Raw genomic sequence first — 210,748 nt, 5'->3', positions numbered from 1 at the left:
GATGATCGGTGGCTCATGGGTCATAAGCCTGCCTCCATAGGAAGCTAGCTGGCTCTGTCACCCCCAGCCTGTTACACTTTATTCATAGCATGTCTGAAGGTACTTTTCGATTGTGACTTTTTTTTAAGAAATGCAATTTTTCTTCTAGCTGTCACCCAGCTGCCCTAGCACGTTTTTGTATAGGACACTCCAAGGCACCTGCCCTGTGGACAGAGATCAGCAAAGCTTCGAGTGCCAAGGAAGGATCGGGTTCCAGTGCGCACACGGCAGGCATAGATGGGGGACAGAACACAGGGAGAGCAGGGAATAAATGAGAGCGTTCTCTATGGAAGCTGCCTCAGGCACTTAGCTCACCCATCTTAAATGCATCATCTCTGCTGATGCTCAGAACAGCCCTGCAGCTAGGAGTACAGGCTTAGTCTCTTTTCATAGAAAAAATGCGAGCCACAACTAGTTAAATACCGTTGCTGCAGAGGTCACATAGTCTGGCTGGTGAGTCTATTGCTGCTTTTGCCACAGACCTCGGTTCTTAACCCAGCGTTGTCCAAACTTTGGACGATGATTTCAATGTTATTCAATGTTATTAGTTTCCTTTGTGGCTCTATTTACGGTGTTGTCACCCATTTGGAAAATGTTATTCTAGGATGGCTCCATGACAGAAAAAGTTCATCCCTGACATATCCACCCTGGCAATGGAAGGGTCACCAGAGAGGCTATTCAAAGCCAGAAGATGCCTCGTTGCTGGCTGAGGTGGCTTACCCGAGCCTCGGGGGGTGATTCCGTTTGTAGACAGAATAAACTTCACTTGGTGAGAAGAAGCTAAGGCTCTTCCTTTTTGTGGAGGACCACTCTGCCACGGGGCTCACTTAGAGCAGCACACGAGTCATGGCACCTGTTCTATTTCTGATAGCCCCGGACCAAGTGCTTCCTGCTCCAGGTGTCTGCCTGGAAGCTCACTCCAGTTCTCTGGACACGCGGGATGCCTTCAGAGACCCGTCTGCCATGCCGGGCCCTGCCTGGCTTGCTTAGCAGCAGCACACGAGCCCTGGCATCCCCCCAGCTAAGCTGCTCCCCCTCATCAGCTTGGGCCTTGGGCCAGCAGAAAGTCAGAATGGAACGTTGCCCCCCAGCTGTAGCCACAGCCGCAAGTACAAGGCTCTGGGTGCTGTTGCCCCAGCTGTCGCCTAGGGGAAAGCCCTGAGGGCAGGTGAGGTCCCAGCTCAGGGCCCTGCTTCTTTATACCCTCCCCAAGCTACCATGGGCGCTGGCCTAAGTGACCTCTGGGTCAGATCCACAAGCATTCCCTACTACACAGAGCGCACAAATCCTCGGGCCAGAGTTGGGGACACAAAACTGAGGGCCCCAAGGAGCCCGCTGAAGGACACGGGATTTTAAAAAGGTGAACCATGCTGTCACTGGCATGGGGAGCATGCTTTAGCAGTCAGGTCGGGTTCTTCATATAGGGCTTCAGTGCATAAATGTGTATCCCTATGTATTATATGCATTTAAAAACCAAGACTTTCTCAGGGTTCCATTGTCTTCAGCAGACTGGCTGCCCGAAGGCCCTGCTGAAACCCGGCACCAGAAGTTGACCCAGGCTCTTTGTAGGGGCTTTACCCCCAAATGGGGCCTGGAAGGGCTCTAAGGAGAGCTCTGTCCGGCTCTAGCAGCTCAACCTCATCACACTCCTCCCGTGGCCACAGCCAGTCAGTCTGGTCTGGATGGGAACTGTAACTGGGAGGAAGGTGCTTGGTGGGGAACCAGGTGTGGTGGGTGGGTATATACAGTTATGTCCCCATTAGCTGCAATAGGCTGCTGCTGCGCCTTTCACAGTAGAACAGACACATCCTCTGAAGGCTGATGAAGGCGGCTGTCTCTCCACACAGCCCCATTATTCCAGGTCATTTCCCCCCACATCCTTGTAGGAATCAGTGCCCTCTTCCCAGTCTTGGGAGTTGTTCAAAAAAAAGGGCCTTCCTCAGGCTGTTTGAGGCCCTCCTTGTCCGATCATGCTTTTTTGGGGAGGTGCTCTGTGACATTACTTACACACAGCTCCCATGCTCTCTCCCACCCTATAATTTGGATTCCTTAGAAATTGTGTTTCATAATCATAAAGCACTGGCTGAGAGAACAATTGGCATTGAGAAGTCTGTGTGTCAGAGAGCACGCAACTTGGGATAATGGAAGACATGGCAGAACTCCCCAACTCCAATTCTGAAATAGTCTTTGGTTCTCTCTTATTTTATTTTATTTTTTGCTCTTTAAGCAGAGGATTATCTTTGTGTTGGGGGGGAGGTTTCAAGCTCTCTCTGCTTTGGGGAGCACCTTCTCAGTCCATTCCATTACACTGGGAGTTCTTTGGGAGAAGACATCGTTCCCTTGCTATCTTTGTGTTCCCAGCATCCCGTACAAAACATGTAGTGGCTTGTTGATGTGACTGGTCCCCTTTAACCCTATCTAGGGTTCTGAGATGACCCAGTAGTGTGGCTGACAGTACCGAACTTAAGCTTGGCAGCATCAGGCTAGCTCCAAGTTCTTTACCCTGATGCAGACAACAAATTCCAGGTCCATGATACGATTCATTTCAAGATGTCCACAAAACAGACAGCCTTTGTACCAGCATCCGTGAATGAGCACTGATCTTTTCTATCATAACTGGAGATTCAAGTTTCACCAAATTAGGGATTTTGAGATTACTTAGATTAATCCTTTAGTGCAGAGAGTGCTGGACCTAGAGTCTGGAAGATAAATTTACATCCAGCCTTGGGCATTTTCTACCTGTGGAACACTCAGCAAGTCACTTAATTTCTGTTTGCCTCAGTTCTCCATCTGTAAAAAAGGGGATAATAGTACCTACAGCCCAGAATTGATACAAAGATGAAATGAGATAACATTTGCAAAGTGCTTTGTAAACTTTAAAGTATTATTATTATTATAGCTATTTCCATAGTGCTTTAAAATGTGCAAAATGCTATCCTTATCATCCTATGAGACAGTCTACTTACTGTTCAGTTGTTTTAATTTGTGACTGACTCTTTAAGATCCCATTTAGAATTTTTTTTGTCAGAGATAGGGACTAGCTTTCCATTTCCTTCTTCAGCTCATTTTGCAGACCAGACAACTGAGGCAAATAGGGGTAAATGGCTTGCCCAGAGTCACACAGCTGCTAAGTGACTGAAGTCACATTTGACCTCTCCAGGCCAGCCCTCTATCTACCTGCACCACCTAGCAGAGGTAGTTAGTAAAGTATTAATTCTCATTTGGATGGAGAAATGGAAGCTACAGACCAAAGTGAATGCCAGAGCAGCTGGGATCTCCCCAGGACCCAACTGGGGATAAATAAGCTCTGACCGAAGGAAGATAGGACATCAGGTCATGAGGCAAGCTTAGCTGATTTCTGGTGGCCTCTGTCTTTACTGATTTTTCATAGAAAAACTTGAGAGTAATGTAGGACACAGGAATTCTACACTCTTGGCAAAGGGCTATCTCCACTGAAGGGGAAAACCCCACAGTATGCTTGGTATTCATTCACCCCAGATATCTTGGATGCTTTGCCATCCATCCTGCTGCTGCATTCCCCTCTGCTCCTCACAGTTCTCATTCAGGAAACACTGAAGAGATGCAACACTCCCACTGCTTCTAGAATAGCTGTGATGCTGGACTGCCCTATGACCTTGCTCACTATTCCTGAAACTCCTTCTGTGGACGTTACTCCCCACACAGATGGTCTCTACCACAGAATGTCAACTCTTGAAGACCAGACTCTATGAATCTATCCCCAGGACCTGGCACTGAGAGAGTTTAACCACGATTTTTCTATTCCAAGACATCATACAAAACCTCAGCTACCTCCAGAGTGCCTTCCTATCTCTCATCTATAGATAACTGTCTACCGGGCATCTCAAACAGGATGTCCCGTAGATACTTTCAACTTCTTATGTCCAAAAATGGAACCCATTCTATTTCCCCCAAGTCCTCTTCTCTTCTGAGCTTTCCTATTGTTGTTAAGGGGACCACCGTCTCTCTAGTCACCGGGCCTGCCACCTGATTGTTTTTGACTCCTCTCTTTCTCGTCCACTATATCCGGTTATCGAGTCTTACCAATTCTGCCTTCCTGATAGCCCTCGCATGTGCTCTCAGACTGTGACACTGCCAACTCCCTGAGGCAAGCCTTTGTCACTCCGCACTAGCCAACTACAGTAGGTGCAATTAAGATGGTTTCCCTGCCTCAAGTCTCTCCTCATTCCAATCTCTCACTCACTCAGTTGTGCTCATCTCACATGCAAAAGTTATGCTTTCTGCAAATTGGGCTTCAGCAATGAGGGAACAAAGAAATACCCAGAAGAATGGGTTGGTTTTTAGAGGCAGAGGAACTAGAAACCAAATTGCCAGTAATCTCTGAATTATGAAGAAAGCTGAGAGAGTTCCAGAAAAACATCTATTTTTGATTCATTAACTAAAAACTTTGATCACAACAAAATGTGTCGAGTTCTCAAAGAGATGGGAGTCCCAAATTACCTCACCTATCTTCTGAGGACCCTGAAGCCAGTTAAAATGGAACATGGAACTAGAGTATGACAAGGCTGTATACTGTCATCATATTTAACTTAATGTGCAGAATTCATAATATGAAATGCCAGGTGGGATAATCAAAAGCTGGGAGGAATATCAACAATCTCAGCTGATGGCAGAAAGTGAGGAGGAATTAAGGAGCCTCTTGAGACCATGAACCAAACTGTAAAAGCTGATTTGAAGTTTAACCTCAAAAAAACCCAAGTTCTTGGCAACTGGTCCCATCATTTCCTGACAAAAAGAGGGAGAAGAAATGGAAGTAATGTCAGATTTTTTATCTATGGGCTTAAAGTCACTGTAGATGGTGACTACAGCTATGCAATTAAAAGACACTTTCTCTTTGAATGGAAAGCTTCGGCAAATCTGGACAGCAGATTGAAAAGTAGAGAGATCATTTTGCTGACCAAGATCTGTATAGTCAAAAGTATGGTTTTTCTCATAGCAATGTATAGCTGAACACTGCAGAATTGAAGCTTTCAAACTGTGGTGCTGGAGAAGATACTTGAGAGTTCCTTGGACAGGGATCAAACCAGTCAATATTAAAAAAATTTATTTAGGCTATTCACTGGAAGATCAGATCCTGAAGCTGAAGCTTCAATATTTTGGCTACATAATGAAAAGACAAGATTCTCTGGAAAAGACCCTAATGTTGGGAAAGACTGAAGGCCAAAAGAGAAGGGCAAGTCACTATGATAAGATGGATAGACAGTGGACAGACTTGAGATAGTGGAGATTTTTTAAAGGGCCTGGAGTACCCTGGTGTCCAAGAGATCATGAAGAAGTAGACATGATTGAACTACCGAGCAACAGTGACATGATGAGACCTGCACATGAGGATTATCAGCTAGGGGCCTATGGCAGTTACAGAAAAGAAAGAAATGACCTTCTGGTAACTGTGGGAGTTGGGGGGAGGGGACAGATGGAAGACATGCCCTGAAGGGAGAATTGATAATGTGGCAACTGATGAGATTTCTGGGAAAGGGAAGATGCAAGGATAACTCTGAGGTTGCAATCCTGTATGACTGGAGGGATTATATATCACCTAACAGAAAAATATAAGGAAGTTAAGAGAAGGGAAGATTTTGATGGGCAAGAAAGTGAGCCTTGTTTTGGAACTACTGCCTTGATGGTCTCCCCTTTTTTCTCATCTTTTTAAAAAAAATTGCTCTTTGACATCAAATGTTTTAAGATTTAGCTACCAGGAATGTGGGATCCTATACACCCAACAGGCTCAGAGTTAGGCTGCTATATTTCAAAGTTGCTAGGAAATTCTCTGACTTGTCTATTGAAAGACACTGATTTCTCACCATTGGTTCAGAAATGCAGGAACTGAGATGACCAGTGGTACTTTAGGACTAATTAGACCTTACATGGTTCAAAGAGAAACACTGCAAATGAAGTACTCAAGAGTGAGCAATCTATAGAACTGTTATTCCATATATGAACAAAGACTTAAGAGAAAGTTGTCATCAGCTGACCCAAATTAGTTGTACAAAACAAGATATTGGGTCACTGAATAATAAACTGATAAAAACCACCCTAAAACAGAGTGAAAGGGAACTGCAAGCATTGAGCGAGTATGCTTAATGAGGTAATTAATATTCTCCTCCCTAAGGGGAAGCTTTCTGCCATTTTTGAACATGGATTGTATGATGAAGGAAGGAGAAACATGCAATGGAAGGACCAGGAAATGTTAACTTGGTCATCTCCACCCAATGAGGTGACAAGGAAGAGACCTTTTGCACTTCAGAATAGGAAATAAAATTAAAACGCTCATTCTGGTATCTATAAGTGCAGACTGCCTACTTCTTACAAGAATCAACTTACTTCATATACTCCAGTCTTTTTTTTTTTTATCTATTTCTAACAAAGAGGCTTTTCTAAAAAGTGGTAAACTGTCCTGCTGGATTATAAAAGTAACCACTGAATGCAATAAAATATGGTTTCCTCTTTTACACCCAATGGACACCTACAGAACAGAGGACCTATGCCCTAGTCGCAGTCACAGGGTAGGAGAGGAAAATCAACAGGCAAGAAGTCACAACATTGGTTAAAATGTCCATGTTATAAAAATATCTGCTTTCACTTATCCAGATCTTTACAATTGATCAAATAAGCTCACTTAGGTGACCTCACATTCACAAGTGAACGTGTCAAAATTACAAAGAAGCATGGCAACCCCATACTATACTTCTCCAGAGCTGGGAGGCCCACAGGTGTGGAATATTCCATGCATTTTCAGACTTTTGGGATGCATTATTTAAGTTTTATTGAGGCTTTTTCTTCCTCATTTTTTTCTTTCTTTAAAAAATTTCACTATTATATGAGGTGGTTCTCTGGAAGAAAAAACGAGGGATATTGGGGAAATTTTTGATGATAAAAACCAAAGATAGCAATAAAATATTTTTTTTTGGAAAAGAAGAGAGATGTCTTCAAGGGCACATATGATATCATAATCACATTCTATAGACTTAGAGGTCGACAGGATCTAAAATATTATGTAATTATCTCCCTCATTTGATAGATGCTGAAGCCCAGAGAAGAAAGATGAGTTAGTATCTTGAGGTTACTGGGGTAATAATAGGTAACAGAAGTCAAATTCATATCTAGGTCCTCCTACATTTTGGTCCACATTGGAGAGCTGTAGTAAAGAAGGCAATTAGATTGGCTCTGCTGGCTAGGCAAAGATAGTGGGCAGGAAAGGGCAGTTGAAAAGATATAGATTTGATTCAACATAAAGGTAAACTAGTAACTAGGCAATCCAAAAATGCAAGGTTGGGGTTGGGGAGAGGTTCCTCTCTCTAGATGACTAGCCGGCTGTACAGCCAGTATCCAAATGGGGCCAAATTCATCAGATGCCCTATGAGTCCTAAGATTCTGAAGTCTATATAGATTGTCTTTGGTCCAGTCCTTGATGGACTTCTTACGGGAAACTGGAATGAGTCAGTCTTCCCGGCCACATATCATCCTGAGTCACATGGTGGAAGGACATCTGAAAAGAAATGATTCAGACAGGATTTGTACCCCTCAGTCTATTCAATGATCATTTCAAGGGCTGCTGTTTAGCAATGATTAGTGGTGCAACTTTAATTAGCCTGGCTTTCTCCTGAAAGGGTACTCATTGGCCTCCCTTCATTATCTGTCAGCATCTACTCAGCGCACGTAAAGTTTTAAGGTGAGTTGAAAAATTTAAGGGCGGATATACTTGCAGATGATTAATAGAACTGCCTGTCTCTCTCTAGTCTCTTCACCCATCCATTTCTCTACTAATAGCTATTAAAATGTTTCTAAAGCAAAGGTCTGAAGCAACACTTGTCCTGCTCAAAAAACACAGTGGCTCCCTCTTCCCTCTACAAGACACAAGTTTCTTTGTTTTAAGGACATTTAAGGTTTGGTTCGAGGCTATCATTTGAGTTTATTTTGCATTATCCCAGTCCAGGAGAGATTTAAGGAAAACAGAATTCAGGGAAACCTGCCAACTCACTTAAATCTAACATTTCATCTCCTACCTCCATGCTTGAAGGTCACCCCCCCTTTCCTTGCTTCTGGAATTGTGTCCTTCGAGGCTCAGCTTGGGTGCCATGTCCTCAAGAAACCTTTTCTGATCCAGCTGTTAGTGCCCCCTCCCCTTCCCCCCCTCTCCCCCCGTTCCTCTGGTACCTCCCAGGAGAAGGCACATTCTGGGAGTACAAGAACTACTTTGCACCCTCAAAGTCAAGCCCATCACCTTGTACAGCAGGAACAATGCTTAAACTGACGTTCCCTATTGGTCCCCTCCAAATAGTGCATCTTCCTAAAACCTGTGTCTTTGAAAGCTACCTTCCGGCCAGGCAGATGATACAAAGTAGAGTGACACGTCAATACCCTGCATGTGGACATTTGCTTTGAGAAAGAGGAAGAATCAAATTAAGCCAAGACTTATTGAGGACTCAATCTTATCGGGTCTCAATCTTAAAGCCCAAGGATGGGGGCCTAGGAAAGCTGAAAGCTGCCTCCCGTAAGTGTTCCATCCTGCAAATCAGCAGGAATGTCTGTGCTCCTTGGCATTCTCAAGTACCGTCCTGAGGGGAGGTCTTTGGTCTGCCTAAAAAATAACTACAACTAGTTGAAAAAAGCCAGGAAATGGGCTTTGCTCTCTCTGCATAGCTCAGCTCCTTCAGGGAACGAAAGTCCAATATGAGCAGCCTCCGAGTAACAAAGAAATGCCAGTGACCTGAATCCGAGCAGCAAAGCTGGGAGTAATGGGCTGCCAGAGGCCCCCCTCCACATCCCCAGCCTTTTAAGAGCACTTCCTCAGCAGGTGTGGGATGCTCTTGCTTTCCCCTGTGCCTCCACCACCACTCAGCTGCACTGACGGGAAGCGACAGCCACGGCGGCCCCCATGTGTTGGGCTCAAGCACATTCTCCCTCCTGTGAAAGCCTGGAACAGCCAGGATGAATTATTAATCCAGCTCAAAAAAAAATCCACAAAAAACGCGCTCAGGCTTAGTTTTCCAGTCGGCCACCCTTCAAATGGCTGGAGAGATTAAGGACAGTTCAATGGTAGCTTTTAGTAGCTGCAGGGCTTCAAATGTGGTGCGCCACCCAGAGGAACTGGAGGAGGCCCTCATCTGTTAGATTTCATCCTAAAACACAAGGGCCCAATGGCTGTGTAGGAGGGTGTGTGCGTGTACGTGCACGCGTGTGTGAACTGGAGGACAAGGAGGCCTTTGTGACCCAGATAACAAGCTCTAATCTAAAGGCTCCTGAAGAAGTAGGCAGGCCTGGGACCAGCATGGTTTCAGGAGCCCTCCACGATCTGCAGGAGCTCTCCTCGATCTGCAGGAGCCCTCCCCGATCTGCAAGAGCCCTCCCCGATATGCAGGAGCCCACCCCAATCTGCGGGAGCCCACCCCAATGTGCAGGGCCCTCCCTGGTTTGCAGGAGCCCACTCCGATCTGCAGGAGCCCTCCCCGATCTGCGTGGCCCTGGGCCAGTTCCTTTCAATCTACCCATCTGAGGGCACCCTTCTAGCTCTGTTTTTGTCCTCTCTCCCCCCATGCTCCTGTGTGGATGGCAGGACTCAGAAGACTTGAGCCTGTGCAAAGCCAGATGACGCCCCTGAGATATAAAGACACAGAATACGACAGTAGGGACAAGATGTCTCCGTGGAAGAATCAGTTTCCACTTGCCAACTTATTTAAAACCACCTCAAGTGTGTTACAGATTCTATTCTAGGATTAGATTTGGTTGTGAAATTTTGAGAAAAAAGGGGGAAAAGGCCAAGGAGTTGGGGGGCACCTGAGTGAAGCTCAGTTTTGCCTTCATGACCTCACCGATGGTAGGCAGTCCCTCTAGAAAACGTTATCTCTAAAATAAGAGGTTGGACTGGCTCATCTTCTATGGAAGGGTTTACAAAGGACAGAGAGACTGTCTGGGCACAGGAGGAATGGAGCTGTTCCTTGTGGTCTGAAGGGTACCGGCTATCTGGATGACCACCAGTTGGGGATGCAACATAAAGCTGGCAGAGCCTCCCTGGGGGTCAACCTGAACAACACAGAAATGCTTCACCTTTTCGAAGAGAAGAACTGTCAGGTTAAATAGGATGCAAATGAATCCTTCTGTAGCAATGTTTTCACAGTCATGTATTTGGAAGGGTATTTTGATTTTAAAAGATAGGTGCAAATAAATCTGATTAGAACAATGTCCAACTGTATCTCCAGAGGGTTTAAGATGAAGCATTTCCCCTCCCCCCCTCCTAACAGAGAAACCACAATGGGTTTCACCTACATTTCTGCATGGATCACTTCTTTCTAGAATATTTTATTTGTCTGTTTTTAACTGGGGGAGAAGTTGATGAGAGTGGGGGTAACCAGGTAGTGACAGCTCCCCTCATCCCTCAAAAACCTCCACCTAAAACAAGCAAGCAAACAAAAAAAGAGAAAAGCTGTTGAAACATTTTCAAAAGGCATGGAGAACAGAAGGAAGTTCAAAAGAAAGGAAGGACAAGGAGGACCACTTCGAAAGTAATGTTAAATTTATTATCTGCATTTTAAAAAAGCATATGGAATGCAATAATTCATGGCTTCATGAACAATCATCTTTTTTTGTTTCGCTTTGTATATCGATTTTGTGTTTTTGATGCTTGTTAAATTTAAAATTAAAAAATAAAAAAATAGAAACCCAAGAAAAATACATACAAAATACAAAATTGTCATCGCTTCCTTTGAACCAAGAAAAACTATCACAGTATGCAGAGATTTAGCGTTCAAAGATCTGGGTTTGAATGCTGGCTCTGTCACCCATAACCCAAATCACCTTCACCAAAATGAAGTGGTAAGATTCAATGACCTTTGGGGTTCCACTCATCTTTAAATCTACAGTTCTGGGATTCATGCATGCTTCCAGTACAAATTCTTCATGTGGAATGACTACAAAAGTTTGGGTGCCTTCTTCATTAAGCTATGCTGTCTCTACAGAAAATGTGGTTAACTAATTCAATGTCCCATACAAACCTGAATGTTAAATTCCTGCTTTTGTTTAGCTCAGAAAATTCATATAAACACAAGGTCATTTGTCCAGAACGTTTCCACTTTCTCCTTCAGTACAAGAGAACTTAGCCCAGCACACTCCAGGAAGTGGATGTGACTTGTGGCAATCCTAGTCATACCCTGTCACCAGAATTGCGGTACAGAGCACCGGCATGTGGCTTTTGAATGAGGGCCACAGAAACCAAAGTCTTCTTACAAGTGGCTCAAATTCCTTCCTTCTTCATCAGTCATCTCCTTGTGTATCATTAGGAATCGCAAATAGCATCGTTGCCCACAAAAGCTTCATTAACAGTACTTGGAAGCAGGGCCACGACTAGTAAAACAGAGACCAAGGAGAAAGTCTAAAGAAGAATCCACAAGGAAAGTAGGAACAGTGAGGTCAAGCCACAAAGCAGAAGGGACCCCTGAGCCTGCCCAAGGGTGGTGTCCACCATCCAGCTAGTGGGAACCACTCTTTTTAGATACAAAACTGGACACAGTGATCATTGACTAGACAATGCTAAATCAGACCATGAAGTCCTAAGCCCAAAACATCTGAGGGAGCTGTGGTTCTAATAATCCAGTCCTTTGGAAATATAACCCAAGGGTTTCAGCAATGCCTTCAAGTTGTCTTTATTGCTTTAATTTTCCAACAAGCGGCAGTGCTTGGGTCACTGTCCTGTTCAAATTGGACCGGACAATGAGGCTTTCCCAGGACTGAAGTTTCCCCATAAATGGGAAACCTTCCTAGAGTTTAACTAATGCTGAAGAGAAAAAAATAAACAAACAGAATTCACTACTCCCTCAAACATGTTTCTACAATGATTTTATTATAAATAGGTTCTCTTAGAATAAACACACATTGCATTCAATTCTATCTGCAAACTTGCTCTAAAAACAAAAGGGGAAAAGGAACCATGAGCAGAAGCAGTTAAACATCAGGTGTTGACAATGCCAGCAGGCATGCCTTTCAAAGGTGAACAAACCCAAGGGAATTACCTTGCAGTCAATCAATCAGAGCAAGGTCGGAGAAGGCTGATATCTCACACTTGTTCTGTAAACAGTTGTTTCCTCTCCACAGTCAGAGAAGAGGGGCCGTCTGCCAGCCAACACCAGTCTGAGCATCCTCAGTCAAGATCCTCTGTGAATGCAGCTGATCAGAAGAGAAACCACTCACTGTTTGCCAGGAGCAATGTCAGAGTAATCTTTCAAGACCCCAGCCAAGTGCTCATTGTGAGTCTTGAACCTTCGCTTCTTCTGGGACACTGGTTTCTTCCTCCGCTGAATGGGAGCCTGTGGAAAAAATGGATATTGACAGTGGCTCTCATTAGCATGCAGGCAACCTGAGGTGGAAGAGGAGTCTGCTCAGGAATCCCCTTTAGCCTTGAGAGCCACTGTGCTCCATCTCATTGTCTCTCAGAAAGCTCCTGGGCTAGATCTCTTTAGAGAAAGACATACTAGTCTACATGACATAATGGATACACCAGGTCTCCAGAGTGAATTAGCCAGAGAAGTGGAGGAAGAGCCAATCAGAACATCCTGTTTTCCACCACTAAAAGATGAAGTTAAAGGTATGAGCAATTTGACTGCTGGTACCTTGACCTCTGGTACTGTGAGTGTATGGTAGCAGGGACTCCCTCTGCCTTTCCCATATATTTATTTCTTGCTCATAAATACTCCCATGAGCTACATGAACTCAGCCTGGTCCTTTTACTTCTTATTGTTTCATCTCTTGGGTCATCCATTACATCACATGACATGTCACTCATTCTCACACTAGGATGTACCCTTCTCCTCCTCTTATCATTTTGTCCTCTGCTTTTCCTGCTCTGACTTACACAGTCTACCTGTGCCCATGACACATCTCCCTAAGGCTTGTGGTGTGAACTTGATTCTTTGAGATTGTGGATGTAGGCCATATCATGACCTCCGTGAAGACTGGTTCTTGAGAAAGAGGATTTTACAAGCATTTAGGAATCCTGGAAGCCCTATACCCTTTCCTAAATGTAATGCAGTGTAGGCCAGGTAATCACCCACAAGACACATATTAATGAAGCTGACAGGTCGCCAGGCTCAGCTGCATGCTCCTGGGGGAATCACTGTCCTTCACTCTGGCCAGGGGGAGCAGTCAGTTTGGTTTTCTTCCTCCTTCCCCTGTCAGACTCACCAAGGAGGTTTTTCCCTTGGTTAAAGATGGGTCTCCTTACGTTACACCTCCCCAGCGATCAGTACTTGGCATGCCTCTGCCTTTGCACAGCGCCTTCATCCATACAATCTGGTATCAAATGTATGGCAGCAGCTGCATGGGTTCCGTTCTGATGCCTCACTGTTGTGCACAGATGACCCTGAATTCTTGGAGCTAAGGCCTAAGCACTGTGAACTCTGGCTCTCCCACACTAGAGATGCTCAGAACAGGATTCAGTGGGTCAGTCCTAGGCAGGGCCCTGAGGCAAGTACACTGGTGCCTCTTGCCCTGGGAGACACAGGTTTAAGGTTGTGCCTTGGATGTGGGCTGAGCCTGGTCAAGAAAGGCCCTCCAAGTCAGACCACCAGACACATGCATATGCCAATACCCTCCTAATCAAAGTGGGAATGGAGAGGCTAGTGAAAATGTTTAAGAGATGAGAGCACCACATCATGAAGAGACATCACAGACATGGCAACCAACAAAAAAGGAAACATTCTATATTTACAGACATGAAAAAATGTGCTGATGGGAGCAAACTACCTTTCATTGTTCTTCTTTCTGTTTTATTACAAAATCACTTGCTCTCTTGCAAACAGCTAGTGAAAATAAGGCCAACAAAGGGATCATGAGTTCATCTTTCAGTCCAATAGATAATCATCTGGGCCCCAATCAAAACAAGGGGGAAGTGGGCTGGGTGGTTCTTGGGATACTGCCTAGTACTTTTGAAAAACCTATCCCTGAAACAAAGTATCATTTTTTAAAAAAACAGTAATATTCTTTGGGTGATGCTACTAATCTATTATTGGCAGAGGTACAAACTGGCTCAATTATTCTAGAAAACTATCCAAGATCAAGGAAGAAAATTCAATGAAGCTGTAATCTAGTAATTCCATTCCTGGGCATAATGGGCAATGAGGTCAGACATGAAGAGGCTTCAAGTAGCTAAAAACAGCTTTTTATCCATCCATCCATTACTTTCTCCAGAGAACATTTTAAAATACCTTTTGGAGGACATGAACTAGCCTTCACTGATGCTTCTCCACCAAAAACCCACCTGATTCAGTGCTACTGAAATACTACTTCTGGATCATACATACCACTTTCTTTGGTCCAGACTCCTGCATAGAAGAAATACCCTGTCGCTTCAGATATTCTTCAATTTTCTCCTCATCCATAGAATCCACAGTGATGCTCCTCCAAAGTTTCTGAAATTCTGCATGAACAAAGTAAGCATCATTTTACATCCAGAGGTTGCAGGCTATATCCAGGACATGGTGAAAATCAAGATTCAGACAATCATTTAGTTCAGAGGTGAAATTAAAATAAAATATTTCTTTATGAAACAAAGAGGCATTGATAGGTCTCTAACATCTACAAATTAGGACACTTGAACAGAAAAACAGAAAAGAACCCAGAGTGAGGAAAATCTTGGTTCTCTAGAAAAGAAATGCTTGCAGGAAACTATCCAAAATGGCAGAAGATAAGGGAGAAACCATACCCTTCCCTACATCTAGAAATCAGCTCAGACTAAATTCTAATTAGGAAATCTAAGGAAAAAAACCCTCAGTAAGTTATTTTTCCAATCCAAGCTAGCAGAAGGAGATGAGGTCAACCCAGGGACACATGTAGAAACTTCCCACACAGCATGGGAAGAGGTTTGGCAGAATCCAAAGGGCTTGACCTTGGGCAGAGAGCAGGAACAGGTGCAGTTCTGCTGCTCACCCAATGCTGGGGCACAGAACCTATATGGAATAAAGGAAGAAACTTCCAACTATGAGTGGTAATCAAGGGCAATTTGTATCAGTGGGACCTCAGCCATATCTGAAGGGTTAAGCATGAAAGTAAGTACCAGCTGTGCAGCTCTGATGTTGGGAGAGTAGTGGAAAACCACATCCAGCCCAGAGAGGGAAGGAGTCCCAAACCAAAGGGAAATCTCCAGTTATTACTATGAACCAGCAGAATTTCCAGCTGCCTGACAAGATCTGGAGACAGCTTTAGTCTACTGGCATGCCAATCAAAGACAAGCCCATAGCAATGTTGCTTAGATCCAAATGCATGTCAGAACCTTCTCGCACTCACACTAGAAGGGCAGCAGTCCCTACTAGGCCTGTATGAGATTGTTTTCAGAACACTAAAAGCTTGTAGATCCCCATCCTGAACTGGCCCTGAGACCCTAGAATATAGCACAACACACTTAATAACCCAAGGAAAACAGTAGCAAAAAGGAAGAAGACACAAAACAAGTCCATTCTAAGCCATTCCCTTTATTAGTGTTTAGAGCTTGGCCCTAATTTAAAAAAAGGTAGGAAGTAAGGATGGAAGAATGAGCAAACACTCTCTCCCCGCCCCCCCTGCCCCCCCAAAGAAGTATCATAGTGATGAAAACAAAATAAGGGTTATAGAAGAATTGGAAAAAGAATCAACAGCTTGGAACAAAAAATCATAAAGCCATACCCAAGCATGACACTTCTTGAAAATCAGGATGGATCAAGTAAAATTTAATTACTTAACTATGTGAAAAAGCAAAAAATATTAAAGAGCAAAATTTAAAAGTTGGAAAAAAGAATGACTTATAAGGTATTCCATACCAATAGATCAAGGAGAGGTAAATTAAGAATTGTTGAAAAACCTCTAAACTATGGAAAAAAAAAAGAGCCTAAATAACATATTTCAAGAAAGTATAAAACAAAATTTGTCAGGTATCTTAGAACTAGTAAGCAAAGTAAAAATTGAAAGAATTCACCAATTATCTATTGAAGGGACCAAATGAAAATTCCAGAAACATTGTAACTGAAAGTCAGATCTAGGAAAGCAAAAACTGAACCAAACCACAACTATCGGCCAGAATGAATAAATTTAAGTACCAGGAGCCAGTCAGGTTCATACAAGATTTAGTGGGCACAACTAGCAAGAAATGGAGAGCTCAGAATACAATCTCTAAGAAGGAAAAAAAGATAAAAGCTTATAATCAAGATTCACTTAGCCAACAAAAGTATAATCCCATGGGGGGAAATGGTTCTTTAATAAAATCAAGGGTTTCTAAGCATTCCAGATGAAAAGACAAGAGCTACAGAAAAATATGAAATATAAACACAGGAATTAAAAAAGATAAAAACATAAACTTAAACAGAGTAATCACACAAGGAATTAAAGAAAGATAAATTATTTACATTCTCATGTGGGGAGATGATTCATGTGTCCCCTTAGACTCCTATATTCATCAGGGGTCTTGAGGGAATCTAATACAACAAAGAATCTGGGAATAGTTTTCTTTTTATGTGTTAATGACCCTAAAAGAGGAAAGAAAGAGGAAAGGAATATTGGAGAGGGGGAAAAATTATTTCATATAATTTGGATGTGCAAGTAATGTTCATTGAATTACAAAACAATGAGGAAGCACAAACCTGAATTTCGTTAGAACTTCTCAAAGGAAGAAAGAACACACATACACACACATCCCTGACCATACAAATGCCAAACACACATACACATACACACAAAGAGCTGGGTGCAGAAATAAATTTCATTCAACAGAGAAAGAGGAATAAAAGGGAAAAGAAGGAAATGGGAAAATAAGAGGAAGATTAGATGAAGAGAGAAATTAGTCATAAGCCCCAAAAAACTAATCACACAAGAGTAGAAGGTGAAGAGAGGCTTAAAAGGAAAGAAATAAAAGACTAGGTTTCTGGGTGGGGAAGAAAGAAGAGGGGCAGGAGACTAGAAGCAAGCTGTATCTAATCTAGGACTGACAATTCTCCTCTCTCACCACACTCTTTTTCTTTAGAAAGAGGGGATAGGTAATTCTGACCAATGAGATAACGACTCTTGATTATAAATGAGTCATACTGAAATATATTCTCCCCCACTCCTTAGTTCTCCCCCCTCCCCACCCCTTGAAAGAGAGGAGTATACATGCTTTTTGGACATTTTGTTTGACTATGCACATACAGTACAAGGATTTTATAGTTTGTTTTCCCACCCCACGAATGAGAGGTGTTTTTCATTATCTGAAAACAATTATTTAAATTTTAAAAGAAGAAACACTTACTCTACTTTTAAGTTCTGCTGAGTACTCTATCACCAGTAGTCTATTTTCAAAGGTTATGCAGCCAAAGCTCGTACTTAATTCCATCAAACAACTTTCTCAACCCTTAGTAAAACTGGCAGACTTCTGCCAAAACACCAAAACCAAAAACCAAAATAAAGTAAACCCTCCAAATCCTGGAACATGTGTATTACATCCCTTTTCCCTTTTGCAATAGAACTTAGTATTCACTGTTAAATAGATTAAGTTAAAGTACTTTTGAGGGAGCAGAAGACTCTTAAAATAGTATTTAGCACATATCAGGATGCTTAATAAAAGGAATAGAATCTGTGCTCATTTTCAAGGAGAGGGTGGGGGAACAGAATCAGGCAATATGTTTCTGACACAGAGATGTATGAAAAGGTGAGGAACAAAGACTGAGTTTTAAAGACATAAAAGAAAAGTGATAAATGTATAAGAAATAAGAATATTGCTTTGTTCACCCCAAATTTCTTATAAAGTCAAGTAGGAAGCAGACATGTTCATTGTGTCTACAAACTGGTGTGCTTCCTTTAAAGCTACCAATGACCTCTTAATGGCCAAATTAACAGCCTTTTTTCAATAATTCTCCTCTTTCAACTTCAGCTCTCTGCAGACCCTCACACGCTGATTACCCTTTCAGGAAACTCTTCTCTTGGGCTCTTTTCTTACCAGCCTGAATAATTCATTGCTTAATTACCATTGCTGGATCAGTATCCAAATTTATCCCCTAAGTCTCTGCCCAGGACCCTCTTCTTTTCTCCTTCTATAGTACCTCACTTCATGCTTTCACTACTATTCATGAGTCCAATTATTTCCATATAGGCAATTACCCAATCCATACATCTTAGTCCTAACCTCACTCTGGAACGCCAGTTTTTATTATCTCTTGAAATTCTTGAACTGGATGTCCAAAAGGCATCTAAAAAATCAGTATGTCCAAAGCAGAACTCAACTTCCCATCCAAACTGGCCTTGACTTAAATTATGCTGAACTTTCAAGTATATCACCATCTTTCCAAAACCTAGGTTACAACATTAGTATCAACCTAATTGCCTGATCCCACTCACTTCAGATAGCTAATATAGTGTCGAGTCTCATTATTATTTTCCTCACAATAACTCTTCTTTCTGTCCCCTTTCTGCTCACAAACCACCATCCTGGAGCAGGCCCTCATATCATATTGCCTGCTGGTTGGTCTCCCAACTTCAAGACTCTCCACACTCCAGTCCTCCACTTAGTTGCAGGTACAGTCCCTGTCACTTCCTCTACCTGATGCACTGTTCATGTATGCTACCTCCCGATCAGAACATGAGGCCCACAAAACCCAACTTTACTTTCTGCACCCCCAGCACTAAGCACAGTGCTTGGCACAGAGGTGTTAGTAATTGTTTTGCTCACTAATACACAACCTCCAGTGGCTTCCTAACACTTCCAAAATTAATATAAAATCTTGTTTGGCCTTTAATGCCCTTCAGGACTTGCCACCTTCATATACCTCACCTTCCTCCCCTCCATGAACTCTATGATCCATCACTCAACAATGAATTTTCATTGGTTGTCCATCTTGCCTGGACCAGTCTCCCTTCTTCTCTCTACCTTCCAATTCAAAATCCATGATCTGCAGGCCTTTCCTGGCCCAGCCCTCACTACAAGGTCTACCCTCTAAGATCACCTTCCATCTTGACAATGCTTCTATCTTTTACCTAAGTAGGTGTCTGAAAGTTGTTTCTCCCTTTAAACTGTGAGCTCTGAGAACGGAGAATTGATTTTTGCTTTTCTTTGTTATAACCAGGGCCTAGCACAGGGTAAGCTTAAATGCTTGTGAACAAACTATTGCAATTAAAAAAGAACTTACTCTGGCCATGTGTCCAAGGCAACATAGGGTTATTTTAAAGAAGACCCCTGGACACTGTAAGGCCACATTTCATTTTGGCTTTTGCTTTCACAAAACATTTTTCTTTTTCTGAAACCCTTCTTGAGATACAGCCATTTCCCTCCTCCCCAACTACTATATTTTCATATCCTATAGAATTGTCAAAGAAAAAAAAATCTACCTAAAAAGAGAACTAAGCAAGTTTTTCAGTCAGAACTATCATCCATAATGAGCTCTGAAATCAGATCATTCCTTGAATCTTCAGGAATGTCTTATCCAGGCAGTGACTGGTACAACTCATTCCTCCTTTCATTCCAAAGTTCCAACTTTATAGTCAGCACGTTTTAGTGCACAAATTAAATATAAATACAACAAAACATTATGCTGGGACAGACTCTTCCTTCTTTTATATTCCAATGTCTCAAATGAAGCCTAGAATTGTCAGATTACTCAGATTATGTTTTAGCCTGGAAACTTCTATGTTTCTCATTGGATAAATGAATAATAACACTGAATGTTACACTGACACATGCCCCACTGAAACACAGCCTTTACAGAAATTTAACAAGAAAAGGACTCTAAAATGAACATGCTTTGACTATAAAAATGTTTTCCCAGTTTGTTGTTTCCCTTATAATCTTGTCTGCATTAGTTTTGTTTGTACAAAAGCTTTTTAATTTGATATAATCAAAATTTTCTATTTTGTGATCAATAATGATCATCTCTAAGTTCTTTGGTCACAAATTCCTTCCTCCTCCACAGGTCTAAAAGATAAATTAGCTTATGTTCTTTTAATTTATTTATAATCTCATTTATTTATAATCTTCATGCCTAGATCATGAACCCACTTTGACCTTATCTTGATATACAGTGTTAAGTGTAGGTCAATGTCTAGTTTCTGCCATACTAATTTCCAATTTTCCCAGTAGTTTTTGTCAGACAGTGAATTCTTATTCCAAAAGCTGGGATCTTTGGGTTTATCGAACACTAGATTATTATAGTTATTGACTATTATAGTTATTGATTATTCCACTGATCAACTAGTTTATTTCTTAGCCAATACCAAATGGTTTTAGTGACTCCTGCTTTATAATACAGTTTTAGATTTGGTATAGCTAGGCCACCTTCCTTTGATTTTTTTTTTCATTATTTCCCTTGAAAGTCTGATTGGTATAGCACTAAATAATTAGTTTAGGTAGTATTGTCATCTTTATTGTATTTGCTCGTCCTATCCAAGAGCACTTAATATTTTTCCAATTATTTAAATCTGACTTTGTGTGGAAAGTGTTTTGTAGTTTTGTTCAAATAGTTCCTGACTTTCCCTTGACAGATAAGATTCCCAAATATTTTATATTATCGGCAGTTACTTTATATGGAATTTCTCTTTGTATCTCTAACTATTGGATTTTGTTAGGTATATATAAGACTGTTGATGATTTATGTGGGTTTATTTTGTATCCTGCAACTTTGCTAAAGTTGGGGATTATTTCTAATAGCTTTTTAGCAGAATCTCTGGGGTTCTCTAAGTATACCATCATATCATCTGCAAATTAGGTTTCTTCATTACCTACTCTAATTCCTTTAATCTCTTTCTCAACTCTCATTCCCAAGCTAGCAAGATAGCATTTCTAATTCAATATTGAATAATAATGATGATAGTGGGCAACCTTGTTTCACTCCTGATCTTACTGGAAACAGTTCCAGTTTATCCCCATTACATATGATGCTTACTTACTGATGGTTTTAAACAGATGCTACTGACTATTTTAAGGAAAAGTCCATTTATTCCTATACTCTCAAGTGTTTTTAATAGGAATGGATGTTGGATTTTATAAAATGCTTTTTCTGCATCTATTGAGATGATCATATAGTTTTTGTTCATTTGGTTATTGATAGAGTCCATTATGCTAATAGTTTTCCTAATATTGAACCAGCCCTGCATTCCTGGTATAAATCTTAGTTGGTCATAGTGTATTATCCTAGGGATGATTTTCTGTAATCTTTTTGTTAATATTTTATTTAAGATTTTTGCATAAAAAAAGATTTTTGCATCAATATTCATTAAGGAGATTGGTCTATAATTTTCTTTCTCTGTTTTCAAAATACCTGGTTTAGGTATCAGAACGATCTCTGTGTCATAAAAGGAATTTGGTAGGAGTCCTTCATTCCCTATTTTTTCAAATAGTTTATATAACACTGAAGTTAATTGTTCTTTAAATGTTTGGTAGAATTCACATGTAAATCCATGTGGTCCTGGGAATTTTTTTCTTAGGCATCTGATTAATAGCTTGGTCTATTTTTTTTTTCTAAAATGGGACTATTTAAGCAATTTACTTCCTCCTCTGTTAATTCCTCCAATTCACGTAGGTTATCAAATTTATTGGCATAAAGTTGGGCAAAGTAACTCCTGATTATTGCTCTAATTTCTTCTTCATTGGTTTCCAGTTCTCCCTTTTCATTTTTAAGACTAACAATTTGATTTTCCTTTCCTTTTTCTAATCAAATTTACCAAAGGTTTTACCTATTTTGTTGTTTTTTTCATAAAACTAATTCTTAGTTTTATTAATTTAATAGTTTTTTTTTTTTTACTTTCAATTTTATTAATTTCTCCTTTTAATTTTAGGATTTCAAGTTTAGTATTTGGGGTTTTTTAATTTTCTCTTTTTCTAGCTTTTTAAGTTGCAAGCTCAATTCATTGATCTTTTTTCTCTATTTTATTCAAGTAAGCCTCTAGAGATATAAAATTTCCCCTTATTATCGCTTTGGCTGCATCTCATAAATTTTGGTATGTTGTCCCATTGTTGTCATTCTCTTGGATGAAATTATTAATTATGTCTATGATCTGCTGTTTCACCCATTCATTCTTTAGGATGAGATTATTTAGTTTCCAATTACTTTTTGGTCTATTTCCCCCTGGCTTTTTGTTGAATGTCGTTTTTATTGCATCATGATCTGAAAAGAATGCATTTACTATTTCTGCCTTTCTGCATTTAATTTTGAGGTCTTTATGTCTTATATATGGCCAATTTTTGTATAGGTTCCATGAACTGCTGAAAATTAAGTGTACTTCTTTCTTGTCTCCATTCAGTTTTCTCCAAAGATCTATCATACCTAACTTCTCTAAGTATTCTAGTACCTCTTTAATTTCTTTCTTATTTATTTTGTGGTTTGATTTATCTAGTTCTGAAAGTGCAAGGTTGAGATCTCCCACTGTTATAGTTTTGCTGTCTACTTCATCTTGCAGCTCTCTTAGCTTCTCCTTTAGAAATTTAGATGCTATACCACTTGGTACATATATGTTTAGTGTTGCTACTGCTTCATTATCTATGGTACCCTTTAGCAATATATAGTTTCCTTCCTTATCTCTTTTAATTATATCAATTTTTGCTTTTGCTTGATCTGAGATCAGGGTGGCTACCCCTGCTTTTTTTTACTTCACCTGAAGTATAATAGATTCTGTTCCAGTCTTTTACCTTTACTCTGTATGTATCACCCTGCTTTAAATGTGTTTCCTGTAAACAACATATTATAGGATTCTGGCTTTTGATCCACTCTGCTATCCACCTCTGCTTTATGGGAGAGTTCATCCCATTCACATTTATGGTTAAAATTACTAATTCTGTATTTCCTGCCATCTTATTATCCCCAGATTATACTTTTCTTTTTCTTTTCCCCCTTATCCTCCTCCCCAGTATTAAATTTATGGGCACCACTTGCCTCACGCAGCTCTCCCTGTTTAGAATCTCTCCCACCTCTTTTGAGTCCCTTCCTCTTTCTTACCTTTCTCTTATTACTCTTTTCCTTTTCCCTTTTCCTCTCCCACTTTTTAATGAGGTGAAAGAAGTTTCTCTATAAATCAAATATGTCTAATATTTTCTCTTTGAGCCAAATCTGATGAGAGTACGATTCACACAATGTTCCTCCCCCTCTCTTAATTCCCTCAGATATGACAGGTTTCCTTTGCCTCTTCTAATGATCTTGGATGAAGAGAGCCATCTACTCCAGAGAGAAGACTGGGAACTGAATGTGGATCACAACATAACATTTTCACTCTTTTTGTTATTGTTTGCTTGCATTTTATTTTCTTACTCATTTTCTCCCTTTTTGACCTGATTTTTCTTGTGCAGCAAGATAATTGTACAAATATTTATGCCTATTTTAGATTTACATATATTTTTACCATGTTTAACATATATTGGATTACTTACCATCTATGTGAGGAGGTGGAAGGAAGGAGGAGGAAAATTGAAACATAAGGGTCAATGTTGAAAAACTATCCATGCATATGGTTTGTTTTTGTTTTTTATTATAGCCTTTTATTGACAGAACATATGCAGGGTAATTTTTCAACACTGACCCTTGCAAGCACTTTTGTTCCAACTTTTCCCTTTCTTCCCTCCACTCCCTCCCCAAATGGCAGGCAGTCTCATACATGTTAAACACGTTAAAGTGTATCTTAAATACAACATATGTATATATATTTATACAGTTCTCTTGTTGCACAAGAAAAATTGGATTTAGAAAGAAGGTAAAAATAACCTGAGAAGAAAAACAAAAATCATGCCTATGTTTTGAAAATAAAATTTAAAAAAGTAAAAGCAGGAGACAAAAGTTGTGGGATACTAAGTCTACATGTCAGAAGCAGGTGGGAGTTTTTGATTAGCTTTTCTGACTTGTTTTTTCTCTTTGTTATCAGAAATAACTCTCTGGAAAGTGGGGGGAAGGTAAGAGAAATGGAAAGCAGTATTTGAAAATGAAAATGATGTTAAAACAAAGAATATCAATTTTTCCCTTGAGGCAATTGGGGTTAAGAGACTTGCCCCGGGTCACACAGCTAGGAAGTGTTAAGTTTCTGAGACCAGAGTTGAAAATTCAGGTCCTGCCTGACTTCAGGGCTGGTGCTCTATCCACTGCGCCACCTAGCTGCCCCTATCAATAAAATTTTTAAATAAATTTAAATGTATGTCTTTTCAAAGAGACACTATGGCAAAATAGATATAAAGCACTGAGGGAATCAGAAACTATTAAAAATGAGAATACTTATGGTGCCTATTTTAAAAGGATGTGCAAATTCCATTCTGCAAGAGGGCGAGGAATGATAGAAAGGTGGGGCTGACACCCCAGAGAGAACAGCTCATTGTAGGGCTCTTCAGTACCTAAGTGAGATATATGAAGCCAGTCTGTGGCTGGCAGAAGTTGGGTAACTGACATTTACTGTGCATCGCAAAAACATCCCCTACAACTCTAGGTCCATTCCTCCTCCCCCTAATCGCTTCAGATATACTCAGGCTCCTTCTAGGAATGATGATACTGCCATCTTCAGGTCAGAAAGGGGCCCACATGTGTCTAACAGATCTGGGGATGGATCCCCGGAGACTTTAGAAAGAGGAGAATGGAGCCAGGTCAGCTATGATAATGATAATGCCAAGCTTCCCATGCCCAGGCAGATCAGTGGCACCTAGAATTGACTGTAAAAGCTGAGCTGTGTGTTGGTGAACACAGCATGGGAAAACGTGTCTCTGCTGGCTTGACAAATGCTTTACAATGATGAAAACACTTTTCTTTCCTTAAGAACAGATTTTCCAATAGCTAGGAGTGAGCTCAGTGATCAAGTTAAACACATTCATTTTACAGAAAGAGAAACTCATTTAATTAAATTTGCATAAATGTAAAAGTCCATTTAAAAGGACACACACACATTCTCATTATAATAGAAGCTTTATGAATGAAATGCTATTGTAGCACAAGAAATGATGTTTCTGAAGTACACAGAGAAGCAGAGGTATGAATGTCTACATGAACAAATAGAAAGCAGCAGCACCCATTTTGTAAACAATTCCTACAAGAACCACACAATAGTCAAAAAAGAAGATGCAAAATTATAAAGAACATGGTCCCAGAAGAGTTACAATAAGTAAACATACCTTCCCTCTTCTATACAAAAGTATATAGTGGTACCAGAGGTACATTGAATATTGCATATATTCAGATTCTACACATGTGTATTGGGGTCAGTTTTGCTAATTTTTTTTTTCCTTTCCTCTTTTTCTTAAAAATATTCTTTATTATATCTGGCCATCTGGTTCTTTGAGAAGAAACAGGACACTGGGAGAAATCTGAGCAATGTAAAAACAAAAATAATAATAAAAACTTACTATTAAAAATGGAAACTATTACTATGTCATATAGAAAAAAAGACATTTGTTTATATGAAAAATCAGATGGATGTAGTACTGCAAATAATAAAGAGGAGAAAGAATAGGTGGAGATATTCTGCCAAGAGATGTTTTTCTTCATTTGATGAAGCCTAGCTTGAGAGGCTAAATACTGTTTTGCCTTTCTGTTATTACTGTACTTGCATGAAATAGCAAGTTCTTAAAAAGAAATTTTTTTAAATTAAAATAAAAATTTTTTAAAAAAGATTAAGCTATTGCTAATAACATTTGATCTGCTTTTCAAAATGCTTTATCAGGAACAAAAAGACTATGTTTGGTGATATGAATATTGAAGATTTCTCAATGAAGAGAATTTCTTTTTGATTTGTGACCAGCCAAGTACTTTGTATGGGACAAAACACAATCATGAGTGGGTTCTTTAGAATCATGGTATTTGTAAATGGCAGACTTTACTTGCTTAACATAATCCTTTCCTTGCCCTCTAAAGCCCATCCTCATTATCATATTAAGGATTTCAAATAAAAATAAAGACTCTAACATATAGACAGGTAGAACACATAACCAAAAAATTGTAAATGTAAATGCCACAAGGATCCTGAAGTCCTTTTCAGGACTTGAAGGTTTGGCAATGCCCCCTAAATATCACATCAAAGGTGAGAAATAATTAATTACCAATGTTCTTTGAGAAAGTCTTAATGTTCACTATAAAGTAGTCCTTTCCTCATAGTGATTCCTAATTCATCCCAGAAGTTATTATTATTCCTGCATACCAGCCAACAATCCAATTTTCTGTTCATTTTTCATGTCAAGGGTTTTACAATTTTTGTTGTAATCAGACTGCTAAAATTAAAATGATAAAGAAGTCACGCTATAACAAAAGGCAGAGAATGAGAGTTGGAGGCAGAGTCCAAAAGAGATCTGGGTTTGAATCCTGATTTTGACATTTACTGACCCTAATAGGAAAATTCATCTATCCTTTCTAAAGATAGTGATACCTACAGACAGAAAGATGATACTCTGTGGATAGGGGGAAGTGTTTAAGCTCCTCTGTGCACAGCCCCCACTACGAGGATCTCCAACTTGACTACCTATGTGGTCACAATCACCTGGAAGTTAAAATCTTGAGAAATGAGCTGTGCCCAGTAGCTGGAGCCACACGTGTCCATGACAATGAAGAAGACAGTACAAAAAGGTCAGTATTATCACCTGTGGTGCACAAAGCCCAACTCTGATCCCCATGCCCTTTCCCCAAGAGCTAACTTACCTTCATCCACTGTGAACTGACAGCTCTTATCATTGAAAAAAAGGATCTTCTTCTTGTCAGGACGAGTGACAAAGATGATCTGGTCCCCTAAGGCCTTCAATTTGAAAATACAGAAAAATTATTCTCTCATGCACACACAAAAGCCAAGGTGAGCAACAACACATTTCGATCCCAATGCACCCACTGGTTCAAATCTAGGCATATTTGAACATCACCACCCATCTCCCACCTCCATAGACCTTGTTTGTGTAAAACTGACAGGGAGAACCCAAGGGTCAGGGTGTAGAGCATAGTCCTCCTAAGAGCTCTATGAAGAAGTAAGTCCTAAGGGTCTAGAACCCCCTTGTACAGATAAGGCATGTGAGTTGAGTAGAAGATCTGCATAGGCAACTACCCTCACAAATATCAAGACACAACTCATATGTTAGCATCAGCAATAACATTTCCTAAGACTTTAAGGCCCACAGAGTATATTCTACAGATGTTATCTCATTTGATCAGTGCCTGGGATGGCATTTGAACCCAGGGCTCCTTCCTGACTCCAGGCCCAGGCTTTCTTCAATAATCTTTGAGAAGAAATATTCCAATTCTTCCCAAAAAGCTGCAATAAATATTTTTGTTCATATCGATCCTTTTCTCCTTAGAGGTACAGACGTAGGAGTGTTATTACTGGGTCCCAGAATCTGCAGTTTCATAGCTCTTTGAGGAAAATTCCATATTGTTCTCCAAGAATGGATGGACCAATTTGCAGCTCTACCAATAGTGTATTGGTGTTCCTATTTTTCCACATTCGTTTCAGCATCTGTCATTTTTCTTTTCTGCCACATCTGGTAGGTGTGAGGTGGTACCTCAGAATTGTTTTAATGCGCATTTCTCTAACTTATTATTTAGAGCATTTACTCAAATGATCAGTGATAGCTTAGATTTACCTGAATACTGCTTGTTCATTTCCTTTGACCATTTATAAATCAATGAATGGCTTGTATTTTTATAAATTTGACTCAACTCCTATAGAGCAAATATGACTTTGATAACTGAAAATATTCTTTGAATTCTAGCCAAACTGGTTTATTAAGACCTTTCCTACTTCTGAGCTTTTTCTCCCTTCCTGTCCAATGATTTATCCACACTTCTAGGCCCGATCATATAAACAACTCTGTCAGAGCCCAGAATGCAATGTAAATAAAGGTTTCCTCTGATCAAGAATACCCACTTCTTCCCCCTGCCATGCTCCCATTTTGGCTTCCTTGATAAAGATTCCTTCCTACCACTAAGAGGCCAGAGTTCTTATTCTAACCTGCAATAAAGAATAGTTTGTGCTAAGAGGCAATTTTAGTGTGAACTGAGTGCATTCCAGTACTGGTCCAAAGGCCCTGAAGTCATGAGCTTTCAATGTCTGTTTCCTCCTCACCCCGATCCCTTACCAGCACTGTCACTAGAATATTCCCTGTCCCTCCCTTCCCCCTACACATCCTCGATAACTCTCAGCCCCTTCAATGGAAAGGTGATTAAAAAAGGTGAAAACCAAAGCATCTATTGTCTCTGACAATCATGCAGACCCAGCAGGGCAATTACCTTGATGGCTTTCTGGGCATTGGGCAGCCCCTCCTCGATGTCTTCAAGAAGAATTCCTCCTAATCCTCTCTGGTCATGCTTATCTAGGAGCCGAAGCAAGGCTTTTTTGTCTTTCAGGTTGTACTTGGGCTTGAAGGCATATTTCCCATCGACTACCTCAATTTTGGGATTGTTGACTAGCGCCTGTAACAATGAAAAGAGCACAAGTATGTGCAATCCAAACATGGACTCTTCAGTCTGCTCAGGACAATATGTACAACTAAGTAGTACCATGGGCCACTCAATGGCAGACTGCCCGGCACACACCTCCAGGGAACCAGCCCACCACCATCACTGCCTGGCAACTGATTTTGAGAATGCTACCTTTGTCCATATTCATTTTGGAAGACTGAAAGACTCAAAAGGAAGTATTTCTTATGCTCCCTACCACCTACCCCCCCAAAAAAAGATGCTGATCTCTTATGGACATTTAAAATGTGAAAAAACATGACTCTGGGAATGCACAAATAGAGTCTCTCCTCACTAGTCAATTGGTACTAACAACTGTAGAAAAATGGAAGAGCAAAGTTCCTGGGATATCTCACTGATGGGGACACTCCTCTAATAGTACAGATCTCAATCCAAGCTCATCTTCTAGTTAAGCACTGAATTAAAGTTTAGTCTCTGGAGCACAGTACTGTCACTAATATGTCACTATATGATACTAGTCTAAGTTTATATCAGCTTAAGGCTGTACCTTTGTTTAAGACAAACCCAAGTTTTTTTTAGGAATTTGACCTTCTAAGAATAACTCTGTTTCAGAGTCAGCAGGTAAGAAGTGGTCCTTGAAGTACTCTATAACCTGTTCTTAGAGTTGCTATTCCAAGGATCAGATTTTTAAAACTTCAACTTTATTTAGTTTTCAGTTCCAGATTCTCTTCCCCTACCCTCCTTCCTCATCCACTGAGAAGGTAACAAATATAAAGTTCATTACAAATATGTACAGTCAAGCAAAACAAATTCCAGCATTAGTTACTCCCTCCCCTTTACCCCTATCCCCAAAAGAAAGAAAAAGAGAAGATAATGTGCTTCAGTCTATAAAGTCCATTAGTTCTCTCTCTGGAGGTGCACAGCTCCTAATACTGAGTCCTTTAGAGTTAGAGCGCGTCACTGTGTTGATCAGAGTTACTAAGCCTTTTCCAAGTTGATCATCTTTAAAATATTGCAGTCACTATTCTCCCAATTCTGCTCATTTTACTTTGCGTCATTTTATACAGGTTTTCCCAGGTTTCTCTAAAACAATGCTCCTTCATCATTTTTCATGGTACAATAGTATTCCATCCCATTTATAAACTACAATTTGTTTAGTCATTCTTCAATTGATGAGCATCTCCTTAATTTCCAATTTTTAGCCACCACAAAAAGAACTCCTATAAATATTTTTGTATCCATAGGTCTTTTTCCTCTTTCTTTGATCTCTTTAGGGTATAGACCAAGGAGTGATATTGCTAGATCAAAGGGCATGTTTTATAGTCCTTTGGATTTAGCTCCGAACTATTCTCCATAGGGAAAAACAGTTCACAACTCCATCAATAGAGAATCAACAATGTCTGTATTTTCCCTCATTCCTCTAGCATTGTCATTTTCCTTTTTTGTCATCTTAGCCAATCTGATGGATGTGAGATGGTACTTCAGAGTTGTTTTAATTTGTCTAATTTATATGATTTAGAACATTTTAAAAATTATAACTGATTGCTTTTTTTCCCTCTGAAAACTGTTTATTCACATATATCCTTTGATCGTTTACCAAATGTGGAATGGCCCATTCTCTTAAAAATTTTAATCTGTTCTCTCTCTATATATATCTTTGAAATAAGACCATTTTCAGAGAAACTTACTGCAAACATTATTATATCCTCCAGTTTCCTGCTTTTCTTCTAATTTGAGATGTGTTGGTCTTGCTTACATAAAACCTTTCTGACTTTGTAATAAAAAATGAATCATTTTAACTCCTGTGAACCTACTTCTTTGCTGATGAATTCTACTTTTTTTCCATAGCTCTGATGGCAAGTTCTTCTCTACTTTACTACTCTGCTTATGATTACCACCCTTTATATCTAAGTCATGTACCCACTTTGAGTTTATCTTGTACATACAGTGTGAATATTGGTCTATATCTAATTTCTGGAGATGATTTTCTAGTTTTCTCAGCAGTTTTTGTTAAACTGTGAATTTTGTTAATTGTGAATTCTATGGGTTTATCCTATGGTTATTAATTTTTAAATATTTTGTACCTAATCCATTCCACTGGTCTTCTTCTTTGTCTTATCCAGTGCCAAATTGTTTTAATGATCACTGTTCTGTAATATAGTTTTGAGATCTAGCACTGCTAGCCTGGCTTCCTTTACATTTCTTTTCATTAATTCTCTTGATTGTCTTGATGATGACAATGACAATCAATGAATTTTATTAATTTTTCTAGTTCTAAAATGCAATTTTTTGGTAGTTTAATATAGTTCTGAGCAAGTAAATTAATTTAAGGAATTTTGACATCTTTATCATATTGGTTTGGCTTACCCACGAACAATGAGTATTTCTTCAATTCTTTAAATGTCCTTATTTATGTGGATAGTTTATGTTTATATAGCTCCTGGGTGGGTCTTGGTAGGTGGTCTACCTGTCAAGTATTTTATACCTTTTGCAGTTATTTCAAATGGAATTTCTCTTTCTATCTCTTCCAGGTGGGTTTTGTTAGTAATAAATAGAAATGGTGATCATTTATGTGGTATTACTTGATATCTTACAACTTGGATGTGTAGTTGATTTTTGAGGAATCGCTAAATATACCATCATACCATCTGCAAAAAGTAATAGTTTTATTTTCCTTAAATTTTTTTGTCTTATTGCTCTCTTTATATAACCTACAAATGTCTTATCTATATATAATTTCTATTAAAATGCTGAATAATAATGGTGATAATGGACATCTTTACTTCATTCTTGATCTGAATGTTAAAGCTTCTAGTTTATCCCTATAACAGATATTGCTTATTTACCATGAAAGGAAAGCTTTATCTATTTATTTTCTGTGCTTTCTAATGTTTTTAACAGTAATGTACATTATATTTTTGTCAAAAGTTTTGTCTGTTATCTATTGAAATGATGATTTTGGGGGTGTTTTTTGTAACTGATACTATAAATTATGCTAAAAATTTTCTTAATATTGAAAAAGCCCTGAATTGCTGATATAAATCCAGCTAGTTTATATTGCTTGATCTTTTTTTTTTTTTTTTTGGGGGGGGGGGGGGGGAGAGATACTGCTATAACCTTGCTGGTAATTTATTTTAAAACTTTATATCACAGATATAATTTGGTATGCTTCTTACATAAAATATGTAAGTATTAGAATTTTTTTTTTAATGTTTGGTAGAATTCACTTATAAACCCATCTGTTCCTGAATTTTGTTTTGTTTTGGGAGGGAACTCCTCTATGGCTTAATTTCTTTTTCTAAGATAGGGTTATTTAAGTTTTCTATCTTCTGTTTTGTTACTCTAGGCAATTTTGTATTTTTGTGAATATTTATCCATTTCTTTTTAGGTTATCAATTATATTGGTATAAAGTCACACAAAATAGTTCTTAATGATTGCTTTCACTTCTTCTTTGTTAGCTGTGAATACACCTTTTTCATATTTGATATTAGTAATTTGGTTTTCTTCTTTCTTTGATTTTCAGGATTTTTATTTTGGTGTTTAATTGAGGGTTTTTAATTTGACTTTTTCTGGTATCTTAGTTGTATATCCAATTCATTGACCTGCTTTTTCTCTTTTGTTAATGTAAGCATTTAAAGATGTAAATTTCCCCCTAAGTGCTGCTTTGGCTGCACCCTAAACATTTTGTTATGTTTTTTCATTATTATCTTTAATGAAATTATTATTTCTTTGATTTTCTTTTGGGCATCTACTCTTTAGGATTAAATTATTTCATTTTCACTTAATTTGTTTTGAAGACCCTTTTTGGAATATAATCTTTATCATACTGTGGTCTGAAGAAAGATACATTCATTATTTTTAATCATTGCCACTTTTACATCTGAACATAAGAGAGGATTCAAAAAATGAAGCAATAAATTTCCATTTCAAGGAAGCCAATGTAACAAATACTACACATTGTGTTCACAGCTGTCTACCTTTTCTTACTTCCTTGTAGGTTTCTTTTTATTCTCTGCTGTATATTTTTTATTTTATTCTTTTTCCCCCTTTTCTCATCCTCACATCCCCCACGGAGGCTACAATTAAACACAGATACACACACACACACACATTAGACAAAGACATTTATAATTATACACACACACACACATACACACATTCATATTCGTCTATTTAAGGCTGTACTATGCTTGTTTGTCCTCATTTTCCACTTAAAAAAAAAATTCTAAGTCCTCATGTGATCTATGTTAGTGAAAGTATTATATTCAACTAAGAAATAGGTATGCTCCTTTCTATTCCTATTCAATATTCTTTAGGTGGTTAGCTTATTTAACTTTTCTAAAATTTATCTCTTTTACTTTCTTATTTATTTTTATAGTCAGATTTATGTATATCTGATAGAAATACTGAGGTTTTCCATTATTATAGTTTTTATTATCTCTATCTCCCTGTAATGTATTTAAGTTCTCTTTTAAGAATTTACATGCTATGATATTTGTGGAAATACATACAGAGGAATTGTATATATTTAACATATATTGGATCACTTGCTGACTGGGGAAGGGGGTATGGAGAAGGGAGGGAAAAAATTAAGACACAAAGTTTTGTAGGGGTGAATGTCAAAAATTGTCTATGTATATATTTTGAAAATAAAAAGCTTTAATTAAAAAAAATGCTACATTCCATTTGGTGCATGTGTTCAGTATTGATATTAATTCATTATCAATGGTACATTTTAGCAAAATGTAGTTTCCCGGTTTATCTCTTTTAATCAGGCCTATTTTTTGTGTTGTTTGAGATCATGATTACTATCCCTGCCTTTTTTTTTTTTTACTTCAACTGAAGCATAACAGATTCTATCTAGCTCCTTGTTTTAACTCTGTCTCTTATAAACAAAATATTGGTAAATTCCGTTTTCTAATTCATTCTACCCTTTTCTATTTTATAGATGAGTTAACCATCAGAAATGCTAGAGTCCTCTATTTCATTAAATATACATTTCCCCCCATAGGATTATACTGTTTTGCTGCTTTCAGCAATTCCATATTCTAAGCTCTCTGTTCCTTATGGTGGTGGCTGCTAAACTCTGTGTGATCTTGATTGTGACTCTTTAATACTTGAATACTTTCTTCCTGGCAGCTTAGAGCATTTTTTCCTTGACCTAAGAGCTCTAGATTTTGGCTGTATTTCTAGGAATTTTCATTTTGGATTTGTTTAAGGAGTGGCTGGTAGAATCAATTTCTACTTTGTCCTTTACTGGTAAAAGATCCAGGTAAGTTTTTAAAAAATAATTTCTTGAAATATGATATCTAGATTCTCATGGCTTTTATGTAGTTCAGTGATTTTTAAAACTATCACTCCTCAAAGTTTTCCAGGTAAGGTGTTTTTCTATATTTCACATTTTATTTCATTTTTTTTTTCAGTCATGTAGATTTTGTCTCATGAAGTCATTTAACTTCCATATGGTCAATTCTAACTGAAGGAATTATTTTCTTCAGCGAAGTTCTTTCTTTTCCCAAGCTATTAGCTTTATTTTCCTATTTCCTTCCCTTACCTCTTACCATTTTTTCCCATTCTTTTCTCAACTGCTCTCATTAGTTTTTTCTTCTTCTCATCGAGTTTATACCCACTTTGCTTCCCATTTTCTTTCTTTCTTTCTTTTTTTTAAATAATAGGCTTTTGGTTTTCAAACTACATGCAAAAACTGGTTTCAACATTCATCCGTACAAAAACCTTGTGTTTCATATTTTTCTCCCTCCTTCCCCACCTCTCTCCTCACCTAAACAAGTAATCCAATATAGGTTAAACATGTGCAATTCTTCTAAAATATTTCCACATTTATCATGCTACACAAGAAAAATCAGATCAAAAGGGGGAAAAAATTAAAGAAAAAAAAAAACAAGCAAGCAAACAATAACAACAAAAAAGGTGAAAATACTATGTTGTAATCCACACTCAGTCCCCATAGTCCTCTCTTTGGATGTAGATGGCTCTCTCCATCCCAAGTCTATTGGAATTGGCCTGAAATCATCTCATTATTGAAAAGAGTCATGTCTATCAGAACTAATTGTTGCATGTTATTGCTGTGTACAACAATCTTCTGGTTCTACTCATTTCATTTAGCATCAGTTCGTGTAAGTCTCTCCAGCCCTTTCTGAAATCATCCTGCTGATCATTTCTTAAAAGAACAATAACATTCCATTGCATTCACATACTATAACTTATTCAGCCATTCCCCAACTGACAGGCATTCACTCAGTTTCTTTGCCATAACAAAAAGGGCTGCCACATACATTTTTGCCCATCTCATTAGGCTTTTAAAATTATTTTTTTGTTTCTCTTTAGCTCTCCTAGAAATTTTTATTGGACTTGTGTCCAAGCTACATTTTTTCTGAGACTCTGCATAGTTTTTTTGAATTATTCTCTTCTGTCTTTGTGTCTTGAGATTCCCTATCAGCATAATAGCTCTTTTTGGTAGGATTCTGTTTTTGTTTGCTCACTTTAGTAATTCATTTATTAGATGGAGATCTAGTACCTTTGTTACCTTTCTTTCTCTTAAGTCTTTATGATCATGTAAGAACCACAAACAACTACAATATTTACTTACCTATAAATCAATAACCTTTGAAATGTACCCCACAGAAAAATCCGCAACATTTATTTCCAGAAAAATAGCAAATATTTGCATAAAAATCACACACTTGGTTATATCAAAGATTTCCTATTTGTTTCTGACTTGCTTTCACATAAGCTTGTTCCACTTACCTCAGACATTAGCCATTGTTTCTGCTTGAGTCCTATGTCCAAATGCTGGGTTTCATCCAAAATTTCTTCTAGAGTCAGTGGATGTGTGTCACCTCTCTGGTGTCGGGTCTAAAGGGATAGAGAGAAAAAAAAAATAGCTTTTAAATACTTGAGGTATTCCAACAAGAGCCCTCTATTGGATTTGTTTCCTTTTCACCAACTGAAAAACAGTTTATTCTCTTTATTCATCTAACAACTTTGGATTTACTAAGTGTCCATGTCATTTGTCTGCCTATAAGTGAGCAATGAGTTGCTTACTAAAAAAAGAAACAAACAAAAAAGACAAATACAAACTATTCATTCTTTGATCACAGAGGGAAAGACCCTCCAAAACTAGGCTCTAAAAGTCAATTAAATGAGAAAAGTAGAATGAGTATGGATTTGAGGTCAGAGATATTGAGATAAAATTAAAGCTGGCTGTTTAGCCAAGGCATTATTAAATATTCCAAAGAGCAGTAAGAGGGTAGCTTTACAACATAATGAAATTTAGAGAATCAAGGAAAAGGAATAAAGATGGAAAAAGAATGAAGAAAACCATGTTCTATCAATCACAATACCAATAAGCAAAATGTGTGTGTGTGTGTGTGTGTGTGTGTATGTGCGCACACGTGCAAACTAGACATGAAATTCTGGGGATACAAAAATCTATTTCTTACCCTCTAAAAGCTTACATTCTAAAAGAAACCTTATACACACAAGGGAGTGAGGGTCAAGTGGTAAATCACATAAATGATAAAAGACCTGAGGAGTAATCTAAAAGGTTATATTTACAATAATGACTTAATTATTGTCCCCAAGCAGGTAGAAAATCAGCTTGAAAAATCAATATTGGGAATTGATTCTAAATACTGGAAACAATTTAAAAACCTTGAGCAGGGGAGCAGAATTCATAGTTTTCAGGAACATCAGCTGACAGACACATAAATTTATATATACTAGATATGAATATATATGTATCTAATATGTAATTTACCTTATAAATGTGTATTATATTTATATAATATGTCTTTACATATAAAGTGCATACACATTTATATATACACACATACATACGGGTATGGACATGAGATATTTCTATATGTATAAATAGGCACCTATATACACACAAATACACAAATATATATAGATTATCTTAGAAGCACTACCAATCAATCAACAAGCCATAAATTTCTGAAGGTCTGTCTCTATTCAAGGCTCTGAAAGTACCAAGAAAGATGATACCACAGTCTCTCTTTTGAGATCAGATTATTATTATTTTTTTTTTTGAGACCATATCATTCTTAACCATGTCTTTACTAACCCTTCTTTCTTCAACTAGAACCAAGCCCAACTCTCTGCATACACAGGAAGAACATGGTGCACTGAGTTTAAGTGAGAAGTATAACTAGGATTCCTGAATACCATGGAAAGGCCAATTTCCTGCACCACATAGACAAGTGCATCTGATTAGTAGGGAAACACTATTACCCCTGATATTTAAGTAAAAATCAAATGAAAATCCCATTTATTCAGAGAAACCAAGAAGGAAATGTGCCAACAGCGGCTAGATCTCTGAAGCAGCCAGAGGAACAAAGAACGAATGCTTCCAAGTTCTGGGCTTTAAAAAGTGGCCTTTACACTAAGATTGTAAAATTCCACAAGGTGGAGCTGTTTCCTTATCCAAAAAGACAACTCTAGTAACTCTAAAGCTCGATTCCCTTCTAAAAGCAGGAAAGTGTTTTTTCTTCATTGAAATTAAAAATAAAACGATTTCATGAATTCCAATGATCTTTTTATTACTTTATAAAAACTATTCTGTTGATACTCTTTTCCTTACCTTGAGAGCTGCAAATTTTAATGGTTTAATAACTGATATTAAATGTCAATAGAGAATTAAATGTTCCTTTCTACTTACATTTAAACTCAATAATACATACTCTTTGAGAGTAGGGAGTAGTAAAGTGTTTCTCATTTTGTCTCCAATGTCTAGTCCAGTGCTAGGAACAGAATTCAGTGCTCCTTCTGGATACTCACTCTCCTGACAGAGAAGCAAGGTGACAGATTTGGGATGCAGACTGAGACACTGGCTGTTTTGTTATAGCAGTTTGTTTTTCTCTCTTTTCCAGTGGGTGCCAGGGAATGCAGATAGGAGAGAAATTGGATGTTGCATTATTGGCAAGGAAAAAAAGAATTTAAAAAATTAAAACTAAAACCAAAAAATAAATCCTTTTCAAAATGTTGCCTCAGAAAAGAGTTAAGAACCATTTTTACTCCCTTCCTTGCATTAGTGTGGCATTGTGTACACTGCTAACTTCTACCTGGCTGACCTACTCTCCTGCCTCAATTTTTATGTTCTTTGTACAAGTATCAGGAGTCCAAATATAAAGAATCAAACTGTTCTTGCCTTCACAAACCTGACATCTGGTGGGAAGAAACAACATACTAGGACAAATTGTAGAAGTATATTAAAACAACAACAATAACTTTTTTTTATTTGAGTAAAAAGATTAAGAAATAAATACTTCTGCATCCTCAAATCTTTTTTAGATTTTCACTTTTAGGAAATAAATGATCTTGTTAAGAACAAAAAATTAAGACCCAGGAAAGTTTAGTCATGATAGGACTTGCATCTAAGAGTTGTCTGCCTTTTCCTATTCATATACATTAGAGTAGGACACAGGAAGGAAGTCCTTTCAAACCAGGAGCTGAAGGGTCAAGGAAGAAAGCTGCAGTCCCAGGACTGTAGTGCAGATTAAGTGGCAATTATTCTAGAATGAAGGTAATCTAAATTATGCTTTGTAATATACACTGTAACTTTGCCTTTGGATAAGATTCCTATAAATTTCATTCAAATGGTCTGAAGGAAGAGAGATTATGCTTGGAGGAGTGAGAAGAAGACACCAATATGAAGAGTTCTCATTTTAAGCTAGAAATGCCTAGTTTCAGAATGTTAAATAAAATGTGTTTCTCCAGACTGATAACCTAAAAGACAGATGACTAGATTAATATTTTTTTCCTCAACAACAGGGAAGATATCCAAAAATCACAAGGCAACTTTTGAAGGCCTTTAAAGAGAGGGAGGCTAAGAAGACTCCCACAGAAGGCAGTGCTTACCTGGAAGTAAGGAAAGCTTGAGGATGGGTTTCATCGGTGATGAACAGCAAGAAGGCTGGTTTGGATGGACCCCACAGTGGGAGAAAAGCAAATAAGGCTGGAAAGGAAAACTGGATGCAGGTTGCAAAGTGCCCTCTAGAGAACTTGGGGTGTCATGGGCAGCTACGTAATTCAGGGAAAATCACATTAGCAACTACTCAGCTAGAAGATAAACTCTTTCATGGAGAAAGGAGTATGGAGGGATTACTGCAGTTTTCCCAGGGAGGAAAAGATGAATGAGGGGAGTAGCTCCATGAGAAAAAGGGAGATTCAAAGGAGAAATGGTTGCAGGGAGAATAGATAATAGGTTGAATGAATGAGAAGTTGGAGATGACTCAGGTTACCAACCTAGGCAACTAGAAGGAAGATGATCAGCTTTGACAAAAACAGGACCAGGTTTAGGCTTAAAGATGAGTTTGGTTTTAGATGTTAAGCTTGAAATGCACAGGTGACATGGAATCTGAAATATTCAATTGGAACTTGTTACAAGACAGGGTTGTTGTTTTGTTGGGAGTTTTTTTTAGGGGAGAATAGTTGGAAAGGTGTTAACAATCATGATGCTGTCCCCAAAAGAAAAGAGTCACTGACTTTTTTTTTTTAATGTGCAAAACAAAAGAATCAGAGGGCACAGATAAGTAGGCCAGCTTGAAACTAAGAAGGTGGCTGTACCTGATCTAAAACTATATTATAAAGCAGCAGTCACCAAAACCATTTGGTATTGGCCAAGAAATAGATTAGTTGATCATTGGAATAGGTTAGGGTCACAGGACAAAATAGTCAATAACTATAATAATTTAGTGTTTGACAAACCCAAAGATCCCAACTTTTGGGAGAAGAATTCATTATGCTGACAAAAACTGCTGGGAAAACTGGAAATTAATATGGAGGAAATTAGGCATGGACCCACACTTAACACCGTATACCAAGATAAAATCAAAATGGGTCCATAATTTAGGCATAAAAAACGAGAACATAAATAAATTAGAGGAACATAGGATATTATCTTTCAGATTTGTGGAGGAGGAAGGAATTTGTGACCAAAGATGAACTAGAGACCATTACTGATCACAAAATAGAAAATTTTGATTATATCAAATTAAAAACTTTTGTACAAACAAAACTAATGCAAACAAGATTAGAAGGGAAGCAACAAACTGGGAAAACAGTTTTACAGTTAAAGGTTCTGATAAAGGCCTCATTTCCAAAATATATAGAGAATTGACTCTATAAGAAATCAAGCCATTCTCCAATTGATAAATGGTCAAAGGATATGAACAGACAATTTTCAGATTATGAAATTGAAACTATTTCCACTCATATGAAAGTGTTCCAAATCACTAGTGATCAGAGAAATGCAAGTTAAAACAACTCTGAGATACCACTAAACACCTGCAGATTGGCTAAGATGACAGGAAAAAATAATGATAAATGTTGGAGGAGATGGGGGAAAACTGAAACACTGATGCACTGTTGGTAGAGTTGTGAACTGATGCAACCATTCTGGAGAATAATTTGGAATTATGCCCAAAAAGTTATCAAACTGTGCATACCCTTTGATCCAGCAGTGCTACTACTGGGCTTATATCCCAAAGAGATACTAAAAAAGGGAAAGGGATCTGTATGTGCCATAATGTTTGTGGCAGCCCTGTTTGTAGTGTCTAGAAACTAGAAAATGAATGGCTGCCCATCAATTGGAGAATGGTTGGATAAATTGTGTCATATAAATGTTATGGAATATTATTGTTCTGTAAGAAATGACCAGCAGGATGACTACAGAGAGGCTTGGAGAGACTTATGTAAACTGATGCTAAGTGAAATGAGCAGAACCAGGAGATCATTATATACTTCAACAACAATACTGTATGAGGATGTATTCTGATGGAAGTAGGTATCTTTGACAAAGATAAAATCTAATTCAGTTTCAATTGATCAATGATGGACAGAAGCAGAACACTGGGAAATGAGTGTAAACTATTTGCATTTTTGTTTTTCTTCCCAGGTCATTTTTACCTTCTGAATCCAATTCTTCCTGTGCAACAAGAGAACTGTTCGGTTCTGCACACATATATTATATCTGGGATATACTGTGACATATTTAACATGTATAGGACTGCTTGCCATCTAAGGGAGGGGGCGGAGGAAGGGAAAAGTCGGAACAGAAGTGAGTGCAAGGGATAATGTTGTAAAAAATTACCCATGCATATGTACTGTCATTAGAAAGTTATAATAAAAAAAAAAGAAACTAACAAGTTGAATTTATCATCTACCCAAGAGGGTACACAGTCCCAAGAATGAAATTATTGAATCAGAGCAGGATTTTAATAATGTTACTTGGTCACCATCAGATTTTCTTAAGATTCTAAAGTCGGAATTTCCATTAGCACCAAATTTTGTGGGTTTTAATTATTTTTTGTTATTTGATGAATTGAAATGACATTTAATTCAAATTAGCAATTATTAAATACTTATTACAGACCAAGCACTGATTTGGAAGAGCAGTCTTTCAGTCAACAGGCATTTATTAAGCACCTACTATATATCAGACACTGTGCTAAGTACTGGGGGATATAAAAAAGGAGCAAAAAGATAGACCCTGCCTTCAAGGACCCCACAGTCCAATGTGAGTAAAACTACAGGAATGCTGATTAATTTTTAAAAGCAAGGGAGAAGAAAGGGGCCACATTGGAGCTCTTCTGTGAAGGAAGCTAACAAACAATATAATAAGAAAGAGATGAAGAGGGCCTATCTCCTGCCTGATACCTTCTCCTCAATCTTCATATAAGGTCAAGCCTGTTAAACTTCAGCTATGTATCCTCCAAAGCTTTGTTCTGGGTCCTCCTCTCTTCTCCCTCTATACTCTCTCATTTGGGGATCTCATCAGTTCCCATGGATTCAGTCATAATCTCCAGGCTAATGATTCTCAGATCTATTTGTTCAGCCAGGACATTTCTATGGAACTTTAGCCTCATTTACCTCAAACTGGATTCTACAGACATCTTAAATGCATCACATCCCAAACCGAACTCATCTTTCCCTCAAAACTCCTAACTCCCCTGTATCCGGTGAACTTTGAAGTTCTATTATTTTTACCTTTACAACACCTCAAAGTGAGTAAAACTTTGCCAGGAATTAGGAAAATTTGTGTTCAAATTCAGAAACTTATTAGCTGCCTCTGTTTCCTCAGCTCTAAAATGATAACAACAGTGCCTTCCATCCAGGGCTGTTGAGAGGCTCTAATGAGATTCTATTTGTAAAGTACTTAGTACAGTGCCTGGCACACAGTAGGCACTATCTATATAAATGCTTATTCCTTTCTCCTTTCCTTCTCTCCTCTGATACAATCCACACCCTGCTGCAGGCCCTCATCACCTTACTCAACTACTGTGATAACCTACCTGTGGGAATGCCTCCCTCAAGTCTTGTCCCACTCTAGTCCTCTCTATTCACCTGCCAAAACGATCTTTTTTTTTTTTTCCCTTTTTAAAAAATTATAATAACTTTTTATTGACAGAACCCATGCCAGGGTAATTTTTTACAACATTATCCCTTGCACTCACTTCTGTTTCGATTTTTCCCCTCTCTCCCTCCACCCCTTCCCTATGATGGCAAGCAGTCCTATATATGTTGAATATGTCGCAGTATATCCTAGATATAATATATGTGTGCAGCACCAAACAGTTTTCTTGTTGCACAGGGAGAATTGGATTCAGAAGGTAAAAATAACCCGGGAAGAAAAACAAAAATGCAAACCAAAACGATCTGACATTGCTCCTCTGACATCACTCCTCTACTCAATATACCCCCACTGGCTCCTCATTACCTCTAGGGCCAAATACAACAAATGTTCTGCTTCTTATTCAAAACCTTTATAACCTTGCCCTTCCTTACCATTCCATTCATCTTACATGTTATACTCCCCACACCATCCCAACCCCTATAAACTCTGATTCAGCCACACTGGTTGTCCCCACTGCCTAAAATACTCTCTTCCCCTGGTTTCCTCAGAGACTCAGTTAAAATCCTACCTGTTTTTTTCTGATCGAGGCCTTTCCTGGTGCCCTCCTCTCAGATTCCCTCCCCCCTACTCTATATCTTTCTTATCTGTACCTAGGAGATTTACACCTTGTCTCCCTGATTAGGATGGGAGGGAGCTTCTGAGGGGTGCAGGGCCTGTTTCTCAGCACAGTGCTTCTCATTTAACAGGCACTGACAGATTGACTAGTGTACAGAGAGAGAAGGCAGGAGTGTGGTGTCCTAGGGAACAGACAGTGAGTACATATGATAACAATGGTGAGTGTGGAGAGGGTAGTTAACATGAAAATAAGGCAGCATGTGGGGTCCTCAAATGGCAAGCAGCCTAGAAGTGTGAGAAAGAGCGCCATAGAAGGTTTTTAAGAGGGAACATAGGAAAATGTGGGTTTTAGGAAGATCCATTTGGCTGTTTGGACAATAGAATCAATCAATGAGAATCGAATACAGCTAGAGACCTCAAAGATATAATTTTGGTGAACTTCATTATTTAATTTCTATCTTTTTTTTTTTATTAACCAGAGAGGATAAACACTGCATTTTCTGGTGAAATTCTTCATAATGGGTTGTCTTCTTGAAAATTATCTACTGATAGTTTTAGATTGCTTTCATATGAGTGAGACATTAGTTTTTTTTAACATATATATATATATATATATATATATATATATATATATATATATATTAGATGGCAAGTTATGTTACCATAAATTGCTATAAAATTTTCCCCCATTACTTTTTATTCTGTTATATTATGGGGTTGATTTTTTGGGTACAGAAATTTTCAATTAAATTAAACTCTTCTATCCTATTCTATTTGTTGAATAGGGAAAAAAAAGTCCTTCTCACAACTGAGAATTCACACCATATAGTATTCTATTTTAAGAAAACTTAAGTAAGCCTTATGTTCCTAGATTATATTAATATTTCTGGTTTGTTTTTTCAGAATTTTAACTTTAACTCTGACCAATAAACAAAAACAGTCAGTTCCCAACAGAAAGGAAAGAAAAAAAAATTTAACTTCAAACCCTCTATCACACACACAACTTGTTTTTATATAATATGCAATAAATTCAATTTATCAGTTCTAAAGTTCCCTCCTTGTCTGTCTCCCACTCTGAACTACCTTTTATTCTCTTCTGTGCATTAAAAAAACTTCCACCAATCTGCTTTTCTTTTCCCTTTTTTATTATTTAGGTCAGGGATGATCATCACTAACCTTTCCCCTCTCTAAATTTCTCTCCCTGGTAATCAAAAATCATAACCAGGAAAACCAAAGCTGTCCCTTATCTTTGTCTGAAAATTAATATTTTAGGGTCTTTATGCTACATTATACTTCAAACTTATATACTTTCCTCCAGTGTGTATATTTACTTATAAATCATAAGCAAATGCTATTCTGCTAATTATTATGAACACGATAAATCTTACACAGAAACAAATGTTTGCAAGATGAAATAAAGATGGAAATTAGGTGAGCCAAGAGTCAATTGGATCAAATTATGGCTCTACTATTTCTCCCTGTAATTTGATTAGCTTTTCCTTAAAGATGACTTACAATTTGGGGCATCTATATCAAGTATTGATACTATTTCATTGTCTGCTGGCTGCCTTCAAGTATAATGTAGTTTCCTGTTGTTCTCTTTTAACCCTGCTCATCTATTTTCACTGTTGGTTTATCTGAGCTCAGTCAGATTGAGTTCACGCAGAGCATGGATTCTGCTCCAGTCCTTAGCTTAACTCTGCACATTATACCTTTGTTTCAAATGTGTAAAAGGCACACTGCTGAACTCTTTTTTTCTAATCCATTCTGTTATCCTCTTTGCTTTTAAGGGTAAGCTCATCCCATTCATGTTTTTAGTTATGACTTAATTGTAAATTTTCTTCTACCTTATCCTCATACTTTCTCCTCTCTTTAAGCTTGCATCGAAAGTGGTAAAACAGAAGAAATATCATCAAGTCTAGTACATAACCTGGAAGTGAACTTAGCATCAAGCTTTTTCTACTCCCATCTCAAGATCATTGGTTTTCAGATTTTCTGACTTTCCCTTTGATCCTTCTTCGTTTACGATCCATTCTCAAAAGTTAAAAGTTTATTTTGCTTGTGACTTACCCCTCTCTCCTAACATCTTGTTCCCAAGGAGATTTTAATGTATTTATATCCCAAACTCTGCACACACGCACTCAATGCTCCTCTGTCAGACAGAGATGAGATAAGAGTGAGACTCGTGAAATGCCCATTCCCCAGCATTTTGCTCTATAACAGTAGATTCTTGTTTTCCCATAACCCAGTTAAAAGAACTACTAAGTTCTCCCCGACACCAATTTTTGGGGGGCTAATTTTCCCCTTGACGCATTCCTATTCTCTTCTCTTTTCTTTCCTTTCTTAAGAACATCAAACCCATCAAAAATGTTCATTTTTTTTTAAAGTGTCTCAATAGCTCCTGAAGGCATGAAAATTATATGATAGGATACTTCTCTTTCCATTCCCTTATGGAATACATTCACTGGATCCTCTTTAGCATCACCTGCTGCTCACATATATTGACCTTTCCAGGTTTTTCTTGACTCTGCAGTCTCCTCAGCTTTGGTCTTTTCATCAAGCAAGTCTCAAAGTCCTTCAAACCATTAATGATTCATTTCTCCCCATGGATTTTATGTGTCCTTGCAGGGTAAGTGGTTCTTAGTTTTCAACTTTTCTAGTTTGCATTTTAGAATGCTAGACTCTGACGTATGTCAGAACGGTATTTCTGACTGTGATTCCTTGGTACTTAAAATTCTTCTCTGGCTGTTTGATTCTGGCTATGATATTCCTGGGAATTTTCAATTTACAGATACTCTTATATTCTTTATAATTTCTTGATTTCTATTGAGGCTTTTTTGTTTGATCATGATTTTCAAGGAATCCAATGAGTTTTTAAATTCTCCCTCCTGCATACTTTTCAGGCAGTTATCACTGATAGCTCCTGCTTTTTTACAATCTTTAGATCTTGTTCTAATATTTCTCATTGTCTCATGGAGTTATTGAGTAGATTGCTTTATTCTAATTTTCACTACTTAGATGTTTTTTACTTTCAGTTTCAAACTATTTTCTAAATCTTTCCACCACAACTCTTTTATTTTATTTATCCTATCATTCTTTATCTCCTGCTTCATTTCTTTCCAGAATTCAGGTAGTCCTTGTAGCTAAATTGCTTTTTCACATGTAGTACTATTTCAAGGTTTACCTCGAAGGCCTCTTTTGACCAGCAATATTTCTTCATTATGTTATTCAGTGTTTTCTCCTGGAATTCATATTTCTCATCTCAGTTTCTTCTGAGACTGTGCCATGGACCAGTTTCATACCCTCCCATACTCTTGGATAGGACCAGAGGTTCTGCCATTGACTTCTACTGCCCCTATTCTGTCTGTGCTCAGAACTTTGAAAAGTTTCAGCATTTGCTTAAGATCACTGAGGATAAGCAAGTTGAGGTTTCAGGACCCTACTAAGCTTCATCAGTCTATGTGCATCAGCGCTCAGTCCTCCCAGAAGTTCTTAGGGAGTCCTGTGATTTCTAGGCTTCCCCAGAGTGCTTTGGTCAGAAAACTGGAGAGTTCCTGTTCGGAGTGCCACAGGCTCTGGGTGCTCTGGGAGGCTCTCTGATCATGCAGACTTCTGGCTATTTTACCTGAGCTCTTCTTACTGGCATTCATTCCAACATATTGGCAGGCCACCCCTCTCCCAATACCCACAGATTTCTGGCTGTCTCTCTGGGTATAGGTTGGATGAAGACTGAATGCAGCTGTTTCACTTTAGATTTCTTGATCATAATTTCATTTGATGCCTTCTGAAGCGGGATTACATGTAGGAGAGCTTGGCTCCTTTATAATCATTCATGTTGCCATTGTAACTGCAAATCAAAATTCAGTAAACAGTAAATTATGATTTCATAATGATGAATCTAATTCATGCAGGGTAGATATAATTATTTTAACAATCTTCAATATAAAAAGTCAGTATGGAAGGGTAGAGTCAATAGCAGAAAATTTTTTTGCCATGTTCAATCAGGATATCTTTTCCACAACAACCCAGAAAATGTACCAGACCAAATTTTGATAGGAAAAATGAAGGGGGAAAAAAAGTCACAAGGAGTCATTTTTCCAGCTTTAGAGCAGCTTAGGAAGAGGGACAGAGAGATGGTGAGAGGCCAAGAGCACAGCACAGCATAGCAGTAGGGTGCATTCTAATTGTCAGAGATGGCAAGGAAGCTGAAGCTCAACCCCAGGACAGGATGCACCAGGTAGAAAGATATCCCAGGAGACTCCTGAAGCAGTCCTAGGAAACAGATTAAGGGTTCTTTAGATAATCTGAAAGCTATGAACAACAAAAAAAGAGCCTTGATATCATATTCCAAGAAATTACAAAGAAAAACTATCCCAAAATGTTAGAACTAGATGGCAAAGTAAAAATTGAAATAGTCATACCACTAGTTATTTCCTGAAAGAAACCCCAAAATGAAAACATGCAGGAATATTATAGTAAAAAAATCTAGAACTCCCAAGCAAAGAGAAAATAGTGCAAGCAGCCAAAAAGAAAGAATTCAAGTACTGTGGAGTTAAATTCAGAATCACACAAGACCCAGCAGCTTCCATGTTAAAGGAACAGAGGGCTTAGAATGTGATATTCAAGAAGTCAAAGAAGCTAGGATTATAACCAAGAATAACCTACCCAACAAAACCAAGTATAATCCTTCAGGGGAAAAAAAAAAAAAAGGATATTTAATGAAATAGAATATTTCCAAGAATTCCTGATGAAAAGGAAAATTTAACATTCAAACATGGGAGTTAAGAGATACATAAAAAAGCAAACTTAAGGGAATAAGTTATAAGGTTGACCCTGTGTACTTTCTAATACGGGGAGATGACACATAGCTTCTGAGAACTTCATAATTACTAGAGCTGTGAGAAGGCATCTACTTAGAGGTCCTGGGAAGGTTTCATGTTGGGATGATGTCAAAAAAAAAAAAAAAAAATGAATGATAACAAAGAGGGATAGCTGGGAAAGAGAGGAAAGGAAGAAGAAAAACAAGGGAAATTATCTCATATAAGTAGCACAAGAAAGTTTATAAAATGGAGGGGAGAAAATGGGGGAAGCAAGGCAATACTTGAATGTCACTCTTATCAGAACTAGTTTGAGGACAGAATATACATACACACATAACTGAGTACTAAAATTCATCTTACCCAAAGGGAAAGTAGGGGGAAAAAGGAATTAAAAGAAATGATTGGAGAGGGCCTGTGAGATAAACAGAAGAACAGATTAAGGGAGGCAGTGGTCAGGAGCAAAACAAACTCTTAAGGAGAGGACAGGGTTTAAAAAACAAGGATAAATACAATAGAATAGAAGAAAGGGAAATATTCAGCAATTATTGCTGTAAATGTGAATGGATGAACTCATCCATAAAATGGAAAAATATCAGAATGGATTAGAAACCACAATCCAACAATATATGTTGTTACAAAAAAGTCATACACAAAATTGAAAGCTACACACTGAGTTAAAATAAGGGACTGGAGTAGAATTTATTATAATGAAACTGAAGGAAAATAGGAGTGAGTGGCAATCAAGATCTCAGAAAAAACAAAAGCAAAATCAGATCTGATTAAAAGAAATAAAGAAGTAAACTACATTTTGCTAAAAGGTTCCATAAATAATTATTCAATAAAAATGAACACATGTATTCACCAAATGGCATGGTATTCAAATTCTTTGTGCAAGATATTTTCACAAAAACTAACCAGGGCATAAAAATCTCACAAATAAATGGAGAAAGGCAGAAATATAAAATCTATTCCTTTCTGATATATTGAAATAAAAATTGTATTAAATAATTGGGCTTTGAAGCAAAGATTAAAATTAATTGGCAACTAAATAATTTAATCCTAAAGAATAGGTAAATGCAAAAACAAATCAAAGAAACAATAATTTCATTGATGATAATAATGGAAAAGCATACCAATGGAAAAACACAGGATGCAGCCAAAGCATTACTTAAAAGAAAATATATATTTCTAAAAGTTTATATTAACAAGAGAGAAAGAACAGATTAATGAACTGAGTATATAAAAAAAAAACTAGAAAAATAAATTAAAAGCCACTAATTAAACACCAAAATAGAAATCCTGAAAGTCAAATGAGAGATGAACAAACTGAAAGTTTAAAAAAATTTTTTTTTAAATTGAAAGAACAATTGAAGAAATAAATTGTTAGGTAAATTGATTTTTTAAAAAAAGAGAACAAAACAAAACCATTAAGTATCAAAAATGAAAAAGGTGAATTCACAACCAATAATTGCTTCATTTTTTACAAGAATTTTACAATTATATGCCAATAAAACTAAATTAAATGGATGACTATTTACAAAAATATAAATTGCCCAGATTAATAGAACAGGAAATAAGAATACTTTAATTCCAATACTACATAAACTGTTTGGGGTGAGGGGAGAGGAGGAGGTAAAGGAGTCCTTCTAATTCCTTCTATGGTAAAAATATAGTGTTAATAAACCAGGGAAAAGTCAAAACTATAGGTCAATTTCCCTAATGAATAATGTAAAAATTTTAAATAAAAGACTAGGAAGGAGATTACAGCAAGATACACTATGACTAAGCTAGATTTATACCAGGAATTCCCGATTTTAATATTAGAAAAAACTATAAGCTGGATTGACTATATCAATAAGAAAAAAAATCAAATATATAATAAAGACTTGGTTTTATCATGTCTCTGTTTCTCTCCTCAAGCTGTTCTACATCAATTTTTGCTTGCTGCCATTGTTTGTTCCAGTGAAATGTAAACTACTTGAAGACAGAGGATAGGATATTTTGGTGTATTCCTTAGAAAAATGACTTGTTCATTTCCCAATGGTATGTGGTCAAAGGGCATTAACAGGCAGCTTTCAGATAAAAAAATTAAAGCTATCTATAATCATATGAAAAAAAATGCTCTAAATCACTACTAATAGAGAAAAGCAAATTAAAACAACTCTGAGGTACCACCTCACGTATATCAGATTGACTAATATGATAGAAAAGGAAAATGATAAATGTTGGAGAGTATGTAGGAAAATTAGAACACTACTGCTTTCTTGGTGGAGTTGTGAATTGATTCAATTATACTAGAAAACAATTTAGAACTATGCCCAAAGGGCTATAAAACTGTGCATACCCTTTGATCCAGTAATACAGCTACTAGGGTCTATATTACAAAGAGATCATTTAAAAAAAAGGGAAAAGGGCTTACATGTACAAAAATGTTTATTTATAGCGACCCTTCTGTGATGGCAAAGAAATGGAAATTGAGGGGATGCCCATCAATTGGGGAATGGCTAAGCAAATTGTGATAAATGTAATGGAATACTATTATTCTATAAGAAATGACAGATTTCAGAAAAACCTGGAAAGACTTACATGAACTGATGCTGAGTGAAGTGAACAGTACCAGGAGAACATTGTTAACAGGTACAACATTGTGTGATGATCAACTTTGATAAGACTTTGCTCTTCTCAGCAATACATTAATCTAAGACAATTCCAAAAGACTCATAATGGAAAATGCTGTCTACATCTGGAGAAAAAACTATGGAGACTGAATGCAAATTGAAGCATAGTATTTTCACTTTTTTTCCCCTTTCTTGTGATTTTTCCCTTTTGTTCTGGATTCTTCTTTCACATTATCACTAATGAGAAAATAGGTTTAATATGTATTATATATATATATATATATATATATATATATATATATATATATATATATATATATATATATAACTTTTATGAGATTGCTTGCTTGCCTCTTGGGGAAAGGGTAGAAGGAGGGAGGGAGAAAAAAAAATTGGAAATCAAAATCTTATAAAAGTTCACGTTATCCCAAGGAAATCATAAAAGAGGGAAAAGAATCCACATGTGCAAAAATGTTTGCAGCAGCTCTTTTTGTAATGGCAAAGAATTGCAAAATGAGTGGATACCCATCCATTGAGGAATGACTAAATAAGTTGTGGTATATGAAGGTAATGGAATATTACACTGTTCTATAAAAAATGATGAACAAGCTGACTTCAGAAGCCTGGAAAGATTTACATGAACTGATGCTAAGTGAAACAAGCAGAATCAAGAATACATCATCCACAATAACAGCAATAATGTGCAATGATCATTAGTTCTTCTCAGTGGTTCAGTGATCCAAAGCAATCCCAATAGATTTTGGATAGAAAATGTCCTTTGTATCCAAAAAAAGAACTAAGGAGACTGAATGTAAATCACAACACATGCTATGTTCCCTTCTTTTTTTCTATTTTTTTCTTTTTAGTCTCTCCCATGGTTTTTCCCTTTTGCTCTAATTTTTCTCTCTCAACATGACTCATAAAGCAATGTGTTTTAAAAATAAATTTAAAAATTTATCTAAAAAAAGAAATTTACTTTGAGAATAGTAATCAAAGAAATAATATTACTGCTGAAATAAAAATAAATGTTGAAAACTATCTTTACATGTAATTAAAAAAAATAAAATACTATCAAGTGCTTAATATATGTTATTGAATGAAAATGAAACTCCTTGCCTCTTACTAACTTTTAATCTGCTACTAAAAGCAGCGAATGAGTTGAAAATGCGAGAATTATCAATAAAAGGAAAAACCAACCATCTCTGAAAGAAGACATGCTCTCCTTAGAAGTTAATGAACTTGGATGCCCATATCCTATATTTAGCTGTAGGAAATGATGATGGGAATGGGTACACAGGAGCTCTTCAATGAGAATAACAACAAACCTAAAAGACAAGAAGCATATGCTCACTGGTAGAGACTGTATGTCTTGAAGGAAACTGTCTCAAAGGAGAACTAAACAAAGAACAGCACTTTATGAGGCAAGTAGGACAAAATAAAGAGGAAGAGGTCATCTGCACAACAGCAGAAGGGAATTACTACATTTTGGGGGAGGGTAGGAAAAAGTTACATACTCTAGACTATGAGAAAGGAAAGTTGACTGTGTTAAGGTTGGGAAAGGGGACCCCAAAAGTTTGGGGTCCCAGAGGTCAGTGTTGTGAGGTGTCTCAAAAGAATTTGCAGGCTTGAACCCATCTCCTAGTCAAGGGGCAAAGTTAATTGTAATCGTTACTCCATTACAAAAATGGGCTGAATTTCTAAAAGAAATTAGCAGAGAAAGAGAAGCAAGGAGACACATTTATCCACTTCTATTATAGATATGCTAATTCTATGGGCCATCATATTATGCCACAGTTCTCTTTTATTGTCCTGCCTCAGTTTCCCTAATTATCCTGACCCCAGTCCTGCCTCAGTTTCTCTAAGTGTTCTATAATTGTTAGTTCAAAGCTTAGTCCTGCAAAACCTCCCCTCCTTCTTTATCAGAATATTTGATAAGGATAAAAGATCTTATGTTTTAGAATATCAGAATGCCTCTCCCCATCCCAAGCTATCAGAATGTAAGATACCATCTTACCAATATGCCTCTCCCCATCTCCGGGGTTCCTCCCCCCATTAGGTCATCCCCCATGCCCGGTCAGAACCAGATTGTCAGAGCCCTGTTCCTGCTCTCAGCACTTGGACTCCACCTCTGCCTCAGTCTACCCCCTGAGTCTGAGCCATGTGTATATATGTCATTGAGAACTCACATTGTTTGCTGGATTCTTGGAGACGATGGTCTCATTCAGCCCTGGGACCCAACCATGGATTCATTTGGTCCCAGTAAATCTCTCCCTTTAAACAAATTATTAAATACTCTCTAATCTCTATCCTGCCTCAGTTTCTCCAGCATTACAATAGGTAGGAGAGAAGAGTGGTCTCCGGAGTTGGATTTTGGTTCTCGAAGACAAGATTATTAGTCAGCAATGAACTGAGAAATGGTCTATTCACTATTGTTTTAGGAGTTTGATCTGTGGGACTATCCTGATGCCAGAAGCTATCAGACAGATTGGGCATGGGAGTTTTCTCAGGCAGACTCCAAAGCCAGAAGATCTAGAATCACTGACTTATTGCCAGAACAGAAGCTCCCCTAAAATCAAGGGACCACAAAATCATATTACATCAAATGCATCAATGTATGGTCAGAGGATGACATTATACTGACCTACATCAGAAAGCAAGGTCCCACACTAACAAAGTATTCAGAGTATCCCTCTTCCTGGTTGCAAATAAACAACACCCTCCTCCCAAAAAGAAATCCCACCAACTTCCCACCCTCATGAATAGGACCAGGTGAAGTTTTCTCAAAAAAATCCAAAATGGAATAGGTCAGACCTTAGGCCCAAGTTGCAGGAAGTGACATGATCTCTAGGCTTAGAGTTCTCTAGGGCAAGAAATGTCAGAAACTAGGTCTAAGCTACAGGAAGTGATGTGACCCACCGGAAGTACATAACATTGGTGAACATTGGTCAATAATGGTTACTTCTTTTTTAGTTCATCCAATGAAATAATTGGGCCTTTTGCTATTTAACTAGCTTTACTACTTCTCGCTTGCCAGGCCAAGGCATATGTTGGGAGATGGGAGCTGAGAGGCTCTACCTCTGCCTGGGTGTGTTTGGGCCCCTCCTTGCAAGGACCGAATAAATGTTTTCTCTTTGTATCTGAAGATGTCTCTGATTAGTTAATTTGGGTAAGAAGATCTTGCACCTGTCCCACACCTTCATAAACCCAACTATAGAAATGAAGTGTTCACCCTCTGAATAGCTCAACAAAATGTGGGGTATAAATTTCATGAAATATTGCTAAGGTATAAGAAATAATAAGTGTGAAACATTCAGGGAAAAACCTAGGAAGAAAGGAGAATCAGGAAAACAATCTACACAATGACTTCAACAATAACATAAATGAAAAGACCACCAAGAGAATGCTGAAATCTAAGTATCTGTGATGACTAAGAATGGTCCCATATGACAGAAAATGAAGATTATTTCTTAGACATGGACACCATGTAACCTAGTTTTGCTTAATGGTTCCAAGTGAGAATTCAAGGCTTATTCAAGATCCAAAATCTATGCTGTGGGTAGGAGAGAGAAAGAGTTTGTGGGGAGGGGAGAAGAAGAAGAGGGACAAGTAAGGAGTATGATGAGGGGAGGAGGAAGAATGTGGGGGGAAAGAAGGTAATCACTAGCAAAAAAACAAGATCTAAGAACCGATCTGATCAGAGCTGGTTATCTAGTTGACCTTTAGAGGCAATTCTAAAGTATATGTTAATATAGAATGGAATCAAATATACTCACAAGAGTTGACACAGAGCAGGGCCCTATTGTGATCAGAGAACAAGCACCTCCTTGGGGTCATCATCTCTGCTTAGTTAGCTGATAGGACCCCAGCAGGTTCCCCACACTCCTTTAGCCACTTTCTTACCACGCACATCTACCAAACTTGCCTTTTCTCCCACTCTGGCCAGTTCTGGATCCATAATCAAATCAATATTGCCACTGCTCCTGGAAATATGTTGTTAATCAGTTTTTCTATGACTCTACTCACCATCCCTGCAACTTCCTAAACTAAAATGCTGTTCTTCATGCTGCCACTCCTCTCTATATATCACTCCTATTATAAGTTCCTTGAGTGCAGGGACTGATGTTTCCCCCTTTTCTTTGTAGCATCATGACTCAGCACAGGGCCTGGCACATAGTAGGTGCCTAAAGCTTATTGAATGACTGAACAAAAACAAACAAACAAAAAAGGCCTTATATGAAGTTAAAACTGATGTAAGCTTTAAATATAATACCTAACATTTATATTACACTTACTTTATACTAAGCACTGTACTAAGTGCTTTACAACTATCTCTCACTTGATCTTCACAAGAACCTAAGACAGCTAGATGCTAATATTGATTCTCATTTTAAACTGAGGCAAACAGAAGTGAAGTGCCTCCTCCATAGCTACACAGCCAATGTCTGAGACTGGATTTGAACCTGAGATCTTTCCAACTTTAGGCTCAGAACTCTGTATGTGCTTCTGAATCACTTTAATATAAAGAGTTTGACAGACAGGAGAAGTGAGACCACAGGATTACAAACTCAGAGAAGGAAAGAACCTCAGAGGCCATCAAGTTTAACTCGCATGTGGCCAAAATCTGCCCATAGTCATAGTTAGTAATTGATCAAAAAACATTTACTAGCACTTAATCTATTATGTGCCAAGTATTGTGCTAAGGGCTGGAGAGACAAAGGCAGGCAATAGCAAACCTTGGCTTCAAGGTGCTTCCTATCAGATAGGAGAGGCAATAAACATCAACAGTCACAGCCCAGATATATGGAAGAGAGATGAAAGGTAATCTTAATCTTAGTTCGAGGTGTGAGAAGTTGGGAGTGGAGAGAATCAGGGCTGGTCAGGAAAAGCCACCTGCTGAAGAAGTATTTGAGCTGAATCTTGAAGGAAGCTCAGGAATCCTAAAAATAGGCAGGAAGGAAAAATATTCTAGGCATAGGGAACAACCAATTCGAAAATCCAGAGATGGGAAATGAAGTGTGGTAAGATGGCTAGTAAGGTGGGAACATAGTGTGGCTGTAAGAGAGTGATGCATAATTAGACTTGCAAAGCCGGGAAGAGCTTCAAACAATGGCATAGGTGATGCTACAAGTCATAGGAAACCAGCTGAACTCAGTGCCCAGAAGAGGACAAGGATTAGACACATGTTCCAGGAAAATCACTCTGGTAGCTGCTGAGAAATGGGCTGGTGTGGGGAGAACCTTGACATGGAGCCCAAAGAGGAGGCTTGGGCGACAATCTAGACTTGAGGCAAAGAAGGTGTGGGTTAGTGGGGTCACTGTTTGACCAGAAAGAAGGGGAGACAAGATATTGTGAAGGGCAAAATGACTAGATAAGGGATAAAATTGAAGCTGCAAGCATAGGTCTCACTTGGAGGACAGTGGTGTCCCTGATAGTAACAGCAAAGTCTGGAAGGGCATGGGGGAAAGAGAGTGAATTCAAATTTGATCCTGGTGAGTTTCAGATGCCTAATGGATACCCAGTTCAAAAGTTGAATAGACAGGTAGTATCTGGCAACTATCAAGTGTCCTGAGAGGAACAAGATCTCTTGGAAGCGGCATCCCCATTGGAGTGAGGGTAAATCTGAAGACTATGCAGTCAAAGATATGAGGCTAAACTGAAAGCAAAGGAATTTATCATTAATATGCTGATAGCAGCTTCCATAACAGATAAGTAAAGAATTTCACAGGGAAGATTTGGTAGGTAACCAGCAGGGTTTGTCATCATTTTGGGCTGGCAACCAAATGCCTTTACAATTATCAAATAAGTTCATTTAGATAAATCTGCAGAGATTTCTCATCCAAGGACAACCAAGAGTTATTGATACCATGCAAGTTTATCTCCCAAATCCCTGCCTATTCTACTATATATTTTTTCTTTTCTGATAGTGATTAGGGCTTTCAATATTGAATACCAAATTATTGGGGGATTTTAACACTGTTAATCAAGAGGTCACTAAAGAACTGTGATTCCTATTTTCTCCTTCCTCCCTACCTCTCCCTGAAACATCTGCATAAAAATTAAAACCAGACCCTTTGGAACTGTGAGGTCAGCAAGAGAGACAGTATGGGGATAAAAGAGATGACCCAGGGCAGAGCCACGGGGCTACATTCACAGCTGGTGGCATGGTATGGAAGATGAGGAGCACACAAAGAATTGGAAGAAGAACCTAGAAAGGACAAAGAATCACAAAGAGTCAGAGGGTGCCCAAGACTGCCAAAAGCTGCAGGGCAGTCGATGAACAAGAGGACTGGATTTTTCCCCTTACCCACAAATTGCTAGCTGTCTCAGGAAGTGGACCATGAAGGTCCCTGCATACCTGCTCTAGCAAAACCCTCCATTCTTACCAGACTGAATAATGATTTACATAAGGGATGAGATCAAGTCATATCTCCCACCCCAGAACTGTATACAAAGTCAAATAGAAGTCCATGGACAATAGGAAAGGGGACCCCAAAGCCAAGCCAAATATCCAGCCAAGGTCTTAGCTCCACAGTTAGTAGACATGACTTTCAGTCCCATTTTTTCTTTTGACTGGAGTATCAGTGTAAGAAGCTGTATCTATAAGCAACAAGTGCAGATAGATCCTCTGGGAAAGACTGAGGAGTGTCAGCATAAAGGGCAGTGAAGGAAGGGGGAAAGAGTGCCACAGCATCCAGATTTTGCTGTTCCTCAGACATTTTATTTCCTGATTTTATGAACTGTCATTGTCAATCCCTCCCTCCTTACTATCCTGGCTTCTTTCAAATATCTAATAAAGTTCTACTTTCTGCAAAAAGCATTTCCTAGATATCTTTACTATACTAGTGACTTCCTTTGCAATTATCTCCAATTCATCATGTTACGTATCTGTCCCTCTCAACATATATATATGGGGGGGGGGGGGGAAGGGGAAGTGACACAGGGAGACTGATCAATCTTATTTGTACATAACTGTCTGCATGCTGTCTTTTTTTTAAAGTAATAGTATTACTACAAAAAATAAGACTACTGTCACAATTTTTAAAATGCAAAAGTGAAGGAAGCACAAACAAGCAGGGCAATTCTGAAAGTTATAGGCAAATTTCCATTACATATTTTTCTTTAAAATAAGCAGCATGAAATGGAGATTCATGTAAAATCCTTTTTGTGTTCAACTGTGTATATGTGCATATAGAAATACTCTTTATTAGAGTTTAAATTCAGAATTTTAAAAATGTTTTCTAGAAAGCAAAAAAAGAGAAGGATGAGGACTGAGAAAAGGCAATATTAAACTGTCACTTAAGAGATGCCTGGTAACTAGTGGCAGAACTAGGATTTGAACACAGACCCAATATTCCCTCCTTTGCACTTGACCACCCCTACTAACCTAAAGCATGTGAAATCAATTCAGCAAGTAACCTCAGTTCTTAAGTAGAACAAATATACTTACAAATCTTTCTCAGGACTGAGCACAAGAGTTACCAGCGTAACTCAAAATGATATGAACAGCTTTATTTCTGAATTTTCAGTACCTATCATAGTACCTAGAATCTGGCAGACTCAACACTTGCTTGTTGAGAGATAGATTTAGAGGAATTAAAAGATCCTACTTAATAATAAAAAGAAATTCTCAATTTTAAAGTAAATTACTATCAATTTAGGAAAAATATTCTTAAGATTAGAAGTAAAAAAAAAAAAACAACACTCCAACATAACTAAGAATGAATATTGCTTTTCCAAGAAACCACATAAGATACCTTGGCACAAATCTACTGTTATTAAGGCAAGTATTTAGTACCTTCATGTAATTTACAATCTTTGCAAGAACTCCAAATTTGTATCCTGAGCCTCCAGAAAGGGCTTTGAAGTTAAATGATCCATTACTGTGATCTGTAAGGGAAAAAAAAAAAAGACATTTTCTAAACACTTTCATAGTGGTTCATGTTTTAAATTTTGTGTATGACTGACTTCTAAACAACTGTTCCCCAGATCCACCAGCATAATGGTTTTATTTGAGTGTTTACACTTCCCTAAATCCAGCCAATAAAATATTGATAACAAAAACAATCCTTCTTCGAAACTAAGAGTAGGGACAAAAATGCAGATTTTTCAAACAGTAATATCAAAGAATACATTTGGTTGCTTCTTTTAAAATATTGTACAATAAAGCAATCCCATAATTCGGTTGAGTTTTATGCTGTTACTTAAGATGAACATCTGCTGATTCTTTACTTTATCATTAGTGAGTTAATTAGGCCCTTCAGGGTGATGGAACCTAGCCTGGACTACACCCACAGCCAGCAAGCAACATGAGTGAAAGGGATGACCTGTCTTGAGCTGAGTTTTCTCAAATTTAAGGCCCACTCATGGACCCACACTTAACACCGTATACCAAGATAAGATCAAAATGGGTCCATGACTTAGGCATAAAGAACAAGATTATAAATAAATTAGAGGAACATAGGATATTTTATCTCTCAGACCTGTGGAGGAGGAAGGAATTTGTGACCAAAGATGAACTAGAGACATTATTGATCACAAAATAGAAAATTTTGATTACATCAAATTAAAAAGCCTTTGTGCACAGGATGATTTCAGAAAGGCCTGGAGAGACTTACACGAACTGATGCTGAGTGAAATGAGCAGGACCAGGAGATCATTATATACTTCAACAACAATACTAGATGATGACCAGTTCTGATGGATCAGGCCATCCTCAGCAACGAGATCAACCAAATCATTTCTAATGGAGCAGTAATGAACTGAGCTAGCTATGCCCAGAAAAATAACTCTGGGAGATGACTAAAAACCATTACATTAAATTCCCAATCCCTATATTTATGCACACATGCATTTTTGATTTCCTTCACAAGCTAATTGTACAATAATTCAGAGTCTGATTCTTTTTGTACAGCAAAATAATGTTTTGATCATGTATACTTATTGTGTATCTAAGTTATATTTTAATATATTTAACATCTACTGGTCATCCTGCCATCTAGGGGAGGGGGGGGGGGGGGTAAGAGGTGAAAAATTGGAACAAGAGGTTTGGCAATTGTTAATGCTGTAAAGTTACCCATGTATAAATCCTGTAAATAAAAGGCTATTAAATTTAAAAAAAAAAAAAAAAAAAGCCTTTGTGCAGAATGTTTTGTGGCAGCCCTTTTTGTAGTGGCTAGAAACTGGAAACTGAATGGATGCCCATCAGTTGGAGAATGGCTGAATAAATTGTGGTATATGAATATTATGGAATATTATTGTTCTATAAGAAATGACCAACAGGATGATTTCAGAAAGGCCTGGAGAGACTTACATGAACTGATGCTGAGTGAAATGAGCAGGACCAGGAGATCATTATATACTTCAACAACAATACTATATGATGACCAGTTCTGATGGACCTGGCCATCCTCAGCAATGAGATCAACCAAATCATTTCCAATGGAGCAGTAATGAACTGAACCAGCTACGCCCAGAGAAAGAACTCTGGGAGATGACTAAAACCATTACATTGAATTCCCAATCCCTATATTTATGCCCACATGCATTTTTGATTTCCTTCACAAGCTAACTGTACAATATTTCAGAGTCTGATTCTTTTTGTACAGCAAAATAACGGTTTGGTCATGTATACTTATTGTGTATCTAATTTATATTTTAATATATTTAACATCTACTGATCATCCTGCCATCTGGGGGAGGAGGTGGAGAGTAAGAGGTGAAAAATTGGAACAAGAGGTTTGGCAATTGTTAATGCTGTAAAGTTACCCATGCATATAACCTGTAAATAAAAGGCTATTAAATAAAAAAATAATAAAAAATTTAAAAAAAAAAAAGCCTTTGTGCAAACAAAACTAATGCAAACAAGATTAGAAGGGAAGAAACAAACTGGGAAAACATCTTCACAGTTAAAGGTTCTGATAAAGGCCTCATTTCCAAAATATATAGAGAACTGACTCTAATTTATAAGAAATCAAACCATTCTCCAATTGATAAATAGTCAAAGGATATGAATAGACAATTTTCAGATGATGAAATTGAAAATATTACCACTCATATGAAAGTGTTCCAAATCACTATTGATTAGAGAAATGCAAATTAAGACAACTCTGAGATACCACTACACACCTGTCAGATTGGCTAAGATGACAGGAAAAAATAATGATGAATGTTGGAGGGGATGGGGGAAAACTGGGACACTGATGCATTGTTGGTGGAGTTGTGAACGAATCCAACCATTCTGGAGAGCAATCTGGAATTATGCCCAAAAAGTTATCAAACTGTGCATACCCTTTGATCCAGCAGTGTTACTACTGGGCTTATACCCCAAAGAGATACTAAAGAAGGGAAAGGGACCTGCATGTGCCAAAATGTTTGTGGCAGCCCTGTTTGTAGTGGCTAGAAACTGGAAAATGAATGGATGCCCATCAATTGGAGAATGGTTGGGTAAATTGTGGTATATGAATGTTATGGAATATTATTGTTCTATAAGAAATGACCAGCAGGATGAATACAGAGAGGCTTGGAGAGACTTACATGAACTGATGCTAAGTGAAATGAGCAGAACCAGGAGATCATTATATACTTCAACAACAATACTGTATGAGGATGTATTCTGATGGAAGTGGATTTCTTTGACAAAGAGAAGATCTAACTCAGTTTCAATTGATCAAGGATGGACAGAAGCAGCTACACCCAAAGAAAGAACACTGGGAAATGAATGTAAACTGTTTGCATTTTTGTTTTTCTTCCTGGGTTATTTTTACCTTCTGAATCCAATTCTCCCTGTGCAACAAGAGAACTGTTCGGTTCTGCACACATATATTGTATCTAGGATATACTGCAACATATTTAACATATATAGGACTGCTTGCCATCTGGGGGAGGGGGTGGAGGGAGGGAGGGGAAAAATCGGAACAGAAGTGAGTGCAAGGGATAATGTTGTAAAAAATTACCCTGGCATGGGTTCTGTCAATAAAAAAGTTATTATAATAAATTTTTTAAAAAGAGAGAGATTTGCAGTAAAAGAACATAAAAAAAAAAAAATTTTAAGGCCCACTCTCTATTCACCTGGAGGCCAGACACATCTGCTGTCTTTGTGTTACAGTGCTTGTCTCAAAAGAAGTTTTTAAAAATAGCATCTCCCCCCGCCCCCCCCGAAGCTGTCCCTCAATCTACAATGGATAAGAAGTAGCTGTATGGATGATCCCCCTGACTTAGTTGTCCCTACACGTTGTCAGCCTCCCTTCATTCCACTCCTACACACACTACATTGTGATGTATGTGGGAGGGAAATGGGGAGGAAAATTCATAAATGCTAGTGGAAGAACACAACCTACTCACACTCTCCTACACAATACACTTGCTAACCTCCCATACTATTAGCTACAGGAAGGTTGGGGGAAGGGGGAAGAGAAGAGAATTCATAATTGCTTATCAAAGTGCACATCCTACTCACCAGACATCATTTAGTTCACAGGGGAGCTGGGAGACTTGTGAAAAGAAAAAAGAAAAATCAACCCATTTGCCACTTGCTTAGTAACAATACTTTAATCACTAAAAGCAACAAATCAAATGAAACACTTGAAAAGGATTCCAAAGCTAAAGCAAAAAAGACAAAAAGGAGACATGAGGCATGAGCTGAAATTTCACCAAGAGTAGGTTAAGTAGTTTTTGTAGAGATAGCTACTCTCTGAGAGGAAACAGTACCAGTGAACCCTGGAAGCCAGGACATCACAAGTGCCTCTCTTTTCCCTAATCTCCTCATCCATTTCTCTTGGTGGATTCATTAACAAGCACATGACAACTGCTGTAACAATCACTAAAAAGTACAGATCCCTCTCTCCTAGCTAAGGAGACCTGAGAGCACACCTAAGCTGCTTTAACTGGACCTCAGGACAGATGAGCAATTAATAGAAACAATGGAAATGTGAGGACAACACATGTAAAAATCCTCTTGTACTAAGCTAGAGAACACTGTAAAATATTATACCATCCTGGAATTAACTTGGCAGGACTGTGAAAAGAGGAAAATGCTTTATGTACAAACACAATATGCTATATTCTATACTCCAAATCTCTCTGCTTAGCTAAGTATCTTGGGAAGCTCATCAGGCTAGTCTGGATGGAAAGACAAAAAACAAAGGGCACACTAGTACCCTCAGAATCTAACAGCTACCCAGGAATCCAGAGCTTAGGACATAAAGCTGCTCACCTCCAGTGAGAAACAAAGGAGCCAGCTTTGCCCAAGACCACTGGCATCTGCCCTTCAGCACCATTTAAGGGGCTGTATTCCTTTTTTTATACACAAGTACAAAAATGCCATCTACCAATGAATACAGTAATTAAGTCAGAGAAGAAAGGACTATCAAGAAACACAAGCTCTTTGGTGACTAGGGTTTTTATCTCAGCCATTCAAACTAGTCACTAAGGTCTGCTTATATCACAAATGAACTGAGAGGTCATTGAATCAAACCCCATTACTTTACAAATGAGAAATCTGACAACCAAAGAGTTTAAGCAATTTATCCTGGGTCACCCTGACAGTGTCTAAGGTGAGATTCAGATTCAAGTCTTCCAGATACCAAGATCGGATCTCCATGCCAACTTCTCACTATAATCAAGCCAAGTCATTCAGCACTGATCAAGTGCCTGTTATATGCCAGAAGTTGCGCTAAGCCCCAGAGATACAAAAAAAGGCAAAAATAAAAGTGCTCAACAGTGAGAGAGCTAATCCTGAACAGTCTACATTCTCAGCTTCTTCTTGGCCAATAATCAAGGCTTTACTGCATCTTCCAACTTCTTCATAAATAATTAATTCCCTGATTCAACATGATTATTTTTATTGATTAAGGAAAAAAATAGAAACAAAAGGAAACCCTTAGTTCTCCAACAAACCCCTAACGCCAAGAAGCTTTTAAAATTAGCCCTTCCCCATCTTTTCTTTTCCTCTCCTCTCCCTTACTTATTTTTACACACACACACACACACACACACACACACACACACACACACACACCATAAGCATGCACACAATTATTCTATCGACCATTTTGAGGTTTTTTATTTTGCTTTAAACCTTAAATCAGTCTCATCTTTGTGGCTGAAAACATCTGAACTTTGAGAGAGAAAATGGAGACAAGGGCACATGGGGTAATGTACATATTCTAACAGCCATGAAATCTGATATAAAACAGTAACAACAACACTCAGAATCCATCTCTTCAGAAAAGCTTTAATCTAGTGGTTGATAAGTAACAGATAAAACACTTCATGAAATAAAGTACCTATCCAAACCATTGCTATGATGGAATTTTGTTCAATCACATTGTTGAATTACAATAATTACAAACAAATAATTCAATGACCTAAAAGGGCCCTATGTAATCTCAAAAGTTATTCTTAACATTTCTCTAAATGGTCCGTAGAAACTGTGGGGCACTACTCTGATTATAATAAATTTTCTACAAAAAATACTACTCTACATTCAAAATACTGGTTTTTCAATGGTATCTTTCCACTTAACAGTCATTCCTTGTAACTAAAGAACTTGATCTGTCTTTGTTGGTGAGGAAAGGAAAAATGAACTGTTTCAATTGGGTTTACTGGTAACCTTATCATGTCATAGATATAAATGGTTCAACTCTAAATATATACCAAGAAGGTATGGGATGTCTGAGGCCCAAATCTTTTCTCTTCTCAGTTTTAATAAGTATTATTTCTAAGTTCTCCTCCCTTTTCCATCTCAACCTAAATACTTATCTCCAGGACTTCCAAGAAAAAAGTAGACATTCCAAAGGAGCATGGCTATTCAGGATAATTCAAAATAAACAAACAAACAAACAAACAAAAAAAACTGGACAGATGACCTCCTGCAAAACTGGTAGGGGGATTCAAAGAAAAGAAATAGAAACAACCCCATTCTCCAGAAAATTAACATTCGGTGGGGGCAATGTGAGGAGACATACAACATATAAATGGCTGGACCTAACGTATGACAAGGAGATAACTGAGAAAGGAGAGATCAAGCAAAGTGTTTTAGGGATATCTGCTAAGGGAAAGAACACTGAAAGTTTCTGACAGGGAGAGGTGACACAAGAGATGTCTTCCAAGAAGAGATACAAGGCAAGCTAAACCTTGAGGAACCATAAGGAACCCTGCAGATGAGAAAAGAATTCTGCAAAGGCCTAGAATGAGAGGACAGAATGCTGAGTGCTCAGGTAAGCCAGGAGGCCAATTTGGTTGGGGTGCAGAGTAAGTGAAAGAGAGTCATGTGAAAAAAAATAATAATGCTAACATTTATAGTACCAACTATGTGCCAGGCACTGTGCTAGTAAGTGCTTTAAAGATATCTAATTTGATCCTCACAACAATGCTGGGAGATAGATACTGTTATTATTCCCATTTTTACAGTTGAGGAAACTGAGGCAAACAGGGTTAAATGACTTGCTCAAGGTCATACAACTAGTAAATATCTGAGCCTGGATTAAAACTCAGGTCTCCCTGATTTCGGGCCTTTATTCACCGCACAATTTAGGTGCCTATGATAACATGTTTTCATAACGCCTATGTGCCAAGTATTGTGCTATGTGTTTCATAATTATTACCTCATTTGAACCTCACAGTAATGCTGGGATATAGTAGTTATTATTACTCTCTTCTTTACAGCTGAGAAAACTACAGCACATAGTAGTTAAGTGACTTGTCCAGGAGGAGCGGGGGGTGAGGAGGTGGTCACACAATGAAGAATTGTTTTTTTAATTTTAATAACTTTTTATTTACAACTTATATACATGGGTAATTTTACAGCATTGACAATTACCAAACCTTTTGTTCCAATTTTTCCCCTCCTTCCCCCCATCCCCTCCCCTAAATGGCAGGATGACCAATACATGTTAAATATATTTAGAGTATAAATTAAATACAAAATAAGTATACATGTCCAAACTATTATTTTGCTGTACAAAAATAATCGGACTCCGAAATATTGTACAGTTAGCCTGTGAAGGAAATCAAAAATGCAAGTGGGCAAAAATAAAGGGATTGGGAATTCAATGTAATGGCTCTTAGTCATCTCCCAGAGTTCTTTCACTGGGTGTAGCTGGTTCAGTTCATTACTGCTCAATTAGAACTGATTTAGTTCATCTCATTGCTGAAGATGGCCAGGTCCATCAGAATTGATCATCATATAGTACTGTTGTTGAAGTATATAACGATCTCCTGGTCCTGCTCATTTCACTCAGCATCAGTTCGTGTAAGTCTCTCCAGGCCTTTCTGAAATTATCCTGTTGGTCGTTTCTTACCAAACAATAATATTCCATATTATTCATATACCACAATTTATTCAGCCATTCTCCAATTGATGGACATCCATTCAGTTTCCAGTTTTTAGCCACTACAAAGAGGGTTGCCACAAACATTCTTGCACATACAGGTCCCTTTCCCTTCTTTAAGATCTCTTTGGGATATAAGCCCAGTAGTAACACTGCTGGGTCAAAGGGTATGCACAGTTTGATAACTTTTTGAGCATTCCAAACAATGAAGAATTGTAAGAGGCTGGATATGAACTCAGGTTTTCCTAACTCCATGCTGGCACTTTATCTACTGCATCACCAAGGGTAGGCTAGAGTCAGATCATAAAGAATTATAACTAAAAGATTACAAAGTTTATACTGAATCCCTTCTGCACCAGGAGGAATAACATAGTGAGATTTATGCCATGGGAAGACTGTTTAGGCAGTTATGCAGAGAAGGGAGAAGGGGAGGTATGTTAAGCAACTGAACTGACAAGGGCTGGCACCTAATCAGTTATGAGGGAGAACAAAGAATCAAAAACAACTCAAAAGCTTAAGAGTCTCAGTGACTGAAAGGACTGTGATGCCTTAGAGGAAGGACAGGTTTAGGGGAATGATTGCAAATTTAATTTTCAATAGGTTAATTTGGAGGTGCTGGTGAAACAAACAGATGGAAAAATATAGTAGGCAAATGGAAATGTAGGAATGGAGTTTAAGAAAGAGATGGGTATACACATAGGTATACAAACATTTGTATTGAGTCATTTACAGCTAGGCTGAATCCATGAATGTTGACAAGATAATTAAATCAAAGTAGAGAGGGAGTGGCTAAGGAACTCTTCCCGTCACTCATGTTCAGAGTGAGGGAGATTGATGACAATCAAGCAAAGAAAAGTAAAAAAGGAATAATCAGACAGGAGGAGAACCAGGAGAGAGTATCAGAGTTGTCACAGAACCCACAGAAGGATTTATACTCCACGAACATTTTAAATATAGTTCCCGTATTATTTTCTAGAATGGTAAGACCAACTCACAGCACCATCAAGAGCATATTAATGTGCCTATCATCCTTAGATTCTCCAACAGTTGTCATTGTTTATATTATATCATCTTTGCCAATTTTATAAACATGAGATGAAAACTCAAAATTAGTTTTGTTAATAGTTTCTAATATGACCTTGATTTTTCCCTGTATCCTTTTCCTGCTTCCCAAAGAGCCATACTTTAAAAGAAAGATTTAAAAAAAAAAAAAAAAAGAGAAATAGGGAGGAAAAAAAACCAACACTTCAATGCACTGAAAAAAAAAAAAAAACTGACATTAAACACAATGTTCCATGTGGATCTCAACCTCTACAGAAGAGTAAGTGGAGATGCCTTCCCATATCTCTTCTTTGGAGTTAAGCTTACTCTGTGATTTTGCAATATTTAGTTTTTGTACAATATTAAGTTTTTTGCAATATTTAGGGTTTTTCCCCCCTGGATCTGCTTATTTCATTTTATATCAGTTCATGCAAGTCATTCACCCTTCTTTATATTCATCATTTCTTAGCACTCAGGAATATTCTATTACATTCATGCACCACTATTTGTTCAGCTATTCCCCAATTTGTAGACATCTATCTTGTTACCAGTCCTCTTGCTACCACAAAAAGTAAAGCTACAAATATTTTGATGTATATGGAATCTTTTTTCTTTTTGGGGGGCAAAAAATGTCTCTGGTGTAGACATGGAAACCATTTTACTTACATAATTTCAAACTGCTTTCTTGAGTGGTTATCCCAATTCACAGATCTAAAACAATGCAATAATATGGCTGTTTTTCCAACACTGATTATTCTCAACATTTATTACTTAATTTGCTGGTCATGAGGTAAATTATTTTATATATCTGTGAATACCCTGAGATTTTTTTTTTAATTTTATTAAAGCTTTTTATTTACAAAACATATGCAGGGGTAATTTTTCAGCATTGACCCTTGCAAAACTTTCTGTTCCAAATTTTTCCCTCCCTCCCCCCACTCCCTCCCCTAGATGGCAGGTAGTCCAATACATGTTAAATATGTTAAAACATATTAAATCCAATATCTATATATACATATTTATACAATTATCTTGCTGCAAAAGAAAAATCAGGTAAAGGAGGAAATAAAAAAAACTGAGAAAGAAAACAAAATGCAAGCAAACATCAACAGAAAAAGTGAAGATGCTATATTGTGATCCATACTCAGTCCCCACAGCCCTCTCTCTAAAGTGTAGATGACTTTCTTCATCACTGAAGAACTGGAACTGGTTTGAATCATTTCATTGTTGAAAACGGCCACATCCCACAAATGATCATCTTATAATCTTGTTGCTGTGTATAATGATCTCCTGGTTCTGCTCATTTCACTCAGCATCAATTCATGTAAGTCTCTCCAGGCCTCTTTGAAATTTCTTACAGAATAATAATATTCCATAACATTCATATACCATCATTTATTCAGCCATTCTCCAACTGATGGGCATCCACTCAGTTTCTAGTTTCTTGCCACTATAAAAAGGGCTGCCACAAACATTTTTGCATGTTACCCTGAAATTCTTTTGAGAACTCTTTGCTTATATTTGTTCTTATCTAACACCTTTATACACTTAAGTCAGAAGAGAGACACCTCTTAAAGTGGTAGGCAGATCTACACCCAGAGAGAGGGCTGTAACAACTGAATGTGGATCACAACATAACATTCTCCCTCTTTTTGTTGCTGTTCACTTGCATTTTGTTTTCTTACTCATTTTTTTTTATACAGAAATGTTACCAAATGCTATTCCCCAATACCTAAGCGATCAAAGGATATGAACAAATAGTTCTGTTATTTTAATGTACATTTCTCCTATCAGTAGTCATTGGAAGCATTTTTTCTAAAGTTTAATATAGTTAATAGCTAAACTGTACAAATATGCTAACGTAGTATCAGTATCACCACTATAGGATATACCCCACAGAGACCAAAGACAAAGGGAAAGAACCCTTGTGAACCCATACAAAAATACTTATATTAACACTTTATATTATTTACTTTGACTGAAAAACATGTATCCTTCCTACATCTGTTTAACCATGAATTAACAAAAAAAAAAAAAAAAAAAAAAAAAAAAAAGTAAACCTATCCCTTGTAACAAAAATGCACAGCCAAGTGATACAAATTTCTATTCTAAAAATGTATATCTCATTCTATACCCGGTGTCCTTCAATTTCTCTGTGAAAAGATTCAGTCTGCTTTTATCAGACTCCCAAGAACTCTTGGTTAGTTATGGCACTGATTAGAATTTTGAAGTCTTTTAAAATGGTTGGTCTTTACAATGTTGACATTAATGTACAAATGATTCTCTTGACTCTGCTCAGTTCATACAAATCTTTCCAGCTTTCTCTGAAAGCGCTCCTTTTTTGTCATTTATTACATCACAATTATATCATATAATCATATTACTATGTAAATATTTATATCATAATATTATTAAACCACAATACTATTCCATTCCATTAGTAAAATTTGCGAAGTTCTTCCTCAAATTGATAGGCATCATCTCCCTAATTCCTAGTTTCTTGCTGATTCAGAAACAGCTTATATAGGTTATTTTTGTAATTATGAGCCCCTGTCCTATTTCTTTGATGTTTTGGGGATTCACAGAGCTAGCAGTGCTACAGCTGGGTTAAAGAATATGCACACCAGTGACTTTATTGCACATATCCAGAATAATGGACCAATTCGCAATTCCACTTAAATGCATTTATCATCTAGTTTTTCCAATCCTTCTTTCCAACAACTGTCATTTTAATTTTTTGAACTTTGCTAGTCTGACAGGTGTGACGTAAAATCTTAGAGCTGCTTTTAATTTCTATTTCTTTTAATAATTAGTAATTTGAAGCATTTTGAATATGATTGTTGATAACTTACTTCAATTTCTCCCTTTGAAAACTGCTGCTTTCATTTTTTGGGGTACATGATTATTATGTAAATATTTTATACAGTTTCACATATAATGAATATACTGCTTCCTTTCTGAATAGGTATGGAGAGGTGATAATGATTATTATATTGCTTGCCTTTTGAATGGGTATAGGAGATGCTGGAAGGAGGGAGAGAATTTGGAATTCTTTTTAAAAAATTAATGTTAAAAATAAAGGAAAAAAGAAAACTGTCTCTTCATATCCTCTGGACAATTTTTCCACTAGGAAATGGCACTTAAAATTTTGAATGAGTACCTTATATGACATGAATATGAAATCTTTATCAGAGAAACCTAATACAAAGATTATTTCTCAGTTATCCATTTCTCTTCTAATTCTAGCTATGTGAGTTTTATTTGTACAAAACTTAAAAATTTTATGTGCTATAATGTTCTCGCTGGTTTCAGACTAGAAGCAGGTTTCATGAAGTGAGAGATTTATGGGGATTTCATTTTGGGCTAGATTTGCATGACTGCCTTGACCCCACATTTCTGGTGCCCACTGAACAACTGAGAAAGTCTACCTACCTAGTGTGTCTCTGTCTCTCTCTGTCTCGCTCTTTTTTTTTTTTTTTTTTTAAACAAACGGGACTTATGCTGTCTAGATTTAAATTCCCTTTGAAATTATGAATGTGCTGACCAATTCTGCATCTCTTCAAAGCCCTTCTGCCAGGAGAACCTGCTCCACACATGTGAAAGGAGCCCCACAAATATGCAGTCCAAGCCTAGCTGATTGTGTCTGAGAACAATGCTGTTGCATCACCCAGCTCTCAGAAACAGGCTAAGCTAGAAGATGGTAGGAGATGGAGAGGGAAAAGAGGGGGCGAGGGACAGGAAGCAGAAGAGAGAGTAAGAAAGAACGATTAGGGGAGAAGGTGATGAGAAAGGAGGAAAATAATATAGAAATATGGGGAGGATAAGCCATAACAGTAGACAGTTCTCTTATTCATGCTCTATATTCTTTGGTTATATAGCTGTGTTCACTCTATTCTTTTCATCTTTTTAAAAATACTCTTCCTCCCATCTTTTTCTCCTACAAATCTCTTTATAAAGAAGAGGGCATAAAGATAGGAGTGTGTCTGAGTCAAAAAAGCATCTATAAAGCACCTACTATGTGCCAAGTATCATGACTGTTTGCAACCTATTTCTGTTGTTTTACTTCTCTTCGTCTTGCCAAATCACAAAATTTTCCTCTTTTTTTTTCTATTCATTTTTCATGTACCACCCTCTGAAAAAGGAGAGAGTTTTGCTTAAGGTGATTTCTTCCTGGAATTTATTGTCCCTCTTAAAGATGATTTTTCTCCTCTGTCTCTCTCCCAACCCCCAATGAGTTTAAGTTATTTTGAGTCTCAATTGTGTGTGCTCTATTTATTACAGTATGCTGATTATTTTTATACTTAAGGCTTTCAAGTAGAAAAGTGATTCTTAGTTCATCTCTTTTCCAGGTAAGACTTTTTTTTATTGGCATTATTTTACATTTTCCTTCATTTCTTTAGTCTTTCAATTTTGTTCTAACATTTCTTGGTGCCTGATTTCTGTCTAATCTTTGAGTAAGGTTTTTCTTTTCTTTTTTTTTTTTTTTTTTTTTTTTTTTACTTCTAACTCTTAACTGTATATATTCTTTTCATTCCACTTTAGAGCTCTCATTTTCTTTATATGATTATTTTTTAACTCTTGCTTCATTTCTTCCAGGAACAACCAAGTAGAATTTGTGGCACAATTATACTTTCTTTGACCATTTGATTAAAGATGACAGGAAGTTATTCTCTTCTTCTAGGTTTGTAATTGAAGCATCCTGCAATCCATAATATTTCTTTATCTTCTGTGTTGTTTTTATCTTATTTTATGTTATATTGCTTATTATATTTTTATATTATTATGTCAGTTTTCCAGCTTAACTTCCTGAACAGAAATTTTGTATATAGAGCCAGGCTCTGTGCCCTTCTGGAAAGGCTAGTAAAGCCTTCTTTGTAGACTATTACCTGGGATCTGGGCAATAAAAAGGAAAAGAAAACTGTGTGCAGGTAGTGTAAGCAGCAGGAAAGCATAGGCCAGAAAGGTCTGATCACTGCTATCACTGCCCCTGTGAGACTCTATAACTTCTTATTTTGGTCTGGGGTCAAAATGAGGCTAATGCACATACCAGCTGCCACTGGTCAGATTCTGGTCTGAGTTTCCAGCTGCCTGCTCCTGGCATACAATTTCATGCTTCTCTGGCTCTCCTTCCAGCCCCAAAACAACAAAATATAGAGGGAGGTTTTGCTACTTGGATCCTTTTCCTAGTATCAGGAAGCTCATGACCATAGATCAAAAAACACACTTACTATAGTTTGGATTTCTTATTTCTTGATTTGGTGCCCTGCCCCCTTTTAATCTTTTACACCCCTGTGGGACACTGGGAGTAGTCTCCCATGAGCAAAAACAGGAGAATATTTATACTGTGATCATATAATAACAGAAAACACTTTTGAAAAACTTCTGAACTGTTTCATGCAATGATCGATGACTGCAAAGAAGTGATGGACTAGAGCAGTAGCATCAAACTCAAGCTGCAGGTGTAACAATGACTTAGAAAACCACAAACTAAAAATTACCTATATTGTAATGTATTTTTACTTATTTTGTTAAACACGCCCCAATCACACTGTGTGAGTGATACCTCTGGATTTGATGGTGCAAAATGAGACATATATTTTTAGACATGGTCAGCAAGCTCAAGTATTTGGTTTAACAAAATTTATTAATTAAAAGGAGAAGGTTGTTTGTGGAAAAAAAGAAGAAAAAAAGCATCTAAAAATATTTAAGAGAAAGTAAAAAAGTTCAAAACAAATAGGATAACAGCTAAAATCTTTTAAAATTCAATATATGTTTTTTAGAAAAAATACTTGTATGTAAAAATAATTGATATTCTGATATTCAATCCTTCTTATTTGCTCTTCGCATACTTAAAATTTCATGATTAAAAAAGAAAATTTAACTTAAAAATTTTTTTGAAAGAAATTAAAGCAAGAAGAAGGCATCTAGAAGAAGAGAATTATCAATAGTACAAATCACTACTCAGAATTTAGGCAAGGCCCTCCCCCCTCAAAAAAAAGATAATGACAAGATCGTGGGATTTAACATTTAAGAGAGAACTAATCATCTCTGAGAACAGGTTTGATAAAATAAAAAGGGGTTAAAAAGTGAATGGAAAGAACAAGAGGTTTGCCCAATGAGTTCCTCAAAGGTGGGGTTGCTATTTGCCTTTTTTGGTATCCCCAGAACATATACAATGTCTGGAACACAATAGGCACTTAAAAATGCTTGCAGACTGATGAACTGACTGACAAAATAGGAACCATGGTAAGAATAATCTTACCATGTTTTGGCAGACAAGAAATGTAGAAATGTTTTAATTATACAGTAGCCTAATGCTGGAATAATGCTTCCCTTCTGCCCTGCTCCATTCTGGAATCCTTTAGTAATACAACCTTCCAAATGAAAAGTTATTAGAGAAGGGGATTCCTATCTGCTCTACTCTCTCCCACTGGTTTTTTCCCTGTTATAAATAAAAATGCATGCCTAATTAAAGACTTCAGACCTTCAGCATTCATACAATTTTTTTTTAAGACTAAAAAAAACCCACAGAAAATAAATATTTGACAAAAATGAAAAATCTGGTAAAGAATCCTAAGAAGCTGATTAAAAAAAAAAAAAAAAACCTGGTTGTAATCAATAACAACAAATTAATCTTTTTAACCAGCAAAAGACCTTTGGAAGTATAAAGATGGAATACATCTTTTGTATTCCTGTCACTCAAAATCATGTTAGATTTTATCTGCTCTTCTATCAAAAGGCAAATATTTTGGATTTTAGAGTTTCTTCTTTATTTCTTACATGATCCCATGGTCAAGACTCAGAAAGCTTTCCTTCAGGCCCAGCCCACCATCAGCAGCAGGCACCTTCTCAAGCCTTCCAATACCCAGCAGCCAGCCCTGTTCCCAGGGCTTCTCTCCCTTCTACAGAACAGACAGATCTCTGTGTCAGGCACCCAGATGAAATAAGCTTCATTTATTTATTCACATACCTGTAGACTCAATCAGTCAGTTCTGTATGCTTGTTTCCAGGCCTCTTACCAATACTGGCATCTTTCTTAGTCTGAGGGTTTCCCTAGTCTCAGGAGAAATCTGTTTTGCAGAGAAATTTATCTAATCATCAATTTAGTCCTCTTCCCCCCTCTGCCCCCCCCATTTTTCTATTATATAGTAAAGCCAAGCTCAACATCCCAAAATGCAGGGAGGGTCTGAGATTTTTGTCTGTTCTGATTTTAAGTAGGCAAAAACCACACCCCACACTCTTCAAGTTCAATGACAAAAAACAAACAAACAAATAAAAAACAGGGAGGGAAAAATTGGGATAAAACTGGGTACAGCAGACTATCATTTAAGTTTGTGAATGATTTCCTCTTGAGTGTGGTAAGGCTAAATGCAAATGAACAAGAAGGCAATTGTCAGCTGCATTATCATTTGACCAATAGGAGCCCAGCTCCATCTTGACTGTGCACCAGACTGCATTACCAACAGACCAGACCAACGCTCCATCAGCATCCGCCGAGAACAGGTAGGTCTTTATAATTTTTTATCATGGAGGAATTAAGCACCAGATATATTTGAAAAACATTTTATTAAGAAACCGGGCAAAGCATTTTTCTCAATGTATATGTTTAAGCTCTGAATTTTCTTACCCTGAAAGAGAGGCTTTTATTCTGTAAATAAATACCAAAGGCTGTCTTGTCTAGCCCGAACTCCCTCTTATCCTGTGTGCCTTAATAGAAAATTGATGACCATGCTATTATATGGGAAATCTAATCCTCCCAGCCCCTGGTCAGTAAACTGAAATGCATCGGATGCTTCCCAGCTGCTTGCCAATTTCACCTTCTGCAAGATATTTCATTTCAGCAGCATTATCTGTCCTGACAAAGGATTTCCTTGAAGAAAAATCTAGACTAAAAGCAAATATTGTTGAAAGATGATTTCTGATATGTATAAATTATATTATGCTGAAAAAAAACAAAACAAAGTAGACTACCTGTAGAAAATTTTTAAAAATAAAATAGCAAGATTCATATGAAAATACAATCTGTTTTTGATTATAATACAGACAAAAGAGCTAATAGGTATATTATGTTGTAACCTAACACTTAAAAGCCTTTTCTGTTATTTAACTAAAATAATTTTGCTTCTAAATGTATAATCCAAGTCAAAAGTTATTTTTAAAGAAAGACCTTTAAGGTATATTTTTATGGGGGGAAAAGAGGAAGGGAACCAGTCAATCATTTTATATCCATCACATCATATGGGTATAGGAATGGATAGGACTGTTCTTAAAATGACCATATGGAATAAAAAGAAAATTTCATTTAAAAATTAAAACATGTCTTCACAACTGTCAATTAAGGAAGGTCTAGTACCTTTCCCAGCATTACAGTAATGCTCAAGAATAAGAAGCCTCTGAATGATCAAGCAATCAATAAGGATTTATGAAGCACCTACTGTATGTCAAGCATGCTAAGCTTTGGGGATAAAGAAAAAGGCAAATACATAGTCCTTGTCCTTTAAGAACTCACTATCTAATGGGAGAGAGAATATGCCAACAAGCAGGTTCATATAAAAGACAGAGGAAATATGAGGTAATCTCAGAAGGGAGTAGTAGCCAAAGAATGGTTGTCTGGATTTGAGGAAAAGAAGGAAAAGTCTACTGCAGAAGGTGGTTAAGTGGAGTTAAAAAAAAAAAAAAAAGAAAAGAAAAAGAAAAAAAAAAAAAGAAAGAAAGAAAAGACAGAGAAAGGTAGGACCCAGAGATGAAGAAGGGAGCACTGCCTGCCTGGGGAACTTCAAGAGAAATAAACCACAAACTGAAGACAGAGAGCATGAGGCAGGAGTAGCCAGGGGGCTATAGTGTCCCCTGAGCATAGAATACATGGAAGAGAATAAGGCAGAAGACTGGAAAGGAAGGGACCAGATTATGCAGGGATTTACAAACCACATAGAAGATATTTGATATTTGTTCCTGGAGGTGATAGGGCAGGGGTCCTCAAACTACAGCCGCGGGTCAGATGTGGCAGCTGAGGACGGTTATCCCCCTCCCCCTATGAAGTTTATTTAAAGGCCCACAAAAAAAAGTTTTTGTTTTTACTATAGTCTGGCCCTCCAACAGTCTGAGGGACAGTGAACTGGCCCCCTATTTAAAAAGTTTGAGGACCCCTGTGATAGGGAGTCACTGGAATGGGGATGGGGGGCAGGAGTAAGAGTTGATGGGGACTAGAGATAACAGTGTCAGAACTGAGTTTTAAAAAGATGGTGGCTGACTGATGGTAACTGAGAAAAGCTTTAATTCCATTTCATTGGAGCAAGAAAATCATTTTTGTTTAGCAGACATAGCTTCAGGATAGCATTTTAAAAAATAAAACTAATGACCCATTGTCTTGACCTCCCTTCCCCAATAAATCTACATTTTGGTCTAAATTAGTACAAATAATGTAATCCTATGAAGTTATCTCATTCTTCCAATCCACACTGTATTATTTCCATGGGAGTGAAATTAATGTCAATATTTTACATAATTATAACTTCCTACAGTGTGGACTAGAATATTTGCAAATATCACAACAAATGGAACTTGGTTGTATTTCATTACAAATTATTTGATAAAGGAAATTTTCCCTGTTATTTCTCCTTCCAAGGAACAAAAGGACTTATTCAGGTGCTTAGCAAACGACCTATTAATCAAGTAGCTGGATCTAGAAACCAGATCTCTCTTTTCAGGGGTTCAGTCCAGCAGTAGGGTTAAAATACCCAGTAACCATTCTTGCCAATCACAAAACAATCAGAGCACTGGATCCAAAAAAGTCCCAAATAAACAAGAAAACTTTCTCACCAAATATACAGGAAAGTTTATGAGAACAAAAGTGATTATAAATAAAACATCAACATTAGGAAAACATTAATTTGCCATCCAAAATCTTCCAAATTGTAGGTAAAAGATAGTAAATAAGTTTCCCCTGTTCCAAGCTGATGAAATATGTAGTGATTCAGTTTAATCCAGACTCCAATTTTCCTTTCACAAAGACTATAACACTGTCCACTTGATCAATTATTTTTCAAAGAGGCATCTCAGATTGTACCTTTTTTTTTTTTTTTTTTTTTTTTGTGATGGAGGCAAAATGTACTGGAAACTAAGAGACTCATTTAATAGGGAAATGGCTGAATCAATTGGGACATGAGGAATACCACTGTACTATAAGAAATGACAAATAAATGGGTTAAGAGAAATCTGGAAGATTTTTAAGGACAGATACAGAGGGAGACAAGTAGAACCAGAACAATTTCTTCTGTAACATCAGCAACACTGACAATTCTAGCAGGCTGAAGAACTTTCATTCATACCCCTATCAAAAGGAAGAGAGGAAGAGATTTGCCCACTTCCCACCAGAGAAGTGCTGGCCACATAGAGAATGAGATATAAATTTTTTGATATGGCCAATATAAGGACTTGTTTTGCTTGACCTATGCTTTTGATGTCATGAGGCTTCTTTTCCCCCAGAATGGAAAGAGAAATGGGGAAAAAATAAATACTTGGTAATTGAAAAATTAAAACAAGAAATTTAAAGCACCATCCTTAAATATAAAGGAAAATTCAGCCCAACTGTTTTCCATCCAAAAGCCTGTCTAGACCAGTCAGTGTATAATGACCCTGCCCTCCCTATGGAAATATTCTATCAGGGAATTTTTAAACACTAGAAAGATTAAAAGGAAGAGGGGGGAATTATAACAGCAGCTATGTCTACCACCCTACTCCCCAGATCAAAAAGGAGACTTTTGAAGAATTGCTTGCCTTGAAAAAAATTAAAGATTCCTTTTTATATTAATTTTAAATGTATCACATTCAAACTTTAATTTGAGAAATGAAAATGAAAAAATCCTAATGATATGGTTTTATTTTGCCTCACAGATTTTACCTAATGCTATGAGGTAAAATTAAGTATTTTAAAATATTAAGCTATCACTAATCATTAAAAATAATGATTCTGCAAAACTTATCTTTCTTTGTATAATTTTCTAAGTATAAAAGAAATGTATAACATGCAAGTTGAGATTCTTTAAAATATCTTTTTAACATTATTCTTGGAAGTTATTCTTTCAGTCCAACTTGTAAGAAAGAAATATGAAATTAAATCAAACTACTAACTATCCCCCATCCCCTTTCCACTAAGTACAAGGTATGTTTCAGGGTACAAGGGCAAAGTATGTTACAACCACAAAAAAATGTCTAATACAATGCATTAAAATAGTAATTTAAACTCCACAAAAATGTTTAAGAACCTGAAAAATCCTTCCAGAAAATCTTTCCAGCCTCACCACAATTTAACACAGGACATTACTTAAGCATTACTTCAGATAGAAGAATACAGTCAAGTACTCCCTTATCTGGGGCTGCAGGGAGGGGAAGAGAGATTACAGATATGGTTTAAATTACAACTAAGTGTGTGTATTAGTACCCATGCCCATGCCTGCCCACCCACCTACCCAAAGCATCTCAAGCAGATTCAAGCTGTGTCCTGGGCCTTTGGGGACATACTGTATATAAGATATGTAGATATATGTTATGTACATATGGTCTAATATACATACATGTCTGAAAATACTATACTATCCAGACTTCATCCCTCCACCCCCCCCCTCCCAAAATCTGATACAAAAACATAAATGTGTCTTCTAATCAATGTTCTTTTCTTAATGTGTGACTATTTTGTTTTCCTTTCAAAAAGATTTCATTTTAAAATGCCAAAAGCCAAGAATGAATATTAGTGCTTTTCCAGGCAAACTTTTGCAAAGTCCCTGCTTATTTCCCCTCCCAACAGGAATACCTGACACTCCCACAGGTACACAGGTGGGACTACTGTTCCCAGAAACCAGAGCCATCCTCAAAAACTCTTCCAAAGGGGTCAACAAAATTCACTGTTCTGTTCATTATGCCTCTGTCCTAAGTAGCCTAATCTCAATTCTCAAGGCATAAGGCCAAACTCAATATAAATACAAAATAACTGGACATTAAAAAGGATACAGAGACAAGATATTCATCAAGTCTTTTTTGAAAGAAAAATATAGCTTCTTTTTTTCTCTCTGAGGAGGATAGGGAGAAGAGTTATTTCACCATCTCTGACAGACTGACAAGTCTTCCTTTCTGCAGCTTTGGGCTGCAATGAGAGGCCCAATAGCTTACACAGGGTCCCACAGACAGGATGAAGGGTCAGAGTTTAGACACTGAAATCCAGTTGTTTTTTTTTCTATTCAATAATCAGGCTTCCATTATCCTAAAAATACCCACATAACAAATAGATATCCAAGCAGCCCATGGCCCACTTACCTCAAACAGAATTTGATGTGATAAAATTCCAATATAATAAACTCAATTACCAGCATTAATGGAGGGGAACAAAAATATAAATGGCTCAAAATGGTTGTCCAAAAGTCAATTCCTATTTGGCTCAGAGTGTGTTTTTGTACTTCACAGAGCTACCCTCTATGGGCACTCAATAACTGTTAACTTCATTGAAGCCTGAAGTTTTAATTTGATACAGAGAGCAATTGGGGCCCCTGACTGGAGGGTTGGGAAAATGCAGAGAAAGAAGCAAGTGCCAGGAGTCAGCAGGCTAAGTGGCCATTCTTGGGGTATCTGTGACCTCAATGAAGTGGGAATCATCAAGTAGCCATTAGTATGTGTCAATGACATGGGTTCCTCAAACTGAATGGGAAAGCCCTTAATGTAGCTCATACTTTTTTTTTGATTCATTTCTCAACTGTAATCTTTCAAATGAACCAAGTTTTTCTAACCTTATTTCCAAAAAGGTCTTTTAAATATTTAGTAATATAATAGAAACATAGTTTTCCATCACCTCCATCACTGTGGTACCTCCTCTTTGGCTCCATAAGCAGTAGATAGAACGCAAGTCTCCCTGGGTTGTAGAGACATTAATGTGACACTGAGCAGATCATTTCTCTTACCTCAATCTCCCCTCTGTCAAGAGAGGAATGATAAGAACGCTCATAATTCCAGAAATTACAATTCATTAAGACAGGCAGAGAAAGCGGCTTTTGGATTCACTTGGGGTCTCAATAATTTCCCCTCAATTTCCCCCAGAACCCAAAATCCCATGTCTTTGGTTTTGGAGGTACACAATCTTGCAGAATCAAGAGGAAAGAAAGATGCACAGACTTGGGGAGAAATTCTGGGAAGCTTCATATCCAAGACAGATCTAGGCAAAATTAAAGATCAGTGGCTGTCCCTTCCCTGACACAATTCTTCTCCCCACCAACCTCCCTGTATCACCTCCAGTCTTTCCTTCTGTAGCTCTGCAAAATTCTGTTCTGAATATCCATGTAAAACACTTGCCTGTTGGCCAAGGGCAGCTTGATCTAGGCCAACTGGCACCCCAAAGTCAGCCATCTTCACTTGCCCAGATGCCCAAACTGCCAAAGTCTAAGGCCTATCTATTCCCAGTCCCTCAGTTTGTCAGAGAATCCTACTTCTCTTCTTTGGCATTCTCCTCTGCTGTGCTACACAAACCTTTAACTGTCATCTGCATCTATTCATATATTAGTCCCTTTCTTTCCATATTCACCACTCTGGATTATCACCTAGCCTCCTTCTGTCTACATAATCCCTATACTTCAGACTCTTGCCCCCTGCAATGCATTCATTGTTCGTACATGAGCCAAATTCCTTTCTCTTAGGAATAATTCTAAGTACACTGCTCCACTCCTTGCAGAAACTGTAGTTTCCCACTCCTGTGGGAAGTTCTGTGCTTGGAAGCCTTTCCACAGCCAGCTTCACCCCAGCTTCTCTTTCTCTTAGTGCCCATTGTAGCCAAATTGACTAAGATGTCTTTCCCAGCTCCTTGGGGACATCTCCGCCCAAATACTTTTATGTAAGAGCCCTTCCCCAAAGAGGGGCACATGCTTCCTCCACAGTCTGATTATTGCAAGTCCTTCTCTTCCTTCAATATCTGCCAAAGCATCTCCAAGAAGCCTTCCCTGACACCTCAAAGTGGCCTCTTCTACTTCTCAAATGCCCTCAGAGCACTGGGTCAGGATTTCCTCTTTGCCCTTGTCAAATTCTGCTGTGTACTCATTTGTACACATACCATATTCCCTACTAAGATGTTTGAGGAGCTATACCATATTTCTAAGCCAAGTGATTAGAACAATATGGTGTAAACACATTAAATAGGATAAATTAAGCAAAAGGCCTGAATTATAACCTATAGCATTACCCAAAAAGGAAATTTGCATTTCAAAAGTATAAGAAATAAAGTTTCACAGAATGATACTCTTACAATGGCTCTGAGGCAAGTAATGCAGAAGTAATGGAAGTGGGGGCAGGGAGATGGGGGGGGGGGGAGAAGAGAGAAAGCATTTATTAAGGTCCTTCTGTGTGCCAGACAGTGTTCTAAGTACTAGGGATACAAATATGCAAGTAGGAATGTATCTGATCTGAAAGTGTTTATATTCTAACAAGGAAAGAGAGCATGTAAAGGGATTGAGGAAGGAAGTGGTGAGGATGAGGGCACAGTTTAGAAATGACCAGGCCTGGTTTCCAGGTAAGCTAAGGCCAAAACTCTCCTGATACAGTTCAGCATCTGAGGGCAGAATTCAGGATCCAGAAGGAGGAGATTGATTGGAATACAATTACAGGGTTTAGAATGGCCAGGAAGGGAACTCTTTTCTTTGATTTTTCAGTCAGTCAATCAACAAAATAATGAAACACCTACTATGTATCACTCAGTACTAAGTGGTATACACACACACACACACACACACACACACACACACACGCACTCACTCTCTCTCTCTCTGTCTCTGTCTCTCTCTCTTTTCTTTTTTTATAATTTTTTTTCCTGAGGCAATTGGAGTTAAGTGACTTGCCCAGGTCACATAGCTAGGAAATATTAAGTGTCTGAGGCCAGATTTGAACTCAGGTCCTCCTGACTTCAAGACTCTCTATCCACTGCACTACCTAGAAGGAAGACACTAGAATTAAGGAGAATTATAAAGATTTGCTCTAGAAAGTGGTGTTTTAGCTGAGATTTGAAGGAAGCCTGGGAAATTAAAAGGTAGAGATGAGGAGCTTGAGCATTTCAACCTTGGGGGAGCCATCAGTGAAAAGATACAGTGGTGAGAGATGGTGCTGTTCATTACGAAAAGAACAGGCAGGAGGTCAATGTCACTGGAGTACAGAATTCGTAATAAAGCATAATATGGTAGGTACATATCTACTACCTACATTATACATTACCTACATACATACCATAGCCTTTAATTCAAAGGCTTCTTGTTGTTGTTCAGTCATTCAGTGATGTCTGACTTTACATAACTCCATGGACCATCTCACACCAGGACCTTCTATCCTCCACTATCTCCTGGAGTCTATATGGGCTCCATTGTTTCCATGACACTTATCTATCCATATCATCCTCTGCCATCTCCTTCTCTTTCTGTCTTTGATCTTTCCCAACATCAGGGTCCTTTTCAATGAGTCCTGTCCTCTCATTGTATGGTCAAAGTATTTAAGCTTCAGCTTCAGTATTTGTTCTTTTAGTGAAAGAAGTGAACTCCAGCCTGAATTAATTTCTTTTAAGAATTTAGAATTAAGAACCCAAGGTATCTTCCAAAGTCTTCTCCAGAATCACCATTCAAAAATGTTGCTGCTGCAGTGCTCATCCTTTCTTTTATAATCCAACTCTCATATTGCTGGAAAAACCATAGCTTTCTTAGCAAGATAATGTCTCTGAATGCTAAACAGAAGACTTTCTATTTGATCCTAAAAGCAATATAGTGGGGGAAGTGGGGAAACAGTGTCAGAATAGAGAAGGGGACACATTCAAGTGGTGGTACAAAGGAAGAATCACTAGGACTTGGCAACAGATTGGATACAAGAAGCAAAAGGGGGTAAGAGTAGGTTGCAAGCCCCAGGGACTGGAAAGATGGTGGTGTCCTCAACACCAAAAAAGGAGTTTGGCAGTGGGGAAGAGTTTGGAGAAGAAAAAATAATAATGAGTTCTGTTTTGGACATGTGGAATTTAGGATGTGTACAGGACATCTGATTCAAGATCTCTAATTGATAGAGATGCAAAACTGGAGGTCAAGGGAAAGTTAAGATTGGACAAAGAGCTCTGAGATTCATCAACACAGAGATTAGTATTGAACCCATGAAACCTGATGAGATTATCAAGTTAAATAATACAAACTACATTCAGTTAAGAGGTAGGAACTGGCAAAAAATCTAGCCAAAATAAAACTGAAGAGCCAACAAAAAAGTGGGAGAAAACCAGGAGAAAGCAGTGTCACAGTACAAGCATCATATTAACAGGGGAAATCTATTACTGACCCGTCACAAGGAAAGTAAGCAAAAACAAAAAGTTTGCTTTCAGTTTACATGTCAGAGGTGTATCCCAAATCATCACTTAATTTTGAAAAAAAGAAGGAAGCAAGCTTAATGTGGGGAAAAAGTAATTTATTAAGTAAGGGAGTTTTACTTCACCACAAGGCAGAGGTAAATTTGGTTTTTTTATGTCCCCAACATTCCAACAACCTGGGTATTCTGGCTGACAGGATATATGTGTCACTTTGCAATTCTGTCCTCCTATCCACTGTACGTGACCTAAATTATTCTGCCTTTGTGTATTGGGAAAATTAAATTTTGAAGTTTTCTTGAAAATTGTATGTCTAGGCCATGGGTCTCCATAATTTCAAATCTGCTTCCTTACTTTCCCTGCCAAAAGCCTCAGAAGACATTGTCCAGATGTTCCAAGAAGGAGGCTGCACACAATAGGGAGTCCCTTAATTCATGTTTGTACTCTGGAACAGAAATGTAATAAATGAAACAAATGAGACCTCTGGGGACCTAAGTTTGTATCTTTTAAAAGGTGCTTCCCCAGGTTTTTCTAAGCACCATGATCAGCTAACCTACACACCGGCAACAGAACTCAGTTCAATGACGACTACAGTAAACAACCACCAAAGATGTAGTTGTCCTTGCTGAAGGCCATCGTTGCTACTGGTCTATTATGCTCTCTCAATTACTGTCCTCCTGACCCAGATCTTCTGACCCAGTAGTGTTGGATACAGAGAAAAGCCAGAGTCCCAGAGGCACATCATATAAAAGAAGTAACCAGTGACAGGAAAGTCAAGCAGGAAGGGGTAAAGGGATCCTCACTAGGTTTTTTCCAAAGGCACAATGTTTTTAAAATGACAAACTGTCTTGTGGGTCAGTTTCTTCAACATTATTCATTAATAACTCAGCTGCCTTTTCTTTAACAATTAAATTCTGCATGTAACTACCACAACTGCATCTATCAGGAATATGTATGTGTGTGTGTTAGTCTGGCTGCTAATTAGAGTTCACTAGAAATCAAAGAAAGTAGTTTACAGTCAAGTTAGTAAAAAGTTATTGAAGGATACCACTAATGGTAGTTGTATGCACTATACGTATTTTCCAAGGATTTTTGGTGATATCCATATTCCACCTATAAATTTGCATCACATGTAAGTTAGTTTAACACATTTCTTTTTCCCTTTTTTAAAATCTTTATAGCCTCTTTTGGACCAATCACAAGCAATGAATTCACTAAGCATGGCAACTGTAAACATCACTCTCTGGAATGAGACCACTAGTACCACTAGTCCATCTACTACCACATCAGCCTACCAGTACATTGGCTTCCAAGTCCAAAAGGTTTACCCTTTTCATGATAACTGGAACACAGCCTGTTTTATCATCATGCTATTATTTATATTTACGGTTGTCTCTCTGATGCTCCTGGCCTTCATTTATGAGGTGCTTGATTGCTGCTGCTGTGCCAAAGACAAAACTCTGAGCGACTTGGAAAGTGAGCCAAGCCCTCTGCGAACCATGATGGACAACATCAGAAGGCGGGACACTGAAGTGGTGTAGTACCCAGAGAGGAATGCCAGAAAGATCCAAGACAAAACACTGGCACAAAGCTTCTCACCTTTACTAAGGGGGAAAGACAGAGGGGAATCCTGAGATCCTGACCCACACCGGGGGGTGGGGGGGAGAGCAATATCCATCTCAGCCAAGCACGATGGGGAGCCCAAGGGGTTATCAGAGTTCTACCACATCAAGTTCTCAGTTATCCTTTTGTAAGAAAATATTGTAGTACAAGTTAAATTTTCTGAGTGGGATTCACTGTATGTATCCATAGTAAAATCCTTATAAATACAGTTTTGAAAATTCAAAATGGGTTTTGTCATGGTATCCCCCAAACTCCCATTTTACTGACAGTAAAATTTACCGAGGATCAGAAAACACAAGAGATTTTGCCCAAGATCAGACACAGGCCTTCAGGTTTTCAGTAGCGGATGCAGGATCTGAATCCATACCACCCAAAGCTAAAGTTCTTGGTGTTTCCATTCCTTGTAATTCAGAATCTCTATGATCTAATACTAAGCAATACTAAGAACCAGAAAATACATGGACACAGTATGACTGACATCCTGCTATACCTAATACTAACTTGTATTCTAATATTTCACAGCATAATAGAACTAAGTACTGTTCTCTTTCACATGTTCTTCAATTAAAGAAAGCATCCAAGTGCTCACCTGCAATCAAAATTAAATAAATCCCACTAATATCAATCTCACATTGCCTGTTCTTTCTTTAAAAAAAAAAAAAAAAAAAAAAATCAACATTTTTAATTTTCTAAATTATTATTTTCAAAGCTCCAACCTTGAGAGAGGACTGACATAAGGACTGCAACATTACTGAATATCTCTTGAACCAATTAGTAATGAATAGATAGCCAGAAAAGAGAGGAAAAAAATGCATTCCCTTCCCTTTTATTCAGAAGTGCACTGCATCAGACTCAGCTGATGGTTGGTAAATTTTGCCCCAATCCTTCACCCTCCTTTTTTTTGGTTTTGTTTTTTAAACTAATCAAAGTTCTCTGGGTAGAAAAAGATTTGAAAATGAAGGCAGTATTTAAAAATATGTAAAATTAAAAAGTAGTAATAAATTCCTAAAATACTCGTCACCAAGATTTCCCCAAGGACCTCATCTTATTCTGCAGAAATACAAAAAAAGGTCAAAAGTATATATTAAATACAATTACAAACAGAATAATGCTACCAAGAAATCACGAGAGGGAGAATTTTTAATGGATTAAAAAGCCCCAAACAAGTCCTGTATGTTAACAAATTTCAAAATGTAATGAAACTAATTCAACGAGCTATACTTGCTTTTATTTCTTTGTAAACAAAGAAGTATTTAATTTTTTAGTGCCACTGCAACAAAAACTATTTATGCTGAAATGTCCTCCCATATTAATTTTTCCTTTTTGTCTTTCAAATACACATTTCTTTGTTGTTAAGGGCCATCTGTGAACACTTCGTGATTTTAACAAAGTTAACCCTACAAAAAGGCTGTAGAAAACAACAAAAGGATACTGGCTTTGCCAAGTACAAGGATGAGAACAGCCCATCCAACTCTGCTGCTAGTCTCTCTTGTGCATGTGTGACGTGACATCACATGATCAGCTGGCAGATTCTGAGCCCCAGTGGCCACATAAGTAAGGCTCCCCAGCTCAGCTCAAAGCACCAGAAACATAACCCCAAAATGAAGCAAACAAGTCAAACATGTCATGTTCCATTATTTTCCAGTTCTCTCCAGTGGTCAAAGGAGAGAACAGAATGAATCAGTTCCAGCAAACAGAATTTAGGGTTAGCCATCAGAGTTCCAGGAAAAAGGATGTGAACTGAACAAAGGAAGGATCCAACACTTAGATCATGGAAACTAGATTAATGTGTAATTGAGAAATATAACTGAGCACATGGCAATTCAAATACAATAATTGCTAAGCAAAATCCCCAAAGACCCAAAATAGGGAACAGTGACATATGGGCCATATTCCCTCTCACCTTACATCTCCCTTTTGTAATGGGCTGACACTGAGCAGTTGCACTGAGGTTCGGACAAACAAGCACTTAAGGCTAATTACTAATTGGGCAATACTCTATTAGCATTTGCTTGGAAAATGGCCTCCCCACCATTCTGTGCGGGCTCAATCTGTTGGTATATAGGGAGAGGAGGGGGGAGAAGAGGGTGGAGGAGGATGAGTGAGGTGACTCTGATAGAAGAAAGAGGAGATTCCTGCGTCCACTTTCTCTCCTCTCCTTTAACAAATAATAAAAATCAAGGACTTTTGCTTATCCTGACTCCAGCTGATTTTAAAGTATCCACAGTGCTAACGCGGTCTTCACACCTTTCTATTTCCTTTCTGCTGAGGTCTAAAAAGATTTTAATACTGTGAGGGAGGAATTGTCTCCTTTTGCATTAATAAATCAACTCTGGAATCTCATCAACATGGTGTTTCCTCCATCAACCAGATGACAATTCATTCTTGCAAGAACTGATTCTTCTATGCACTCTTCTAGAAAGCTTCCAGAGACCTAAGCCAGCTATTGGCCTTCATTTCTAGGTCACAGAATCAAAACCTTAATGCTGACACACACCCTTTTTACTTTGGAGGTGTCAGTAGAGCACCTGTACCTGTGTCTATGTTACCCCGCTTTGCATTAATTTAGAGAAGAAACCAACCCTTTGATCCAAAAGATAGGAAAATGAAGACTCAAAAGAGCCAAGGGACTTGCTCCAGATCACCCAGGTAGGAGATAAGTAGCTAGTCTTCTTACTAATACTTCAAATCTTCTCTTCTATAATGACAGCCCTTGGCCTCCTTGCTGAGGTCTTTACCATTTGAGATGAGCTCCATCTTCAATGCCTATCAGGCCTCCCTACCCTGCTTGCCTGTGGGGTGCCATGCAGCTCTGCAAATCTTGAAACACAACAACCTTAAAGGGAGCTGTCACAGTAAGCTGCCCCAAGTGAAAAGTGGGGTCTTCAACTAAAAGAGCACTGGGATGCAGTTTAAACACTCCACAAGCTTGCAAATCAATCTGGCCAGCCTGTCTGGGGCTAGTTCCACTGCTCACCTGTGATGCCAGGCCCAAACATGTTCAAATCCACCAAATGAATGGGCTGGCTATTCAAGGAGGACTATGACATCGTCCTTCCTCTCATCCATTAACAATGTCTATCCCTGCATAATGAAGGCTGTATAAGTGTGGAGTTTAATGCAGAAGCAGTACATAAGCATCCTGCCACGCTCCATGTGCAGCCCAAACCAGATTAAAATATAAATGGGAAACATTTTTAAAAATAATGTTAATATGTGGTTTAATGGTCCTATTGCCAAATCATTGGCTTACAGAATATGCATAATACTTATCTACTCGTGCCTAAGCATTGTCTGTATCGTCCCAGAGGCACAAGTCACATATACCTAAGATAAAAAAACACCACATCAGGTGTTAGAGCTGCATACAGTAGACCAAATATATATGCTCACCACAGGTACACACCACACAGCATTATGTCAGGGTTAGCATTCCACTAGTGGGCACCACATGGATTCCTGTGCAACCTCCTTTTAGTAGCACTCCTGATCATAGTAATACTTTAACTCTAATCAATGTGATCACTTTTTGTATCTCAAACCTCCATACTTTGTATATGTGAGTCAATAATTCTGAAGCCTAAAGGCTAGAATCCTAATTCTAGAACTATGGATGAAAAGGACTATTCTCCAATGTCTGCTCTCTTGGCCCATCCCCACTTCCAAGTGGAATATTAAGTAATCAAGGGATGGCTTTTACACTGAATCCCTAAACTGTCTCAGTGCCAGCTGAGTCAGGACCATGGTCTTTGGAGGCCCAGTCAGGTTACTTTTTCATGTCATGGTCTCTCCTATCCAGAAGCTACTCATCCAAGAGGTACACTCTGCTCTAAGACAGCATTCTCATTCATACCTTCCCCCTTGAGTACCCTAGTCATGGAGAGCACTGCATGACCTGTAGAACTCTACAACTTTGAATGGCCTCCAGCAGGAAAAGTCCCGTGGGACCAACCAGTGGGGACAAACTTGGAATTAGGAAACCCAGTCTCAGACGCTAATCCTGTACACAAGCTTTAGTTTCTTTATTTTCACACTAAGGATAATAATAGTATCTACTTTTATAGGGTCAAATGAAAAGGTATATAATGGAATTCGTAAAACCTAAAGCTCACAACATGAATTACTATGGTTATAAAAAGGTCTCCAAAACAGTCTTAAGACACAGTCTCATGCACACAGCAGGTAATAACTGATAAATACACAAGGAATTAAATTCAAGATTTCTGATGGGTAAAATTAAACAATTAATCAACAAGCATTCATTAAGGCACTACTAAGTGGCAGATACCATCCTCAAGAAACACACGTGTGTGCGCGTGCGTGTGTGAAGACAGAGGGAAATGAATGCACACAGCTACACATGTAAATAAAGGACAGGAAAAGAAATATCAGGTAGCTGACAGAGGAAAAAGGCCAACCTGTTCCAGTCAGGAAATTAAGGAATCTTCGTTTTTGGTTTTTATTTTATCCATGTGACCTTGGCCCCCAAAACATGAAACAGAGCTTTGACCTTAAGATACCTCAAGCCAAAAGAAAACAATAAAAAAAATCAATAGATCTGAAATCAATATACTGATCTCCCACCAGGCACTGGGTCACATCCTGGAAAGTTTCACTACTGAGTCACCTCTGTAGTTCTTTTGTACCCTCAGCTGGCCCAGCCTGGGAACTAGTGAATTCACACTCACCTTCTAGCAGGGTAGGGCTAGCAACAACCCTCAAATGATACTGCTTCAAGATAGAAATCCACTGGAGAGAACTGGAGAGCCCACAACCAGCCACCAATTACATGGGCACACTAATAAATATCACCAGGATAGAAGAGAAAAACAAATCTCAATTCCAGATTCAACTTCATAAAATGTGACTTAAAAAAAAAAGAGTAAAAGTCTTGTATAGACTCCCTCCCTCCATAACAATTTTTGTTATCTTCACTGTCCATCTGAGTTTGCTTTTCCAGAACATTTTTGCCAATTTCTCTATTTCTTTTAAAGGGTAGAAACAAACACAATTAAATGATCTAACCCTCAAAGGAGTGTTATGAAGCTTAATAAGTCAATGTTTATAGAACACTTTAGTAATGAGTTATTCTGAGAAACTGTATATCTAAAAACAGCAATTTGTAACACTTTCACTCCTAGTGAGAGCCAAAGTTTGGATACACATTGAACCTTGCGCATCAATGCTTTTTATCTTTGTTTTGGGTTGGGGTTTTCTTTGGGGGGGGAGAAGGACATTACACTATTGGGGCAAAATTCTTTAGGAACCTTCCCTACTCTACTCTCTTGAAAGGGATTGCCAGACTGCCTGATCAACCTTACTTAGGCTGAATCCTCCTTGACAGCATTGAAGAACAGAGATGCATCACTGTAAAGTCATTTAAGGTATAAACTAGAAATGGGACAATTTCTCCAGTGGCTAGACTTTGTGTATTTATAGTCACATTAGCGAGGCCAATCTACCTGTTTATTTAAAAGGATATTGTTAGCTCGGAGCCCAGATTAAAAATTAAATGTAAGCAGACTTTGTGGGGTTTGAAAATTAGTGTTGAATTTTATTTAAAACTTACAATGAATTCGGCAGTTTTTAAGAAACCAAGGTGAATTTAAGCATAACACACTCTGGCCATCTAGAGGGAGTGCTAAGCTCAGAGCCTACATCATGAGCTGGCTCATATGGCTGGTTGCTGGGTCAGCCCTCACTTCCTGCCCTTTACTCCTCTACAATGTCCCTTCTGCTGGCTCATGTTCCAGAAAGGATCTCAAGAGCCCTTCCACTTTGTTCCACTATGATGGAGCCAGGGCCAGAGGCAGAATCCACCCTTAGGCTTCATTGGACCACTGTACTATTTCAATCTCAAATCCTATTTTTGTTGGGGACAGCTTGAAGCTCCTCCACTCATTATTGCTTAACCAAAGATTAGAAGGGAAAGGGCCTTCAGAGACTGTCAGAGGTAGCCTCCTCATCTTGGAGGTGAGCCTACTTACCACTTAAGTCCTTCTCAAGAAACTGCTGGAAAAGTACACAGAGAAGTGGCCTCAATGCCAGGAAAAGCTGCATTGGCAGCCCACTGGAATCAGTGAGAAAGGGCCCATGTGACCCTGGGTGAGTCTTGTCATCTCATGGCAACACTATAAGGGATAGCTTCTGAAGTTCCCTCTACTGAAGCAGAGTCAAGATGGCTGAGTAAAAGCAGGGTCTCACCTGAACTCTCCCTCAAACCTCCTCCAAATACCTTTAAATAATGACTCTAAACAAATTTTAGAGCATCAGAACCCACAAAAAGGTGAGGTGAAACAATTTTTCAGTCAAAGACTGCTTAGAAGATCAGCAGGAAAGGTCTATATGCACCAGGGTGGGAGCGCAGGTCACGCCAGCACTGCCCCAGCAAACCAGGAACAGGCCTTGGGAGCCTCTATATCAGTGGCAACGATGGCAGTTTCTAGACCTCTCACCCAGACAGCAAAGACAACTTGGTAGGTTAGCAGGGAAGGTTTGCCACACTAGAGTGAGAGGGGAGCTAGCCTTGGAAGCCACTGAACCAGCAGCAGCAGCAGCGGTGGCGGCAGCTTCTAGTGATCTCAGTGCACAGACTAGGGTTGAACAGGTGGTCAGAAGGAGAGCACAGGAGTCTCCTTGCTAGCCCCGAGGCAGGATTCTGTTGCTTCGCTCCTACTCAGATCCAGGACACAGTCCTGACTCATAGTCCCAGGGTGAGAAGGAATACTGGTAGACTAGCACTTAAAGCTATAGGAGGAGAACCTCCTCACAGTTTCAAGGTAGAAGAGTGCTTGTGATCACTCAGACCAGACCAAAGGCTAGGATAATAAACACACTTCTTACTTCTCCTTGGAAGAACTGAAAACTCACAGATCCCTAGAAGGATCTCTGAAAACAGCTACTTGGGATAGTATAATCTCCTCCCTGGAAACAGTCTTACTTCAACAAAGAGGTAAAAATCAAGTAATAGGCTGGGAAAATGAGAATCTTTTTCTGACCATAAAAAATTACTATAGTGACAAATAAGATGAAGTTCCCTCTATCACTGAAAGCATAGGACTTTGATGGTCCAGTTTTGGCCCTATCTTTGCTAAGATTCCCAGGTCTCCATGATACTTCCCAGACATTTTTTTAAATCCTTCTTCAGTGCTTTCCCTGTTCCTGTTACTATGTTGTTTTCTTTCATCAGAATGTGAATTCCTTGAAATTAAAGAATGCCTAGCATGCTTCCATTTTTATCCCTGGAATTTGGCACTGGCACTGGCACATTAGTAGATAAACACCTACTGAACGATGAGTACTTTTTTCTTCATACCATTTCTTTTCGTTTACATTATGCAGCCATAATGCATATTCTCTTGGGTCTAATATATCACTTGGAATCAAACTAGTCATCCTGTACTTCTCTGAATTCTCCAAATTAATGTCTGATAATAAAATGATATTTCATTATACCAATAAACATCCAAATATTTCCCAACTAACGAATACCCATTTTGTTTCTAATTGTGGCAACAATGAAACTTTTCCTTCTGTCCTTAAGATGTATCAGTGGGCTGTCTTAGTCAAAGCACAGATAGCTCAGTTACTTTTCTGATTTACAAAACAATCAGACCAGCTCTCTGCTTCACTGACAATGCATTAATATACCCAGTCCTCCCACATGGTGTTCAATGGTAACCACTTCCATTTTTGTCTTCCTTGACAACTTCCAGGACCTGAGATAAAACTTGATTTTTCATTTATCTTATTATTAGATTTTAGAGCATTTCTTCATGATTATTCATAATTTTCAATCCTTTGGAGAACTTCATATTCTTTGATCATTTAGCTAGCTGAATACAGTCCTTGATCTTATATGTTTGTGTCAGTTTTTCACTTGATTTATCATGGTTATGAAACATATCTCCTTTTATTCTCTATGGATTTTTTTTTCTAAATAATGTGACCTCTTTACTCAAAGCTTACAGTGGATGTGGTAGAAGATGTTGTTCTGAACTTAATTTCTATCAGACTGTTTTTCAAGTTTTTGCTGATATTCTTATCAAGCATCAACAATAACATTGAAACAAAACAAAATCAAAAATAAAATGGAAAAAATGAAATAAAATAAAGTCCAGGTCCAGGCCATTTTCCCTGCTATGAACCTGATGAACAAGAAAATCTGCATGTACTTTAAAGAACAGACTGGGGGGGAAAAAAAAAAAAAGACTGCATCTGAAATCCTGAATTGCTATCATTACAGTTTAAATGAGCTTTTGTTGTTTGTTTTTGTTTTTAGTACATAATAAATTTAACACAGTGATTGCAAAATTGTCCTGCCCGTCTTCCCTTCTAAACTTCTTTCTGTTCCCTTCTGTGTATTTTCTTAATGTTTTAGTTAACATTACATCCCTCTCCTTTTCCCTATAATTCTCTCTCTTCAAAAACTAAAAGCCTACCCTCAGAATCCACATAGAAAGGCCAAATAGAATTATCTACTGATCATGTCTGAAAACTTATGTCTTGTTTTGCATCCTGAGTGTACCTTTTCTCTCTGAGGAAGGAGAAGCAGGTTTTGGTGTCAGTCTCCTGGAACTATAGTTGGTAGCTATGCTGATTGACATCCTCAAGGCATTCAATGTTGGTCTGTAGTCTGCTCACTCCACTCTACATTAGTTCACTAAAATCTTCTCAGGTTTCTGTGAATCTGTCCCTTTCATCAGCATGATTATACAGCAAAACACCTGTCAATCCTAATACGCTCAATCTCCCCTAGATTGAAGGATGCCTTCTTTGCTTCTAGTTCTCTTTCTGAAAGGGTGTGTGGGGTATGTGTGTGTGTGTGTGTATATGTGTGTGTGTACACTTTCAAACCATTCAAACAGCAGCAAATGGTTTAATCAAGAGGGCAACTTGACACAAGCTTCTAAAAGTCTTCCAAAATAATAACTGGCACAAGTTGGAACGTATACTATTTCTGATTTGAAAAAAAATTAACTGAGATAAGATCCTTCTACAATCAAGAAGAAATGGATCAGATTCAGTTGGTTTTTGATGCAATTTTTTAAAAAAAATATTCAAACCATCTTTTAATTCCACCAATTCAAACTATCTCCTTTCAAATCCATAAAATGACAGTGCATAAAAGCAAGCCTACCAAAATGTCTTCTATTGTTTTTCAAAGCTCTAAATTCAAAATCACATGAAGCAAAAGCATTATGAAGTGACAGTTAGTTGGTTCAGTGAATAGAGCTTGGAGTCAGGAAGATCTGAGTTCAAATCTAATAGAGACACATATTAGCTATTTGAACCTCTTCCCACCTCTACTACCCCATAGAAGACCATTTGAGGCTTCTGAGTGCCCCAGCACAGCAGGACACATTCTACAAAGCCCACACAATCACAAAACCCATCACATCTCCCAATTTCTTGTAAATAACCATGGGTATGGCTAAGCACATTGAAAAGAGCCCCAGCACTGAAGAGGAAGAGCCTGCCTTCATACTCTACCTCTGCCATAAGGCCTTTGGAAAACTGATTTCACTTCCCCACCTGTAAAATGAGGCCCTGGCAGCCTCTTCCAGCTCTTGGTCCAGGATCCTCCCACATTGGAATCAAAGCTGAAGAGCATGGCTCACAGTCATGGGGCAGAAAGAAGGGAGGGAAGGAGGCAAGCAAGAAGACTTGGGAGATCAAGACTGTTGATGTAGGCAACCATGTGAAAAGATAAACCAATCCCCTCATTTTACAGAAGAGAAAATAAGAAGATAAGATGATATTGACAAAAATTACTGTAGAACTTCAGCCTGCAGATTTCTAGTCCAGGCTCTTCCACAGTCCCACCTGGACTTTTCAGACCTAATGATAATACTACAAATTCTAGTGATTACTTCCTATTCATTCGGTGGAGAGCTTGCTCTGTATAAGTCTGTTTGCATGTAATCACTGCCATCATATGGTAAACTCCTGGAGGACAGAGATCATTTTTGGTCTCTTTTTGTATTCCCAGTGCTTAGCACAATGTCTGACACATAGCAGGAATTTTAATAAATATTGAATTGATAGCACTCATTTCTAGAGTTGTATCATATGGTATACATAGTACTGCCCTGTGAGGAAAGGAATTATAACACTATACTCCTCTTACAGAAAAGCAAATGGAGACCTGGGTAGATCGGGGGACTGGCCCAATCAGCCGCCCAGCTAAGTGTGTGGCAAGGTCAAGGCTCAGGAACCTTAAGTTCAATGTTCTTCGTAAGACATCTAGAGCAGCCCTTGAATCACAGGAGGCTGATTAAGACATAAAAGCAGCTGCTTCTCCTGATTATTAGCTGTTCTTCACAGAACCCAGAAATCCCAGCAGGCCAAGACTAGGGTTCATTAATAAGGACATATGTTCAGAGCTATCACACAGGAAATTGCATGACAAGATTAGAATTATGTGGCAGGTTAGACAGTTTCCTCTTTTTTGCGGGGGAGAAAGGGACAGTTGTTGTTCTTTCATTATAGAGAGGCAACATGTGTAGAAGTGACCCTAGACTCTAAAGAAGGAAGAACTGGCTTCAAATCCTACCCCAGATTCTTGCTAGTTAGTCACTTGGAAGTTTCATTTTCCTCATCTGTAAAGTGGGGATATTAATAGCTATATTAGCCACTTCACAAGGTTGCTGTGAAGCTCAAATGAGATGTGAGTTTGGCAAACTTAAAAATTTTTAAATGTCAGTTATAAATTTTCTCTTAGATAATTAATATGATGAAATAAGCATGCTAGAAGTTCTGGGGTTCATGAACTTGCTTTTTTTTTGTTGTTGTTGTTTTTTACTAAGGCATTTCAGGTTAAGTGACTTGCCCAGGGTCACACAGCTAGAAAGTGTTAAGTGACTCAGATCAAATTTGAACTCGGGTTCTCCTGACTTCAAGGCTGGTGCTCTATCTGCTACGCCACTTAGCTACCTCCATGAACTTGCTTTTAAAACCCTATGGTAACTTGCTTTTAAAACCATACACATTTCATAATAAATGGTTTCTGTGGCAGTCCAATGTTGTTTATTTCATGTGTTTAAAAATCTAATTCTGAGAAGGATTCCAGAAGTTTCACTAGCTTGCAGTCAAAGGGATCTGTATGAAAATGAGATTTTAAAATTCTTGCTTTAAAACAACAAAATAGACTAAATCAAGAATCATTTGGCAAGTCAAGAAGCTTTACATGCCAGGCATTGTGCTAAGCTCCCAGAGAACAAAGAAAAACAAAAGACAGTTCTTGTCCTTGAGGAAATTCAAATCTAATATGGGAGACTAAGTGCAGACAGCTATGTAAAAACAAAATTCAGGATGAAATACAGATAATTACAGAGGCAAGGGTTTGGGAAAGGCTTCTTGCACAAGAAGGAGCTTAAGCTGGGCCTTGAAGGAAGCCAGGGCAGCAGAAAGTCAGGAGCTGAAGGCCCAGAGCAGTGAGGAAACAGGCAGCCTTGGATGAAATAATACAAGGGAACAGAGGTTTGTTGTTTGTTTTTTGTTTTTTGTTTTTTTTTTTGGGGGGGGGGAGACTGTTTCCCAGAACAATGGGATGTTGTACTCTGATAGAGTCTATATTTTGAGAAGAGTTCATCAATTCTCCATCAAAAAACCCTCTCATATCTGTGAATTCTGTTCCCCCTCCACCTCTCTCTTCCATGCTCGCAGGACAAGCACTCGAGTTCAGGCCCTTATTACTGGCTCCCAGTATAACTCTGAAAACCTCCCAACTGATGTCCCCATTTCCAGAGTCTCCCCTTTCCAATTCACATTAGCTGCCAAACTTTAGGATCTCCTGAAAGCATAGATCAGGCCACTAGCTTGTTCAGAATTTCAAGAAGCTACCCGTTCCTCTAGGCACAAATGCAAGCTTTCCTGCTCTGCATCTAAAATCTTTAACAATCTGGTGTCATTCTCTCTTTCCAGATTCATTATTCAAAACTCTCATAACATCCAAAGCAATCTCAATAAACTTTGGATGGAAAATGCATTTGCATTCAGAAAGAGAACTATGAAGATTGAATGTAAATTGAGACATAGTATGGTTACTTTTTTTTTTCTGTCGTGGTTTTTCCCTTTTGTTTTGATTTTTCTCTCCCAACATGATTCACAAAGAAATGTGTATTTAAACATTTAATGTATTTTAAAAAAAAACATATAAAACAAAACTCCCCACAACCTATCAAGCCAACCACAACCTGCCCACTCCTCATACATCTCCATGCCTTGTATACAGGCTGTGTCCTACACCCAGAACACTCTAAGAATCCCTAATTTCTTTCAAAGCTCAACTCAAAAGTCCCATTCTACATGAGGCCTCTCTAGATCCACAACCTCACCAAATGACCTCCTATTTATTTTGGAGCTATGTATATGTGTACATGTTCTCCTCCCCCCTTATATAATGTAAATTCCCTGAAAAGAGGAACTGTGCCCAGGACATATTAAGTGCTTAATCAATAGCTAGTGACTGATTGGAGATAGCCTTTTCTCTTGGCATTCCTTTTGGGGAAGACAGACAACAAGAAAAAAATCTTAATTTTTTATTTATTTTATGGCAATATAGAATAATGCAAAGAAGACAATTTAATAAACACAAAAAAAGTATGGCAATACTTTAGGTTCTTTCTCAATGATTTTACAATGTCTTTGCTCTCTACTTGACAATCAGACACCATCTTAACCTTTTACATATTAAATGTTGTAGCAAATGGGAATGCACTAAGCCCTTGGGGGTATTAGAGTAAAACAAATATGGCAAGTTTCTAATATTTCCACAAATGATTGAGAAATGAACATGGAGCAAAGAAAGATGAGAAAACAAACCAGAGAAGAACATAGCAAAGGACAATTCAGAGAGGGTAGAGACTACCAGGGCAACAACCCTGGAAAACCTCCTAAAAGACACTTCTAAAAAAAAGTGTTCATGAAAATAGGTCAGTTTTATATATTATCCTTCTTTCTGTTGATAAATACAACTTTTAAATAGGATGATGAAGTCTATTTTAATTTCCAGACAGCCACTTATAATTGTTTTCTCAGTTTACTAACATAGTAACTGATCCAACTGATTCCCCAGGCCCAGAAGGATCCTCTTCCTTCCCCACAAACCCTCTCCCCACTCACTCTCAAACCAAAATCCTTCAAGTTAAAGGAAAAACGATGATCTATTTTTTCAAAAATTAATTACTGCTATGTTTATTAGCTCAGGAAATCACAAGTCAACTTAGGATCCTAAAAGTCAGTGGGGTAAAAAAGATGCTGCAACATGTACAACTGCAGCATGAAAATGAGGATCTGAACCCCGAGAAGGCCTAAGGCAGAAAGAAGAGCTCACAGATACCTCGAAGTTCACAGCAGCATGTTTGGTGGGGACCACAAGGAAATCCATGGGATACCTCATACTAAGAAAGGACAGCAATGAATCAGGGACTCCCACCTTTCTCCTTGATCCCTATGCCCTACAGGCCCTAAACAGCTGATCATGGCAGTATGCTTACAGCTTGGAGAAATGGAACACCAAGGGCTTGGCTTATTTTATGACAAATGAAAAGAAATGACGGGAAAGAAAGCAGTGTATCCCTACTGGCCACAAATGGCTCCCAGAAGCCCAGGTAAGGAAGATGAGCAATCCACCAAAACCACTCCTCCAAAAAAACATCACAAAGGAAACCACTCTCTTCTCTAGTTTCCTCCACTCCAAAAACTGCAGAACCTTGAAAGCACTTCTATGAACAGATGCAGAGGGAGCAACCCAGAAACCAGAAAACCACACACAGGTGAGTCCCACAGAGCAAGCAGAAAGGTCTATCCAGGGTCTAAGTGTAACTAACAAGCTTGGCCCCTGCCCCCTTCCATCACCAACAGAGGACTACTGCCCATCCTGCCACACCCTGGCCAGATGCTGGCTGACTCGGCCGTCGACACTGCTTGTCATTCTTTATCTCCTTGCAGGTTAGAAAGGAAAACATGGGGAGACTGGGAAGGGAAAATGATGTAAAGCCATAGGCACCAACAGATATCAAACTGTGCATACCCTTTGATCCAGCAGTGTTTCTACTGGGCTTATACCCCAAAGAGATACTAAAGAAGGGAAAGGGACCTGTATGTGCACGAATGTTTGTGGCAGCCCTCTTTGTAGTGGCCACAAACTGGAAACTGAGTGGATGCCCATCAATTGGAGAATGGCTGAATAAATTGTGGTATATGAATGTTATGGAATATTATTGTTCGATAAGAAATGACCAGCAGAATGATTTCAGAAAGACCTGGAGAGACTTACATGAACTGATGCTGAGTGAAATGAGCAGGACCAAGAGATCATTATATCAACAAAAATACTATATGATGATCAATTCTGATGGGCGTGGCTGTCTTCAACAATGAGATGAACCAAATCAGTTCCATTTGTTCAATAATGAAGAGAACCAGCTACATCCAGTGAAAGAACTATGGAAATGAGTGTGAACCAAAACATAGCATTTCCACTCCTTCTGTTTTTGTCTGCTTACATTTTTTATTTCCTTCTCAGGTTATTTTTACCTTATTTCTAAGTCCGATTTTTGTGCAGCAAACTATATATATATATATATATTCTATTTGACAAATACTTTTAACATATTTAACAAGTACTGGACTCCTGTCATCTAGGGGAGGGGGTGAGGAGAAGGAGGAGGAAAAGTTGGAACAGAAGGTTTTGCAAGGATCAATGCTGAAAAATTACCCATGCATATTCTTGTAAATAAAAGCTATTGAAAAAAAAAAAAAGGGCACCAACAGAAGTAAATGTTTTATAAAAATGACAAACCAAAGACTGTGCTCCCCAAGAACAGCCCAGGGTCATAAAGTGCAGAGTCATGTGGGCCTGGCACTGTCATTACTACGACCAGGCCAACACTAACCCAGATTTGGTAATTAAGCTCTAGTCTAGGTCAAGCCTGACCATAGCTTTATGTGGCCCTGGTGGAGGTTCCTGCAGCAGGAAGCCAGAGCCAGGCAGTAGAACAGCTAGAGAAGAGTAGTGCTGGAGTCAATGCATCTGGGGCCAGAGCTGAGATGCAGAAAAGCCTGTGGGGGATATGGACCCCTTGGATAAGAAGGCAGTTAGTTAGGAAAAACCTAGGGACCTTTTCTCTGAATCATGTTTTTAAACCCATAAAATACGGAGGATTATCTAGGAAGCTAGCAATATTGAAGTGCTGACATCCAAATGATAAAACTCAGTTTCCAGAGACCAGCTGAAGAGCTCCTGGGCTAGACAAAAGGCTCTGTCTGAAATTGCCCTAGAGTAGAAGTAGGAGAATTCCCTATGCTTAGGGCAAGAGTAATGTTGACACATCTTTGAAAGCACTAGCCTAGGCCCAGAAGGGAAGAGTGGCACCAAGTTCCTGGGTTGTCACATTATTTGATACAGCTAGAGGAATCTGGCCATCCCCGGGATCTCCCCCTCCACCCCATGGGTCCTTGGGAGCAGAAGCATTGGCATTCTCTACATCGTGGTCCTCCCCAGACCCCTACATAGGGTAATCTCAAGAGCATCAAAGCTGCCTCCCCAACTAGGAGAACCAGTGAGCAGAATATAAGGTGGAGAAAGCAGTGAGCAAAAGGAAGAATGCCTGAGAGGAGACTACAGGCATTCCTTTTTGCCTGCTCTCCTCTCATCTGATCTTGAGAACAAATATCAGTCCTCCAAGGTTAAATCTGAGCCCAATGCAGTCAAAAGGAACCCCATGGGAAAAGGAGAAGAGTGGTGAATCCTTGAGGGTGCATTAACAACCTGGACAGACCTCCTTGGACAAAAACCAGCCATGCTCCCAAACCTACCATTTAGAGTGCTTGCATTGCCCCAGGAGACCATCTCTGCTTTATTCTGAAAGTTCAAAATAATTTCTGCATAACTTCATCAATGAGCCCAGACTAAGAGCATACCTGAAAATGGTTTCCAGTTGAGGTGACAGCAATCACATTTTAGTTCTGAAAGGTAGGTCTCCATACATCCCAGGAGGCCCATAGCAGTCGCTTTTATTTTTACTAACCTGAATTTTGTTTTGAGCCCGATGACCCTCCCTGTTCGAGTTTGGCTTTCTTCTTCTTTGATGATGAGGATGACTCAGAAAGTGCTGGACGTTTTTCCACTGATGGATTGGAGAGAGCTCGTTTTTTGAACAGCTCCCGTTCTTTTAATAAGCTTGGATCCATAATGCTGTGAAAATAAAAATAATGGTAAGAGAAAAAAGCCAAGAGAGTTCTCAAGTGGATAGACTAAACTGATGTTGAAGATAGCAGCTGCAATTACAAGAGAATATTAGGCCAATGGCAAACTACCCAAATGTTGTTTAATGTCTGCCAAGTGAAGAGGGAGGCTCTGAGACTAATTGATTCAGTCTTATACAATAACAATCAACAATTTAGATAAAGCATAGTAGCCCAATGCATATGTACACAAGTAAGAGCTGAGTGAATAAAAAGTATCAATACGGTACAAAATGGGTGGAGGGGAAGAGAGTTTAAAGAGGGGAGAGGGCAGAGAGAGAAGAGAGCAGGAGCCCAGGTCTTTATGCTAAGTTAAGAGGGATACAAATACAAGCAAGCAAGAGTCCCCATCTCAAGCAGCTTACATTTAGTGACACCTCCAATGTCCTGCAATTTGATTCAAATACCCAACAGTAAGAACTTTGGGAAAAGATCTGATTCAACAGTAGTTCCTGTACAAAAACAAAAAACCAACTACCACAAAGCTGTGGGTTATTAAAACCACAAACTTCCGAGTAGCCAAGACACAACCAAGCTATTTAAGAAGATAAACCACTCATTAGCCACATTAAAGAAACAAGACTCTCCATGAATGGTAAGTTTCTATAACTAGCCTTCAGGTGGGTCCTGTGGTGTCCTATGATCCTTCACAAGGCCATTCCCGTGTTTCTACCCGAGATCCCAGCATTGGTACAGACTCCACATACACACTAACAAGCTGGGGTTAAACAGAGATTTCCTGAAGGGAGTGAGAACAGATCCAATAGGGATCTCACTGTTTAGAGACCCTAGCCACACAAAGCTAATCAGAGGAGCACCCAGAGAAAGCATATTAAGCTTAGTTCTTGTGCTTTCATTGGGGTCCTAACAAGCTTCAGAAGCAGGTACTATTACTGTTATCATCCCAGCTCTGTAGATGACAGGGTGATTGGTCGCAGCTACCACAATGCATAAGGAGCTGAGATTGGAACTGAACCCAGGTTTCCTTATCCCAAGTTCAGCTCTCAATCTCTTTCAGTTGCACCAGAGTTAAATTTATAAGCTATCTATCTACCAAGGGCTGAGCAGTCCTAAGGAACAGATCATGTATTAATGTATTCAGGTAACATTTTAGAAGCAACCTTGTTGCACAGTAGACAGAGCTGGCTCTAGAGTCAAGAAAATCCGAGTTCAAATCTAGGATCAGACACTTATTAGCTGTGTGATTCCAAAGAGGTTACCTACTCTCTGTCTACTTCAGTTTGCTCGATTGTGAAGTGGAGATAACAGCACCTCCCTTGTGGCATTGTTGTGAGCTGAAATATTTGTAAAAGCCCTTTATAAATGGTTGCTATTATTTTGAAGAAACCAAAGTAATACCTTGGTTCCCATGCTATAAATACTTATTTGTGACCAGGCTGCCCTGTTGGATCATCCCATCTAGAACAGAACAAAGGGAAGCTCCTCCTGAGGTTACTGGGGATTATCACTTATGTTCTTGATCTGTTAAATTGACTCCATCTTCTTAGCAGATCTTCACCCACTGACAAGCTTACTTGACCCTGGACACTCAGGAGGCCCCTTGTTCTCCCCCCCTTCCCCCTCCCCCATCTTAGAACTAGCCCCTTTCCTGCAGCCATCCATGCTCACCACCTCAGAAGCATGTTCAGCTCTACTCTGTCCCCATATTCAATGATTTGCCAAGATTTTTTGATTGACCAATATATCCAGCATTTGGCTCTTGCAACTCTCCCCACAGCCTCTCTAGCTCAGGCTTCATCACGAGCAACTGTCATAACTTCCAAACTGGAAGTCAGCTTCCAGTGCATCTAAATCAAGGAGACGAGAGGGAGTCATCATTTCTGTCCTCCCAAAGACACAGAAGGCCCCGGGTTTTACCCTCTGTCCCATCTCTAAGCCTGACAGCCCCTGAGGCTCTGTGATGTGGCCTACTGAGACATCAGTGGTACCCCCTCAATCTATCAGCCTTCAGCTGAACTTTTCCTAATTACTGCCAAGTCTTCTCGAAGGCAGGGTGTCTCCAAGGCTTAGCAGTGTTTAGTTTCTGTTCATTCATGGCTGCCAAAATCCTCCCACAGAATGTACTTATGGGAAAGTCCTGGATTTTGTTATTGTTGTAGTTGTTCTTACTGTCTCCTCAGGGCCTGGAGCACGGAATTAAAAAGAATCTTCCTATTGAAATCTAGGGGCCAATGCTCCAGGATAAAATACCAACTTCTCAGCTGGCCTTTAAAGTTCTTTATTATCTGTTTCCAGTATATTCCAATTCAACAAGCCCAGATTAAAGACTTCCTCTGAACCTGGCCCTGTGCAGGGAATCTGGGGATCCAAACTAGAAGGAAGTAATTCCTAACAGCAAAGTTAAATTCTACCTGGTTAAAAAAAAAAAAAAAAAAAGGCAAATTCCCACCTTCCTAGGGACTAGGTCTTGCGCCTTACATTTATCCTCATCCCCACAAGCATCCAAATATAGACATCAAACTGGCTAAATGGAGGTAACAAAGTTAAATGTCATATTTAAACTCTCACCTCCACGTCAGTCCTAGAGACTCTGCTCTCTTAACCTCGTGCCCTTCCCTGTCCTAACTATCAGCAAGCACGTATCAGGGCGCTGCTGTTTGCCAGCGCTGGGCTGCACACAAGGGGGAAAAGGAGACAAGAACGAGCGAACCCTCTCGCGGGCTGACTTTGCAAAGAAGGAAGACAAGTAGAGGCAGGCAAGATACTTTAGGAAAAGCTGGCACAAACTCGCTACTGCAAAGAGTCCCCATGTAACTCGCACTCCTAGTTGGCCTCTGAAGTCGTTACAGCCCAGATTCTGGTTCTTGCTTCATTAAAGCGTACTCCCAGACGACTCCTGCAGACCCCGAGTTGCTGAGCAGGCCAGGAGAGGGACGAGACCATGGGTTTATGGCACACACTCACAAGAAGCTGTGCTGTGAGCTCGGCCAAGGAGGGCGTCTGAGACGTAAAATGGGATGGGCCCTACTACAAACAAAAGTAGATTTGAACAAAATGACCGAGTTTTCCGGTCATTTCATCGTGCTTTAACCCGGAAACTCAGGGACTATTCTCGTCTCCCCATCGATTTCAGACAGGGAACCCCCCTTGTCCCCCCGTCTCTATCTGTGATCCTGCAGTTCAGTCTGTGGCCGGGACATCTCCCACTTCGGAGCACCGTCGCTGGCTCCGCTCCTTGCCTGGCAGTCCCTTGCCTCCACCGCCCCCCACACACAAAAAAAGTCCGAGCTAAAATCTCCATCCCAGCCCCTCCCCCCGAGGTTCATCCCTAAGCGGCCTCGTTCTGAGAGGCTGGGAGCTCCTGAGCGGCCTCGTTCTGAGAGGCTGGGAGCTCCTGGCCGGCGCCCGGGGGACGCCCCGTGCTCTCGCTGCGTCCCAGGACCCTGCCGACCCCCGGCGGGGAGGGGCCCGTCGGTCTAAGGGACTTGGCTCTTCTCTTTTATAAGACCGAGCCCGGACCCCACGTTTGGAGGCGCTGTCTCGGAAGGAGAGAGGGAACTGCGAGGGGCCGGGCCGCACGTGGGGGCTGGGCCGCACGTGGGGGCCGCGCGCACGCGCATGGGAGGGCGCACGCGCGCCGGGCCAGTCAGGGAGGGCGCACGCGCCCCAAGGGCCGGTCAGGACAGGGGCGCGCACCCACCTGCGCAAGGGGAGGGGGGAGGGGTACGAGCCGCCTCGTCGTGGCCCGGCCGCCGCCGCCGCCGCCGCTGCTCCGCTCCGCTCCGCCCTGGCCCGGACCAGCCCTTCGTGTCCCTTCAGCGCCTGCTCTCGCCCGTTCGCTCGGCCATCCGCCGTGGACCTCCGCCTCGGGGTCTCGGTTCGGACAGCGGAAGCGGCGACCCAAACCTGGGGCTCCGAAGCCGCTTCCTCCTTCGGAGTCTGGGGGGGGGGAAGGGGCGGGCGGCCGGTGCGCCTGCGCCTCCGCTGCCGCCGTACCGGCGTAATGACATCATCGCACGCGCGCCAGGAACCGCGGCGGTGGAGCGGAAAAAAAGAAGCGCATTGTTGTTCGTTACCATGACTACGGCCGTGACTTATGCTGCAGAGACCTCTGGGCCGCCGCCAGGTGACCCGAGCCCTGTGGCTGGCAGGGGAAGTGCTAGGAAGGATCTGCCGAACCTGAGAGAAAGACTTGACGCGAATCCTCCCTGGAATCCCCCCAGCCTCCCCACCGAGACGGGGCTGGACAGCGGTGGCGCCCAAGGCTGTGGCCACTTGGGGGCGCTGCGGTGGAAAGAGCGTGGTTTCTGGAGGCAGGAAGACCCGAGTTCAAATTCTGCCTCCAGCTCGGCTCAGCAGTGGGCAGTCCTGGACAAGATATCTGGACAAGATAGTGGGCCGCTCCCTGCCTGCTTTCCCCAGCCCCCACTCCTGACCACCGGCAGGCTGGCTGTAAGGCTTCAGTGAGCTCAGTTTGTAAAGCTCCTAGCCCAGGGCCTGGCATACAGCAGACACCACACAAATGTATCTTGTCTCCTTCCCTACAAGCACAGCCTGGCACACAGTAAGCACTTAATAAGTGCTTATCTAATGAAGGGCCTGGCAGGGTGTTGTGGACAGGTACCAGCAGCTCGGCGAGGGAAGCGGGGCTCCTCCCAGGGTGATGACTTCCAGAAGCCACCAGGAACCCCTCTGGCCAGCCCGGAGAAGGCTTTCACTCACTGCCTGCCCTTGGGACCTGTCCTCTGGCCCACCCGGAGAAGGCTTTCGCCACTGGCCCTTCCAACCCGTCTGCTTTTCACATTTGACTCCCCCCACCACTTCTGGTTTTTTGGAAACGTACAGTGACACCTTTTGATTCATGCCTAAATTGGATTCAGGGGAGGCAGGGTTGCACCGAGTTGGCAGTCTGTCCCAGAAGGAATCAAGGCGACTTGAGATACGGTGGATCCCCTTGCCATCCTTGATGTCTAATCAAGCTCTGAGCGTTCCACCACACCTGCCTCACCTGCCTTTGCGGCCCTTGGAACAAATGGTTCTCACCCGCCCTTTGCCCTGGAAAACGTCTTTACATGCTTGGGGTAGACACCCCGCCTAGCTCGCCCTAGGGTTAGAGACCCAGGGGTTTTAGTCTACCTGCTGAAAGGATTTGCCGGGGTGTGGCCGCTGGGCATGCACTAGCTTGTTGGAGCCACAGGTGACTTAGTGGATCAGATGACACCAAAGGTGGAAAGTAGCCCTCATCCCAGAGATGCTAGTCTTCCCTGAACACACTCACAGCCACAGTGGGACACAGGCTAACTAAACTCTAATGTAGTGATATCACTTTGGTCCTTTCCAAGGACAACCTAACCTACTTTATTCCCCCTCTCACACTAGCCTACTTGTGCACACAAGGCTCCATCTCCACACCTTTGCACCAAGTGCCTCCCTGCCGCTCCTACCTGAAACACGCTCCTCACCTCCAACTCTTGGAATGCAATCTTTTAAGAAGCCTTTCTCTGGTCTCTCCAGCTGCTAAGAGCCCCAGTACCCCTAAACTACCTTGCATTCATTTTTAAAAGTCTGTTCTGTTTTCTTGCCATGCTTCCTCCATCTAGAATGTAAACTACTTGCAGGCAGTAGTACAGTTTTACTTTTGTCTTTGCATTCACAGCGTCCAGGACTGTGCCTGGCACTTAAATGGCACTTAACAAGGCTTGTCCGTTCACTGGCTGCTCACAAATATATTTTAAAACACACATATATATTAGAAAATATGCATATTTACTGATTTTAAAAGGTTCTCTTTGAAAATACCATTTTAAAATAATACAATGACCCATTTTTCAAACTAACATCCAAATTCTTCAAGGTTTCAAAGTTGTTTGTTTGTTTTTTAATTCAGACTGATGGCTAAAGAACTACTAAGGAAGAGACCTATGGAATTTTTCCTCAAAAGGGTAAGTTCCCATTACACCCTCTCATGCCTCTCTGGTCAAGCCACAATGGCTTACTTTCCTTGTGTAGAGACAGCTCTGTGGTGAAACAGACTTGGGGACAGTCCTGGAGAAAACTGCATCAAGATGCAATCAAATCTGAGTTTCTGGTCGACAAAACCTAGGGACTTACTTGTTGAATCGTTTCAATTCATGACCCCCTCTGGGGTTTTCTTGGCAAAGATAATGGTGTGATTTGCCATTTCTTTCTCAACTCATTTGACAGAGAAGGAGACTCGGGCAATCAGGGTTAAGTGACTTGTTCAGGGTCACACAGCTACTTAAGTCCCTGAGGCTGAAAGATGAGTCTTCCTGATACCATGCCCAGTGTGCTATCCACTACCATGCCACCTTGCTGCCTAGGTTCCTTCTTAAGGTCTCTAATCAGTAGAGAAAGATGGTCCAGCTTCCCAGCCAAGGAAGAACTAAGTTCAAACAATGCAATAAGGTTTTCTCTCAATTCCCACAGTTGAATAAAGTTTCCAGACAAGACAAAAATCGAACTAGCCTCATAATTGAAAAGGAGCTGAGCTAGCTCCAGAATTGAGTCACAAGATGGACTGAGTGTGGGTCACTCAAGTCCCACAATAAACCACTTACTATGCTAATTCCATCAGTATCTAATCCTGAAAAATTGGGACAGCCAATGAGAGAGGACTGAAGAACAAAAACATCCATCCAGTTACAGAAATCATGTCTACTATTTATTGAAAATCTTTTTGACCATAAGGGGAACTGACTGAAATTTACAGTCTACAAAGTAGGAACAAGAAAAGAGGCATCTGGCAACTGGCAGTGGTCCCCAAGATTCTCCCTTTTTCAGCGGAGCGTGACCAACTCTTCAGAAGAAGTCGGATGGATGGCCACCGTGTTGTCAAAGTCAGCCTTTTTGGCCCCCATCTTCACAGCCACTGCAAAGCCTTGCAGCATCTCATCACATCCAATTCCTTGCATGTGGATCCCCACCACCTGGAGAAGGCAGAAATTAGACCTTAACCAGCAGCCATGTAGGCATCTTCTCCCATAAGACTCTGCACAGTAGGTCTATACTGCTGATCAGGTAGGGCTCCTGTCCCATATTAGCATACCTAAGAAATGTTCTAAAAATTAAGGAAAGCATTGGTTCCAAAGTCCCTTCAACAAGAACTTTCAGGATTGCTCTTTTCATTCTCTTATTATGAAAAGTGAGCTAATAACAATTGCATTTCCATGAGATTTTAAGACTTTAAAAAGTCTTTTATTCAAATGATGGTGGAACTGAGGCTCAGGAGATGAACAAGGGGGGAGATTAAAAATGCAGATTTAAGTATGAGAAAACAGTCCATTTCCACAGAGTTCTAGCTCCTCTAAGGGGAAAAAATGGGCTATATTGGGAAACAGGGATTTCCATCCTTAGAAGATCTCAAGCAATAGCTGAGTAAACCCATTTTGGGAGAACTTTGAGGAGATAGGATTCCCATTCAGGTACAAGACAGCTTTGATGTGTCACCTATGACTTTCAAATGTGACTTGCTGGTGGTGATATAACTTGTTAAATGTTAGATTTTGAGACAGTATAAAAATTTATTCATAGAAGAGAACTTTCCCCCAAAACACATGCCATATTTACTGGAAGTAAGACACTAGAGCGTGAAGGCACCTCAAAGATCTGCCCAACACCTTTACAGGATGAAGGAAGAAAGGGAAACTTTGCAGAAAAGGTAGGGAAGGAAATGAACTTGCCACACCTCATGGATGAGAATGGGGAAGTCTTTTGACCCTGAATCCTGATCTTCCCATATGTTGCTTATGCTCAGACACCCCTTACCAGCACCAAGAGTCACTTAAGGTGCAATCATACTCGTCCATACTTCTACAAGTACAATAAGGGAAAGGAGCTCTCTCAGGCCAAATGACACACACATTTCTGGACACGATCAAAACGGGAATTTGTTTGTTACAGAGGTTTTCTTCCCCACTCCCCAGAGTCAGAGGACAAAGAATATAAATGTTTACTAACAAGAAAAAGAAATTTCATAGCATGATCTCTACTGATGGGAGATAACATTTATACAGTACTTTGCAAACCTTAAATTGTTGTATTATATTGCTAGTTATTATTATGTGCAAGTAATAGTCTCAGGAAATATAAAACTAAAAAATAACAAGAAATAAAATATCTAAAGAGACTAAGTGGCAATTAGTCACTACTTTTTTCCTTATGAAACCTCTTCTATTCCCTCTCACCCCAAACAAAACCCCAGAAGGTCACCCAATATTCCCAACTCTTTCCCACAGGAAAGGCTTGATCCTCTACCTTTTTTTCCTGGTGGGCACACACCATCTTCATCACACATTTGGTTTTCCTTTTAGTCACCGCAAAGTACATAGGGGTAAAGGTAGTCACATAAGTCTTCACATTTTCGTTTCCATATTTAGCAATGGCTTCATCTGAAAGGCAAATGAACAAAAGCTTCCCATCAAGAAACTTGGGACCCTTGAGCTTCCACAGAGGCTGGGTCCCCCAAAGCAGAAGGGAAGAGAGAGATGATCCTGAAACACAGCATGAAGGCAAGACTTGCTAATTAGTCTGGATACCACTCCTTGTACCCCAAAAGACATGGGAAGAAGGAAGGCCAAGAGGCAACACGGGTTCCTACCCTCTGTGAGTCCCACTGTTCCAATCGGCGGGTGGCTGAAGACAACAGTTGGGATGTTTTCATAGTCAAGCTTGGAGTCCAGTTTGCATTCAAACAGTCTGTGGGCAAGTTTCCTTCCAGCGGCAATTGCGACTGGAAATACAAGATGGGCATTAGAACAGGCCTTGTTCTTGAGGTTTAATTTTCTCAGTTCACTTGTTCCCTGGCCAGTGGGGAAATCTGTGCTTAATATCACAGACATTCAGGTAGGGAAGATGCTGCTGGGATGCTGTTCCTTCATGAGCCTACCACATAATCATCATGGCAGCTCCATATGCTGAGGTAAATGCTATAAAACTGGGCAGTCCCATCCAATCATATGATTCAGTGATCAACCCACTGTTCCAGCCCATGCCATCATCTTAGACAATCTTAACCAAGGCTGGCAAGCTTTCCAAACTCTTGTGCTGGTATTTTAAAAATCTTTGCTCAAACATAGCAAAGGTTCTTCACAGGAACTAGGGACTTTTTTGTTTCAAAGCTGAACCCAGAACCTCCAGGAAAGGGCAGTGGATGGGCTTGAAAACAAAGCATGCCCGGATGAGAAGAAAAGATGGGACTCTGACAACAAGATAGGAGATAAAAGTACAGAAAACAGGTCACCCCATCTCAAGGCAGTTCTAAGGCCAGAAGACCAAGGAATCATTAGAAAAATATCAAAACTTACACATCCCCTCCAAATTCATTATATTAGAAAATTAACCATCTTATAAGCCTGAAGAGCTCCAATCTGGCATCAAGGATCTGAATTTGCTGTCCATTTCCCATTGGTCCAGCTATGACACCAAAGGATTTAACTGGGCAGCTCCATCTCCCGGCATGGAATGGGATCACTGGTTACCAGAACATATGGATACCAGCCCTATTCTGACATCTCAGGATCCTTCTTCCTTCTGCTCTTGCTCCTTGTCCAGAACTGTCTTAAGAGACCCTATTTGTCTCCATGTCTGATCCCATCAAGTCCTTTGCACCCTCTCCTGAGGCGACTGGCATTAAATATGCCAGTTCCTGCATTCCACCACTCAGACCCCTCCTCCCCCCTCACCTCTCAGCTTTCCCAGGCTCACTGGGGTATGGTTTCAGGGCAAATACTCCATCATCAACTGCCAGGCATTTTGGGAAGCCTTCCAATGTATTTTCTATTAACCAGTTTAATGACAAAAGAAATACATCATCAATCAAATAATTCATTTAATACTACTCATCCCCAAAGCCACAATCTGAAAACCAAGTCTTCCTTATTAAGAAAATATCAGGTCGTCATCTCAATTATGTGAACAAATGGTATAAACATAAGCATATTCCGAATAAAGCCACAAAAAACCTGACCATAGCACTGTAATCTGGGTGCCCACCTTTTAGACATAAGCAAAGACCTCAGTAGTGGATTTTAATGCTTTCCTTAAAGGTGTGCCATGATTTTCACTCCCCACCATCAGCAGCATAGCACACAGAGCACCCAGCCTGGAATCAGGAAGCCGAGTTCAAATCCAATCTCAGACTTTGCAGCTGAGTGACCCTAACCAAGTAACCATCTGGCTCAGGCTGCTTATTTGTGAAATGAGATGAGTAACTCCTTCCTTCTTCTCTCTGTCCCTCCCCTCCCAAGATGACCCTGAGGATTAAACAGAATACTCTTTGCAAAGCCATTTGGAAATCATAAAAGTGCTCTAAACATGCTAGCTATCACAGTCATGATTAGATTTCCATTTTTCTCCCCATAGAGGCTGAGGGCATGAGGAAAGGGTATTGGGGTAGCCCACAGTGAGTGCAAGGGAGGCATGGCTCTTGCAATAAGCCATTCCCTGTTTGTGACTGTCTTTATAAATTCTCTATGTAGGACCCTTATAAACCAGGCGCTTCTGCAAAAGGATGACTGTTCCCTGAGGGTGACACTCTAGTGGGCACAGCTTATAATCAAGGTGACAGATCACTCTCTTCTGGGCTTTTATAAAAAATGCTTCAACAATTTTTTTCCTTTTCCTTTGCTTGAGCATCCTTGCCCATGACTTCCATTTCCCAGTTCTCCCCATCTCTTGCTAAAGAGAAAAAAAAGAAAAACAGAACATTTGTAGGAAATGTGCCCTGACAAGCAAAACTCATACTCCCAAGGCTGGTATGGCCCCCAAGCAGCACCACTACCAAACTGCCAATGCTGGCCATATCCAGGCTGGTGACTAAGCAGAGGATCTTGGGTTTAGTGCCCAAAGGGATCTAGGACAACATTAAGTCCAACCTCTGCTTTTACAGAGAAGGAAGATGCCCAGATAGAGTAAGGAAAACCCAGAGCTGAAGGAGCCAGTCCAGCAGACAGGGTCTCTTATAAGTCAGCACATCATCTGCTGTCATCCAATAGCCAGCCCTGAGAAGGCTTTTTGTCCCTGGTAACAGGGAGGCAGAAGCTGGGGAATGGCTGCAGCTTAGAAGTGTTGAGCCATAAGCTGGCTAAAGTTTTGTTTCAAAGGAGGCCTGGAAGCAGAAAGGCAAAGCCCTGGAAGCAGGGAGCCATTGGGCTGCACAAAAGGGTAACCTGCCCAGGTGAATAAAAGAGGAAAGGAGGAGGAGGAAGAGGAGGGAGAGAAAGAAGAGAAAATAGAGAAAAGGAGAAGGAATTAGAGGAGAGAAGAGGAGGAAGGGAGGGAGAGTAGAATAGGGAGGAGATGATGAGATATAAGAGAAAAGCAGGGGAGGAGGAGGAAGTAGGGTTTAAGAGGAAGTCTACCTGGAGTAAGAAGAGATTTTCCACACACATCTCCAACAGCATAGATGCCCTTTCGATTGGTGTTCTGGAATTCATCAACCAGGATGTGCCCTTGGTCATCGGTCCGAACACCCTGCAATGGCAAAATGTGCGATTACAAACTTAAGCATCCTCAGCAAAAACAAATGGCCCCACTAAACCCCCAAATTAAGGGACCATTTCCCAAAGTGGAAGCCTGCCCACTGTAATTCACCAAAAAAAAAAAAAAAAAAAAAAAAAAAAATGCATTTAGCAGCAGCAGCTGTATGCCATGGTGGATGGAGCCTGGACTTGGAATCAGGAAGCCTAGAGTTCAAATCCTGCCTTGGACCCTTGGACAAGACCCTAGGAAAGTGACTTCTGTTTGCCTCAGTTTCTTTATCTGTAAAAGGGGCCCTCCCTTCCAGGAAGACAGAGATAACCTTTGTGAAGTGCTCTCTAGGATTTAAAGCACTCTAGAAATGCTAGTGATTATTTTTGCCTAGTCCTTCACTGAAATGCTCAGGCCTTTGGGCATTTTCTGCTCTGACAAGTCTTGTTCTATATGCACCCCTTCCCTGAGGCTGCTCTTGGCAAACCCCATTTTTACCTTTTTTGGGCCCAGAGCAGGGTAGGCCTAGAATTCCCCCTCTCTGATATAGACCCACAACTTGTCCCTACACAGTCTTAAGAGAGTGCCTCAGAAAGTGGCAGCCTCACCCTCACCCAACGTGTCTCCCAGGTAGTTTATTTAAGAACCAGACTTTGAATGCAGGGCTTCCTGACTCCAAGGTTAGCCCTCTACCCACTAGGCAACACTGCCTCTCGAGGCACCAGAGACACACTTACAAACAACATTCAAAACTTCCATGAAGTCTAAAGGTGGGTAGAATGTTAGTGGACATATGGGCAAATACCAAACTACCCGTTTGAGTTGGGAAAGCAAGGTTGTTTTAAGAACTCTTCCAAGGGAGGAAAAGGCATAGTGGAGACCAAGCATTCTTAATTCAGTTATGCTGAGGCTTCCATCAGCCTTGGCATTTCTGGGTACAATGGGAGATGAGCAGAGGAAGGGAAGGGAAGAATCATTTACTTTGCAACTCTGTGGGCCAGGCAACATGTCCGGTGGTTGTACAAACGTGTACTATCTCACAGTAGAGATACTGACTAGATTGTAAGCTGCAAGGAGGCAGCAACTGGATCTTCTCTAAACGCAGTGCCTTTCTGGCCTCAGGTGCAGTGCCCAGAGTGCATTAACAGTGATTGACAAGGTCTCAGTGACTGGCTGTATGTGAATAAAGGGAAGGAGTAAAGCAGAAATGTAGGGTGTGGGGGGGGAACCACCAGCAGTTCTTCCAGCAAAGGGAAGATTTCCCCCTAACAGCCTGCCTAACAGCAAGTCTCACCACCCTGTTCAGCTTCAAGCCTTTGATGTTTGGGGTGCGCCCAATGGCCCAGAGCAAGCAGTCCACATTGGAGATCACGCTGACAGTAGATTTTCTGTTGGGCTCAGCCGTCATCACTTTCACCTCCAAGCCGGCGGAGGTCTTCTTCACTTCCTTGATCTGGCCACAAAGAGAAAGGAAGAGATGGAGCCAGGAGGAGGGATGAGAAGAGATCGGTGAAGGTTGATTCACTGAACTTTTCAGAGGTTCAGAACTTTATTATTCCTCCTGACTGCCAACCTTTTTCAAGAGGTCATTATTTAAGTCACTTACCTTACATTCAAGGATGTGCTAGTAAATGTTTAACAGCTGATCGATCTATCTTTACAACCATCTATCTACACATTTTTCAATCTCCTTTACCAACATTTTCCCCATCTCTTTCTTAAATCTAGATGATCAATAAAACTGTAAATCAAACCCTGATTTGTGTTGTTTACCAATTTCTGAGGTGTGAATGCTCAATTAACAACCAGCTCTCCAGAATCCTAAAATGAATCACATATACTTGCTACCTAGATTCCCTCTTCTGAACCCACCAACTGATTGAAACTTCCTGGGCAACTTCCCCTGCTCAGGTAGAAGGCCTTTCCTAAACTTCATTGTTCTTACTCTCCCCACAGGGCTCATCACGCCTTCTTTGAGGATACTCTGGTCTCTCTGCTGGTTCTTCTAACTGCTTGATATCTCTGTGGCTGGATCATCATCCACATTACCTAAAGCTCCTCCCTAGCTTCAGATGTCCCCCAGGCTCTGTTCTCTCCCTCGATACTGCCCTGGAGATGCAGCTTGCCAGTTCCCACAGGTTCAAAAATCTCTGCAAATCATCCCTCTGCAGATGACACTCAGACCTATATGCACAGCCTTCCCCTCTCTTGTGAGGTGCCATCTCCCCCTGCCTGCTGGGTGTGTCTATCTGGATATGCCACAGATACTTCAGACTCCAGTTGCCCAAGACAGAATGTCACTCATTTCCCCCGAGCCCTTTCTTCCTTCCAACTTCCTCCCTCCTGCAGAGGCCCACACTCTGGTGAGTAGGGGAGCTTCCCTCTCACATGAGCCCTGAGTCTTGTCTGTTCTGCATCCACAGCATCCCTGATTATCTCCACCTTTTTCTTTGTTCCCACAGCCATCCTTCTAGTTCAGCTCCTCATTGCCCAGACAAGATGATTTTTAATTGGTCTTCTGGCTTAAGCTTTCCCTTCACACAACTGCCCAGTGACTTTCCTTCAGCAATGATTTAACACCATCTCCCTCAGTAACTGCAGGAGCCACCTACGTAGGAGCTGCCTCCTGAGCCTAAAGATGAAGGGAATCCTAATGAGGAATCCCAGTGAATCTTGGGCATGCCTTTGTATAAATTCGTTTGTTGAGAACTATGAAATGCACTCCTAGCTATCTGATAAATCTCAGGAAGCATTAGAATTGGCCACCCTCCAGATGCCTTTCTTAATGAATATTTATGGCAGGCTTATGCTAATTTTAGAAATCTGGCCAGCTCCTAGAGTAAACATAATCCTACTAAAGAAATAAACACTCTCTTTGATGGAACTCTTGCAAGAGCATCCTTGTACCTGAGGGGGGCTGCTCTGTCTCAAGGATCACATGAGAATATTTAGGGTAATGCCTTCTCTGTTCTCCGCCTATAAAAACCCCTCAGTGGAAAGGCACTTTTGAGAACTCAGTAAGTTTGGTGCCCCTTGCCTCACAAAGCCCTCCCCCCGGGAGACATGTGACTCGGTTCTCTCAGCTGTTGGAATTCAGATGTTGGTGCTTCCTCGTAGTGATGATGATACATGTTGGCTGTCTGTTTCTCACATTGTCGTGGTGGTCGCCGTGTTTGTTAATTGCACATTACTTTTATGCTATAAGTTTCCTCTTATCTCTTGTTTAAATCAAGGTACTGAGCACTAATAAACTGTACCCACCCTCTTTTAAGACTATGCCTGCTGAATGTGAATTCTGAACCTAGATTACACCTATACCAAGGAGCAGCTCCAGCCTTCCCTTTTAAGCCTTCCTGTGCCTCAGTGCCCCTCATGAAAGCCTCCTGGCTGCCCCTGTAACTGGAACACTCCCTCCTCCTCTCCACTGCTCACCATCTTAAGTCTTTCTCAACTAAGATACCACCTCTTCATGAAGCCTTCCCTGATTTTCCCTCTCTCCAGCACCCTGGGGTGATTCCCTTCTCTTCCTTCTTAAACCACCATGGATTTATTGCCCTGTAGAGGTTTCACGTCCTCCATCAGAATACAAACTCTTGGAGAAGCTCAGCTTGGGTCTATGCACAGAGAGCAGCTTACCAGTACAGGGAGTACCTAGAAAGGGGCCAGGATAGGTTGGTAATCATTGAGTCATTTTAGCTTTGACAAGTTCCCAGGGGCTTGAGAAGTCACATGCCATCCTGGGATCCTGGTCCTGGGGCCAGAGAGATCTCAAGAGTCCCTCAAATCCAGCCTCATGTTACAGAGGATAAATGGTCACCTTTGAGCCCAGGCATTGATCCACTGTACTACTCAGTGCTTGCCTCTCCTCTCTGTCCACTCTCCATAGTCTGTGAAGGCCCTCTCTCCAGAGGGGCCCTCCAGAGGTCCCCCGGAGAGGCTTAGGCACTCCTGTGGAACTGACTCCTCAGAGACTGCACTATGGACGCCAAAGCAACACTAAAGCAATGTAAGTTAATTGAGAAGCATAAGCTAGCCTGGATGGGACATGGAAGCCTGCCACAGGAGCACAGGTCCATATAACCCAAACATGGTTAGGGCAAACATGGGGCTCCTTCCCTTCTCAAGAGAAGCTGCACCACCTTCAGACTGCTCTTGGGGGGAGGCCCTGAGAGAGGCTCATTCTGAAGGCAAAAGTTCCATCCTCTCAGTGCAGGCAGAAAGGTCTTCGGTGAGAGACGCTACAGACTTGTTTGTCCTGAAACCACCCACTATTAAAGAAGTCTTTGCATGAAAGTGACCCAGGGGGCTTGAATCCCCATTCCACAGCAGCCTTGTTTCTCCCATTTCACCCTTCTCTCTATCTGACCCCTTCCAAGTCTATCCACCATGAGGAGAAGCTAAGAACTGTCTCCCCGAGCCTGGGGGATCAGATGGAAAGGAGCAGGGCATGAGGGGGAAAGTGAACCCAGGCCAGACAGCACTCAGCCCATCCATACCTGCGAGTACTTTAGGACCTCGACACCAGCATTCACTAGTTCTTCAGTGCAGTTGGAACTAATTAACTTATCAAAATGCCGAAGCACCTAGCAGGAGGAACAAAGGGAGGAGGGAAAATAAGGATTAGTAAAGTTTAAGAGGATAATATTTATCCCATCTCAAGTCAGACTGAGAATCTAAAAGCTGAATCTAAATCTAAAATCCTCTGGAACTGAGGATTTACCACTAAGGATCTCAGATCTAGAACTAGGAGAGACTTCAGAGGCCATCTGCTCCAGCCCCCACCTTGTTACCTGCTACAGGGCAGGATTTGAACCCAGATCTTTTGATTTCGAATCCAGTGCCAGGTACCACATTGTCCAGGGAATACCTATGTGACTTTGGCCCTCAGTTGTCTCATCTATAAAAGGAGGGAGCTAGAGTAAATGGTCCCAACCCACAAGTACCAGGAGAGCATTCTCCTTGGTTGAGGGAAACCCAGGCTTCCCTTTCCAGAGAGGAGGCTGGAGCAAGAAGCAGAAATCAGAAATCCAAGATTCACAGCATCCATATGTAAGGAATCCTTCATTTATCCCAAGACACTGAGAAGAATCCTTGAATTTTTAGGAAGTTCAGACTGCTCTCTGGGGGATGCATGGTTCAGGGTTCATCCTAAAGTCAAGAAGCCCATCCTAACAGTGCCCACTGTTAGGGTGCCCACTTTCCACAGTGAAAGTGGCTAGGATTCTTTAGCCCTCAACATGTCCACATCTAAAACTAGTGTAACACCAGTTACTGAGCCTAACACAGGAGCAGCAGATTCTTCATCCTGGATTCCATGGACACACACTCTCTCTTTCTCTTTTTACCCCTGAGGCAACTGGGATTAAGTGACTTGCCCAGGGTCATACAGCTAGGAAGTGTTAAGTGTCTGAAGCCAAATTTGAACTCAAGTCCTCCTGACTTCAGGGCTGGTGCTCTATCCACTGTGCCACCTAGCTGCCCCCTCTCTCTTTTTAATAATTCATTAATGTAAAAATAATTTGATCATTTCATTTCAATAGAATGGGTCCATTTTGTAATCCTCAGTATTGTCTTATATATTTAACAACATGATTCTGAAAGGGATCCATGCCACCCAAAAGGTCAAGAACCCAGCTGTCCCGTCTATGGTACAGAGAGGGACTCTGAATTCCAGATGAGCTGACACAAGAGTAACACAACCCTTTGTAAGCCAGGATGTATCTATCATTATTATTGTTTTATTAGCATCACTCCTCACCTTCTCATGCCGTATCACCATTGACGTCTGAGAGCCGAGGGCCGCAAGGATGCCCGCTATCTCCACAGCAATGTACCCAGCGCCCACGATCACACTGCGCCTAAAGAAGAAGCACTGGGTTCATTTTAGCAAAACGAAACAATACTGCTCTCGGACATAATCAGCAGTTCTCAGAGAGATGGGTCTGCTCTCCCTGCTTTATGGTTCCAGTCCCTGTCTCCTTCTCGCCTTGGTGCTGCCATTCAAAAACAAAGCCCTGCTCTTGACTTGTCCCTCTCCTTATGCTTTCATTAGGCAGATTCCAGCTCAGCCCAGCCCCTCTTTGCCCCCTCAACCCAACGGAACTCCAGCCATTATTGGCCCCTCCATTCTGTGGCCGCCCTTCCTTTTCTGCTTCCACAAGGACACAGGAAACCTGGGCCACCTCTGGAAAACAGCTCACCTATCTACCCTTTCCCTCTAGGCCTTTTCTCTCACCACCCAGGGCCAGTGGGAGCCCAGACATCGCTCCCCCCCATCTTGTCCCTGGGGAGCCTCTGTCACACTAATGTTCACAGCTACAGATCCCTGATTCTTATGCTGCCGATGGCAAACACTCTGGGGGCCCCAGGATCTTCCACTTTCCTCAGGAGCTTCAGAGACTGGCAGTCCCTGCCCTCTTCTGTGTTGAGGAGGACCCCTCACCAGGGAGCCTAACCAGCTGCCACATAACCCCAGAAGCTGGGGCTTGGAAGCAGTGGGCACAGCTGGATCAAGGCAAAGGGGCCATTTCATCATCCCAACCGTACAGGGACTGGGAGCAGGGTGGTCAGATGGGTCCTGACATAGCTTTGCGCTGGGTCACCAGACTGGTGCTAATCCACCCATTTCTCGGTTTATCACTTTCCTCCATGCCTATGACACTTCCCGTCTACACCATCTCAGCTACTCAGGCAGGGTCAATTTCATATTTCAGAGTGTTGTCCACTCATGTCTGATTCTTTGCGTCTCCATTTGGGGTTTTCTTGGCAAAGATACTAGAGCGGTTGGCCATTTCCTTCTCTAGCTCATTATACAGGAGAGGTAACTGAGGCAAACAGGGTGAAGTGACTTGTCCAGAGTCACACAACTAGTAAGTGTCTAAGCCCAGATTTGAACTCATTAACATGAATTTTTCTGATTTGAAGCTGTGTTTACATAGTCAACACCATAGAAATGCATATTCCTTTTTCCTTCCCTACTCTGCTCAATCTTACCTGAGCTTACTCCTACACTAAATATGCTGTCGGTAAACTCTTTAAACACATGGAGTCCTGATGGTTGAAAAGAAAGGCCTTTATTTATCTCATGATTGATTCTGTCTTGCCTTTCTTAGTTTCCCTGGGAACACAAGCCCCTGATTCCAAATCTGGGTCTCTTCAAGCCCCATCCTATCTCCCTTACAAGGAGCTCAGACCCTTCTAAATCCAGCAAACTGCAAGAACAGGACACAGCTTCATCCTATGCTAAGGAAGCTGTTTTGATAGTGTTCCCCTAACCTACCAGACTAGGAACCTTAACAGAAGAGAAACTGAGATGAGTCTGGCTGAATCTGTGCTTGATGACACCGGGCTGGCTCTTGGTGGTCACTCCTGCCTTTTCTAAACACTCACTAACCTTCTCTTGCACATTTCATTACATCATCTTCCCAAGAGTCAAAGTGGAGTTCGCTGGCCTTATCATTTCCAGACTCGGCCTCTTCCCTTTTTTTGAAAAGCAGGACAATATTTGCATATCTTCAGGTCCATAGCACTTTTCTATGACTCCACCATCTTTACAATAGTATTAATGCTGTCTGATCGACCCATTCTTTTAGAACCATGGAATGTAGCCCTGCAGGGCCAGAGTAACTCTCTTATAATCGCCCCACTTATCTCAGATTTCAACTTCCTCTAAAACATTCTTTCTGGTCCAAAGATCATATACTTTGGCAGGGCCAAGGAAGCCAAAGACTTGCACAGCATGATGAATATGGAAATATGGTTACAAGAATTGCATGTTTACCTTACAGTGGACTGCTAGCTGTTTAGGAGAGGAAGAGGAAAGGGAGGGAGAAAAATTTGGAACACAAGGTTTTGCAAAGGTAAATGTTGAAAACTATCTTTGCCTGTATTTGGAAAAATAAAACGCTATTAAAATTTTTTTAACTAAATTTTTTTTTTAAAGAGTATCTTCTCTATCCTCAGTTATCCTCAACTCTCCACCTCCCATACCAATCTGATCAGTTCTGCGATGTTCCTCTTTTCCCTAATACAACTAAAGTCAGAAAAACAATATAAAACAAAATACCTTTTTCTGCTCCTTAGCTTTGTTATGAGACTCATTCTGAGAGTTAATCAGAATTTCAGAGCTTATATGCTACCAAGTACAATTCCCATGTGACTCCGGGTAAGGATTACTGCTGATCCTCGGTTTCTTTTACTATAAAATAGGTATAATGTATTGAGCTACCAATTTCATAAGGTGCTGAGAGGAAAACATTTGGTAAATTATAAGGAGCTATTATTATTACCATTATGACTGTAAATTACCAAAAGCCCTCTTTGTTCTCCTCACCAAATTACACTAAGGGCCAAGTGACATCTGAGAAGGAATAGAGAGGAACTGCTCATTGTCTCAGTGAAGGAAGAAAAAAAAGGCTGGGTCCTTGGGCAACTCCAATAGACAAAGTCACAGAACTAAAGGAATCAAGCTGCTCTGGTCCTCTCCACTCAGATTGTCACAGAGAGGTCATCAGCCTCCAGGACATCAATGGCCTGCTCTGTCACAACTGAAGGAGGCTGGTGCCCTCACCCTCATCCTCATCCAGGCCATGTTCTTCACCAAACATCATTTGCATGATATTAGTTTCCTCAATCGGTCATGGGGCAGTGTCAAGATATGTACTATGCAAACATATGCTGCTAAGAGTTTAACAACCAGGTTCTTCAGAAACCAAATGTACCCATGAAATACTTTTAAGCTTAGTCTTAATTAACATCTCTATGACTTTCTCAAATCAAGACAATTAACAAAATGGACCTCCACTCAAGCCGATTTCTGACTCCTTGCCCAGCTGCGAGTACTGAAAAATCCCTACCTTTCCTCTTTTTCTTTTGGAAAATGAAGGGATTAGATTCTCAGATCCTTTCCATCTCCAGATCTAGGATTTATGACCTCTCTGAGCCTCAGTTTCTTCAGCTGTGAAATGGGGTGGGGGCCCTATTGTTTTTATAAACCCTGAAGTCCTATAGGTGGAAGCAGCATCATTCTCAGCCAGCTGGGGCCAGGATCCCTAGGCTCCTGAGGAATGAGGGTAAGACAATGTCTGCGCCCACCCTGGATGGGAGCCTCATTTGAGGTTACCTGGGTAAATCTTCCAGCTCAAAAAAGCCATCACTGGTTATTCCCAAGCTGGCACCTGGAAAGTAAAGAATAAATTATCATGACTCCACAGGCAAGAGGCAAGGCTCAAGGTTTCTGATATCCACACTTGAGGAATGAAAAATAGAGAGGTGTGGACCTTGCTCAAATGCTTTTCTTTGTTATGAGCAGGGTTTAATAGTAGGGCCTGAGGTGGGAGAGGGTAGGCACATTGGGAAGTGACTAATAAACAGTAGGAAACATCAATAACATTTCTTTAAGACAGGCTTTTATTAGAGAATTTGTAATATTTTGTTCTCCTTAGAGTAATCCACCTTTGGGGGAGAGGGATTTAGGTAGAAAAAAAAGGCCAAAATAACTCTGGTGTAATGAGAGGTTGCACAGAAAATGAAGCATCAATCATTTCATCCCCATGTAACCTAAGTCGTTACTTCTCTCTGGGCCTCTGCTCCTCGTCTGTCTAAGAGGGAGTTGGATAACCCAACTGTAAAGGCCCTTTCATAGGGATCCTATGAATCTGTTCCTTAGGAACTGTGTGAGCATAGGAATTTGTCACATTTCTCTGAGCCTTAATTTCTTCATCTGTGCAGGACAAAAATGCCTGCAAGATCTACTTAAGTGATGAGAAGGAGCTGTATAATTACAAACCTTACAAGTACTTTATAGAACACGCAGCCCAACAGAAACATGAGCTGCCATATTGAATGTGCCACAACATTTCAAAGCAGGAAGGGCTTTCAATGGCATCTAGACAAGCCAGGGGCTGCAGATAAATTCCTACCGTTCCATGCCTGATGAGTGGTTCCCATTCCCCAGTGAGGGGCAGAGCATTCCATCCCAGAGCAGACCCCTCTCCTTTGAGAGAGCACTCTTTGTGAGGAACATTCAACCACCTACAATTTGCAGATTGCTCACAGACTGATTGATTGCTTGATCTGGAGGAATTCAGGATGCAGTCCTTCTCCAGTCCTTCCCCGCCGCGTCTTATCCATGATCTCTTAGCCATTTCTGGCAGTGGTTTGGCAGTCATATAATCAAACAACAATTATCTGAGGCCACATTTAACTTGCTGCTATTATTTAGAATAACACTAGCAACTAATAAGCTATTTATACCACTTTAAGGTTTGCAAGTGCTAATTTGTTTCTTGTCACAAACTGACAAGTATCAGAAGTAGAATTAGAAACAAAGGTATCTCCTGATTTTAAGCTCTGAGCGCTTTACTCCACCTGGAAATCTCTCATTCTAAGCACCATTCAATTTATCCCATGCCCTGGGACAGAACATGTCTGGGCCCAATTACCTGAGCTCACCACAGGCAGCAGGATGTTTGTTTAAGCAATCTCTGCTTTCCTTTCCGGGCCCTTGAGCACACTGCCCATGGTATAGAACTTTAAAGCAACCTAAGGCAAGCTGAGCTGCTCTGCCTGAGTGGTGTTGTCATTACCCTGTGCAGACTGGGCGGTGAGTCTGAACCTTCCATTTTTCTCCTGAGGTTGCTTTAACAAGTCACTTGGTTCTACCCAGCCCTCTTATAGACTGTCTCATGTTCACATATTTATCCCCCTTCACCCATCCTTAATTCCAACTTCTGAACACATCTCTTTAAAATCTAAGCTGGTCTAAGATTTCCCTGTGTGTCACATCAATCTAAAACACTTTGGTCCCATCTCCTTTCCTTCCCATCGTGATAATGACAGGATAGCACTTGATGACCTCAAAGGGCTTGTTTACATTAACATTACATTAAAGGGCTGTGATTTTACATTAACAGCCCTGCGTACCAATGTACCGGAGTACCAAATTATAAGGTACAATTACAAAGTCCTAATAGCAATTTTGTTTGCTAAAATAAAATTCTGGCTATCTCATCAGTCTTGTAAAGGGTACCCTGCAGCTCCACTTTCTAAGAGTCCAGAGTATTCCCCACAACAATTAGACTTTTTATCATTCCCTTCTGACAGATAAGGAAACTGTGATGGGAAGAGCTGAAATCTGACTTGCCATTTGGGCCTTGGTGGAATCAGAGTGGGAATTCACATCCAGGTCTTCTGACTCCCAAGGCCAGTCTCCTTCCCACCTGCCCATTTGTACCAGACAATGGTCACAAATGAAGCAAATTTCCCATGGTTTTTTTCCCCTTCCCAGGACCATGCTTGCGTGTCTGGTATTCGGGACTGCCAGAGGGGCCCCTCTTTCAGTCCCCTTATAAAGACAGGGGAAGCCCAAATTTTAGTTCAATAGTGACCCACAGTAGATGACTAAGGAAACCACTGCCATTCAGTGAATGGGATCAGAGTCTGATGTATGCAGAAGAACTCACAACGCTGGGCCAGCCCAGAGCATCACAGCCTCCATTCACTCACCAGAGATTTGGTCATCACTGGGAATGGTTGGAAAGCCCCCTGTGGCGATCAGGATGTGGGGAGCTTTGTACTTCTTCCCATTCACCTCCACAGTGGGCTCAGAGTCATTTGTGAAGGATGCATGGCCCCGAATAATGTCTATTTGGGACTGAAAAAAAGAGAAGGGGAAAGGCAGGGATATACTTGGTCTGTGATGACTGACATCATTCAATGAACAGTTCACAGCCCGTGGTGTTCCAAGCATGACAAAGTACTTCCCAAGCACTGTCTCCACTTACCATTTCTAGGACAGCCCAGGCTACCGCTCCCTCCATGGGCTATCCCTCCCATTAGAATGCATCCACAGTACTTAATAAATGCTATTTCATTCATTCATTGTCTCATTTGACCCTCTCAGCAATCATTTAGTAAGCATTTATTAAGCACCTTTTATCGCACACTTATTGAACACCTATGTGCAAACATGTAAGAGAGAGAACAGGTATCCCCATCTCAGTTTTAAGGGAGAGGGACTTACCCAGGCTCACACAGCTAGTAAGGCTAAAAGCTGACATTCAATGATAACTCTTGGGTGGGGAGATCCAGTGCTGCATGAGGATGCTTCTCCCAAGAAAGAAGAGGACTAAGGCAAAAGCAATGCCCATCTCTCATTAGAAAGAGAACGGATTTGGAAGCCTTTTTTCAGGAAGGGAGAATGGAACAAAGGAGGTATATGGAACCTAAGAGTGAGAATAAATGATGAGGCTCTGGATCTCAGTTTCCCCATCTGTGAAATGAGGGATGACTCAAAGACCTTTCACTCTCTTCCAGATTTACTTCTATTTTCCCCAGCAGACGAGAGGGCAGAGAAGAGGAGCAATGTATACCACTAAGAGTTTCCTCATATCACCCACTGTTGAGATCAGAGAACTGTGGAATGCAAAAATCATTGACTGAAAGGTGACGAGCCATTGGTGTCTGCCAGTAATAAAAGGGCATCATGTCCTCCCTTTTACTTCTCTCAGTCCCAGGACTGTGGCAGGGGACTGTGAAGCTTCTTGTACCATTAGCTTCCAATTCAGACAGTGAGTGGCCCTCCTGCCCTTAGCCAGCTGGTCAGAGCCATCACATACAAACATGAACAGTCAATGAGAAGAATGGTGACGTAATTCCTGGGTTAGAAAGGAAGGAGAAAGGTGGCAAAAGGGGCAGGGATGGCAGGAAGTGCATACAGAAGGTTGAGAGTCAGGGCGAGACTGGACGGGGCCAGTGGGAGTGTGCTGGTACAAAGAGCCAGGTACCTCCAGTTACACCTCTGGCTCTGGGCAGAGATAAGTAAAGCCAGCAACCTAACATACAGTGGGCCTGCCCCCAGAAAAGAAGGCTGTCTGTGGCAGTCACTTTCAGAGTGGAAAACATCTATCCTCTCCACCAAACTATCACGATCCAAAATTGCCAATCGATAGCTAGCCCTGGGGAGGTATCTGAAGTCACCAGACCAAGGGGACCTGCAGAACATGGGGGCTGAAGAAGAGAAAGAGGGCCTCACTGAGGAAATGCTCATTCATTCACTGCTGAATGTCTCAATAGCTGACATCTAACAATGTGAATAGTAAATATACACTGGGTCTGATTTTGCAAGTATGGAAAAGGCTTTTTATGAAAATCAAAGAAAAGACGGCCATCAAAATGGATGGCTGACTCTAAGGAAGCCTAGTCCCTCTCCCTCTCCCCCTACAGGAATGGCCACAAATCTGCCAAATAAAGGAAAATAACATCATTATAAGAAAAAGAGAAAAAGTTAGAGAAATAAATAAACCAAAAAACCCCAAAATACTCTTCAATGTGATAAACAATAAAGAACAAAATAAGAGCATATAAACAATAAAGAACAAGATAAGAACAAAAATCTGAATGGAAAATAATGAAATAACTCTGCCCCAGGCTCCAGTAATGAAACTAAATTCACTAGACCATAAACTCCATAAAAACTGGGCAGCTGGCGTATAAACAAAAAAATGAAACTGAAGCCTGTAATGGAGGAACCAAAAAACAATATTGAGACATTCTAGCTTGGAACAACTGATGGAGAAACTTTCTGAGTGAAAGAGACATTAAGCAACAAAATCATTCTGAGAGAGGGCAAAATAAAAGAAGCTTCAAAACAAACAAACAAAAAAATCAGAAATCAACACAATTCAAAGTAACTTTGAGAAGTTCATAACTGAGGATAGAGCTGAAAGGAATAACCTGGGAAGACATTTTAAAGTAAAAGAAGAATCTGAATGCTATTTATTTCAAAAAAATCACACAAGAAAATTCCCCTCTTGCTGAAATCAAGCAATAATGTACAGACTATCAAAATTTATGGAATGCCAACAGAATAAATCCTAGATTCCTTTAAATAAAGAGCATGATTATCAAACTCCAACATGTCAGCAACAAAGATGATTTTCTGTTTGGAGTTTGATTGCCTCCAGCTGAAAACCAATTGAAAAGCAGAGAGGGAATGTGGACTGAGCAACTGATGCTAATAAGATGAGAAAGTCAAGGGAAAAAAAAGTTAGGAATATTATATGTTGGTAGAAACAGAAATTATACACAGGCCTATCTGTAACCATGCATAAAAAGGCTAGCATAGGATGGAACACAGGGCTGAGTGTACACTAAGCTGATAGATAATGTAGGAAGGCCTGGCTGAGGGGGAGCAACCTTCACAATAAGAACTTTAAACCTGCTGGGTGTGTGTGCATTCTTATAATCCCAGCGACCAGAAAGGCTGATGCTGGTGGAACTCTTTACCTTGAAGGTCTGAACTACAATAAGTTAGGCTAGCTGGGGTATCTGTCCTAAAACCACAATATTATGTGGTCTTGTGCTTGTAGGTACATGTACTTGAAGGCAGGGCAGGGCACCAGGTTGCCGAAGGAAGAATGACCAGCCCAAGTCAAAAGCAGAGCAGGACAAAGGTCTCCCACTGGACCTATGAGTAACCTTGAATGTATTTCTTGGTGGGATAATACAGGGAGACCTAGTCTTAAAAAAATGAATATATAAATTTTAAAAGAAAAATTTTGAACCCCAATGGCTGGAAAATGCAGGAGACAGACCTTGATGAGGTTATTTTGATAGATGATGTTCAGCCGGCTTATATAGGCATCCCGCTTCTCCTTGATAACCCTGCAATAAGATTGGAATCACTTCAGTCAACAATCAAAACGGCCCCATGTCTCAGCATGTGTGAAAACAGCTCTCCCCATTCATCTAGGCAAGGAGAACCCTCAAGAGCTAAAAGGGAGGAAGACAACCCTAACTTCCTTGTCAGTACCCTTCTCCATAAAGGACATGACTTCTTTTTTTGTTTTTACTATTTTAATTTTTTATAAACCTTTTTATTTTTAAAACATGCATAGGTAATTTTCAACATTCATCCTTGGAAAACCTTGCCTTCCAAATTTTTTTCTCCCTCCCTTTTCCCCATTCTCTTCTGTAGATGGCAAGTAATCCAATATGTTAAATATGTGTAATTCTTCTATACGTATTTCCACAATTATCATGCTGCACAAATCAGATCAAAAAGGAAAAAAATGAGAAAGAAAAAAAAATGCAAGCAAACACCAAAAAAAGTAAAAATATTATGTTGGGATCCACACTTATAAGACATGACTCTCTAAACATGGTCTACTATATTTGTAATACCACTGGAAGCCACCTCTCCTACTCCAATTTGGCTCTGACCACATCCCATCTGCTCTGGTAGCAGAATTGCTAATATGTATGCATTACTTTAGCCTCTTCTTAAGGTGGAGGGCAGGGTCTACATGGCCTTTCCCCTTGCTTCTCCTGCACAAAGCTCAGGAGCTCATGTGTCTCAGGACTGAATCACTGCCAAAAGGAGAACTTGCCATGTGCTCATGCTACCTGCTTCTCTTCTAAACATTTCTTAGAGTGGTACCAGTCCAGCCCTCTGTTCTATCTATGCTGGCTTTCAGACCACACCCTATGTATCACCATACTTACCGCCAATTGAACTTAACATCACAGTTCTGGAAACCATAATCCTCTTGGTCATGAATAAACTCTGAGTGGACTGCTGTGTTCCACATGACCTGGAAGAGAGGTACCAGAAGACCAGTGGGAAGTCAGTGGGAAGGAATCTGCTTCATGGATAAACCAGGACATCATCAGCTCTTTAGGGCAGAAGCTAAGTCTTGCTTCAGCTCCATGGTGAATGTCTGCCAAACGCTCAGAGGAGTCTGAGGATCAAGGACCCCAACAACTATCACTCAGGAGCTGGAAGGGGTTCAAAAGACATCATCCTGTGCAACCTTCTCATTGTTCCAACAAGAGAACCAAAATTACACTCATGGTAGGTAAGCAGCAGAGTCTCGGAATGACATGTGGCAAGATTCCAATTAGCACGAGGGCCTAATTTAATTCAAATATACGATCCTGGCATTTGTTGGCAGTACGAGAATGCCGTGAGTGGGACTGTGGTACAGCAAATGGATGAGGCCCTGCCTCCAAAAGTTGCTACCAGTGTGATCTCAGCCAAACCCCTTACCTATTCAGTGCCTCAGTTTCCTCATTTATAAGATGAGAAGGCAGCTGCCCTCATGAAGCTCCAGAGATCCAGACTTTGAGTACAGCCCTTACAAGATTTGCCTAGGGGCATTTGGTGGCAAAGTAGATAGAGCACCAGCCCTGGAGTCAAGAGGACCTGAATTCAAATCTGGTCTCAGAGACACTTGATACTTCCTCGCTGAAGTGATTTAACCTCAATTGCTTCAGCAAAAAAAAAAAAAAAAAAAAAAAAAAAAAAAATTGCCCAATTTGTGTCTTTTTTTTCCTCCCAGAACACTCAATAGGTATTATAATCAGTGGTCCCCCAAGCTCAAATCACAGGCCATCCTGGACTTAAAATCAAGGATCCTATGTGACCTTAGTAAGTCCCTTCCCCTCTCCTGAACTCACTTTACCCTTCTATAAAATGAAGGTTGGTAAACCAGGATAAAGGCATGCCACTCCCTCTCGCTGGAGGGTTTTCAGTTTGTTTTTTTAATCAACACCTCAGGAATGGGATTAACTGTTCAAGGAAAAAGCCTTTCAAGGACCCTTGAAAAGTCTCTGGGCAGATTACCCATCCCCTGACAGCCTAATACCAGGAAACTGCCAACTCCCCAGTTATCCTCGAGTGTAAGCTGGGTTGGGCTGCCCGCATGGCACCCATCCAGAAGGGCTGTCCCCATGAGCAGAATAAAGGGCAAGGCAAGAACCCCACACCAAAGCTTTCAATCTGAGAGAGAAGAGGGCATGGGGTGCTTCCTGCTATGTTTGGAATGGGAACATTCTGTTCCCCCATGGGGCACTTCTAGACCCACCCAAGGAAAAGGGGTGCGCCCTGACTTGACAGCTCCTATGCAAATTATAGTCTTAGAAAGCTGCCCAGGGCACAGAGGGGCCTGCCCAGTCGTAAGCCTGGAAGACAGGTCTTTCTGCTCCAAGGCCCTCTCAGCCACACCAGGAGGCCTACTAGCTCCCACAATCAAGGAGTAAGCCCAGAAAACCCTAGATGTTCATGCCAGACGATCTCCAGGGTCGGTCAGCCAAGCGGGTGAGCCGGAGGAAGGCCCCAGAGGACAGGCTTGCTCACTACCCCCTTCACCCGCTTGGCTTAGTCCAGTCTGAATTCGAGTTGGCAGAGCTGAGGTCGATGCCAGCTCAGCATGGCTGCTCAAGAAACCAAGTGGCTCCAATGCCAATCTGAAGGCTGCGCCAGGGCCACCACAAACCGGGAGGCTGGGCAAAGCAGACGTGCTGACCCCGAGGACAGCCACTGCTGGGGAAAACTGAGAGGGAAGGCAAGCTTTTCACTGGAGAAAGACTTGGTAGAAAAGGGCACCCTGGGTGGGGAGGGGGGCAAAAAGAACCTCCTTCAGACCCAGAGAGGCCTCGGAACTGGCCCAAGAGTCCTAGCATCTGAGATCTAGTGGAAGAATGAGGACACTGGACAGACAAGGAAACTAAAGCCCATGCAGAGGAAGTGACTAGCTTAAGGTCACACCGAGGATCCTAGCTGCAGAGCTGGAAGGGGCCTCTGAGGAACACCCTCCTCATCTGACAGATGGGGAAGCCGAGGCCCAGGGAGGCATTGTGATTTACCTGGGGTAAATCTCTCTCAAGCAGAGAGAGGATTCAAACCCTGGTTCTTGAACTTACACTGTACCTTACTACCTCTGCATGATCCAGGCTTTAGTGTCGACATGTTTCTAAGGACAGCAGCCCTTCCCAAGACAAACAACCTGCCCCAACCCCAAGCCATTTACAAAGGAAGGAATTAAGACAGAATACCTTTTTGGGCACGCATCCAACATTCACCTGAAAAAGAAAAATGAACAGTTTCAGATCAAGAAACCAGGCCCAGTTTCCCAGCACTCCCTCCCAGAGAGGGTCTCTCTACCCCAGGACCATTTAGTAGCTGTTTTCTGAATTCTTCTCCCAGAGTGTTTAAAAAAAAAGAAGGGCAATAATCTGGTTTGGGCAAAGTTCTGGGAAAATGTTTTAACTTTCCCATTAGAAGGTGCTGGATCACCCAGGATGATTAATTTATTAAATCAGATATTAAATGTTTCTCATCATATAACAGAGGGAACTTCAGTGATTTGGGGAATATTATCACTGCCTTTTCAAGGTTTCTCAAAGTTTTCTTTCATTTCTCCTAGTTTTAGGGTTCAAAGAAGGAAACTCCTCCAGGCTTACAGATAGAAGGAACCTTAGAGATCACTGAACCCCTTACTTTACTCTAGGGAAACCAAGGTCCAGCTATGGAAGGTGATATGGCCAATGGGATACTGCCAGGAAGGGCAAGAGCCAGAATTTGCATCCAGGTCCTCTGTGTTGAGATTGAAATGGCTTCATCTGCCCTAAGAGAATAAACCATTCACTGGATTAAACACTTGACTGCCTGCTCACAGGAGTTCAGGCTGTATATGTCAAGACCCTCCATTCTTTTCCTGTTCCCTTTAATTAGAGAACTAAATAACCCAAACTGCTGACTGGAATCCCATCTGGCCCCAAGGTTACAATTTCACTTGACCCTGCAACTCCAGACTCTGGGTGTGAGTTCTGACTATTCCCTCATCTCAGCATCCATCCCCAGGGCGGGGACACTTTCCCCCCTTATCTTAGCCTCCTGGCTTTCTTCAAGTATCAGCTAAGGTATCTACCCTCTTAATTTCAGTGCCTTCCCTCTGTAATCAATGTATCCTGTTTAGAGTGTATTCCTAACCTAATTGTTGGTACATTGTCTCCTCCACTAGAGAGTGGGCTCCTGGAGCATAGAAACTGTCTTTCTCCTGTCTTGTAGCCCCTGTGCTCAGTACTGCCTAGCACAGGGGTCCTCAAACCACGCCCTTCGGGCCAGATGCGACAGCTGAGGACGATTATCCCCCTCACCCAGGGCTATGAAGTTTTTTTATTTAAAGGCCCACAAAACAAAGTTGGTTTTTTTTTTTTTTACTATAGTCTGGCCCTCCAACAGTCTGAGGGACAGTGAACTGGTCCCATATTTTAAAAGTTTGAGGATCCCTGGCCTAGCACATAGGAAGAACTGTCTTTTTCCCTTCTTGTATCTCCAGCATTCAGCACCATGCCTAGCACATAGTAGGAACTGTTGCCTAATAGTCCCCAGACCTCATCCCTGTGCCTGGCATACAGCAGGTGTTTAATAAATGCTTAAAGACTTGCCTTTTCCATTTTTCCCTGCCTTCACCCTAACTCAGGCCCTCAGTATACAACCTCTGCTTCCCCATCCTTGTAAAGGGGCTGCCAACATCCTCACCCTCATCATGCCCCCCTCTCCAATATCACCTACACTGTCACAACACAAGCATTTACCCAGATGGATGATAGGTAAGCTGGCCACACCAATAGGCTCCAGGTATAGAAGCTCTCAGAAGGCAGGGATTGTTCATTTTTTTTACTGTATCCCCCAGTACTTAGCTCAGAGCTCCGCAATTGAGCTCACTTAAAAATACTATTCATGCCATCTTTGTCTCATTCTTTTAGCAACTATCTTGTGTGTGTTCTTACACTTAAATAGAGAAACATGAGATAAGGAAGAAGCACACATTCTAGAGGTAAAGGCATAGCCAATATATTCCAAGGGGGTGCTATTCACAAAGCCTTGGACAAGGTTGCCCTAGGAGTCCACATGGACAAGGAACACAGCTCTGGGGATAGCTGGCCGGGGTAACAATGATCACCCAGGAGAGGAAGAGAAGAGATTGGGGAAGAAGGAAGGAAGGCAACATTTGGGCAAGCATAAGTGACCTGGGCATGACAGGCTGCCCAGAGACTCTGGCTTGCCTCTCCAGGCAAGTGTTCGAATTTGGGGCAGTGAGCCCCCAGCAGACAGGATCCTTGAAACCATAAAATATTCCACTGGATGCGTCAGCTCACCCATCATATCTGTCCTTCATCCATCTGGGAAGATGGTCGTGCCTCCATCAAGCACTCTCCCAACCCATGCCCCCATCCCCACCTGACCCTAACTCTGGCATCCAAGGCAATAGCTATGTGGCTGCTGCTAAAAAAAAGTCTGCTCCCCTGGACAGCCACCTCATCCCTCCCAGATCATCTGTGTGGTTTCACATCCTCATTTTTCATTGTGGGTGGGATGGTTGAGTCACACAGGATAGGCAGATAAGGAAGGGCTTTTATCTGTCTCCTGCATCTCATGACATTACCTTACCCTCAAAACCCTCTTTTGAATTTCCTTATTTCTGGTGAAAGCATCACCAGCCTCCCTTGACCCAGGCAGGCTCCAAAGCTATATTCTGTTCAGCTCCTCACTCATCCTTCCTCCACACACAAGCAGTTTTGTCAATTTTATCTTCACACCTTTTCGTGAATCTTTCCCCACCTCTTCTACCATAACTGTTACCTGGTGTCAGGTGATCTGTAATAGATAGGGTCTATAACTCTAGGGGAGGCCATGGGGCTCTGGTCTTGCTTCTCCTGAGGGTGTAAGGCTACAAATTGGGGGAAGCCTCTTCCCACTTCCAAGGCCCCAAACACAAAGCTAACGGGGCCACGGCAAGCTTGCAACAGTGAATAAGACGAGGCTTTAGTATGTGGAGAAGGCCAGTCAGGGGCAGACAATGAGAGCCAAACCATGGTTAGCCCCTTGAGTCAGACCCTTGAGGAAAGGGAACAATGCTGGAGGCATCATCCAAGAGAAATTTAAGAAGGGATATAGCCCCATATCCCTCAAGATGGAAAGGCCCAGAAGCAGCTGTGACATGTGAATGAACAAACATGTTTGCTGGGTGTCCAGGCCTTTGTTATATATCACAGAATTTGAGGATTAGAAGGGATTGGTCATGCTGGAAGACAATACGGAACTATGCCCAAAGTCACCAACTTATGAATGCCCTTGGATCTAGAAATAGCACAACTAGGCTTGTACCTCAGAGAGCAAAGAAAGAGACAAAGGATCCACATGAGCAAAAATATTGATAGCAGTTCTTTTTGTGGGGGCAAAGAATACTGAGAGGATGCCATCAATTAAAATTAGCCAAAAGAGCTGTAATGAAATATAATGGTGCTGGAAGATATGATACAGGAATTGTTTCTTCTTTCATAAAATGATTAATATGAAATAGGTTTTACATGACTGCACATATACAGCCATATCAGATCACTTTCCATCTTAGGGAGGAAAGGGAGGGAGAAAATTTGGAACTCAAAAGTTTATAGATAATGAATGAGAAAAATTGTCTTGCAAAAAAAAGTACTATTAAGAAATGACGTAGGAATGATTTAAAAGAAACCTAAGGAGATTTGTGCAGAGACAGAGTCAATGGGCAGAACTAAGAGAATAAGGTGTTTCTTGATATCTATCAAACTTCACTCTATGGCTGCTCCTGGTTCTGCTTGCTCGGGCCAAGCAGACAAAAGCTGATCCCTCCCCTTCACACAACAGTCATTCAGGTATGTGAAGAAAGCTCTCATGTTGCTGCTGAGACTTCCCTACTTTCCACAATCCACATCCCTACTTTCTTCAACCTTCTTTCATATAATACAGACTCCAGTCCCTTCACCATGCTGATTGCCCTCCTTCTGGAAATTCTCCATCTGGTCAATGTCCTTCTCAAATCGGGGAGCCCACAATGGTCACTATACTGCAGGTCAGTGCAGAGTACAGGAGGATCACCACCTCCCTCTTCCTGGAAACTGGCTTTCTCTTAACCCATCCCAAGATGGCACAAGCTTCTGTCTGCCACATGCCCATCTTTCCTATGATTTCCCTATTCTCATTCTATGTCCTTCTTCCCAACAACATGGCTCCAACCCAACCTGCCCACCTCCAACCCCAATTTCTGGGTTTGCCAGAATTTCCACACCAGTGCTTTCTTCTAACTCCTGACTTTAACAGGAACCTGACTCTCTGCAGGAACCATCCCACTAGGGAGGTAATTGCTTTGCCCAAAGTCACACATATATCTAGCTAGAACTGGACGGGACCTTGGAGGTCATCTTGTCTGACCCCTCTCATTTTACAAAAGAGGAAACAGGGAAGGATCAGGGGACTTGCGTAAGCACACACTGGGGCAAACAGTAGACCTGGGGCAAACCCAGAATTTCATCACTCTTTCCACTGAACACCACAATCCACAGCCTGCACCACCCCTTCAGGCCTCAGTTTGCTCATCTGTAAAATGAGCTGGAGAAGCACATGGCCAACATCTTTGCCAAGAAAATCCATCTCAGGGAGAACTGAATGTGATTAAAAAGTGACTGAACAACCACACACGATGCCTTTCTGGGTTATCTTTGAGGTTCACTCAATCCCATTCAAAGGAAGGAGAGATATATCCCAAGATGATTCTGTCTCACTTGCCAGATGGGGCTGGGTCCACTGAACATGGAAGAGGAAGAATCAAGATGGCAGTTGCTGAGCTGTGGTTCAGTGTGGCAATTCAAGGGGCCTGGGGTGGATCAGTTTTTGTGCACAACACAACCCCAGGGGATGTTTTAAAAACAAGGCTGAAGCTTTAGGGAATAGTAACAAAACTCCACCGCCAGTCTGCTGACTTTGATTAAGCATCTGTTAAGGACCCCATTGTGTGCCAGGCATGGTGCCAAAGGCAGGCAATCCTACGAAAGGCACCGTCAGTCTAATGGAAAAGGAATAAGCCTGCATCTCAAGCTCATGGGGCAAGCGCAAAGAGTACACATGGGGCAGAAAAACCCACCGCTCTGGCCAGCAGTCATTAAGGACTGGGCCTTGACCTGTGGGAGTTCACTTTGACAGGAGACGAATATTTGTTACAAAAAGTGAGCTGTCCTTCCTCTCCATGCCTCCCAGGAAAGGAAGTGGGAAGGAGAGAAAATGGGTTTTGTGAATTAAAAAACATATAAAATTTAATGGAAAAAAAAAAAAAAAAAAGAATAGGGCCTAGAGTCATGCGGTAGAAACAGGTCTGGATTTAGTGACATTAGGCCCAAGTTCCAGGCAGTCAATAAACATGTACTAAGCACTTGCTACAGACATCAAGCAAACACGCAAACAAGTTATAGCCTGGTAACTGAGAGCCAGCAGCTAACAGCAGCTCAGGGGCACAGTGGTGTAGAGCACTGGGCTCAGAGTCAGGAAGCCCTGAATTCGAGTCAGACCGCAGGCACTTCCTAGCCGGGGGACCCTAGCAGGTCACTTCACCCTGTTTGCCTCGGTTTCCTCAGCTCAAGCCGCTCCAGTATCTTTGCCAAGAAAACCCCCAATGGGGTCACAAGAGACTGACATGATTCAACAACAACACTTACAGAGGAAAGGCTGCGGAGTTGGGGGAGGCTTAGGGTGGAAGGTGGAATTTCAGGGGAGAAACCAGGGAGATCAGTCACTGGGGCAAAGGAGTGAGTATCCAGGGAAAAGCTGGTCTAGACTAGAAAGAGAGGGACAGGCGGGGGGGAGGCTGAGGTCACCGGGGGGGACTGGAAGGGTAGGAGGGGGCAGGTGTGAAGGGCTTTGAATGCCGACCAGAGCATCTCTGTATTTACTCGGGAGACAAAACTTTGACCCGGTGGGAAGGAGGGCACAAAGCACTAGGGATGGTCCCTTCCCCTCCCACCTTTGGGCATTGCAATTCTGTGACCCCCCCCTCAGAGCCATGGGCACGTCCCCCCTTCGGGGTGCTGCCTTTGCTTGCTCCTCCGCAAAATGGGGCGCCTTCCTTCCAGGGAGGGAGCAAAGACGCGGAGAGGCCGGCCCTGCCGGGGCACTAGTCCCTGGGGAAGCCTGAGCCTCACTTTCCCCCTCGGAGGCCCGTGCGGCCTCGGCTGCAGGAGCCCCTCTCTGGCTGTCCTACGCGCCCACCCAGGGCCCCGTCTCCACCTCTTGGGGCTGGACTCTCCCTCCTCCCCGCTTACCCTTCTGCGCCAACCGAGGCCAGGAGGGCAGGGGCCCTTCCCCCCTTCCGTCCCCCAAACTGGGGCCCTGTGCCTGACCGGGGCCCGGGCTAAGGATGCTCGGAGACCAGAAGCTCGCCCAGGAGAGGTCGAGGCCGCGGCCCCACCCCCCGCCCACGCCGGGGCTCGGCCAGGGGGCAGCCCCCTCCCCAGGGCGGCCTCCGGGGAATTTCACCCAGAAACCAACGGTCCGAGTCCGCAGCGGGAGGCTCCGGGCTCAGAAGGGCGGGGCTGGCGTGGAGGATCAGAAAACGGGGGGCTCTCCGGGCCCAGAAAGGGCTCCCGAGGTAGGATCGGGCCGGGGCTGCGCCGGCAAGGGCTGGGGGGGGGGGGTGAGCCCCGGGGGTTCGGTTCTGCGCAGGCGAGGGCCCGGGGCGCAGGGGGCGTCGGGCCCCCCGCGGCGTACTTACGCAGGTGCCGCCCAGCTTGTGGCCCTCCACCACGGCGGCGTGGGCTCCCAGCTCGGCCGCACGCCGGGCGCTGGCCAGGCCGCCCGAGCCGCCGCCGATGACCAGGAAGTCATAGGTACCGACCTCAGCGCTGGAGCCTCTGGCTCCGGAGCTAAACGGGAACTCCATGACCCCAGCCGCGCGCCCGGGGCGCGCGGACACCAGGGCAGCTAGCAGCAGCCGGGGCCCGCGCCGCACCACGCCCGCCCGCCGCCACGCCGAGGCCCACGCCAGTGCCGCCGTTCCGCTGGCCGCCGCCGCTCCCGGAGGCCGAGGGGGACTGGCGGGCCGGGCCGGGGCGGGGCCGGGACGCGGAAGTGGGCAAAGTCCCCGCGGGCCGCCGCCGCCCCTGCGTGACTCAGCAAGCGCCCGGACCCCGGCGCCGCCCTCCCCCCCCTCCCCTGCAGCCGGGGAAACTGAGGCCGGGCCCGGGGCGCCTGCGGGCGTGGAGATGCCGGTCTGGCCCGGGACGCGGCCCCGCTCGCGCCGCCCCCGCCGCCGGGCCTCCGGGCAGTCCCAGCTCAGCCGCCAGGCAGAGCGAGGCCATTGAGGCGGGCGTGGGGGAAGCCTCTGGTGCGGCTAGCGAGTAACTCTCCGCCGGTTCCGGGGACCCGAGAACGGAACCCTGAGGGCCCCGTCCCACGCAAGGGCAGGCGGATCACGGCGAGTGCTCCTGCAGGTTCCAAGAGGAGGCTTGGGCCAGACGGTCCATCCCTGGGTCCGGCAGCGCCCTCCCGATCCCGGGTTTCACTCGCCTAAAAGGAAACTGAGGCTTGGAAACGGTGCCCTGGTCAAAAGGCAGCCGGGCAACCCGTGGTGGTTCTTCGATCTAGCCTCCATTAGGGGGCTTTATTGCCCATTAAAGTCCGCCCAACCAGACGTTATCCTGTTTTCCCGCACATAAGGATGGGAAAGGGTCCTGAAAGGACACTCGTCTTGTTTCTAACCCTCTCGGTCTCGTTACCTTCCTTTGTTTGCTTTTTGTCTCTCCCTTGCTCCTCGAGGGCAGGCACTTTTTTCTTTGTGTCTCTAAGTCCTGTTCTGTGTCTCCTACGTTGCAAGCTCTCAATCCTGCTTAATATTTATACTAAAACCCTACTCAGACTTCATTGAAGTGGGGCTCAAGCTTTAAACCTTAAAAGGATCTGAGCAGACAAATAATTTCATTACTTTTAATCCTGAGCCCACCTACTCCTGGGCCTTTTAAAATTTTATTTTAAAAATTTTTTGGGGGTGGGATATATACATTCTTTTTTTTTTTTTTTTTTTTTTTTAACATATTTTCATATGAGTCATGTTGGGGAAGAAAAGAACAAAAGGGGAAAAAAAAAAACGTACACACCAGAAAGACAAAAAAGGTGAAAATAGTATTCTTCAATCTGTATTCAGCTTATGTAGCTTTTGGTATATGGATGGCATTAACCATCCAAAGTGTTTTGGGATTGCCTTGGTTCACTAAACTGTAGGAAAGAACTAAGTCTGTTATAGTTGATCACCAGTCTTGCCGTTGCTGTCTGCAATGTTTTCCTGGTTCTGTTCCCTTCACTCAGCATCAGCTCATTGTGAGTCTTTCCAGGCTTCCTGTTCATCCTTATAGAAAAACAATATTCCATTACATTCATCTACCGTAACTTGTTCAGCCAGTGTATTGAGCCATTTCTCAACTGATGAACATCTACTCATTTTCCAATTCTTTGCAAACATTTTTGGCACATGTGTCCTTTTCTCTCTTCCATGATCTCTTTGGGATACTGGCCCAGTAGTGGCACTATGATCAAAGGAGATGCACAGTTTTCCCCTGGATTTTCTCTGAAATTGGGCTTGACAGACATTTAGAAGGATGTCTTTTACCAACCGCTCATACTGTACCCCTATGGTTAAAAACCCTTTTCTAAAAGCTTTTAAGGATGACTGACTAAAACGATTCTCACTTGGTCATTTTGGTGGGAAGCACACAGGTGGGGACTTGAGCTGATGGAATTGGAAAATAGACCGTGACCCGGACCCTAACCTGAGAGGGGACTCATCCCCGAGTGTCGGAGCTGGGATGAGATTCCTCAGGACTTCCAAGAGCCATACCTGTCAGCTACCCATACTCCCATACCTGGATAGCTTGCTTCTGTCTGGGCACTCTGCCAAGATGGACCACAGTCCGTCCAAGCTATGCTGTACATCCCTATTAATAACTGTTGCAACAGTTGCAACTTCCATTCCAACAAAGCTTCAAGGTTTACAAAGTCCTCATAACCCCAGAAGTCAGTCTTGATTCCACATCCCATCCCCTTCCGGCAACATCCCGGGAGCCTGCTGATCCTTTGCGGTTCTTGATCAAACGAGTTGTTTTTCATGGCCTAGGGACATCAGAGGGTCCGCCCCCTTTTGCGTCCATCCATGTCCAGAATGAAGGGCTTTTTGTTGCCCGGATGTCACCATTGGCAACACACGACACACTCCCCCCTCCCCCAGCCGTTAGTTTAAAATCGTGTATGGAAGTAACTACGGCGTGCAAAGCGCTCTAGGAAGACGCAAAGCAAACGGTCCCTGCATCTACAGGGACAGCACGCCCACTGGGGAGGGGAACGTGAGGAGAACATCGGCGTGCAGGGAGAAATAACCTGGCCCGAGGCTATCGGGAGGGCTGAGGCCGGCACCGCGGGGACGAAGGAGATTGGCTGCTCAGAGCCCGGGCCAAGCGCCCCCCCCTCATTTCTCTCCCGCCCCCGAGCCTTTCCCACTTGGGACGCTATAAACACGTTGGGAATAACTGAAATCCTTTCCGAGATTTAAGCCTTAAAGCACGGACGTGAGCTCCTTTCCGCGCGCTCCTCGGCGTTGGGGCTCCAGGTTTGTGCTCCGCGGGGATCGCTCCCCCTTCCTCCCGATGGTACCAGCCCGCGGCGGGAGGCGCCTAGGAGACGGAGGCGCGGGGGCGGAGCCGCGCTTGCGCTCCGGGCGCGGCCTGAGGCGCCATGGCGGCCCGCGCGGCGTGGCTGCTGCTGGCCGTCCCGGCCGTGCCCCTGCTCTGCCTGCAGCTGCGGAGCGCGGGCCTCAACCCAGGTAAGGCCCTGGGCCCTTCTCCTTTAGCGTTCCTCCCCCTCCCGGGCCCCGCGGCCGGCCCGCCCCGTGGGAACTACAGTCCCCAGCATTCCGTGCACGCGCAAGGCGCGCGGGGAAGGGGCGGGGTCTCTCTGGGACGCTTTTTTCTCTCCCGGGCCCCGGAGCCGCTTTGCCGACCCCGCCTCGCCAGTTCCCGCGGATCCCGCGGGGTGACGCTCCCGCCCCACCGTGGCCTGGCCAGTCGGTGGGCAGCTGTGCGGTCTGCGGCACCAAAAGGGCCGCCGCAGATGGCCTGGAGGCCGGCTCCGCGTTCCTGGGGGGAGCGAGCGCGGGGGTGGGGCCGTGCTTCGGGGGCTCCGGGCGCGTTAACCGTTTCCTTTGCCTCCTTCCCAAATGTTCCCCAAAGCGGCGCACCGCGTGTCCGCCCCTCCCCCGCGCTTCCTGCTGCGGGGGTGGGGGTGGGGGTGGGGTGACTTCCGGTGGTCTGTCCGTGACTTTACTTACCCTAAGCCTGCCGCGTCTGGTCCCGACCGGGGCTTCCGTGTTTTTGGGGCCGGGACGTTGGGATCCTGCTGAGCTCTTTTTGGCGGAGAGCAATTGTATCGGCCTGAACCGTCTCCTGCCTAGGGCGGCGCGTGCCACGGGTGGCACGGAGGAGGAGGGGGAGAGTGGCCGTTTCATACCTCTAACCTTCGTGGGTTTTGAAAACTGCGACAAATGCCTGGCAGAGGTAGAAATCCAGTAAGGGACACGAGCAGAACAGAGCAAAGGTCCGTGGGGAAAATCAGGAAACGACAGAATTGTTCCAGAACGGTCAGTGCATTGTCAGAAATTACCGGAAGGAAAAAGTAGCGATGAAAAAAGGGAATGCTTTGCGTGTGAGACATCAGGTTAAAGGGCATGTCCGCCCCAAAGCCCGGAGGAAACGGCCGGGGCTTAAGGCTCTACACGTGTTTGGCTCTTCGCTGTAACTTAGTCCTGCTGAAGCACAGAGATTTACTACGGAACCTGACAGTTTCTGCAGTGTCTAAGAGCTGTGGCGGAGCTTCATGCAATCCAGACACCTCGGGACCTGCCCGAGGTACGGGCAGCCGAAGTGAAAACCAGAGCGCTGATGGACATGTGCCCCTCCTCGCGTAAAGGGAGAATCTGCCTTTTTGTGTCCAAGCTAGAAATATTTCGTGCTTTCTGTTTTTTCGAAACCTGATGTCTTGGCTGTTTATTTTGCACTGAGTAGCTTCGGATTCTTCTGTTTGGCTTAACATTTGGAAGGACCACCTCATTCAAATCCTGGAATCGTTTGCCGCTCATGAAATCCCCTGGTTCCTTCCAGTCACCCCCTCGTCACTTTGTCTGGATCAGCCTTGAAGAGATGGGCATTAGTGACTTTGGTAGGAGGTTGCTTCTTTTCCCCTTTCTTGTCATGCAGGGCGTGTAGAAGCCCTTGCTGCATTTTTGAGGATCGCTTTAGGGAAGTAAGAATCGTATCTCCAGCAAGAGTCCCCCAAACTCCTCCCAGCATCACACTGGGGTCAACAGATCTGGGTGGTATTGTTAAAGCAAAGGCATAAAGCTAGATCTTTCCTGTTTGTGCATACAGGACGATTCCTAGCCAGATATGACTCAAAAGCAGTGTTAAGACCATTTCCTTTACCTATCCTCCTTAAGCTCTCATTTTTCCACATCCAAGCTCCTAAGGAAAAGCCGTCTACCCTTGTTTTAACAACTTTATCACCTCATCCTCATTTTCTGCAGTCTGACTTTGACATCACCCTGCCCTGATATCTTAGATCCACAAAACAAAATAGAAATTGAAGGAATCTATTCCTCACCTTCTTAAAGAGATCTCAGGATTATAACAGAAAAATTGCAGAGCTCACACATCAAGGAGAATTTGCAAGCCACTTGAAAGAAACAATTCAGGGGTGAAACAAGGATGCCTATTATTATCACTATTATTCAACATTGTACTAGAAATGTTGGCTTTAGCAACAAGAAAAGAAAAAAAATTAAAGGATAGAATAGGCAGTGAGAAAATAAAGCTATCACTCTTTGAAGATGATATGATGATATATTTAGAGAATCCTAGAAAATCATCCAAAAATCTACTGGAAACAATTCACAGCTTATCAAAGTTGCAAGGTATAAAATAAACAGGTCATCAGGACATCAGCATTTCTATATAGTACTGACAAAGCCCATCAGCAAGAGAGAGAAAAACTTCATTTAAAATTACTATAGACAAAATAAAATACTTGAGAAGAGGTTTCTACCTGCCAAGACAAACCCAAGAACTGTATGAACACAATTACAAAATACTTCTCAAATAAAATCAGATCTAAACAACTGGAAAAATACCAATTGTTTATGGATAGGCCAAGCTAATAGAATAAAAATGACAAAAAAGCAATTGGTCTGCTTTTTCAGTGTCATACCAATCAAACTGCCAAAACATTATTTTATAGAACTAGAAAAAATAATAACAAAATTCATCTAGATGAACAAAAATTCAAGAATATCAAGCAAATTGATGAAAAAATACAAAGGATGGTGCCTTCATATCAAATCTAAAACTATATTATAAAGCAGCAGTTATCAATACCATTTGGTATTGGCTAAGAAATATAGTGGATCAATGACACAATAAGCAAGGCCTAAATCAATCTAGTATTTGATAAACCCCCAAACTCCAACTTCTGGAATAAGAACTCATTATTTGACAAAAATTGCTGGGAAAACTGGAAAATAATATGTCAGAAACTATAGATCTATAGACCTACATCTCATACTCCATACCAAAATAAGGGCAAAATGGGTACATGAATCTTTGGAGAAGGGAGGAATTGATGATCAAAGAAGGCATTATGAACATCACAGAAGACAAAAGGGACAACTTTGATTACATTAAATTAAAGTTTTTGCACAAACAAAACCAACAGAAACAAGATTAGAAGGGAAGTACAAAGCTGAGGAAAAATCTTAACAACCAGTATTTCTGGTAAAGGTCTCATTTCTAAAATATATAAACTGTTGTCAAATTTATAAGAATACACATCATTCCCCAATTGATAAATGGTCAAAACTGGGACACTGATACATTGTTGTAGACTTGTGAAATGATCCAACCATTCTGTAGATCCAAACAATCTGGAACAATGCCCATTGTCTGTCAAACTGTGCATACCCTTTGACCCAGCAGTGCCATTACTGGGTCTGTATCCCAAGGAAATCATAAAATTGGGGAAAGGACCCACATGAGCCACAGTGTTTATAGCAGTTCTTTTTGTAGTAACAAAGAATTAGAAAAGGAGTGGATACCCATCAACTGGAGAGTGGCTGAGCAAGTTGTAGTACATGAAGATAATGAAATATTATTGTTCTATAAAAAATGATGAACAAGCTGGTTATAAAGGGCCTGGAAAGAATGACTTGAACTGATGCTGATGAAAGAAGCAGAACCAGGAATACATTGTATAAAATAACAGGAAGAATGTGCAGTGATCAAGTATGAAAGGCTTGGTTCTTTAGAAGTTCAGTGATCCAAAGCAATCCCAATAGACTGAATGTAAATCAACACATGTTATGTTCATTTCTTTTATCTGTTTTTTTTTTTTTTTCTCTTCTGTGATTTTTCCTGTTTGCTCAGGTTTTTCTCTCCCAACATAATCCTCTTCACACAAATTGTGTGATCAAGATCACACAAAATCTAGCCGTTCCCATGTTAAAAAAAACAAAGGGCTTAGAATATGACGTTCTAGAAATAAAGGTTTTTAGGATTACAAGCAAGAATAACCTGTCTATCCTGCAGTCTGGCTTTGACGACACCATTCAATGGAAACCGCTTTTTCCAAGGTTATCAATGATGTCTTCATGGCCAGATCCATGGTCTTTCTCCATTCTCACCTTTTTTTTTTTTTTTTTTTTTCCTCATTAGGATGGAAGGATATCTTTTTGCTGGGTGGTCGGGGTTTGCTGTTTCTTGCTATCCTGACTTTAATTATCTTGGTGACTACTCCGTGGCTTACACCTCAAGCGCCGCCCGAAGTGTATTTGACAGGTAAGTTAACTCCAGGGGATAATCCACTTCAGATGCCTGATTCTCTGTCTTTTCCTGGTGTGTGCAGTTTCTTTGTTACTATGTGACCACAGGCAATCATTTGCTGAAGCTCTCTGGGTCACCATTTCTTCCTTGTGAAAGATGTGTGGGTGGGACCCCATGCTAGCCCTGAGGACGCCTTGCCGCGGGTGTGGGAGCGGGTGGCCACCCGCTGAGACCCCGTCTGGGACTGCAGATTCTGTGGGCAGGCCAGCTTCATCCTTTCTTTCCCTGGCACCCCCCTCAAGCTCCATAGTGGCTGGGTGGAAACCCTTGGGGCTCCCTGAGTGTGGGTTTACCGGTGCAGGATGGCTGACTCCCACAGGTGCTCCTCTGCAGCCCCAGTGGGCAATGGGGCACCCCTGCAGCCCTGGGAAACCTTCAGGCAGAACCTCAGAGACAGGGGCTAAAAGGCCACAGAAGAGCCGTGCCAGAGAGGCCCAGGCTTGCCAACCTCCCGTGCTCCCCTTTTTCTCCTCATCCCGCCCATTTCCAGGAAGTGGTTGTTCCCCCTTGGCTTGCCTGGATTGGCGTGAGCACTTGTGATCCTCCTCTCCTCCGGACTTTCCTTGGTTTAAATCGGCATTTGTGCCATATGATAATATTGAAAAAAGCCAGCATTTCTGCAGCACTGTCAGCTTTACAGAGTACTTTACAAAAGTTATGGGATCCTTCTATTGTGATCCCTTTTTACAGATAAGGAAACTGAGGCAGACACTAAGTGACTTGCCCAGGGTCCCCCATCTGCTAAGTGTCTGAGGCCTGAAGCTCCTCAGTGGGCTGGATGAGTGGAGAGGAGGGGCCGGATGTGAGATGTGTTGCCAAGGGAGAAATGACAAGGTTTGGTAGGAGTTGGGAGTTGGAAGGAGAAGGAGTTGAAGCTGACACCAAGGTTTGGAATTGGAGAGTGGGAGGAGGGTGGAGCTCCTGAGAGAATCAGGACCCCCAAAGAGGGGGAGGAAGGATGATGAGCTCCTTTCTGAGCTGGCTGGGTGACACGCCCCGTGGCCCTTCTGCCTCACTGCGCCCATTGTGCGCCGGGCGTGAGAGTGGCAGTTGGGACACGGACTGATGGTGGTGACAGTCCATTGATAGAAGGCTTCCCGTGTGCTAGGTACTGTGCTGAGCCATTTACAGTTATTACCTTACATCATCTTCAGAATTGCCCTGGGAGGGAGGTGCACTATGCTCCCCTTTCGCAGGTGAGGAAACTGAGGCTCATACTCAGGTCACATGCCTGGGCAGTGTCTGAGGCTGCATTTGAATTGAGGTCTTCCCAGCCTGTGGAAAGAAACCCTCGAGAGCAGGGCCTTGGGGTCCCCACATTTATCAAGAGGCAGGACACGTGATGTTGATTCCCCCCAAACTTGCTGAAAAGCAAGCAGGAGAAAGGGGTGTCAGGGGAAGCCAGAATGGCAAGGCTGTTGTCCGGGCCAGGCCCAGAAGGGCTGAGCAGGGGCCCAGGGGAAGCATGGGGGCTGCTCGTGCTGGGAGACTCAGGGCCCAGAGTGGAGCATGAAGAAACAGGAACGATGTCAACACTGGCCAGGACTGCGGCCAGAAAGAGGAAGGGCAAGGTCAGGAGACAGCCTGGGCCCACGTCGGAGTCACAGCGCAGTATGCAGAGAAACTCCAGCTATCCCGATCTCTTCTGGAGCCTGCTCCCTCGTCTCTCCTCCTCTCCATCTCTCTCTCTCCCTGTCTATCTCCTTCTGTCTCTGCCTGTCTCCCTTTCTCTCCCTCCCTCCCTCTCCTCCCCTCTGAGGAGGGAGTGACCTGTCCTTTCTCTGTTGGTGGCAGAGGAAAGCTTTGGGGCCGGAGTCAGCAGGCAAAGATACTGTCAATGAAGCTTGAAAAAAACAAAACCAGAAGAGAGTCCAGAAAGGGACACAGAGAAGCTGGGCACGTTGGCATGTTGGCGCTCTTATTAAATTTAATTTGCCCTTAATAGTAGAAACGCAGGAGCTCCTGTCAGCGTTCAGCTTTTCCAGAGCACTTTTCAAAGTACTTTTCAAATACTCTCTTATATTTGATCTTCACAACAATCTTGAGAGGGAGATGCTGTTATGGTCCCCATCTTACAGATGAGGAAACTGAGGCAAACAGAGGTGAAGTGGCTTGTCTAGGGTTACTTATTAGGATCTGAGGTGGGATTTGAATTCAGCTCTTGAGATTCTAAGCCTTGCCCTCTATTTGTTGTACCACTTAGTTGCCAGACTTTTATAAAACCTTTTTCTTTGTTGTTTGCATATTGAAATGTTTGAAAAGGTTGGTGTTAACCTCACAAGGAAAAATCACCTCAAGACCACCCCCAAATGCTGATTATTGCCTTTCTAGCTTAGATTGAAAAAGGAAATAGAAGCTTGAGGTGGGGGAAGGTACAGATGATGACTCTCAGAGAGCACGACCCTGTGATCGTGGTGACGGGGAGGTGAGACTGTGTGAGCTAAGAGAGGTGGTCCCGCTCAGGGATGGGGCAGGGAGGGTCCATCCTGATTTCCCTTCCATTTTCCTGGCCCCTGTGGACCGTCTTTGGAAAACAAACATGCAGGAGGTGGGAGAGGGGATAGTCAGATAGTCCCCATCTGGACATGGTGGGTTCAAGCCCCTGGCTCAGCAATGACCTCCCTCACACCTGAATGAGTGGGCAGATAGAATGGCACCACTGACCGGGACATTGGACAGACATGGGAAACAAAGCCGTTACTGTGGAGAAAAGACCGTGTTGGGCCAATTGTTAAAAGAGGGCACAGAGTCTGCATTTGCAGACTTGGTTTTCATTGCTGGAAGACTGGAGAGTGCTTCCCTCAGCGCAGTTAGTTATCATCTTGGAAAGTCACCGGCTTCATCAAGATCGTGTTCAACGCTAGTCACCGTATTTCCAGCTCACTAATGTAGGGCACGTAAAGAATGTTAGGGATAAAGTTTGCCTCCAGTTTATTTATTAGAATTTCTTTATTTGGCACGCAACCCCTTAATAAAATCGGCATTTCCATGTAAATAAAACAAGATGAGAATCGTACATTGAAAGAGTGGGTCTACCCTTAATTCCCCTGGAGATTACTTGTTAGCTTCCCCTTGGGCTGCAGACCTAACATAGCTATGATTGAAAGCTGCATCGCTGTGTCTCCTTGCTTCCGTTTCTTTACTGAATTCTCTTACAATTCCATCCGCTTGGTAAGGGCGTCACATCACTTCAGTACACTTCGCCCCTTGACTAGGAAAATTACAAAGAAGAATGGGTCTTCCTCATTGTAGCTTGCTCTCTTCACTCTGACCGGGTCCGTCGGTCCCTCTGAGTTCTCTTGCCCGCCTGGGCTTCTGGTGAAACGACTCGTTCTGTTCTTGTGGACGAGCCCGGGATGCGGACCAGGGAATGAGGGAGTCGGGCTGGCGACTGGCTAGGTTCAGGGAATGTCTCAGGGCCAGACTGATGGGAGAGCACTCCAGGGCTCTGTCCTTGGCTTCTGGGAAGGGCAGCCCACCCGCTGGACAGCTGCGTCAGGGTACGGGGACGCAGTGGGTGAGAGCAGCGGTCCACAGAGTGGAAGCACTTGGCGTGTGACCCCCTGTTGGAAGATGGGAACATGAATGTCCCTTTAGCCTCTCCTTCCTCAGGCAGCCACTGTCAGGGTTAGTTACACAAAGCCTCATGCCATGGTCGCCCCTCCTTCCTTCAGTGCTTCTCCTGGCGGGGAGAGGTCTGAAACTCGGGACCCAGGGACTCCAGGTCTGGCAGGATTCCCGCGGCACCAGGCCCTTCAGCTGAGTCCTGACAACGACTCTGAGCCCAAGGAGCAGCACCCAGCCATGCCATTGGCAGCTAACCAGTCCCAGCCTGGCATCGGCCTCGGGGCCCCACAGAAGGGTGCCAAACCCGCCTGGCTCCCAGGAACCAGCCTTGCCACTTTGGTGGCCAGGAATAGGTGATTGAGATGTTGCGGGCTGCTCACACCCAGCAGGGATTCATAATTTCATGTACAGTCTTCTGGCGCTCTTCTGAACGGTAGATGAAAATACCAGTTTTATTTGATGTGTAGGTTCAGAATAAAAATAGAGAAATTTAAAGAGAGAAAATCAAAGCAAACCAAACTATCCCCCTGCCTGGTTTAGCTTGGTGACTGGAAGGCATGCCAGGGTGCTCACTTCCTGGATTGTTTTCCTGAGTTGGGCATCAGGTTTCTTCCTCCTTGTAACCACAGTTATGCAGCAGAAGCTTCGCTTCTCCCCTTCCCTGAGATGGGCCATTCCCATCCCACCCACTCTGCAGAGAAGGAGTGGAACTAGAGAAATAAAGTGGCTTCGTTCCAATGGTCTTGTGAGGGAGAGAGCCACCTGCACCCAGAGAGAGGACTGCGGGCACTGAGTGTGTTCACAACATCACATTCTCACCTTTTGTTGTTTGCTTGTTTGCATTTTGTTTTCTTTCTCATTTTCTTCCCTTTTTGATCTGATTTTTTTGTGTAGCAAGATAACTTTGAATATATATATAAGAATTGCACGTGGTTAACCTATATTAGATTACTTGCCATCTAGGGGAAAGGGTGGAAGGAAGGGAAGGAGAAAAAAAATTAGAATTCAAGGTTTTGCAAGGATGAATGTTGAAATTTATCTGCACCATATGTTTTGAAAATAAAAAGAAAGAAAGAGAGAGACTGGATTGATGATTCTGACTCAGACAACTATAAGCAGGGGCAAATTAGAACTCAGGACTTGGCTTTCTTCAGCCTTCATCTCCATCCTATGAGCCAAGCTGTGGCTTCCTGCTGCTCAGTTGTTTTTGGAGCTTCAGGTCTAGCAGACTCAGGCGCCAAGGTACCGAGTCTCGAGCCCAAGCTCTAGGAGACTCAGTGGTGAGGGGAAGGGACACTGGGACACCAGGCCCAGGAGCTGTTGTCTATCTGGGTATGCCGTGAATGTTCTGCCTTTTCCCAGGAGAGAAGCCCTCTGGGGAAGCCAGACTGGTGTGTGAGGGCTGTGAGAGGAGCAGATGGCAGGGAAGCAAGAAGGCCGAGCCTCCGGGCAGTCCCCTCCGGGCCCCCATCACCTGTAGATGCACGGCTGTGTCCTCCCTCAACTCCTTCCCCTCCTGATCCCAAAGCTTTTTGGTCATCCTACTGGTTGGTTTGGTTCCCTTGAAGATCTTAAAATGTGTGCCTAAAAATAGTCCTTGCTTAGTTTAACGTCAAGGGTCTTGACCGTTTGGGGTCATGGCCCCTTGGACAGCCTGGGTGATGCCCCCAGACCCTTTCTCAGAAGAATGTTTTTAAATGCATAAAAAAAATTCTTAGTCTCCCAAAGGAAAACAATTATATTGAAATGCCGTGTGTTGGCTAGTGCATATTAAGCTTCTACCAGATGCATATGGGGCAAATTGGAGACACTCATCAGAGAAGGCTCAAGAAGAGCCTCCAGCAGGGGGTGGGATTCTAGCTGAGCCTGAGAGGAAGCCAGGAAGCAGAGGTTCCCATTCAGGTCCCCCTTCTCTTCCCCCCACCCTTTCAGAGCCCCTGGGTGGGAAGCGCTCCCCAGGCTGGCCACTACTGGCATGGTTGGGAGGCTCCCGCCCCAGTCGGGGGAAGTCCTGCAGCCTTGCAGAAGGGCAGGGCGGCTCAGGTCACTGGCCTCAAATCACATCCCTCCCAGCTCCTGAGAAGTCCCAAGCAAGAGCCAGTTCTTCCTCAGCTTCCTCACTGAGAACGTGGGGTCAGACTCCATGATCTCGTGGTCTCTCCCGGCTCTAGCTGTCTGATGGAGATGCTATTCCAGGCCCGGGCTGCTGCCTCCCATTCAGTCAGCCAGGGAGCGCAGCTCTCTCTGGGATAAGGACTAGCGTGGCCAGAGGCTTTCAGAGTTGTAAAATGTTTTTACAAACACCACATCCCAGCAGCCTTAGGAGAGAGTCTTGTTTTACAGAGGAGGAAACTCCGGCAGGCAGAGGTGGGTGACTTGTTCAGGGTCCCGGTTAGAGAGTGGCTAAGACTGGATTTGAACTCGGGTCTCGGTGGGCGCAGGTCCAGTGCTCCAGTGCAGGCTGCTCCAGTTGCTGCAGTCCTCAGGTCCTCACAGCCCGGGTTCCAGGACAGAACTTTGTTTCCCTGGTTGGTCTTTGTGCCCGGGCAGAGAAGGCTGGCTCCTCCCCACCGTGTCACTGATGGAGTGAAGCTGGAAGGCTTCCTCTGCTGTAAATTCTGAGCATGTCTCTTCTGAGCTGGGCAGGTAACTTGCTAGGTAATTAGGGAATAAAAAAGCACTCCTGTGTTTTGTTGTCCTAGTAACCGAAGATGAGAACAAAAGAAGGCAAAAACGTGTAAGAGAAAAGCAGCAGGAGACCCTGAGCACCAAGGTGAGCTCTTCTTCCCCAGGGCTTCCCAGAGGCCTCTGCGGTGATTTGGGGGTGCTGCCCGCATGGGTGGGCGGAGGGCATCTGCAGCTGGGGCTAAGGGCAGGCAGAGTCCCCTCTGGGAGCCCAAGCTCAGGCCCAATGGGCCCTCAGACCGGTCATCAGCTGAAGAGCCGCCCCAAGGGGCCCTCCATATTTGGAACTCCTTTCCATTTTGAAAGAGAGGAGAGAGTGAGCTAAAGTAGATTTACCATCCCTCCTTTGTTCTTCGCTGAAAACCCTCTTACACCGAGTGTCCTTTGGGCCAGGCTTCTATTGTTCCCGGACCTTCGCTCCCCTCTGCCCTGTAACTGGCTTCCAGACTTCAAAGCCGAGCCCAGTGCCCAGGGCCCCCCACAACCACTCCCTTGTGTGTGTGCCAGGTTCCCTCATTAGAACGCAAACTGCTTGAAGGGCTGGTCTGGCTTTCTCTCTCTATTTGTATCCCCATCACCTGGCACTGGGCCCCTCCCAGGGCCTAGCACATGTTGGTTCTCTTCCTCCTTAGCAGTTTTGGGACCCTGTCTGTCCCCCCAGAGTCTGCTTCATCCTTGACCCACATATTACTGGTCCATGGGCCTGGGTGAGGAGGCTGATGTTTCAGAAATGAACAGAACGACATTTCTAGTGAGCCCCAGGGATGCAGATGTAACTGTGTCACTCTGTAAACTTGAGAAAACTGTAAGCCGGAGGTCATTCTGCCCCGGTGTCTTCCTCTAAACCCCTAGCAGTCACTCCTCTGGCTGAGCTCCTGCCCTGTGGCTCACAGACTCAGCAGGGCACAGGGAAGGGCACGGGGGTTGGTGCAGGGGGCCAGGCGGCGTCAGTGTCAGACAGTGAGGAACAGGGGAGGGGGCCGGAGAGGGCCTTGGAAGCCTCCATCAGCCCGGGAGTGGGATCTGAGTGTGGGGGGGGGGAGACCCCAGGCAGGGCCCGGGGATCAGCAGCGCCAGGCTAGATTCACCAGGACTCATTGCTTTTTATGAGCAGAGCAGTGGATACTTGAAGAATGTCTTGAAACCTCGCCAGGAAACAAAACTAAGAAAACAGGAAGAAAGCTTCTATCAAATGATGGGCGAAACCTGGAAGTCGCTTGAGGGCTACAAGCTTGGGGTAAGACCATGCTCTCCTTCGCCTTGCCTGGGGAGAGGTCAGTCCCAGGTGCCCAGAGAGTTCTTCTCTTTTGGAGAGACTCCTCCCTGGCCACGGCCCATGCCATCCCCGACAGCTGCTGGGACCGCCCCCGCCCCACAGCCTCTCCTGCCTTGGGTTTAGTTGTTCCTCCCTCACGCCGTCAGACCCTCTTCGCCGCCGCCCCAGACAGCCCAGCAGTTGCCCCAGCCCCGCTCACCTCCTTTGCTTCCTCAGTGAATGGGGTCCCTGGCTCGCCAAGCTCCTTTCCTCCTCAGCTCCTGCCCTCACCCTGGGACCTCATACAAAGGGGCCTCCCTCAGACACCACCTGACTCATGTGTGTGCATGCAGGTTACAAGGTGGTGGTTCTGGAACTGGAAGGAAACTAGAAGGAACCTTGGTGTCCGTGTCAGGGGGTGGGGGGGTGGATATGAATCCGAGTCCTCAGAATCTGACCCCTTGGGGGTGAGGTGAAGGGTCCCCCAAGAGCCAGCATGGGCGGGGCCCCTGCCTGGGAAAGCCAAACTCTCTTTCCAAATGCAAGGCTCAGGCGGAGGAGATGCCAGAGCATGTGCCTGATTCAGGAGGAAACCCGAGCCCCGCTGCTGGTTTAAGACCCTCTCAGAGCCCAGCCCCGTTTTGTTTTAACCTTGTTCTCTCTTTACCTAGTGAATGTTTGTGTTCTTTTGGGGGAGAAAAAGTGGCAGGAGGAACACTCAGATGGGATTCAGGAAGTGAGTGAAAAGGGAGCCTTTGCATTCATTTCCGCCTGTCAGCAGATTAGAAAACCCTGGGATTATTCAGGGAGGATTGGTGCGCATCAGGGGGCCCCTGGGTGGCCGAGCTAAATATGCTCCGAGGGATGCCTGTCATCTGTGGCTCAGGTGATCCCCCTGGTGGGTTTCGGGTCAGTTCTTGCCCTGGCTACTTCTGAAATGACCGGCATGGGTCGTTGTCTCAGAGGAGTCTAGAATTCGGGAGGGAGAAGCTTGGATTCTCCCTCTCCCGCCGGAGCCGGCTCCACAACTCTCGGTCACGCTGCCTGGCTCGCCCTCAAATCCGCCCCTTGATTGCCAAGTAAAACTCACTGTCAGAATTTCGAAATCCGTTCCTCTGGCCCAGCACTGCCTGCCGGGTCTTCCATCACCCCCTGGGCAGCAAGTTCCGTTTACTCTGCATCCCTTGTGGCAAAACTGCAAGGCTGCTTGGTCCTATGGGCGGGGACCAGACCCATTGTCCTGGGAGCTTCATCTAGACTGGCAGGAGAGCCTGGGATGGGAACAGGGGGACGGGTGATCTGTAAGGTCCCAGACCCCTGGTTGTACATCTGGGGAAACTGAAGGTCTCCTCCCAGCGCGGTCCCACAGCCAAGCGGTGGCAGGGGCAGACCGGGCCCCAGGTGTGAGGGTCTCAGCCCAGCACCCAGGCGTCCGCACCCGCCCCTCCTCACCTTGGGGAGCTTTGAAAAAGGGACGCGTTAGCAGCCAGCGGGAAGAAAGGCACCTCTGCTTGATGAAACGCTTCCTGAGCCTTCTGGTTCCCTGGCTTGTCAGGGGGCTCCCTGACAAGACGGAAAAGCAAGGCCTGGGGTTTTTCTCTAACAGTTCTTGCTTTTAAAAGTGACTGGTGGGTGGAGCCGCCAGGAGGTAAACTGGGGAAATGCTCGTGTTGGAGGCTACGGCCTGATCCCAGCCCCGAGGTGCAGCTGCTGCCGGCGCTGAGCTGCCGCCTGCGAGGTCACGAGCATCTCCTGCACTGGGGTGGACCGGGGGGGGCACCAAGGGAGCCCAAAGCCAACTCCCTTTTTCCTCCTGCCCTTTTGGTTGGGGCTCCTTGGGTGGGACGGCTGTGTGTGAACAAATGAAAGGAAAAAGTGTTCATGGGGCGCGCCTCCGAGTGAGAAATGGAGATCTCTTCTGTTGTTTCCCTGAGCCAGGGCTATGAGGAACCAAGTCTTGCCAGTGAACATGGAGCACCCGGTGATACCCCAAACAGAGAAGCCTCCAGGAGACGGAAGCTGCCTGAGCATGTGAACCGTGCCCCAGCACCACCCGAGCAGCCCAGAGCAAAGAAGGTACCGGGGCTGCTTCCCAGAGGCAGAGGGTCGGCCAAGGGCCGGGGGCATTGAGCCTTTATGTGCCGGGGTTAGCCTGAGTGAAATGCCCGCGGGAGCCTGCCAGGGCTGGGGCCGCCTCCTCACCCCCCACCGCTGCCTCCAAAGGCCGGCCTGGCCAGCACTGAAGCGGGCGTCCCCAAGGAACCCCAGCTCGATGATGGGGGTTCCCCACTGCTCCCCTCTGTCCGAGCAGCAGAGCAGCCCGTGCCCGGTGCTGGCCAGAGCAAGCAGGACCCCGGGGAGGTGGGGAGGGCTTGGACAGAGACTGCAGCCGGTGAGGGAGAAGTCTTCGTGGCTAGGGCAGGCGGCCCCTTGTGGCCAACGCGACGGCCCCACCGTCCAGGGAGGCAGCTGTGGGAGCTTGGGCCAGGCTTCGCCCAGACACGGGCCCAAGGCTTAAGTGGCAGAAATAACTCACCGATTTAAGGGCGTTTGTCAGAATCCTGTGGATTCTTGGCAGAACGTGAATCTCTCAGGTCACCGAGCCCAGGCAGCACCAGCCCTGCCTGTGAGGGGCACCAGCCAGGCACTCTGGGCCAGCCTCCCAGACTCACCCTGTGTCGTATTAATAAAGGGACTGGGCCATCACCCCCGGGGGGGGCAGGTCCTTAAAACTGGAAAGGATTTGGTCTGTCACCCAGAGCTATTTGTCATCCTCTCAGTACTTCTGAAGAGCCCTGGTTTTCTGCGGGCATGCTTCCCCCACCTGGCAGTGGGCTGCTTCTCCCCGGAGCCCCAGACACTCGGCTTCCCTTTCCTTTCCCCTCCCTTACTTGTGCCGGGGTCCTCGCCCCACTGAGGGCCTGCCAATTCCACCTGGCTGTTCTGTCATTTACTGAGCTCCCCCTCGCTCCGCCTTCTGTCGAGGATCGGAAAAGTTGGAGAAACAGCAGTTGAGCAGAAGAGTGTTTCTGTGGCTGGTGCCCAGCCAGGTCCCTCCCTGCCTCTGCACCGACAGGAGGGCAGCTTTTTCTCCCTCTTGTCTGGGGACCCGGCACCCTTTTCTGGTCCCCTCTGTGGAGGCAGCTATTGGGCCCTGGCCATTGGGCCGGGCCTTAATCCTGCACCTGCACCCTTCCCTGGAGACCTGCCCCTCCATCCCTGTAGCGAGCCCCCAGACCAAGCTGCTTCAAAGCCGTTGTCATTGGGCCCTGCCCAGCTCTTGGGGGCCCTGGGGCCTGAGCACAGCAAGGCTGGCTGTGGGCTCGCTTGGCAGAGATCCTGGGGGAGTTTGCCATTCCCTTTTCTGGTGCATTAAGAGGGAGCATTGTGCCAACCACAGCGCCGGCAGGTGGCTGAGGGCAAACCTGGGCTCAGGTCTTTCTGACTGCCGGCCCAGTGCTGAACCCATGTCCGCTTAGGGCTCAGGGGCTTTTAGGAGGAGAGGCCAAATGACGTCATGTCATCTTTCTGTCCAATCACCCATATGTACCCAGGCTTCGCCCTGTCATCCAGCCAGGCACTGTAGGACTTGGCTCTCACTTGGGCTCTTATGATCGCCGGGAGGCCACTGGAGCCCATTTGTTTGTTGGTAGATGCCAGCCCTCCTGATAAACTGATCTCACTCGGGACTTTATCAAAAGTAGCTAATGGCACCTTGGTCTGCCTCGGTGCAGGCGGCTCCAGGAAGGGGAGCGGGCAGCCCCGGGCCCTCTGAGCCCCAATTACCTCCCCAGGTTCCCATAGATCCAAGGGTTTCCAGGTTTTCTCCTTCCGTAGGCCCCAGTCTAACATGAAGCAGAACTCTCTCCTGGCAGCGCCGTCAGAGTCCTTGTGCCCACGTCTCCTGCTTCCCGGTTGAGATCTTTCTGCCTCCTATTAAGCCAGAGTTCCAGGACCCTTTGCCCAGTGCCCATTCCCTTCCTCAGCCCCCGCCTGCAGTGCCTGCCTGGCCAGTCCCGGTCTGGATGGAGTCTCCCCCTTGGCCATCCTCGGGCAGCCCCATCATCCTGTCCTCTGGCACACAAGCTGGCAGCGCTCCCAAGGGCTGGAGCTCCGGGCCCTTCCTGGGGCTTTTCCCTGGGGATTTAGACCTGAGGCGCGCCCATTAGTTTCTCCCTTCCTTCCCCTTTGTGGATGTGGGCCGTTTCCCTTCAGCAAATGCCTCTGAGCCAGGGCTCGTTTGGTTCCCCCTTGTGGTGGCTCCAATGGCTTCAGGATGGAGAGGGATCTCTCTCCCAAAGGGAGCCTCTGGGGTCCGTGGCTGCTCAGGAGGTCCAGAGAAAGTAGCACCCATGCTGGTTGTCTGTCTGTCCCATTGCCGTTTGAGAGAAAGCAGTCAGGATGGCGGGGCCGTTTTGGAGGGAGGGAGCCTGCTGTCCGCTTCTCACACCCCTTCTCCCTTTGCTCCCATGTCTCCAAGTATCGCTCCCGCTACTCCTCTCATCTAAGACCTCACCCTCACGGAGCCTCGGCCCCCCCCCCACAGAGCCCTTTACTTTTCAGCAGTACCATCCTAATAAAAGTCTCTTGACCCTTGTTGTCTAATGACAAAGAAGAGCTCTGGCCTGGACCCCCCTTGTTTGGTGCAGGGACCCCCCCTTGTTTGGGGCAGGGATCCCCCTTGTTTGGTGCAGGACCCCCTTTGTTTGGTGCAGGGACCCCCCCTTGTTTGGTGCAAGAACCCCCCGTTGTTTGATGCAGGGACCCCCCCTTGTTTGATGCAGGGACCCCCCCTTGTTTGGTGCAGGGACCCCTCCCCTTGCTTGGTGAGGGACCCCCCCTTGTTTGATGCAGGGAACCCCCCCTTGTTTGGTGCAGGGACCCCCCCCTTGTTTGGTGCAGGGACTACTCAGAGATGGGCAGCTCTTGCCACAGTCACAGGGAGGAAGAGGGCAGGAGCCGTTCAGAGCCACTTGTGAACCGCCCCCCTCCTTCCCCCTCTCCCCCCCTCCCCCCGTGGTTCTGTGCCTCCCACCTGCTGCCTTCTCTTCCTCCAAGGGTGCTGAGTCCCAGGGCTGCACCGGCTCCCAGGACTAAAAGTGTGGGTGCCTGGGATGTCCCGAGCCTCAGCAGGTCCCAGCTGGGGCTTGGCCCCAGGGACAGGAGGGGCCACCGGCTGGGTGACTATGGTTCCCGGGATGGCTGAGGTCTCCCCCAGTCCCACGATCCCTTTACTCCGTCCCTGTGTGGCGGGCAGGCCTCCGTGCCCTGTGACTCTGAGGGCCCAGCCCAGGGAGGGCCGGCGGGCTGCCTCCTGGGAGCACCATGTTCTCCTTTTAACCATCGCCCTTCTCCTCTCCCTCAGGGCCTCGTTATACCCGAAGAGCCTCCTGAGACAGCGGAAGAAGTAAGCTTTCTCCCGGCCCCACAGAAGCCTCACTCAGGGTTCTGAACCAAAAAGTCCCAGCTCCCCACGGGCCCCATCTCAATGGGGGGAGGGCACGCTGAGAGCCGGTTTGCTCGGAAGCCAGATGGCGAGGCCCCTTCCAAGATCAGCGGCTGTGCCCACCTCTTACTGCCCGTTCTCATCCACGGTGGTGCGGGAGTCCGTGGCCAAGCTGACTGACGGGTGCCAGCAAGGACTCGGGCGGCCACAGCTCTCCTTCCTGGCTCTCTGGGAGCTGTGGCCGCCGCCCCCGAGGGCCAGGGCCAGGCTGCATCTCCCCAGGAGGCGGCCTCGGACCCTGGGCTGGAAGCCCGGCTGTTCTTGTGGCTCTCTGGATCTGAGGGGAGATGGGCGTCAAGCAGGGGGAGCTCCGTGGCTCCTGGAGCATTTCCTCCTTCCTCTCACATCACTATGTATTTTTATGCAGTTACCCACATCTGTCTCCCCCAGAGCCAACCCCCTGGGGGCAGAGACTCAGGAGGCCTTCGCCCCGTCCCCTGCCAGCCCCTTCCCTCGCACTGGCCGGCCTCCCTTCCAACAGGCTCCCTGCACACGGAGCTCTCTGGGCCCAAGGGCCGTTTCTCTGTAGCCACATCACGGGCCCGCTAAGTGAGCCTGGCCCTGACCTCAGGAAAGGAAGGAGGGCAGCCTTGGGCTTGGGCTCCCTGCTCCCAGTCTGCAGGGTGGGCCTGCGAGCGACCCCTGCTGAGGACCGGAGGTGGCCAAGGGATGGGGCCAGAGGAAGGCTGGAGGGAATGGGGGAACCCCTCCCAGCCATGCACTTCCTCCTCCACCAAGAGCAGTGTGTGGAGAACAGGAGAGAAGACGCTGGGCTGCTGGGGGAGCCAGGGCCCAACAGGACAGAAGAGGGACTGTGCCAATGACAGAATGGGGCGCTACAGAGGAGTGTCTGGGAACCCCAGGGTTCCTGCCTGCCCCACAAGCCCAGGGCCCACTTAGTTCTTACTGCCAGAAAGTCTTCAGCGCTCACTGAGCCCGGCCTCTGCTGGCCAAGCATTTGCTGGGGCACCTCCTCTGCCCTCAGGGAGCTCCCCATTCCTTGTACTTGGGACTGGGGGAGGGCAGCTGCACCGAGGGCGAGCCACGCGCTGGGCAGGACTTCTGGGCACTGGGGAGACTGGGAAAGGCCTGTTCTAGGAGGCAAAGCTGGGCTAAGAGGTGGAGGGGAGAAGGGGGACCCTGCAGGCCGGGAGCCACAGAGAAGGGGCCAGGCTGGCCGGGCTGCTGAGCAACCCTGTTCTCCTGGTTTCAGGTGGTTGCAATTGCTCTCCGCTGTCCGGATGGACGAGTATTCCGACGGAGGTTCTGCAAGACGTGGAGTTCACAGGTAAGTTAAATCAGGCTTTTCCGGGACAGGCAGTATTGACATGGTGGGCAAGGGCCCAGGTCCTGCACACCTGCTTTGACCGCAGTGGGGGAAGTTTCCGCCCCGGCTGAGCCCCGTACAGCCCATCCCCACCTAGCTCTGCCGAGTCTGGGAAGCACAGGCGCCTCCCACCCCCAATCGACATCGGTGAGACCCAGTGAGTACCAAGCTCTCCCTACAGATCGTTTTGTGAAGCGAGCACAAGCATCATTGCTCGCATTCTAAAGGGAGTTGTCTCTGGTCGTGGAATTGTTGCTTCTGCCGGCCTTGCTCTGTGGTCTTTCCATCCCTTCTCTCCATCGCCGCTTGGCCGTGCAGACTTAAGGGCCAGCGAGCCCTGTCCCCCCACTCCCCACCCCCGTCTCCCACCCCCACCCCCTCATGGTTGGGCCATGCTTCATTTTTAACTTGTCCTTAAGGGGCTTTCATAATTTTCCATCATATTAGGAACCATTGATCCTCAAGTCAGCCCAAGAATTAAAAGCGTTGGTTTAAAATCGTTTCTTTGCTCTCAGCTTGCACGGTGGCTTACAGGATAGATTCAGACAAGAGTGGGGCTTCAGCCCTTCCCCTTTCTGCTCTGCAGGAGGGATGGGGACGTCATCCGGGCTTCTGCGCACACCATTTTGTGCCACAGCCCTGTAAGCAGCCTGGCAAAGAAGCCTAGGGACCCCTTCTTAGATTTATGGTGTATTCAGACAAAATACTTAGGATTACAAAGAAAATCCTTCTATTGAAAGTTACTGGGGTGTGGGCCCCAGGTTGAGTTCCCAGCCTAGGGCTTCTCTCAGTTGCCTCTGGCCCACCCCGTCTCTGCCATTTCCCCTTCTGGAAGCCCACCAGGTTCTCTGGGTGATCGCTTGCTTGTTTTTGCCGAGGACTCGGGACCAACCCCAGAGACCTGGAGGGCTGCGTTAATACCTGGGTCACCAGTCTCTGTCTTCTAGGTGTTGCTGGACTGGATGATGAAGGTGGGCTATCACAAGTCCATCTACACCCTCTCCACTTCCTACCCCCGAAGACCTCTGGAAGTGGGAAAAGACCAAACCCTAGAAGACGCTGGCCTGACGACGGACACGGTGCTGAATGTGGAGGAGAGAGAGCCCTGCCCCTCCCTGTGAAGTGGGGCCTGGAGCCACCCCGGCACTGGCTGCGAGCCCCAAGAGGGGCTTCCTGCGGGGACCAAGCTGAGCAGGAAACGGGCCCTTTGCAGGCAAACACCCCCACCTCGGGCGATGTCCTCTGGTAATAAACAGATATGCTGGCAAAGTGGGACCTCTGGGATGAATCCTTCCCAGTGACCGGTGGTCATCCAGGAGACAAAGCCCTCACAGAGCCCATCTCCCAGGCCTGGGCCCCTACCCTCCCCCAAGGGCCCGCTCCTCGGGTGGCCAGTGGCCCAAATCTGGCACCTGCAGGGACCTACCTCCTCCACGGGCAACGAGCTACAGATGCAACTCATGCCCCCCCCCTCCCCGGGGCTCACACTAAATGGTGGGTGGGGAGACTAGTACATGCGAGATGGCTTCTGGACTGTGCAGACAGTGCGGGACACATCTGGGCTGCCGGCTGCATCTCCCTTCTTGGGGTTCCCCCCAGGGCCCTTTGGGGGATGTTGCTTGTCGGTGCTCGTGGCACTGCCAAGCAGCCATAGTTGTGTGGTCACCAGCTCTCTGTCAGGGCACCAGTGACAGCCTTGGTGAGAGAGGCCGCGTCCTTCCCTCCCTAAGAAAGCTCATTAAGGCGCCCCTATAAACCCAGGGAACATGGCTGTCCAAGGCAGGCTCTAACTGTAGGAGATATCCACAGTAATCTGCCCCTCCCACTTCAAGCCCCAGGGCCTATTTCAGTCCCCAGTTGGAGGCCACCTGTGGAAGATCTAAGACACTGTCCAAGGAGGGGAGTGCTGATAGGCTGGAGGATCTCCTGAAGACCCCTCTGAGATGTGGAAGGGCTCTGGCTGTCAGATGGAGACAGGGGGAGCTGGGGATGGCCAGTGAGGGAGCACGGCCAGTGAGGGAGCACGGCCAGTGAGGGAGGCCCGGTGTGGGGTGGGGCAGGACGCACCAGCCACGTTGGGACTTCTGAGGGCCTTTCCTGAGGAGGGGGCCAGCGCAGGGAGCTTTCTGAGGCAAATTCAGGCAGTGTGTGTGAGAGAGCTTCCCAAAGGGCAGCCAGAGGCCCACAGAGGGGGTGAGCTCCCATGGCTGGAGGTCTCCGGCAGAGGTCGGACAACTACATCAGGATGCTGGCAGAGGGGATAGCGAAGATTTCAGCGGTGATAGAGAAATATGGGGCTGGACTCCAACATTTGTTTCAACTGCTCATCCTTGGGGGGGCTCCTACTTTTCCAATTTGGTATTTTAAGTATTTTACAATGCATTCTTATTGATACTTTCTTACGTCTCCACGGCATCTCAGATTCTTCCGCATTCTTCTCCCCCCCACGAGCCATCCCACTTAGCAAACAGTAGTTTTTAGAGAGCAGAAAAAAAAAAAAACCACTGATGGGCACATCTATGTCTGAAACCGTGCCAGGTGAACCCCCCGGGCACCCCGCGCCTGCACAAAGGGGCACAGCGCAGCACCTTCTCATCTCCCCCAGGCCAGCACCGCGGGACGTCAGTAACTGTTACCGCGGCCGCCCGCCCCTCCATCACTGCCACTGTGACTGCGCCCCTTGTTTTCCTGCTGTGACTTCACTGCCTCAGTTCCCGAGGATCTTCCCACCCTGCCAGGCACTCGTCCCACTTCTCACAACACTGCAGGACTGACTATCACGTTCACGGTTTCTCAGGCTGCTCCCCAGCTGCTGGGCCTCTAGACCATTACCAATTCTTAGCTCTTATAATAACAGCTTGTTGTCAACTAAGTGGCTCCGTGATAGAGGTCAAATCCAACCTCCAACACTTCCTAGCTGTGACATCCATTAATCTTTCTGTTTAGGTTCCCTTATCTGAGTGGGAATAATAATAATAACAGTAATAATAATAGCACCGATTTCCCAAGGTTTTGAGGATCAAATAAGATGCTTATCATAAGTGAAAGTGCTGTGTATTGTATAAAGTAGGTTAGTAAAATTCTATTACATCCTTAATTGTCCTGGGGACACAAGTATGTACTCCTGGGTCACCGAGGGAAGACAACACAAAACAAAGAAAAGACAGCTAGCTAGAAATGGGGGGGAGGGGGACTCTCATCCCCTTGGGGGCATGTGATGGAGGAGACAAAGCAGGCAAAGGGAGTGCCACGGGCTGGGTAAGGAGATGGCCCAGCGGCCTTCAGGAAAGGTTTGGGAGTCCAGGGATCGCTCTCTCTAATCCAAGGGGCAGAGGGTCCTGATGAGGCGAGTGCCATCTGCATTAAAAACAAATTCTCCTTGGTCTCTGGTTCTTACCCCACGGGGGAGCTTTCACAGCTCCCAAATTTTACAGCTGAAACCCTCAAGGTCTTGAGTTATTTACAGACTGAAGCTCACACACCTGGGGAGCTATCTCTGCTTATGGGTTAGCCTTTCAGAATAAATGACAGACTGACCTGGAGGCTGCAGCCTCTCAGATGAGGGACCTTGGAGGGGAACGTGGGTGCTGTTCCCTGGCAGCCCCATGGGGTTTTTTTATAAGGGAGCCAGGAGCCCATGCTGTATTTTTCTCAGATTACCATAGGTTGTAACCTCCTCAGATTGTTACAGAATCGGCACAAAATGTTTACTCGCTGCTCTCTCCTGCTTTTCCTCTTATCTCTGTTGGCTCAGACTAGGTTCCCACCCTGTGACTCTGGGCTCATCCCACAGGTTCAGCAATCTAATTACAGGACTCCGGACCCCTTGAAAAAGCTGACTACACACGTGGCCTCGGCTTGCTCACCTGTTTATCCTGTCCCCCTCATCACCACTATCCCCCACACTCCCATTGGCCCTGATGGCTGCCACAACCTCTACCCTGCTACAAAAACGACTTTCCTAAAGGGCCCATTTGACCACATCCCTCTTGTCCTCCAGAAAACTCGAGTGCAGATAGAGCTTCTCCCTCTCTCAGGGACAGGAAGTTCCCACAGCCTACCCCAGCCACAAGGGTGGGCAGCTGGGGCCCACCCCTCACCTTCTTGCTGGCTTCTACCCGATGGTTGCCTTCTTTTCTCGGCACCTGGATGCTCCTCCTTCAGGAGTTTCTTTTTCCTTCTACATGAAGCCTGCAGCTGACTCCCCCCCGCCATGCCCAGTGTCTCCACAAATTACCTCGAGGCAGCTGGAGGCTCAGAGTTCAAACTCAGTCTCGAACATTTACTAGCCATGTGAGCCTAAGCCTGTCTGCCTCCCTTCCCCCAACTCTCAGATGGGGACACAAGAGCCTCCCCCGAAGGCTGTCCGTACTAGGAGGCCCTCCTTCCTTTGTTCTTTATTTCTACAAGTGCTGTCTCCCCTGTGAGAAGGCAGCTCCTTGGGGACAGCCCCCCAGGCCCAGGACAGTGCCTGCTGCATACTTAATACAAGCTGCATGACTTCCTGAGAAGGCCCACAGACCCAGATCGCCGGCCGCCTCCACTCCAGCACCAAGGGCCTCCTAGACATTTCCAGTGGGGTGTCCTTGGACTTGCCCCAAACAGCTCACCCACCTTCTCCTCAAGTCCACCCCTTTCCAAGTTATTTGTGAGTTATTGGTGGATTTTTCTCTGCCCCACCCTCACTCCTCCCACTGCCTGATTCCCAACAGCAGGTGAGATCCTGTGGCTCAGTCCCTTTGCTCCCTGCCTGCTCCTTCGTGGGTAACTCTGGACTCCTGCTTGGTACTGACTGCTAACGAGGTACCTCTCTTCTCTCAATTGTGTATCCTTGACCCACCAGGTCTGGGATTCGTCTCCCTGAATCCCATCCTCTTGGTGCTGATTCCCCTCCACAGCTCTGAGCTCTTCACAGCACTGATCTTGTTCTTAGTGGGGTCTGCTTACCGCATTCCCCTTTCCTGGCACGGGGTGCTCCTGAGGCCACAGTGATGGAGCAAGAGAGCGGAGACCTTCAGCCTTCTGAAAATTCATCCCATTTAAAATGGCAATGGCCAGAAGCCCACCATTCTCTAGAGGCTGTGTGTGATAGGAGCTTTGGGAGAAGCTGCCTCTGAAAACTTCTTGATGGTCACTGGCCCTACACGGCATCTGCCTTCGGGCCTGTTCGGGTCACCAGAAGGCCAGCAGCAGAGGAAGGGCCCTGGCAAGGAGTCCGGGCCTGAGTACCTCCCTTGCCTCGCTCCTCAGCAGGAGAACAGAATAGGGGAAGGAAGGGCAGAACCAGCTCTGGTCCGTAAAGGAAGATTCTGGCAACCTAGGAAATGAAGGCTCTAGCCCAGAAAGGTCTGCACTGTGCTTCCTGTGCATCAATACTATGAGGCTTTACAGTGAGCAAACAGGTGGCTGCCTGCCTATCTCCAAATACTGGTTTCTACCCACTCCACTCTAGTGCCCTCACTAGCAGTAAAAACAAAATACTAATCAAAGACAAAGCTTGCTCACAATCAAAATCAATGAAGCTAGGATATGAAGAGAAATTGCATAATGGGAAAAAATGTTTTCTTCCCCATTTCTGGTGAAACATCTAAGATATGTAGAAAACTGACACATATTTAAGATGAGCCATTTCCTGATAGCTATGAAAGGATCCGAAGTTATTTTTTAGAGAAGTAATCAAAGAGACTAGGCTCAAAATTTTCAAAGTGCTGAAGAGGCCACTGGAAGACAGGAACACAATAAATACACCACTGGCAGAGCTGTAGCTTAGTCCTGTTCTGTGCCCATCAACCGACTGATGTTTGACCACACTGGCATGAATACTGTTGACTACACTGGGAGGACTTATCAGCTTGTGCCCTTGAGAGGCACCAGTGCAAACAACGACAATCACAGAGTCAATGAGCAGAAGAATACATCCTCTTGAGTGCTATGTGGCAGGCTCCATGAAGGAAGGGAGGTCTGGGAAACAGCGCTTGTATAAACAGCCATAAGTATCACACCAACTTTAAAAACACCTCCATCCACTTGCTTTTGTTCTTAACTGCTCATCATGCTTTCTACCTCAGGTGACCAAAGTTCTGGTACTTTTTAAATTTATTATAATACTGTTTAAGTTATAAATTTTTAATTAAATCCTGTACCTTTAAGTGGCTGTCAATGACACAATATAATTAATTTATGTTGGATAAACCTTACACCTACAAACTACAGGTAGGCCAAGGGGATTTCTTTTTTCCCTTTAGATTCCCTGTCTACACAAAAGAAGTTTAATTATGATGGAGAAAGTTGAGGAAATAATTTATAATTGTAGATGACAAAAATAAGGCTGGCCCAGCAGAAGAATGCAATTATTTTAGCCAATATGGCCAGTCAATGGATTATCTAGTTGTCGTGATGGCCTGAGAGAGTCTGAAGAGCCTGACTTCACCTAATGGAAAGAGAACAATAAACCTTCATGTACTTTGAGATTTGGGGAGTAATTTTAATCCTTTCCATTAAAAGGATTCTTGGTTCCAAAGCACCATTGCTGAAACATTTCCTTTCTCTTCACAGAGAAGGGATGGAAAGGTACTAATGTACCTAATGTGCCTAAGCCTGGGGGAGGGAGATAGGGGTGAGGATGGGCAATGACCTGGAGTGGATGTGTCAGGAAGTTTCAGTGGGCAGGTGGAGGGAGATTGTGATTAGAAAGTGATTGCTACAAAAGGAAAATATATGGCATTCAATTAGTTTTTAAAAAGTAAAATGGATGCCTGATGAACACCTAAGGAGCACTTGTTAGTCCACCTGGCACATTTTGAAAAGATGAAAATTTAGGCCTTATTCTTTGCACAATCTAAAGGCACAACATCAAAGGAAATTAATCCAGTCCCCTCAGGGCTCTGGTCTATTTGATTCAATGCAATCAGAGGATATTGAGACAAAGCTGGATACAACAAGGTCCCACCCTCAAAGAGTTTAAAACCTAATTCAGGGACAGAGCGGTGAGGAAGAGAAAGACAAATGCTCACACTAGTGCTAGAGATGCAAAAGAAACTTCCATCTGTGTAAAGGAGAAGTCCAGGCAAAAAGCAATGAGAAACATTAGAGAGATGGTTTTCTCCTCCCGTGGAAGATGTGATTCAAGCTGCCTTGGATAGGAGACAATCCCTTGGGTCCTCAGAGAACAGATCAGCCCCTTATTGGGAAGATGAGGAAATGGGGTCTAGGAAGAGTGACTTACAGAAGCTGCCCCAGAGGAACTGGGCCCTGAAGGCAAGTTTATGATGATCCCAGACTCCCTATCACCCTCCTGGATCACAACTGTTGCTCACAGTCAGTCAGCTGGGGATAATGAGGGTGTGCAGGGAAATGGAATGATGAGCAAAGGCGTGGTTACAGGAACATACAGGACAGGAATGGGTTGGAGAATGAGGCTAGAACAAAAAGGGAGAAGATAACTCTGGAAAGACAGACTGCAGACACCATGGAGAAGGCCTTGAATGCCAAGGCAGGGAGCCTCTAGAGAGTTCCAAGAGGAGAGACAAGATAAAGGAGTGCAGGCAACGGCAGGAAAGAGAGAGGGAAACAGTCTGAAGGCAGAAGACTGATTAGAAGCCTGGTATAATAACCACCATCCTGAGTCCAGGACCCTCATTTTACTGGTGAAGAAACTGAGGCACAGAGTGGCCCACTGACTTGCCAAGGGTTCCGTAGCTAATAAGGACGCAAGGCAGGATGTGAGCCCTGGGTCCTTCCTGACACCACACTCGGCACCGTATCAGAGCCTGGCAGACAGGGGCAAGATGTAAGAGCCAATGCTGACAGACTCGCCTGGGCCTGGGATACCTGATCTGATACTGAGGTGAAGGACTAAGGCCAAAAGTAAGGCTTACAGTTAGAAAAATCTAGAAACAGAAAGAACGGTAATACTGCCACCAAGAGCAGTGGAAATTCGGAGGAAGGGCAGGTGTGAGGGGAAAGGGATTCTTTGGGACAAATTGAATTAGGTGGTGATGTGAATAAGGCTGGAGAACCCAGGGGCCTGAAATCAGCTACAGAAAGGCAAGGGTAGAAAACACCAGGCTGGCCATGATCACCAGAGGGCAGAGAAGAGGGCTCAGAAGAGAACCTCGGGGAAAGCTAGGGGAGGAGGGGCCCAGAGAGAACCTCGGAGGGAGGAGGGGCCCAGAGAGAGCCTCAGGGGGAGGAGGGGCCTGCTTGCAAAGATGAGAGACACAAGCACTGTGGAGAGATGCAATGTCTTGGAGAGATGCACTGAGAGTGCAATGTCTTGGCTGAGCTGGGGGGGAAGGGGGGGAGTTGAGGGGAGGAGCAGGGGAGGGACCCAAGCTGCTATTTCTAGAAGCCTGGCCATGAAAGGGAGGGAAGAGAAGTCAGCTGCAAGGCTGGCGGGGGTCAACACTGAGTCAGTTTCTGTTTTTGAGGAATCTCTATGGGAGAAATGGGGCAAAGGAAGGACAAGGAGAAGAGTGAGAAGGATGGCTGAGGGTCAGAGAAAGCAGATGCTCCATGCACATCTCCCTTGGAGACCAATAGGAAGAGAAAGGACAGGCAGTGCTAGTGGAGAGGAAGAGAGACAGACAAGAGATAGAGACAGCCAGACAAGAGACAGAGACAGAGGAAGAGAGACAGACAGACAAGAGACAGAGATAGAGAGCTGTCCAGAGGACAGCTTGAATTTCCCCTGCAGAGCGGGACATAAAGTGGTGGTGACTTTGGACAAATGATATTGGAACATGGTCTCATTCCATGAGAGCATGCATGCAGTCAGGCATCTATGCCCCATGTGACTCCAATGTGGCTGATTCAGAGAACCCAGGGATGAAGCCTCCCTTGTATGCCATACCCGATTCTCTCATTAATTCTGTGGTTTTTAAGAATGAATATAGCAATAAAGGGTTTTCAACCTGGGGTCTACAGGCATTCAAGGACTCTGTGAACTTGGACTGGATGAAAAACTATTCCTTTATTTTCACTAACCTTTGGCGTACTTTGAAATTCAGTGCTTTTATTTTTTGCATCTGAAAACATCATTCTGAGAAAAGGTTCACTGGTTTCACCAGACTGACTGGAACAAAACAAATAAAGAAGCTCTGCTCTAAGGAAACCTGGGTTGTAGCTCTCAGGGCACACCTGCCTTGGATAACCTGTCAGTCACTGAAGGAGCTTGCTAGGTGGAAAATCAAGCATGTAAGGCATCACTCAAGCTCACAACGAGGAAGATGGAAACAAACAAAAAAATACAAAAAAATAACAATCTATTGCTGCAAAAGAGCCTAATTAATCCTCCAAAAACAAAGACTTTCAGAAGGCCCTGGCGCCTTGATTAAACAGAACACTCACCAATTGCTATATGAAGGAAAAATGTTTGCCGTGAGCAAGACAACACAAAGACTGGAATACTAAAGATTGGGGGGGAAAGTAGTTTTTATTAATGAAATTTCTATATTCAAAACTATATCAAAAACCACTGTCAAACCCAAGTGAGCCTATAAAATCTGGGCATCCTCATCAGACTAAAACATTTAGTCAGAAAACATTTATTAAGTTCTTATTATATACCTGGCACTAAGTGAAGTACTGGGGACACAAAGAGAGGTAAAAACACAATCCCTGTCCTCAAGGTGCTCAGTCTAATGGAGAAACAACAGGTAAACAAGTATGCGCAAAACAGGGTACAGAAAGGACAAAATGAGAGAAGGAACTAGAATTAGGAGGGATTGGGAAGCTTCCTGTAGCAGGGGGAATGCCAGGGAGGTCAAGAGTCAGAGCAAAGAAAGGAGAACAATCCAGGCACGGGGGATAGCCAGAGCTGAAAGATGGGAGGGTCTGTGGGAGGAACAGCCAGGAGGCCGATGTCACTAGGTTGAAAAGGACGTGTCAGGGAGTGTAGGCTAAGGAGACTAGAAAGCGGGGCTGGAGAGGTATGAATGCCAAACAGAGCATTTTGCATTTGATCCTGGAGGTGACAGGGAGCCACTGGAGGTTATTAAATAGGGGGATGATTTGGTGGCTGACTGGAGGGGAGGGAGACTTGAGGAAGGCAGACTCTGGGTCTGACACCAAGGCACCATCTTGGATGTGAGGAACAGGGATGACTCCTAGAGTGGGAGCCCATGGCACTGAGGGTGGGGTTGCCCTCGACAATAATAGAGAAGGCAAGAGGAGGGGAAGGTTTAGGGAAAGATATTTTGGAGATTCCTTTTCACTTCCAGTGAACCTGGAAGCCTTATCCCCATTGAGGGAACGATGAACTCTGATCAACATGCTGATATCCTGAGGAGCACAATTGTTCCGGAACGACACACATTTCCAAATGAAAAGTAAAATATTGCAATATAATCTTGCACCATCCCACATCTCCTGAAACATTAAGATGTTGTTCCACAAGATAGGAGATAAATATGCTTTAATGCAAGACTTGCTATAATCAAGGACAAACTTGGAAAAATGGATTGATCATCAAAGGCACGCTTAACATCCAATAGAACATAGGGGTGGTCGCAATGGAGAGTTAAAAGGTTGGGTGTGAAAATCTTGGGATTTTAGTGGTAAGTCATGGAGGACAAGTTACTGCCACAAAGACTATTTTTAAAAGTGAAAAGCTGGAATCTTTATTAGGTAAGGCAATCATTTCTCACCTTATCTGCACCCCACTGTAGTATGGTGGGGGTGGAGGGAGCAGTCAATCAATAACGGTTTACTAAGCACCTACCATATGCCTGAGCTTGTGCTAAGGCCTGGGGATTCAGAGAAAGACAAAAGCTGCAGATGAATGAAAAAGAAGGAGAGAACAAAGTGAGGCAAATTACCCAAAGATGAGGTAAGAGAACACTGGAGGAGGGGCTGCCATAGAATGAAGCCTTGGAACAAGGAAGAAAAAGGCAAGAGGGGACTGGAGGAATAGGGAGAGACTGGAGACATGATGAAAGCAGGCCTGGATGGAGGAGAGGCCGCAGGAGTTGAAAGGATGAGAGATGAAACTCTGGCTTCAGGATCTCCAACAGGGAGCAACTGCTCCTGGAAGACGGCAGAAGAGTCAGGGGAAGCAGAAGCCTGAGCAAGTGAGGGTTTCAAGCTGACCTTGATTCCATTTTATGTAGGTAGCAGTTCAAACACATACTTATGGTTTATCTGCCACATTAATTCAACAGTGTTGTCTTTTCCATTCCAAATGTCTGAGTCACACTTCTATGAAGGAATTATTAGTTCAACATTCTCCCATGAATGCTATGTAATTATGGGACTAGAAAAATCAAATGAACCCAGTCTCTTTACTCAGACCTCTTTCTAAAGCTAAGATGGACATTACATATACCATTCCTGGATGTATTTAAAAAAAAAAAAAAAAAACAAAACTGTGTCTTCACTGCACATTATTGCAGTTCTTCAGAATTCATTTATTCACCCTCTATATTGGCTTACAACCTAACTTTTAAAAAACTGCACATTAAATGCAAGTATTCTGTATTATATTAATAACACAGATCACCTATGGAAATCAAAACCATAAATGGTTATATTCTTGCTGAATGTTAGCAAGTGCCTCTTCTTATATTTGCTACGTAACAGATCGAATAAAAGTCAACATTTTAAATGAGTTCATTTCCATCTTCAGTCTGGGAAAAATACTGACCCAACAGCAGGTATTCCCCACAAGAAATTTCCTACCCATGCACACCACGGTAATTCAGGACAGTCTGGTTTACAACTCAAAGTTTATTGTTCCAATACACCCAAGAAGATGCAAGTACTTCTGTGACAAATATACAGAAAAAAAGGGAGACCAACACAGAACAGTCATTTAGCTTAAATGAAGGGAAATCTCTCTAAATGTTATGACAACGTACTCCCAAGGGGAATCTTCGCCTTTCTCCAGTTAAGTTAATCATACATTTTAATAAAATAAAGGGTGATGACTTATGTTAAAGTTAGTTTGTGCATTTTCTTTAAAAATAAACTCCAAATTCTATAATCCATGCCAGTTAAACACTAAAACTAAAATTTACATATTAATAAGCGCAAAAGGAGATGGAGGTATTAGTTACCTTTTCTGTTTGAACAGTCCAGAAGAAAACAGGGACTCCAAATACAGCAGGCAGGCTGACTGACTGACCGACCTAAGACAGGGTTGGGGGGTGGGTTTCAGCCTCAGTGGGCTTGCTCAGTGCTGAGCGCACTACGGCACAGTTTGGTCCATGATGGGCACTGATGCAGATACAGATCCCAATTTGTTACATAAACATGTCTATTCTCATTGCTTTGTAAAAAAGATGCCAGGTATACTTCCAGGTATTTTTCATAGGTTTTCCCCAAAGCTGTTTATAGGAAGTAGTCTGGGGTGCGTCGTGTTACATGGGGCTCTCCACGACGGGGTGCAGGATCAAACTGCAGGCTATACAAAGAAAATTACAAAAAATAATTCAGGAGATGGTCCTTTTAGGCTTCTGTCAACCATCACTATTACTATAAGAAACGCAATCTAAAGAAAACAAAGGACTAATTGAGTCTCCTTGACCCCAGCTCCTTATAGACTGAGGGAGTGGACAAGATGACAAAGACATGGGGACAAGTCAGCAGCTACCAGTCAGGCCAATGAGTCTCTGAGCCTCAATGTCAAACAACAGGTCCCAAGGTCAGGTTGGGTACTTTCCTGGTTTCTTTGGGTACATTCTTGGGCTTTGATGGAGGTTTTCACAACTTTACAATCACTTGACTACAAAGGAGGCAAGAGTTAATTAAGGAGCACCACTAACTAATAGGACCTCTTCTTGCATGTTCTCATCTGGGCATGCTGGAAGTTTCCCTTTGGTCTGAACAGTACAGAGTGCGTGCACAACAATCTTTTCATCGATGGGCAATATTATTAGTCTACTTAGACATGTAACACGGGATTCTCTGGGCTTACTCTACCCTATAATGACTTATGAAGGAGAGTCTCAGGAACATCCCACAGCTACATTGTGCTTGATGCTTTTTACCATTTCTCCAAGATCCAGAAGGAACCTTGCATCATATTTTCAGCTATTTATTTTAACTAAATTGGACATCTCATAGTGAGGAAGTTTGCTTAAATTAGCTCCTCTGTAACCTTTCCCCATTGCCCCTCCTTCTATCCTCTGGAACTTCTTCCACATGATAGCCCACCAAATAAATGTAGACAATGAGCATCTCCCACCAACTTTTCTCTTTTGTACATCCCACAGAACTCATGAGCTTGAAGCCCTTCCTCATGCTGGTAACCCTGATCTGGTGGGTCTCTAAATTAACAATGTCCTTCCCAAAATGTGGATCTAGTAAGGGGGATAGAGACACAGGACTACACCTCTTTGTTCAAGAAAGCCTTTTCTTACTTAATAAAGCCTAGGACTATATTAGCATTGACTCATTGTAAGCTTTTCTAGGGCACTAAAACTAAAACATTTTTGCAAATGAAACAAAAGCATGATTTAGTAACCCCAGGTAACTTATAGCTGAAATCTTTCTATAGCACTTCCTTAAGTGAACAATCAGAGATTCCACTAATGACAGGTTAATCTCATATCCCCTAATCTGGATGAAATTAGACTAGCTCTTTGAAATCACAACTCCATTTGTTAGATAACAAAACATTTCTTTAAGGAGGGAATCTAGGATTTTCCAGGAAGCAAGTTAAGCTCATTGACCTGCAGTTTCTATTCTTTTTCCTCTTTTGAAAATCAAGATTAACACCTGGTTGGGGCAGCTAGGTGGCACAGTGGATAGAGCACTAGCCCTGAAGTCAGGAAGACTTGAGTTCAAATCCAGTCTCAGACACTTAACACTTCCTAGCTGTGTGATCGTGGGCAAGTCACTTAACCCCATTGCCTCAGCAAAAAGAAAGATTAACACCTACTCTCTTCTAGTCTGGTCACTTATTCTATTCTCTGGGATCTTACAAAGCAACTATATTGGTCAAAAATTATATTCAATTGCATCAATTCAATAAATGTTTATCATATCATATCACTAATTTTTTAAATAATTGCAATTTTCTTCCCCCTTTATTTTTAATTTTCCTTTCACATATGAAAAAATGTGAAAATGTTAATTTTTAATGTATGACTCGTAATTCTACTATTTCCACCTCTATTTTCTTTCTAAAACATGTGATACTTACAAAGAATATTTTAAAGTGTCATCTAGTTCCATAATAGCAGCCTGGTTCCCGCAACGATAGCAGTAATTGGGTGCACTGAAAATAGTAACCACGTTCCGATCATGACACCAATTGTATCCCTGAAACAATCAAAAAACAGCATATGAGTTATTGTTTTTTTAAAGGCTGAACATCACAAAGGAAAAATGAGATGGGGAGCAGAATCAGAATCTCGGTGCTAGGAGCCACTAATGACATCTACAAATACAACCCTCAGCAGGGAGCCTGAACGAGCTAGACCAAAGTCCACAATGAGTCAGTTGGGCTGATTTTTCACCTTCTTTTTCTTTCTTCTTTTTTTTTTTTCCTGAGTTTAAAAAATACTGTTTGTGGCATAAGATGGTTTCTGGGACGGTTACGGGGGAAAGACAGGATATTTAAAAAAAGAAAGACATCAATGACATTTCGCTTTTTAAAAAAAAGCAAAAAATAAATTACAAGGAGGTTCCAATAAAAGAGAGTGGTAGTTCTGCAAACTTCGACATATTTACCTCTCAGAACCAGCAGGTTTTTCCTTCACCCAAGGGAAAGCTGAATCAGATACATGGTTTTATAAACTGCTGTTTCTGTCTTACTTATTAGCAGATATAAAATCTTTTATTAATTCTATCCCTCATAAATATATTGGAATAAAACATTTTGAAGGAACACATCTTTCAATGTAATCCACCTTACCAAGGCATAATAGTAGCTCCCTAAAATGAGGAACAATAATTTTCCCCCTTCAGTTAACACAGAGGACCAGAATCTAATACCCACTGACAGTGGAAGAAAACGTCCTGCACACAAATAGGCCTACCTCCATCACAAGTTGGTGAGCACGGGAAACCAGTGTGAGGCCATTGGCATGGTTAAATGTTTCAGAAATGTCCTGTCCAAATGTGTAGCCAGCCCCTCGTGGAGAAATGCCCCATCCACCACGATCATCGGGATCGGACCATAACAGGTCACACATTGGGCCCTACCAAGAAAAACAACGATGTCAAAATGCGTGAGGGGATCAGACTACCATTGATGTAGCTGAAAGGGCAAGCCTTGCGTTACACAGTTATTAGCAAAGAGTGAAGAGTCTAGCACTGAAGGAAATTGTAGTACTAGAATTTCCCTCACCTGAAACATTTTTCCTCAGAACACCATTCAGCTCTTTCTACTGACGATATAGTAAATTAACAAATTACTATTACAAATTACTCTATTCAACTACCAGAAATACTCACTGAGTGTTCCAAGTTCTTCTGCAGTTATTCTTGAGGATTCCAGGAGTCTGGATGAGAGCTGATGGGGAGCACTCAGCCCTTTCCTTGGAGCTGCAGAGCTCTCCTATAATCCTTCTCTCCCAAGACAAAACTTTTATTCTATTACTAACCTGTTTAGTGTCAACTTTTCTGTTCCTTTTTTAAAAGTCTCTGTCACTTCCAAGGTTTTCCATCTCCCCCAAAGTGCCCCCCTTGTAACCAATCAGGGCAGCCAAAAGCAACTAAATCTGACCACTCCACCAATGGTTAATGATAGATGATGGTGGAAGTGACAGACAGAGGAAGGGGCCTCCTGAGACTGACTGTGGCCACCTGCCTTCCGGTCTTCACAATCCACGTTCTCTTCTTAGGGGTCTGTGAAATGGAGAGCCGTTACTAACCTCCCTTGGTGGTTTCTGTCAATGTGTGATTACTCTGAAAGTAACTGCAAGCTTTCTGACTTAATTTCACACTGTTCCTCTGGCCCACTCCCTCATGTACACGGAAAACAATTTAACAGGGTTTCTCTCCTAAATACACCTCCACAAAGACAATATCTTCCAGTCAGTCCTTGGCTCTTTTGTCATCAGCCTGCTAAGCTCAATCCCCTTTAGAGATTTTGTCTGGACTGAAGGCCAAGATAGAGGTAAAGGAGAAAGAGAACGAGCTTCAGTATTTTGAGGCTAACAAAGGACTTTATTCCTGATGACCTTGAAAAGTGGGGCCCAAGGAATTCCTATCTCATAGCAGAGCCTTCAGATAGCATAGGCCAGTTCTCTAGCAAACTGGGTTCTTGGGGTTAATGGCATACATAATGGTCTAGAACAGGGGTCCTCAAACTTTTTAAATAAGGGGCCAGTTCACTGTCCCTCAGACTGTTGGAGGGCCAGACTGCAGTAAAAACAAAAACTTTGTTTTGTGGGCCTTTAAATAAAGAAACTTCATAGCCCTGGGTGAGGGGGATAAACGACATCAGCTGCGGCATCTGGCCCACAGGCGTAGTTTGAGGACCCCTGGTCTAGAAAAAGAGAACTTACCTCTTTTTATGGCACAGTACATGGGTAGAATGCCACCCCCCAAAAACCTCTTAACTTTACCTCATGTGGAACTTCTTGCAGACGATCTAGGGCTCGGATATGATCCAGTGTATCGATGGATGGAGAAAGGCCACCATGGAGGCAAAATATCTTTAAAAAAAAGGGGGGGTGGGGAGCAGGCGCACAATTTTTTTTTTTAGCTCACTTCTTGCCAAAATCTCATGAAAAGTACCTAAATAATTTACATCATGCATATCTTATCATAATTTTTCACCTTTTAAATTTAAATCCAAAATTTTATGATTCCCAAAAATCTTACCTATAAGAAAATACATTTTCTAATAAGTACAATTAAATTACTTCATTCCAGGGATTATTTTTGTCCAAATATAATTTTCTTGTAGTTCTGTGGTAAACTTGTATCACTAACTTTTAAAATTCCCATTTTTTAATGGGACTAATAAACCTTCAATCACTATGCAGCCAGGTAGCAAAGTATATAGAATTAGTACTTGGGAATCAGGATGAATTGACTTCAAATCTTGCCTGAAACAGCCCCTAGCTGTGTGACTCTAGAATTCTCAATCTCTCTGTGTCTCCGTTACTTTATCTCAAAATGGAAATGAAGCACCTACCTCATGGGTTCTTGATCTATGTGAAGCACTCTACTATAGATATGCTGGCTATTATTTCTATTGCTTTATCAGACTACTTTTTTTCCCCTAACAAATGTATTTATTTTTAATACACATTACTTTATGAATCATGTTGGGAGAGAACATTCAAAGCAAAAGGGAAAAAACATGGGAGAAATAAAAAACTAGACTACTTTTTGTAAGACATCTAGAATGTGGGTTCTCCAGAGAATTGCTTCCAAAGAACACATCCATGGTGGTAAAGAATTAGCATGACTCTACCCATAATCCCAATAATTAAAAAATAGAGCAGGTCAGCACTGCCTTCAGGCTTCTCCCTCTGTTAATAATCCATGTCTACAGGAGGCAGGTAAGGAGTGAGAAAGTGACCCCTGGAGAGACATCCCACCTCTCCCCTCCAATATGACAATGCTTTTCTGCCAAATGATAAGCTCCTCCTTTAGCTTCTCCCTCCCCCAGCCATCTTGGGAGCTCAGGGCTCCCAGAGTAGTGAAGGACCTAGCAAAGGCAGATATGCACACATGAGGACAGCTGGGTGCTTCTCATCATTTGCCTTCCTCTTTCTGAAACCAAAGGACAGAAGATGCCTGAAGGCAGAGGCCAATTCTGCTCTGTCTTCTGGCACAGCATCGATCACAAAGTGCTGCTCACAAGCAAGTGCTTATGAAGTACATGTTCACAGCTACCGCAGTGTTGGTGCCTTAATCTTGTCTGACCCTTACTAGTTGTAAGACCCTGAGCAAATCAAATCATGAGCTTCAGTTTCCTAATCTCTGAAAGAGGGATGATGCTCCCTAACTTGCAGGACTATCTCAAGATGGTGGATGATACATGCAGAGTATCTTGCCATGCCCAGGAATTAAATATTAAATTAAAAAAAGGAGAGGGTGGCAAAGAGCAGCAGATAGAGAACTGACCTCAAGACTAGGAGAGATCAGGGTTCAAATCTTGCCAATGACCCTGAGCCAGTCACTTTTTCCTTACTCTTTCCCTTTAATTGCCAGTTACTATTATAAAAGTGAATAATTAAGTGCTTTTTAGTTCCTGAGGGCAGCTAGATGGTACAGTGAACTGAGTGCCTTGGAGTCAGGAGTTCAAATACAGTCTCAGACACTTCTTAGCTGAGTGACAAGTCACTGAACTCTGGGCCCAAGTTTCCTCTTCTGCAAAATAATAGGGATAATAACATCTGCCTCCCAGGGTTGTGGTGAACATCAAATGAGGTAATATTTGGAAAGCTATTAGTACAGTGCTAGGCACATAGTAAGTCCTATAGAAATGCTCAGTTTCTCCCTTATTGTTACAGGTACCAACTTTGCAGAATGATAGATCTGGCAGAACTCCATTAACACATAGATGCTACTTTAATTACAGTAAATACATACCTGTCCATCTACTAAAGCTGTGAGTGGGAGATAATCAAACAGATCAGTAAAGTATTTCCAAACATTGGCATTGCCATACTTCCTCAGGCATTCATCATAAAAGCCATACACTTGTGTAATTTGTCGGCTCTCATGGTTTCCCCTCAGTATTGTGATCCGCTCTGGATATCGCACCTAGAAAAGGGAAAGTGAATATAGCAGCCTGTTGAAGATTATCACACAGATTAACTTTTAGCCCAATTCTTTAATTAGTTTTTCTCTTCAGATGAAATGACAGCAAATTATTTTATAAGAATCAAGAAAACTTCTCATTTCCTATATACAACTTTTTTTCCTTTTTAAAATCCTGTCAATTCTAACTTCCAAATATCTCTTAGGTTTGGATTTTCTCTGCCCATAGCACTACTATAGCTTTGGCTCATAGTTCTATTCACCCCATTACTCAATGGCTACAAAAAGACCATTTCTAGATCTTGTCTCCAACCAATCTACTGTGCACAAGGCCATTAGTCTCCTCCATCTTTCTAACATCACTTCAGTCATTTTGCCCCCAAACCCAAAAGGATCAAGGTCCCAGTTTTTAATCTTCATATTCAAAATTTCACTTCATCTTGAATTCTCTTTATTGCTCCCCAACAAGATATGGGCAAGTAGTAAGCATTCAATAAATACTTGTTGAAGAGTTATAACCATCAAAACACCTTGACAAAGGACAGTGGATTGATCAGTGAAAAACCTAAATGGGTACTATCGTTTTTATGTTTCTTATGAGAAATACTCATAATTGGGAACCACTTTACCATTTAATGAATCTGAGATATAAAAACAGAAACACAAAGAAACAGAGCAAATCTATGGTTTGATTTAAAAACAAAAACAGGAGGCGGAACCAAGATGGCAGAGAACATTTAGATCAAATCTCTTCACAGATTTTGAAGCGAGATCACAAACATTCAGGTCGTAATAATTTTCCAGCTTAAGATATCTTGGAAGGAATTCAGAGAGATACATACAGAGTAAATAAAGGTAAAAGGTTGGGACAGAATCTACTATGCTTCAGCTGAAGTAAAAACGTAGGGATAGTAATCCTGATCTCTGACCAAGCAAAAGCAAAAACAGATCTAGTTAAAAGAGATAAGGAAGGAAACTACATCTTGTACCATAGATAACAAAGTAATAACAATACTAAATATATATATATATATATATATATGCATCAAGTAGTATAGCATCCAAATTCTTAGAGAAGTTGAGTTACAAGAAGAATTATAGAGCAAAACTATAATAGTTGGAGATCTCAACTTCCTTCTCTCAGAATTAGATATATCTAAGCACAAAATAAACAAGAAAGAAGTAGTTAAGGAGGTAAATAGAATTTTAGAAAAATTAGGTATGATAAAGAATTCTGAAGAAAACTGAATGGAGACAGAAAAAAATACACCTTTTTCTCAATGGTACATGGCACCTACACAAAAACTAACCATATATTAGGGCATAAAAACCTCATAATCAGATATAGAAAGGCAGAAATATTAAATGCATCTTTTTCAGATCATGATGCAATAAAAATTACACGTAATAAAGAGCCATGAATGAGAAATTAAAAATTAATTGGAAAGTAAATAATCTAATCCTAAATAACAACAAATGGGTCAAACAACAAATCACAGACACAATAATTTCATCCAAGAAAACAACAACAATGAGACAACATAGCAAAACTTCAGGCATGGAGCCAAGGCAGTTCTTAGGAGATATTTTATATCTCTAGATTCTTAAATGAATAAAATAGAGAAAGGGAAGATTAATGAATTGGGCATGCAACTAAAAAATTAGAAAAACAACAAATTAACCCCCCCAATTAAATACCAGATTAAAAATTCTGAAAATCAAAGGAGAGATTAATAAAATTGAAAATAAGTTTTCTAAGAACTGATGTTATGAAAAAACCAACAAAATAAATAATCCTTTGGTTAATTTGGCTAGAAAAAGCAAAAAAGAAAAGGTCTAGAATTTCAAGGGAAATAATGAAAAAAAAAAAAATGCAGAAGAAGATGGCCTAGCTGTACCACACCTAAAACTATTATAAAGCACTGGTCATCAAAACCATTTGGTATTGGCTAAGAGAGTAGTGGATCATTGCAATAGGTTAGGTTCATAGGTTCATAAGATACAATAGTCAATGACTGTAGTAACTTAGTGTCTGATAAGCCCAAAGACCCCAGCTCCTAGGATAAGAACTCACTGTTTGACAAAAATTACTGCGATAACTGGAAAATAATGTGGCAGAAACTAGGCATTGAACAATATCTAACATGCTATATACTAAGATATAGTCAAAATGGGTTCTTGATTTAGACATAAAGGGTGATAGTAAAAGCAAATTAGAAGAACAAATGTCAAATCTTTGGAGAAGGGAAGAATTTATGGCCAAAAAAGAACTTAAAACATTATGAAATGTAAAATGGATAATTTTTATTATATTAAATTAACAAGGTTTTGCACAAACAATACCAATACAGCCAAGATTAGAATGGAAGCAGAAAGCTAGAAAACAATTTTTATTGCTAGTACTTCCAATAAAGACCTCATTTCTAACATATATATAAAGAACTGTGTCAAACTTATAAGAATACAAGTCATTCTCCAACTGAGAAATGGTCAAAGGATATGAACTATTTTCTGATGAAGAAATTAAAACCATTCTTAGTCATATGAAAAAGTGCTTTAAATCATTACTGATTATCAGAGAAATGCAAATTAAGACAACTCTGAGGTACCATGACACACTTCTCAGATTGACTAAGATTTCAGAAAAAAAATGATGAATGTTGGAGGAGATGTGGGAAAATTGGGACACTAATACATTGTTGGTAGAGTTGTGAACTCATCCAACCATTCTGGAGAGCAATCTGGAATTATGCCCAAATAGCTATAAAACTATACATACCCTTTGGTCCAGCAGTGTCTTTACTGGGCCTGGATCCCAAAGAGATCATAAAAAAGGGAAAAGGACCTATGTGTGTAAAAATGTTTGTGGCAGCCCTTTTTGTAGTGGGAAGAAAATGGAAACTGAGTGGATACCCATCAGCTGAAGAATGCCTGAATAAGTTATGTTATATGAATGTTCTATTGTTCTATAAGAATGTTATTATTCTAAAAGTTTCAGCAGATTTTAGAGAGGTCTGGAGGGACTTATATGAACTGATGCTAAGTAAAGTGAGTAAAATCAGGAGCACTTTGTACACAGCAACAGTAAGATATGATGATCAATTCTGATGGATATGATGATCAGAGAGGATATCAGAGAGGACTGTGGGGACTGAGTGTGAATCACAACATAGCATTTTCACCTTTTTTTATTGTTGTTTGCTTGTATTTTGCTTTCTTTCTTATTTTTTTTCCTTTTTGATCTGATTTTTCTTATGCAGCACGGTAATTGTGGAAATATGTATACAAAAATTGAACATGCTTAACATATTGGATCAGTTATTGTCTAGGGGAGAAGATGGGGGGAAGGGAAGGAAAAATACTTTGGAACACAAAGTTTTGCAAAGGTGAATGTTGAAAATTATCTATGCATATGTTCTGAAAATAAAAAGCTTTAATCAAAACAATAACCACCACCACTGCGCATACTTTTTGATCCAGCAGCTATCACTACTGGGTCTATATTTCAAAGAGATCATAAAAGAGAGAAATGGATCCATATGTGCCACAATGTTTGTGGCAGCCCTTTTTGTAGTGGCAAGGAATTGAAAATTGAGTGGAGGCCCATCAATTGGAGAATGGCTAAATAAGTTACAGTATATGAATGCCATGGAATATTATTGTCCTATAAGAAATGATGAGCAGGCTGATTTCAGAAAAACCTGGACTTACATGAACTGATGCTGAGTGAAGTGAGCAGAACCAAGAGAACACTGTACACAGTAACAAAAGATTATGTGATGATCAACTGTGATAGACTTGGCTCTTCTCAATAATGCAACGATTCAAAACAATTCCAGTAGACTTGGGATGGAAAATGCCATCCCCATCCATTGAGAGAACTATAGAAACTGAATATGGATCAAAGCATAATATTTTCCCCCTTTTTTATTTGTTTTCTTTCTTGTGTTTTTTTTTTTTTTTCTTTTGGTCTGATTTTTCTTGTACAACATGACAAATATGGAAATATGTTTAAAAGGATTGCACATGTTTCGCCTAAAGAAACAAACAAACAAAAAAACAAACAAACACCAACACAAACAGCACCAATTGGCAAATGTGCATTTCTGTCCAATTCAACCCATATCTCTGAGATCTCATTATGTACTGGCAATTGGGATAAGCCATATGAGATAGGTAAGCACCCTGCTCTCTTTTGCTCAAGTTAATTACAAAGCTGAACTGACTGAAAGGACAACAATCTCATATTATGCCTTTATGACTACCAACCACCTTTTTAATCCTCACTTGTAGATTCCCTCCCATCCTCAGTAGCAGTTCTAAATTTCTTCTTTAAGCAAATTAAATTGACGCTTTACAAATTTCTGTACTTTTCCAATCATGTCCTCTCCACTCTAATAAATAAACAAGTCAAGAAAAAATGACAACCTGAGGGACACACTGATTGTCAGATTGATGGTACTACTTTTCTCCTGTCCATCATCCTTCTTCGATGACCTTATTTCCTACTTTGTTAACAGTGATACCAGCTAGCATAAATCTGGCTCTCACTCTTCTCTTCTCTTCTCTTCTCTTCTCTTCTCTTCTCTTCTCTTCTCGGGAATTCTTCACCCTCTGGATCCTGGCTCTCCTTCGTCTATTTGCTAATTTTCCTATTCCCATCAGTTTTCTGACACTAATGTTTTCCCCTCCATCTCTACTGACTCTTTTTTGCCCTTCAGCTTAAAAGTATGTTCAGTCACATCATTCTAAAAGAATACAACTTTGTTGCTGTTGTCCCCCTAGCCTGCATTGTCATTTTATTCTTGTGTCCCCCTCAACAGCCACATCTATAAAGTGTAGCCCCTCCTCATTTTCACTCTCGAATCCCAATCTTTTTTTGATCCTCACACTCTAATAAAACAGTTCTAGACTCTCAAGGTCCCCAAGGCTCCTTCTGGCTAACCCCAATATCTTGTTTCTTGGCCTCCTTCCCCCAGTCACACTGAGGAATCTGACTGGAGGGCTCTGTGTCGTTCTGGAAAGCCACATTTCCTTGGCTTCTGTGACAATTATGTCCTGGTTTTCTTTTGACTCACATGACTTCTCAGTGTCCTGTGCTGTTCCTCCAGCTTCCTCTACTTTCAGAAGAGCTTTCCTTGAGGGTCTGGCTAGCCTCAATATTCTCCTTTCTAGAGTTTGTTCATGGCCCTTTTCCCCATGCCTGAGTGAGAATGAGTTATTGGAGAGCAGTATTATATTGCATTTATTCTAGGCAGCTAAGAAATGTCCACTGAATTAGCCTAGACTTTGTATAATATTATATTACAACTGAGATAGTACCTAAAGCCAGTTAATGGCACAGAGAGAGATTCACTTCTGAATATGGACAGAATCAATTATGAAAAACTTCCCAAAGGATGTCCTTGAGCAGTTCTACAGAATGGCAGTTTCCAAGCACACCACATTTGGGAAGGGTGCAAGTCCAAAAGAGGCACTTTTTAAAATAAATACACATACAAAGGCTGCCCTCAATTGTTGCATATGTGTGCAGGCACAAAACAAGGGAGGAAAACTGCTTCTTCAAGGATTCACTTCTTCTGAATGTTGTCCGATACAACTGAGCAATTTATACAGCTCTTCCCCGACAAGGAGAATGAAAGTCATCCAGGGCAGGGACTGTGTGCAGTGATCTTTCTACCTCCAATGATCTCTATTCTTGGTGATGTTATAGGGTCCTGGAAGCATGTAAAATGCTGTGCCAGCAAGGGCCAGGCTCTGGCAAGCATTACTAAATAGCAACTTTTCCAGCTTTGAGATGGAAACCAGGAATCAGCCAAGCTCCAATTAGAATGCTAGGCAACAAGCAGAACAAGCAGGGTGAATGGAGATTTTGGACCTCAGTAGCTCTTAAATATTTCTTTCCAACTGTTTAAAAGGAGCTCTATCTGAGCCTACTGGGAAAGCCAAGGGGACAAATCTCTCAAGCCAAAATCACTCCTAAAAATCCCCAAAATGGCCCATAACATACAGTATCCTTTTCTCTATATTATAAGAGTTGGAAAGAGACCTAGATCACTTTAAAAGGAGGCAGCCCATGAGAAAAAAAGTAGACCTGAGATGATCTATAAAAACAATGTCAATCTTATTTTATCACAGAACACAAATAAACTATAAATCAGGAATGAAAAAGAAACCAGGACTTCCCAGGAAAAAAAAAAATTAAGAGGTAAAACTGACAGGAAATCTAAAGATGGGGTAAAGTAAGTAAAAAAGGAACTGACCCCCCAAAATGACTGTTTTATTAGAGGATGACTGTACTCCCATTCAAATGGAAGTTCCTGGAGATCAGCAACTGAGATTTACCTTCTTTTTCTTGTTTCTATCCCACATCCCTGGCCACAATAAGCATTTAATAAGTGTCTGCTGATCCTGACCCAACAAATTTCTCTGTTCTTTCAATCACTTTCAATCACGCCCAACTCTCTATGATCCCATTTGAAGTTTCCTTGGCAAAGATGATTTGGAGTGGTTTGTCATTTCCTTCTCTAGTTCATTGTAGAGATGAGGCAACTGAAGCAGGCAGAGGCTTAATGATTTGTACAGGGTCATACAAGTGGTAAATACCTAAGGCCAAATTTGAACTATTGAATCAGAGTCTTCCCAACTCCATGTCTAGAACTCTATCCACTACAAGGTCACCTAATTGTCTCCCTTTAGCCAATGCCAAATAAACAGACAGCCTAGGGGATGCTTTAGAAGTTTCTAGGCCCCAAAGCCTCCTTGGGGCAAAAAGAGTTAAGGTTTAGAGGGAAAGAGAAATGATTAGAGTTAGGGAATAATGACAATCAGGGCTATCTGTGGGTTTATCTGCAATTTTTCTATTGGATTTTTCCTTAATCAAGTCCCTCGGATTATTGCTTCTCACTGATGACCCTCTGTCCTGCTCCATTCTTATCCAGTTCTTTCTCCTCCCCCCTCACCAGAAACCTCCACTCTCAATAAGTTCTATTTATTAAATATTAAAAAACCAAAACTAAAAATTGTACTTTTGTCCTTTCTGTTAATGCAACATATTTCATCAATTTTTGTTTCAAGACTGACAATTGTGAGATAGAAGCTGCTTAAAAGTTAGAAGGGGAAACTTGACTTATCTCTCTCCCTTCAACTGTTTTATAAAATGATAAAAAATGTTTCTAGAAAGCACTGGTTAAAATATGGAGAGAAGTCCATTCTTTTTTTGTTTTGTTTTTTGGGGTTTTTTGCTGAGGCAACTCGGGTTGAGTGACTTGCCCAGGGTCACACAGCTAGGAAGTGTTAAGTATCTGAGACCATATTTGAACTCAGGTCCTCCTGACTTCAGGGCTAGTGCTCTATCCATTGCGCCACCTAGATTCCCCCAAAGTCTATTCTTGATGCCTGATTTAAATGAAGATGTTTGCTATGGTAGACAGATAACTAAGTGCTAGGGTGCCTACTCTCAAGGAAATTACACTCTAAGACAGATCAGGAAAACCAAAAAAGAAAAAGCTATTAGATGTCTCCACGATTCTTCATGAGCCCCTGATAATAATCAGTTAGTCAGTCATTTATCACGGGCTTGTACCAAGGACACAAAGAAAAATCAAAAAATCACTGGTGCCCTCAGAAGCTACATTTGGGGGAGAAAAGGGGAAATATGACTATAAGTAGAAACATATAAATCCATACAGACAGTAAAACTGGAAATTCATTTTATGGGAGGTATTGCTGATTATAGAGATCATCCAAAGGGAAGAAATCTTTGGAAATCTCTAGAGAGGGTTGGCTGTTGGGGCTCCATCTAAATGACCACATAAAAGTAGGTCTGTCAGACAGAGTGAGGGGGTTCTTCTTGTGCAGGTATGGATATGTGTGAACTTGCCTGGATTCATCCATGTGTGGAACACTGAAACCTCCAAGGGTTTGAGTTCTATGGGTGCCAAGCCACCATAATAAATAAATTTTCTCAGACTTTTTTAAAAGTCAATTTAGTCTAGGACTAAGTTACTTTCAGCTGCCTCAGGCTGTCCATGAACCCTCTGGAGAGATGACCCAATAATGGAATTTAAAAACTTTGCATGTGTCCATGCTACTGGGTGCCGATCGGGCCTGGGACTAGTGGTCCCAAACAGTAACAAATAGTTCTTCAAAAGAATTCCATGGGTCATGTGGTCTCTATCCAGGGCTCTTCAGTAACAAACCTGATATTCTCCATCACCCACACTGTTGCTGGTGGTTTGTTACTGTATATGAACTTGTTCTATGTTCAAGTACAATTAGTCCTAGAGAGGACTGACGCCGCGGGAGGTCCATGTTTCATTTTGTCTTTTATGAAGACATGGCTCTTCTTGCCAAGGCCAATCCCTCTACAAGTACAGGTGAGCCTGGTCTGTTCAGTAGTCTCCCCCAACACATCATCCCATCTGTCATCTCTATCCCTCCCTTATTTTCAATCTCTCCCTGTCTACTGCTCCTTCCCTAATCCCTATAAACATGCCCTCATTTCTCTTAACCTAAAACACCTTCAGTTGATCCTTCCATCTCCACTACCATCTATCTCTTCTGCTCTTTGTCACTAAATTCCTCAAAAAGGCCTTCTATGATTGGTGTTTCCACTCTCTTCTCCCATTCTCTTCTTAATCCCTGATAATCTGGCTTCTAACCTTATCACTCCACTGAATCCACTCTCTTCAAATTTGCCAATGATCTTTTGGTTACTAAATCCAGTGACTTTTTCTCACTTTTTATTCTGTTTGACCTCTCTGCAGCCATCAATATTTTTAATCACTCCTCTTAGATATTCCCTTCTCTCTGCGGGTCTCCTTTTACCTATCAAACAGTTCCTTCTTTATCTCTTTTGTTGGATCCTCCTTCCGATCATTTCCTCTCATCACAGATATCCTATACATAACCTATGTGTACATATTTGTTTGCCTGCTGAATATAAACTCACAGAGAGCAAGGATTATCTTTTGCCAATTTTTGTACCTTCTTCACTTAACACAGTGTCTGGCAGACATAGTAGATACTTAATAAATGTTTGTAAATTAAGTGAATAAAAAATCAAAAGTACTACAGCATAAGAAAAAAATCTAACTGTAGGAGAGGCAACATGACACAACAGCTCTGATGTCAGAAAATGTGAGTTCAAATCCTAGCTCTTAGGTTTACCATCTGTGTGATCTTGAGATAATCCCTTGCCACTGGCTGAACCTCCTTTTCACCTCTGAATTCTGGCTAGAATCTAAAGTCCATTCTGAGTCCTGACTAGGATTCTGTGATCCCATTAGTGGTTCTTCCCTCTAGGAGAAGAAATCTTTGCTCTCAAGCTGGAGCTTTCTCTGTTACAAAGGACAGAGTTACTATAGGTGGTCTGGTTCTGGCTATGTGGAGGTGCCAACACATTGGCTTGGGTATTCTTTCTTTTTGATCTCTTTTGTGCTAATCTATTTCTGTGGTATTAGATTTGTTCAGTGAGAAGGGAAGAATAGCCCCTGACAAGATTATGAGAAGTTTATAAAGAAGCAGGGTTTTGTTTTGTTTGTTTCAATAAAGTAACTTCCCCAAATTACCTTCTGGAAGCTGACCTGCAGCTGAAATTTTTTCTTTGTTGCTTCCCCCATTAGAAAGTGAGTCCCTGAATATGTTTTACATGACTGTATTTATATACCCTATTTAAAATTCTTACCATTTTGGAGAGGGAGGGAGGGAGGGAAAAAATTTGGAACTCAAAAAGTTTTTTTAAATGAATGCTAAAAATTATCTTTACAAGTAATTGGAAAAAATAAATTAAAAACTGAAAGAAAGCAAACTACTGGAGAGAGGAAGATACTGACTTTTCTACCAAAACACCAGGCTCATCCAGATTTTTGTATTTAAAGACACTTCATAAATTCTTTCCTCCCCTTCCATTTCTCCCCACCCCCTTTTCCTTTCTGTCATGTCACCCAGGTGGCAAAAAGAACAACAGAGCTAATTCAGCCATTTTGGAGAACAATTTGAAATTATGTCCAAAGGATTATCAAACTGTGTGTACCCTTTGATCCACCAGTCTGTATTCCAAAGAGATCATAAAAGAGGGAAGAGGACCCATATGTGCAAAAATGTTAGTAGCAACTTTTTGTGGTAGCAAAGAATTGGAAATTAAGTGGATGCGCACCAATTAGAAAATGGCTAATAAGTTGTGGTATTTGAATATAATGGAGTACTATTGTTCTTATAAGAAATGATACAAGTAGGGCTGTTTGAGAAAATTCTGGAAAGACATGAACCAATGCTGACTGAAGTAAGCAGAACCAGGAGAACATTGTACACAGTAACAGCAAGATGGTGTGATGATCAACAATGACAGATTTAGCTCTTCTTAGCAATGTGATAATCCAAAACAATGTCTAATAGACAACCCCATCCAAAGTAAGAACTATGGAATCTGAATGCAGATTCTTTATCATGCTTTTTCCTTTTTGTTTTTTCTTTCACAACATGGCTAATATGGAAATATGTTTTAAATGATTGTGTATGTATAACTATATCAGATTGCTTGCTGTCTTGGGGAGGGGGGAGGTAAAAAAAAAATTTTGGAACTCAAAATCTTACAAGAGTAAATGCTGAAAACTATATTTACATGAAAATTGGAAAAATGTAAAACAACAACAAAAAGACAAAAGCCTTTCTCAAAACAAACAAAAAACCACTACCACCAGCAACAATTTACTTGGTAATAGGAGCACCATTAAGCCTGGACTTTCATGATCCAGTTTCTCTGGATATATATCACTATAGGTTGTTAAAATGATAAGGAACTTAATCCTTCCCAACTAGTCTTCTTCCCTCTCCTCCTCAATCCCTGGATTGAAGATGGGGCAGGGGGCTGCAGGAATTCCTTCAAATTCTATTGGCTGCTATGTGATGGGAACTCATTCACATATGTGTGTCTTCAGTGGGTCTTCCTCTTCTGTGGACTCAGCCCAAGAACAAAGTTATTATTTTATTGCCTTGTCTTATCTGTATTGCAAAACTAAGTTTAGAGCATGAATTCTCATTGGAAGATGTTAGAATTATCAGTTCATTCCAATCCACCAGCTAACAAAGCTGGTCTTCACTCAGAGTTTTCAAAGTTGTTTGGCTGCTGCTTAGAAGAGATAAAGTTTGGAAACTAGAGCAGCTTCTAAGAACAGAGAGGTTAAGGGCACCTGTCCAGTTCACCTTTTTTATCCTCTTTAACTCTTTGTTGTTTCCCCAATTTAACTCTGGAAAACTAAGGAAATGTCTTAATAATAGACATTTTCTTGAGAAAGGATCATGGGGAAAAGGCAATAAATAGTTCTTTTTTGGGGGGAGGTGGAGGTGATTTTGTTTGTCCACAAGATTCAGTATGAATCATGGCACTGAATTTATATATTTAACAAACTGCCAGAGTACGGTTAGTTCCAGCTGTCATATCTGAACATCTAAAAGAAAGGAAGATGAGAAGGCCCTGGGAAATCACAGGTTCTTGAGCAAGAAATCAAATTGGGACAATGACTTATGTGGCAAAAAGGGAGGCTGTGCCTGGAAATTAAGACAGTGTCACCTCTGCTGACTCTGTAGCAAAGCAAAGCAATGAAGCAGAGACATTGGTATTCAACACTAGCCATGTGGGATCTTGCAAGGAAGCAACCATATTTGGGACCCATGGGCTATATATATAGATATGACATGCCATCAGTTGAATGAACAAAAAACAGTATGAATGAGCAAGAAATACAGAGTATGGGGGAAAAGGAGAGCCCAAAACTAACTGCCTACTTGAGCCACAGGCAGTATGATGAGAACAGAGAAATACAGTAATGTTACTGTACCCTGAAGAGGGTGACATGATGAGCAAATTTAGAAAGAAAACTGGTTGAACAGCCTCACTGCAAAGATGCAAGCTCCAGAAACCAAAGGGGATGAGAAGCAATGCAGGTCCTTTGGGAAAGGAGCACACCAAGCAGCCAGCATTGTCAGTCAACAGGCCAATATCATAGCTAGTTTTATTTTGTCATTTTTCAGTAATTTGTTCCAAGGGAACATGATAAAATTTGTTGAGCTGGATAAAGAATAGGAAGTGCTCTCTTTGGCTATAATTATTTCAGGCCAAAGGCAGAGCTTTCTTGAAACCCTCAATACAAAATGTACAATGTCATTTTAGAATCTCTACGGAAAGAAGGGATCATGGGAGATCCCATGATGAACCATGGGAACTGTGGGAAAGAAGGGAGGTAACTGACAGGAAAGGAAATTCACTAAGGAGCCAGAGAAGTAATTAAGGGGCTGTCAGGAGGACCTGGGCTCTAAGACATTTCAAAAAAAGCAGAGAAGAATTTGGTGAAAGCAGGGTTATAAATAAAAGGGACAAGTCAAAATAACACCAAGAATTCAGGTTTGCCTAAGAGGACCATAAAATATAACATCATCCTGAACTTAACAATGAACTCTCAACATTTTCCTTGATTTAACAATTAAAATGCAATGCCTTTTCATTAGAGTAAAAAAAAAAAAACTATACCTTTAATGATACAAGAAGAGTCACAGTCTCCACTGAGTAATAGCCTCTGTCCACATAATCACCCATAAAAAGATAGTTTGTGTCCGGCGATTTTCCTCCAATTCGAAAGAGTTCCATCAGATCATGAAATTGGCCATGGACATCACCGCAGACAGTGACAGGACAACGAACCTCTTGAACGTTGGATTCTTTTGTGAGTATTTCCTTAGCCTGTTAGAAAAATGCAAAGCATCATCCAAGAGAAAATCCTTCAGAGCAAGAAGTGGTAAGCTCATTTAAAGAGCAGGGACCTGCTCCCACCAAAATGCAATTTGGGGATTCTCTAAATACTGTATAGTATAGAGAAGGGAGGGAAGAAGGGCAGTGGGAAAAGAGTATACTAAAAACACAGCAAAACTGGGCAGAAAAGAGGTTGCTTTTCTTTGCAACCCAGGTACTCAGTATAGTACAAGGCATTGAGTAAACACTTAAATGCTTGCTAATCCCAGCTTTGTCACTTTCCCACATATACACATTTGCAAATTTCTTCAAAGAAGCCATCTTGCACTCCTCACCCCCCACCTCGCCCCATCTCCCCACCCCTCCACCCCCGCCCCATTCCAGTTACCATTTTATTTCCTGAGTCTTAACTTGGCTTTCATTTTTGACTCAAAGAATTTTTGTAACTGTTTCACAAATTCAAAGTCTGGTCTAATTAGTTCACACATCCCTAAGTGAAATATTTCAGCCCCCCAGGCCAACAAAAGCCAAAGCCATAACCTAGAACTCCATGGGTCTACTTTTATGCAGAAGGTCACAAGAATTTAGCAGGTTTCAATAACAAAAGACCAAGACCAAAAACTGGAAAAAATAAAGTGAGATAAGCAGCTGGCAGCCCTAGTAGGGGGAGGACAAAAGAACAGTCAGTTACAACATAGAATCTGATAGAGGAGGTAACTTATCCAACTCCTACATTTTAAAAATGAAGGAACTGAGGCCAGTTCCTTGGGAACTCAAGTTCCCAAATCTGAAGTCTGGTATTCCTTCTACCCTCACAATCTAACTTGAAAAAATTGCTGAAAGAAACATCACGTAAGGAAACCCCAACTCAAAAAGTCAGATAATACAATAGAATTCGTCCTCTTTCCTCCCTATGTTCCCTTGCCTCCCCACTGAAAAAAAACAACAGAAATAGTCAAGCAAAAAATGATCATGTTGGTCAAATCCAAAATTTTATGTCTCATTCTGCATCTTCTGTCATCTTTCAACTATTAATGTTCATGACAATGACCCTGAGTTAATTAAAAAAAATACTATTTAATAAGGTCTTTTTATTAAAGATATACATGTGATAGTTGTTTACTTTAAAGTTTTATTTAATTAACACTTATTTATATAAGGAGTAGCCAAGTGGCACAGCCAAATATAATGCCCTTCCTGAAGTCAAGAAGAGTCATCTTTTTGAGTAATATCTGGCCTCAGGCACTTGATAGTTGTGTGGCCCTGGACAAGTCTTTAACCCTATTGGCCTCAGTTTCCTCATCTGCAAAATGAACCAGAGAAGAAAATAACAAACCACTCCAGCATCTTTGACAAGAAAATCCCAAATGGGGTCACAAAAGGTCAGATACAACTGAAACAACTGAACACACACACAAACACACAATTAATGTAACAATTTTGAAGATTTCTATCAAAAACTCATCGAATAAATTTTCTATGTAAAAGCTTAATTTGCCCTGAATTATCCAGAAAAACTAATTCCCTGTTTTGAGTAATGAAAAGTTCATGAACTGTATTTGGAATGAGAACCTGAGATTTAATTCTAGCTCTATCACTTGCTACCGAGAAAAGTCAATGAATAGAGGTGCCTCATTGCCCTATTTAAAAATTGAGGGGCTTGGATTAGATCAGGGGTTTTTAACCAATTTCTGTGTCATGGAGTCCTGGAAATGTTATGAAGCCTATGAACCTCTTCTCAGAATATCTACAAGCAGAAAAATGAAATACAAAGGATTACAAAGGAAACTAAAATTCAGTTTTCAATTTTTTAAAGTAACTTATTTTCAAAATATATACAACATTCACCCTTTCAAACCTTGTGTTCCAAATTTTTCTCCCTTCCTTCCCCCCACTCTCTCCATTAGACAGCAAGTAATGCAATATATGCTAAATGTATCAAAATCTTTAAAAAAAAAGTTTTTAGGTCTTCCAGGTTAAGAACCTTCAGGACTAGTTGACCTCAAAAGTTCAATGTATCTAAGGTTTTTGTTTATAAAACTCAGACAAGTTCATTAAAAAAATACTTTTCTACAACTTATTTTTATTCATTTTAAGATCTAGTTTCTAACACACAAAATTGACAAATAAGCAATTCTATACATTTGCATTTCTATTTCAAACTAAGTCAACCCACATCACTTACAAACCAAAAATAAAACAATATGCCTGGAGAAATTAAAATGTATTTCTCTTATTTCCTGAACTCAGGAAATCTGCCAATGTAACTATCACATGATCTCGATAACATTCAGGAAAGCTACACAGAATGTTGCCAGGGAAGCTTTTTTTTTTCCCCCTTATTTTTCTTTTAAAAAGTAATCTCAGAATGCAGAAGGAAGCTTACCAAAAGAACAAGATGCATCGATGTAAACACAACTATCTTAAGAAACATCAGGATTCAGATTTAACATAAGACCCAATCTAGGCTCCTCTAAGCACAGGGTCTTTCCTGGTTGTCCTGATTATCCATGTTCCTACTCAGAAATGATTTTATACTTACATTGTATCTATTTTCTATGTAGGGTTTTTGTGTGTTTGTTTAACCTTCTTCTCCTGAAAGAAAGTAAACTTCCTGAGGACAAAGGATTTGTTTCCACTACCACTCCTCTCCCCTTTAGCCCCAGTATCTTTCTCCCAGCAGGCACTTCATAAAGTGCAGGAGCGAGAAAAATGCTCCTGTCTTGGTAGACAGGTAGGTGGTAAGCATCAGGTACAGAAGGTTGCAGATACTGGCAATTCCTTTTGGTTCATTTAATTGATTTTCTTGTCACAAGAAAGGGCTCTATTGAGGAGGGGAGGACACAGCAATAGCAAAAACAAACAGCATCAAAAACACTTTTTCCATGGAGTGTCAGCCAGTTTCTCCAGATAATCCCTAAATTAGCTCAGCAGCAAACAGGCTTTCCACCCACCTGTCTCATGTCTGTACCATGTAGTTAACAACTCCAATACCACTGATTTTATACAATGGTTGTTTCTGAGGAACAAATGAAATAATGTCTTAATAAGCGTTCTGCAAACTCGAACATTTAGGCAGAGTGGCCTGATGAAGAGCAAGCTGAGCCTAGAACCCAGAAAACCTGGGTTTAGGTCTTACCACATACTGGCTTTGTAACCTTAGAATGGACTCAAGGCCAATGTCAGCTGGTCAAGAAGCCACCAGTGGAGGGTCCCAGAGACCTGCTCTTGGACTGTCCCATGTACCATTCAACAATGGCTATGGGAACCAAGGAATAGGTGACAAGCTGAAACAACCTGAAAGTTATCATGAAGCCATTTGAAATGAAAAATTGGGCTGAATCTGGTCAGATGAAATTCAGTAGGGATAAATATACAGTTTTTTTAGACTTGGTCAGTACAAGATGGAGTAGATGAGCAGGATAAAACAAGAGTACCTTCTCACTGCTAGTTCAGAGTGGAAGAAAAGAGACCAGAAGAGAATGGGAAGAATCCGTGGCCTCTGTCATGGTCACACTCTGAGAAGGGAGAGGAGTCCTGGAAAAGGCAATGATTAATTAGAGAGAAAGCCAAGGGCTTGGAGCCAATGCCATGAGGGTCAGCTGAAGAAACTAAATATAATTAGCCTGGTGAAGTTCAGGGAACAAGACAGCTGCATTCACATATCAGAAGGGCTGGAAAGAGGTGAATACAGGCTGGATAGGACAGAGCTGTCCCAGAATGGTAGAGGCTGACTTCTTTATGGGAGATATCCAAGATAAATGACTATCTAGGTCAGGTGTGTTACAGCTGGGATTCCTTTCCCAAGATAAGTCTGCTGAGGTTCCTTCTAATTCTAATGTTCTTAGGTGTTTACGTTTACTTGTCTCAATACCCCAGGCCTCACCCAGAGTCTAAAAATTGCAAAACAATTTTGTTTCTTCATTGGGAACAATCATACACAGTGAAACCCTAGGTCTAGGACACATCAAAAATCTAATTAACCTTTCTCCTTCTTCCAGCCCATTTTGCTGAAGAAAAAACTGAGGCTGAAAAGGTTAGGGAACTCAACCTAAAGTCACCAGAGAACCTAACAGCCTGGACTATATTTTTCTTTTCCTTATTTTTCTTTTAAAACGTAATCTTAGTGACAGGAAAAAATAATGATGATTGTTGGAAGGGATGTGGGAAAACTGGGACATTGATGCATTGTTGGTGGAGTTGTGAACGAATCCAACCATTTTGGAGAGTAGTTTGGAACTATGCTCAAAAAGTTATCAAACTGTGCATACCCTTTGATCCAGCAGTGTTACTACTGGGATTATATCCCAAAGAGATTATAAAGAAGGGAAAGGGACTTGTATGTGCATGAATGTTTGTGGCAGCCCTTTTTGTAGTGGCTAGAAACTGGAAACTGAATGGATGTCCATCAGTTGGAGAATGGCTGAATAAATTGTGGCATATGAAAATTATGGAATATTATTGTTCTGTAAGAAAAGACCAACAGGATGATTTCAGAAAGGCCTGGAGAGACTTACACGAACTGATGCTGAGTGAAATGAGCAGGATCAGGAGATCATTATATACTTCAACAACAATACTAGATGATGACCAGTTCTGATGGATCAGGCCATCCTCAGCAACGAGATCAACCAAATCATTTCTAATGGAGCAGTAATGAACTGAACTAGCTATGCCCAGAAAAAGAACTCTGGGAGATGACTAAAAACCATTACATTGAATTCCCAATCCCTATATTTATGCACACATGCATTTTTGATTTCCTTCACAAGCTAATTGTACAATATTTCAGAGTCTGATTCTTTTTGTACAGCAAAATAACGTTTTGGTCATGTATACTTATTGTGTATCTAATTTATATTTTAATATATTTAACATCTACTGGTCATCCTGCCATCTAGGGGAGGGGGTGGGGGGGGTAAGAGGTGAAAAATTGGAACAAGAGGTTTGGCAATTGTTAATCCTGTAAAGTTACCCATGTATATATCCTGTAAATAAAAGGCTATTAAATTTAAAAAACAAAACAAAACAAAAAAAAAACAAACGTAATCTTAGGATGCAGAAAGAAGCTTATCAGAAGAACAAGATGTATTGATGTAAACAAAAATTACCCTAAGAAACATCAGGATCTAGATTTACTATAAGACCCAATCTGGGCTCCAGAGAAATTCTACCAACTCTCTCTCAGCACAAGGTCTTTCCTGGTTCTCCTGATTATTCATGTTCTCATTCAGAAACAATTTTAAACTTATATTGTATCTATTTTGTATGCAGTGATTTGTGTGTTTATTAAACCTCTTTCCCCTGAAAAAATGGAAGCTTCTTGAGGACAATGATGGGCATGTGAATGCTGAAGTTATTCTCATGAAGGTCCAAATATTAAATTGCTGAAATTCTTTCACTTCTCTGTAATCTCCCAGTTCCTTCTCTCACGAACAGGTCTAGCAATGCCCCGTGCTTTATCCAGAGAAGCAGGCTGGGATAAGGTGAAAGGCAGAAGACTGGTTTCCACCTCTGCACCTACTAACTGTGAGATACTGGGGAATCAACTTGCTTCTGAATCTCTGCTTTCTCACCTAGGAAATGAGAGGACTGATTCTTTCTAGCTCCAAACCACACATTTCTCTCAACAGGATCTTTGATTTACACTTGCTGAAGCACACAGAAGGTGCAGTACATTACTGTAGAGTTTGAGCTGGAAGGCGTCTTCAAAATCAAGTTTCATCCTTCTTCTTTTAAAAATGAAGAAACTACAGGCCTTGGAAGTCACAGTATTTACTCAAGTCTTTGGACTGGGACAGAGAAGAAGAGAGACTGAAACCATGGAAGCCAGGGACACTTCTACAAGTAATAAACAAGACAAAGGTGGTGGCCATGGGAATTGTTGGGATTAACCCACACATCTATAGGGCCAGTTCCAAGTTCTTTGGTGTCACACTGTTTCGGTCACTATCTTGGTTTATTCCATTCTGAATATAATTTGAATGCCAGCTAAGGGTTTCTCTTGAGGGGAGCCCTGATCTTAGAGAAGAGATTCAGAGTGAGAAGAGGCCTATGGGGAAAAGCTGCCTTATCCCAAGAATCACAGAATCAATGACTTAAAAGTGGAAGAGACTTGCTTGGCCAGTCATCTAGTTCAATACCCTCATTCTTCAGCCCAGAAGTGAAATGAGGGCAGAAATGAAGTTAGATCCTGGGATTCTGAATCCAGCACTTTTTCCCCTGTCCCTAAAGGAATCTGCCCATCAACTTCCCCAAAGAAAGGCTATTTAAGAGAAACGTGAAAATAAGTTTTCAACAGCTATTATGAAGAATGGAGATTGAAAGCTTAAGGCAAGAAGTTCAAATCAAGGCGGACACTCCATGAAGCCAAACTTCAGGACTGCTAACCTCAGTGAAGCCTGTGCCATAAGCAAACCTATAGCTAGATCCATCATGGAACAACTTCAAGTCCAAGGCCACCTTTCTAGGAGAAAAGGAAAGTGGTGGAGAAAGTCCCTTGGCTCCCAAAAAAGTGGGCAGGTGCTTCTTCTTCATCCTTACCCTTTTGGGGAAAGATGAATTATAAATCTAACCTATCCTCGAGTTAACATAAAAAGATAGGTGTTACTAAAATCAAAGATCAGCTGATATGCTACCAACCAGACTCTGATTCTGTAGCAAAAGGAAAATTTTATTTTGTGTGGAGAAAAAGATTGACCCTAGTCAACACAGTGGCATCCAACAAATATTTTCAGTAAATACTAATGTATTTTATTTCACTTAATCAACCACTGATACCATATTATTTTGGCATAGTAAGTGCTTACTAAATGCTTATAAATGGATCATGACAAAAAGCAGTCTGCAGATTTTTGCTTTTAGCATGATCTTTCTTTGTTCCTCTATGTAATGAATATTACTTTATGTAATGTCTGACTATGTAATGATAATAAGGTTACTCCTGATAATGAGAATTCTAGCACTGGAAAGACTTAACAAATTCCATTAAAAACATGTAATCCTTGCTAACACAGAGATACCCCAAATCCTCAATTACACCCCTACCACATTACTCACCTCCAGATCCTCCTCCTCTCACAGGCTTCCATCTACCCAAACTCAGATCACCCTCACCTCTATTTTCCATCATATTAACCTGGGTCTGCTGTTCATCTCTCTCTTCTTCAGTCCATAGATGCAAAAACAGTCTAAGTTAAGTTAAGTCTAAAAAAAGTCTAACAATACATGACAATCCTTTGCTCAACTATCTTCGCTCCAGAAGATAGCACAAACTCTCTAGCCAGGCATTCTAGAGCCTCCATGATCTGGCTACTTCCCATCTACAAGTCAAATCTTATTTTATTCTCTTCCCTTTCACAGACTTGACCTTCTAGTCCAATGGGGCCGAGTTAGTCATCTTCCCATAGCCACAGTGGTGGAGTCCAGGTTGCTTGACCCCCCCCTTTTCCCTATGCTACCACCACTCTCCCTTTTCCATTTGTCTTTACAGTCATGCTTTTTGGGAAGACCTTTTGTTCATACTCAAGCTGTGTGATAGAGGGGGAAGAAGAATGGTGTCACAATGTCAGGGTATTCTCTTCCAATGGCTTAGGATAGATTTATAATTCATCTTTCCCCAAAAGGGTGAGGATGAAGAAGAAGCACCTGCCCACTTTTTTGGGAGCCAAGGGACTTTCTCCACCATTTTCCTTTTCTCCTAGTCCAATGGGTGCCTTCACTGAGGTCACTGTGTATATCCTCATAGAATAAGAGTTTCTTCCCTCTTCCTCTCAACATCTCAGCTTTCCTCCAGAAATTGGTTCAAGTTCCAGCTCCTCCAACCCCCCCCCCCTTCTCCATCCCCACTCCCAGTAGTGTGCTCTTTCTCTCCAATTTTCCCATCCTAGTAGAATAGAGGATCCATGAAGACAGAAACTAGTTTTGGGTTTTGTTTTGTTTTTTAAACTTTGTATCCTCAGCATCTACCACATAATAGGCTGTTTTTTCCAATTAAAAAAATTTAAAAATATTGGTGATCTTCATCTATTTCCTGTTTCAGCAAAAGAAACACACTACTATAGCCTTACATTTGTTTTTACTGATCTACTACTACTACACTACCTGCCTTACAGTTGTTTTCATCTGATCATTTTTGTGGTGCATTTCCCACAAAAATGATTAGAAACAATTACCACCAAAACAAATCAAATCTGACATGGATATCTTCCCAATCCTTCTCCAAGAGCAGCTGTTTCTGCTAATCTTCACCAATAGCTCCAATAAATGAGGAAAGGGAAAGGGAATGAGAGACATACAAAAGAAAGCTCAATAACAAATCTAGTCAGTCAGTGAATAAACATCTATTAGGCACTTACTCTGTGCTGTGCCCAAGAAAGGAGCTCACATTCGAATGGACGATACAAACAAATAATTATGTACATATAAGACAATGCAAATGGGAAGCGATTTGAGCAGGGAAGGCTATAGCCAGATTTTTTAATGAAAAGAGGGCATGAGCTGATTCTTGAAGAAAACCAGGGAAACTGGGGAGGAGGAAGAAAGAACATTTCAGGCTCTGGGTCAGGAGAGAGAATGTTGTGTGTTAAGAACAAATAGCACTCTGGTCATCAAAGCTCACTGAAGGAAATAGCAGGAAAAATGAAGGGCTTTATAAGTCAAATAGAGTGGGGCAGCTAGGTGGCGCAGTAGATAGAGCACCAGCCCTAAATGTAGGAGGACCTGAGTTCAAATTGCTCTCAGACACATTTCCTAGCTCTGTGACCCAGGACAAGTCACTTAACCCCACTACCTCAGAAAAAAATTTAAAAAGTCAAACAGGATTTTCATTTGTTCCTGGTGGTAAGAGGGAACCACAGTGACACAGGGAGACCTGTGCTTTGGAAAATCATTCTGGAGCTAAACTGAAATGTCGACACCGAAATGAGGAGCAACGTGAGATGGGCAGGTCCAGGAGAAGAATAGAGTAGCAATCAAGGGGAAAATCGGTAAGGAATTAGAGTAAGGAGGTGGCTATGTTGTGAATGGAGAGAAGGAAGCATACATGGCATGTTATGAAGGCAGAAAATGACAAGATCCGACAATAATACATGGGGTGAGTCACTGGCTCATTAATAAGTAGTTTCTATATTTGTTTCAGAAGCAGCATTGGAAACTTTAATTCTCTTTCAGAGTAGCACCACATTTCTTCAAGTATTAATCAAAACACCACTACTTCCACCCCAACTTCATCTAAAGTTTCAGAAAAGAAACCCCCATTCCCTAAAGATGAGGTTAACCATTAGTTTAATTTCAATACAGTTTGCTGAAAGTGTTCTTCCATGATACTCCATAGTTACTCCATAGATACTCCATAGATATTCCTATGCTACTTGCTAGTCAGATTGAGTCCTCTTGGGCTCAGTCACTTTGTTCTAGTATGGCACCTTAATCTTTACAGACTTGCTGCCCACCTCAGTTTTTATATAATTAAAAGGTATAGCTTCAAGTTTTCAATGAAAAAATCTGGGCTGGACATCCAGATCCAGTAGTCACCTAACATATTATCCAGTCATTTATTTTCTATGCTCATGACTACTGTACACAATTATAAAATTGTGTAATTTTGTTACTGTGTACCATTTCTGGAAAAATTTAAGCATGTGTTTTTAAAGGAATAATTTCTGAACACCTAGAAAAATAAAGAATGATGACTAAGAGGCAGCATAAGTAGGTTATACCAGACTTAATCTATCCCTATTATTTGACAGATAAATGATCAGCTCAAATGGAGCTCAGTTGGGTTCCTGTAGAGCATTTAACAAAATTCTTTCAAACTAATTTTGAAGAGAAGGTGAAGAAGCGATGTGGGCTAGGTGACAACAGTTATGTTATAATGATCAAATCCCCAAAGGAGCCATTAAAGGTCAATGTCAATTTCAAAGGGTGTTAGTAAAATGCCCTACGGACCTGTCCTTTGTCCAAGATTATTTGGACTTGTTTTTTAAAATGTGTATGTTTTGTAAAATTCTGAATGTAACAAACACCAAATAAAATGGGCAGTTTGAAAGTAGTACATACACATAAAGAGGACTACTTGAAACTATGATTCTCTACAAAGCATAATTTAATTCTCTTTTAAAATATATAATATAATAAATTCAACATGTATCTTTCATAGACATCTTGGTTATTAGAGTTCTCACTGTAACATATGACTTGTGTTATCTTCTGTTCATTTTAAAAATTCTTCAGTGACCCTCTTTTCTTTCTTTCTTTCTTTTTTTTTGAGGGAGGGAGGGGCATCTTCTTCCAAACAATCTTAACACTCCTACCCTTTCCTCTCCCTCATTTAAGAAAAAAAGAAAATCCTTGAAAAAAAAAAGAAAAGTCTGGATATTCAGCAGAACCCAGAGCAAGAAGTACACGTCAAACTCTCCCTCCCCATTAACTTCAACACACACCTAAAATTTGATCACTCCAAACACATCTAAAAACCATATTGGATTGAATCCTAATGGAGAAATCCGAAAAATAAGTCACAATGAATCGATCATTTTTTCAGCCCAAACTGGTTGAGGGAGGGAGAGAGAGAGAGGGAGAGGGGAAAAGGGGGAGAGGGGAAGGAGAGGGAGAGAAGGGAAAGGGGGAGGAGGAAGAGGAAGAGGGGGAAGAGGGAGAGGGGGAAGGGAGAAAAGGGGGAAGGAAGGAAGAGGGGGAGGGAGGTCTGTGGGCACAGATGATAGGGTATGGCCATTCTAACAAAATAATATGGTAGAGATAAAATTGCAAAGTCTTTACACAAGTTTTGGTTTTGTTTCATTCTCCATGGGAAGAGAAAGAGAAGGTTAATTTTTGCTGTTTAAAATATATATATTTAAAGAGGGAAAAAAAAAGAAAACTATCCAGATCTCTCTGTCCACAATGGAAAAAGGAAGAATTCACTAGTCACCTTCTGAAAAAAAACACAAAAAGAAAAATTCCAGGAACTTTACAGCCAGAATCCAGAGATAATTCATCAAATAAAATTACTCTAAACAAAATAATAACTTACAAGGAAGTTAAAAAAAAAAAAGATGGACAGTCAAGAATATAATGTCTTTTATTATTATACATGTTTTCTTAAAATTGAAATTTATTGCTATGTATTTTGAATCCTCTCTGATGTTCTGCTGGGAAAATGACAAATTTCCTCCCTTTTCCTGTCTTTCTTTTTCTATTTGTTTTTTCTTATTTTGTATTTAATTTTAAATAATTTTTTAAAAATTTAAAAATACTCTAAGTAACTAAAAAAAAAAAATTAAGTTTTAAGTATTAAGGAGTCATAATCAATGACATACAACTTAGCGGCTACCACAATAAAGGAGAAGGGAGCCTGGGATATGATATCCCAGAAGGAAAGGAATATAGACTCTCAGCTAAGAATAACTTACAGAAGAAGAAAACTGATTATAATCCTACAAGGGGAAAAATGAACCTTAAATGAAAGTAAGCATTACTGATAAAAAAAAAAAAGACAGTGCACTGAAGCTCTGAAGTTAAAATAGGAGTGAGGAGAAACATAAGATGGTAAACAAACAATTGGATAAATAAGGATAAACTGCTTAAAACTGAGCATGCGGTGAGACATGGGGAAGTTCCCTCTGAGCCCTATCATTGTCAGAGGTCATTTAATTAGATTAGACACCTGAACATAGCTCAGTTATGTTTTGGTGATCTTAAAAACAGAATGGAAAGAGGGGAATATAAAATGGGGGAAAGGAAAAGGAAGGTTGGAGAAAATTATCTTACATAATTGACTTGTACAAGTTAAGGAGGGGATAGGAAGAGCTGACACCAACCCCCCACCTCAGTTGAACTAATCAGAGGGTATAAAAGGATACCCTGCCTTCTACACACAGTTGAGTACAGAAATACATGCCATTCAAAAGGTAAACAAATGGGAAAAGGAAAGGGGAATTAAAGGGAGGCCAGATAAAGAAAATGATTAATCCCAAGCAAAATAAATTCTAACTGAAGAAATACAAAAATATTTATGGCAGCTCTTTATGATTGGGAATCTGAGATGCCCATCAACTATGGAATTTTTCAATAGGGTGTGGTATAAAATTGTGATGGAATACTATCATGCTTTAAAAAAATGAAGTGAACAAGTTCAGAGAGATCTAGGAAAACATGAACAGAATCAGGAGAGAACAATTTATACAAAAACAATATGGTAAATATAAGTTTAAAAGACTTATCACTATAATGTTCAATCACAATTCTATAGAGTTAATAATAATGTAGGTCACCCATGTCCCAGTAGAAAGGTAAAGGTTATTAAAGTGCAGAATGACACACATTTTTTAAAAACATGGAAATTTGCTTTGCTTGACTTCACACATTTATAACAGAGATTTTATTTTTCTTTTGTTCTTGGTGGGAAGGACAAATTTTTGCTGATTGAAAAATGGGGAAAGGGGTCAAAAGCAGAAATTCCCACAACAGCTATGTCCAAAATTGTATATCTTACTGTGGATCATGAGGCCATCACCTCTATCAGGTGGTAAGTCACATGTTTTGTCATCACTTCTCTGGAATTAGTCACTGCATACATAGAAATTCTTAAATCTTTCTACAGTGGTCTATTTTCACAAGGTAGGTTCTATTATATAAAATGTTCTCCTGTTTTTGCTCACTTCAATTTGAATGAGTCTTTCAAGTCTTCCAAAGTTTTTCTGAGCAGTCTTTTGCATCATTCCCTACAATACAAATGTCTTTTCCACTCATGTACCCTATTTTAATCAGCCATTTCCCAGTTGATGAGCACCTCCTTGGTTTCCAGCTCTTTGCTATAGCAAAAAGGCTTGCTTTCTATCTTTCTATCTACACATAAAGTAGAAGGAGAGAGATACATGTACATTGTGTACATGTGGCCCTTTTTCTGCTTTGATTTTTTTGTTGTTGTTGTTCTTCTTATAGATGGGCCCAGAAGTAGTATTGATAAGTCAAAGGGCATGCAACTTAGCAACTTCTGCTTGACATTTAACAATGGATTTGTGGACAGAATACAAACAGGAAGAAAACCATCACTAAAATTAAACAAAATTGGCAAGAAGACTCCCATCAATGCCCTATAATGCTATAATTATCAAGACCATGATTATAGCCCATGTCTGCTGACTGTGATATCCTGACTGTGCTATGGGTATTAGTGGATTTTAAGTTTTGTCTCAAAGAAGAGGCAGACTTCTGAGCATGCCTTTCTGGTCTATATCTTGGATGTACAACAAGACTGCTGCTGTCAACAAAATGGATGAGAATCTACAACAAGAAATTGTCAAGGAAGTTGGTACTTTGATTGGTCACTATGCAGGCCTAGGAGTTTTTCAGGTTGGAACAGGGATAACAAGCTTGACTCAAGCTCAAATAGCCTAATTCAAAGGAGATGTCATCCTGAAGGATAGCAATGCTAGAGGACTATCTCTGCTTTTGGACTTCATTTTGACATCAGCTTGTCCATTATACAAACACCTGGTTGACTTCTCCAAGATGTCTGACACAGGATTGGTGGAAGTGGCACATTGCCAAACTAGAAGGGCTGGTGGGAAAGATGATGTCTGCTCCAGATTCTATCACAGCTGAACAAAGTCTGGGGAAATGCACTAGAAGTTCAGAGCAAGCAGGCCTCAAAGTAACATTAATTCTGTCAAATTAGAGATGTCAGATCATCTTGTTAAGGATGTCCACCTCGTGGTAATGTGGCTGGTGACAGGAAGAATGAGTGACCTGTCAATGAATGGGCTACCTCTAGTTCACCCACAAGTTATCATCTGGAACTATCCAGGCCAAATGGGGGTTGGCTAGCTGGCTGCCCATCTGTTCAGGATCACTGCTCCCAGGTTTGCTGGCCTGAAGGACAGAACAACTTTTATTCTGGTGAGAAGCTGGAAGCTGGCCCAGCCCTAACCTCCTGAGAGCTGGTGATGCTACCACTGTTGGCATGGTCCCAGGCAAGCCGTGGGAGAGGAGAGCCTCTCGGATTATAGTCCTCTGGGTGACTGTGCTGTCCCTGGTATGAGAGCCCGCCTGCTGCTGGCATCATCAAGGAAGAGGACTAGAAGGCTACTAGAGAAGTCAATGTCACATATCTACCCAAAAAGCTCAACAAATATTCTGTACTGCCTGCCAGTCTCAATAAGTGGCCGAATGGTTTCAGAGCTGTTTGTCTCAACTGATTGTTTATACTTAAGGGTAAAAAACTGGTTAATCATTACAATATTTTGTAAAAGCTTTAGGAGGAAGAAAATTTTGTGCACACAAACTTTTATATGATGGTCTTGGTTTTTATATCAGTAATTTCAAATGGAAAAAAATTCAAAAAATTGGTCACAGAATTTTGAAATCATTAAAATATGGTTCAATGAAAAAGAAAACAAAACCCCAAACTCTCAACATTTAACATCACTGATGTGAGTGAAAGTACATCAAAATCTGGTATTCAAAGCTGGGAGAGAGAACATCAACATGATGTCTTAATAACAGAATACAAAAAGATCTAAAATGGTTAAAATGCTAGGCTGACTCTCCAAATGATGAATGGTCAAAGGATATGAACAATTTTTAGATGAAAAAATTAAAACTATTTTTAGTCAAATGACAAAATGTTCTAAATCACTATAATTTATAGATTTCTCTTTATTAGAAAAATGCAAACTAAGATTTTAATTTCTTAATTAAGATACTCTAAGATACCACTACACACCTCTCAGATTGGCTAAGATGACAGGAAATGATAAATGCTGGAAGGGATGTGGGAAAACTGGGACACTGATACATTGTTAGTGGAGTTCCCAACAGTTTGGAACTATGCCTATCAATGGGCTATATGATAGCTATGGGTATCAAACTGCATATCCTTTGACCCAGCAGTGCATCTATTGGGCAAAGAGATCTTAAAGAAGGGAAAAGTTCTTACGTGTGCAAAAATGTTTGTAGTAGCCCTTTTTGTAGTGGCAAGAAACAGGAAACTGAGTCGATGCCCATCAGTTGGAGAATGGCTGAATAAGTTATGGTATATGAATGATATGGAATATTGTTTTTTCTATAAGAAACAACAGGATGATTTCATTAAGATCTGGAGAAATTTACACGAACTGATGCTAACTGAAATGAGTAGAAGCAAAAAAAAATTGTACACAGCAACAAAATTGCCCGATGATCAACTCTGATAGATGTGGCTCTTTTATACAATGAGGCCAAATCCAACAGACTTGGGATGGAGAGAACCATGTGCATTTAGAGAGAGAACTATAGGGATATTCAGCCTAGCATATATTGTGGTGGTTGTTTGCTTATTTTTCCCCTTTTTGATATGATTTTTCTTGTGCATCATGATAAATGTGGAAATATATATAGAAGAATCGCACATGTTTAATACATATTGGATTACTTGCAGTCTATTGAAGGGGGATGGGGAAGGGAGGGAGAAAAATTGAGAACACAAAGTTTTGCAAAAGATGAATGTTGAAAACTATATTTGCATATATTTTAAAAATAAAAAAACTATTATTAAAAAAACAATAAAATGCTAGGCTCAATCTAATTATATAAAATTTGGAGGAGGGGAAAAAAACCAAAGAAATAGTGTGAGGTGGGCAGTTACCAGTTGATCATATCATAAAATCTTTCCCTGAATTTCAGGTGAGGTCTGACTGAGCCAGCAATATAGTATTTGACTCTGACCCAAATTGCTGATCTACTACAAATGTCTGCCTTTCAGTAAACATCCTTCGAATAGGTTCATGATTAAAGGTGCCAACAAAGTAAGCTCCAAGTGAAGATGACTCCCTGAGAGCCTAAAAGTACACTTGCTAGTCCACCATTACAAGTACCTTTTTCTGAAAGTTACAATTTCCTCCAGGAAAAACAAAGGAGTTGGGAGTCACAAAGTCTGGTACTCACTTTACCCACCTGAAGTTTCTTCTCCCCACAAAATCAAAGGTCCCACCCTTACCCAACACATAATCAAGGATTGATAATTAAATCTGTATGGCAGCAGAATGAGACTTGGCATTTTAGTGGTATAGAGGAAAAACTAGCTCAGTTAATACAGGTCATTCCCTGTTCCTAACTTTATATTATAAAGAGAATTCCCTGAGGCCCAAGAGAAGTGAAGGAAAGATCCCTGAGTCAGCAAGAGGCAAAAATGAGAAATGACCCCAGCCTGTCTAAATTCCAGGGCAGCTTCTCTGGCCACTAACCAGTGGCAAAAACATAATTAGCCAGATAATCACTTTTTTCTTAAAGTTTGCCACTGGCAGCATGGCAGAGCAAGCCTGGCATGTCATCAACATGTCCAAAATCAAACTCATTTTCATCTCCCGGTTCTCATCTAAGGTCTGTGCCCTTTCCTTACCATGAGTGTTGTGATCCCCTGGGTCAGGTGCCTCCCTCCAACATTGGGGCTTCCCAAGATTAATGAATAACCCCATCATTCTCCAGAGGCACCAAATGCTGATAGGGGCTACAAAAGAAATCTTTCTCAAATAGCTCTTTGATTGTGTCCTCAGGCTAATCAAACCTTCAGAAGTTGTCCAAATATAAACATCTGATTGCAGTATTGAAGATACTTTATTCTTTCATTCAATAAACATTTATTAAATGCCTACTAGGTGCCAAGTACTGTGCTAAGTCCTGGGGATACAAAAAGAGAAGACAGTCTCTGCTCTCAAGGAACATGTGGCTAATGGAGGTAGACAATATGCAAACAACAGATACAGAACAAGCTATATACAGGGTAATAGGAAATAATGAACAAAGAAGAAGCACTGGAATGAAAAGGGGCTGGGAAAGGTGGGATGATAGCTGGGATTTACAAAAAGTCAGGGAGGTCAGTAGTCAGAAAGGAGGAGGGAGAGCATCCTAGGAAGCTCCAACAGACCTTTCCAACCTGATTTCAAATTATTTCCTTTCACACGTTCCCCGTTCTGGCCAAGCTAGACTTTCATTCATCTTCTCAAAGACCCTTACCTCCTGATCTCTGCTCCTATTTTAGCCCATACCCAGAATGGCCTCCCACCAGCCTCTTCTATACCTGTTAAAGTCCTTCTTTTCACGGCCTAATTTTAGGCAGAAGCTGCTCTGGGAAGCTTCCTTCTGCCTCAAACTTCCTTATTTGTCCAGGGCACCTCGGAAAAGAACCTCTCCTTTACACCTGTTTCATCTTCCTGTTCTTCAGCCATTTGCACACATGTATTTGGGGCCATCCCCTCTATGAGGACAGAAGCCACAAGAGCAGAACTGTGTTCAACTCTAGTTCCTGGAAACAGTAGTACCACTGGTTGCAGTCTGCATAAGTGAACTGTTCAGACACATTCAGGTGACTGAACACTCATTCTTCAACAGCAGAAGTTGGTACTTGGAGGAAATGGTTTAAGGAATCAGATTTTTCTTGGGTTATATACCACCAAAAAGAATCAAAAGTGAATGCTACACAATTACAAATTGCCTACCCCCAAAGGAGAAAGTATGTGAAGTCACCCCCACCCCATTCTTTTCCAAGAGGGGAGGTCGATGAATGTGGATTGATCTGTATAGCTGACATTTTTTCTCTTCTCTTTTTTCTTGTCTTTCTGTGAGGGAGGGAGATGCTAGTGGAAACTTTGGTAATGTTTAATGTTTAAAGAACACATCAATAAAAACATATTAAGAAACAAAATGATCACTTTGCTTTAAAACTCACTCTGATTTGTTCTACTGGAACCAACCAAACAATTGTCAAGAACTTACCAAGCTTTTCCTGTGGGTCAGGCCCTGCGCTAAAATGTGGGACTATGAAGGGTACCACCAGTCCTTGCCCTCAAGAAGCTGACATTCTATTGGGGAAGAAAACATGTAATAATAGAGAGATCCTATTGACACATAGAGAGACATATACACATAGAGAAGAGATGGAGAGTAAACAGAGAGGAAAAACCTAGAGAAAGTCGTACTTGAGCTGAGCTCCAAAGACGATGGGCTTCTGAGACAGAGATGGGAAGGAAGAGCATTCCGAGAATGGATCCAGACAGGCAAAGCCACTGTCCTTGTCATCACCACTGCCACTTAGCATTTAGAGAGCACTTTAAAAATGTTATCTTATTTTTTCTTCACAACAACTCTGTGAGGTAGATGTTATGATCAATGCCATTTTACAAATGAGGCTGACAGGTTATACGGCCTGCCAGGGTCACGCAGCTAGTAAGTAAGTGTCTTGAGTGTCTGCACTCAGGTCTTTCTGACTCCAGACCCAAAACTGTCTTCGTTACCATATCTAGTGCATCGATATAAGTCTTCAAAGAACAGCAAATAGATCTGTGTAGTGAAATTTTAGAGCTGAACTGAAACAAACAGAAGACTAGAAAAGTGCTGTGGGTTTTAAAGCACAAGACCTTGCTGGGAGCTACTGAAGGGGAATAAGAGATGACAGTCACACCTGTGCACTAGAGAAATCCTCTGGCTGGCTGCTGGCTGCTGGCTGCTAAGTACGAGGAGGAGGTTGGGGGGAAGCTCATGAACTGGCTTGAAAAGCTGGCTAATACAAAGCCTAGTCTGCTCTTGGATCAGAATCCTGACAGGACGCGGTACCTCCTAGATCAAGAATTATCATTTCATCGGTGCTCTCCTGTTCGATGCTCCTGTTGTTTCCTAACTGTTTTGGGGGCTGGTACAAAAATAAGTAAAAAAGAAAGACCAGTGCCTAAAGGGACCGATGACTGACGTCCGAAGAAGCTGCTCTCGACCTCGGGATGCCTGGGTTCCGGTGTGACCGTTCTTTCAGACCACTCGTCACCCCTGCAGAAAAGGCGCCCCACTCCTCTGCCACTGGGTCTGCTGGGTGTGTGCCGGCGCTGGGGGAGGGGGCAATGGGGCGGGGACAGAAGCGAACGTGCCTTTAGTCAATCAGTAAGCATTTGTTCAGTAACTACCGGGACAGGGCACCGGGGATAAAAACGTGAAGCAGAATATAGCGGAGCAAGCGGGAAAGCCTTGGGGTCGCTAACAGCGAGCATCTCTAGCGAGGGGGAGGTTTGCAAGCGGTTTGTAGATCAGCCTCGGTACATTAAGATCGTCGCACCGGATCCGGACGAGGCCCTGGGTGGGAGGGGCTGTTACCCCCCCCCCCCCCCTTTACAGATAAGCAAACCGAAGCAGGCCAAGCTGAAGTCCCGGGCTTACGTGGCCGGGCTCCATAAGCACTGATGAAGCGGTTGGTGCGCTCCACGCTGGGGGAGAGGCAGGTGCCGGGCAAACAGCGCCTGCCCTCAAGGAGCTTCCTTTCAGTCGGGGAAGAGAACCCTGGGAGGGCCCGGGCCGCTAACGAGGGCAGTTTGCGAAGCACGGGTTCGGGGGTCGGGGGATGGGCGACACGGCCGGAGGTCAGCAAAGGGGCTTTCAGGCGGGGGCGGAATGAGGGCTCCCGTCGCCGTGACGGCCGCTCTCCGGGCCTGGGGGATCCGCCGCAGGAGGCCGGGCCCCTCCCACCCACACCGGGCCGCGGGGGAGGGGAGAAGCGCCGTGCCTCAGTTTCCTCCCGGCCGCACTTCCCCGCAGAGCGTGCCCCCTCCCCCACCCTCTCCCTGCCCCGGGCCGCACCTTCTCGCAGAGCGTGCGCACTTGATTTTCGTTCAGCTGCTTGCACTCGTTCAGCTGCTCCACCCACTGGTCCAGCTCCTTCGTGAACATCTTGTCCTCCATGATGGCGGCGGCGGCGGCAGCTGCAGCAGCGGCAGCAGCGGCAGCGGCGGCGGCGGCGGCGGCGGCCGAGGGGGCTCGTGCTGGACCCGCCGGGCCCGGGCCCTGGCCCCGCCCCCGCCCCGCCCCGGCGCCGGTCCCGCCCGCCGTCGAGCCCCGCCACGCCACGCAAGCCCCGCCCCCGCCCCGCCCTCAGCGGGGCGCGAGCCGGGACTGCGCGGGCGCACAGACGTGCCCGGGAGGGAGATGCGGCGACGGGGCCGCGCTCGGGCCTGCGGGGACGCGCCCGCTGGCCGCCAACCCCTCCTGCGCGCGCGCGTCGCCCCGCCCCCTCCGCGGCGCGCACAGCCGCTCCCAGGGGCCTCTGGGCGGGGCTGAGGGCGGCGGCGGCGGCGGCCGGGATGGAGTGGGGCTGCCGCGCCGCCGGCCTGCCTGCCTGTCTCTCTGCTGCCCGCCCAGGCCGACTCCGCCCTCGCCCGTAGCCCTCCTCACGCTCTCTGCCCGTCGGGGCCCGTCACCGCGGGGCACTTCCGCCGGAAGGAGCGGGGGGAGGTCGGCGCGCGCACCAGGGCAGGAGGAGGAAGGGCACGAGGCGCGCCGCCGCGCGGCCGTGGAAGTCGGGGCGGGGGTAACGGGGGGGGGGAGGTGGAGTAGCAGATGGCGGCAGTGTCAGTGGTAGAGCCCCGCCCCTCCCTGGCTCCGCAGTTCTGACCCTTTACGTCACTGTGTGACCCTCCCCTTTCCCCCGCAACGATGCCCTCACACGTCCTTGCGAGTAACGCTCGGTGTGAAGAGCCGTTTCCCCCACCCCCACCCCGACCCTGGCCCCGCAGCGCCGCCATCTACCCCGGAGGAGGTGCTGGCTTTGCCCGAGCCCCGCTCTTCACTCGTGCAGGCGCTCCTCTATGTCTCGTGAAAAAGAATGGGCCCGAGCACCCAACCCACCCTTCGCCCAATAAACAGGCCGCGGCCCTCTGCTGCTGGGGGCGGGCACCGGCCCGCGGGATGAGCTCCGGGCGGGCGGGCCCTGGGGCCCCCAGAGGGGGCAAGCCAGTCAGCCAGGGCTGGTGATGCGCTGCCCCCCGCCGGGAACATCTCAGGACCCCGCGTGCTGCTCCTGCTCGCAGTGCCAGAAAACGTGTGATTGCAGCTGGTGTCGGCTTTGCCCCATCCTTGTGAGCTTTAGAATCAAGCAGACTGTGACCCCCGCAGGACCACAGACCTGGGGAAAGTTCGGGCCCCCCCCCGGGGGGGAAAAGCAGGTGCTCCTGCTTAATGAGAACACCACCCACGAAAACCACAAACATCCAGAGAGTTTGTCATAGCTGATGATGCACCAGGAGTTATTAAGAAGAAGTGGGGTCTTTTCTGCTGGACGGGTCAAAACACAAAGTAACAATGAACAGTTTCTTAAAATGAGTTCCAGATAAGTCAGCGATATCTTCAGCGCTCAAAAACACCTTTCGAGTGGTGCAATCGGGATCGGGCCAAGGGCTTACATTTGCATGCACCGACGCTCAGAATGTTTAGCGATTTTAAAACTCCAAATTTGTGCTTGAATAAAACTAATACCTAACTTTATATAGCACTTTGAAATCTACAAAGCGCATTAAATGTAGGTTATCTCGTTTGATCCTTACAACCACCCTGCAGGTACAAGCTGCTATTATCCCCATTTTATAAATGAGGAAACCGAGGCAGAAAGAGGTGTTTTTTTTTTTTTATTTGTTTTTTTTTCAGGGTAGAGTCTATCTAGTGTCTATGGCTAGATTTGAACGAGCTTTTCCTGACTCCAAGATCCAGACGGCCACTAGCCCACTTAGCAGCCTCCAAG

At 42.2% G+C, this 210,748-nt stretch overlaps 5 protein-coding genes across 8 annotated transcripts; 2 read left to right on the top strand and 3 right to left on the bottom strand.

The window, feature by feature from the left end:
- Window positions 1-10,567: 10,567 nt before the first annotated feature.
- GTF2E2 (general transcription factor IIE subunit 2) lies at window positions 10,568-104,253 on the bottom strand. The gene is made up of 8 exons (XM_031941462.1): window positions 104,119-104,253; window positions 100,241-100,407; window positions 57,655-57,746; window positions 35,179-35,286; window positions 28,224-28,406; window positions 26,649-26,742; window positions 14,367-14,482; window positions 10,568-12,374 (listed from the first exon to the last, which is right to left on the bottom strand). Exons 2-8 carry the CDS (start codon window positions 100,401-100,403, stop codon window positions 12,255-12,257), a joined length of 876 nt encoding a protein of 291 aa, XP_031797322.1. The 5' UTR covers window positions 100,404-100,407; window positions 104,119-104,253; the 3' UTR covers window positions 10,568-12,254.
- Window positions 73,302-84,173, top strand: SMIM18 (small integral membrane protein 18). The gene is made up of 2 exons (XM_012551911.3): window positions 73,302-73,732; window positions 83,765-84,173. Exon 2 carries the CDS (start codon window positions 83,789-83,791, stop codon window positions 84,122-84,124), a length of 336 nt encoding a protein of 111 aa, XP_012407365.2. The 5' UTR covers window positions 73,302-73,732; window positions 83,765-83,788; the 3' UTR covers window positions 84,125-84,173.
- Window positions 104,254-107,086: 2,833 nt separating the features above from the next.
- Window positions 107,087-140,205, bottom strand: GSR (glutathione-disulfide reductase). Of its 3 annotated transcripts, none has more exons than XM_031941461.1 (13): window positions 136,268-136,562; window positions 129,741-129,767; window positions 127,410-127,498; window positions 126,500-126,569; window positions 123,411-123,558; window positions 121,027-121,081; window positions 117,664-117,763; window positions 116,402-116,488; window positions 113,200-113,358; window positions 111,797-111,908; window positions 109,036-109,167; window positions 108,693-108,826; window positions 107,087-107,365 (listed from the first exon to the last, which is right to left on the bottom strand). In XM_031941461.1, exons 1-13 carry the CDS (start codon window positions 136,433-136,435, stop codon window positions 107,216-107,218), a joined length of 1,431 nt encoding a protein of 476 aa, XP_031797321.1. In that variant the 5' UTR covers window positions 136,436-136,562; the 3' UTR covers window positions 107,087-107,215. The 3 variants fall into 3 exon arrangements, 2 of the variants coding, with proteins under 2 accessions (XP_031797321.1, XP_031797320.1); XM_031941460.1 differs by lacking the exon at window positions 136,268-136,562 and adding an exon at window positions 139,868-140,205 and having other exon boundaries at window positions 107,088-107,365; XR_004230011.1 differs by lacking the exons at window positions 107,087-107,365; window positions 136,268-136,562 and adding exons at window positions 110,120-110,213; window positions 139,868-140,205 and having other exon boundaries at window positions 108,710-108,826.
- UBXN8 (UBX domain protein 8) lies at window positions 139,223-160,204 on the top strand. Of its 2 annotated transcripts, none has more exons than XM_031941463.1 (8): window positions 139,223-139,363; window positions 143,298-143,420; window positions 149,735-149,805; window positions 150,832-150,954; window positions 152,911-153,048; window positions 156,338-156,379; window positions 157,692-157,766; window positions 158,753-160,204. In XM_031941463.1, the coding sequence occupies exons 1-8, from the start codon at window positions 139,276-139,278 to the stop codon at window positions 158,924-158,926; spliced, it is 834 nt and encodes a 277-aa protein (XP_031797323.1). In that variant the 5' UTR covers window positions 139,223-139,275; the 3' UTR covers window positions 158,927-160,204. The 2 variants fall into 2 exon arrangements, with proteins under 2 accessions (XP_031797323.1, XP_031797324.1); XM_031941464.1 differs by lacking the exon at window positions 139,223-139,363 and adding an exon at window positions 140,252-140,754.
- A 9,305-nt stretch (window positions 160,205-169,509) lies between these two features.
- On the bottom strand, window positions 169,510-209,049 carry PPP2CB (protein phosphatase 2 catalytic subunit beta). Its single transcript, XM_031943792.1, has 7 exons — window positions 208,816-209,049; window positions 189,001-189,210; window positions 176,301-176,474; window positions 174,320-174,409; window positions 172,787-172,948; window positions 171,949-172,067; window positions 169,510-170,205 (listed from the first exon to the last, which is right to left on the bottom strand). The coding sequence occupies exons 1-7, from the start codon at window positions 208,915-208,917 to the stop codon at window positions 170,133-170,135; spliced, it is 930 nt and encodes a 309-aa protein (XP_031799652.1). The 5' UTR covers window positions 208,918-209,049; the 3' UTR covers window positions 169,510-170,132.
- Window positions 209,050-210,748: the final 1,699 nt, after the last annotated feature.

This window comes from Sarcophilus harrisii, chromosome 6 (genome assembly GCF_902635505.1).
Source record: "Sarcophilus harrisii chromosome 6, mSarHar1.11, whole genome shotgun sequence".
In the NCBI taxonomy this organism is placed as follows: Eukaryota; Metazoa; Chordata; class Mammalia; order Dasyuromorphia; family Dasyuridae; genus Sarcophilus; species Sarcophilus harrisii.
The sequence above is the reverse complement of the archived record's forward strand: the minus strand, read 5'-3'. Positions and strand labels throughout refer to the sequence as shown.

What these genes read in the sequence shown, in the direction of transcription:
- SMIM18 (XM_012551911.3), top strand. Translation starts at nt 83,789, where the DNA reads ATGAATTCACTAAGCATGGCAACTGTAAACATCACTCTCTGGAATGAG.
- GTF2E2 (XM_031941462.1), bottom strand. Translation starts at nt 100,403, where the DNA reads ATGGATCCAAGCTTATTAAAAGAACGGGAGCTGTTCAAAAAACGAGCT. An exon ending in GGGCTCAAAACAAAATTCAG is followed by an intron (nt 57,747 to 100,240) that starts GTTAGTAAAAAT and finishes TTTCCCTTACAG; the next exon opens with ATCACAGTAATGGATCATTT. An exon ending in TCAGTTCACAGTGGATGAAG is followed by an intron (nt 14,483 to 26,648) that starts GTAAGTTAGCTC and finishes TTGTTCATGCAG; the next exon opens with AATTTCAGAAACTTTGGAGG.
- UBXN8 (XM_031941463.1), top strand. Translation starts at nt 139,276, where the DNA reads ATGGCGGCCCGCGCGGCGTGGCTGCTGCTGGCCGTCCCGGCCGTGCCC. An exon ending in GCCCGAAGTGTATTTGACAG is followed by an intron (nt 143,421 to 149,734) that starts GTAAGTTAACTC and finishes TTGTTGTCCTAG; the next exon opens with TAACCGAAGATGAGAACAAA. An exon ending in CTCCTGAGACAGCGGAAGAA is followed by an intron (nt 156,380 to 157,691) that starts GTAAGCTTTCTC and finishes TCCTGGTTTCAG; the next exon opens with GTGGTTGCAATTGCTCTCCG.
- GSR (XM_031941460.1), bottom strand. Translation starts at nt 140,044, where the DNA reads ATGAAACGGCCACTCTCCCCCTCCTCCTCCGTGCCACCCGTGGCACGC. An exon ending in TTGGATGCGTGCCCAAAAAG is followed by an intron (nt 127,499 to 129,740) that starts GTATTCTGTCTT and finishes CCTCTCTTCCAG; the next exon opens with GTCATGTGGAACACAGCAGT. An exon ending in GATGTTAAGTTCAATTGGCG is followed by an intron (nt 126,570 to 127,409) that starts GTAAGTATGGTG and finishes ATCTTATTGCAG; the next exon opens with GGTTATCAAGGAGAAGCGGG.
- PPP2CB (XM_031943792.1), bottom strand. Translation starts at nt 208,917, where the DNA reads ATGGAGGACAAGATGTTCACGAAGGAGCTGGACCAGTGGGTGGAGCAG. An exon ending in TGCGCACGCTCTGCGAGAAG is followed by an intron (nt 189,211 to 208,815) that starts GTGCGGCCCGGG and finishes TTTTTCTAACAG; the next exon opens with GCTAAGGAAATACTCACAAA. An exon ending in CTCTTCTTGTATCATTAAAG is followed by an intron (nt 176,475 to 189,000) that starts GTATAGTTTTTT and finishes TCCCTTTTCTAG; the next exon opens with GTGCGATATCCAGAGCGGAT.